The sequence below is a fragment of the Siphateles boraxobius genome, unplaced genomic scaffold, assembly GCF_051911475.1.
Source record: "Siphateles boraxobius isolate OS27281-9 unplaced genomic scaffold, OSU_SipBor_1 2, whole genome shotgun sequence".
In the NCBI taxonomy this organism is placed as follows: domain Eukaryota; kingdom Metazoa; phylum Chordata; class Actinopteri; order Cypriniformes; family Leuciscidae; genus Siphateles; species Siphateles boraxobius.
In genome coordinates this window covers 14882501-15170858 of record NW_027508810.1, presented here as the reverse complement: position 1 = coordinate 15170858, position 288358 = coordinate 14882501, and the positions used below count along the sequence as shown (strand labels likewise).

The 288358-nt window shown below is 38.9% G+C and overlaps 9 protein-coding genes across 18 annotated transcripts; 3 read left to right on the top strand and 6 right to left on the bottom strand.

The window, feature by feature from the left end:
- Positions 1-148437: 148437 nt before the first annotated feature.
- insb (preproinsulin b) lies at positions 148438-149591 on the top strand. The gene is given in 3 exon segments (XM_077235600.1): positions 148438-148575; positions 148577-148638; positions 149458-149591. Coding segments are annotated over 3 exon segments (309 nt in total). The 5' UTR covers positions 148438-148462.
- Positions 149592-149884: 293 nt separating this feature from the next.
- hmmr (hyaluronan-mediated motility receptor (RHAMM)) lies at positions 149885-168424 on the bottom strand. Of its 4 annotated transcripts, none has more exons than XM_077236031.1 (20): positions 168242-168424; positions 167660-167758; positions 166811-166887; positions 166514-166591; positions 166208-166396; positions 166014-166100; positions 165822-165933; positions 164742-164807; positions 164573-164646; positions 164368-164438; positions 163914-164281; positions 163665-163813; positions 162035-162249; positions 161839-161955; positions 161168-161326; positions 159537-159914; positions 159352-159424; positions 156185-156361; positions 155951-156101; positions 149885-150501 (listed from the first exon to the last, which is right to left on the bottom strand). In XM_077236031.1, exons 1-20 carry the CDS (start codon positions 168285-168287, stop codon positions 150482-150484), a joined length of 2706 nt encoding a protein of 901 aa, XP_077092146.1. In that variant the 5' UTR covers positions 168288-168424; the 3' UTR covers positions 149885-150481. The 4 variants fall into 4 exon arrangements, with proteins under 4 accessions (XP_077092146.1, XP_077092147.1, XP_077092148.1 ...); XM_077236032.1 differs by having other exon boundaries at positions 166811-166884; XM_077236033.1 differs by lacking the exons at positions 167660-167758; positions 168242-168424 and adding an exon at positions 167002-167044.
- A 724-nt stretch (positions 168425-169148) lies between these two features.
- On the bottom strand, positions 169149-207868 carry stag2b (STAG2 cohesin complex component b). 3 transcript variants are annotated; one of them, XM_077236030.1, is made up of 34 exons: positions 207701-207868; positions 192868-193000; positions 192684-192762; positions 191500-191643; positions 191211-191307; positions 189908-189984; positions 189615-189819; positions 189373-189524; positions 184783-184856; positions 184532-184655; positions 184285-184383; positions 184016-184095; positions 183352-183459; positions 183033-183144; positions 182599-182716; positions 182416-182519; positions 182217-182309; positions 182035-182124; positions 181723-181926; positions 180769-180839; positions 180430-180517; positions 179537-179617; positions 179355-179447; positions 179103-179277; positions 178568-178707; positions 178374-178475; positions 178142-178290; positions 177928-178056; positions 177614-177819; positions 176740-176974; positions 176487-176600; positions 176276-176402; positions 171425-171502; positions 169149-171148 (listed from the first exon to the last, which is right to left on the bottom strand). In XM_077236030.1, the coding sequence occupies exons 2-34, from the start codon at positions 192909-192911 to the stop codon at positions 171125-171127; spliced, it is 3816 nt and encodes a 1271-aa protein (XP_077092145.1). In that variant the 5' UTR covers positions 192912-193000; positions 207701-207868; the 3' UTR covers positions 169149-171124. The 3 variants fall into 3 exon arrangements, with proteins under 3 accessions (XP_077092145.1, XP_077092143.1, XP_077092144.1); XM_077236028.1 differs by lacking the exon at positions 169149-171148 and having other exon boundaries at positions 171236-171502; positions 207701-207850; XM_077236029.1 differs by lacking the exons at positions 169149-171148; positions 207701-207868 and adding an exon at positions 205267-205285 and having other exon boundaries at positions 171236-171502.
- A 933-nt stretch (positions 207869-208801) lies between these two features.
- Positions 208802-216109, bottom strand: xiap (X-linked inhibitor of apoptosis). 3 transcript variants are annotated; one of them, XM_077236027.1, is made up of 7 exons: positions 215800-216109; positions 212875-213667; positions 212046-212145; positions 211162-211240; positions 210251-210287; positions 209946-210128; positions 208802-209620 (listed from the first exon to the last, which is right to left on the bottom strand). In XM_077236027.1, exons 2-7 carry the CDS (start codon positions 213644-213646, stop codon positions 209430-209432), a joined length of 1362 nt encoding a protein of 453 aa, XP_077092142.1. In that variant the 5' UTR covers positions 213647-213667; positions 215800-216109; the 3' UTR covers positions 208802-209429. The 3 variants fall into 3 exon arrangements, with proteins under 3 accessions (XP_077092142.1, XP_077092140.1, XP_077092141.1); XM_077236025.1 differs by having other exon boundaries at positions 209946-210131; positions 215800-215978; XM_077236026.1 differs by lacking the exon at positions 215800-216109 and having other exon boundaries at positions 209946-210131; positions 212875-213682.
- An 11253-nt stretch (positions 216110-227362) lies between these two features.
- psmd10 (proteasome 26S subunit, non-ATPase 10) lies at positions 227363-245231 on the bottom strand. 2 transcript variants are annotated; one of them, XR_013205849.1, is made up of 6 exons: positions 245060-245231; positions 244848-244946; positions 244484-244630; positions 238664-238830; positions 238106-238555; positions 227363-227538 (listed from the first exon to the last, which is right to left on the bottom strand). XR_013205849.1 is itself a non-coding variant. In XM_077236024.1 (5 exons), exons 1-5 carry the CDS (start codon positions 245171-245173, stop codon positions 238402-238404), a joined length of 681 nt encoding a protein of 226 aa, XP_077092139.1. In that variant the 5' UTR covers positions 245174-245231; the 3' UTR covers positions 237764-238401. The 2 variants fall into 2 exon arrangements, 1 of the variants encoding a protein (XP_077092139.1); XM_077236024.1 differs by lacking the exon at positions 227363-227538 and having other exon boundaries at positions 237764-238555.
- Positions 245232-245857: 626 nt separating this feature from the next.
- Positions 245858-247722, top strand: nxt2 (nuclear transport factor 2-like export factor 2). The gene is made up of 4 exons (XM_077236048.1): positions 245858-246239; positions 246613-246699; positions 246796-246940; positions 247070-247722. Exons 1-4 carry the CDS (start codon positions 246219-246221, stop codon positions 247252-247254), a joined length of 438 nt encoding a protein of 145 aa, XP_077092163.1. The 5' UTR covers positions 245858-246218; the 3' UTR covers positions 247255-247722.
- Positions 247375-263583, bottom strand: acsl4a (acyl-CoA synthetase long chain family member 4a). Its single transcript, XM_077236047.1, has 15 exons — positions 263468-263583; positions 257177-257671; positions 255879-256056; positions 255629-255738; positions 254772-254910; positions 254437-254587; positions 253710-253833; positions 253517-253588; positions 253292-253431; positions 253032-253201; positions 252112-252186; positions 250550-250741; positions 250343-250457; positions 250063-250220; positions 247375-249079 (listed from the first exon to the last, which is right to left on the bottom strand). The coding sequence occupies exons 2-15, from the start codon at positions 257513-257515 to the stop codon at positions 248922-248924; spliced, it is 2121 nt and encodes a 706-aa protein (XP_077092162.1). The 5' UTR covers positions 257516-257671; positions 263468-263583; the 3' UTR covers positions 247375-248921.
- Positions 263584-264200: 617 nt separating this feature from the next.
- pin4 (protein (peptidylprolyl cis/trans isomerase) NIMA-interacting, 4 (parvulin)) lies at positions 264201-268465 on the bottom strand. The gene is made up of 4 exons (XM_077236023.1): positions 267968-268465; positions 267511-267581; positions 264937-265056; positions 264201-264509 (listed from the first exon to the last, which is right to left on the bottom strand). The coding sequence occupies exons 1-4, from the start codon at positions 268002-268004 to the stop codon at positions 264351-264353; spliced, it is 387 nt and encodes a 128-aa protein (XP_077092138.1). The 5' UTR covers positions 268005-268465; the 3' UTR covers positions 264201-264350.
- A 294-nt stretch (positions 268466-268759) lies between these two features.
- nek12 (NIMA-related kinase 12) lies at positions 268760-273582 on the top strand. 2 transcript variants are annotated; one of them, XM_077236022.1, is made up of 4 exons: positions 268760-268901; positions 269273-270494; positions 270693-270857; positions 271834-272423. In XM_077236022.1, the coding sequence occupies exons 2-4, from the start codon at positions 269378-269380 to the stop codon at positions 271989-271991; spliced, it is 1440 nt and encodes a 479-aa protein (XP_077092137.1). In that variant the 5' UTR covers positions 268760-268901; positions 269273-269377; the 3' UTR covers positions 271992-272423. The 2 variants fall into 2 exon arrangements, with proteins under 2 accessions (XP_077092137.1, XP_077092136.1); XM_077236021.1 differs by having other exon boundaries at positions 268761-268901; positions 270651-270857; positions 271834-273582.
- Positions 273583-288358: the final 14776 nt, after the last annotated feature.

The window sequence follows — 288358 nt, the reverse complement described above, 5'->3', positions numbered from 1 at the left end:
TAGAGTAGAGGAAGTTAACCCAGGAGAAAAACAATCCTTCAACTTCATCTTCCTTGTCATTGAGCAGACAGCTGACCCTCAAACCCCGGAATAAGGCTACAACTCATTGCCTGTTTGCCTGAACTGCTAAAACATCTGGTGGTCTCCTTCCTGGCATCAACCCATATGCCAGATATCACCTTCAGAATCACTTCAGCGGGGACAGAAGAAGGGACAGTGAAAATTTATAGATGTTGCAATAAAAAGATGAAAGATGCTCTTTTGATGTGGCTTACAAAGTTTAGTGCGTCTTACGTTTACTTACGTTTTATAAGACATGGCAATTAGCTTGGCATGCGGCTTGAAGCATTGTTTTCCCTCTGCGTCAGCATCTTATGTGTTTGCCAATATAAACTATTATCAATGATAGATTGCGGTGAATCTACAGGTCACGGGCATAAACAGTGTGTAACTGTTGTCTACAATCAGAGAGTGCAAATCCGTGTTGTTCTTGTCACCGTTTAACCTTTCAGTGCAACTCAATATCGAAATGTCTCATTTTAACTGCATTCACATTTTTACCGCACATCTTTATCACTAAAAACAGACTGTAGACAGAGGTTCAGTTACATTCTATGCAGGATGCAGCTTTCAGTGGTGCATAAAAGTAACAAGATATTCCTCTTCTTTGTGTCATACGCAGCAGCAAGTAATGCATGATATTTGCCATTTACCTATCCCACAACGGACAAACAAAAGCTGAAGGGGTGGAAAGTAAACAAAATGTATGATGTAAAACAATTGTGTAGAACGGATACTATGATGGAACGACGTGTACTAACATTCACTCCCCTCTGTGGCCTGTGTTATTCCTATCTGGCATTATTAGTAGTCTTATCTGCTCTTAGGACACAACCAGAAGCAGAAAGACGCGGACCATCTGCGCAGAGCAGATAAAATAAACATCACACGGGGCTCTAGTGATCGTTTATTCCCCTTCTGATCTGGGGATCACAACATTCTTCCACATGCTTTTTTTAATCTTGACAGCTGCATAATAATACAATAATGAATTAGTCACTCTAGCCTTTGCCCGAGCTACCTAGGTCACAGGTGAATACCAAAGGCAACGGCAAAAGACCAGATTTGAATCATCAATCAGCCTGGCTGTCACTTTGAGACAGAAAATGCTATCCAATGTAACCCAGCAGTTGTTCACATAGATCATTCTGACACAGAATACATTCTCCCATAAAATAAACTAAATAAATTAGAAAATTAAATAAATATAAACTAAAATGAAAAATGAAAGAAATGTATTTTCTACCTTATATATTGTATTTTTTGTATTGTTTGTGTGTGTGTGTGTGTGTGTGTGTGTGTGTGTGTGTGTGTGTGTGTGTGTGTGTGTGTGTGTGTGTGTGTGTGTGTGTGTGTGTGTGTGTGTGTGTGTGTGTGTGTATGCGTGTGTGTGTGTGTAGATTTATAATGTCCTCATATTCAAGTAACTCCCAGCTATTTTCTTCGAAATTAAATATACAAAACAGGTGTTTGGGAAGTGGTAGCTATGATGGTAATTTCATTTATTTTCTCTTTAGATTAATGGGACATGCCTAAAAGGGGTGGGGTCTGCTTTCCATGTATTATAAACAAGCCCTCCAAATATGAATCATTACAATGCAACTAAATCAAGTGAGTGCTGGAGACGGGGTTTTAAAACTGTCTGAAGAGCCAGACTCTGGGGAAGGAAGATGGAGAGGCCTTTGAAGGTGGCTAAAATTACAGGTTGAAAGATACCTTCTAAAATTATACTGCTCTTTCATTTCATACTCATGTTTAATTCTAGTGTTCTAGATAACAAATGTCTTTTCTTCCAGTCACACATAAAGATAAATGGAGGCTTTACAAGATGGTCCACAGATTTTCATAACGTTGGGCTACTCTTTTTCCAACACCTATTTCTGCCGGTCCCTACCTGCTTTCATGTTTGTGACTTTGATATTCAACAAAACTTATGTGGCACTACACATCTGAACAAACAATAGAGCTTGGAAGTGGTGAATAGTGTATGGCAAAAGCAATTTGTTATAATCCGCTGGATGGAATTTTGCTTTTATTTCTACTCTAAATGTTGAAAATTCACAGCCTAATGGAGGCCCTCAGGCCATACCCTTACTGTCAGTTACATAAGAAATGTGTTTTTATGAAGAAAGTTTGGATTTTACACCTTGATTGGGACGTGCTATTCACATAATTCTAAAATCTGGCTGAATCACACTGTGTTGTATTGTATAAAAGGAGAAGGAGGCAGCCCAGACCGGACCGCTTTGCCACAAATGGACACATCAATCCTCATTTTACAAGTCACTTCACCTCTCAAAGATTATGGAAATCTTAGGCAATTTCACACAAAGAAAAACACCTTGCTCGGCAGCACTCAGTGTGGGACACGATAATACCCTCTGTGTCCTTGTAGCCTTCATTAAATGAGCGCAAATGCGAAACATATGAAAAACGGAATGTCACCTGAAAGTGGAGCTTTACACTTATTTTTCTTAAAAGTCCAGTCAGAAAACTGAATCGAGGTAATTAAAAGTTTGATTAAAAAAAGCAACTCATGCTTGAGAAACATTTAGAATACTCAAAATTCAAAGCTCACAATATAAAAGTGTTTAAAAAGGAAATTAATAGGCTATTTATTTATACATGCAGTAACAAAAAAAAAACTATATTACTTGTCTAAAAAAATAAGCCTACATTAAGAGAAATAAGCCCTTCTAGTGTAAATAAAGGTCCATGTTTAATAAAAATGTTAATAAAATTAAATGTATTGTTTCATTAAATTAGAAAATATTTAGGTGATTGTTGTTAAATTTAGTTTTACATTCTATATTTTGTTCTATTGTCACAAGTGCAAACTTTGTGCTGGTAGGAAGTGCATCTTTGGAAACAGAGTCGCAAAGTAAAAAAAAAATGGTGTGCACACCATCACGAGAAATGTTGCTTCTAAAAACTGATAAATGCTGCCTACGGAGGATGCATTCCAAGGTTGTGAGGCATCAAGGCATGTCCGAATGCAATGTTAGTTTCACTTCCTGTCTCCTGAGATAACTTCATCTGATCATTTTTTTAAGGCATCATAGATGTATCCTTCGCTGTCTTTGATATCCCACAATCCTGTGACATTTGAGCTAGAAAAATAAATAATACATCTGGCTGGTCTTCAGTTTGTGGGTAAATGTACATTTTTGAACAACGTTTTCCATTTACGATGTAATTTCTTGCAAGAAATTACTATTTTAGTCATTAAATATTCCCCAAAGCTCGCTCTATTTTGCTGTAGATCATTAAACCATTACGCTGCCTCAGAAGTCTGTCCGAAATCAGTTTCATGAGGTGCCTTTCTTGCACAAACCCTGCCTGCAATGTCATTGCCTGATAGGGCAGTGAGGCAACAAGACAGCTGCCTCAAAAGTGGGTGTTTCTAAATTTGTGGGAGTTTTCAAACTGGTGGGTGTTTATAAATCATGCAATGAAAATGATGCCTTTCACCTGACCCCACCCCTAAACCTACCCTCACTGTGACATGGGCAAATCAGGTAACGCGGTTGAAAACGCCCCTCTGTCGCCCACTCATCTGGTAACTCCTATTACTGTCCTGCAGAGACCTATATTTGGGCCGGGGTCTCGCGCACTCAACACAAACGAACGCACACACCGCAATGACGTCATTTTTGCCGTGTACACCTTTGTACTTGTGCCGACGCCGCAAGCATAAACCAGGCTTAACACTCTCATTCAATCCCAAGCTTCGTCGTTTCTCAAAGCCTTTCTGACTCCCTTTTACAAGAAGCTGTATTAGGTCTATATACCCTTTTTGTGAAGAGTTTTGCTTGAAATGTGTGTTTGGGCATTATTTAAAATGTAATTTTAGGTAAATATTTCGTTATATTGTATATAAAAAAAGTGTCCAAATACTTTCTGGGGCCATTAAAGGTAAAACAAGGTGATAAAGGAACCAAATCATACATCCGTGCCAAGCATCCCAACACACCATGTTAGAGGCAGTGTTAGGCTAATTTCGTTAATGAAAACTATGACGAAAAATGTTCGTTGACGACTTTTTTCCCCTAAGACAAGACGATGAGGGACGACACACACGTCATTAAACGATAACTGTGACTACACAGTTAGACTATCAACACGTACAATATTGTTGACGAAAAAAGACGACCTCTTTCATACTTTGTTTTTGTCAAATAAAGGAGACGACAACACATTGACTATTTTTACGAGCGTTCATGCTTACGGTTGCCAGATTTCAATAATTTAAACCCCCAGTCAGAGTTTCTGGTAAAAGAACATGTTTTTTACCCGGCCTTTTCAATAGTTTCTGGCAATCATGCACTCGTGCTCTCTCTCTACACTGCTGAAGAAGCGCGGATGATCTGAAAACACAGCCAAGTAAACTGGAGTTCAGCGATCTTCATGAGAATCTCTAAAGCTACTGCTAAAGAGTGCAATGTCAATACAGCCTGTTACCTTGATTTAAATTTCTCATAAGCTTAATTGAATTGGCTTAGAGGGAAAATTATAATGACATTTTTTGTCAAAAGACTAGCCTACATGTAAATAGCTACCAAAATTAATGTCGGTAACTGCAGTTTGACTAAAAGTAATGACAAAAAATTCAATGACTTTTCGTCAACTAAAACTGAAAGAAAAAATGACTAAAATTTGACTAAGACCAATAAGCATTTGTCTGAAGATGAAGACTAAGACTAAATCAAAAATGGCTGTGAAAATTAACACTGTTTAGAGGCTACAGTGGAAAAAAAGAGGCCCAATGACTGAACAAACCTGCATTGGGGAGCATTTCAGTGATGCATGACTGCATCCCGCACTTAGTAGACACTTTAAGACCCCCTCCAGAGCCCCAGCAGCCACAACACTTTAGCTAATAGACAAAAGAGGCATGGTCAGCGTTATCCAGGGCCATAATAGCACAGCTATGGCAATGATAAATGTGAGGTCACTGCACAAAACAGCAAAAGCCTTCTCACTTGAGCATCTGACACACTTAGTGAGATCATATTTCAGTGCTATGAGGTAGCCTACAGCTTGTGCTCCAGGAGTGATGGAGAAAGTCACTGCCGTGTTTCTCTTTATGGGACATGACAGACAGCTAGTGCACACAGGTCGAGCCATTTGGGACCAAATTCAAAACAACAGAAGGATTATCGGCTATTAATTGCAATTAGGGGTAGTCGTTAAATAAATCTTTTTTCCTTACTGTTTGGCAGAGCACAATAAGACATTGTGGCATTATTATTGCTCAAATTATTAATCTGATAATTAAAAACAGTGTATAAAGGTCTAGGAGTTAGACAATTACCAATAATAACTTTGTGAAGACATTATTGTAGGATCAATAATGGAAGAAACTAAAGTTGTTCAGTTTCTTCTTCTTTATATTTGTCTAATAATAATAAGAATAATAATTATTATTATTATTATTTAATAATAATTGAATTCATATTATTATTACTATCATTTAAAAAAAAACTTTAGCTGTGACTTTCTCAGGTTTTTTTTTTGCACAAATGTGTGCACATGCTCAGTTTGTGAATGAAATCGTCTCGGTTACGTATGTAACCCTCGTTCCCTGAGTAGGGAACGGAGACGTTACGTCGGATGACGACGAATGGGGTTTCGCTCAGAAAGCCTATCAACTTCGAGTATTACAAAACGAGCCAATGGCAAAGAAATGCCATGGGTCTGCGGAATTTGCATAGCGTATCTCCGCCCTACCTCGTGGGTATAAAAGGAGGACGCCGGCAAAATGCAGATATGTTTCTTCGCTGAGGAGCCAAGACTGAGCTTCAGGCGATCCCCGCGGTACAGCGGAAAGTGGCAGGAAGACGTAACGTCTCCGTTCCCTACTCAGGGAACGAGGGTTACATACGTAACCGAGACTTTCCCTTTCGTTGTTACTCCGAGTTACGTCGGATGACGACGAATGGGGTTACCAGTCTATTCATGCCACCTTCTCAGCTGCTTCCAGTGCACTGCGTAAATCTGAGATCCCTGTCGTGAGACTGGCACGGACGAAGGACTGCTATTTAACACAGGAATACCAAGGTACACTGGGGGGCATATCCCAGGTTTAGGGAAAATGCAATTATTGCCAGCCCAGAGGGGGGGGCTTAGAGAATACACATATGACCCGAAGGATGCATATGGAGAACACTGGGGTTCCTGCCGCAGGTGGAATATTTCAACCCCAGGGGGCAAGGTGGCTTGCTAAGGGAAATACACATGCTCAGAGAGGGTTACAGTGGAAATACACATGTGGGGGTCGCTCAGGGGAGGGACCATGCACACTGGAGGCACCTAGCCGACGCGCAGGCAATAGACACTGGCGCCGATGTCAGGAGTGCTGGAGGAACTCAGGGCTTTCGGTGAAGCTCACCTGAGGAGAATATCGCACGTATCCAGTCCGTGGAGTGGAATGGCGAGCAAGCGAAGACACCTGAGCGGGTCCAGTACTAGCTGGTTGAAGCGAGTACATGAGAGGACACAGGCTCCACTCAAAGATTGTAGAATCTGGCGAATGTGTTCGGTGTCGCCCAGCCTGCAGCTCTGCAGATGTCTGTCAGCGAGGCGCCATGCGCTAGAGTGCAAGAGGACGCCACACTCTGGGTGGAGTGGGCAGTCACACCAAGGGGGCACGGTCGACCTTGCTGCTGGTAAGCCAAAGCAATGGCGTTCACTATCCAGTGAGACAACCTCTGCTTTGAGAGAGCCTTTCCCTTCAGCTTCCCACCATAACAGACAAAGAGCTGGTCTGAGGTCCTGAAACAATGCGTTCTGTCACATAGGCGCGGAGAGTGCGTACTGGACAGAGCAGTGCCAAGGCTGGGTCTGCCTCCTCCGGGGGCAGCGCTTGCAGGTTCACCACCTGGTCCCAGAAGGGAGTGGTGGGAACCTTGTGGACATATCCAGGCCGGGGTCTCAGGATCACGTGAGAGCAGGCCGGCCCGAATTCCAGGCACGCTTCGTTAACGGAGAATCCGTGCAGGTCCCCTACCCTCTTGATGGAGGCCAGAGCAACCAGGAGCACTGTCTTCATTGACAGGAACTTAAGCTCCACTGATTGCAGAGGCTCAAATGGAGCACTCTGCAGGGCAGTTATCTCTGAGAGGTCCCAAGAGGGAACGAGAGGAGGGCGAGGAGGATTCAGTCTCCTTGCCCCTCTCAGGAACCTGACGATCAGGTCGTGCGTTCCCAAAGACTCACCTTCAACAAAGTCATGCTGTGCGGCAATGGCGGCGACATAGAATTTTAGGGTGGAGGGAGACAGCGTTCGCTCCAACCCATCTTGTAGGAAGGAAAGCACAACGCTGATCGAACATCTCCGGGGGTCTTCTTGGTGAGAAGAGCACCAGTTGACGAAGAGGTTCCACTTCAACGCATAGAGATGTCTCGTGGACGAGGCTCTAGCGGAAGTGATGGTAGCCACCACCGCTGGTGGTAGGGTACTCAAACCTGCCTCGTCCCATCCAGGAACCACACGTGGAGGATCCAAAGATCGGAACGAGGGTGCCATAGGGTGCCCCGTCTCTGAGAAAGGAGGTCCTTCCTCAGAGGGATCGGCCAGGGAGGTGCTGTCGCGAGGAGTACTAGTTCGGAGAACCAGGTTCGGTTGGGCCAGTAAGGCGCAACCAGAATGACCTGCTCCCCGTCCTCCTTGACTCTGCGGAAGGTCTGCGCAAGAAGGCCCACTGGGGGAAACGCATACTTGTGACCCTGCGGCCAGCTGTGTGCCAGAGCATCCGTGCCGAGCGTGCCCTCGGTCAGGCAATAAAACTGGGCACAATGGGTCGAGTCATGAGAGGCAAACAGATCTATCTGTTCGTCCCCGAACTGGTCCCAAATCAGCTGAACCGACCGGGGATGGAGCCGCCATTCTCCCGGGAGGAGCTGAAACCGTGAGAGATCGTCGGCTACACACTTCAGAGCTCCGGGGACATAAATGACTCCATAAGAGGAGGTGGCGGGCGAGTTGCGACATACGGCGGGAGCACAGACCACCTTGGCTGTTGATGTACGCTACAGTCGCGGTATTGTCTGATCGGACTAGTACGTGTTGGCCCTTGAGCACGGCCCGGAAGCAGCGCAGAGCAAAACGTACAGACAGCAACTCGAGGCAATTGATGTGCCATAGGCGCTGGGGTCCAATCCAGGAGCCCGCGGCAGCACGTCCATTGCACATGGCGCCCTAGCCCGTGGAGGAGGCATCTGTCGTTACAACAACATGCCGCGAAGCTCGTTCCAGAGGCACTCCGGCCCGTAGAAAAGGTTCGACCACGGGGTGAAGGTCTGACGGCAGGTCTGAGTAACTGGTAATCGGAAGGTGCCGTGTTGCCATGCCCACCTCGGGACTCGGTCGCGAAGCCAAAGCTGAAGTGGTCTCATCTGAAGCAATCTGAGCGGCGTTGCCGCGGCTGCAGATGCCATATGCCCCAGGAGCCTCTGAAAAAGTTTCAGTGGAACCGCACTCTTGCCCTCGAACTGTCTCAGGCAAGTCGGCAGTGACTGCGCGCGCTCGCTCGTAAGCTGCGCGGACATGGCGACCGAGTCGATTTCCATACCGAGAAAAGAGATCCTCTGCACGGGGCAGAGTTTGCTCTTCTCCCAGTTGACCCGAAGGCCCAGACGGGCTAAGTGCCGGAGCACTAGATCCCTGTGTTAGCAAACCTGATCTCGAGAGTGAGCTAGGATCAGCCAGTCGTCGAAATAGTTCAGGATGCGAACCCCGTGTTCCCAGAGGGGAACAAGGGCTGCCTCGACGACCTTCGTGAAAACGCGAGGAGACAGGGCTAGCCCGAACGGGAGAACCGCGAACTGATATGCCTGCCCCTCGAAAGCAAACCAAAGGAACAGTCTGTGACAAGGGAGAATGGAGACATGAAAGTAGGCGTCCGTAAGGTCGATCGCTGCAAACCAATCCTGGGGCCGTACACATTCGAAAATGCGCTTGGCAGTGAGCATCTTGAACGGCAGCCTGTGAAGGGAGCGGTTCAGCACGCGCAGGTCCAGGATTGGCCTTAACCCACCAGAGGAGACCAGGGAAGGACGAATATTCCACGGGGGTCTGCTCTGCCAGGGGGCTGGCGACAGAGGGGGATGAGAGCTGCACGGTCCGGAGACGGCGCGTGCTGTCATCCGGCTCTGGGACAGAGGGGGACGAGGGGTGCACGGCTCGGAGGCGGTGCACCGTGTCGTCCGAGAACTCTTGTGTGCTCAGGAATGAACATGTCACTTCTTCTTTAACCACATTAGGGTGCTGCCCACCCGGGGGTGAGCAGCAGGAAGTGGAAAACAAAGGATTCTCCCCCGGCCCTCCACCGGGGGAAGGAGTGGTCCTGCTACCATCTCCTGAGAAGTGACCATCATTCCTGAGCAGCCCGTCTCAGGAGCGCCGCTTGGCCCGGCGTTTAGCGGGGGGACGGGGCAGGAGAGGGCTGTGGCGTCCCCCTGCGGCCTCCAGAGCCAGCCCGTCTAGGTGAACGGACAGGGTGGGAGCCGCGGGGGGGCGCCTCTTCCCACCGCCGAAGGGCCAACCTGGGATATGAGGGTGTCGAGCAGACGGGTCCGCCGAACATCCTGCACGTCGGACAGGTTAAGCCAGAGGCTTGAATGGTGGACATCACCTTACCCAGGGAGCGTGCGGCCACTTTCGTCGCTCGGTGAGCAAGGTCAGTGGCGGCGCGCAGCTCAATGAAGAGCCCCGGGTCAGTCCTACCCTCCTGCATGTCCATGAGCACCTGGGCCAGGTAGAACAGCAGAATGGCGATGACATGCAGTGAGGCGGCTGCATGTCCTGGGCGCTATAGGATTTCGCCACAAGTGTAGACGAAAAACTACAGGCTTCGGACGGGTGCTTAGGATTGCGCCGAGAAGAAGCACTCTGAGGGCACAGTTATTTTAGTATCACAACAGAGCGTTCAACCAGGGGACCCCAGTGTACCCATGGGCAGCGGCCCCGTGGAGGGGAGGAAGGGCGGAGAAGATCAACGAGGGATCGCTGGAAGACAGGGTCTTTGAGGATTTCGAGATCTCCTGATGCACATCCGGGAAGAAAGGTATTGGACAGGGTCGGCGGCCACACCCAAAAACCAATCGTGCAGCAGCGAGCGCACAGGACAGGGTGGAAGGTTCAACTCTAGTCTGACGCTCGCGGCGGCCCGGGAAAGCATGGCCGTCATCTCAGGATATGACTCGACAAATGCCATATGCACACCCGAAAGTGGCAGCACTGTCAAATCTTCACTTCCTGAAGATTCTAACCCGCCCTGTGATGCTGCGATGGACATCAGATCCGATTCTGGAACGTCAAAGGAAACCCGCGTGGGGTCCGAAGACGGGCCCACGGGCGTCCCGTGATCGTTCACGGGTTGCGTCAATGAAGAGGGGGGCGTGGGGCACGGACGGATAGTCGGCGCCTTTGTTCCACACCAACACCCTCAGGTCACCCTGGCCACCAGCCGAAGTAGCACCTCACGTGGAGAGTGTTAGATCGGGGTGTGGATGAGGGGACTCTCTCTCTCACGAGATCACTGAGTCTCGACCGTAATGACGCGATGGTCACGTTCCCGCGGGGAGAACGTGAGTCATCCACAAACGCTGCTCTAGCGTGATCAAGCCCAAGCACGCAGAGCAGAGAATGTGCCCATCAAAATCGGAAATGAGTTAACCGCAACCAGAAATGCACGGGCAAGCCGTCTTTAAAAAGACGTGCCGCGTGCTAGCTCTTTTATGAGTTTTTTATGAGTAATTTCATATGTACAAGTAAGGTTCAGTCCCACATTAATTCATTCCTCTGTGGAGAGGGAAAGATGAAGGCATTCTGGGAGATCCATACATGGAAAATGAACAGGAAAATTTATCAAAGAGCAGAGGGTTACTTGAAGAATCCTCAGAGAACATTTAATTGTGGTAAAGCTTCAAATGCATTTTCACATATTAATTCATCATTTCACAAGGTCTGAAAAAATGAAATGGATTTTTGCAATATTAAACAATAAATGTGTGTTAGTGAAAGAAGTGTAGAGATTCGTATTACATCTATTCTGCATAAAAAGCAATGTTAATAGTGCTTGCTAATTTGAAAAATACAACTATAATCAAATACATTAATTAAAAATGCTGCAATACAGATAAGAGAAATATTTTTTCAGAAGGTTAAATTAGACTAGATGGTAATTTGTTTTAAGACATGAGTGATTGATTTGTTACCTCAAACAGGAGGTTGTGCATTAATTTTACTCTTTCAATAAATATGGCAATATCTCTGAATAAATAAATAAGCAAGAACATCTATTCATTTCGAGTAGGCAGACCGGGTGGTCATGAATGGCTGAGCTGTTGGGCTACGTTTATCACGCCGGGACAGATTTGATGGGATGACAGGTCACTCCCTAGCTGTGACAGACACAGGTCTGCAGGGAGATCGGCATTACCCGCTCCGCTTGGACGGCCTCACATTAGCTCTGACACCACTAAGCATCTCACTGACAGCCCAGACGACGGCCAGCACCAAGCCCCCAAATCAGACACTCTGAGCAAATCACCTTACAACCAGTTAACCACCATTACCCACAAACCCTTTAGACAAAGCTGCCAATTCGGCTACTCCTGAGCCCCTCGCTGCTCAAATTGCAACCTGATTACTCTCCATCTACCCTCAGCGACAAAACAACCATTCCGTTAGTCGGAAAAGCACAGGAAATGAAATGAATGCAGAGACAAAACAATAGTAATCGCTTTGAATGAAGACTTTGCTTCAGACTATTTGTTCTGACACTTCCATTGGTGCGTCTCAGGTCCTTATGTCCAAATTGAGAAAATTTTGTGGAGTAACTCAGATAGAGAGAGAGAGAGAGAGAGAGAGAGAGAGAGAGAGAGAGAGAGAGAGAGAGAGAGAGAGAGAGAGAGAGAGATGCTGAAGGTGACCTAGGATGGAATGTGTTATTAGTGCCACATATCAGGCAGAGAAGAGGATGTCACTGAACAGACAGACAGGGAACATCTGTCACATGAAAAAAACATTTCAATCAATCACAAAACCTCTTAAACTCCTTTTAAACAATCTTTCCTTAATGCCCCAAAGGGTTCAAGGTCATCCGTTCACAACTCCTGACCCTCTAGTCTCAGTCTTAAGGGGCATCCTGCACTGAAAACTAGTGTTGTGTTGAAAAGCGATTGATATAAAAAGTTACTTTGAATATGAACTAAATCAAAACAGGTTAAACAGGTTAGTACCTTTAAATTAAAGACATTCACTTGTTTACTAACTCTGTTCAAAATTGTTAAATGGAATATAATACACACACACACACACACACACACACACACACACACACATATATATATATATATATATAGAGAGAGAGAGAGAGAGAGAGAGAGAGAGAGAGAGAGAGAGAGAGAGAGAGAGAGAGAGAGAGAGAGAGAGAGAGAGAGACATCAATAGCAGTATTGGTATCGGTGATGCCTTCTTCCATAAAAAGATGCCATTAAACAAATATTTAAAATACAGGTTACTGTCTTTATGTTGTTTCTACATTTCATTTGGAGATTAAATGTGAAATTATTATAATATAATAATATATTCAAAACTTTGAATTTAGGTGTGATTAAATACAGAAAAAATATGTGATTAATAGTTATTACATATAATAACAGAAATATTATATATAATATACAGTTGTAATAAAAATGATGTGTCACACGTCACAGCCTCAATCATCACTCAATCACCAGGAACCGCCCACTCGTTCACAATCACCAGAGTACTGTCTCGCTGCACCTGCACTCCCTCATCAACACACCCTTTATATGCCCCGTTTACCTTTCACTCCTTGTCTGGTCTCGTTGCAGTATACACTGCTTTATGTCAGACTCCTTAACCAATCTACTCACCTGAGATCGTCTCGTCCTGTATCCAGTCTCCTGTGTTCACTCGTCAGCTGCACAGAGAATCCACAGTCATCGCCAGCTAAGTCACCTTCATCATTCTACAAGTCACCATCCTCTCACCATCATCTCGTTCCTGTTATTCCACCACCATTCTGCTTTTAATAAACACTGTGCACCTAAACCTGTCTGTATCCTCCTGTGTTTGTGACTCATTGCAAATGAGGTTTATTGGCAAAGTTTACAGACTTTCAGCTGTTTGCATCAAACAAAATTAAGTGAAATAGCTCAACACAGTAAATGTTTCAAGTGGTTTCCCCAAACTCAACTGAAAATGCAACTTTTAATGACTTATGCAGTTTCAATTATTCAACCCCTTCATGGGAAGCATCTTAAGCAAAACAACTGAATGTCTGTAAATGTTGCTAAACCTGATTTGCAATGGGTGTTGAATAATTTTGATTACAAATGTTGCATTGGCAATTAACTGAAACAATTTGAGTTGAAATAATACAATTACTAAAAATGAATTAAAATAATTGAATAAAGTGACAAAAGCACAAACTATTCATAATTGTATATAAATAACACTGGGGTAGAGTTGTAGATTTGGTTTGAGGAGTTATACTTTAAAAAAAGTCTAAAATTAATACTTTTAGATGATGAGTCGATAGACCTTTTCAGCTACCTTTGCAGTGTTTTCAGTGTTGATCACCACACAAGGATTTAAGTCAAATAAAATGTTGCATTAAAGGTCTACAAGCATGAGACTAGAAAGAACCAGACTGAACCTTCAAAGCTCTGTTGGTTCTTATGCATGAAGAGACAAGTTACAACAAAGTGAACTACACTCCGCACCGAACCACAAACTGACTGATATGAAAAAGTATCTTTCATCTGAAGGGATAACAAAGAATAATTGATGGGCCTGTCTTTGATAAAATTCAATCTCATATGGTTGAGATAAAAAAGAGAAACGCTGCTTGAAACGATAACTCTCGAGATGTAACATCAGCATGTGTGCAAACAGCAAAAGCAGCCTACACTTAAAGGCACAACACTTCGTAATTGAAAGTCATGGTGGATGAAGACAGGGACATGAGTGCATTAGAGTTAGCGATTTACTGTCTGTCATCTCACCAACAAACTTTCCACTGGCTAAACTAGTCATTTACTCTGCTTGCTATGCAAAAATAATTGCACTCAAACATGGCAGTTATGCAAATGACTACAAATAGAAACAGCCCTCCTTACATTGGACAGACATGACTGAATTATGCAAACAAGACTTTTGAAAACAATTGCAGAATTGTGTACAATGGGGTAAATGATGGCTTGCAACTTTTCCTATTAGAATGGTCATTATCTAATTCTCAGAAATGAATAGCAATAATAATGTACAAATTAGATGCAGAGCAATTTTTCACATTCTTAAAAATATATTTTTATGAGAGATAAAAATGTTGTACACTCGCATATGATAAAGACTTCAGCCATCAATGTCCTAAAATACACATTTTTCTTCTATGGAGTAATGGATCAAGTCGCTGGCATTAGCTTTTGGATCTAGGAGTTTTTCCGAGGATATGTCATCAACCATTAAAGTATTATGAAAATGAATGGCAGGTAATTTCCAGTGTTGTGTGTTTTGAAACCAGTGAAAATTGCAGGCTACTATTAAGGAAAAACATATTTTTTTAATTCTTATTAAACACCATGTTGTCAAAGTAATTATTGTGGCACTTGCATGTGTCATTATATTATTAACATTTTCCAAAAATCAAGCTCAACTGGAGTTTTTCACCAGCGAATGTCAGAGATTAGTTTTTAGTCATTAATGGCTGCACTAGTTTGCATTACAAAGTTGATTGTATCCATCTAGGCATTTCCTGTCATTTAACCTGTTAGCCAGCAACCCCACTTTTGAAAAATCCCCAGAAATGGCATACCCAAACTAAAATAGATACAGTTAATGAACCCTTTACACTAAAACCACAAGTATGGTCTCATTTGAAAGCTGACACGTGGCAGTTTATTGTAAATTTAGAATGAAATTATTGTCATAATGAAAAAAATGTTTATAAATAGCTTCAAAGTTTTGTAAAGTTATTAGAAATTTATTTTTTATGAAATATCTTCATAAAAATAATATTGAAGTAGGCATTGTATCAATCTAGAAATACACTGCTGCTAAAGCCACATGTCTGACCATGTTACATTTAAAATCTGAAGATGATAAGTCTAAAACTGAATTTAATTAAATGTTTTCAAAAATCATGTAAAATGACTTTATTTTGACTCTAAAATACAAACTTTATCGTCATGTTCTAAGGACCCATTCAGTGTATTGTCTCTATTGTTTAGTGGTGCAAACGAGCCCCATTCAGTCTCAGTCTCCCCTGCACACATTCACACCTCTCCGGCCTGGTTATGGCTCTAAATATGTTTTTCTTTTGTCTTCATTATAATTACTAACGACTGGCTATTCACGCTGTTTCGATCCCTAATTTATTTTTTCAAAGTTCTCACTTCACATTTTAACTGTATCAAAGGCCCTTCTTGAACATTTCATTAATTATAATAATAATAATAATAAAAGGACATTCAAAATATTTTTTTTGACAGATAACCATTACATGACCTTTACCAGGCATTCAGCTATATGTTATAAGGACCCAAACATGTGCTTATGTTTCAAGCAGATATAATAACTTATTTCAGTTGTGCTTAATAGCATCCATTTTCCAAGGAGCCATTATAATCGGCATAGTCCCTGAAGACATTATCCTCTAGGCACATCCTTCTCCCTGATGAACCACAGAATCTCTGGAGAGAAACTAACAGATGGGAAGTGTTTGTTCCCTCTTAAGCAAATTAAACACTTTAATTTTCTTAATCATGGATTAAGCGTCTGAAAGCCTCTGTGCGATATCTTTATTATAAAATTTTAGTTTATTTTTTTTTTAATTAGAGAATGCACTGAAGTGTTGAATTGTGGTAAATTGGGGTCTGGTAAATCGCAGTCTCCCTTTTGAGATCCTCTGTCTCCCTGATTATCTCTCCTCTTTTAGTGCTTGGAGTCTTTAGTGCTTACTAGCACACTGTACTGTAGTGTCCCTCCTTCCTCATGTTTGCAGTCAATCCCTCATGTTGTGCAGACATCTCTACTATCTGCCTTCTCATGGGGACTCTTGACCCTGCTTTTGTGCTGGCTCCAGAGCTTTTAATTACAGCAAAATCTATAGTTACTGAACTTACACAGATCAATTGTTCATCCCAGAGTGTAGTGACCATAGCACAGATTCTTGAAAATGTGCTGAATGCAGCAGATAGGAAAGAGTACCAAACTTGATCATCTTGACTACTTAAGTGTAGGCACCTTGACTGCGCAACCTTTCCACTTGTAAATCCATATATTTAATGTCTTCCATTATGTTGCGACAAGTTACCGTAGGAGACCTGAAATGCACTTGAATCCTATCCATCTTCTGACTTTATTTCAGGCCATTTGAATGCATTTTGCATCAAGGCTGTCACAATTTTCAGCTAATTTCTAAACTTCTCATGCATGAGAAGTCTCATTGCTTCGGCCCAACCACGATCATCTGGCATATGCTGGCAGCTCTTTACAAGGTATCTGGTCTCACCTCTAGTATACTGTTCCAGAAAGTACAACTTGTCAGCACTACTGTCAGCTCTGGAGTCAACAGCATATTCAAATGCTTTCATAAAAGCCCTGAACTGATCTCCATGAAACAAAGGAACATCACATTGAGAAAGGCAAAAAATACATTGGTTCTTCATGAGCATTGCTATGATATATGTCTGACATTGCATCACTCTTTGAAGTTCTGATGTATCAGTTTTACGGAAAGATGTTTCATTGACTGACCATTCCTTTGCAGTGTTTGTTTTCTTACGTCTGACACTTACAGGTATATTTGAATGCGCAGCTTCAGTATGCGATGACATTTTGCCATGCTTTAATGATACATTGAACTCATCATATTCATAATGATCCTGTTTTGGAATGTCTACAACAGCTGCTTGAATAGTCACATTTTGACCGGGCTTTGATTGTGTGTGTGTGTGTGTGTGTGTGTGTGTGTGTGTGTGTGTGTGTGTGTGTGTGTGTGTGTGTGTGTGTGTGTGTGTGTGTGTGTGTGTGTGTGTGTGTGTGCCACATTGAGATTGTTTACCATGTATGTATGATCTGCATTGTTTTTGACCTATTGATTTTTATTAAACCAACACAGTCTCATCCCAAGGCGTCATCTAACTGACGCTTTTGACCATGCGTCAACATGCCGACACACATGGCACCCTTTAAATGTCAATATGAGACGCTCATCCTCGGGCGTCATCTAACTGACGCTTTTGACCATGCGTCTAAAACCGACGCACATGGCATCCTTTAGCGTCAGTTAGATGACGCTTACGTTATGGGTAGGTTTAGGTCTGGGGCAGGGTTAGGGTTAGACCACTAGGAGGCGCGTCTCATATTGACGCTTAAAGGGTGCCATATGTGTCGTCATGTTGACGCATGGTCAAACATGGTCAAAAGCGTCAGTTAGATGACGCCTTGGGATGAGACTGGGCTGATTAAACAAATTAAAAACAAAATGCTCTGAATTATGGTTTTTCCCATTCATTCCATCGGGCGCCCATTTTTGTCCACGAAGGTGAAATTTTTATTTTATTTTGATATTGTAGAATTGAGTCAAAAAAAAATGTGTGTTCAGGTGGCAAAATTAGGAAAAATATCCAAGTCTTGTACCGCTCAGATTAAGCAAAGTATTTTCTTTTTTTTAATGATTTTGCCCACATTTTGTCCTGAACACGACTATAATGCACTTCTTAGTGTCCTCAATCCACAATTCCACTTTGTCCATGATTTTTTGCAGCACGTTAATTAAGGCTGAAACCAGAAGTCCTGATCAGCATTTTCCATTAACGTACTTACAATCGCTCTTCTTATATTAAACAACGGAGAAAGCTTTTGACTCACATTTACCGAACATGTGATTGTCTTTTAGTTATTCCAGACGTGTTCAAGTGCATCTTCTTATCTAGTTCACGACTAGCAGTCCATAGTTTCCCTTGTCAGGATTTATTTTCCAAAAATAAATGTTCCCTGTAAAATTCACTAAATGTATTCATTATTAAGATTAGTTTATTGATTAATCTTATTCAGCCTAGAGATTCAGAAACAAATCTATTTGATCAAGAAACATGAGTTTTGAACTTCCTCGTTTAATCCTAAATTAGAAGCTTTAATCTGTTGTTGGGTATTTCTAAGCAGCAGGCAGCTGCATCTGCTATCTCCAGCTCACTTTTTGCAACTTCAACAAAAACAAACACGTTCAAATAAACAGATCCTAAAGAAAGAAAGATAGAGAAAAAAAGTTCTTTCAAAGTCTGCCCCAGACTCCCGAGAGATTGGTTGAGAGAACATGCCCGTACGCCTCTCAACATCTGCAGTGTAATTAAAACAGTACTGTCTGGCCATCTTAAATATGAAATGAAACTACTAATCAAGCTTTGCAGGGTCCTGAATAAGCCAGCTGCTTAATAAGAATTTCATTATGAAAGATAAAACAGAAAGTGCCCCACAGTGTTCAGACTGTTTTTCTCCCATTTGAATAAGAGATGTCCTGAGTCAACCTCTTACCAAACAGTTACGTTGCCATCGTCTGTTGAGCGAGAGGCTAAATCCTCCGTAATCACAGCTGCAATATCAGCAATATACTGTAATCTCATTACACCGCAAAGTTATCACTGACCTTCTCACACTCTAATCAAGAGATATACAGTCATTATACTAATTAAAACTCTAGCTGAGACTTCTTTGCGCAATTAGCAAAACTTTCACCTGAGAGAACTGGTTTCAGATGCTCGAAAAGCACTTATTTGTATTAAAAGTCAAAAACTGTGAGGCAGTTCATCTCAAGTCAAAGGTCCAAAGTTGCACTCCTCTAATAGGACTGACAAATTAATTGTCAGAAAAAAAATGCTGTCTTGGTTCTTTTCCAGCATGTTTGGGGGTAGGTTGAAAATAAATAAATAAACAAATAAACCATACATTTTGCATATCGGATACCTGTCATGGACCAATACCAACTCATTTCCCGAACCTCTGATGGAAAGGCACTTTTCCTGAGCGATCTCACATGGATCATGCACAGTCAAGCATATTGGCACTTGTCATTTATTGAAACTACGATTATGTCAGGCCTAAGGGGATATATCAAGGGCAAGGGCAAGCATGAAGCATTATGGAGTCTCTGCATTAATGGCCAGCTACTCTTTAATGTGCTCACAGACATCATTGAGCTTCTTAATATGAAAAAGAACCACCTCAAAATGACTTAATACTGTAAAGTGATGGGCTAAAAGCAGAGGTGTAACGTCCAGGTTCAGAATGTAAAAGTCCTCCTCAGTGTTTTGTTCCAGTCACCTGGATTTGTTAATTAACACAGTTTTTCAGCTTGGAGATAGAACTAATTAGTGAAATAAGCTGGCAGAGTTTATGGGTGGAATAAACATATGGCAGGACTTTTACTCTCTGACCACCTCTGGCTAAAAGTGACCATATACAAGTTGAGATCTTGCATTTGCTCACTGCTACACTCACTGGGCAAAAGAGGCAATGCAATGCACCAAATGTTCTAAACAGCAATTTGTGGGAGGTTGATATTCTAATCACAAGGATAAGAGTCTCCTTACCTTACTTATATAACAATTCCTCCACTATTCAACCAGCAATCCATCTAATTTGTGAACTTTTTTTATTTTCCTATTAGAGTTCACAGGGAGATCTTACCTTTAAGCCTGGCAATAGCATGTTTCTTATCCTGATAATATCTGGATATTCTTTTTGTATTGCATATAAAGATTTGATTGCACTTACTCACACAAAACGAAAACAGCACTAACATATTACTTTAAAGATTTAATACAATTTTCCATTTACAGAAATATAAAAACATTGATGGATAATTCAAAATGCTTTCCATCATTTTGACAGATTAAAAATGGGTCTTGGCAAATAAGTTCTTATAGCTTAGATATAAAAGGCACATTTAAAAAAAGAGTTATATTATTATTTTAGTTATAGGATTTTATTAAAAGAGCATAGGCAGGGCTGGACTGGGACTAAAAATCGGCCCGGAAATTTAGGCCCAGACTGGCCCACTACATATAATCATAAACACAACCGATCTTTTCACGCCCCTGAATATGTATACTAACTCCTATTAAAACCACTAATGCCATGTAGCCTAATGAGTGAGTAGGAATGAGTAAGAGTTAATAGATGAAATAACTACTAATTGTAAAATACAATCGAACTACTCCACAATGATGAATCCTAAAACAAGCTATAAGATGCATTGGCATAGCATTACCAGTGTTTGACACAGGATTTTTGGTAAATCTGTGGTGGATGGACCTCTGTCCCTTTAGGGGGGCTCGGGGGCCATTAATTCCATGACAGTAATAGCCATATATTGTAAAACAAATGCACTGAAAAATAAAAGCAACTTACATAATTAGTTTTGTACTAATTTCTATGCTTGAAAGAGATAAACACGTGATCTTTTATTTTGGCAGAAAACATGGTTTACAAACGCGTCTCATTACAATTCTAGTAAAATGCATAATCGTCAACTATGCCGATGTGTAAATAATGCGTAACTGGGTAATGGGTTCCTACACTCATCGCCTCGTAGCCGAGTTCTGCTACCACAGTTCTCTACACTCACTTATTCTCTCCTGATCCTCCTCAATATCCTCATCAGACACTTGAAGGGCCCGTTTAATTTTTTCACGCTATTTCTCTGCACATTCCTACGTTCATTTCTTCTCCATCTCTGATTATTTTGACAGATACACACTGACACTGCACGCTTAATCAGAGCCCAAAAGGGGAGGAGTTTAAAGATGTGATTGGACCAGCCCAGTGCCAATCAAGAAAAGAACGAATGGGCCGCCGATGTACGAGTGTTATGGGCCGATTAGACAAAAAAAATAATTTATATATTTTTTAAATAATTATCTGTATCGGCCCAAAAAGCATGTCGGCCCACCGGGCAAATGCCCGGTATGCCCAATGGCCAGTCCAGCCCGGAGCATAGGGCAACAATGATTTAAACATGAAATGGTTAATGTTGTAACGGTGGCTGTTTCATAGGAACGAGAGTAGGATCCACCACATGCAGCAAACATTTATTCAAACAAACATAATAAAAATAAATCTAGGCAAAACTGATAAATCCAGACACAGACAAGGACGACAAACAAAACTGATAACAAGCACACACGTAACATCCATGGAAGGACGACCCCAGACAAGGAACATGACAACACTGGGGTATATACTGTGTTCACAGGGGCAAACAAGATACACCTAATCAAAGACCAATCAAAGAACTATCAAAGAACTAATCAACAGGAAAAACTACAAAGGACTACAAAACATGGCTAAAAACAGGAAATAACATAAAAGTCCACACAAGACAAGGAACACAAGACAGGAATCATGATGTTCACAACCATTTACAATTTGTTGTTTTAAAGGAAAATATGTTATTCAGTAAGGATGTATTAAATTGATCTAAAGTGTCAGTAATGGCATTGCTACAAAACATTTACCATTTATAATAAGATATTATACCACTGAAGACGAGTATGGCTGCTGAAAATTCAGCTTTGTCATTAAGGAGCAAAAGTTACAATATATTACAATAAAAACAGTTTAAATAGTAATGAGATTTCATAATATAATGGTTTTTACTATATTTAAGATAAAAGCACTGGTGAGCATAAGAGACTTCCTTCAAAAATATTACAAACAAATGTTTTAAAAATGTCTTTGACACCAAACTTTTGAATCTCAATATATTTTTGTTATCAGATCACAATGCGTCACCAAGGCATTTACACCTGCCTTGTAATGTGGTCAAGTAAGATCCATTTGTAATCCAGTCACAGAAAATGGAAATGGTAATGGTGGTTTTAGAGCTTGAATAGAGTCATCTCAAAAGTCAAATCCATTCAACTTAGACTGTCAGAATTTTGCCATATGAAGAGCCATACTTCATAAACAATTAGAGAGTCATTCTAACACCTATGGTGTGTAAAAACATACTAATATGACTTACAAAGCAGCCTTTTAGCTGCGAGACCACACGCATTGAATAAAAGAAGCAAACATCACAGCTGACCAGACTAAGTTCCCTAAATGCACCTTTTAACATGCAAAAATCGTTTCAAGAGCTGCTAAAAAGGCCGGCCCGCAGAGCAAGGCGTTGTTTCTCGTTAGGCTTGCGAGTCATTGCGGCAACCAAACCCGACACGCATCACATCCAATCACTTTACTGGCCCATGACAGACAGAATAATGAATGAAAAGACATTCCACGGTCTGACCCAGATGAATGTGTTTTCCTTACCCAAAAAAAGGCTTAACGAGACTAGAAGCGGGTTAGCGCAATAGCCAATTTAATAGGTAAAACGCAATCAACACACATGCCAAAAACAGAAAGGAATCGAAATGACTTGTAAACCATGAGGAATGACATTACCATGAGGTGGAATGATTTCTATTTTGCAAAAGCATTTGTAAGGCTATGATGAATTAGTAATCAGCAGTGTACGTAGGGCGCCTGAGACGTCACATGCAGTCACCACCCGGTAATAACAGTCTAATGATGCATTTTTGCAATCTGATGCCCACTCAGGTTAGTAAACATTACTCACAGTGCAAAGGCTCATCACACACAAATGCAAGCACACAGATGGAGTTGGCCACAACAATGCGCAGAGGACTGTGATTTGCCTCTCATAAATGCAGGTTCATATACAAAAACAGATTTAAAGGACACAGTGGAGACAAACACACAAGCGTATGCACACGAGCACCTGAAGAGCGATCAAGACCCAGGTATATCTCAGGTTGATGTAGTGTGACAAGAGAATTGGTTGTGCTGTGAACGGGGCTAAGGTTAACATTCCTTCTCTGCATTTAAAGAGCCGGAGTAAAACGCAACTAAAATGGAGGCCGTGGACATACGAGGTGAGCATTCATCATGGCATACAGCCACAGTCACCGATCCGCGCATACACGCACTCGAACGTACCTTTCCCTCGCTCGCGTTCCAATTCATTCTGCCAGGCCAATACATCATTGCACTCCCAAACCAAATGAGGCAATTGCTCAAAATTATTTGCATATAAACTAATGAAACATTGCAAAGTTAAACTCTCTTGAATGTTAATTACAAACGTAATGCACAATTTGCTGATTAATGTTTCATTGCATCTTGTAGGGAGGGACGGTGGGACTTGGGGAACAGCACCTCAGCTGTACGCTAAACAGAGGAAGGTGCTCACGCTCCAGCACAACATGTACTGCTTACATGTGGAAAGAAATCGTTCTTTTTTTCTTTTTGTGTGTGTGCAGGAAGAATTAAGTGTGATGATGACCTCTGACATCTAAGATTGTCATTATTATTCCTGATAACTATAGGTAAAATGATAATTCTCACATGTATAAACTTTTCTATTACGTTTATGCAGAATGCCAATGAAAACGTTTTCTTAAACATTTCTGGGCATGAACAAAGAGCTCATTGGCTGTTGGCACAGAATGAGAATTTACATAAGGAGGAAGAGGATCATCTGGCACTGCTGCATGTAGAGCAGAAAGAGGTATAGACATCAATAATGCATGATCAATCTATTCATCGTTATTAATTATTCATGCTCTCAAAACTAGACAGGAAGGCAAGGTGTGAAATGTATAAATATATGTCATGTCATGTTTTTTTTGTTTTTTTTTTGGGCCGACTGACACTATTTTGATTCTATTTCAATACTCGACCCAGGATTCTGAAGCCTGTCGTAATCATTTTAGCTGGCGACTGGAATATCCAACGTAGTAACATGATTCTCTATGACCTTTTTTTTCTTGGTCTGATAGAATTTGCATAGATAGGTGTCTTAAGGCTTGTACAACTTAGTACAAATGAAATTACGATTTGTTGTATTAGAGATTTTGGTTAGTCAATGTTCTGATGATAACATTTCTAAAATACAATCATCACTGAACATCTGGTGTGTACACAAAATTACGCTCAATAACCAGTAGACTATATTACGTATAATTAATTTGGTCTGTACCAGTGTCAACAGATGTAGAGCACCGGAATAATTAAATAAGTTCAGAAGACATGCTGCTGAATAGGGATGGGAACCAAAACCTGGTATAAAATCAGCCCCGGGATAAATTATGAAAGACAGCAGTATCGATAAGCTCTGACCTATATCGGTTCTGCTGTCGATACTGAAAAAGTTAAGAAAATCCACTTACTATTAGTGTTGTCAAATAGTACCGACTTTGGTAACAAGTCGGAACTGAAATTTAAAAAATGTGACGCTTTGAGCGCCATTGAGCAGAATCGCAAACACCTCTGATTGGCCATTGTGCTCATTGTGTCTGTGATTGGCTATAATGAACAGCGCTTCAAAAACATGTTGTAAATATACATCAATGACGCTCTTCACCGAGCACTTACACAGATACACACGGGAGCATTTGAAAGCGGACGTCTATCAACGGACAGTTCTGCTGATAGACGCCTGCTTGTGCTTTCAAACAAAACACTCTCAAAACAATTTCAAACACTTCCGTGTGCTCTCAAACGCTCCCGTGCGCTGATCGTTGTAGCCAATCACAGACATATCCGATGAGCGCGTGAACACAATGGCCAATCAGAGGTGTTAACGATTCCGCTCAACCATGCTCAAAGCGCTTAAAATTTCAGTACCGACTTTTGACAACACTACTTACTATTTATTATTGCTATTGTCACAGTCCCCCTCAGCACTACACTTCCCATCATCCTCTCTGGCTCACACCTGATCACACTCCCCTATCACCTGCACGCCATCGCCCTCGTTATCACACCCTATATCTTCAGTCACTTTCCTCCCCATTGTTGTCTAGTCTTGTTGTTTACTTACCTTTTCAGCCATCCTGCTCTACTTACATGAGATTGGTTGGTTGACTGGTTGGTTGGTTGACTGGTTGGTTGACTGGTTAGTTGACTGGTTGGTTGGTTGGTTGGTTGGTTTTCGTTCGCTCGTTCGTTCGTTCGTTCGTTCGTTCGATCGATCGTTCGTTCGTTCGTCCGTCCGTCCGTCCGTCCGTCCATCCATCCATCCATCCATCCATCCATCTTCTGCTGATTCACATGGTTCAGCAACATAGAGAACTCAACATCCAGCTAAATCTTTTACAAACCCTATGACTGCTGATATACTCACCATGTCCTCCAGAACCTGCCAATAAAGAACTGTGTTTTGCTACTCACCTTGTTCATTCTCTTCGGTTACGTGACAACTATTGGCTATAGACGTTATCTTGCAAATTCTATCGCGCCAGCCATTTCTTTCTTGTTCTTATGTGATAATATTAAGACATTTGTCTATGATGCATTTTTTGAAAATCCCAATCCAGATCTCTCTTGCGGAGCTACAGAGCGTACAAACACAAAAGCCCCTGCTTAATGAGTGACGATAAAGGAGAGAACTAAACATATATGGTCTGGTTCCCACTTAAGGTCTGTGCGATCAATGTAATTTTATATATTTTTTAGATTTTGGCTTGATGATGAAAATATATCTGAGGTAAAACTATTTAACAACATTCCATAGCGCACATTCCTTTCATTTCCTTCACAGCAGTTTGCATTGATTCCTATGGAAGCTTCTTTCCACCACAGAATAAAACATTTTAAAAGATAATTGCAACTTTCTTCTCGCAATTGCGAGTTTATATCTCGCAATTCTGACTTTATAACATGCAATTGCGACATCTTTTCTCAGAATTGTGAGATATAAACTCACAATTGTTAGTTATAAAGTCAAATTCTAAGAAGAAGAAAAAAAGACTTGACTTTTTTCCAGTTGAATGCATTACACACACCTAAAGTACACAAACATTTTCTTATTTAAAAAAATATAATAAAAGTAACTTTTTAATAATTTGACTTTTTACCTCACAATTCTGACTTTTTTCTTAAAATTGCAAGTTTACATATCACAATTCTGACATTATATTATCCAATTCTTTGATAAAAAGTCGCAATTGCTAGTTATAAACTGGAAATTGTGTGATATAAAGTCCCCATTGTGTTATAAAGTCAGAACTGTGGATTATAAAGTCTCAATTGTGTGTTATAAAGTCAAAATTTTGAGATAAAAAGTATATATATATATATATATATATATATATATATATATATATTTTTTTTTTTTTTATAATAATGGGCCATGTCCTATTCGGTGGGCTAGAGGTGTGTGTAATGCATTCATGTGTTCCTCTGCTTGACTGACTAACTGACTGATGGATTGATTGGCAGTGGCAGGCCTGACTTATTCATGTGGGGCTAGAGGCAGGTTGTCAGGCTGGTTCATTGGGGTTCTGGGAGTGTGCCGATCCTACATCTGGCCCTGGAGAGAAAGGGGCTGCGTGAGCCATGGTCTGGCCCAGTCAGGCATAGCCGAGCAGTGGGAGACTGCAGCTGTTCTCCCTTGGTGTTGACCACTTTTTATCCCACTGCCTGCTCTGGACCCTGACAGACCAGACACAGTCGGCTACGCCTGGTTGCATGAAACCCTTTCTGAGCACAATACAAAACTGCTCACACAAACACACATTATCACACACATGCAAAGCCATAGAAGGATAAAGTATTTCTGAATGGTGTACTGTATGTGAGGTTTGAACCAGAGTTCCTGTTCTCATCATACTCCTTTAGTTGTCTTTTCATATTGTAGCATTTGTTTTCAAACCACACAACAGGCGTGAAAACTACGGCAGCTGATTACCATTGTAACAAAGTAAAGAGAAGCACTGTTTAATTCTTGATTTTGTCACTCTACTGCAAAATCATTATCATCTTAATATGCAAAGAGAGATGAAGAATGAGAGCTGCTTCTGTGGAGATAAATAGAAGCAAAATTACCTATATTATTGTCATGATTCTGTCAGTCTGTTTATTCTTGGTTTGGTGACAGAGCTCTGACACTCCTTTTGTGTTGTCTTGTCGTGGTGAGCGTGTAGTTCTGAGTTCGCTCCGGCCGTACGCTCTTCTGTCCACGTGAGTTTTTTTGTGCGCGAAGCATGGTGTTTTGGATCCCGGCATTTCAGTCTAGTTTGGTTTCTGCTCTGCGTCGGGATTAGGACGCTCCGTGTCCATTATCATGCTCCGTGTGTTTGTCTTCTAATGTGAGCGCACAGGATGAGTCTTGTTGTGTGAGCATGCAGTTTTCAGTTCACCCGGGCCGTACGCTCTTATGTCCGTGTGTAATGTTGTGTTCTGTGTAGCACGTGTCTCGTGTTCACCTCAACCTCATGTTTTCATTGGCTGCGTGTTTTCTTGTCTTGTGTGAACACTTGGCTTATGAGTGTTCTCATGAGCTGCGTGTTCGTTTCTTGCTTTGTTTGAGCACATGGCTTGTGATAGTTTTCGCTGGCCATATGCTTGTGTTTTTGTTTTGTTTAGTGAGCACATGGCTTGTCATGTTTGTTTCTTTGAATGAATTCCCACGACTCGCCAGTAGCTGAATCATCCATCCATTTTCCAAACCGCTGGTCCAATGTGGGTACAGCGTAATATCATAAAAGTATAAATTCCTTTTTAATTGATTATGGCTTTGTTTAATTAAGGGTTGTACATAGTTTCCATGAATGTTTTCATTACTACTGGAGCTGCCAGTTTGCTATTTTCAAATGATTATTAAATAGCAAGCACGCACTCTGCAAACGCAGCAGCCCTTCCGGCGCATTCAGTGTCCGAATTCGTTCACACGTTTTTATTCACTCCTTCAAGTGGACTATATTAGTGGAATAATGTTGGGAATAGTGAATGAGGTTGTAGGAGGCGATTTCAAACACAACTTAGATCTTCATGACCACTTAAAACACATTCAGGTGGTATGAAGAAAGTAGGAAGTAAACTTTGCAGGAAAGTGGGTCTCTAAAAGCTGGGTTTAAGAACTGTGGTTCTTCAATTAGGCAGTATGTTTAATTTAAGTTCAGTTAATATTTGGATAAATTTGGTTTAAACAGCCATTTAATGTAGCAAGAACCTACTAAGAAACTAATAATGATCACCAATATTACTGCTGTATTTCACAAATGAGTGCAAGTATTAATATTACATACTTTGTCTTAAAGAAAATTAATATTTGACAGTAAAGCAGTAAAGCAAAGTTTGAGTTGGGATGCAGATGTAAATATACTTATATTAACAGCAAGTGTAAAAACCAAATTATTTATAGGGAAATTTACTGGAGAGAGGCCATCTTGCAGATGTCTAGAAAGCTTTGTTCCCGTCGAGAACACCATTCCAGAACCTTGTTCCGTCCTGGCCACCCAAACTGCAGGTTCCGCCCTAGCCACCCGAACTGCAGTCTACCCCCTGGCCACCCTAACTGCAGTCTCCACCCTGGCTGCCCGAACTGCAGTCTCCGCCCTGGCCACCCGAACTGCAGTCTCCCCCCTGGCCGCCCAAACTGCAGTCTCCGCCCTGGCTGCCCGAACTGCAGTCTCCGCCCTGGCCACCCGAACTGCAGTCTCCGCCCTGGCCGCCCAAACTGCAGTCTCCGCCCTGGCCACCCGAACTGCAGTCTCCGCCCTGGCCACCCGAACTGCAGTCTTCGCCCTCGCCGCCCGAACTGCAGGCTATGCCCTGCCACCCGAACTGCAGTCTCCGCCCCTGCCACCCGAACTGCAGTCTCTGCCAAGGCCGCCTGCACAGCCTGATCTCCTATCAGGAGAGGGGGGGGGGGGGGGGGGGGGTACTGTCACGGTCACCATCTAGTCACCAACTCCTCATAAGATTTCACATCATCCTCCCTGGTCCTCTCCTGCATGCACTTCCCAATCACAGAGATCGCTGTCACCTGTCACCTATCTTCACTAATCATCATCCAGCAGTATTAGTTCAATATTGTCTGGTCTCGTTGTTCCCTCAAAGAACACTTACCTGACTCCTTACCTGCACTATACCTACCAGTTTGATTTGACTTCAGTCATCTGCTTCCTTCATCCATCTTCAGTCATCTGGCTCAATCTCCATTTCAGAACCTGCAACAGATAAAACCATTACTCATCCAGATATCTATCCTGAACACTATATTCATTAGTTCACAGTCATCCGCCAGGGCGGAGACTGCAGTTTGGGCGGCCAGGGCAGAGACTGCAGTTCGGGTGGCCAGGGCGGAGACTGCAGTTCGGGCAGCCAGGGCGGAGACTGCAGTTTGGGCGGCCAGGGCGGAGACTGCAGTTTGGGCGGCCAGGGCGGAGACTGCAGTTCGGGTGGCCAGGGTGGAGACTGCAGTTAGGGTGGCCAGGGGGTAGACTGCAGTTCGGGTGGCTAGGGCGGAACCTGCAGTTTGGGTGGCCAGGACGGAACAAGGTTCTGGAATGGTGTTCTCGACGGGAACAAAGCTCTCTAGACATCTGCAAGATGGCCTCTCTCCAGTAAATTTCCCTATAAATAATTTGTTTTTTACACTTGCTGTTAATATAAGTATATTTACATCTGCATCCCAACTCAAACTTTGCTTTACTGCCAAATATTAATTTCCTTAAGACATAGTATGTAATATTAATACTTGCACTCATTTGTGAAATACAGCAGTAATATTGGTGATCATTATTAGTTTCTTAGTAGGTTCTTGCTACATTAAATGGCTGTTTAAACCAAATTTATCCAAATATTAACTGAACTTAAATTAAACATACTGCCTAATTACTCACCTAATTACTCACCTGATTCCATCGTTGCGATCGCATACTTATGCAAATAAACCTGTTGATTACTTTACCTGTGTGAATCCTTCTGTTTCATGACACATACTATGCAAGACAAAAAAAGAATAAAGCACATGACAGAACTCGGTGAAGAAAAACGCCTTAATGGCACAGGATGAAAGTTGGGGATGGGAAAGTACTGTCATCACAGAGACAAACTGAGATGTAATTAATAAAATACTGTTAGTGCCACCCTCCATTTCCCCTTGCATGGCAGCAACAAGAGAGAGCAACACTTAGCTCCAAACTGCTGCCTTCATAATCTATTCCGTCTGATTGTCCCTGATTCCCTCTCTCTTTCCTCTGCGACGGTCGGCACGCCATAACTAACAAGCTCAACCAGCCACCAATACATCAACTGCTTCTCCTTGTCAGGCTGGCCACTTGGCCACATCACACGCAATTACGCCACTTTGCATAAAAGAAATACATCATGAGCTGTGCTCCTCACAATCCTTGATTCTCTTTGAGAAATATGAGCCGAGATCTGATGCAGCGAGCTTTGGTCAAAAGGGCATAGAGGTATCTCTTTTGTATGATCGCATATTTTTGATGCGTGTGAATTTCCATTTGTTTGGTACGCGTTTAAGTTTGTGTTCAAAGACAAAGGTGAAGAATGTGTCTGAGATAACAAGCATGAGGAAAAAACAGAGCATGTTGCTTATGCATACACTGCGAATATCCGATGGTAGCAAGGCATCGCATTTCCGTCTGCTTTTCAAAGGATGTAATGAATATTTAAATATGCATAGAACTGACAGGCTAACTTATAAAGAATCTGAATGAATAAGAGCCGACTCCTTTGTTGCAAACTTTTCTCGATGCTGCCATGCAACTCTGAAGAAATAAGGGGAAGGAAGAGAGGAATGTGAAGAAATGGAGCAGGAAGCAGATGATTTGGAATTAAAGAATTAGCCAGACAAAGGAACTGACAGGAAATCGAATTCACGGGCTAAAAGAAAAGATGGGACACAGTGGCAGAGAAACTTTCTGAAGCATGATTTCAAGCGGATCCAACATGCCTCGGTCCACTTCATTTAACCGCTGAGATGCTGAATGGGCTACAACAGTCCATGGGTTTGTTTGCTACTTGTTTTTCCGCTGAATGGTCTTTTTGAAGTGTGCAGCTCCAAGATGAAGCAACACAGCTTATATTCATTTATTTTCGAATGGCAAATATTTACCGCAGTGATTTAAGGCCTGTTAGTAGACCATTTATTTGTGGAATTTGTGTTTAGATGGATACCATAGGCCATGAATTGCCACATTCAGGGTTACGCCTTTCTCTATGGGACTTGTTTTTGTTTTGTTTTTGCAACAATAGGAGATGTAGTCTCTACTGAATGTGATTAGACAATAAGACAGTGTACTAAAAAAAATTATAGCAAACATAAGTAGATATAACAGATTAAGTAGTTTCAAAAAATAAAATAAATGTAATAATAATAATAATAATAAATATCGAATAATTTATTACAAATAAATTCAAATAAAATAAAAAATAAAATAAATTAAATTATTAAAAAAATACAAATATAATGCACAAAACAATTGGAAATTGTCAAAGGGACCATTATTTTTTTATTAGTAGTCACTTCTACTGTACGGAACCTGTGACTCTTGTACTTGGGCTTGATGCTAACATTTTTCCCAAGAAGCATGTGCTCCAAGGTTGAAAAATTTAGGAACATATTTAAACAAAAAATATAATTTTGTGTCTTTCTTTTCGGAGACATTTACAAGCAAATTATTATTTATTTTTTTTATAATGCAAAAAGTACACTAGGGTTTTAAATATTTTTGTTTCAAACTCTATTGAATAATGTAATGTATTTGATAACCAGGGGGGAAAATATGCATAATGTGGGACATTTAATTATAAACATTTCAAACTCCCATTTATTTTGGGCTTGTATATTGCCAGCTACTTTTTTTTAAATGAGGTAGATAAAATATGCTTTCTTACAATCATTATGGCATGAATGCAATAATGATTGTCTGATTGTGAACTACTCTGAAGATCCAGAATACGTAGGAATATTCAATATCTCAAAGCACAAGAATGGTTAATAATCACTTAAAGGGTAAGTTCGGCGTTTTACAAGTAAAGCCCTGTTTTAATATCGTTTCTGATTAAATCAACGGTCAAGATTAAAATTTGGACACATGCTGCTGTCCCGAGAATTTTAGGTTTTTGTGTTAGCACCCCCCACCTATACAATGGTTTCATAGGGGCACTGGAACAATCATTCATATAAACGCATTAAACTTTAGTTTACAAAGACGTGAAACTCACCGAGTGGTCTGGGGTGTTCACTGATATGCTCACGCAAAAATCGCTGCAAAAGATGCTTTCCAACAGGTGTTTTACCACTCTTTGTAAAACTGTGGACCTATTTTTCCAACGCCTCACAACCGGACATTCTTCCAAAAACTTACGATAAAACCATGTCTTTGTAAACTAAAGTTTAATGCGTTTATATGAATGATTGTTCCAGTGCCCAAATGAAACCATTGTATAGGTGGGGGGGGGTGCTAAAACAAAAACCTAAAATTCTCGGGACAGCAGCATGTGTCCAAATTTTAATCTTAACCATTCGATTTAATCAGAAACGATCTTAAAACGGGGCTTTACTTGTAAAACGCTGAACTTACCCTTTAACTTTGATCAACGCAGCTAAAAGTCAAAAAACAATGTCACAAAAACATAAATGCATACATTCTGGCAAATAGGATGCAATTGTTTCTTTCAGGAATGTATGGGATCACCTTAAAGCTCTGCGAGCCAGAGGGTCTGCTGGATCCGGAAAAGAACAGAGTTCACCAAACCTCACTGTGACTAATGACCCAAGCAAGCCCATTCAATTCAATTCAAATTTATTTGTATAGCGCTTTTCACAATACACATTGTCTCAAAGCAGCTTTACAGAAATTGCATTTCGGAAATGTACATAGAAAAATACAGTTAGTTAATCAAGTATTAATTTATGGCATAACATATCGCCGGCTTTGAGTCGTCTCTTCACAGGCGTCGAGTCGTCTCTTCACAGGCGTTGGGGCATCTGAAGTCTCCGTGAGAGGCTGGATACAAACTGGAGCTGACGAACGCTATTTACCTCGGGACTAGCGTCCCGAGATAACAGCAGAAAGGCAGATGGGAAATAATTAGCATAGCTGATGTTCATAATGTTAATGCATTCGAACCGATTCAGCAGTATCAAAGGTTAAGCATTAAGTGAATGCTTGGTTAAAGAGATGCGTCTTTAATCTAGTTTTAAACTGGGACAGCGAGTCTGAGGCTCGTACAATATCAGGAAGGCTATTCCAGAGTTTAGGAGCTAAATGCGAGAACGCCCTCCCTCCTTTAGTGGACTTAGATATCCTAGGAATGACCAGAAGCCTCGAATTTAGTGATCTTAAAGAGCGCGATGGATTGTATGGCGATAGAAGGTCTGTTAAATACACAGGAGCTAAACCATTTAGGGCTTTATAGGTCAGTAGGAATACTTTGTAATTGATACGTAACTTAATAGGTAACCAGTGTAGAGATGATAAAATAGGTGTTATATGATCATATTTTCTTGATCTAGTAAGAACTCTAGCAGCTGCATTTTGCACTAACTGTAGCTTGTTAATTGAGGATGTAGGACAGCCAGCTAATAAAGCATTACAGTAATCTAGTCTCGAGGTCATGAAAGCATGAACTAACTTTTCTGCATCAGAAACAGATAGCATGTTGCGTAGCTTAGCAATGTTTCTAAGGTGGAAAAAGGCTGTTCTTGTAATATATGAAATATGATTTTCGAAAGTCAAGTTGCGGTCTAGTATAACACCCAGGTCTTTTACTGTAGTGGATAAAGTAACAGGACATCCTTCTAAATTAAAGTTGTATTGTAAGGGATTTTGTGGGTAGTTTTTTGGACCAATAAGTAGTACCTCCGTTTTATCTGAATTTAATAGCAGGAAATTACACGTCATCCAGCATTTTATATCATTTAGACACTCTGTCAATTTAGATAAGTTAGTGTTTTCATCTGGTCGTGATGAGATATATAATTGAGTGTCATCAGCATAACAGTGGAAATTAATTCCATGTTTTCTTATAATATTACCAAGTGGCAGCATATATATTGAGAATAGCAGAGGGCCTAACACCGATCCTTGCGGCACTCCATAGTCTACTGACGTTATCTTTGATTTTTCCCCATTTAGACAGACAAAATGGTAACGGTCTGATAAGTAAGATCTAAACCAGCTTAATGCCTGTCCCTGAACACCAGTGTAGTTTTGTAGTCGATCCAGGAGTATTTTATGATCGATAGTGTCGAACGCAGCGCTTAGATCGAGTAGAACTAGTATTGAGATACAGCCTTGGTCAGAAGCTAAAAGTAAATCATTTGTAATTTTAACTAGCGCAGTTTCTGTGCTATGATGCGGTCTGAATCCTGACTGGAATTTTTCATAGATATCATTTTCTTGTAAGAAAGAGCACAATTGAGCGGACACAATTTTTTCTAGTATTTTAGACATAAATGGAAGATTTGAGATGGGTCTGTAATTTGCTAAGTTATTTGGGTCTAATTGCGGTTTCTTAATGAGAGGTTTTATTACTGCCAGCTTGAATATTTTTGGAACATGACCTAAAAATAAAGACGAGTTAATAATATTAAGAAGAGGCTCTTCGACTACAGGTAACACTTCTTTCAGTAGTTTAGTGGGTATTGGATCTAATAAACATGTTGTTGGTTTCGATGCAATGATAAGTTTATTTAGCTCTTCCTGTCCTATAGTTGTAAATCGGTGTAGTTGTTCTAGAGGGGCCATAATTGAGGCTGAATCATAAGACATCATAGAGGATTGTATATTTACAATTGTGTTTCGGATGCTTTCTATTTTCTCATTGAAGTAATTCATAAAATCATTACTACTATATTGTAATGGAATATTTTGCTCTGGTGATGTTTGTTTATTTGTTAGTCTAGCCACGGTGTTGAATAAAAACCTTGGATTATTTTGGTTATTTTCTATTAGTTTGCGGAGATGCTCAGCCCTTGCTGCTTTTAGAGCCTTTTTATAACGTGACATACTGTCTTTCCACGCGATTCTAAAGACCTCTAAATTAGTTTGTTTCCATTTACGCTCTAAGTTACGAGTTTCTCTCTTGATTGCATGCGTAGCACTGTTGTACCATGGTGCTTTAGTTTTCTCTCTTACCTTTTTTAATCTAATTGGTGCAACAATATCTAGTGTACTAGAGAACATGGTGCTCAAACTGCTAGTCATTTCCTCTAGTTCATCTGTTTGTTTGGGTGCACTGCGCAGCTGAGATAGATCAGGTAAGCTATTTGAGAATCTATCTATAGTGGTTGGAAGGATTGTTCTGCCTGGTCGATAACGTTGCGCAACGTGACAAATTTCAGCAGTACGTATTATACAAGTTACCATGTAATGATCAGTGAGATCATCACTTTGCGGTATAATATTTATATCAGTTGGATTGGTTCCATATGATATAATTAAATCTAGTGTATGATTTAGACGATGAGTGGGACCGCTGACGTTTTGCGTGACCCCAAAGGAGTTTAATAAATCTGTAAACGCAGTCCCTAACGCATCATTTGTATTATCTACGTGTATGTTAAAGTCTCCAACAATTATTGCTTTATCGACATTGACCAATAGATCTGAGAGAAAGTATGCAAACTCTTTTAGGAAATCAGCATAGGGCCCTGGAGGTCTATATAGGGTAGCCAAGGCTAGAGATAATATGGATTTGTTTCTTGCATCTAAGAGCGTAACATTTAGCACAAGTACTTCAAACGAATTAAACCTGTGACCTGTTTTCTGAGTAACATTAAGAATATCTCTATAGATTGTTGCAACCCCGCCGCCACGACCGATCAGACGGGGCTCATGCTTATAACAGTATCCTGGTGGAGTGGACTCATTTAGACCGAAATAATCATTTGGTTTAAGCCAGGTTTCAGTAAGGCAAAGTACATCGAAACTATTATCTGTGACCATTTCATTTACAATAACCGCCTTAGGTGTGAGCGATCTAATGTTTAGAAGACCTAGCTTTAGAAATTGTTTTTGTTCACTGATATTTAGATTTTCTGGTTTAATTACAATAAGATTTTTGCTAGATCCTACACTAGATTTATTGTTTGGCCTCACTAAGCGAGGAATAGACACAGTTTCTATATAATGTTCTACACTACTTATATCAATTAAGTTGGGACAGCAAAGACTGTGATTTGGACTTTGACTTACTAGTCATATGGTGTGTAACGTCTTGGAGATGTTGTCGGACAGAACAGCCGCTCCGATTCTGCTGGGGTGCAGGCCATCAGCACGGTAGAGCCTAGGTCGCTCCCAGAACAGATTCCAATTATTTACAAAGAGCAGTTTCTGTTCATTACACCATGACATTAACCATTCATTTAGAGCAAATAATCTACTGAACCTTTCTTGTCCTAGTCGGTACGTGGGAAGCGGTCCAGACACGATGATAGTTGCTTCAGGCGATGTGCTGCGAACCGTCTCGATCAGGCTTCTGTAGTCCTTCTTCAGAACCTCCGTCTGCCGCAGCCTGATGTCGTTCGTCCCGGCGTGTAGGACCACAGCTCCGACGCGCTCGTCACCGTTCAGGATCTCGGGAATCTGTGCGGCGACATCAAGAACACGAGCACCAGGAAAACAGTGAGTGCGCACCTTACGCTTACCTGAGGTAGCACGGACATGACGGACCATGGAAGTGCCGATGATCACGGCGGCGTCACGTTCCGGCTCGCGAAGAGGGGAGAAGCGGTTCCGGGTGGAGATCTCGAAGACCGGGAGGGGGGGGGAAGTCCTTGGTCTGGTCCTGGCTCGTGTCTTCCGCTGTGGGATCACCCAGGGTCCGTGGTGTTGCCTCGGTGCCGGAGTGAATGAAGGCAGAGATGATCGCGTCCTCCTGGGCAGAGAAACGCACGGAGTAGACGAAGTCGGAGTCAAAAAGTTACTAACCACTGACTTGTGAGCATCGGCGCGTGATGTTTCGAGCGTTGATCGCCGATCTCGCAGCTCGGCTTGCTTCACCAGCAGAACGCGGATCTGTTTCTCCACCGACTCCAGCTCCAATCGTACCGAAACCAGCTCGAATGTGTCCTCACCTGCACTCAGAGGTAACGTTAGACACACATCCGAATCCGATATGTTCGCCATTATAACAGATGAACAGTAAATTAGTAGTGATACTACCAATATCACTACTAATTTAGGACTGAAATGATGGATATAACACGTATCCTTTCAGTCAAACGGGTGTAAAATGAGAGGGTCGATAGGCGCGAGGCCACGCGTGAAATGCTAGCGGGCTAAAGGCTAGTAGCCGAGATTCGGAAAGTTGGATCTAAGTAGCGATATCAAAGCAATCCGATTGTTTTTTATAAGGAATAGTGTCGAGGATAAGTTCACATGATATAAAAATAGAAAGTGCTTGTTTATAAATGAGTGGTAAAGAAGAAAATCAGCGATTAATGAATCAATTCGACGGAGCTCCAAACACAAACACAGATCGCACGCCCATCTCCTCCTCCCGGCCCTCATATCAGCTCCTATGACATTTAAAGCAGTAAATGCCAGTGGCTGTTGGTGAGGAGGGAAGAATATTTAATGGAAGGCAAAGAGACAGCGCAGCTGATTCAATAATAACGGGTAATAAAGCCCCTCATCATGTGCTTCTAACATCATAGGCTCTCAATCCATGCCAAATGAGACCCGGAGTGATCACAATAACAAACATACGCAGAGAGCTGATCTTGGATCAGCTAGTCAGCATGTTAGTACAGTCCAATGAATCTGCACCAGGCCAAGCTAAGATAGTGGTCCAGAGTCACACAAACAAGCCCATTGCTTTCCAAAAACTCCAAATTTGGAAGCTCAGATAGGGCTTCTCCATCTTGGAAACAGCTTGCCCTCCCATTTCTCCTCCCATGTTCCATGTCGCTCTACCTCCCAGCCTACTGATGGAATAAATCATGGCGGCACGATAGTTTTAATGGCTTTTTAATGAGTCTAATGTTTTCTGTTTTAATGAACTTCTTACATCGGCTTTAATCATTTTGAAGGAATGAGAAATTATTGAGAAATGGCCTACATTAATTTAATTTACTGTTCAATCTGCCCAGCAGACTCCTCCAACCAGAAACAAGAGTAAGGGAGGAGGGGGACAACAAAGGAACTTGTCTAGTCTGATCTGCAGAGGCAAACAAGTGTAATTTACGATGCAACATTAAATGCTTGTTGTTTCTTCCTTATCACCAATTAAATAGCTTTGTCGTGACCCATTGATTTGGGTTAAAATCCCACAAAATAAAGTGTGGCTTAGAGCATCAACACGTTAATCAATCTAGACAACTGCTTGTTCCTTTGGTATATGAGCATGTCAATCACATTGAAAAACACTGGGAAATGAGCTGACGGGGATGGAGGAGCCTGGATATAAATGGACAAGACGCTGTCAACTAGAATGCTGGGAAAAATTGAGATTGATTTAGATTCAGCATTAATCAGATTTCAGATTTTCAGATTTATTTCGAACAAAACAATGAAAAATAAAATAAAATATAAAAATACAATTAGCGTGTTGCAACGTACCGAAGGAAGAAACAATATCTATAAAGTGTTATAACCAATAATTGCAATATGTCCAAAAAAAGAGTGGGATGAAGCAGAAGCTTATTTCTCCCACCTCTTATACAACTCTGAGTAGTTACAGGATATATATATATATATATATATATACACATATATATATATATATATATATATATGTATATATATATATATATACATATATATATATATATATATATATATATATATATATATAGCAAGATAAAAATTATTAAGTAATTTTAAACACTGCCCATTTTTTTTTAGATTTTGCACCAAACCCATCACCCATCCCACATCCCAATGCAATCAAACAACAAACAACATCCTCATATCCTTTTAATAAAAGTGTTTTTATAAAACTTTTTTAATTGTTTAATGTTTGTACAATGTTTTAACACCTGCTCCAAACCGTTCCACAACCTCACACCCCACAAATAGTAATGCACATACTTTTTAGAGTTGTTCTTATTTTGAGCTTTTTAAAGTTTAATTCTCCTCTCAAGTTATACCCAACCTGCCTGTCCTTACTCAAATATGATAGTAGGAGTGTGTTATACAGAATAAACATTGATTTACTGTCCAGAATATGACTTGATTTATTCAATATTGCTATGGTCTATGCCAGTTTTGCTTTAATGTGTTGTATGTGCGATTTTGTGGTCTAAAATCACACCAAGAAGTGTATTTTCATATACTCTTTCTATACTTATGTTGGTTATTTTCTACTTGAGGGTTTGTTTTATGTTTTCCACATAACATGATGCTTGTTTAATGACAAATTGTTTACATCAAACCACAGTTTTAATTTATTGTTTATTGTTTGTTTTATTTATTTATTTGTTGTGATCACACCTACAAAAGTTGCTGCAAATTATCCACGGAAAAGAAAATATTTGTGTCATCAGCAAATAAAATAAATTTTAGTATGTTTGATACTCTGCAAATGTCATTGATGTAGATTATGAAAAGTTGAGGACCTAAGACTGATCCCTGCGGTACACAACAAGGTATGTTCATGTAGATTTATGTTCACCAATGTCAACTAATTATTTTTAATCCTTTAGCCAACAAACACCTGCCTCTTTACTATCTATTTCATTAAGTGGAGGCAAAACTAATAAACGCCTGAATCTATGTTATCAATAGTATAACCCAATTTACATTATTTTTGTACATATAGAAGCCTTTTAGCTGTAAGCTGTAAGATCTGAGCCGCTGATCAGTTTATTACATTCTAGGAACTTCAAATATGTGGGACGGTGATGTGCTTTACCATCATTATGACCCCAAGCAAAATTAAAGGTGCTCAAGAGCAAATGAGTCACTTTGGATCTTTCTTTTCATGTACACTGATCCGGGCACATTCTCTGCTCTTCTCATTCACTGTCTGTCCATTAATGACTAACACCTCATTCTGAATTGAGCATCACCTGAATGCCATAAACACAACGCAAAGGTTATAAAAAAGGAAAAATCCTTTTCTCAATCTTCAGTAAGCTTGTTTATTTCCATAGTGAGGGACTTTGATTTGATTACTTGATCAGCCTGTAGCTGTTTTAATAGGGCAGCAAACTTCAAAGCTATCCTCATTAGACTCCAACACTTCTCATCACAGTACTGTTGAATATTTAAGACATAACATCAATGATTACTTTTCTCACTTACATGATGCACATGTTACAATTAGCCTTTTCCTCACAGCCAGTGCCAACAAGAATGGTTTTAATTTAAACTTTTAAGATCTCCCTCTTTACATTCAAATTTGGTACTTAAATCTGCTCGAAATGATTATGAAAAGAGCCCTTAAACACCATTATGTTTGAAAGTGTAAAAAAACTAATTATATATATACACATATATATATATATATATATATATATATATATATATAGTGATCCACAAAGAGTTTGCCATTTAGTCACCAAACAGGAAAGTGCATTATCTCTACACACAGGATGTATTAAATACCAGAACATTATTAGGGTTCAATAATGAATTAACATGGCTCACTCATCTTTTTTCATCTTTAAAAAAAAAAAGTTATTTTGTTTTGTTTATCATGTATATATATATATATATATATATATATATATATATATATATATATATGCAAGCATACATATCAGTGCATTCAAGCATTGGGGCATTGTGGTAATCAAGCTTTTCCCAGTTGTTGTGTGAAATAATGGTTGCAATTGTTGATTTTGGTGGTAAATTATATCTGTTGGTCAAACAAAGCATTTTTAGGGAGGGTCCACCTGAATTCATCCCATTTCCATCTTTATCCATCATTATAACTTTGCTGAAGGCCAAACCAAGGACAACACAGCAATCGGGCACAAGTGCAAATCCCAATTTCAGCTGGAGGTTTTTATAGGGCTGTTCTCATCCCCTGTGGATGGAATTGCTTTGTGTTACTTTTAATGTTTGTCCTTTATGGATGTGGCAGCAAGGTTCAGCTCTACTGGCCATATAAAAAATCACTGCACTCCTTATAGGAAAAGCTGAGGGATGTTTAATGACCCAGTGCTGTATCTCTCAGTAGTTACTGACCAGATGAAGGTGCTTAACACTGACATGCATTCACAAATACACAGTAAAATACACAAACATTTAGTGCCACAAGCACAACTGTTTTCGAGCATGTGTAAGCATGAGCTGTATTTCACTTTTACCCAATATGATTACAGTGTGTGCAGGTCAGTGCTCCCACTCAGAGCACACAATTTACATTTACATTTGTTTTCCCAGAACTACAGCCCAGAGTCAGGGACGAGGCCTCTAATAAGAAGCTCAGAGTTCGATTGCCATGCTGCATAAACATTGCACTAACTTTAAGCACTGAATGAAAAATAAATGAAAAACAAAATCAAGGTAAGAAGTTGTTTCAGCTGAGCTGCAGTGTGACAGTCGTGTGGTGCATTATCAGGTTTTTCTTGCACTAATAGAACCACACAATTTCCATCTCTCAGCACTGATGGAACTATAACATGTAAAATGTATGTATTTTGGTTCACCGAGTCCAGTAATCAATATACCAGAACTACATTCTCAATAAAAAAAAAAACAAAACAAAAAAAAAAGCCAGATTTGTTTTGAGTTGTGAGTCCAGGTGATCAAACAGCTTTACCTCCGCAACTTCTTCTGACATTTGTCACAGGCTCTGATGTCTCTGTGGAGGTTAAACGTTAGATAATTCATTTTGGGTATTTCTAACGGGCAATCTTTGGTCTCATGAATATGTTATTTGTATTCGGGCAAATTGTTTTTACTGAGGACAAAGTTAAGATTCAAAATCTGATTAACTATCAACTGCAGATTTAAGTCCGTGGCGGAAGAAAGTAATTCCACACACAAAAGGGATTTTAAGACACTCTGTGGTTGTTTCTTTTTTAATTGATATTAGATGTCTTAAAAAGGCGGTTGACATCATTGCACTAACACGAGTATTTTAATGCTGTTACTTTTTCCAAATGATCAAATTTATTGCTGGACATCATAATTCCCTTTAATTTAGATAGAAAAAGGAACCAGAGCTCTACCTAAGAACTAGATTACAGAGAGAAGAAAAAACAACAACCTAGCAGCCATGTCACAATGTTGTAGCAAGTGTAGTATGACAGTATGAGATGGTTGGTTTGAGTGTGTGTGTGTGTGTGTGTGTGTGTGTGTGTGTGTGTGTGTGTGTGTGTGTGTGTGTGTGTGTGTGTGTGTGTGTGTGTGTGTGTGTGCGTGCGTGCGTGCGTGCGTGCGTGCGTGCGTGCGTGCGTGCGTGCGTGCGTGTGTGTGGAGGAATAAGTGAAGGAGAGCAATTGTTACTGTAAATCCTGACTGGTGGGTATTGGAGGTCTGATTGGAGAGATGGGACTGCGGAGGATTAGAGTGCTTCCAAAGCCTGTCACTCTTCATCGTTGTTCAATTACACTCCTCATCCACAGCACCCACTGAAACAGCTCATCTTTTTAAAGCATGAATGTCACCGAAATGCAATTTTACTTTGACTACAAGCCACTCCACCTGTTCTTATGCTGAAAGTAGTCGCTTTGTTGAGCAGAAGTGATTTTAAGAGAGAGAAAGAAAGAAATGAGAATACATTCTCTACAGTCCAATTCAATCTCAACAATAGACTCACTTCTGACTGTGCATGAGCGATCAGATGTATACAGAAAATACAATGTTTTAGAAAGAGAAAACTAAGAATGAAAACCCTAACAACTAGCTCACCCTAATAAAATATCTTGAACACATGGAAACAAGAAAAGCACATACAGAACACTAAAGCTAAAAATACTAAAATATATTTTTTATACTGCTGAAAAACACTGATCCATATAACTAATTAATAATAGGGATAGTTACTATACATGTCATTATTTTGAAAAAAATGGAAAATGCTGTGCAGGGACTTTTGGGAACAACAGTGAACCTTTTTTTGGGGGAATAGGTTCGCTGAAGCAGCCCATATAAATTAAACGAACCACTAAAATGAATTGCAACTCTACCCAGCAGAGATGAGGGTGTAAAAAGATACTTGGAGAATGTAGAGGACAGGATGTCAACAGCTTATAGACCTAATCAGAGAGGAGATGGAACCGTCCAGACTGCCACAAAGACAGATTAGTGATTGTAAGGTGACCTGAAGGCAGTGACATCTCTTGCTCACTCCCCCGACCGGTTAACATCTGGGCCAGCTGCTGCTGTGAGCCTCGTACCAGAGGCCAGAGACATCTGTCAGCCCTGACAGGACCCACATCGATGGATGCTGAGACAAGCATGTCATATATTACTGCTGTGTGACATTAAAGGCAATGAGGCAGACAACCGGTCAGCTAAGTTAAAGGGTATGTCCGTGACTTGCCCTTCAACCGTGAAAACAAATGTGTAAAAAAAAACCTCCATCACTAAGATATTTTGAAAAATGCTTTAATTGCTTTGTCCATACAATGAAAGTCATTGGGGTCCAAAACAACAGTGGACCCCATTGACTGAGTGTACAGCAAATACAAAAAAATATTTTGTGTTCCACAGAAGAAAGTCAGTCATACAGGTTTGGAACGACATAAGGCCTACCAAATAACAGAATTTTCATTTTTATGTGAACACACAGCAAAGACCATTTGTTATCAGCTCTGCTAAAGTTTAGGAATGAAAATTTAGGAAACAAATTCCAATGACAATCCATTGATATGTTTTGCGACATTTATTGATTTGGCAGGTGCTTATGGACTCAAAAAATTGCCAATACCTCTACGAGAACAGACAAAATCAGTCAAGCAGAGAATAAAATCCGCCTTTCTCCATCTCACTCTTACTCCGCTTCCCTCCATCGTACTCGCACAAACACTTATTTGCAGTGCCAAATTTGGCAAAGGGGTAGAAGGGTTACCATCTGTTACAAAGAGCCGTACAATGCGAGATTTAGTTTTTAATAGCTGACTAAAGAGGAGAGACGGGCCCCTTCACACCAGTTGGCAACATCTGATGAGAAGAAGAGGGAGGAAAAAACAAGAATGTTAGGCAATCAGCCATCTGGAATACTCTGCCGAATATTCGAACAATTTTCAGACAAAGAAGAGAATTGGCAGACTGCTTCCAAAAGGGCTCAATTTAGTTTGAAAAATGGTGCTCATATATATAATGGGGGATGCAGCCAGGGGGAGGGAGAGGCCGTTCCGTCCAATCAGGGCACTTGGCATACAGTCATTTCCATCTGAACAGTCGCAATGAGATAAAATATAAAAAGACAGTTGTTCTAATTGAGAACAGGTCTTTTTGTTCTGCTTTTCTGCATCCCAATCAAAGCGGAAGTGATCTTTTTTTCAAGATTAAGACACCAACTGCTCTAATTCATTAGGAGAGAAAAGAGAAGAAAAACAGGCTTTACACATCACATCTGTTCCCCCCAATGACTGACTAATAGACGGCAGAGTACGTCTCCCCACAGTGCTTTTGGAGATGGGGAACGGAGGAACCAGATGAATATATTGTGGGAGAGTAGTGGTGATTCATCTTGGTGGAGCTGACAACCTACCGACCCCCCCCCCCCCCCCCCCCCCTCATGCCTCCCCCCTCCCAAGCACACACGCAGGCGCACAAGCCCAGGAGACGGATGAAGCCAGCAGTCAGCTTCACGCCATTTACCTCCTCAAGGCTGCTGATGCAGGGCGGAGAGTGTGTGTGCTGGAAAAGGGGGTTATATATGAACTGGAGAGCGAACGAGAAGGGGAAACGAAAGACAGGGTAGACAGTAAATGAAGGACAATCTGCTGGTCGCGCATGACTGGTTACATCGGAGATGCTACCTTGAGACTTTCTGCCGGGAGTCTCTGGAGTTCTCTGTAATGGTGACTGAATACGGCATTCTTCGCCGGTACAAGCACGGCCCATCTCTGCTTACCTCTGCTCGTCCTTGTGAGACCAACGCCAGCTTACTGTCGAACAATATGCTTCTGCTCTGAATGACCATAACACAACATCAGAATTAGACACTGTGCTACATTTTCCTGCGGTCATAATCTATGCATTAAGGTATGACACATTTACAGTGACTGCATGATGTTCTTAATGCAAGATTCAGGAGGAACTTGATTATCTAATACCTATAAATTACACAAGAACGTTTAGTTTACCTCTCTCCTGGTGCTCATGGCTATAAACGTCCCTCCACTGTCCATCTTTCTGTAATCTACTAGTAAATAATCAAAGTAAAAAAATGAAGACCTCATTGCATAGCAAGCTACATTGTACTTTGACCTTCAACCTGATAACTGATCTTCATCACCTTCAGACAATGAGATCAAATGCTTACTTCATAGACTCTATTAAAACATTGGACTTTTATAAACTTTACACTTAAGACATTTAAGATTAATGTATGTATGAAAATCTCCCATTGGGTTAAGATGGAAGCAAAGTGCAATTATGTCTGTCCTTTATGATTGGTGCTTGTCAGATTGTATGATATGTCCCCGGTGAAAGGCAGACTTTGGCATATAATGTTGGGTGAATTAGCAAAACCATGAATGGAATCTGTAATTGGTAATCGGATTAGATAATCATATCAATTTTCATGTTACACATTCAATAGAATCTACTTTATAAGCAACAAATAACACAAAAAAAATTGCTTCTGCTTGCATAGATCACTGATGCACTACCAGCAGAAAATCTGATATTTCAGGTTCTTCCCCTAACAGCAGATGTCTACTTTCATCGACTTTCATCTACTTTCAAAATGAGGTGCTACACATCTCAAAAGAGCATAACTTTCCCTATTCAAAATCTAACAGACCGTGGCTGGCCTTTTCTTTCTTGTATCCATAAACCACCTATGGGCATCTTTACACTACAGTGTTAAAATGCTCACCAAGGCTGCATCTATTTGATGAAATTAAAGTAAAGACAGTCAATTGTTTGAAAAATATTTAAAATTCTAAATGTCTTTGTAAGGGTGGATTTCCTGCAGGGGTTCAGTCTGCAAGACTGCCGAATGACTAAAGAAACGTTGTCAGCAAAATGGTAGAAAACTGTATATTTCTTGTCTATTACCACCCACTGCCACTTATACCAATGATGGAAATAAGTGCAGTTACAATAGCTTAATATGTGGGAGAGCGTTGCTATAGAGAGAGACAATATTGTATTGCAATAGGTAACACTTCAAAGTCAATACCAAATAATTGAAAAGGTTTGATGACAAAATATGGTTATGGTTACACTTAAAATAGTTACAAAATAGATGTATGAGATGATAATACTTATAATAATTGTACCCAGCATATATGTAAAAGGTTACCTGAGAGATAGATAAGAGAGAGAGAGAGAGAGAGAGAGAGAGAGAGAGAGAGAGAGAGAGAGAGAGAGAGAGAGAGAGAGAGAGAGAGAGAGAGAGAGAGAGAGAGCAGAGCAACAGTAACAATCTTCTTTTATCCTTTCCCCGACCATGTGACTAAAACCCAAATGTGAGACATTCAAACTTACCAATCAGATAATTAAAACTTCACCCATTGCACTAAAGGTGTGACAGTGCATAGAACCCCGCAGTGCACACATCTTGGCCTACAGGCCTTGATCACTATCAGCCCCTCTAAGCCTTTGGGAGAAAGAGGGGGTGGAAAACAGTAAAACAAATGTCTTTCAAAGCAAATGTTCATTTCAAATTTCTTGGATTATTTTCAATCCTACATCTTCACTGTCAGTTTTGATCAATTTAATGTGCAATGTGCTCATGCAGAATAAAAGCAGTATTTTTATAATAAAAAAAATAACAATAAAAAAATAAAAAAGATATATATATATATATATATATATATATACAGTCACACACACACACACACACACACACACACACACACACACACACACACACACACACACAAGCGTTATATATATATATATATATATATATATATATTTGGTCATAAAATCGCCCACAGACACATGCCACTTCTCCTGTGAGCTCAAAAAGGTGATGAAAGTGTATGATAATGACCACAGATAATGACCACAGCTCTTTTCTGACTTGTCAAACTGACAGTGTAACATCTGACCCCGTGTTACAACACTTCCCGGTCTCCCCCTATTACCGTTCAAAAGTTTTAGAACGGTAAGACTTTTTAAATCTTTTTAAAAGAAGTCTCTTCTACTCACCAAGGCTGCATTTATTTGATCCAAAATATCGTAAAAACAATAATATTGTAATGACATTCCAGGGACCAGATTATTGCAGGGCCCCTCTCTAACTGCCAGTGTGAAAGAAGATGTGCCACACTGTGATTGCGAGTTTGTTCAAGGGAACGCAAAGTTTCTCGGGGGAACTCAAACATTTTCCGAGAGAACACAAAAGCATTGACTATATTATTTTTTTCTCCCATCTCATTTTTATACTTCACCACCAAATAATTTCCCCTCAGGGGCTCCATAGCTTCATATTATGTTAAGTGGATTGCAAAATTTTATGTACAGCTGTGCTATTGCTCTGCTAATTCAACATTCACACTGTGCTCTTACTGCTGGAAAGTAAAATCAGAGAAGATTGGCCACCAGGCCGCCCATATATGGGCTTGAAACCTTCAAGTGTGTGTGTGTGTGTGTGTGTGTGTGTGTGTGTGTGTGTGTGTGTGTGTGTGTATTGGGGGGGGGGGGGGGGACTATCACAACTTCCGTTTCATTCCAATATTGTAACCAAAATATCTAAAACGTTAACAACTCTTTTGCTGCCAAGCAAGCACTGCTATTTCCTTTAGGAAGCGCAAATGTAGTTGTTCTCTAAAAAACATAAATAGTGCATAAAAATCTAAGGCCCATTATTTGTTGTGTGTGCTGATAATGCATTTCACTTGGTTATCGCTAGAGGTGACAACTGTGTGTATGAGTCATGTGTTATTTAGCAACTAGGACAGGGATGTGTGCGAGATTGTGTTTTTGAAAAGGGTTATGGCATGTACCTCCCAATGAATGTCCTTCTCTGGACACATTTCACATACACTCACACACACTTTCACATACACTCATTTACCCAACAAGAATCCAATTACTTAACGCTGCTTCAGGTTCTATTGCTTCTTGGCTTCACCACCTTGCCAATCCCCCGGTAATCTCCTCTAACAGTCTGCACCCCCTCGGCTCCAACACACATAGGGGCTCCTGACCCCCCTATAAGAACCTGATTAAATGAAAACCGTGATGCCCATCTTGCATTCCCTGGGCCAATGAATACCAATGAGAGACATGTTTTACCGACATTTTTCTGTGCAGCCTTATTTCTCTATTGTAACTGCCCTTGTGAAAGTGAGAAAAGAGTAAACAGGTGGGCGCAATCTGGGGTATGTGTCACTTTTTGGTGGCTTTTTTCCCCTCTGAAACCTGGTTAATTTATGATCTTGGTATGTGGTAATGTTGGTATATAGCTCTCATATCCGCTGTCATTTTCTTCAAAAGTGTGTTGGACTGCAGGATCACTTATTAAACTCAATAATGAAGAGGTCATGCATAATTTCATTTGCTGTAGGAGGACCTGGGGACATTTTCTTTTTTCAATAAAATACTTGATATTTTCATTTGAAAGGCCATAATTCTACTGCTGTGACAGATATTGGGGTCACTAATGGTAAATGGGCGATTTATGGATTCAGCACGGCTGGAGAATTTGCTGTTGGGTCCTCGCCAGTTCCTCCGGAGCAAACCGATTCAACGTCCTTTAATAATCCCCACCAATGAGATAGCAGCAGAATCACTCCTGAATCGTCCATGAATCATGTGGATCACCTCGACACTAAAACCTTCCCTCACCTTCCAGTATGCTTTAAATGTCGTCCTTATACCAAACACAGACCTTATCAGTTATTTCACAGCCTAAGTTCAGTCTCTTGACTTTAAATGTTTTAAGTAGTTTCAATTTATATTTTCTCTTTCTGTGCATTTATATACTGTAGGTCTGTAAACCACTGGTGCAATTCTGGGGATATTAAAACTGGATGCAATAAAAAAAATCATACATAAAATATGAATGACCTTGAAGGCACTTTAGGCCTGACAAGTACACGCCTAAAGTGTGGCATCATGTGAAACAGCATTGAAAATAAAGTAGCTGTACTGCGAGTAAATGTATGCATATCTGAAGTCCCTAGGCTCCCCAATGCTGTTTTACTGGGAAGAAATTACAATAGGATCCTGTCCAATCCCATCAGCCCATGGGATTGCAAGCAGATGCAATTATTTAGAAAAACAGCATTTAGCCAAATACAATATTCTAATCAGAGTGCATGGCATGTAAGGAAATATTTTGCTCCGTTCCATTATGGAAAGTGAGAATGCGGTAGTTCCAACTGTAAATTAAATGAATTGAAAACATTTGGGACTCTTGGCGGGATATCATATTATGTGAGTATTGGTAAAATATTTATGAAAATATCTATTTACAATGCAAGTTAATCTCTATTAACAGCCTCTGTGACTCATCAATTACCAAAGGAATAGTTTTAACATCCCCAAGTTTGCAAAAACAAACATTCAGTTGAGTTTACATTAAGACACTGCACTGCACCAGGATAAATGCCATGATACACATTGCTCCAGAAGTAAAGTTTTAAACATTGTGTTAGCAAGAAAGTGTGACAGAAAAGCACTGACTTCGTCCATGCAAAACTAAAGACAACTACAGCTCTAACACACATTTTTGTGGAAAAGAAACGAAGGGTAAACACTGCACATTTCAGATAAAAAAAAAACTCTCTAGAATGCACCTCATTGACATGAATTGCAAGTGCATTATTGTAAACATACTTTTGTTTTCCCTAACGTTCAGAGAGATGGGTTTGAAATCATGAATGTTAATCGACTGCAATCTAGACTAGAGTTGAAAACTATGGGTTCTGTATTATAATTATTTTTTACTTTTATTGTTTTTAATGTTTTTGTATGGCCATGCATGCATTATTATTTTTATTTTTTGTAGGGTCATGTAGGGAAAAAAAAAACATTGCAAAATATTAGATTAAAATACTTTTATACGACATCATATGTCTTGGTTCCAACAGTATAGTCTTGACCTTTGCCTGTAGAGTACCATCAGCTGGCTTGGTCCCATGGGAGCCATATTGAGAAGAACATGCTGGTCTAAATGACTTTCCATCAAATGTATCCATCTTTATTCTGTTTCTTCCTCCTCCTGTATCACCAGGGCAGTTAAAATTCTTGCTGAAAGAGTTGGCCGAAGAGGATGACGATATGATAAAGCTGTCGTTAGAGACACTATAACAGCGAGTAGAATTTTTACTGTTCTTCTTGTCGTTCAAAAACTTCTCTGAAAGTTGGGTGTAAAAATAGTCACAAATTAAAGACTCACCTGAATATAAAGGTTCTAGTTAGGTGAGATGCCCAGTGAATGACACTGTAATTTCCGAAAAAGCAGGCGAGAATAGTCTCTTACATACTGCTGATAATTAACATGAGTAAGTAACACTCCCAACCGCAAGAGTCACCTGTGGCCTTCCTTACTGGCGAGACTTGAGTTGATTCACCAGTTAGTGCCAATTATATCATCACAGTGAACCTTCAAAAAGGACTTCTCCTAGGTGACCCAAAAATGATTTTTAACAAGTTCCTCTATTTTTGTAAGGCAAGGTTTTCTTAGTATTGCAAGACGTCCAATTACTATTGATATCAGAGGAAGTCTGTAAAGCTGTACTTTTATGGTTTTATTTAGGTATATTTAGACTCTGCTTTCTAAAAACCAACATTAATAAACCAAACAGCAGCCAAAACATCCCCAAAAATCTACTCAGACAGGTGTTCTTAACCCCATAAACTCAATAATAAACATAACATCCATAAACTTGAGATTTCTCAGCCAATTAATGGACCAGCTGTTCCCAAAAAACAAGGGGTCCGTGGGGAAACACTGACTGGTCACCTATGTGCCCTCATTCTCAAAGAGCAGCCGGGGGAAGAGCTCCGTTAATGAGTTTGTTTACCTGTTAGTTCCACCTTGCACCCCATATTTAGCATTTTTAGCACTCAACAGTGAGCCATCAACTGAAGACAGATATTATTTCCATCTTATGGCTAATAACCGATAAATGGCTCATATTAAAATTCTATACTATTGTCTGAATTAAATAAAAATAAAACACTAAACTAAAAATCAACAGCTTTAATTGCTACTGTAAGTGAATTTAGGCATCACTAATGTACAGTAGGAAAAATGGGTCTTAACACATGTAATGTATGAAACACTATTCTTTTTTTAACTCTACATCTGTGCAGTAAAATTGACTTAAAATAACATCTACATTTATCATTTATCATATCATTATCGCCATGCTTTAGTGAAGGATTTCTGTCACCTGGTGGAAAACGTCTCGGGTTATGACTATAACCCTTGTTCCCTGAGAAGGGAACGAGACACTGCGTCGAGAATCGACACTTTGGGGACGCTCCCTTAGCGTGCGCCTCTGAAGTAAGAATGAAACTAATCCAATCCTGATTGGTGTTGCGTCGTGATGTAACATGTGACGGCATAACCGGATGCATAAAAGTGACGCTGACACACACACACATCAGCTCCGCGATGAAGCAAGACGCTCTAAGGCCTCGAGGGGCGTGGCAGGACGACGCAGTGTCTCGTTCCCTTCTCAGGGAACAAGGGTTATAGTCATAACCCCAAGACGTTCCCTTTCGAGGGAACTCAAGACTGCGTCGAGAATCGACACTTTGGGGAACGAATGCCCACTAAGCCACGCACCGAAAACAGGCCTGCCCCGGAGTGAAACTGATTCAGGCACTCAGCTAGGACGAGAGCACGTGTGCGCCAAGCGTACTAGGGAGGTGCAGACTATAGAACCTAACAAAAGTGTGTGGGGTAGCCCAACCGGCTGCCTCACAGATCTCCTTGATGGGAACTCCTGAAAGGAGGGCCCTAGAGGACGCCATGCCTCTAGTAGAATGAGCCCTAACGGCCAAAGGTGAAGGGAAATTCCGCACCTTGTAGGCCTACTTATGGTTTGTATAGCCGGGAGCCCCTAATAGGTGATCCAAAACACACTACAGTAGGTCCGACCTCCTCCAAGAAGAGGACCTCTCAAGGTAATACTCGGAACTCTGACTGGCAGAGCAAGGAACCTCTCCTTTTCTGCCGACACATGAGGTGGAGGATGAAATACTTGCAGGACCATGGACCTAGCCATGATAAATTGCACTTAAGGCACATAGCTGGGTCTCGGATGCAGGATGGCCTTAACTCCGCCGGGGGCACACCCCAAGCAAACTGGCGATAATGCCAGGGCTTGGAGATCTCCCAGTCTCTTTAAAGAAATAGCTAAGAGAAAGGCTATCTTGAACGTGAGGTCCTAGGCGAAGCCGACTGGAGGTATTCGAAGGGAGCCAGGGATAGCCCTTCGAGAACCACCGCCAGGTCCCAGGAAGGAACCCTGGACCTGACTGTCGGTCTCATCCTCCAATACCATGGAGAAATAGTATGAACAGTTGGTGCCTCCCTAAAGGCCCAACATTTAGTGGTGCATGGAACGCCGCAATGGCAGCCACATACACCCTACGTGTGGAAGGGGAGAGATTCGCAGAGAAACAATCTTGAAGAAACTCCAGAACTGAAGCCATTGGGCAGTAAACTGGGTCTAACTCAAGTTCTCTACACCAAGTAGAAAAATATTTCACTTGAGGCCATATAATCTCCTAGTAGATGGAGCCCTAGAGATAAGTATGGTTTCGACCACCCCAGATGATAGACCAGCATCTAGGTACTGAGCCCCCTCAGAGGCCAGACCCACAATTTCCACAGCTCTGGATAAGGATGGAATATAGTGCCCTCCGCCTGAGACAACAGACCCCTCCTCAGAGGAATCTGCCATGGCGGAGCTATCAGGGGTGAAATTAAGTCTAAAAACCATACTCGGGCTGGCCAAAACAGGGCTATCAGAAGAAGACTGATGCCCTCCTGACGGACCCTCTCCAGGACCCCCGGGAGCAGAGCGATCGGGGGGAAAAGCGTACAGGCGAAGCCTCGGCCAGGCCTGTACCATGGCATCCAACCCCAGCGGGGCTGGATGAGTGAGGGAGAACCAAAGTGGACAGTGGGATGGACGTCCCTCGAGACGCAAACAGATCCACTTCCACTGGTCCAAACCTCTGCCATATGAACTCCACCACCTCTGGATGGAGTCTCCATTCCCCGGGCCTCAGCCCCTGCCTCGACAGGATGTCCGCTCCCTGATTCAGATCCCCCGGGACATATATTGCTCTTATAGATAATATTTTCCCTTGGGGCCATAAAATGATCTGATGCGCCAATCTGGATAGAGGGCGCGATCTGAGTGTCCTTTGTCGGTTTAGATAAGCTACCACTGAGACGTGGTAACCTTTGATGTCTGTGAGGAAGCTCCTCAGAGCCCTGAACACAGCCAAAATCTCTAGGCAATTTATATGCCAAGAATGATGATGGTCCTGCCACAGACCCCTGGCAAAGCGGCCGTCCGAGACCGCGCCCCAGCCAGCGAGGGAAGCGTCTGTCGAAACAGTTTCCCGGCGACATGACGCCCCTACCACTAGCCCTTGGGACAAGAACCAAGGTTTCTTCCATATTAATAGGGAACGAAGGCATCTGCGCGTAACCTTTATTATATGGAACGGATTCCCCTTGGGGAAAAAACCCTTGGCTTTGAGCCACCACTGAAGGGGCCTCATGTGAAACAGGCCCAAAGGAATTATGTTGGATGCCGCTGTTATGAGGCCCAGTAGTCTTTGAAATTGCTTTACAGTGATGGCCTGGCCTAGCTTTATCCCGGACACCATGGCCAGGATGGATTCGATACGAGCGGGAGACATACGTGCCCGCATCGTAACCGAATTCTATACCACGCCCAGAAGAGTAGTCTTCTGAGCTGGATCCAACACATTTTTCTTAGTGTTGAGCCTCAACCCCCGGTTCTGAATGTGGCCAAGGACGACATCTCGATGCCGAACTGCCATTTCTCGAGACTGAGCCAATATGAGCAAGTCGCCGATGTAATTCAGTATACGGATGCCCTGAAGCCTCAGTGGAGCCAGAGCCGCATCCATACACTTTGTGAACGTGCGGGGAGAGAGTTCTAGGCCGAACGGAAGAACCCGATATTGGTATGCTTCGCCCCCGAAAGCAACCTCAGGAACCTCCTGTGACATGGAAGGATGGAGACATGAAATAAGAGTCTTTTAGATCCATCGTGACAAACCAGTCCTCGGATCTGATATGGCTCACGATAATGGGAATAGTAAGCATTTTGAACCTGAATCTCCTCAAAGAACGATTCAAAAGCCCTAGATCTAAAATTGGCCTCAGTCCGCCATCCTTCTTTGGAACTATAAAGTACCAGCTGTAAAACCCGGACTCCCTGTCTGGTAGGGGAACACATTCTATGGCCCCTTAATTCCAGTAGAGTCTGTACCTCTTGTTCCATAACCCGAGCCTGTTCTGGAATCACTGCAGTCGGTACCACCCCAGCAAACTAGGGAGGTCGGGCACCGAACTGCAATCTGTACCCATAGAGATATATTCGGAAGGCGTTGCCATTCTTCTACAAAATCTACTAAGGGAACCAGCCCCTCGAGACTGGCCTCGGGTGTTTTCCGAGCACTATTCTCGACTTCCTGAAGCGGAGGACCGGCAGGATAAAAGTCGATACAGATTTTGTGACTATAGTCGGTGCTCTGTTGCAAGCTTTTGGGGCGAACGCCACGGAGTGCGTTCGCTGGAAATCGATATGGCCTGAAGCGTCAAAGACGGCGTGACAACATCTTCTACCCTGAGGGCACCTGCTGCTAGAACAACCTCGATTGTTCCACAGCTGGGGGTTGGGGGGGTTAGCCCTCAGAGGTCCTACAATTAGGACCTCTTCGCCTGAAGGACGGCCCTCAGGTCACCCTTCTGGCTGGAGGACTTCGGTTGAGAGTGCTTCCTCTGTTTGCCAAACTCCCGCAGGAGGGCCTCTAGAGGCAACGCTCTCTTTTTTTTTTTTTTTTTTTTGCTTCCTGAAACCTGTCAACGACTGTAGTGACAGCGTTGGAAAACAGGCCAGAAGGAGATAGCGGAGCGGCCAACAGGAAATATTTGCCTCACTTAGATCTTTAAGAAGATCGGCCTGGTATGCCTGCAAAATCGTCCTAGAGTGCAGGCACGCACCAGCCTGACCTTTTCTTTTCTAAATATTTTACCAAAGGAACCAGGCTCTCGAGCCTGGCTTCGGGTATTAATCGGGATTCGTTCTCGACCCCCTGAAGCGGGTTTCCGGAAGGGCTGGACCGAAAAAGATTCTCGATTGGCGAACGCGAATGCTGCCTGGCCGCAAAAATGTGGGGCGGACAGTGCAGCCTGCGTTCGCTGGAAACCGATGTGTCCCGAAACGTTTTTAACAGCGGAAGAGCAACATCGATTTCCTGCACCATATAAGCCCAGCCAACCAGTGCAGAGGTGTCCCTGCACGGTTTGTTGGGCAGCGCCGGGGCTTAAAGTGAAGATGCCGGATCAGGAGAAAGATAGCACGCTAAAGCTTCCTCCATCTGCGGCAACTTGCCATAACCCGACTCTCTCGCACCCACCACATTCGAATAAACATATAATGAATGTGGTGAGATACCTAAAGAATGGGTTTTTTCCCAGGATCTACACATATATATTTATATTTTTATAAAGATCTGGGAAAAACAGTAAGCCCCGGCTCTGAGGTTGTGAACGGTGCTGCAGGAATCTCTCGTCTAGTTCATTTTGACGGGGGTCATCCTGCTTATTTTGTGGCCAGCTCATATATTTTATATATATAAATATATTTATTTATATATTTATTTAGTCTGCCCACCGCACGCATCACAACCTCCACGAGCTCTACATAAGCAGAAACATAAGCCGGCGAGTGTGACTCATGTTGCTCGTTCCCGATGCTGAGCACATCTACTTCCTTATAAACAGATAGCTCGAGCACTGGGCACTCGTCACGGGCAGAAGAAGCCGCATCGCGGGCTTCTGCGTCGTGAACGAGTGTCATAGAATCTGCGGATGATGAGAGAAAAGGTGCCTCAGCAGTCTCGTTCTCATCCGCGAGATCCTTCTGCGATCTCCACGATCTAAGCCGTCGCGCCGCCTCAATGGACGTGGGACCCGAACCGCGGGGATCGTGAGCCTGGCCATCATCAGAAATAATATAGCCAAGTGGGAGCGCAGCACTCTAATAGGAAGTGCTTCACAGTGTGCACAGGCAGCCCTCTCGAGAGCTGACAGTGCGTGCTGCGCCCCTAAACAATACACACACACACAGCTGATGCGTGTCCCCACCCGTGGCATATATATTATCTTTGGCAGGGGTGCACACACTTAGTGTATTGTTCACTCGCCATAATACAGAGCTTTGCACAGACAAACAACACCAAATAAGACAGACAGTTTCACAGAGAGCGCTTGCTGAAGAGCTAAAGCTGATGTGTGTGTGTGTCAGCGTCACTTTTATGCATCCGGTATGCCGTCACATGTTACATCACGACGCAACACCAATCAGGATTGGATTAGTTTCATTCTTACTTCAGAGGCGCACGCTAAGGGAGCGTCCCCAAAGTGTCGATTCTCGACGCAGTGTTGAGTTCCCTCGAAAGGGAACAAACACACTTTTAACATGAAAAGGAAATTACCAGTAGATGAACCACTTATTAGCTCAGATTTGCCATTTCCACTCCCTTTTATAGTGCTTTTCGTGTGTTTTGCTTTTTGGATTTATTATAATATGAACATTATAAAAAGAAAATTAGCAAATTAATTGAACTGAAGTATAACAAGAGTAAGAAAAGTCAAAAAGTCCCACGCCATTTAGATAAAAGGAATTTCAGTAAATTATAATTTTATAATATAGAATCATCATTTTATGTAAACTGCATTTATAGCAAAGTACTACACAAATGACAATATCATAATCTATCAATAAAGCCCTCATTATCCTTTGCTTTTGACACTGGCGCTGCTGCGAACTGAAGAACACGCTGAAGCTCTCCTAAAATGAGCCTAGTGACGCCCCTGCCAGGAACTACAGATTCATCAGTTTAACATAAACCTAATACATTTAAAAGTTAAAAAATGTAAGTTAAAATGTTTGATTGCTGCAGGTGTGTGTCGGCTCCTCAGAGCCTGTGGGAGCTGCTGTTCTCCTGTCTGGGTCAGTGCTGTTGAATGAGAGGTGAGGCTGCTCCTGTCGCACCGGGCCCTAAGGCACCTCACCCAATCCAGCTAACAGGCTCACTGTGGATATTGCTTACACTCATTTCCCAAAACCGATTTATTTTCCTCCACTCAACCTGAGCGGCTCTGAAGATGTAATACCATAAAAGCATGAAATCAATAGCCCCGAAAAGCTACTCTCATTTATTATTTTGATGGAGAAAAACCCAAATAACCAAAGTATCCTGGGTAAGTGTGAAGACTGGGGAACTCAACGACATACGACTACAAAGGAGGACACATTCTAATGCACTTTTAAAGCTAGAGCTCCTCTCTCTCTCTCTCTCTCTCTCTCTCTCTCTCTCACACACACACATACACACACACACACTTAGATTAACAAAATGCACCTTATAGTGAGCGCAGAAATCACAACCCCTGCACCGCACTCCTTCAGCTCTCAAGCCTCACTGTGCAGGGCTGTCCAGCAGATGGCAATGTTTGGGAGATATTTCTAAATCAAAATCTGCTCATTAAATCTCAAATCTTAAAAAATATATATATTCTATTAAAATAATACTGTAAATTCACAAACCTGCATATAGGGGAATGGAAAAAAACTTTAATAAAATAAGCAACTTATAATAAGAAGAGAATCAATAGGGGGGAAATGCAAAAAGTAAGGAGAGAATAGCAAACAAATCTACAACCAAATCTAATATTAAAGGGACAGTCCACCCATAAATGAAAATTCTGTCTTCATTTACTCACCCTCAAGTTCCAAAACCTGTATGAATTTATTTCTTCTGCTGAACACAAAAAATATATATATATTTTGAGTTCAGCAGAAGAGAAATTCATACAAGTTTGGAACCCATTGAGGGCGAGTAAATTACAGAATTTTTATTTTTGGGTGTAGGCTACTATCCCTTTAAGAATCTAAAAGGCTAAATATGAAGCAAAATGAAAATCTATAATGTAAAATCTAAAGTATATGACTCACTATATACACGTACATCTGCATTCAGAACTCTTTCAATGTTTTTGAAAGACTTGGGCAGTATAGCAGCATTTAAGTATAAAGTTCATCACATTCTGATATCAAGAAGTTTAAACAATTTTACAGTTGTATCCATCTGGAGAAATCACTTTTGAAAGGCAACACTCAGAACATGTCCATATCTCCTCCTTTCGTCGTATACTCTCTAATTCTCACCTCTTCTGTTCCTTTTCATTTTCTTTCTCTAAACTAAAACCCCTGTCTCTAATATGTGATTGAATAAATTAGATATATTGCCTCTCTCCAGCTCAGCAGTGATAATAGCTTTACTGTAAATGAGCACTGCAACCCGGCTCCTAACACATGTGGAAGGAAATCAATGAGATGTGCTAAAATTCCCAGGTGCCATATTTCATCTCCCATTGGAGAAGAATTTGGAATTAGGAGACTTGTGGGGGGTGGAGGGGTGCTCAAACCCATTAGAGGATGTAAAGGTGGTGTGATAACACCTATGTGTAACATTTAGCAACTGTAAAAAGAGGCTTCATCACAGATATTTTCACGGAAGAAACTGGTAACACCGAAAGTGTAGAGATGTGTTAGAAACAGCATGAATTAGATATTCAGTCTGAGCTGAATTGTTGGAAGCATCTAGGCTATTAGAAAAAATAATAATTTAAAAGCAGGGAATTACTTATATAGTAAAATAGGATTTTTTTATAAATATTCTCAAAGAAAACGGCGGTGGGGGTGGAGATTTCATCTTTGTTTTTCTGAACCAACAGCATTCAGAAACCTGCAATCATGTCGCCACAGGTACAATATGCTTTTTAACCCATAAAGAAGTAATTTCAGGTAGCCCAGCAACAAATCAAAAAGGCTATATGGAATAACCAATCTTTGAGGGTGAAAAGGACAGTTATAATCCGGTTTTATTTGTGTCAGTGAATAAGCACAAATGGTTTCATTCTTCTGATTTGAAGTTGCTGATCACAGTTGCTATAGGGCCCAAATCACAGGCCTTTCTATTTTGCTGATCATACAGTAGTAATGCATTGCAGTTTTTTTTTCATTTTCTGATTATTTGGCAAATCATACATTAAAATTATGCACACACGCAAACACACACTCACATGCTGTAAATGGTAAAACAGTAGGTGCATTTTTTATCACTCGCTTTTTGTGTTTCGCTCCCTCCCCTATCTTACGCTAGCGAGACAAGCGTGCATGCGAACCGTCACTAGGCTATAACGGAAATAATCAGAAATATGCTATTACCTCATCGATGCAGAATCGTCCACATCCGCATCGCGATGCATCGTAAAAACAATTAATTTCAACACCCCTACCTACAAATCATCTTCCAACGTTTCATTGTACAAAAAATTTACACTAGAAAGTTTTGATCAACCCATTAGAATGAAGTACTCCAGAGAAACATAAGAATTAGACTAAATGTTACTATAAATAGTGTCAATTTTGCTATATAATGTAGTACAGGTGAGCAATATGACAAATCTTATTTTGCAATAAGTACGTTTATTTCACAATAGCGATTTTTACTGCAAATAATATTGTTACGATGCCAACATTCTACAAGACATTACAATTTCAGAATTCCTGATTATTTCAATACCACAGCATAGACTAATACCTTGACTATACCAGATGCGAACGACGCGACATAACACGACAAAAGCAAATAGAACCCTTTATAATCAGTAATGCTGTCTACACTGGATGTGGCCCAAAATGACAAATTCCCTATGGTAAATTGATTCTGATGGTAAAACTTTTCTATTTCCATTGCTCGCGCTACTTCTAATACGAAGGACAAATGCATTGGCAACAGTCACTTTGTCATTATGATTTAGGCTGCATCCGAAATCGGTACTCTGTTACTAACGTAACCTCGGTTCTCTCTAGAGAGGTTCTCTCGTATTGCGTAAGTTTAGCTTACGCTACGGGAAAGATTCATCTTCTCGAGATATTGAAGCCAAAATATTATCCTTAATTTTGTATTCATTGTCAACGCAGTGCAGCAGCTAGCAGACCTAGAGCAGGCCATCTCGCGTGCTCATTGGCTGCCCTGCGGGCAACTGCTGCAGCCTCCCAGTGAGCCCGGCGTGACGTCACGCCCAATGAAGGGCGCCCGCGCCTTCATAGCGTCACAGCCCGCCGGAATGGGCGTGGCTTAGCGTATAAAAGTAGGGGCTGTAGGCTGACTTCTCTGGTTTTTCGTCGACTGAAGTGGCGCGAGCACGGCCGGTTACGCAATACTCGTTCCATCTCTAGAGAGAAACGAGGTTACGTTAGTAACCAAGTATCATTCTCTTATGAAAGGTTCTCTCGTATTGCGTAAGTTTAGCTTACGCTACGGAAACACTTTGTCAACGCCGTGCGCGCCAAGCTTCCACCATGAGACCCAAAACTTTCAGGGGAACCCCATAAGTGGAAAAAATAAGGTGGCCAGCCACGCGGGCCATTACTTGTACATAAGCACACATAGGGAATACAGAGCAGCGCGCTGGTCTATATAGGCACATGGCACACACCCTACTAGTGCAGCTCATCCAGGAGAGCTGAGTCACGTGAGAGTGATCTGAGCAGGAAGATCTGGGCCGAATACACCTCTCCTTCAAACTGACATAAGTTTAGCCTGCAAGGCAGGAACTTCTAGGTTATAAAACCTGACAAAGGTAGACGGAGAGCTCCAGCCCGCCGCTACACATATGTCATAGATAGAAATCCCACTGGACCACCCCCACGACGAGGCCACGCCTCTTGTGGAATGAGCCCTGATGCCCAGAGGGCATTGCAGACCTTTTGACTCGTAAGCAGCTGCTATAGCGTCCACTATCCATCTGGACAGGCTCTGTTTCGAGGAGGCGAGACCCTTGGTGCGCCCACCAAACTAAACAAAAAGCTGTTCTGAACGCCTGAAGGAGTTGGAGCGCATAATGTAAAATCTCAACGCCCTGACAGGGCAGAGGAGATTCACTTCACCTTCGCTGTCAGATGCTGGCAGAGCTGACAGCAAAATAACTTGTGCTCTGAATGGAGTGCCCATCACTTTAGGAACATAGCCATGTCTAGGTCTGAGAATGACTTTAGAGTCATTCGGCCCGAACTCAAAACACGACGCGCTGACAGACAGCGCATGCAGGTCCCCCACACGTTTTACGGACGACAGTGCAGTCAGAAAGATGGTTTTCAGTGATAGATATTTCAACCCCACGGAGTCTAGTGGTTCAAATGGAAAGGATTTCAGGGCCTCGAGGACCAATGAAAGATCCCACATAGGAACCGACGGGGGGCGCGGCGGGTTCATCCTTCTAGCTCCTCTAAGGAAGCAGATGACCAACTCATGTCTTCCCAGTGCCTGGCCGTGCGTCGATTCTGCGAACGCTGCCACGGCCGCCACGTATACTTTGAGCATGGATGGGGACCTCCCCTTATCCAACAGCTCTTGTAGGAAGGTGAGCAGATGCGCCACCCCGCATGTCCGTGGGTCCAGACCTCTCCCGGTGCACCATCCGGAGAACACCCACCATTTAGACACGTAGAGCCTTCTCGAGGAAGGAGCTCTAGACTGTGTGATCGTGTTCATCACTCCTTCTGGCAGGGCAACGAGTACCCGTTGATCAACCATGCGTGCAGAGATCAGCGCTCTGGATGGGGATGCCAGATCGCGCCGCAAGCCTGAGAGAGGAGATCTGCCCTCACCGGAATAGGCCACGGAGCTGTAAGTGACAGCCGTGCTAGTCCCGGGAACCAAATCTGATTCTCCCAACGCGGGGCTATGAGGAGCACCGAGTGGCGCGATTCCCTGATTCTCTTGATCACCTGTGGTAACAGAGAGACCAGTGGGAAAGCATATAGCGGGAGGCTGGGCCAAAACTGGGCCAGCGCGTCCTCGTCCTTCGAAAAGAACGTCGGGCATTGAGCGTTGTCTTTTGACGCAAATAGGTCGACTTCCGCTCTGCCGAATAAGCGCCACAGCTTCTGGACCGTTTGGGGGTGCAGGGACCATTCCCCTGGGGGAACATTGTCCCTGGACAGTTTGTCTGGGCCGTCGTTCAAATGGCCAGGCACATGCGCCGCCCTCAGCGAACGCAGGTGCATCTGAGACCAAACAAGGAGGCGTTCCGTCAGATTGCAGAGATTTCTGGATCTGACACCGCCCTGACGGTTAACATAGGATACCACAGACATGTTGTCTGAGCGGACAAGAACATGTTGGTCCTGTATGACCGGGAGGAAGCGCTTCAGCGCGTTCTCGACCGCTATCATTTCCAGACAGTTTATGTGAAAACACTTCTCTTGGTCTGACCACTGGCCGAAGACCGGTCTGCCCTCGAACAGCGCGCCCCAACCCGAGTTGGACGCGTCTGTCGAAATTACTTTCCGATAAGAGATGGTTCCCATCATCACTCCCTGCTGGTACCAGTCAGCTACTAACCAGGGCTGCAGAGCCGCTATGCAGGTCTGAGTCACTCTGATTTTCTGGCCGCCAGAAACCCAGGCTCGGCGGGACGCACAAACATTCAATCAGCGTTGGAGCGGGCGCATGCGCAGTAGGCCCAGCTGAAGCACCGCTGCAGCTGATGCCATACAGCCCAACATCCTTTGAAATGTTTTCAAAGGGAGAAAGCTGCCCTTCTGGAAAGATGTGGCTAGGTGGCGAACACGGCGCGCACGCTGTGTCGATAAACGAGCCATCATGGCCACCGAGTCCAGTTCTATTCCTAAAAAGGAAATTGACTGGCTGGGCAGTAATGAGCTCTTGGTCCAGTTGACCGTGAGATCCAAGCTTTCCAGGTGACTGAGAAGCACTGTTCTGTAAGATAGCAGTTCTGTCTCTGACTGTGCCAATATCAGCCAATTGTCCAGATATTTCATTATTCGCAGCCCCTGACTTCTAATGGGGGGCGAGCGCCGCGTCCATGCATTTCTTAAATGTACGGGTAGCTAGGGACAGGCCGAACGGCAGGACGGTGTATTGATATACCTGACCGTCGAAGGCGAATCTCAAAAATTGCCGGACGCGAGGGCGAGCTCTGCATGTTCCAGGCCCAGGCAGAGAGCGCAGATCAAGTGGCAGTCTCCGGCGCTGAGCAGGGCTCTACACGAGCCGCAGGAAGCGCGAGGCATCTTTAAAAAGACACTCACTGCTCTTTTAGAATATAGCAAGGTAAAGGATACGTCACCGGATAGCGTAGCTCGCACCGATGGCTGAAGGTGGCGAAGACGGCCGGCTTCCTGTCCTAAGCTGGCTGTTCGCTGTTCGACGGCGGCGGTGGATTCTCTCAGATCCAGCGATGCGAAGAGCTCGCTGAAGAGACGAAAAATCAGAGAAGTCATCCTACAGCTCCTACTTTTATACGCTAAGCCACGCCCATTCCGGCGGGCTGTGACGCTATGAGGCGCGGGCGCCCTTCATTGGTCGTGACGTCACGCCGGGCTCACTGGTAGGCTGCAGCCAATGAGCACGCGAGATGGCCTGCTCTGGGTCTGCTAGCTGCTGCACTGCGTTGACAATGAATACAAAATTAAGGATAATTTTTTGGCTTCAAAATCTCGAGAAAATTAATCTTTCCCGTAGCGTATGCCAAACTTACGCAATACGAGAGAACCTCTCGTAAGAGAACGCATACTTTCCTACTACTTAGTAGGCAAAAAAAAGTATTTGACAAAAGTAGCATGTCCGAATTCACAGTACTCATAAAAGAGTATACCTGTATGACCTACTTCTTCTGGTGAGATTCTGAAGTGTGCATACGATGGACACTTTACTATCCCATGAGGCCACGGGAGAGGATTTATGAATGGCATTGAAGTGACGTTGTGTCACGACGCTGGTATGTCACATGATAATGACAACATGGTGAATGTAGTACATCCAAATTACATTCATACAACACACTCATACTATATAGAACATACTTTTTAGTGGTCATGAGGTAATTACTTTTTTTTTAAAGTACCTACTCAAGATAGTATGCGATTTCGGGATGTAGCCCCTGTTAAATACAAGTGCATGTAAGTACGTACTAGGGCTTGCATAGACTAGTTGAGTAGTCAGTGTCATCAGGTAGTCGACTTCTTGAACCTGGAGCTGTCGGAACCCAGAGTACTCGAGCACACAATAATTATACAACGCACTGGTTTACAACCAGCAAGCCCTGACCATGACCAAAGAGAGTATCTGGCAAGAGGACGATGACATCGACTAGACAACATATATTTTGTCTTATTCTGTTAGAAACAATTTTGAGTGAAGATCTAAATGATCTAAAAGATCTAAAAGAACAGATCTCTTATTGTTTTTACTGTTGAAGACGTGAAGTGTTATATGAGGCGGCTAATGTTGTATAATACCCCCAAGCTGTTTAAATTCATTTTATTAATATATGGTTAAGTTTATAAATGATGTATGTCAATTTATGTATTATTTTGACTGTTAAAAACAAAATCATTTTTTTGTTTTGTTTTTACAATACAAGTTAGAGACATAAGTGTTGCAAATATTGGACTGTCAATTAATAAACACTTGACAAAAAAACTATTATTTTTTGTCTTTTTTTAAGACTCAAGTACTGAGTTGAGTACTGAGTACTCAAGTAACTTATTGGTATTGTTTTGACAAATAATCGCCTAAATCAGTAGACGTGCAAGTACCCAGAATGTACGACTATGGTTTCTGGCTTTCCTTAATCCTCAGTCTTGACAGTCTTGTATGCTAAATACAACTGAACGGCCATCCTTTCAGACTTCCCCAGCTTAATCAGTTGTTTGAAAAGGGTTTTTAATTACACAAACCACATCAGCAGTCCAACACAAGCCTCTCCACTGAGTCACTGACCACATTCACATGCACACCGATCGATACACCCATCATACTCCAACATGAGGTTTAGAGAGTGAGTTAAACGCAGCAGACTTCACATTAGAGGGTGAATTGACGGCCACAACTGCATCCCACCATTCCGAGGCTGATAGGAAGTCAACAAAGACCTGTTTTGCCCCTCACAGGGGGCATTGCTTAAAGCAGCATCCCCTCAAGTGCCATCACTGTAAATATGAAGAGGTGCGGATAACAGCACTAGAGAGTAGACACATGTGGACGAGAGATGTGATCCATCATCCCATGACAGCGCTGAGAGCAGATGTCAGATCCCACAGCACTCCTGGCCTATCCTGCCTCTGTTTTTCACTCAATGTAACTCCCATGTTTTCCTCCACGGACGTCCTTTCTTTTTTACAATATTATTGCTATCACTATCTGACATGCAGCCGGCTACTGAGAGAAGCTGATAAGGAGGAGCACAGACAGCGTCTGAAATTGAATTCTGCCCAAATGTGGCATTGATGAAGTGGTTTTCATACCTCGTGCAATTGTCTCTATCGCACGTCCTGTCCAGGCTTATTAAAGATGCCCTGTTTATGACGCCAAAGACCAGTCATCTCACATTTAAATAACACAATTGGAAAAGCAAATTCTCTATTGGGGCTCTTTATCTCAGTGATGAGGGAGGCACTGAAGCCTGTCATAATGAGACTATGTCTCTTTGCTTAATGCCTTTTAAAGAGCATCTACCCCTCCTTCTCATTTACTCTCTCTCTCTCATTCTCTTTCTTTCAGTCTCTCACCCTTAGGCCAGCTTTAATAATAGGATAAAGTTCAGCAAATTGATCCAGTCTTACTGGCTTTGGAGATGAGTCAATAACACAAGTGTCCCGCTCAACAGAGAGAGAGAGAGAGAGAGAGAGAGAGAGAGAGAGAGAGAGAGAGAGAGAGAGAGAGAGAGAGAGAGAGAGAGAGAGAGAGAGAGAGGCCGGTGGTTGATACAGGAAAGAAAGACCAGGTGTTGAACCCCTCGAGGATGAGTTTGTCAGAAAGAAAGAAGGATAGATGAGGGGGAATCAATTGTGTGTCACACTCTCTCACTTGAAGATGTTAAACATTTCTCAGTCTAAAAGTGAAGCTCTCTTAAGGTGTATTTGATAAGGAGGATCCAATCTCAGGGTTGTTATAGTTTGGAAAATTTCACTAGTTTTTATTTTGTTTTGTATTTTTGTTTTCCATATCAGTATAATAATAATAAATCACTGTTTCATTTATTTTTCATAATAAAAATAATAAATTAGTACCATTATTATCCTAACTAGTTATAAAACAGATGAGGAAATAACAAATAAAATAAAAAAGCATCCTGCTACTCAAGGTTTGCTTTACAAATCAAAATAGGGTATACAAAAAAATAAGGGTCAGACAACAACACGAGTACAATGAACAAAATAAAAGTTTTATTGGTGTTTTAACAGCTATTTTTGTTTCATTATAGTTTTAGTTTATTTTGCCAAATTCATAATACAACTGCAGTGCTTGCTAACAATGGCTAAGATTGCATGTACTCATAATGAAATTAAGGCAGTACTATGATAAGTCAGAATCAACTAAGATCCCGTGTCAGATGGCTCACCCCACAGAACAGTCAACCAAAGACTCTAATTCATTGACCTTTCCTTCAATAACATTTCAGATAGCTTCACTATTATTTGCTGTAACCACAGCTAGACGATCTCGCATTTGATTAAAATGTGAACTTAATATCTAAGGTATAGTTTACACATATATGTAAATATTTTGAACAATTTTGTGGTTCAAACAATATTATAACCCAATGACTCATTGTATGGAAAACAAAAGACATGGGTTTGAGCAAAGTTTTAATTATTGTGTGCATTATACCTCATCGAAAAAATTTTAATTTTGTGAAAGATTTTTCTAGGATAAACTACTTTTGAGTATTACAGGGATAGTTCACCAAAAAATGTGATCCAGCTCTCAGATTTCATCAAAAATATCTTAATTCGTGTTCCGAAGATGAACGAAGGTCTTACGGGGTTGGAACAACATGAGGGTGAGTAAATGCTGACAGAATTTTCATTTTTGGGTGAACTATCCCTTTAAGGTAACAAACACACACAATGCCTATGATATAGAACATCAGTTCGATAAAGATAAAACACCGCTTTGAAGATTTCATCAGAAGAGACCGACCTATTGGCTGCACTGTGTACAGAAATGTCAGAAGACTCAAGAGGCCACCTCAGGAAAAACAGAAAACGTCTCTTCTTTTGTGCCATTTTCACCTCAGCCTCTTCTGTTTTTGTTTTTCTCTTAAGCTTTCTTGTTCTCTCAGTCTCCCTTTCAGTATGCAGGTGAGGTTGAAACCCAGTTGGACCCTGTGTCTAGCTTCGGTCAAATATAACTGCCTCCTCTGTGAGGCTTGAAGGTGTTTAACAGAAACAATGTCCAAATATATCCATATATCCCCAAGCCTCTGCCTTTCTGTGCCAGTCACGCTCCCATGAAAGGTTTTTTGTTTGTTTTTGCTCTCTCTACACTTTTAAAAGAGATGAGGAACTAACACTTTACAACTTTGGTGGGATCAGATAAAATGACTGCCTTTATACTTGACTGTGAATCTCCTATCTGTGAGACACACTCTTACTCATGTGCAGCGAAAGCTCCTACATACAACGCTTGAACGGACAAAAAACACCAAAATTATGCCAAAATGCTCGTTTAAAATAGATTACACCAAAATGCTCGAGTTAAATGAAGTCTTAAAGGTGCAGTGTGTGCTTTTTAGCGGCATCTAGTTGTGAGGTTACAAATTGCAACCATCAAAAGTTACGGTGGGCGACATGTAGCTTTAATAAGGATTAATCCATAATTAATATCTAATTTATGCCGTGAAGACTGTAAAGTGTTTTATAACTTTATTTAACTTCTGTATATCCAACCAAACTTACCTGAAAACCTTAAAGCACTGTTTACAAGATTACATGGGTCAAGAACAATGAAAACGACAGGGCAAGTAAAAATATGAACTGGTCTGACTGGGCCAATGAAAAAAAAAAATGAGCCCTGATATATTGAAGGGCACAGGTAAATTTGAAATTTATTTATGTGAAGATTGTTTAAGTTTACTTAAATTAAAAGTTGTTATATATTTCAAAGCCTAACACATGTTAAAATGTATAGCTCTCAATGCTGTAATACTGAATGGCTATAATGTCTAAAATTGAGAAAAAAAAACAATTTCATAGACACACCACTGGCAGTATTGGTAATGGTGATACTGGCCTTCTTTCAGAATAAGATGCCATTAAACAAATATTTAAAAAAATATAGGCTACTGTCTTTGTGTTTTTTTCTACATTCATTTGGAGATTAAATGTGAAATTATTACAATACAAAAATATATTAAAATCTTTCATGTTAGGTGCGATTATTCACAATTAATTACAGAACATTTTGAGTGATTAATTAGCTACTTTTTTATCGATTGACAGAACCAATTTTGCATAAAATATCAGAAGGGTTTGAAATAACATGAGGGTAAATTAATAATTTTAATTTCTTTTCTGTGAACCATCACTATCCAGGTACCAGTATCAAATCTCTCATGACTCATTAGAAGAATGCACATGAAGATATGGGAGAACATTGCTTGAATGAACCAAGAAAACTTCAAGAGTTACTAGAAGGTTACATTATATGAATTAAAGAGGTTACACTTGAATGTAATCTATCATGTTAAAACAGGGGTCTGGCCTCTAAACACTTATATACACCTCTACTACCACTTCACAGTCATTTGACCCAGTATTTGGGCTGTTCTTCTTTGCTTATTTTCAAACACAAGTGCTTTATACCCCAACAAATAATGGAAGACGAAAGCAAATGCAGAGCACTTTAGCTAAACAACAGGCTGATGGATAAACTTGTTTCCCCGTTTCATTAGCATTTTCTTTTTACTTTTTGTAACACTTTGAACACTTATGTTTGGCACTCAGCTGGCTAAATCTGAGAAACCATTTGACTTCCAGACAATTACTACATTGAACTGTGCTTCAACAATGGGTTGACTCTGAAGAAAAAGTGCACTTGTTAAATGAAGCCTGAGAATTTTAATAAAATCATACACGGAAATATGTGGGGGGTAAAGCTTTTAAAAGAAAAAAAAGGTTGACTGTCCTTACAGGCTTTATTCACTTTATAATCCATATATGTACAATTTTGATAAGACTATTAAAATGTATATCCCTTAACTGGATTTTAAGCTCTACACACTAACATAAAATGCACTATTTAACAACATGGAAAAATAAGGCTTCTATGATAATAAACTCTGTTAGGATATGTGTTCCTTTCATAAAGCTATCTTACAGCTTCCGAAGACATATCTAATATAGCGCAGAAGTAGTATGGGCGGCTTTTAAGGCATTTTAGTCCTGTCTGACAGATGCATTAATTGTATGGAAAACAGCAATTTCTTACTAACTCCCCCATACAAAGCTTTTCGATATTTTTTTCCCTAGATAAATGAACAAGTATTGAACTTTGTATCACAGTCCAAAAAAAGCAAACTGTCATGCAAAGCAAATAAACAAGCAGAAAATTGGAAAATTAAATGTTCCACTATCCTTTTTTCTTTCTTTATCACATTGTGCACATTGACCCAGCAGACGTAGTCAACATTGTTTACTTTCATTGAAAGGAAGCTGCTGTCAGAGCACCAGAAACTTATTGAGGTGGCAAAACAGCGAGAAAAACATCAGAGAGCATCTTAATATAACTCATCCCTCTGTTTGAGAACACTGGAGCACACAGCTGTATATAAGTGTCAGTTTTGAAGCAGTATTTTATGTGCAGTTATCAACTACTGGAGAATCTTAGATCCACATCATAACTGGAACACTACAAAATACTTAATCTTGGATTTTAAAATTAAATGCAGGTTTCACTGATTTTGTTGACTCCATTTCACCACAGTATAACAGTATTTTTAAAATAAATAAAAAGATATAATGTATTTAAAACATGTGGAAAGCATCCTCTTACTCTTGTCTTTAAATATATTATTTCTACTTCTGTTTGTATGAGACATGATTATTCTTCATACAAAATTACACTTTATCTATATTCACAGGACTGACTGGCCAGGTATGACTTAAGATCGTTTTTATTATTATAATTATTTAAAGCCAGAAGTCAACCTTCTTTTGTTTGGCCTTGCTGATTGCTGAAGAACAGATGTCGTTTTTGGATTGTGACAGTCAACAGAACGATTTATTTACGTGAGGAGGACTAGGAAAGGCAGTTTGACATTGGTCCGCATGGCCCAAGCTTCCACGACCCGAGATATCCAGAGGAGTGGATTGCCAGTAAGAGGTTTTTAATGATGAATATGAGAAAGACTGGACTCCTAAGAGATTTCCCCTGCACCTATTTGAAGTTAATCATTGGGTTGAGAGCTTGCCTGATCATCAACAACCAGTTTGATATCGCCCTGAACAAAGCCAAAGAGAAGTTTGCATTCCAGTTCACATGTGTCAGCTTCTATGAATATCAGTATCCTGTGATTGCTCCTAAATATAAGCAATCCCTGGCACAGAAGAAACGCCAACAAAGAGGAGGTAGAGGAAGTCCCAACAATGACTCTGAGCAGATCCATTATTGCCAATACTGCTCATTATTAAATTAAAAGCATACATATGGTATTGTGTATTGTATGTTATATGCAATCTCATCACTCATGACCATCAGTGGAGCCAAAATGAAGTTCTGGGGGTGAGGCACAAGAGGATTTTCATTAGAAATGCACCGATGAATAGGCCAATAATCAGTATTTGAAGCTTTTATTGAAGCTATGAAGCCATCGGCCAATTGTTTAAAAACAGCCAATGATTGACATTTTGCCGCTCTTAAATGTGACTTGACAGATGGCTCTAGCACCTCAGTCCAAACGACAGCACAAAGCGAGAGTCTTTTCTTTCACCTTAATACAACATCTCGAAAAACATGCATGCATATCAGAAGGTATGTTGAAAGATACAGTACAACTTACAGAAGTCCGTATCATGTCTGATGTAATCACTCAATCTGTTTCAACCGCGGCAAGATTTCAATAAAACAGCTTGTGAACAAATGTAATTATACACTGTACATCAGTGTAGGTAAATTCACAGTTTGTTAGTTAGCTAATAAAAAAAACAGAGAGGAGCTTATTTACTGGTAATTACATATGTTTGAATAAATTAGCCAAGAAGAAAAGTGCTTATGAAAACTACCTTATGTGCAAACTGAGTTGTATACAAACAGTCTTTATTTGTGTGATTATTCTGTCTGAAAATAATTAGCAGTTAAATATAATGCCTCTGTTGTTAATTGTAACCACTAACATTATAGTGTAGAGGGAGAGAGTTCCCTGTAAAGGTTTTTTATTTTATTTTATTTTTTTAAGAAAAATCAAACGGTCGGTATCGGAAGATATCATTTTGAATAATTAGCTATCAGTATAAGTGGAGAAATTTGGTATCTCTAACTTTCATCCATCCACCTATCATTATATCGGTCTATAAAATTTAGATCTACTGCAGCCATCTATCCAACAGCCCATTCAAAATAGCACGGGAAATCAATCCTTCCATCAAAAACAATCATGTGAACAAAAATGCATGTGAAAACTATCCTTCCATCAAAAATATCTCTATACACATATCAATCTACAAATCCATCCATCCATCCATCCATCAACTGTAATCCCATCCATCCACTCATCCTTCCATCTATTCATTCATCTAACTGTCAAGCCACCCATCCATCTAATGATCTGCACACCTCTGCTTACTCATCTATTCACCCACCTATGTCCAACAATCTATCTACCCATCTACCTACCTTTCTACTAATCCATCCATCCAACCATGTCTACCCATCTATCTTTCCAGTCATCTACCCATAAATATCGTCCATCCATAAATACACTTTATACATCAATTTATCTATACACACACATCCACTCATCCATCAAAAACATTTGAGAAAATATCAATTCAACCAGAAAATGAATAACTGCTGGTGCTTAGAACAACTTAATACAACTGAGCAACAACTGGAGTGAATTGTCTTTGAACAGGTTACATAAAGCTGTTGTCACTCTAACTGACCTACTACTGTGTTCAAAATATTTTGACAAACTTGTCAAATTTCCATCATCGTAACAAGAGGCACTTAGGGAAGCCTTTTCCAAGCTAAAACAAAACTTCTGTCTGATTCTGTCAGTGCACTGAGCCCAACAATCTCTGAAAACCCATGGAGCGGTCAGTTCTGGAGAGATGAAGCAAATTTGACCTTTATGGTGCACTAACTACCTGAAGCCCAGCCAGCAAGCGGTCAGATTCGATACATTTCAGCACCCTGCACCCACATCCTGTTGCCATGAGTGACCTTTTTAAACCAGCGCTGTCACCACGCGACAGATTAATCTGAGTAAAAGCCAGCGGCTCAGGCATCCTCCACCCTGCATGACACAACGCATGCTGACCTTTTCTCTAGGCCTCTCTCTCCGATCACTCTTCTCCCCTCACAGTTCCTTATCTCACTCGCCTCCATTTCTGTAACTCAGCCTCTTTTTGCCTTGTGTTTGTTTACTATGACAGAGAGACACATAGAGAGTGTTACTGTGACTCACTCTTTTGACATCTTGGGTACAGAATTGAGGCAGATAACAGCGATGAGCACAGTGTTGTTTTACTTTCTGATCAAATGTCAGTGGTTACTCCTTTTATCAAATATAACTGCCCAATCAATGAGTTTTTTTTCAGCTAACACAAATCTAGATTTAATTTATAGAGAAGAGAAGAGAAGAGAAGAGAAGAGAAGAGAAGAGAAGAGAAGAGAACGCTGAAAAACTGTACATCTGTGCAGTATGCTCATGTCAAACGATCAAATCCGATATGAAGCTTGTGCCAAATGCACACATAAACCAAATATTTTATTTATCGTTCATTGACCCAAATAATCAGTTTGTAATCAGACTATTTACACAGATGGAATAAAAAGCCACACATACAGTAACCACGTCAATCAAAAGGAATTGGCCAAATCCAATTGAAATTCATATGGATTGTAAGGGGTGGTTTAAACCTTTTCTGATCCATTCAATAGGACATGTAAACACATCAAATTGAAAACCAAAACTGGAAAGTTCTGCTTAGAAATGACAATGTATGATGAACAGAACGAGCAGTAGTTGTTGAAAATAGTGCAAACGGGTGTTCACGCCATGTTGTAATTGTCATAAGAGATTCTAACTTGTAAAAAGACTTGTATAATTTACTCATAGTAATTTCAATTTGCAAACTGTGAATTTTCTAAGAGGTCCAACTTATATTACGTGATTATATTTGCCGATCCATTTAGAAGTTGATAATGTTGCCAAAGAAACACAAAATTCCATGTCTGAGGATGTGAACAAATTAATGTGTAATTCTAAAATTGTCATTCCACTTATCGTCTGTGAAGTGCTGCAGGACTATGTCAACCCAGCAGTAGTTCTTCAGACTCTCATCCACAGACACCTTTATTGGAGCATGGGAAGGAGTGCATTTACTGCTTGATAAATCAACTCAGCAAAAAAAGAAACGTCCCTTTTTCTGTATACTGTATTTTACATAATACATACTCAGGTGATCCAAAAGCTAATGCCAGCAACTTACCTATAATGGCTTGACTTGCTGAGCGCGGGCATTTCACTCACGTTGGATGAGTTAGCGTCACATTTGCATAGGCTGTACTATTTGAATTCATTATTGGTTGAATGGCCAATTAAAATATTAATCAGAACGACAACATAACGTAATGGTAATTTTAAATAAGCGTGTCTGTTCAGAAAGATTAAACTTGATTTCGTTTTTTTGTTCCTGCTCCTGTCAAAACTTCAGTCGTTCCTTGAGCCCTGGTTGAAAGTGAGAGGACGTTTCTTTATTTGCTGAGTATATAAGCAGCACGACACAAAGCTTCATGTGCTCGCCGTCTCCTAATCAGGACCAAAAATAGATAAATATGTGTTGTGTTTTGAATTTGTAATATTTATTTGTCTGTTTTTAAAAACAAAGAAAAGAAGCAATGGCAGTTTCATAGACAGTAGTGGGAAACCGTACACCTGTGCAGTATGCGCATGCCAAACGATCATATCCGATTTGAAGGTTGTGACAAATGCACACATTAACCAAATATTTTATTTATCGTTTATGTAAACACTATGTCTGGATTCATTGAATCAGAATGATTTAATTCAGACTGAAAGAAAGTGTCAATGTAAACGTAGCTACTGTGAACGTCCTAAGGAGCTATGTTTTTTAAATATGTCCTGCATGAATTGCCAAGCTTGTTACTGCTGGTCAAGCTAGTGGACTAGCATATCCATGCATGCTAGTCAACAGGAATGGTGTTTCTAAAAAGGCTGGTTGACAAAGGGAGGCTCGCTGGTTAAGGAAACACGTTTTTTGTTTTAAATGTCTGCAACTATATAGTCTGAAATGTTTTTTTTTTTTTTTTTTTTTTGGTTTAAATTGATTTTAATTAATTTCACCCTATCCCATACCTTGGTCATCTATTTTCTAAATGCATGTTCAAAATCTTACTGTGAACAATTCATGTACTTTTTCCCCCCACTTTTTTGACCTCATACTGATAAAATCAAAATCTTTATCTTCAAATGAAAACGCCAGTCTCTCTGGTGATGTATGCCTGATGTCTCTAATCATTTAGTTCCCTTTCAGTTGACTGATTGGGATCACGCCAGGGAGCCAGTACCATTGAAACGAGCCAATGGAATTGGTGTGCGTGATTTTCATCACACACTCCGCCTCCGCTGCGCGGGTATAAATATGGAAGTGGATGCACGCACTAGTTGCCTTTCGCTTCGGAGCCGATCGTTTGATGTCTCTGAAGAGTGCTGTTGTTTACAACGAGCGAGTGTGTCGTAGTTCTTCTGGAAGACTCTCCCAGTGCCGGTGGTTTCTACAGTGCGAGTGCAGAGGTGATCGCGAGCTTTGAGCTCTCAACTGCTGTTTTAACAGCAACAAATTTCTAAATGTATGTGTTTGTTGACGGGTGGTTATAGGGCGGAAAAGTGAGTCAGTTCACTGTTAATTGTTGCCGCAGTCATTCCCCTGTGTGCTCCAGCACTGGTGATGTTGCACAGGTGGTCCTATTTACTGAAAGAGCAACACAGGTGCATTTGCGTCTTTTTCAAGATGTCATTTCACTCGTGCGTTTCTGGATGCGGTCGTTCCCTGTTCCTCTCTGACGGTCACAATTGTTGCCAAGCGTGTTTGGCTTACATCACGCTGAAGCAGCTTTTGTGGACGGTTCATGTTCCCATTGCGGGAATATGACTGTCGCAGTGTTGAGATCAAGACTTGCCTTCGTCCGCGAAGCCGGAGTCCCCATTACCATGCCCCACCCCCGGGTGATGTGTGAGATGGCTGATCGGAGGATAGTGGTGGATGTCTCGCCCGTTAACCATTCCCTGTGGGCTCCTCACTCCTCCATCACACCGCAGCTGATGGAATTCCTGTTGAACGTGCTGGCCCCTTTGTAATGGACTGATCAGCCGTTTCAATTGGGGTTCCCCCAGAGGATAGGATGTCAATAGCAGCATTGGAGGGTGAGCTGGCCTCTGGATATGACGACTCGGCTGCGTTATCTCTCTCTGGGAGAGTAACGTTGCCCGAGCCGGATCCAGAATTGTCAGCTATGCTGAAACGGACTGCCGATGTCCCGTTCCGTCTCGGTTGGAGGATTGTTATCTCGGGGCGGGCCGCGCTGGTACTCAGCTCGCCGCCCCAGTGCCTTTCTTTCCCGAAGTGCATGGAGAGCTTACCAGGTTGTGGACGGCACCTTTCTCTGCCAGAAACTGCCTGAATAGCTTTTCCCCCTCACTATCCTTGACGGAGGAGCGGTGAAGTATTGTAAGGCTATCCCTCCAGTGGAGCGGTCTGTCGCGACACAGGTGCGTGCACCTGTGTCCGGCGGCCGCAGCCTTTTGGATGGGGATCCTTATCTCCCCCTAATGCCTGTGAGGTGAGTTCTCGTCCATTCCGACGGACAAAGCTTACAAAGCCTGTGGGCAAGCCGCCTCCTCTTCTTGTGCCATGGCGCTGCTACAGGTCTATCAGGCCAGGGCACTCATGAACATGCACGAGGGTAGCCTTGACCTTGCACTCATAGGTGAGCACCGCACTGCATCCGACCTCGCCCTCCGGGGCACGAGTGTCTGGGCGTGTGCAATCGGTCTGGTGATTAGTGGTCGAACGATATATCGCCAGGCATTTTTAAAATATCAGCATCGGCCGATAAGTTTTACTGATTGGCCGATGTGTTGGAAGCGGGACTTTTATTTTGACGGGCAGTGCTGAGAACACCAGCGCCTGAGAAGAGAACGGCAGCGCCTGATCACAGAGTGCTCACTCACATTCTCGATCACTTTACGATCTCTGTCAGTCATTTCTACTACTTTGTTAGTCAGAACTGGTAAACAAAGATAGTAAATGGTCTGCACAAAAGTAAAGCGTTTGCTTTTATATTATTTGTAACAGAACAGGCAAACAATCAGACACTTGCAAATGAGACACTTCATACCCCGCCCCCTCTCCAGGTTGCAGATGTGACACTCGTTTCAACTCCACCCCGTTCAGCCATTTTTGTAGTTTTATAGCAGAGATACGATTATCTAGCAGCACAGAAACTTTTTATTCACACGTTATTAACAAAATGAAGAGGAACCTCACTTTGAAGAGGTTCTGATGCTAGGAGACGGTGTAATGAAGCGTGTTGGTTACTACATCCAACAACCGAGCATTTTGACTTACCCTCTCGTAACTTCTGCATCCTTAAGCTTGGACTACAAAATCGCAGCGAGAAATAAAAATGGTGGATTGCTCGAAGTGTTGGGCCGGGAGTCGATGTCCTTATTTGGTAGTTCCGTTGCAAATACTGTGACGTAATTGTTAAAAAAAAACGTCATAGAGAATAGAAAACTCGGAACAGGTTGCAAAATATGACCAAAACAGAATAGGAAGATATCAACGAAGCACCTGAAGAGACTAATTTCAACTTTTCTGTACTTATAAAACCTCCAAATATACAACAAAATGCATTTACGGGCTAAAAAAGTGGATTTAGCATGATATGTCCCCTTTAATGTAAACATTCAGCAAATGCGCATCTACATCATTTAAACAAATCTCTGAATATCTAATAAACATTTAATTTCACAAACCTTGCAGATTTAATCAAATCCAGCTGTGATATCTTGTGAAGTGTGCATTTGTAGCCTGCATAAACGTGGTACTGTGAGTGACGGTCGGTCCGTGCAAAGTGAGTGAATGCGAACAGAAGATCACGAGATCTCGTTCATACGAGACGCGATCAAAAAACTTAAAATATTACATTATGCTGTGTGATATCCAGTTGCCCACTGTCATATTCATATAGTTTTCACTGTGTGCTGTATGTAAAATTAGCGTTACCTTATCAAAAAAAAATTTATATGAAAAAATATGATTACCAGTGTGCATGAAATTACCAGATTACTGAGTTCCCTGTTACAGTGTTTACTTCCTTTTTATTCACATATTCAATCACATATTCATTTTTAAACAATTACTTTATTTGTGAAAAATACTGTCATAGAGTTGCAGATTCAAGAAGTTGCCATGTAAAGTATAAGCATGTTTATTTTAAAGATTTTTTTCTAATTTATTTCTAATTTATTAAATATTGATTAAAATAAATATAAAGCATATATATATAGGCCTATACAAATATTGTCTTTATATCGGCCATCGGCCACCCTGCTCTCTAAGATATCGGCATCGGCCATCAAAAAAACAATATCACTCAACCACTACTGGCGAGTGAGTTAAGAATCCTGTTTTTAGAGAAACAGTTCTCCTGCTTACTTGGTCTCTATCTGGAGGGTAGGGACTTGCACGCATTTTCGGTCAACGAATCGTGCCTGTCTCAGGCCAGCTAACTCTAATGATATCTGAGACATCGGCCTGGATATGTGCCCAAGGTTCCTACCTCTCCTACGGGACTAGGTGGTGAGCCTGCCAGGGCTGCCCCGGAGGAGGCAGACCCAGCCCTGGCTTTTCTCTGTCTGTCCGCTTCATTGCGGTTATTCGTGCTCAGAATGCAAAACCTGGACCTCAGACCAGCTCTTGTCTGTTACGGAGACCAGCAGAAGGGAAGGCTGTTTACATTCAGTGGTTGGCCCACTACATGAGGCTGCCTTCATCTTGGTGAGAAAGTTTTCCCAAGATCCACGTGCCCACCTGGGCGGTGAGCTCCTCCTAAATGAGAGTATTGCTCCCTAGGCATTGACACAGAGTGCCTTGCTGAAGAGATGTTAAATAGAGTTGGGGGCTGGGCAATGTGTCAAACCGTGGGCTTCCTTCACATGAAGCCAATTTCACTGTAAGCCCGGTTCGAAGTGTCGGCTTGCTTAGCCATTCCCCTCCTATGGACTGGATATGTGTGCAATTCTTGCTCCAGTAGAGTTCCCCTTATTAGCAGAACCCTGTCGAGTTCCTCCATTCCCTTCGGTAATGGACGTGGCGGAACGTCCGAAGCCAGGCCTATCACTCATATGCACTGGCGGAACCTGAGTTAAGTTGGGCCCATATTTTGTGATCCCTACGGCGATCCCATATGTGTATTCTTCCACAGAACGGCTCCCTACGGCGAGCCCGTGTCTTCCCTCACTGTCCGGTTGAGTCTCTCCGTCTTAGGCTCGAGCCACCCCAGTGACATTCCATATGTTGTACTGCCCGGTAATCCACCCAGCCCATATGTGTATCCTCCACATGTTATCTCCCTACGGGCAGGATGTGGCTTTCGCAGGGTATTCCTTTCCAATGAAAGAGAACACTCTCCCAGTGGTCTTGTAGAACTGCAGTGACTTCCCTGGCCTAAGCCCTGTCCCATCTCCACCTCAAATAATGCGGGGGGGAATCAGAAGGCTTTTTGTCTAAGCACTGGAAGGTGGCAGCACTAGTGGCGTTTTAATTGGGATCCCAATCAGTCGACACGTCGACTACGTCGAACGTGACCAACTGAAAGTGAACGTCTTGGTTATGTATGTAACCCTCGTTCCCTGAAGGAGGGAACGGAGACGTAGTCCCGTCGCAACTATTGTGACTGATTGTGAAAATGACTCCGAGTTGCGCTCGGCTCCTCAGCGAAAAAGCAACTAGTGCGTGCATCCACTTTCGTATTTATACCCGTGCAGCGGGGGCGGAGTGTGTGATGAAAATCACGCACGCTAATTCCAATGGCTCGTTTCAATAGTACTCAAAGATGACTGGCTCCCTGGCGTGATCCCAATTAGTCGACACGTCGACTACGTCTCCGTTCCCTCCTTCAGGGAACGAGGGTTACATACGTAACCGAGACGTTCTCTTAAGCCCCTCCCCTTCACAATCAACTGCAAGCTTGCATTAGTTAGCACAGCACTAACATCTCAAAATCAAAACCACCACCAATCAAGTCAATCCCCAACTTTTATTTTTATTTTATTTTTTATTTATTATAGTCCGTTACACTCAATATTGAAGAAAAGGTGTGTCTATACCTCCATTTTATTGTGACTTTTTAAAACAATGTCACAAAGGAACTAAATGCTGAAATCATTATCAGAGGGTAAAACTGATGTCATTTATATAAAAAGAAGAAAATGTTGAAAGCAATTGGTGGGCAGAGATAGCCTCTTCCTTCAGGGCTTGAATGCTCAAAGCATCCACAAATAAATAAATCCTGATGCGTCATCAGGTAACTTAGGCAGTAAACTATTTTTGAAGATCTGACACCATCTTCTGATATCTTGAAAGTTAATAAAGAGAATCGAAAGCAAGTTCACCTCTCTGGCCGCTGAATATGAAGAAAGCAGTGGTCTAGCCAGCAAAGGAAAAGAGATAGAAAAACTCCACCCTGTAACGCAATGCTTGTAAGAATCAATGGTCTTTGAAGAGGGGGAGGTTGGCTCCCAAAAGAGGAGAGGGAGATGAGTTTGTGAAAACAGAAGTTGGTTTGAAAGTTTCAAAGCACTAAAAGAGCAGCCTGCACTCTTTCTCTGCTGCCCTTACAGCATCCCAGAATTCACAACCAGAACCAAAAAAAACAAATCATCCATTCCACAATACCACAGTCTACATAAATCCATAGCTGGAGCCTGGAGCACTGGCACCACTGAAGAATGCCACAGCCAACATTATAAAATCACTCTTTGGCTTTGAAAGTCCCAACACTCTTTGTTTAATTTCTCATTCAATAAATCAATAAATAAATAAATGGCACCTGCACTCAAACACAGTTAAACCTGATGACAGTATGGAAATAGGATACAAAAATCCAAGAATGTAATTTCACTGAAAGCATAGGCCTCAGGGGTGAAGTTAATTTGATTGAAGGCTCCTCTGTGCTTGACCCACAGGTTAAACACCAATCAAGCAGAGATGGCAGTAATCAGACATACAGCACCTGTCAGTGCCTACTGCACTCATCAGAACCACAGGGCAGCAAATGCACACATCCTGCTAACAAAACCCCAAAATATAAAAGCTGTTTCCCATGATATCAGTTTCTAAAGTATGGCTTCTTTCATATATCTTTGCTGCTACTAAATAATATATAAAAATAATAAAAAATAAAAAAAATTTTATAAACAATGATGAGTCAAAACAGTATGACCACCTATCTAATAGTAATAGTGCTGACAAAACCGAGCAGACATGCACAGACGGGGGCTTTCAACTCGGGTGCGCACCCGCAAACCGTACTCGGGTCCGCTTAAAAAGGTGGTCTGGGGTACGGTTCATGTGAACTCCAGTACGGTTCACTGCTGATATGAACGCAATCGAACCAAACCGCGGAAGTAAACCGCTATTGATGACGTATAATGTGGTCGTCAGTCACACAAGCGTCACTTTCAAAATACGTGACTCCCTCAGAAAGACTGGAAGCTCAACGGAAGAGAAGGAGAAGTTTCCGTGGTTGATGCGATTGACAACATTATTGGTTCTAGGCCCACAAGTGACCCTCAAAACATAATCGAATCACATCCACCTACACTATCCTTCCATGCAACCCACGACGACCAGCACGAAGATTTGTCAGTTTCAGAACCATCACCCGAAACTACAAATGAGCTAACGAGCAGTGAGTAACGTTATATTGCTTTAACCTATGGCTTATGTTATTGCTAATATTATTAGCAAAATATACAATTGAAAAAATTAATTAAAAAAAATTAATCATGAATGCATAATCCTATTCTTAATTTTGTTAGTAGCTGAAAGCAGCTTATTGGGTTTCTTTTTTTAGAACGGTAATTATTTTTTCATCTGAATATGAGTAGCAGACACGTTTTGGATAATGTATCAATATCATCAATATTTCTGGATAATGTATTGAACGCAACAGGGAAATTATTTGTTGATTCAGTTAATGGACATCATTTCTTTGTCTTGTTAACTGTTAAATCACTGGTGCATTTAGTTCTGCATAAAAAAGTACAGTTTATTATTGTCTGATTATATGAGCCATGAGCCATTGTATGAGGCATGCATAATTTTAGAATAATTAGCTAAATGCTGTTAGCAAAAGTTTGACTTGTTCTTTGGTGTCAGATGTTCTTTCATGTAATGAAATATGGCATCACACTGTTTTCCTTCAAACATGCACAATTCACTTAAGTTAGGCTATGTTGTTAATCCTACATGTCTACTGATCAACCTTTCAGGTGAATCTGAGCCAACCTCCTCTACCCAAGCAGAGACAATCCGGCCCAGAACAGTCAGCAGGAAGAGAAAGGCCAAGGTTGACCTAACAAGCATGTTGGAATCATATGTAGAACTACAGAACAAGCAATATGATGACTTCATGCAGGCTGAGCAAGTTCGACAGCAACAGGAGAAGGAATCATTGGACAATTGGATGAAAGTGCAAATGGATATGGAGGAGCGCCGCTACCAAGCACAAAGAGAGGAACGTCAGGAAAATAATAGGATGTTCATGACAGTGCTTAACGGAGTGTTTGACACTTTTGCACCTTCATCACACCAGCAGGCACCCCCACAGTTTCAACCAAATTCTTTACATCATGTTTACTCAGCTCGTGACAACATAACATACACAAACCTGCATCGTCATACTCAACAGCACATTCACTCTCGTTCAGAAGTGCCCTACTACACTGACACAAGAGACAGCACATCTCCATCCTATCAGGAGTTATAGGTTTCAGAATAGGTTAGAAAGCAGTTTAATTAAGGTTTTCAAAAGAGAATACTTTTGTTTGATGTTGTCAGTTGAAGGTGATTTCACATAAGCAGAGCAGAACAATATGTAGTCTATGCTTTGTTCTATAATTGTTTAATGGTGTTCATGTTTTTTCATCAAAAGTTAGGAGAATCTGGAGCACTTTTTGTTGCCCTGACATTTTTGATAAAATATTACTATAACTTATTTACACTTTTACTTTTCATATGGAACAGTGATTTTATCAGAACGCCTAGAAATGTTTTGATAATTGGTTCACCTACTGTGCCATTATTCTGAGTTCAAATTTATTCTTGAACTGCTTATTGCACTTTCAATAAAAGTTCTTGACATGTTTCTTGTCTCCCTTCTTTTTTATTGACAGATTAACTTATAATGTGAACAAGTTGTTGTCATACAAAACAGCAACATGAGTTGTCAAATATAGAAACACTCACATTGATATGTTAAAGCAATAGTACATCCCTCTAGTGTAGCTCACAGTATCCAGTAGTGATTTTACAGATCTTCCAGGTCTTTTTTAAACATATTTCATACAATAACCTTAATTAAATCAATGGAATATACAATTAAATTAATCGAATGAATGACATAGAAATTAATAGAAAATGAAATGCAGCCCAGCAATTTTTAAATTATGACAGTTAAAGTTCATGTTTAATTAGCTAAATCATGTTTTCTGTTGTAATCATTTTTTAATTGTTTCTTGTTTCAGTATTCAGTTATCTTAACAAAGAATGGAAACCACAGTTAAACACTTGAAAAATAAGAACATAGGGCATCTCTGATTGAGTTGGCAGTGTTGTTTGATTGGTCATTCGATTAATTCGACTCATTTACTCCATCATTGTCTTCATCATAGTCCTCATTGTGAATTTCACAGAAATTGTGAAGCACACAACACGCAGTGATGGTAGTGTTGATATTTTTTATGTCACAGTCGTACCTTTTCATCAAGCACCGCCATCTCCCCTTGAGGCGGCCAAAAGCTCTCTCGATGGTCATCCGTGCCTTGCTTAGGCTGTGGTTGAAGACAGCCTGTGCCGGTGTTATTACTCTGTTTTCTGCATATGGTTTCATTAACCATTCGAGAAGTGGATACGCTGCATCCCCTAATAACACTATAGGCACATCAACATCATTAAATCTTTCTGTGCGGTTAGGGAACAGTGTACCATTGTGGCCCCTCTGGTGAAGCGATGAATTTCCAAACACCCTGGCATCGTGAACTTTGCCTGGCCAGCCTACGTTAATGTCCCAGAACCTCATTCGATGGTCTACCACACCTTGTAGAATGACTGAATAAAAGCCTTTACGGTTATAATAGTCTGCAGGGCTGTCGGGTGGACATAAAATACCAATGTGGGTTCCATCAATAGCCCCACCGCATTGTGGGAAATCACACTGATCACGAAAACCTTGAATGATTACCATGAATTCATCTTCAGAAGCTGTTTTGATGTACACTTGGAGCAATTTCTCTACAATGACTGATGTTACATTTTTTGTTATCATACAAGCAGTGGATAATCCAATCCCAAATAAATGTGAAAGTGACCTGAATTCCAGGTTTGTGGCCAGCCTCCAGATACATATTGCAACTTGCTGTTCCACAGTCAATGCTCTTCTAAATCTGATGATATGTCTTTCAAGATGTGGCCTGAGGATATCACATAGCTGCATGAATGTGGTCCTCTTCATCCTAAAATCATTGCGCCATTCATAGTCTGTCCAGCTGGTTAGGACATGCTCCCACCACACACCAGATCGATGACGGATCCAAATTCGCCTATGACATTAACGAAAATAAAACATTACATGATCTATTCTATAAACAAGAATGTAGAATCATATGTAAGCTAATTTATTAAATTATGTATTATAATATCAGTACATATTTTACATTTCATCAAAGTGAAAACTAAACACAAGTAAACATCAAAACAGTTCCTAAAAAAGTTCCTATCCTAACACTTAACTCTACAAAATATTTGATAAATGTTAGCTCTTTCGTGCGTGCGTGCGTGTGTGCGTGTGTGTGTGTATACACTTACCTTGACGGAAAGCGGGATTGACGCACACGCACACGCACACGCACTGCAAGCAGATAGATGATTTCTGCTTGCCTTCGCAAAAAATTGTTTTCGGCGGACAGCCCGCTGTCTTTTGAACGATTTCAGTATTTTTGCGGCAGACAGACGCAAGTGTGTTTCTGTATCTTGATGTTGAAAAGAAAACCAAAGGTTCAAAAAAAGAAGAACAAATGTTAACCGAGCAAGTCTATTCATTTTGACGCATTTTCATTTCGCGGTTACCAAGCAACACGATTACGCACCAGCTGCAGCTTGATGACGCAAGCGTACCGTGGTTCGGATACAAATATATAATGTGAACACAGTCCATCGGGGTAGGGGGAGGGGGAGGGGGGAGCAATCGAACTCGGGTTCGGAACAGGCAATCGAACCAAGTGTGAAAGCGCCCTAAAAGACCCCTGAAGGTGTCCTGTGGTATCAGGCATCAAGATATTAGCAGCAGATCCTTCAAGTTGCGAGGTCGAGCCGCCTTGGATCAAACTTGTTGATGCTCTGTTGAACTGAGATCTTCATAATTGGGAATTTGAAGCCAGGGCAACACCTTGAACTCTTTATCATCTTCCACAAACCATTCCTGAACAAAGTGTGTAGTGTGTCAATGTGCATTACCCTGCTGAAAGAGGCCACTTCCACCAGGTTACACCATTGTCATGAAGGGGTGTACCTAGTCTGCAACAATGTTTAGGGAGGTGGCATGTGTCAAATTTACAAATTCCACATAAATGGCCAGGCTCAAGATTTTCCAACAGAACATTGTCCAGAGCATCACATTCCCTTTAGAGGCTTGTCCAAAGGCCAATCCATATTGCATCCTGGTAGCATCACTTCCCCAGGTAAACGGTTCACATGTACACAGCTGTCCATGTGATATAAAAGAAAATGGGACTCATCGGTAGGGCTGGACGATATGGCCAAATTTTATATCACGATATATTTCTTAATTTCGGTCGAAACAATATAATTTCGACATCGACATGAACAATATAAAAGCCTCAGAAAAACTGCCAAGAACGCCCACAACAGATGTCTGTACCTACAATCTTTTGAAAAATGAATTGGCCAAGTCTATGAAACCTGCTGGAGTCTTTTGGTACTGCACCATAACAAACTACACGAACCAATGAAATAACCCATAATAATATTTTCTTCTCAATACCTACTACAAGACTATGAAAGCATTTAGGTAGCAATATTCAATTTGAAATGTAATATGCAAAATGACAATGCAATATGTAAAATGGCAATGCATTTCTGTTTTTAAATTTACATTTGCCATTACATTTGTGCAACGTTTGGTGCAAAATTAAAATTCAATAATCTAATTTACATTTGCCATTTCATACACTAGTTTTAATATGTAAATTTTAAACATGTTTTAACGCTTTATAAGTTGCACAATTAAAATGTATTACAGATATGATTAGATATGTTTAACATTTTCAAGCAAAAACTATAGCAAAATAATCATTTAAATTTTATTTTTCTTAATTGCATTTACACTCACAGTTAGACACTTGCGATTGCATTTTCATTAAATGTCCCGTAAGGAATGTAGCAAAATTCAATGTGCAAATTGAAACTCCCGCCCTGTCAATCACTGCGTGAAGTTTCGGTTTCTTAGATATTAAAATCATATGTATTGGTCATTCTGAGGTCACTCAGCATCCCCACATGCTCCAAATTAACTCAAAAAAAGTCTCATTTGTTGTTGCCGGTTAAATGTTGTTTGTGCTGCTTCTATCGGGTGGAACAGATTTGATGTGTTCCCGCTGCTAGTCGGCACCACTCTGCGCGCTGCAACCTTAAGTTTTGAGATCTCAGCCGAAACACCACTGAATTTATACCACTGAATTAGTCTTTCCTCTCTTATCAACTATTTCATCTGCTTTCTCCTCACTTGTGGAAGCTCGTTAAGTCACATATGTATTGCGGTCAGGGGCTCATTCTGTAGGTAAAACTTGCCGCGTTGGAGATCGGCCTACTAGTGCTGAGCACTGGCTGCGTCCGCGTGTCTGTGGTGAACGTCATCACGAAAGTAGCCAATTGTGTTCTGCTCTTTCTGACGGCTGCGCGCCTAACATCAGTCAGTGACAAATGCTGTATATCGAAATATCGAAAATGTTTTTAAAATCATATCACCGTTATCGAAAAAAAATATTGCGATATATATTGATATATATTGATATTGAATTATTGTCCAGCTCATCGGACAAGGTGACTTTCTTCCACTGCTCAAAGGTCTGGTTCTGATGCTCATGCCCATTGTAGGTGCTTTCGATGGTGGACAGGGGTCATCATATACAACCTCTGTCTCTGTCTCTGTCTCTGTCTCTCTCTCTCTCTCTCTCTCTCTGTGTCATCATCATGTTAGTGCAAGCTAGGGCTTATCACAGCTCACGTCAGAGAAAAGTCAAAAAAATGATTGCTATTTAAGGCTCAGTGGTATTTTCCTGTGGGTAATCTCTGGCACTCTACAGCAGTTGATTTTGATGAATTGGCTGCTGCGGTCCAGACAGGAGACAGTAGCTGGAATGCAGACAGAGGAGCGTTTAGGAGAATATGACAGTAGGTATGGAATGAACAATATCTAGAATTAATGTTCAGCTATTAGTGCTGCTCAGTTTGTGAATGAATAGGACACAGAACTATTACTATTAAAAATGAATCCATCACAATGGTCATCTTGGTCAGTGAGCTCATTTCAGATATTAATATTTACAAATGAGCTCATGTAAGACCCATTTATAGACCTGTACGGAGTCTTTAATGCAGCTTCAATGCAGCGTAATTTTGCTGTTAGTACAAAAGTAGGATCTAAATGTAGGTATGTGTAAAATGTTGTACACATCTGTCAATGAAATTTTGACTTGATGCCACTTATCAAGTGCTACTTATTTTCCAGAGAATACATTACATTCCAGAAAACAATTTTAACAAATAATAAATTAATAAAAAAGAATTATTCATTAATTTATTAATATCTTTTTAAAAAAAAGTGATATCCAAAATTAATAAGAACATTTTTTTAAGGTCACTAATCACACAATGTATTATCAATTATTACTGAGCAGGAAAGGAAGGCCTGGAAACAAAACATAACTTAAAGGCCTTTTATGTAGCCTTCATAATGAAATACAGCTGCACTACTACTAATATTAAACAAAATTAAAAAAATAAAGATTCAATTTATTCATTAAATTATTGTAACCTAGAGTTGGGTAACAGTTGAATTTTATTGATTCCGATTCTTATCGATTCCAATATAGTAAAAAAAAAAAACTTCGATATCATTCACATTCATCATTCGTTTTTCTTGGTCTTATTGTCAGGGTTCTGCCCTGACAGTCTTGTCTCTGTTCACATGTGTGTTGGCCATTTGCTCCTCTTGTCCCACCTCCTCATTTCCAGTTAACACGCCCCCTTGTTTAGTCCACATCTAGTCCTCTTTTCACTAATTGTGCTGACCAGATCCTCGCGTGTTCTGGTCTCTTTATATTGTGCCTAATTCCATCATGTCTTTGCTGGTTCGTTTTGTGTCCTATGGTGTGTTCCTGTTCGCTTGTCTATGTCTACAGTTTATCTCTGCTCTTGTTCCAGGAAAGTGTTTGATTAGTTATTTTTGCTATTTTGTTTTGTTTTTATCTTTTGATTTTGATTTCATTTTTACTTAAGACTTTCTTCTCCAGTACCTAGTTGCCTGCAAGTTTGTTATTTTGTTTAATTTTATTTGTAAGTTCCAGTTGTTTCTAGTTTTCTTTTTTTTATGTATCTAGCCATAGTTTTTACTTCAGGTTTTAGTTTTCCTCTTGTTTAATCTATTGTCTTGCTCTGTTATCTTGTTGTCTTGTTCATTGTGAGTCTTGTGTTGTCCCTGCCCTGCATCCTGAGATTTCCTGACCACTGACATTCTCTGCCTGGCAGCTAGACTGGTGCTACAGCTAAGAGATCATCAAGGCTCTGGTTCCTTGTGTTCCTGCCTGGTCTTTGTTAATAAAACTGGTCTTTGGTCTTTTTCAATTAAACAAATACAACAGAACAATGATACGGTTAAAATGAACGTCTCGGGTTAACCCTAACTCTAACCCTGTTTCCTGAAAAAACAGGAATGAGATGCTGTGCTATGGGAAAACATATTTGTTTGACCGGTTGTGAAGTATGTGTAGCAAACACACCAAGAAACTTGTCTTTAAATAACCTCTGATTATGACATCATTGGAATGTACGCTCATGAGGTTATAAATAGATGTGAAAAAGGTGCGCCTTTAAGCTATCACTTTGTCTGAAGAGACGTCTGGACACGCCCCATGAGTTCCTCATGCCTCTTCGCCTCCCAGAACCTGCTGACAACTTATATTAACTAAGTCGCCAAAAAGCCTGGAAGGTGAGAGGGAGGCATCAAGCAGAAACACTCTGTCTTTGATGCCCGCGAGCATTGCAGGTCCATCTCTGTGGTGACCATAGCACCCATGGAACGGCTGATTCTTAGAAGAGAATCATAAAGAGACAGATCTGTGGCCCGATGAATTTCAATGAAAGCTTCTTCATCGATTGTCCTGTACGCACTCAAGTTTTTAACAGGTCAACCTGGTACGCCTGTAACACCGCCATGGTGTGCAGCGCAGCACTAGACTGGCCAGCCTCTTTCTTAAGTTTCTTAGGAGCGTAGGTTTTTTAAAGACGATGCGTTCCCAGAAGAGAGAGCACGCGAGAGTCTCTTCAACCTGAGGTAACACCACATAACCGCATGCCTTCGCACCCACAATAGTCAAATATGTCAACGTCGAAGGCAAAAAGACATGCCATGTCTAATGGTTTTCCCCATGATCTAATTAATTCGTCATGGGGGTCTTCAAAAAAGGGGATAGACAATCGCTCAGGTCCCTCCTCCTAACCATCCGACAGAGATGGGCGTTTGGGGGTCTCTTGTTCCTGTGGCCAGTCCAGGTGTAACCTGGCCACAGCACAAGTCACCACCTTAAGTAGTTCCTCTTGCGCTTCATCATGGCGGGAGGAACGCTTGGAGGCGGCACACTAAAAATACATATATACACTAACAAGAGATGCAGTGTCCTCTGCCCGAGCCAAAGAAGCGTGCAGAGGACACGCCCTAACAAAGTGGACAAAGTGAACAGTGAACACACACAATGCGGTTTCTGAAGACGCACCAGTTGCAAACAAAAGATGTTTTCCCACAGCGTTTAGAGAGTAGCCTTTGAAAGGTAACATTTTTAGGTATTTGGGTACGAAAACCATAATCAGATCTAAAAATACTGCACCTTATAAAAAATTATGCATTACAGATATAGTTGTAAAATTTATTCAGTCAAAAACAAAATTTTCTGAATTTTGTCTTTTGTTGATTAACGTTATTAGAGACGGCAGCAAGAAAAATTAGGTAGCTGTTGCTTTAAGAAATGCACGGATCCAATATGTTTTCTTTGTCAACTGTTTACATTCACTTAAGGCGAGACACGGCAGGCAAAAACATCGTTTTTTTTTCACTGGTCAATTTTGAAATTTTGGGCTATTTGTCTTTAATAACATGTCTTCTTTCAGACTTGTGCTGAAAAAAAGTCCAAAATACACATTTAGGCCTTTATTTTACTACACTTTGTCTGTTTGCGTGTGTAGATTTCGCATAAATTCAACAAAAGTTGGCGTTCTAAATCATCCTGCTGCTCCGCGATCGCTGTCTGCACCCTGTCATCACACACACCGTTAGAAAGCTCTCTCTCTCCTTTGCAACGCTATCGGATCCAAATATGGTCATTTCCTGTTTATCAGCAACCAATCGTGAAAGTAAAACGGGTGATTTAACTTGAAATGCGCATCTCATTGACTGATGCCAATTTCTGACAACGTGATTTGTTCAGAATCGTCACGTGACGCGCTCTGACATTATATACATGCATCACATATATACAATACTTTACACACTATTTATACAAAACAATTATATTACACAACACATTTCAGTTTTTCTATAATATAATTACTATATAATACTAAACAAATCTGTAATTGTGGGATCCTAAAGTGGTTGTAAGTCCCTCAGGCAGATTCATATTCACCTGTGTGATGGACTGTTGATGTGTGGTTTTGATGTTTTAAGTGTTGTTTTGGATGTTATGATCAGTGAAGGATGAAGCAATGATGAGTTTTGGATGTTAAATTTGGATGTTAAGTTTTCTCAAAATGAGTTTTTTCCTACACTCCTAGTGACGATTTTCCACTTCTGTAGCACATACACCAAACTTTACAGTCCTATTCCTAACTATATTGTGAAGGTTTGTTCAGAGGGTTTTGTTGATATGTCATTCTTGGCCTGATTTATATGACATTTTATGCCTAAACATAGGGCGGAAATCATTTTTTTAAGGCTATTGGCAGTATTTTCTGATTTACAGGATAACAAAAGGAGATATTCATAATCCCTTCTGTAAATGATATCTGTACGTTAAATTTTTTACCCTATTCACCTGTAGTGTCTCGCCTTAAGACATAACAGACAGTGTTTATTTGGAAATTATGAAATTTTTGTGTGTATTTGTCCTTCAAGTGCAAAAAGACGCGGAAGAGACAGTGTTGTGAACTTTACAGCAAGAGAGACGGCTTTCTGTCTGCACGCTTTGGATGTGTGCACAGCACAGAAAATAGCGTGTAGTCTTCTTGCGCTTGAATGGTTTAAATTCATATTAATATGCAAACAAGGGATTCCATAAGAGGAATGGAAACTTTAATTTTATATCAAGTATCCAATTCCAGAACTGGAATCGATTTTTAAATCCCAACCCTATTCTATCCATTCAGCTGGTATACTCTGTGAGCCTCTACCTCCCTGAGGACTTAAATACAAAATGGCAGACATCAGACTTCTATTGCACAGTGGGCTTCCAAAAGAACAGCTGAATATACTAAACCTCTGGAGAACATACGGGCAAACAAAATGATTTGATTGAGGTTAGCTAATAAATGAGCACCAGACAGCCTATTGTTCATTGGTAATGTCTAAAATGTGCACCATCTGTTTTCCACACACAGTCCAAAAGAACTTAATTAAATGACACTTGACTGACACTTCTTAAGAACGTCTCCTGACATGTCTTCAAACTAATTTTAACATCGCTCACACAAGTTATTTGAAATGAGGAGATGTCTCTTACTTTTATGTGTCTATCACATGTCCATCATATTGTGCTCTTGTCCTTGGAGTAATGGGATCTCAAAATATTATCTGGTTGATGTATTTGGAGGAGGTATGAATGTATGCATGCACAACAATGTTTCTTGTAACCAGGAATCATACTTCCAAGTTATGAATATGATATTTTGCCTAATGAACAAATTTGGCCATTAACAAAAGTACGCTCATAATCGGTCCATAGCCAATGTTTATACAGTAATTACAATAATATATCACCCAATATAATGGCTAATTCAAAATCTCTGGCCATTTCTCCATTGGGTTGTTTAAAATATCACAATGAAGTTTTTTGCAATGAGTCCAAAACTTAAGACACGATGGGAATGGAAGCATTAATGAGTCTGCCCTACTCCCTCACACACACACACAATTTTGCAATTATAAGTGAAATATTACTCAATACATCAGATGTTATTTCTTGATTATTACCCATTATCCCCCTCCCAAAGAGTGAAACTCTAAATGGCAATTTGCACTAATGTTTCATCCAACAATTCTTGCTTTCTCTGTTGGTTGCATCAATGGACATTGTAATTCGCATTTTACTCATAGCTGATTGATTAGAACATAAAGTAACAAGAAAGGAACAATTATGTCAAGGAGACAGATGAGCGTGCTCGATAAGCCAAGTCGGATTCTGCTGATTTCTGGGAATCGATCCCGCCCTCTTCCCTCGCCGGGTGACAGTTTTGCCTATAACTCACTTCCAGCCTCATAGGTTCCTTCAAATACGCCAGCATGGTGATGTGTGCGTGCCTGGGTTTTAGGTGGGCCATGACTCCGGTGTATGATGATGACTGGTGTGCTGTATGTGATTGTAGGGTTAATGGTGTGGCCACAAAGCTGCCCAATGTGCTGAATGATCTCTATTTGTTAGAATCCCTGCAGTAAAAAAGAGATTTACTATTCATGCTCTGTGCAATATAAGCTAGAGCTAGAGAGAAACTGATCATGGGGGAAATAGTGAGCATTCACCATTCCAAATGCCATACAATTCTTGTTAATCTTGTTTTACAGAAAACCGGATATTGAGACACTGCTGCATACTGTGCATGTATGATTAGGCTGCAACAAATCTAATAATCAAAACTAGATTTTTACATTTTCTAGGAAGAAAAAGACAACTAAGGTGTTGCTGTATAGTTACTAGAGTGACATTAAACATTTAAATCAAATGTTCTTGTCACTACACCTAAAGTGAGTGAGTGAGTGAGTGAGTGAGTGAGTGAGTGAGGGAGTGAGGGAGTGAGTGAGGGAGTGAGGGAGTGAGTGAGTGAGTTTTTTTGTTTTTGTTTTTGTTGCTGTATCAGTATTTATTGCTTGCTATCAATTTTGTATACACTTTCTGAATGTTATTTGTATATAAAACTACATGATTTCATGATTAAGTATTGAATTTCATTTAAAACATTTTTACCATAAGTTAGATGAGGTAAAATAAATTAAAATTAAAGTTAACAGGAAAAACAAATTCAACAACTTCTACTCACAAATTTGGAGGATGCTATTGGATCACTGAAGGTAAATGCCATATTATGTGACTACGAATTATTTAAAGTTAGGTTACGGCCTCCTAGCAATGTTCTGCCTCAACCCTGGCGATGGCAATCACATTTTAATGTCTGGGGGACCCTAACCAGGCAAACATCATGAGTATACACCCTTAATGAACACAGCACAAGAGCTAAGAACACAGAGTGCAGCCAAATTAAGTATAGATTTAGTTACTATATTTTAGGTTTAATATTTAAGATTAAAGGTACAATATGTTGTTTTTCGCCACTAGAGTTCGCCTATTTAAAATAAAGGCGTAGCCTGATGATGCAGAGATTGAGCGCGGAATCATGGGAGTTGTTTTCACCTCACAGCCGGTGGAAAAGAATCTGACGGGATTCGGCAGAAATAATATTCATGGATGAGATTATCAACGTTACTGTAGTATGAAGTAGAGCAGGGCCGAGTGACGTGGGAGCGGAACGAGGCAGCTGGAGCAACTGCTTATGAGAGACGAGCACGAGACACGGCTCGAGAGCTGCAGAACTTTTATTATGGAGCAGACGCCGCTTCAGCTTCTTCCGGTCAAGCGTATGTGGGGTAACGCAGCGCTGTTTCATCATTTACATTTGTCTGTTGAAAATGATGTTATAATGTTACTGTATATAATGTTATAATGTTATAATGTGCGTTCGCTCTGGGGCTGCTATGAGACACTTGTTGCACACTGCAGTAACTTAGAACGATATTAGAATATCATATTAATAAATGCTGCATGGCTTGTGTTGCTAAATGGCACGCAATTAATTTTAAAACATTGTATGACGGAGGAAATGTTACTGTTACTGAAAATAAAGCTGCATCTGATTATGTTATGTTAGCCACTTGACAAAATAATGTTTTTCTCTAAGGCATTGTAAAATCATGGTACTCGCGGAAAATCATAAAAACAAGCGATTCAAACAAAAAGAGTGTTGAACTATATATAGTTTTCTGTCTATAAATGTATCCAAACAGTTGTTCCCTTGTCTAATAAAACACATAATATATTAAAGCTTCTTTGGTGTTTCCATGGTTTCTGCAAAATAAAAACAGAAATCGAGGGTAACGCATGGTGCACTGATAGGCGACGCAATGACACGGTCCGTGTCCTGGTTAAAATGTCTTATTTCTCTGGATTTAAACGTCTTTAGAAACATCTGGGATAATGTAAGAACACAAGTCAACAAAATATATAACACTATTTAGTGTTTTTTGGATATTTGAATCCAAAAATATGACATACTGTATTGTGCCTTTAAGAAATTAAACACTGCTGACAAAAGAAAGGGAGAAATAGTCATGCTTGCCTTGGTATTAATCATTATTGCTTAAATCAATGCCGAAACAAACAGTACTGTGTTTTATGTGTCAAAAACAACACAGAGGAAAAAAAAATCTTCAAAGAGACTGCACAATTTTTCATATTAAATTGAAGAGGCTTTCAACTAAGGAGCAGCAGGTTGGATCAAACAAATGTCATTTCCAGTTGTTTTTAAAAATAAGTAGGGCAATAATTTCTGCTCCTCCCTTGTGCCTTGATCTAAAGGCTACCATAAAGCAAACCTGTTCAGCAGTTCACCAATCAAATATATTTGATTAGGAGACGCTTTGGGCCAAGCTTAAGTTAAAAGTAATGGAAAATAAAGTCAATATCATTGGGGTGCAGAAAAAAAAACAGACTTCAGGACCAAAGTCCTCGCCGTAGGATGGAAACATGAGAGGGTTGCCATTAATGACAGAGTCAATAGAGCAATAATACCCGTAACAAGGTCAGAGCCACACTAGAGTGCACAATGCTGGCAAGTGTCCGTGCCGCCCCACAGACACTGATGAGTAAACACTGGCCTGGTCTGGTTTCTCATGTTGTGCCTGCCCGTCAATAAGGGTGTGATGGATTCTGTGTGGCTCTGAACATGGGTCGGGGGTGAGGTAATAAATAGGTGGCGCGTCAAAATGAAAGCTCTGGACGCTGATGCAATTACAGAGCAATGTCCAGTTAAACCTCGAGCAATTAACAAGCCACCAGAGCGCATGATGCAGGGTTTGTCCACCGGTCTATATAATACACGTCTGTCGATGCAAACTCAATAGGCTTAATTAAACAGCTCAAAAACGTTGTCAGCACAGGAGGAGAGAGCGGTGGGGCTACGTCTAATGTCCATCCAGCAATTGAGTTTGAAAATAAGTACAGCACAGCTCCCTTTTCTAATTAACTCCTAGCAAATCTAATCAAAACATTCTGTGTGTGTGTAATTTCTTTTCTTTTTTTTGTATCCTTTCAGCACAGTTAAGTTGTTAATGGGAAACACACCCTGAAACAGAACAGCTACGTGAAGATGCAGCGAAGCGTCATGTTACAGCATTACCCAGTTCTGTGGGTTGTAGGCCAGTGATGTCTCAGTGTTAAATTAAATGGAAATATGATAAACAATATATTGACTTGTATAATAGACTTACATCACTGTTCTAAAGATTGAGGTAAGAACGATTTCTGAAAGTCCCTTACGCTCATCAAGGCTGTATTTATTTGAAAAATACAGCAAAACCATACTATTGTACAACATTATTTTAATTTAAAATAGAGGTTTTCTTTTTAAATATATTTTAAAAATGTAATTTTTTCCCGTGATGGCAAAACTGAATCTTCAGTGTCACATGACCCTTCAGAGATCACTCTAATATACTGACATATATTAGGTGCTCAAGAAACATTTCTAATCAAGGTTGAAAACAGTTTTGCTGCTTAAAATTTTTGTAGAAACTAATTTTTGTCAGGATTCTTTGAACTGAGGATGGACAAATGGAAAATATTTATTTGTAATAGAAATATTTTGTTACAAACACACTAACTTATTTATTTAATGCGAACTTGCTGAATAAAAGTATTAATTTCTGTAAAGTCCCCCAGTAGTCCCTTAAGACTCTTTGATCACCAAAATTATATATTTAATCATTATTTTTTCCTGTGAAAAAATGTATCCATGCCTTAAAATAGCTTGAATGTAACCCTACTCCCTTGCTTCATTTAGTATACGTGGATCCATGAATATGCAAATGAACTCTGCCTCCACTCACTCATACAGGGTCGTCTACTACAAGACGATAGTCTATACCTTGAACAACTTAAAACATCAGTGGAGAAATGTATATAGTTCATCATAATATCATAATATACATATACAAAATTAACCAGCTATATTGCTAAATGTACCTGATTTTTCATCAACAGAACAATTTACTGGTATAACCTGGCTTCTCGACTCCCCTGCTTCACGGCAGTTAATGATATGCTAAAGCACGCCCGCATATTGATGTGATTGGTTCCAAGGTAGTTTGTGATGCAAGAAACGCAGACGATTTCAAACTACTTTTTTGAGCCTGTCTTTTTTTCACTGCAGTTTTAAGAAGAAAATACTCAGCAATGAGGTTGACTTATGAATTTGCACATGGTTTGTCTTGAGCATATTAAAAACACCACATAGACATATAAACAACATAAAAATTGTATTTTCACTACAGTGGGCATTTAAAACGAATTATTGACCCCACATTTTTGTAATGTGCTGTATGTTGACATTTATTATTGTCTATTTAATGATTTACTTAAACAACATATTTTTCAGCAAATACTGTGATTAATCGGAAACAAATAAATCAGTGTATCACAAAATTAATTTTATATTTTTTATTTGTTTCATCTTAATTTTAGAAAAAAAATATATCTTTTTAAACAACCTTGCATTAATGTTTAGAGGTGCACTGAAGCTCTGATGTGAGTCATGTGAAAGGGCTCTTGAGTATCTTCTAAAAAAAAAAGTTAGTTTCAGCTATCAAGTATCCAGATTTAAATACCTGGTTAACTACAGTCAATAAAATTCCTAAAAGCAGACAGAGAAAGAGAAAAGAATTATAAGAAATAATGCTTCTGTTCCTGGCATTGATAGGGAAACCACAAAAATCTAACATATGGATGTCTATTCGGTCTATGAACACAGTTCACAAAACTTTTATGAATGTAACCTCTGAAGGCAACAGTACACCAGGTCTATGACATACGGCAAATAAGTTATAAAAACTGCAAACACTGCAGCAGGGTAAATCAAAATTCATGAGAATTCCTATTTATAATATGATGTGAAAGCAAAATTAAGTTATTTTTTAGAAACGCTTATAAAAACTTAACCATCACTGTAAACTCAGCAGCTGTTTTACTGAGAAATAATAAATCAGAAAAGTACACAATAAAACACAGGCTGTATATACTGTATTTATTATTCTGCCGTGCTGCGGTTTTTATTGACATTACTTTAATGGACTCGTGCAGTTAGTTTTCATCAGAGATGGAAACAGGTGTTTGGATTTGCAAAGATATAGTTCCTCTTTAGGATGCTACAGTTAAACAGCTCTGATCTACAATTTGCACACAATCTGATCAACATCAATCATTCAGTTTATCTCTTCTCCATAACTGCTACATTGTATACTTCAACTAACAGCCATTTCTCTTTTAGATTCAAATCAGTGTTTGGTTCAGGAGTATGAATTGAAGGAACCTTGCGCATTCAATTCAGCTCATCTTTCATGACTTTGTCCTTTACAAAGTCAAAAGCTCTGTAACTCTCTTGTGAGATGAGAGAGCACAATAGGGTTTGTGCTTTCATGATTACTGAGAATGAAAGAGTAAAATAACATAAAAATGTGCCTACGGCAGAAAAGACCTTCATTCATGAGAGACTTCTACACCATACAGCATTAAAACCCCTACGTATTAGAGGTTTAAGGCAGTATGACCAAGACATTACCTGATGTTTTATATCCCAGAAGTGGTAAATATTACACTTTTTTGTGTCATGTTTTTGTTGCAAATTAAAGGAAAAAATATTTTATATATATATTAATATTTAAGCCTATATTTGGAGGAAAATCAAAAGACGGCAGAAGATAAAGAACTTTTGAACATCCCCACACAGATCATCCCCACTCAATATCCGAAATCCTTTGTTCTTGTTGGGACATTTTTTTGTCCTCATGAGGCAAACAACTTATGAATCATACTAATTGATGTTTTTAGAAAATGTAAAATTGCAGAAAGTTTTCTGTGATGTTTGGGGTTAGGGGATAGAAACTACAGTTTGTACAGAATAAAAATCATCACAGGGTGTGTGTTTGCGGTCTGTACAAATAAAACAGCAATACAGAACAGTACAACTGCATATTGTAGAGTAGACATTGATTTGTCAAAAAAGAAAATTTTGTCATCACAGGCCAATACAAGTCAATTATTACTTACTCTGCATCAATTTCAGAATGCACAGTAATTGTTTCACATAAGACATACATTTAAAATCAAAGCAATGCACAAAAAAGAGTGATCACACAAAATCAAGTGTGATCAATGCACACTTGCATTATCAATTTGCATTGATTTTGTGCAAATCAATGCACAATAAATCAAGTTGAAGCCAAAAATGGCTTTCATTAAGAAATGGTTTTAATTCAAAATTACTCACACTCAGTTAAAACACTAAACACATCCAGCCATCTTTGTACATAAAAAGATGTTTGATAGTTCTGACATGTTTGGCCAACTTATGTTTTTCAATGCACAGTGCCCAACACAACTGATCTTAAATCATAAAACACAAGGTGTCTTAAAAGGTACTATCCGAAAAAGCAAAATTGGGGTACTAATGTATTGCGCAATATAGTGATTTGTAAATGTAAAAGGTCTGCAAAGTTTCAAAAAACAAAGTGCAAAATGGAGTTATTGTCTCTCAAAAGAATAACTGTATCTGAACTGCCGGAAAGGAGTAGCCAGTAATTCCACTTACAATATACACTCACCTAAAGGATTATTAGGAACACCTGTTCAATTTCTTATTAATGCAAATATCTAATCAACCAATCACATGGCAATTGCTTCAATGCATTTAGGGGTGTGGTCCTGGTCAAGACAATCTCCTGAACTCCAAACTGAATGTCAGAATGGGAAAGAAAGGTGATTTAAGCGATTTTGAGCGTGGCATTGTTGTTGGTGCCAGACGGACCGGTCTGAGTATTTCACAATCTGCTCAGTTACTGGGATTTCCACGCACAACCATTTCTAGGGTTTACAAAAAATTGTGTGAAAAGGGAAAAACATCCAATATGCAGCAGTCCTGTGGGCGAAAATGCCTTGTTGATGCTAGAGTTTAGAGGAGAATGGGCCGACTGATGCAAGCTGATAGAAGAGCAACTTTGACTGAAATAACCACTTGTTACAACCGAGGTATGCAGCAAAGCATTTGTGAAGCCACAAGATGCACAACCTTGAGGCGGATGGGCTACAACAGCAGAAGACCCCACCGGGTACAACTCATCTCCACTACAAATAGGAAAAAGAGGCTACAATTTGCAAGAGCTCAACAAAATTGGACAGTTGAAGACTGGAAAAATGTTGCCTGGTCTGATGGGTCACGATTTCTGTTGAGACATTCAGATGGTAGAGTCAGAATTTGGCGTAAACAGAATGAGAACATGGATCCATCATGCCTTGTTACCACTGTGCAGGCTGGTGGTGGTGGTGTAATGGTGTGGGGGATGTTTTCTTGGCACACTTTAGGCCCCTTAGTGCCAATTGGGCATCGTTTAAATGCCACGGCCTACCTTAGCATTGTTTCTGACCATGTCCATCCCTTTATGGACACCATGTACCCATCCTCTGATGGCTACTTCCAGCAGGATAATGCACCATGCCACAAAGCTCGAATCATTTCAAATTGGTTTCTTGAACATGACAATGAGTTCACTGTACTAAAATGGCCCCCACAGTCACCAGATCTCAACCCAATAGAGCATCTTTGGGATGTGGTGGAACGGGAGCTTCGTGCCCTGGATGTGCATCCCACAAATCTCCATCAACTGCAAGATGCTATCCTATCAATATGGGCCAACATTTATAAAGAATGCTTTCAGGACCTTGTTGAATCAATGCCACGTAGAATTAAGGCAGTTCTGAAGGCGAAAGGGGGTCAAACACAGTATTAGTATGGTGTTCCTAATAATCCCTTAGGTGAGTGTATATATTCCTGTCATCTTTTCTCATGCATCTTATTGGATTCCTCCGTCATCCAAGGGATTAAATGTTTATATTAAGCAATTTTTCAATATTTTATAAGGAATGAAAGCCATGATGATTCAATCTACAAAACCTGGAAAACTAATTTGATCTGATTTAAGGTGCAAGGCAGCCCAAGATGCCTACGTGGACTCTGACCACCTTTACCCTAGATGAATTCTAACCACCATGGCGTCGGATCCAAAAAGACACCATCACTGCTTTACCAGATTCGTTGCTTCCTCTTCTTAATTGCACAGAATCAAGGCATCACTCCCAAGAGAGATATTTTGTCTCTTAATTGATGTCACACACAGATATAGTTCCTGCAGTCTACTGGTCTGCAGTTTAAGAGAGAAATTTAGGGTAACACTTTATTTTGATGGTACCAGTCGAACATTCTGTTGACTATAGTAACTTTGCAACTACATGTCAACTAACTATGTAGACTGTTTACTTAATATCTGCTAACTCTTTATTGTGATGCTCCCCAACAGACACTCTACTGACTGTGTCAACTTATTCTAACCCTAACTCTTCCAGTCCAGTATTTCTTCACTGACACTCTAATGAGAGTTAGTAGACATGTACGAGCAACGCTACTTATAGTCAGCGGAATGTGTTAAAGGGGCCATCAAAATAAAGTGAAATCACATTTAATGCGTTCCTGTGTCTCCATGAGCTAAAACAATAATAGGAATTTAATTGCTCCATATCCCTACCTGCATATAAAAATGTATTTACAAGTAAAATGTTTGTGGAGAACAAGAAAAATAACTAATAATCCACGATTTGTCATTTCATCTAAACTTTAAATTCAAGGTAAGTTCAGATATGTAAACCTAAAATTGGTTTCCTGTCAACACAGCAGGTGTGGGAATGAGAAAATTACATCTCCTCAAAGGAGGTGCGGATTAGTAGACCAGATAAATATTTGAATATAACAAAGAATGTAAATATTGAGAAAAAACAAGTTTGGGATGACAATACATGATAATACCCAACACAGCAACATGCACTGAATGAATAAACAAAAGCTAAAGATCTATCCAAGATCTCTTATTACCTAGAATTCTGCCAATGGCTGACTGAAACAAATGGGCGGTACTAACTCTGAGAAGTAAAGAAGTGCCAACCGCAGCAGCACCAACTCCCCCTTTAACAATTCTGCCAAATAGTTTCAATAAAACTGCAAACACATTCTGCCCACCCAAAAGTTCATTTAACATGATCTAAACACTTATTTCCACATTTCGAGTGAAAACAAACACCTCTTTTTCCTTTCATAACACATATGCCTATATGCAGCTATGCAGTCCAAGAAACTCACAAACAGCACAAGACGCTAGCCGAGGATGGGATGTATTTTTGAGCGATTAGTATCTCGCCACAGGGGGACGCAAGTTCAAACAGAAATCTGTCACAGAGCAAATGAAAGAGAATTATGGATCCACAGGCGGTGGCCGTGGACTCCCGACTGAGTGATATACGAGTGCAGCCAAAGGCGACACATCACGGTCTACCAGAGACGTCCATCACATTTATCACACTTACATCTCATTACACTCCTGTGTTAAGACGGAAAGACAAATAACCTAAAGCCAAATGATAATAGACACCCACTCAGAGATGCAACAACAGCAAACAAACTTAAAGCAGAAGTTGCAAAGCATCACATGAGCCTGCACAGAGTGTGTGTAATGCTTGCTCTCAGTGCTCACAAATGCACACTAGTGGTACGACTCAGGAATTGCAAACTCTTAACATCCTACCGGTTCAGAAGTAGTCTCTGCTTAAGTGCAGTCAGCTCAGGGACATTCGGCGGAGTGAAACGTGGCTCGTCTGTTCTGTGTCTCTCTCAGTCTTGAGTGTGGCGTACCAGGCATTCAAGCCCAGAGCAAGAGGCTTCAGGTCTGTTCAGTTCAGTGTGGGACAGCTTGGCTAAAAACAGTAGGGGAGTCCGACCACTGATTCCAGAACAGAGCCGCCCACACTTTACAATCACCAATACTGTAGTCAGTTTCACCTTTCCTCACTGTTTTGCTTCCACAGTCAGTCAGTTTTGTCAATATAGTGTTTATGTGGCATGGGTTTCTTTCTGTGTTCACCCAAAAATGAAAATTATCATCCTTTTCTCACCCTCATGTTTCAAAACCTTTTCAATGGAACAAAAAAGGAGATGTTTTGAAGAATGTTTATGCTGCTCTCTTTTATACAGTTGGGGGATGACTGTCCATAAAAGAGACATACAACTGATTTGTGCACTAAACTACAGTAGTAACCAATAGAATTTGGGATCATTGAAATTAGGGACACACAAATATAACAATTATGCTTAAGTCAATAATTATTTTCATGTTAGGACTGATAAGACAAATTGCTGATATTCAAATTCTATATTATTTTGTCTAAATTAAAACTATTATATTATATTATATACTAATTATATTGTGATGCCTGTATAATCTGTAGCATTTTAAAAAAAAAAAAAACAATAGAGCATAATGGAACTGTTAGTGTTAATTAGTAGTGATTTTAAAGATTACCTTTGTCATCATTTAATGCTCCTTTTAAATTTGATCTAAATATAAAAATTGTAAAACAAGCATGAGCATGCTAAACTAAATACTATTACAGATCATTTAAAGAATTTGTAATAGTGTCTAATAACCGATATGGTACTACTACTATATTGAACCTATTATTGACAATATACCTGACAGACGAATTAGAGGTCTGCACGGGCTTTAAACTGAAGCCCGAAGCCGGCCCGTACCCGCGATCATTTAACCCGACCCGACCCGACAATTACATTTACATATTAAGCCTGAACCTGAAGTCCATTCTGTTTCTCACAGCAAATACCATTTTTGCAATATGCAAGGTTTCAGCGCCGTCCTCCTCTGATGGAAAGTTAGTCCAGCTGCACTGAATTTCCTCTCGCTGCTGCTGCTACTTGCAGGGATGCTGAGGATACTGCGGGCCAGTTTTGACAGTAAGGGGAAAACACCGCTGTTGTTTTTCCACAAACCCAAGAGATCCCGCTCTTCTTCCATGTCGTGGTTGCGGCTGGAGTATTGCGTAACTTCATCTGCGATTTCACCGAGGGGCACGTTCACCCACTCCTCAAACTCTGCCACTATCTATATATGTATCATTATCATTATCATTATATTTGAGAGAGAGAGCCTGTGTGTCTGACTGTGCGTATGCACATATTGCACATCTGCGCACGTATGTAGCTACTTTCTCTCTCTCGCGTGCCGGTCACCACAACACAGCAAGTAGGCAAAGCACACGACACGCAAACTATATATAGCCTATTTAGTTTTTCTTAGTTAAACCCGAACCCAACCCGAACCCGAGGCTGTTCATTAAACATTAACCCGAACCCCGCACATTTTTCGGGACCCGTCGGGCTCGGGTCGGGTAGCAGACCTCTAAGACGAATATCAAGCTTTATTTGAATACACTACCTTGATAAGATTTTTTTTAAATGTTTTTAAAGAAGTTTCGTATGCTCACCTAGGCCGATTTGTTGGATTAAAAATAGATAAATTATATTGTAAAGTATTATAATTTAAAAGTATATATATTTTCTATTTCCATATTTTAAAATGTGTGCCAAAAGAGAATTTTCAGGCATCATTACTCCTGTCTTCAGTGTCACATGATACATCAGAAATCATTCTATTATGTTGTTTTTCTCATAAAGCATGTCTTATCAATGTTGAAAACTGGTGTTTTTTTCCAGGATTCTTTGAAGTGTAGACAGTTCACAACAACAGCATTTGTCCGAAATAAAAAAAAATATTTTGTTACAGCGTAAATTGCTTTACAGATAGTATTAATTTAATGTGTCCTTGCTAAATAAAGGTATTAATCTTTAAAAAAAAAAAAAAACTAAATATTTTACTTACCCCAACCTTTTGAACAATAGTGTACATGAACGTGAATGAGTAACATGACTTGAATTTTAAGTTCAACTTGTTTCTCAAATAAATAAGCAGCTTTAGAAGACCTGATACATACAGCACAAGATGCATGGACAGTGTTAATTTGCATTCACTTTTATTGTATGGACAGATTGCTAAAGGTCATGCATGTAAGAAAGGATATGTGCCTGTTTTAAAGCAATATTATTTGCTTGCATTTAAGGAAAATTCATGTAAAGAAATTATATTTACCTGCTTTAAACTATTAAGGAAATGCCACATATGGGCATACTATAGACACTGCCATATAAAAGGTGCTTCATTTTGGTTTGGAAAGAATCGGAGGCAATACTTAATGATCTTGATGTACAATATAACAAAATTTAAAAAATCCTTTACAATGCAGAATATGGTAAAATGACCAAAAGGTGTGGGAAAAAAGAAAACAATGTTTACTAATGAACCTATACAGGCAACCTTCTACAAAGGTTATGGCAGGGCAGACAAAAGGTGAAAAGGTGATAAGATAAGACTACAGTGATAAAGGGAAGAGTGTGTGAAGACGACAAAAGCGAAAGGTGACAGCAGAAGGACATCCGGCATATCAGAAATAAGTTAGACACTAAAATTCTTACAATATTAAGACCACCTTACAGGGCATAGGGAATTTCCAATTATGTCCATCAAATAAGACAAGAATAAAAGGCCTGAGGGTTGAATGCAGACCGCATTAAGAATCAAGGAGTCCGAATAGCTTATTGAGCAACGCGTAACAGTAGTCAGTAGCAGTTACAGAACAGAGACTCAATACAATGGATACGAGTGAGAAACAGGTTTATTGAAACAAGCAGTGGTGAGTACCAGTGGCTGACGATAATGGTGATTGTCTTTGAATAATGATGGATGGAGATACTGACAGTTCTTTCTGTTGTAGATGATTGAGGAGATCGCAGATGACAAGGAGGTAGATGGCAGAGGCACACACCGATGTTGGAAGAGAGGTGAGTAGTAGATGGACGAGGAAACAGACGAAGAAAACCAGGAAGACGATGGAGACTTGTAGTAACAGGATGGGGAAACGAACAGACACTTCGTAAGCGGTAAGTGAGTCCTTACTCATGAACGAGACCAGACAGAGTGTAAGGTGAGTGCTTTTATGCTGACTGTGCTGATGATCGGATGACGTGCAGGTGATAGCGATCTCTGTGATTGGGAAGTGCATGCAGGTGAGGGCCAGGGAGGATGATGTAGTGAGGAGGTGGTGACTTAGCTGGTGACCGTGACAAGTAGCTTATTTAGCTATTGGATTAGCTGATTTTAATATTATTTTTACATGAACTGCTTTGTATTGTAACCAATAAAATACGCATTTGTATTTTTACAACTGCCTCCTGTGAGAATTTACTTTGTAACTACAAACCAAGCCTTAAGAACAACCACAAGGGAGTCTTCTACGACTATACGACATTCCTGAAGAACTTCAACCTGCGGGTATGCGAGTACTAGACACCACATAATCATAGCAAGGGTGAGTAAATTAGTAAATTTTCATTTTGGGTTAATGCTTTTCACACAAGCAGCATCTGCTTTTGGAGATGAGTGAAACGAGACAAAATTGGAAGAGTAGAACTCACTAGTTAAGACACAGACGAGTGAGAAAGAGAGATCTCCCCCACTGAGACTCATTGGCAGCCACATCCTGTCTCTCCTCCCAGCCTCTCTCGATCCCTTTCTCTCCTCATTCCCTGTAATTCTATCACTCTGTCTTCCTCTCCCGAGGAGGGAAAGTGCTTCAGATTAAGTTCCTCTCATCCTCACGAGCAGAGCCCTCTATCCCATCACATCTTCACTTAAATATGTACACCTACTGTGAGAACGGCCTTCCATTACCCCTCCATCTCATCTCTGAGGAATCTCAGATGTACCCAGGTGTTACTGTTCGTGCAGGTATGCTAATGTGCAGAAATTTTACTCCATTTCATTGTATTCCCTATTACTCCAGAGACTTCAACGGCAATAAGAGGACTCTTTTCTTAAAGCAAAAAAAAAACCAAAACAGAAAAACAGCCATTTGCTGAATAGACATCTTTCACATAGAGTCAGCCCTTAAAAAGAGAGTGGAAGAAAGCAAGAGACACAGAGGTTTCCTGTCAAGAGACAAAGACTCGAGACCTTAAAATCTTCTCATAACAGATGATGTCCCTTATATCGAATTCCCTTATATTGAAATGCGCCGACATGTTTCTACAGTAGCCCTAAACGGACAAACGCGTTTCGAAATATCAAACTGAATTCTTGTTTTTGGGGTTTTTTTGGAAAAAAAAATCTACTTTCAATATTAAATCAAAAAACGACTGAACAAATGATACACGGATTATCTTTCCTCATTCAACTGGTGTTTGGATTTCATGTGATTTCTCATGGTGGTGATATTATGATAACTCAGATACATTCATTAATTTGATCAAAAGTAGCCTAATTCCATTTTGTAAGATCATTTAGTAAGTACGATTATTTTCATCCGAGTAGCCTAATTCCAAACTTCGCGAGGCAGACGACGACATTATGTGATCAAATACAACTTGGTAGACACGCTCCTCAGTACCACCTAGTCCATTTAATTATAACTGTTAGTTAGTGCTTGGGATTTATCATGGATTCACTGCATTTACAGCCAGCAAAGCAACGTAGTAAAATCCAAATAGTAGGCTATTTTATTTTTCGAATAATAATTACAGATCGAAAATTCTAATATTCGCGCACACCCCAAAAACATACAAAAAAAAATTTAAACAGTTTTACAAAAATTACATGTACAAAGTTACGTATAATACATAAAATAAAGGAATGGATATGTATTTTTAATGAAATAATTAAATTAAAATAATTTCAAGTAATAATGTCAAATTTATCTATTTCACAGCATCTGTGAAAAAAGTATTAAGATTCCAGCAAGTCTGGAAGTTGTTGGCAGCATGTAGGTCCAGCATAATACAATATGTGACCCTGTACCACAAAACCAGTCTTATGGGTCATTTTCTTTAAATTGAGATTTATACATCACATGAAAGCTGAATAAATAAGCTTTCCATTGATCTATGGTTTGTTAGGATATGACAATATTTGGCCGAGATACAACCATTTGAAAATCTGGAATATGATGGAGCAAAAAATCTAAATATTGAGAAAATCGCCTTTAAAGTTCTCCAAATGAAGTCCTTAGCAACACATTACTAATGAAAGGAAATAAATGAAATTTACACCATTATGAGTTCCCCACCACTAAATGCAAGTTGGTTAGTGTGTGTGTGTGTGTGTGTGTGTGTGTGTGTGTGTGTGTGTGTGTGTGTGTGTGTGTGTGTGTGTGTGTGTGTGTGTGTGTGTGTGTGTGTGTGTGTGTGTGTGTGTGTGTGTGTGTGTGTGTGTGTGTGTGTGTGTGTGTGTGTGTGTGTGTGTGTGTGTGTGTGTGTGTGTGTGTGTGTGTGTGTGTGGTTACAAAACTGTTCCACACATTGATCGAATTCGTCGTCTTTCAGGTCATCCTCCTTTGCCAAGCCAGTCTCTGGACATTCTCCATCATCTTCCCAATCATTTGCGGAAAAATCATTTACTATGTTTGTTAAATTATTGCTGTCATTAAAGTTGAAATTGAGCAAACGCGCTATCTTAGAATCCATGGCCTGCACCGTAACCATTGCGGATTGTGTACACTGTGCACGCGAAGAAGTCACAGTTTTGTTTACACGAGAAGGGTTTGTTTTTAACGCTCTCTATTGGCTGACTGCTCTAATGACGTTGTGGAGAGTTATGCACCCGAAAGGGGGAAATCTAAGCTTGACATAGATACCAAACTTGAGTGGGTAATTCCCAAAGAGCGGACAGCAGCGAGTGAAGTTTGTAGGCGTGTTTTCTGAGGTTTTTTTTGCGCGATTTTGCTGCATCCATTCACAAAAATATATTTTATATATATTTACGGTAGGAAATTTACTAAATATCTTCATGGAACATGATCTTTACTGAATATACTAATGATTTTGGCATAAAAGAAAAATCGATAATTTTGACCCATACAATGTATTGTTGGCTATTGCTAAAAATATACCCGTGCGACTTACGACTGGTTTTGTGGTCCAGGGTCACATATAGAGTGTAAGAGTAATGGCTCCTGTGGAAGATACACATGCACACATGAGAACAATGGCCAGTGTGCGAAGTCAAAGTCAATCTGTCAGGCTGCGACCCTTGTACCTCAAGCTACAGGAAGTGCCTCTCTCAGCAGAAAACCTGTGTTATCGCCACCGCAGTCCGCAGAGTCTGCACAACTTTTAGATGGACTCCATTTTAAAGGCATTAAATCAGCCCACCAGCTGGATTGTAATTCTCCTCACAGCCTTGTCCCATCTCTATTTGCCGCAATATAACACAGCTCCCATGGCACAAACCCACTTTTCTTATGCCAATGTAAATATGTAAATAATGTAAAGTCACCCTGCACTTTTAAGTGTGCCCGGTAGAGCTGAACTACTCTGCTATGCAACTCTGATATGCTGCATTGCTTTTACAAGTTAAATTTTACCTAGCAATGGACTCAGGGCATATATACTCACATTAATTGAAATGTACCGAGTTGCACAGAATATGCCAAGCTAGCAACTGTTTCTCACCTCAATTAAAGTCTTGAAGTATCCCAGTGGATTATGGGAATGGATAGGTAATTTAAGTCTACCTCAAGAGGAGTATTATCTGCCGTTATAACATCTTTCAAAATGAAGAGGACAAAAGGGCTGACATTCATACCCCGAGATCTCATTCAAAGTTCCATGAATATGTTGTGAGGTTTCTTTAAAAGTCATGTGGGATTGTTGAGTACCAAAATTAACTTTGGTTTATTTGGCCTGTTTGCCATCTAAAAGTTCTCAGCCTAATAATTCTGAATACATTTCTCTGAAGGCCTATTTTCACAGAAATAACCATCCAGAACCACATGCTGGAGACCAAGAGACCACTTTTGTTTACTTGAACGTATGTCACAATATCACAAAGTAGAAAATGTAAAATCGTACACTGAACCTGCTCATTAAATCCATACAAGCAGGTATGCAGTAAAACCAGCGTTGTGGAGTGCAAATAGTTTAGGCATAATAATAGTTTACAACAGACACGAGTCTCTTACCGAGTCCCTGGTTTGAGGAACAGGACATGCTAAGTGTGCAGATTTGTACTCCTGAGTGCATTTCAGCTAGTTGTGATATATTTGCGAGAAGGTCACTATTATATTCTTAAGCAAATGCAAATGCAGGCTGAGAGACAGGATGTACAAATTAAAGGACCTGTGGTAAATGAGAATACGAGATCTATTGGGACTAAAGGGAATTCATTTCTTTTTAATATCTTTGAATAGCTCAGGTCAGGCCCTTGAACATTTTAAAATGGAAATTGAGCCCCTCTTCTAGTTAACACTGCCTCTTGACAAGATTCAATCATAAAACCATATATTTGAATGATAGTTTCCAGTGGCAAGGGACTCTATTTATGAGTAAAGCAATTAGAGCAATTATGGCTTGGAGATCATTAGCACTGCGCTGGCAAATGTCCATTCATTCATTACAGCAAACAGTATAACAAAAGATATAAAAGAAAAATTAATCTGAGCACAAGTCTCGCCAGTGCAAAGGAGGACATTTTCAGACTGCTACACCATTAATCGTTTTAGCATTGATATCACGATGTACACATCCGCGATAGTCACATCAGAGGATGTGCGATGTCATGTCTAGCGATCGTAGTTTAACTGTGATCTGTACAGACCACGCACAATGGTTTTAAATTAGGGCTGGGCAAGTTAACGCGTTATTATCGCGTTAACGCATTTATTAATTAATCCCGACAATTTTTTTTATCGTTATGACTTTACATGACGTAGAATTGACGTTACATTTTTGGAGAGGTGCACGTCAGGGTACGCCGAAGTGTACGCGCGCTACACAGCTACGGCGTGAGTATGAAGTATAAATTGTTTTTTTACTCTGTTTAATGTAATCTTACGTGGGAAACCATGGCATGACCAAACCTTAGCTACTATAAGTAACGTTGGTCGACTTATATCTGTAGTAGTGATCATGACCTCTGACTAGGCCTACTACATAGACTGTTTCTGCTGCTCCCTGATAAAAGATACCTGTTAATACCTGTTCAGAAAAACAAACAAGAAAACTGGACTCGTTTTAACAAACTAGATAAAAGGTAATGCCCTGGCAATGGCAAATAGCTTTGTTTAAATATTTGATTTGATTACATTAATGTTTGAGATTTGAGATTACTGTGTAAAGGGAATACTGCTGGTATAAAAGCACCTTATTTGTTTAAAGTTATTGCACTTTTGTGTATATAGTAGTACATTTAAATCAAAAGTGCGCAATACACTACTTTAGAAGTCATTATTCAATTTTGCGCATAACAATGCGATTAATCGCGATTAGTCGCAAGAAAATCATGCGATTAATCGCGATTAAAAAATTTAATTGTTGCCCAGCACTATTTTAAATGCACGTGATTCTCGGATTAAATTCAAGGTTTAACCATCATAGAGTGAAAGTTTCTCAGTTGCATATGTTTTAACTCATGTTAGACCTACCTGAAAACAAAGAACAGTTTATTTAATTGGTATTTTTGTTCTCTAATGCTTGTAATTGGGGGTGAGCAATATGATCAAATTCTTATTTCACGATATATAATTGTTTTATATAATATAATTATGGTGTTATTTAATCTCATTTCTGTTATTGAAATGAAGAAAAAAGAAACAAATTGCAAACAATAGGATAAATACAATATAACAAAAATATGAATTAAATTATGTTGTTCAGGTAAAATAGGTTTATTTAACACGTAGTGAGAATTAGTACAGACATGTAAAATAAATAAATATTATATAAATAAATACAGTCTCCACTGTATGAATTAAATATTTAAATATATTCGGTAACACTTCATAATAACTGCACGCTATTAATCATTAGTAAGCATTAGTAAACAGTTAATTCATAATTTATAAAGCATTAATAGACATTAATAAGCAGTTTATAAATACAGATATAAATGCTTTATTCTTGATTTAAAAGCATATCTATAATGTGTTAAATAATTGTATTTTCATTCTTTATTAATAATCAATTTATCCTTTCTAAATGAAGTATTGCATTATTTATAAACCAATAATTTAAGAGTTGTCAGTGGTTCACATGACTACTTAGAAAATGTAAGTAAATGATTAATAAACTATTTAAATGTACATCCATACATCTTATTATTCAGACATATAGCAATAGTTACTTAATATGTTAATAAATGCTTTAATAACATGTATTTATACTGTAAATCATGGTTAATTCGGGTAGTTATATAGCAGTTAGTAGTGGTCAGTTAACTATTTTTGTGAGCTCATCTAAAGTGAGGACTAGTTATGCCTTGTGAAGCATTTATAAAAGAGAATTAAAGGCTGTTAAATATTTCTATGTTCTGTATCACTGTCCAGTGTTTGTTTCATTTTTCTGTTTAGAAGATAACTGAGTCTTTAAATCTCCTTTATAAATGCTTTACAATGCATTCACTTTAGATGAGCTCAAAAAAATAGTTAACTGACCACTACTAAATGCTTTATAAATACCTGAATTTACTCAATTTACTTCCACTTTCTAAGTGATCTTATGAACCATGACAACTCTTAAATAACTGGTTTGTAAATAATGCTATACTTCATTTAGAAATGATTAATTAATCATTAACAAAGTATGAAAATACAATTATTAAACACATTATAGATATGCTTATGAATCAAGAAAAAGGCATTTATAGCTGCATTTATAAACTGCTTATTAATGTTTATTAATGCTTTATAAATGATGAATCAACTGTTTACTTATGCTTAACTAATGGTTAATAGCGTGCTGTTATTATAAAGTGTTACCATGTATTCTTATTAAAGCTAAAATAAAGTTATCCAGTCAAGAGAAGCAAGTAATTTTCTCCTTTGTTTGATTCACATTAATGACACAGAGCAGCAGGTAGGTTAGGCTGCTGTCACTTTAAGACCAAAAGCACAGATCCATCATACTGATACACACCCGGTTTACACACAACTGTTTACTTTCACTTGAGACATAACCGACTGTGTTTATATGAATACTCCACACGATGGACATCAAGCGCAATAAGATGTGAAAGAACCATATCGCCCAGCCCTGCTTGTAATTTGTTTATTTTTTTCATGCAGATTCCCTCCCCAACAAAATCACCTCAGTCATTCTACAATGATTAATTCTTTCCAAATAGAGCTATTCAAGTAATCTGGTGAAACAGTCTTCATATTACAATATTGCAGAAAAACTAAATATTGCAAGGTCGATTTTTTGCAATACCGTGCAGCCCTAGACTGCCATTAATCAAAGATATCAGCTGTAGTAATTATTATTTTATTATAGTGTTTAATTTCTGCCCCCCAAAATATTTAGGGGCATTTTTCCTCCATGGTAATGTGTGACTAATCGCAGAAAGATAAGACCGCTTTACGCATGAGCCCGCCTGCCCTTGTTTATGGTGAAAAGGATGACATCATTAGCTTTATTTAGATCAATTTCACACCATCCATCTGATTAATAGCTATGCAATTAAACCCAGCACAGCTCTAAATCCAACAATAAATTACCAAAGGATATGTGGGGGGTAGGGTTTCATATCATACTTTTTTTTTTCTTTGGTGACCATAGTTGCTTAAGTCCACAGGCGCCGAAAGATTAAAGTGATGAAGATTACAATTAAAGCACAACATTTTTATAGGAACATCTTTCAATGCTCTTATTTTCCTTGAACATCTGGGGAGACGGAGAACAATTAAACACACTAAATTACTCCAATCACAAATAAGCCAGAGTAATAAAACTTACTCGGCACATGTTCAATAAAGTTCTCTCTAGCCTACCCCTTTCACTTTGCAAGTGATTTTCAAACCAAAAGGTCTTTTGGTTTAAAATTTTTACAGATGCCCAATATTTTTTCTCTGCCTGCTAAAAATTACTGATCATTGAATTCAAATGATATCTTTTATAGCAGGGACTTAACAGGACAATGTAAAAGGGTGTCAATATATTTATTTTCTAAGTTATTATATTTATTGTATTAGTTAAATCAGTTTCAGATAATCATCACTACTTTTGCTTTAACTTGGTATGAACATTATTTAGCTACACTTATATAGCAACAGCTAAACTAATCAGTAAAAAATGAAATTTGAATTATTTGATTATTGTCTTTTCATAATGGTACATATAATAATATACACAGTACATTTATACCAAAAGATGGCACGTAGAGTAGTCTGTGAATTAAAGAAAAAGTAAAAATATACAATGGATAGGATGTGCATTAAATGTGTTCCTCTTAAAATGTAATTTTCGTAATCTACCGTCTAATTCCAAAATATTACACATTTTAGCAATGCAAGTCACAGTGTTGTGACAACATCATTTAAATGGAATTACAACCCCATTTGCATCAAACCTCATAATAAACCATTCTTATGTTCCTTTATTTTAACTGTCTAGATAATTACATGACAATGGCTGCCAAGTGAATAATGCATTAGAAATTATATTACTCTCTAAAAAGCCAATTTAGCAGAGTTGAAACTACAAACTTTGACTCAGAATAAGGATTAATTTAGCAGCTTAACGCACACAAAACCACCAAGAACACTGATAGATGCAGCATAAACGTTTAATTCACCCAGAGTTCTGTCTTTTCTTTAACCAAGTGTCTTTATAAAAATTGTGAACACAAAAAATGCAATATAATGTACACAGACAGTATCTGTGCATGGCTTAGATGCATTATATGCAGTTACAATGCAGAAGCTTTCAATTCTTATATAATTAATTCGGATATGCCAGTTATATTGTATATGAAAAAAGCAGGTGATAACATTTCAAGTCCAGAAAATGGTTGACAATTTGTATATGTAGACTGTGAGAGTATTACAGAAATTTGTATTCAGGGATTGTCAAAAAAGTTAGCTGTTGACACTGAAAGTCGTATTTCAATACTGATAGTCTTACAATTTATAATACTTTTTAAAACCATATGGCTCCGTTTAATTTCGCTGTAGCAGACATATGTCAGGGGACTTAATAGGGGGTTTAAGAAACACAAAAATACCACAGATAGACACACCAATCACTGCATCCATTCCCTTTTAACCACGGTCTTAGGAGAGAGTTTTATCTGTACACGAGTCCCTCTGTTCTGTTATACAATCACATATCAAAGACAGCATTTGTTCCACTCAGGTATCCAGTAATCTCTTCATTCTTCCTGCATATTGCCGCATTTGATCAGCTCCTCATGGAGTGCTTTACCTCACAAATTACCTCTGCCATGCTGCCAAAGTCGTCTCCCCTAAAAATGACCTACATCTACCCATCCTTCCACAAATCACACCCCATGCACTAGTTTCTCGTTGTTGTTGTTGTTGTTGTTTTTTTGGGGGGTTTTTTGACAACCCTTAATTTCTGTGCACATTTGGCAATTTTCTTCGCTAAATTGGCAGGTCTGAATGGCTCAAGGAGCAGCGTGAGGTGGACAGGTCTACAGGAGGGGGTCGTCTTCCACACAAACATTATTGTCATCATTTTCATTTTTCTTTGAGCACACCATTGTCAGACAGCAAAATAGATATCTTTCTTCACCCACCTCCTGAAGTGTAACCGTAGAAATAAAGCAAGAAACAATGAATTGACAGGCATGTGAGGACCTAATCTTAACGTATGGCATTGTTTCTCGTTTCTTTGAGTCATATAACTCCCGGCCCACCTGCTCCATGCGTTCGGACCACCTCTGTTGCTCATGGCAGTGAACGCTGACTGACAAAGCATGTTGTCAGAAGATAACTACATTACCCAAACTTTCATTTCCCTCACGCCAGGAGTTCCATCATACACAGATGTCTTTCCACCTTACACACTGCGCAGTGGTCATTTGGTATTCCATATCCATCCCACCTCCGACACTGCCAACCGATAAATAAGCAAAAGAAACAACAACAACAAAACCTGACATCTTTAGCAGGGAATCTAGATTGCAACCCTCTGAAGATCTCATTCACCTAGCGTAGCTCGCAGGAGGTAACTTTTGTCCACATGAGGCCATCTGTTCTCAATTATGGGCATATTTTTATACCGGACATAAACTTCCAGCATCAATGGGTCAATGCGAGATGAGACTGTCACCCTGTCACAACATAAAAGCAATTCAAAAGCGTCTGAAACAACAGGAGTCGTATCCTTGTGGCAAGTTTAAATAAGCCTATCGATTGTAAATTGAACAACAGCTCGAGAATGGTGCTTAATTCCATGCGTTTTCCTCAGTTGCGGCAATTATAAAGAAAGCGATCCAATTTGGTTTCGTGGTGGCAATAAATAGATCGTAAAGAACGTGATTTAGGCTGACTGGGTGCTGCGGTGTGGTTTAATGGCTTCAATAGCCGGGTCGCTTCTAGATTTAATACAGGAGCTGACACAGAGAATCTCCTTCATTCTCCTTCTCTTTTGGCCTGACATGAATACATCCACTATATAATAGGGTCACAATGCCTGAAGCTTCATGTTGATGACCTGTCAGAACCAGTAAGAATGCATCATCTAGAGGGACATGCCAAGTTGTTCAGCTGAACAATTAGAGAGTCATTAAATTTACAGGAATACAGCACCTTTGATGAAACTCTACAAGGACTGAGAGAAAAATAATGTTCGCTTTCAATAATGTCGAGGATGTGTGATTGAAATCAGATTGAACCTTTATGCTCATCTTTTCATTAAATAAATCTGTACAGCGAAGCTGAATAGAGAGCGAGAGGCACGTCATAATAAATCTCTGCTGTGGAACGTCAACTCTTATGTGCCTTTCTTTCGGATCCGTCTGCGTTCTGCGAATGAGGAGCCTAAAGGATCATTCAGTCTGAGGCTGTGTCATATTACAGGCCTCTTTCATGGACTGTTGCCATTCTGATATAATCTAGGCACTGGCCCAGTGAATTCAGGCCAGCTTGTGGGAAAATAAAGCCTAGTGCACCAATGGAGTGTAGCTCCAGAGCCCCCATTTAACCAGGGCTCTGTTGGACGAGTGAATAGGTAATTTCCAATTTGCCCGATATGAGAGCTGCTGACGAGCCGTTCTGAAGGGCCCATCTGTTCTGTACATGTTCAGCCACCATGAGCCCAAATGAGCTGGGTGACAATTAATATCAAGGAGGTGAAAGCGTGTGTGAAGTATCCAATCAGACTTTGTATTTGATGATGGCACTGAGGAATCATTGGAAGTTTAGCAGGAAGTTCTAAAATGGGGTGAAGACACTCTCTACCATCCCATTAATAGCTCAAATCTAGAGTGGTTTAACGGCCCTAAAAATATAGCACAGTCTGGTTTTAAACCAGAAATCCCAAAATAATTGACCATTTTTGTAAAGAGGCTAAACAGACACCATTTTATATTCTTAAAGGTTCTTAAAAGGTAGATCTAATCCAGCTGGAACAAATGATGTGCCTGTGCGCAGCAAATGCACTTCAGATAGATCATTCCGATTCCCGGCACCATGTTCAAAGGAGCCCCACTTATCTGTTAGATGACCCATTCTCTTGATATGACAGCGTGTGTCCCCGCAAGGCAGACACATACGCACTTGCAAATGGACATGAACACGCCATGCACACACCCATCCGGAAATCATCTCTCAACCGCATGTTACGTCAGAACTAACCCTGCTCATTACTTCAGAACAAGCGTCATTAACGAATGCGCGTGCACGCATTAATCAGAGAGCCTCACCTCAGCTTGTTAAGCATATTAAATGTCCAGCAGCAAGGGCTCAATTAGTCCTCTCTTGGGTACAGCGGCAATCAGACAGATTCCTCCTTAAACCCGCGCACAGATCTATGGTCCCTTTAACCAGGACGGGCGCAGGCTGGCTGAAAGCGATGGATTGCGGAGGTCACTGACGGGAAGTTCTCTGCACTGTGCTCCTTCATGTTGATGAGCTGCCCTGCAGAAAGCACATCTGTCTCTCCAGCAATAGTGCACTGACTCTGGGCTAAAGAGGAAAGCGACATCATCCTTCTGTCCAGCCAAGGAGCTCATTTGCCATGGCCTTTCTAATACATGCTCACACTGTCTGCTTAGAGTTTAGAGTAAGAGTGGGCAATGAGGCTATAATGTATCACACATTTTCAGGCAGGATCACCATCTTATCATGATTCTTTCATGTTGGTTTTTAGCAAGGCTGCACGATATTAAACTGACATTGTGATATTTTGTTTGATATTTTGTCCGATATAGATTGCGACAATAACATTTCAACAAAAGTGACAAATAGCTCTATTTGGAAGGAATTAATCATTCTAGAATGATTGTGGTGATATTTTCGGGGAATGCATCTGCATAGAATATAAATGTAAAATAAAACAGTCTTAACTGTAAAAATGTAATATAATTAATCTTTGTTAAAGCTACAAATGTGATTTTCTCTTTGTAATTTAATTAATATTAATGACAGATGGCAGCAGGTATGTTAGTCCCTTTTCACTAAGACCTAATGCACAGATCTAATATAGTGATATGCATCAATTTCCTTTCTCAGTTGTTTACACTTACTGTTTTAGAGGATACTCTCCAAGACAGCATTTGGCACTCTGTGCGCACAGAAAATTAATCCAAGTTCTCTTTCGCGTCTTCTTGGTCTTGAATGCTTTAAACTCGCATAAATGTTTAAACTGACAGGACTTAAACACGTGCAAATTATAAACTTTTACTCTATAATGGTTAAACTTTGCAATTAATTTGTGAATCGCATGCGTTCTGAACCCTACTTGATATTGCACATCCTGCAACTGTCGTGGATAAATACGTCGCAATGTCAATGCTGAAACGATATTTCGTGCAGCACCAGTCAATCAAATGCAAAAATTAAATAGATCTTCCTGTATAAACTGTGTAAAAAGTTGTTGACAAAATGCAAACAACTAAAAAAAGTTTTTAAAGTTTAAAAACTCTAAAGGTAAAGAAAAAAAATTGGGGGTTCATTTATCTTCACTTGTTTCTGCAGATCCACTAGTGCCCCCTTGGCAGCCATCCACAATACAACATCTATGTCAATTATATTTTAGGGTTAAGATTATATGGTTAGGGTAAGCGTTAGGGTTATGCAAGTTTTACATAAGTGGGCAAAAACATGCACTGCAAGATGCTTTTGATAAAACTGCCTGGCAAATGTGGAAAAGTTGGGTTAGGAAAACAAGTTAGTTTGACAGGAAAGTTGTTCTAGGATTAAACAAAACAGACACCCAGTTTGAAAATCAACAGAACACAAGCAACACGGCTCAGTATTTCTAGCTGAAAATGCAAAGACAGCAAGGAACCTTAAAATGCAACTATAGCAGCTAGTTGAGACTTGCTGTAAACATTTAGATGTTTAATTAAAACAAAGCACAGGCAAGAAACAAGTCCATCCCTGATTCATCAAACAGGACCCACCAATGGAGGTGGAAGGTTAATTCAATACAATTTTCTTATCCTGTGTTTTTCCAGAGCTTGCTTGGAGCCTGAGGTGTAACGGTGGCCTTGCCAAGCATATGCTGGCTGGAGGGAAGAGTCTGGGCTGAAATAAACTTGCGACAGAGCGATGGACATCAGCAGTGCTGCTGATTACTGAGTATGGAATTCTGGCAAAGGTAAACACACCCCAGGCGCAGTTTGATATAAATCCAAGCACTTGAACCCACAATCCAATTATTTAAGTGACAGTTCTGTCAAGGATGAATAATTCTGTAATATTTTTCTGTTTGTTTGTTGTTGTGGTTTTTTTTTATTTTTTTTTGGGGGGGGGGGGGGGGTCTGCAAAACATTCATAGGCTTAGCAAGACAACATTTTTTTAAAGATCATAAAAACAACATAAGCATTTATCTACACCAGCAAGGTTATTCAAATTAGAACCTTAATAGTCTTCACGGGACTCTCTATCCCACTTTTGTCAGTGATGTGTGATGAACTAATTTAAGAGCAGCATGGGCTCTGTGACAGTACATACTGCAAATGAAAGCTAATCAGATCAATGTTTAAACACAAATCCGCATAGAACTTAAGCAGAAATCCTGTGAAAAGATCAGAGGATTCATATAAGCAAATATAGCCATTGCACAGCAAGAATCTTCTTATATATTCTGGGCAACAGTCAGCTCAAATACCAAGTCACCAAGGTAGAGGCAATCCAGCCTACCACTAAGAAGGAGGTGAGATCATTCTTAAGGCTGATCTGCAGGTATCGGAGGTTGACTAAGGTGAAGGCCTGACTAATTACCATGGATGGAGAAATGTGAAGCAGTCTTACAAAACCACAACAACCAACTGTGTTTACGCTTCATCCTGCAGAATCCGTATTTCTCCCAGCAATACTTGGTTTAGGTAGATGCTTCAGTTGCGTCAACAACCATGAAGGACAACAATCCAAGGTACCTGTCCCTACAACCATTCTAATTCCAAGTGCGGCACATCCCTGGGAAGAGAAATGTTTGGCAGACTACAAGTCTCGTGCAACAGACAGTAGACCGCTAGGAGGAGGAGGTGTTGAAGTGGAGAAGGAGATCTAACCCTAGCTGAATGGCACTGGTTCACACATACATATGACGGTCTTTTATGTTAAAAGCTGAGTTCTTCTGGTCTTGCGAGTCACCCAGAAGGTGCAATACAGTTTGTCTCTCAGTAGGCTGGACAAGTAAGCAAGTCAATGTTTGAAACCTCATGATCTGTTGTTTATGCTGCTATTTGCTGATGTAAAACTAAACCCCTGGTCTCTCAGAGCAGCTCTGGATATGATCATGTGTTCACATCCTCATATTGTAAGACAGCAAACACTGAAAACACTATGAGCATTCGGTATACTCAAGTATGTAGTAGATGAATTAATGAAGCAGCTCATTAACACAGTGATACGCTGAACAAGCAGATTATATACTTATATAGCAGTCTTACTATATGCATATGTTTATATAAGTCTCTACTTATATGCATCACGTAAATCATACAGCCTTAAGTTATAAAACGGCATACAGACCTACCTATATCTGCACGGAGTGATTTTTTAGAAAATTGGATATGTAACCTCAAGGACAATCACGCGTTAAATTTTTCAATATCCAAAGTAGGGGTGCACGATTAATTGCAATTTACATGAAATCGCACAGGCTGCGATTATTTTTTATGCGCAGCTTGTCACTGATGTACGGCTCTGTAAACGATGCTCCTCACTTATCACTCATAACGTGCATTTGAAAAAGCAACACGCGTCAAACATCTTTCCAAACATGAGTAACATTTATGAACCTTTTGTCCAACAAAAGACAACATTAAATAACATGCTTTTACTCCAAACTCACTTCATAACGACAGTTGAGCATCCTTCTGTGAGATGATGTAGCTTCTTACACAGAATAAGCAGTCGTGTGTTTATTAGTCATGTTTAATCAATCAAAGTGTTTCAATCTTCTGTTTATTCAGCTAGAGGGATAGTATGATGCCCGATATGGTTTTCCTGGAATGATGTGCGTTATCGTACTTCTGCGGTCGGGCATATTCAGTGTTGCCAGATTGGAAATGTCTAATTATCATACCAGAAGTTCAAAATTATTGTATTTGGAAGAAAATTATCGTACATGACATAAACATGCAGAATACAGCTATTTATCCCAACATGTAGGATAGATTGTTTGGTTTTGTTGAGGGGGGTGGTGGATGTAGTGTAGTGTAGTGTTGACGTCCGGGCCGGGCGACTGTGTGCCTGTGTGTGTCTGTGTGTGTGTGTGTTTGTGTATACGTGCTTGCGTGCAGGCAGGTGAGCCTGCAAAATGATTCTGGGTCAGAGAGAGAAGCGGTAGGATGTGTGTTTGGACGAATGACTGAAAACTCTGAAATTATCGTACATTATGGGATTTTTTTCATTGTTGATCGTACATCGTATAGAGGTCAAAATTATCATACAAATACAATAATTATCGTACATCTGGCAACACTGGGCATATTTTGCATATCTGCGTGAGAGCGCCCTCTGGCGTTCAGATGGAGCAGTGTGTACACGTGTGTGTGGAGAAAGTTGAGTCTCTAAGGAGTCAAGTGGAAAGAAGTTTCTTCTGCACAGATGAGATTCACCGTCTGTTTTTATTTTCTAATGCCGTAGATAAGCAAATGTCCTCAAATGTGCTACAACCCTCTACCCAAGAATCGATCTTTGTCGAACTATGTAGCGTGCCTCCCATCAAATAAATCTCAATAAGGTTTGTGCTTTGTTACTTTTGATATTAAACAGTCTCATATTTCAAATTCTGTACATTTTATTATGAAATTAAAACAAATACCGTCTTGGTGCTCTTTAATGTGGCATGACAGATCCCTGTTGCCTCCTCAGATAAAGTGAACCAGCAGAGCGAATCGCATGTGAACTGAATGATGAACTTCATTTTACCAAGTACAACATGTTCCTGGATCAACATATTTGTTGATGCTGGAACAACCTTCCAATTAACCAATCAGCTCGTTTGAGGGAAAGTTTTAGAGTTTAAGTTTAAGCTTACAACCAGAGGAAGGTTCTTCTACATCAGTGTGATTCACCCATCATTTCCCTCTGATTTTATGCAGTTATGGGTAGGGTTAGGTTTAAAGGTAAAATTAAAGGTAAAATTAAAGGACTCAATTTTCAGACAGGAATGATGTTTGAGGATAAGCAAAATGTGTTGATCCAGGAACGTCTTACTTGGCAAAAGTCATGGTGACCTGAATGGATCAACTCTTCTGCTTTACTATAGTTATAGCACAAAATAAATATGAATGAACATCAAAAGGTATGTTAAAAGATTCAGTAAAACTTATCAAAAATACATATCATGTCTCGTTGAAACACTCTGTTTCAACCACGGAAAGGCGTAAATAAAACAGCTTGTAAACAATGTCATGTAATGTAACATTTACCTCCAAAAAGCCATTCAATGCACAAACTCATTAGTCAGCTAGTAAAATTAACTCTAGAGAGGAGCATTATGCTAAATATATGAACTGTATTACATATTCATATTTTGTGTTTACTGTTCTTCAATATTTAATGTATGTTTGAATACATTGATATTTCAAAGCTTGTGAAAGGAAATTTAATCGAATTATGTCATTTCTGTTTTCATTACAGTTTACAGTAAAACCAGTTTATTTATCAGGACAATATTGTACTTGTGTTAAATGATAAAATACAGTAAAATGGATTTTAAAAAATATGAATATGTAAAAAGGGGTATTCCCATATGACCGATCACATTTGTTAGCATGTCATGCATGTCAACGTAACCGTTATATCATTTAATGATTTATCCAGATAAAATTGTCACAAATGGGAAAAAAGTGGCCTGATTCAACACCAACAATCCCAAAACAACCTATTTGAAACGGCTATGCACCATCTCAATCAAGATTGGCCCAAGGCATGTTGAGGTCATAGGGCAATTTGTGTGTATCAATATCTGTAAACAATGGGCCAACAGTGGCCCTCCACTTCAACTGTAATTGTGTTGAATGCCCTGCATAGTTTCATCATTACCTAACAGACGACTTATAATTTTCAGCCCATTTAGTTTTGCGCTACTCGCCATTGTGTTTGCCGCAGAGAGAGAACAGCTCTATGTTCGGACAAGGATGCTGACGCTTCAAGGTAGAAAAAGGCACAGTTTACAGATGTCATTAACACAAATAACCCTGCATGGTGCGAATGCCTGATTAGGCAGTCTGTATACACATTAAACAAGACATGACAGTTCAGAACGCCGGCCGAAGCCCTTTTTGTTGTCAGTGGTTCTGCTCTAGATCAATAACACATATTTACTCATCAATATCAGTGCAAAGGCCTTGTTTGAGTCAGTGCAGACGGCAAGTGGGGATTTGGGAGAGTTTGTGAAATGATCACAAGGTCAAATGTTACTTTTTATTGAAGAGGCATCGAGAGAACTGAATCAGAGTAGATGCAGTATTTCAATATTCATATGTGAGTGCAAACAGCTTTCATATACAGAAAAAGACACACAGACCCACTGAATGTTTTTTCCTTTTATACAGACCAAATAGGGCTGAAAAATATTATATAATAAAACTTGTGCAGTTTCATTCAAGAACAAATGATTCATTTCAGCTGGTCCTTTTAATGAATAATTCCAAAAGAATTACAAACTCGAGAGTTAATATTTGATGGATCCTTTCATGATTGAAGATGGTTACTGAATCAACATCAAGTTTTTATTAGTTTCAGTGATGGATTTAATAAATTACAATATTTTAATAAACTAACTTGACAGTGTTGGCTGAGATTCAATTTCATATGTAAGAAAAATTGACAAGTGAAAAAGGACCAAATGAATCTAAATGAAGGCTTGTAAATAGGATTCACTAGCGAAAGCTAGTGATTTTAGAAATCTGTATCAATCCTCAGCCCTTCTATACATGGATTTTGCTAATTTCAGTACCTGACAGGGCTGCTATGCATCTGATTTTCATCTGAAATTACACATTTTTTATTAGGTTTACATAAGCAAAATGAGAAAGTTATATCAGTGTGCAGATCCGAATATTTTTAGGGGCTTTTTATTTGTATCCCAGACATACCGAAAACAAAATTTTGATTTCAAACCAACCCATCAGAGAGTAATTTTAAGGAATCGAAAACATTTGCTGGGACTCAATCATCATCATCCCAGACTTGCTCATTTGCCTCATCTTGGGGAAGTTATTGCAAAACAAATCCTTTGTAATGGTGGGAGTTTGTTCAATAAAGCTGATTTACGCCTGGCCTGTTAATTTATCTCCTCTCATTAACCCAGGCCCGCTCCTGGCTGCACTTCCTGCACTAATCAGCAGCAACTCCCACAGGCGGTTTCCACACAATCCCCAACATCCAGCTCTACAGAGCCCAGCTCAGATGTGCCCTTACAATGCACCATCCACAGACTGCTTGTGTTCCTCACATTCCAATTAACCAGATGAAATATTCCACAATTACAGCTGCACAGCTAACAAAACAATGAAGATTATATCACAAAACCTCAGTAAATTGTTCCATTGTTCTATTACAGAGAAGCAGAAGTCTATATTTTTCTGTGCAGGTACAATTCAACACATTGGCCAATATAAATTTAACTATGAACATAAGCAGATAAGCGTGTGTGTGTGTGTGTGTGTGTGTGTGTGTGTGTGTGTGTGTGTGTGTGTGTGTGTGTGTGTGTGTGTGTGTGTGTGTGTGTGTGTGTGTGTGTGTGTGTGTGTGTGTGTGTGTGTCGGTGTGAAGGTCAGCATGCCCCACTCTGTTCTCTCGTCTTGTAGATTATGAGGGTAATTAGGCAGGTAATGTGCTTGATTACAGGTCTGTTTCATCGTGACCCCTCTCACATGACCCCTCCATTTTATCCAAACAGATTAATACCTTCAGCTATATTAGTCTCACATAGCCAAGGTCCACATTTTAGCTCATGAACTTCCCATTTAAACAGCTACCAAGTACCAATCAAAGAGTAGTTGTATGTGTTAAGGGCAGGTTCATCAAAAAGTTTATGAGAATAGACCAGAAAAGGGGAAAAGTTGAATTTTCTGCAAAACAGTTATTTTCTGCAATCAATGGACATTGGTGGGAAAAAAATCATTTGTCATTTGATCAATTTCAGGATCAAATATATATTTAATTAAAAAAATTATACATATATTATAAATAAATGAATGAATGAATGAATGAATGAACGAATGAATGAAGTTCCGCTCAGTAACTTGCTACTAAGTTCCCATAAACAGAACTGAATTTCTCTCATATATTTGAGAAAACTAACCTTTAAAACGTGAAGACATCCATTGATCTGTTCATTCTCAAAAGCATTGGTGCCTTGTAAACACATGAAACAATACAAATCTGCTTTTACTCCAAAAGTTGTGTAAAGTCAGACAAACTGATTAGTTTGCCAGCTTGAGAAAGCATTTGCCAGCATTAAAAAATGAATCATGTGTCAGATGGTCAATGAACAGAGAGTGGGATTTGAGATGAGATTTTAACGTAAAACTATAGTCACATGAGATCAAATGTAGCAGCTGTGTATAAAAGATCATCTGAGAAAGTGTGTGAGGAACAAAAGTAGTAAAGAATGAAAGAAAGAGTTGTGAAGAGGAAAGTCATGTCTCGATTGAGCTCAAAGTAAGGGCAAGTCCCTGATGCCACAGTGCCAGGCCATGAAGGATTACTTCTGCTGGCGGGGCATAGAAATTGAGTCTTTTGATCCTATGTTTTAAATTAAAATTCTAATTTGGACAATAAAAATTTAATCACCATTTTGAGACTCTCAAAGTGAATAGCAATAAGCATTTCCATGGAGGAAGCGCATTAATGTTAAGCGGATATAGCTGGTCTTCCATGACACCCTTTTTCCTGCTGCTTGAGTGAGTGGCTGTCGTTGATTCAGCTCTGACCTTCTCCTCAAAGTCAAATTCTTTTGTGCCACATGCACAAAGTGTCTCCATTCCCTATGTGAATCAGCAAACAAGCTCTGTTTTAACGACGACTCTGAGGACGTAACATTTACTGCTCCAAAATAATGATACAAGAAAACAACTCACATAGTCCTGTTACAAATTTAGCATTGGCATGTTATAAAAGGGTTGACATTTCGTAAAGATCTACGAGAAACTTTAGTAACACTTGACTTTAAACGATAACTTTAACACAGATTCGAGCTGCACGATTAATCGTTAAAATATTGTGATCTCGATACAAACACCTTTGACTAAAATCACATCTGAACATTCAAATCTGCGTTTGCATTGCCACTGAGCCTGAGAGAGCAGTTACTATTTAGGTATAGTTATGAAACAGCTTCACAAGCAGTCTTTACAACCACACAGTATCGTTACAAATATTAAAATGATCACAGAAGTACTAGGAAAAAAGTTTATAGATAGAATATAAACACTGTTCACCGTAACGATCAAAGTAGAGCAAATCACCTTTTGAAATTAACTTGGCGCATCCATTGCCACCATAAGTGGCGACAAGTGACTTAAATTTATTTGTCATTGAATCATAAATTCAAGGGATTCGTTCAAAAATGCTGATGAAACAAGTGAAGTATTTAAGAGCGAGTCATTGAATCATATATTCAAACCATTTTGTTTTAAAATAATTATTTCAGATTATTCATTTTAAATAGATTGCAGCAATTCACATTTTGTCAGAACATCTAGTAAATTACTTTATTGTGTTTAGTTTTCTGTTCAGAATCGTGGGAGAATCATGATCTCCATTTGTAACAACAAATCGTGATTCTCAGTTTATCCAGAATTATGCAGCTCTAGTACATATCATTAAAGTTGACATGAAATAACATTCGCAGCCCATGTAATATTTGACAAGAAATTGAGGGGGACGGGGGGATGTAAGGCTAAATTTAATTTTATGCATTTTATGAATTGGGAAGAGGGCATTTAATATCTGAATTAGGGATGTGGCGGTGAGGAAATTTTCCCATCGGTTAATCTGGTTTCGCGGTGTCCAAGTGATGATAGCGGTCTTGCGGCTGAACACTGGAAACACAGTCAACGCCGACTACCGCAGCAAGCCTAATCTGAATGCAAGTTTTGCATTAACAAATAGCCTATCCCCTCTTTGTCTTATGGAAAAGTTTCAGAGAACAGGAGGTTATAGCACAAAGCACAGTACATTTGACTTCCTCAGAGACCTTCAGGATTGGATGAGAGCTGCCTAATGATTTGGAATGATTTGGAATGACAACCAGAGTGTAAACAGCTGGCAGGGGTCCTGGGGTGATGACATCGAGAAACTGAGTGCCCTTGGACACCAGGAACAGCTGTAAGACAGTACGAGCCCGATCTCATGAAAGTGCGTATCAATACCACGAATGTTAATTCTCGCACCATTTATACGCCAAAATCAGTTTTTGCGTGTATATGATACGCAGTTTTCGCTTGCATATGATACGCACTTTATGGCGTGTAATACGCACGCACCCCCATCCCCCCCTCCCCCTAATCCTACCCAAGGGGTTTTCAGTGCGTAGCATATGCACGCAAAAACCATTTTTGGCGTATAAATGCCACGAGAAATAACATTCGTGGTATTGATACGCACTTTCATGAGACTGCGTTGGACAGTACACACCCTCCACACAAAATTATACCATAGAGCCCCCCCCCCCCCCCCCCCCCCCTCTCTCTCTCTCTCCCCATTGCACCTAAAATGAATGTTGAGAGAGGAAGAGACTACCGGTACTTACAATAGCTGACAAAAGTCTACCATGCAACCATTCAAATCATAGCAGCTGACAAACTTTTACTACAGCGTTTTGCATCCAAATCCTCTACAGCTGACATCTGATGGATAGTTCACCCAAAAATGAAAATTCTGTCAATAATTACTCACCCTCATGTCGTTCCAAACCCGTAAGAATTTCATTAATCTTCGGAACACAAATTAAGATATTTTTTCCCTCCCTCCATTGACAGCTACGCAACTACCACTTTGACGCTTCAAAAAGTTCATAAAGAGATCGTTAAACTAATACATTTGAATTGTGCGGTTTAAGGCCAATATCAAGTTAATGACCAGCAGTCATCAACTCACATCAGTTATGACAAAAATGAACCAATGAGGTTCATTGTCGTGTGTTACGCAGCATGTTTGAGCTTCAGCAAGAACCAATGTTGTTTGTTCTCACACGTCAAGCAGGTTCGGTTGAGCTTCTGTTTATGTTCACTGATCAATGTTTATATGTGAATAAAAGCCTATTGGTTCATCTCTTCGGAATTTGAAGAATTTTGAAGCGTCAAAGTGGTAGTTGCGTACCTGTCAATGGAGAGTACAGAACTGGCTCAGGTTTTATTCAAAATATCTTCATTTGTGTTCCGAAAATAAACAAAAACAAAAGGATTTAAAACAACGCATGACAGAATTTTCATTTTTGACAGAACTAACCTTTAATGAACTGCCCCAGACACATGCGGACATGTTCATGAGGACAGCTACTGAGGACGAGACTGCTCCCCTCTTCATTCTGGAACTAAGTCTGTCCTCTTCTCTCCGTAATGAGTTTGGTCCAGTTCCAGGGCCCAGCACGAGCTTTACTGTATAATGTGTCTTCAATGGTCCGCTGGTGACAAGCTCACTAATTCACTCCACATGATTGCAGAACTATTCCCATTAAATGCTCAGGAAGAACTGCTGATGAGACAGTTGGATGGAATGGCAGATGAAAAACAGAGAAGAATCCCCCAATGTCTGCATAGCTCAGCATGCCTTTTCACTTCTTTGTTCACTTCTCTCTTTTGTCATGAGTGCAATAAAACTTGGTTATCCACAGTCATTGTTTCTGGGAACTTCATAAAGCATCTTTTGATGTCTTCATGTTGTTTGTCTGGATTTTTCATGAGAAATTCATAGTCTTTCAGTGTCAGATAATCACATTTTATATGACTTTTGTAACATGGTTTTGACACATTATCTTTGATTGTGTATTCAATCGTGCGGTGTAAAAAACAATCACACAAGCCCATGTAATTCACAGAGTACTGTAATATAAGAATACTGTATAAAAATATTTATGTATGTGTATATATATATATATATATATACACACACATATACATATATAAATACACTGCTGTGTTTAAAAGTTAGGGGTCAGCACGAATTATTTTTTTCAAAGAAATTTAAATTCTGTTTTTACCGACGCTTTAATTGATTTAAAAAAAAAACATTTAAAATGTTACAAAGATTTCTATTTCAAATAAATGCTGTTCTTTTGAACTTTGTTCATCAAATAATCCTTTAATTAGCTACCCCAAACATTTGATACCACAACAACCATCTTACTCAAACCCATAATAAAATCCTCTACTTCTATGATGGGCTTAAAAGTCACAAAGGTAACACTAATGTAAGTTCTAATGATCTGAGGATGCTCAATGAAGGAGGTAGACCGCTTCACTGATTCATTCAGGGCTGTCAGACATCAAACAACTTTCCTTAACTCAACTTTGACACTTATAAGTTATAACAGCTAATTCAAATTTAGCCAATTAACTTCACAACGCCTGAATGATGCAGTTTTCCTTAGAAAATCTGCTAAAATGACCATTTAAACAACTTGTCTCCTCCCGACTAGGCCGCTTAATATTTCTGACAGTTGCAATATCCAATATTTAGGAGAATAATTAATTTCTTTTCTCCAACACAATTGGTTCATTAAAATGGGACATTGCCTCTTATCTTTTCCCCGAAGGTGTTCAATAATTTCCTATTCTACTGCTGGCCTATAAACAAGGTCCTTTTAAAAGAGACAATCAAGAGCTATTCAATTATCAAACTGGACTAGCTCCCTAATGCTGAGAGTTCACTAACCTTACGCCATTTAATTGAGTGAAGAATCATTTCTCTTTCAAAAACTAATCTATTTAACAGCCTACAATAATTATAGCTGGCTTCAGTGGTTGAAAAAGGCTGAGAATGCCAAGAGATTCGCAACATTTGAAAGTTCTGTCTATCCATCTGTTTGTTTATCCATCTAATCTAAAGGCCCGTTCACACTAAGGAGATAACTATAAAGATACGGATAAATGTATAGTTCTAAAAAAAACTTCTCAATGTTCACGAATAGCAGAGTTCACACCACAGCTATTACGATACCAGCATTGAGAAATTATATCGTTGGAATCACTTTCAGACCATTTTATCCAGCTGATGAACAGTAAAAACATTGACAGCCAATCAGAATCCATCCTGCAGTAACAAGCTCAAGCAATTAAAGCAATAGTTAAGCCCGCGCTTAGCATAAACGGAACGATATCGTCCACTGCTGTGGACACTAATATAGTTATCATTCTTGGTGTGAATGGCCCTGCCCTTAATTCAGCAGTCATATCATCATAGCATCACCACAAAATGTAATCAGCCAGTTGGTACGGTCCTCAAAAAAGATAGCACTGTCTGAGATGGCTCTCTAAAGCCATCCTATGGGCGCCGCACCGCAGATTGTAAGAGAAACCCCAATCTCAATACAGAAACCAATGCAGCAGTATAAATATTGATCTTCTAGCTATATCTCATTGGAGTAGTCATCGCAGGTCCATATATCCATTTGTGTGGGACTGTTTGCCAGGCTGGGCAGACTGCAGTCAATACACTAAAGTCCATTTAACATATACAAATACATCAGGGTACCGTTTAAGCAAGACAAGTGGGCACCGAGTGCTGCTGCGGTGTCATACTGCCACCTACTGCTGAAAACTATGCATCATTACCACTCAAGATCAAAGCTTAGTTGCTTTGCCTCCCAAGTGATGATAGTGTTTAGATATTAAATGAAAAGGAGGATGTGCCAATGAGGTCAAACTATTCAATTGGATATAATTGTTTAAGGATTCTTTGGGGTGATCATCGTTCGGCTTCATTCAACAGGCTTTTTAAAAGATCATTATGGATATTCTCATGTTTATTTCTTTATCACATATAAACAGTTTATATAATATGTGCTTATTGACATCTTAAGGGATAATAAAGCTAATCTTAACATATTTAAGATTTTAAACTGCTCACAAGGTACAACACCAGGCCCTTAAGTAATGAGAATCCTGAAAAATAGAACCATTATCCACCGTGATACAATTACTGATATATGCCATTTCATCATGCACTCTTGGTGATATTCTGGTCATATTCATTCATATTTTTTACTTTAACACTTACAGGGAATAGGAAGAAGGTGGACTATTACTGTGTGCAAGTGGTGATTGGGCCTTTTCCCGGCGGGTCAGGTGGAAGCAGTGTTTTAGAGCGGAGATTGACTCTGGGAGCAGTGAGACGGTCGGTCCTGCTCTTTTCTCAGAGATAATGAATCAGACAGTGGGCACCTAGGCTGTGTTTATGGTCGTTCGGAGGCGCAAAGCAGGATGTGGGGAATTCATATTCACATAACAGTCTGTGACACACAGAAATGCCAGGGAGCAGCCTGAAAGCAGTGCGTCTGGTGACTCGCACCTAAACTCGGGGGTAGAGGAGGATCAGGGATAGCAAATCGATTCAGCGCTCGCCATCCCCTGACCACCAAAGTCATTTTAGCTGCAGTAAAGGGAAATTCTATTACCAGTGACAAGTTTGTTTCATTTGCTCTATTGCTTTCATAGCCCAGACATTGACAATGTTGATGGTTTTTCAAATAAAATCATTTTATGTCAAGGCCATGGTGCTATATTATCTCCAGACCTGTCTAAATTGCTGTCTTCTTCTTATAGAGGTTTTGACACTAAAAATGCCACGGTCTGATTGATATCTCAGGATCTCTCCCCGTGGAGTTATAACCTCCAGACTAATAAATATCTGACCCCACGTGACCAGAAGCAGAGAACAGGCTAGAAGTCGATGTACACTTGCAGCCAAAAATTTGGACATAACCACTCATTCGTCGTTACATCTCTGAATGATACTAAAATATTACATTACTTCAAATTTTAATAGGAACCTCTAGTATAATAATAATTTCAGCCAAGCATGTCCAAACTTTTAACTGAGAAATGGGAGCAGTCATACAATTCAACCCATAAGTATATTAAAAATAAGGTTTCAAAATGTAAACATATAATCTTGTTTTAAGAGTTAAGGGTTTGAAGCCAAATGGAAAGTGCAATTCACTTTTCATTGCATTTAGGGCTTTGTTAAAACATATCCGTCCTGCAATATTTAATGTTTTTTATGACAGACACCGTTTAAATGCTTATATTTAAAAAAATAAAATAATTATATAATTATATATATATATATATATATATATAATTATCATTAAAAATGTATTATAACGTAACTATTATAAACAGCTTCCTTGTGTAAATGTAAGAAGCCTAGAAATCATTTGTAATTTTAATGTTAATTTTTTAACATTAATATAAATGAACAACATCACTATAAATTTTATTATTATTGTGATGTACAAACTGGTTCCTTGTATAGTTTACAGCATTATTATAATATTTGTATATATGGAGTAATATAGAGTAAATTTGCCATGGACTGTACCTATTAAGCTGCAATTAAATCGATACTGAACTGAATTGAAATCGAATCAAAATACAAGCTTGTGAATTGAAATCGAATAGTGAAAATTGTCTCAATGCCCAGCCCTACATTGTCTCTTTGGCTCCAAACCCCTAGAAATAACACTCATTGTGAAGACCAAGATGCCTTCTGTATACTATGTAAAACGTATTTGTCTGCTGTTAAAGCCAATCTAGCACTTAGAGAAGCACACACAAAGAGAGGACAAAGACAAAATAAGCCTGTGCAAACAGACATCCAGAACTGAGAGTGCTGGGTACAGAGGCATGATCCCGGCTCCGATCCATCACCTCAGACTGACATGATCCCCAGTGATCACAAATCACTCATTGAGGGGCTGCAGCTTTCACACACCTACACGTCTTTAAACGAAACCATGTTTCAGCACCCAAAGCTGCATAGACAAATAAACACTGCGTGGCAGTCAACCTTACAGGAGCACACCGACATCTCTTGAATGTGCAACACAGCATAAAACAGCCACGCGAGAGATGTAGGAGAAAATTGCTACAGATCTTTATGTCTGATGTTTAGTGTTTTTATATTGAAGTTATAATGCATAATTGAAGCCGTATTTTAAAACTAAGTGTGGGACTATCCACAGATCTAGTGAATAAACATTATATATAGGAAGGTCATTTTAATGGTGTGCATGGACCAGGCATTATCATTAAAAGAAATGCAATTTTAACAGGTCGGGTAGCTTTTGAAAATAAGACTTTTCAACACATCTCACTCTTTAGCAGTGTGTACTTTAGACAATCTCATAAAAAGGGTGTATTTTGTCTCAGGAGACAATTTTCACAAAGAGACACATCTACAAAAAAAAGTTTTTGCATGATATTTACGCTTTGTGGTAAAAAGCAAATTCCCGGGACAATTTGGTGAGACATTTTAATTGCACCAATGACTATCAGGCAAGATCTACTCCTGCTTCATATTTATAGTTGTGTCCACTTTTCATTATGGTGTTCATTACTGGGTATAAATAATGTGCATAAATGTGCCTGCACCCTTCGACACACTCCATAATATTGCCAAGCGATATCCATCTTGTCTGTGGTTAACAGACATTACCTTACTGAATTATGTCTATTAGTTGCTTCCCAGCTTGCTTTGCCATAAGCCTCTTTCTGCAGCCATGACAGCATTAACTTTTAGCTTTATTGCATCTTCTTTACCCAACATACAGCATTAATCTGCTAAATGACTACCATGACCCCTTTCATCCAATTTCATAAAATAAAACATTAATAAAAATGCATTAAAGCTCCTATTGTACAGGATCTTCTAATAAATCAAAGAGCACTTTTCAAGGAAATGGCTGCACATAACTGGGTGGCCACTGGTTGCCTTATTTATTTAACGTTAAGAGGGTTTTGTGCGTTTGCACACAAAGATTAAATTAGAGGAGATTGGATGTTTTTAAAAATGAAAGGAATTGCTACAAAGATTGACAGAAGCCTTCTTACTTTTGACTGAAAAATACCCCCCCAAAAAAGTATTTTGTAAATGCTGTCGTGTTTTGTCAGGACAAACAAGTCTTGTTGGAGACATTCACATTTGCTACCAGTCAGAAGTTTGAAGACACAAATTGTGCAGTGGCTGCAGCCCTACAAGCAAGTAAAACCAGGTGTTCGATTTGCCCCACTATTTTGTGCTTATATGTTAATATGTCTAATAATTAGTATTATTATTATCATTGCTATATAACAAAATATTAAACAAAATAAGAAATATTACTATTGTAAAAACACTTTCATAAATAAAAAACCTTAGATGTTGTCTTGTTGGACAACAGGTTTATGAACGCTTTGCATTGCAAGTTTAGGTTGATTTTTGACGCATGCAGATTTTTCAAATATACGTTATAAGTGACTGGCAGGTATGGAGAAGCATTTACTACTAATCATATACTTATTGAACTTAAAAATAATAATCGCAGCCTTTGCGATTTCACAATCGCATTACTAAGCCAAATCGTGATTTCGGTTTACTTTCGATTAATCGTGCAACCCTAGAATGAACAAGGGATGGGCATTTTTCAAATTTATTGTATTCAAATATTTGGGGTTATAAAAAGGTTTCACTTTATTTTAATGATCCCTTTAACGCATTCTGTTGACAAGAAGTAATGTTGCACCTACATGTCCACTAAGAGTGTTAGTAGACTTTTTGTGTTAGGGTTAGAATAAGTTGACATGTAGTTGCAAAGTTACGAATAGTCTGTTGGGGGAGCATCACAATAAAGAGTTAGCAGATATTAAGCAGACAGTGTACTAATACTCTAATGAGAGTAAGTTAGATTTAGTAGCAAAGTTACTTATAGTCAACACAATGTTCAAAATAGACCATCAAAATAAAGTGTTACCAAAAACACTATTTGTGTATTGTGTAACACTAGTAATTGTTTATTTAAATGACGTTTAATGAGAAAGAACGTTTTTTTTTATTCATCAAGTTGTCACTATTCTGAACAAGCTTGCGATTAGGCAATATACACAAGCTTATGTTTTATCGTAATGTTTTCTTTTAGTTGAAAACATTAATAAAATGTGTAAAAAAAATCTAAAGAACAAAAGCATTTAAGCTCAAGCAGCATCAACGAAAAAAAAAAAAAGCTAATAAAGCAGACTGAGCCAATTATCAAACAGAATGTACACATGTGGTTATCGTGTATTATGTCACGTTCATGTTGAGAAAACCCGCTCCGCTGACAGACGTTGCAGTGACACAAAGATAACGGTGTGCTAAGCGAAGTTTCTAACAGCACTTTGTGTTTTCTGTTCTTAAACCTGTCTCCAGGCATATGTCTCGAGATCATATTGCTCCCAGATAAGTTATCTTCTCGGCTCACTCAGGTACAGCTGAGCTTACCTGCAGTCCTGAATACAGGGATGGACAGCGATCTTTCCTCATTCGACTGGTGTTTGGATTTCATGCAATCTCATTGTGATGGTGATATTATGATAACTCAGATTTATTTGATTCATTTGATCAAAATGAATTCCATTTTGGAAGATCATATTCATCTAAGTAAAACCATCGTGTAACATGATCAACCTAACCTGGTGAATTACATTGTTGTATCTTGAAGTCTCCATTCCAGTAACCGTAGTTCCTTGTGGCCTTGCTGCGTGCATAATAATGTGATCCGATTAATAAGAACACGAGAGAACTGAAACCTTACATATGCATGCTTTGAAATACACTTTATGATCAATCAAACCTGACAAGTGCTGTGGTCAGGAGTTATGGTGTCTGCTGCCCTGGGTCTAAGGCCTTTGAAATCAGCGGCTGACTGGAAAGACTAATCTCTTTGATCAGGGCCTGTCTAAAAACATTGTCATAATTTGTCCAAAGGTCCAAAGCACTGGGCAAAGACAAAAATCCAACGAATATCTCACCATGCATTCATAAAGCTGACGTTTTCTATGACAGTGCAGCAATTGGTTTTTAAGACAAAACCTAAGTATTAACAAAATATTTAACCATGCACCCACACTTATTTAATCAGTGAAATACTCTTCAGATTTAAATAGAGCTTGAGAGAAAAAACAAAACAACTATCCAACAGATCGAAGCAGGGGCAAGGTGAAGGAATTTTAACAGGGGTCAGGACTAAGGATGCCCGGATATAGGATTGGAGCAATACAGTGTCAGCAAATTTGTGCAGTGCAGTCAAAAACACTGCAGACAATTTCACTAGAAAACCTCCCCCAAAAATGCCTGTATTCACTTGAAAACCCTCCCAAAATAATACATACTTAACTGCTTTTCTATTCCATACACACCGCAAAAAGCATATTCACTCATTCGAGATAAGCAAAATTCTACCCAAGTACACCCCATAAATGTGAACCGGCCTCTCATAAATTAAACAGACATAAGTTACAGCAATCAATTACAATATCATGCATATTCAAACTGTACACCCACTCTAATATCTAGATTCAAAGAGGACCGAGTACTTTTTAAAACGTCACAGTGATCAGAGGAATTAAATCGCTATGCATTGCATCCAGTTCCAGGCACATTAGCAGGTGTTGATTTTAATATCAAAGCCTCTTCGCCATCAAGAGCAGTGGTTCAGATCTCATTACCCGGCCATAATAGACCACCCACCTGCTAACAGAACCCTCTGGGACAGTGGATCAGAGCGGAGATTCTCAACCGGGGGCTTGTCCTGTTCTAAAACGCTTATAGCATTTTATTTATTTTTTTGTATTTTGCAGCAGGTACTTAATCGTGCATAGTTAAAATGAAGGACTTTCTACATATCGATTGACCTGAATGTCAAAGACTGAGCATCCAATTAAAATCTACTATAATATTTTAGCACAAATTTAGGAAACACTTTTTAACGTAGTTGCTAATGAGTGCATCATTCTAATGAAACAACTGCAAGTGCTGAATTACTACTCATACAGGTCACTTTATTATTAGACTAATTAAAACTGTTGGGTAATGCAGCAATTTATTACTTGGTGAAAACAATCATACTAAAAATACATTTGAGTGTGTTGAAAGTCATGTTAACGTTACTGTGCGTTAGCTCTGTGGCTAATATGAGACAATTGTTGCACATTGCATTAAGCTAGATCGATATTACAATATCATATTAATAAAAGCTGGATGACGTGTGTTGCTAAAAGCCATGCAATTAATTTGAAAACATTGTATGGTGGATAAAATGCTGTTTTATTTGTACTGTTACTACAAATAAAGCTCTTTCTTGTTGAGCTATATAACAATGATTAGTTTTCTGCCAATAAAGGTATCCAAACAGTTGCTCACCTGTCTAACACATAGCCCAATATATTAAAGCGTCTTTGGTGTTTCCATGGTTTCTACGGATGTAAAACTGGAAATTAAGGGAACGTCAATATGACATTATTGAAAGGTGACGGAATGGCACGGGACGTTACACTGGGTAAAATCGAGTTATCCAAAGAAAGAAGTGGAGTTATCCAAAGAAAAGACATCCTGACTTTGATCATATAGGTCAGGATAAACACTCAACTTAATGAGTGCAACTGTTCTTTTGATGTTACATATACGATTAACAGCAGGGGCTCATTTTTGTAATGTGTCACAATTTTCCATGGACTAGTAATGTTTTTGAGGCCTGTGGCCACTGCTGATGAGAGGGAGACAGATTAAGCCTGTTAAAATAATTAACATAAAAAAAAGCAAATGACATTAAAAGTGAAAGACATTCCGGCCCTCCTTTACCCTTGACATTCACTCAGTCGGGAGCAAGATGAGTTGCAAAAGGATTTAATTTGAGAAATTACATAACAGCAGGACTCAGGAGCCCCATAGGTATCGCAGACTGAATCTCTCCCTTGCAAATTTAAAACATAGAAGACGTTAGACAAAGAGGGCGTGAGGCTTGGAGGGATAATTCAGTCTTGCACTACGCCTACAATGGGATTTGGTTCACAGATCTATTTGGCCTCCTGCAGAGGGGTTTCGAATGGAGAGACACCGCGATGTGCCTTTGCAAAAAAACGGAGTCTTATTTCACACAAGGATCGGCCCTCATCACCACATCAAAGACTCCTTAATGCATTAGCATTCGACTGAAGTGAGCTCGAGCTTCTGCTACACGGCCACAAATGATTGCCAGTTAATGGCCCCAGTAGACATCCAAACACATGAAACCGTGCCGAAAAGCCTCAAGCCAATAGTTCATAAAACTCTGGATGTTCTGATATAAATCTGGCAATTAGGCACAATCTCAGACCTTATTGACGATGATCCAAAGGAACCACTTTAGTCCATACAGCCTCAAAGAATAATCTTTCCATCATGTATTGGTGGCTGACATTACATTTAAAAGTAATTCAAGAGGAAGTGTATTATTTGCTAGAGATGCACCAGTCAACCAGCCAATCAATCGACTGGTTTTTGCTTCAAACGCATGATTGGCAACAGGCCGCTTTTATGTTGGCAGATCTCTGATCCGGACCTACACACTAACTGCATTGCAATCATTTCTCAAAATGATGTTTGTGTGGAAATATCACAAAGTCTGTAAACAAGATGTTAACGCAGGCCAGAGACGGGACACGCTGAAGAAGCAAGCTCGCTGTTCGCGATGCTCGAAATATTGGAAGAAAAATATAAATAATCAACTGGGGATGGCAGTTTATAGGACTGTCTCTCTGAAGGAAACTGACTGTCTTCAGAAAAGTTTCAATGGCATTTACTTTTCCTCTTAACTCCGTATAATGGCTAAAACTCAAAGTATACTTATATGCGAGAGTCCGCTTACAGTGCACGAGATTTCATCACTAGAATGCCACACGCCCCGCCCAATTTTTGTAACCATGCGTAGCCTACTTTTGTACGCTCAGGTCACGCATGCTCATTGAATTTGTTTTGCACTAATCAGTTGCTCCACAAGGTGGCAACATTGGCCTGTGCTGTTGTTTCACACTAAAAAACTAAACTAAAGAGACAGAACAACAACCATAAAATAGAGTGCCGAAGTTATGACGTCACTTTGTAGCACAACTCGGAAGTTAGCGGCGCATGGGTTCCCTCGGTCAAAAAGCTATGCATTTTTCCCATAGACTTTTGGAAAATTGCACAAAAAAAAAGATCTGTGTTCAACAAAGAGTTGTGACCCTTACACGTTTTGTCTATCAAGATAATCTTTACAAGTTAATCCAAAATGTATACATTTTGAAGCCTATATAAAAAGTTTAAAAAACCTACAAGTAGACACAATAAAGTTTAAAAAACCACAAGCAGGTTATAACTGGTGTGTTTTATGTCATCAAAACGTGAAAATATTTAGAGGTTTTGTTAACCACAGACCTTATTTCAGGCGATTTAGCAAAAACCCATTCAAAAAAACCATAGACTTGAGGGCGAGGGAACGGGAGGGAACTCACGCCCACGTTTTGGCCTAGAAAGTGACATCATAACTTCGGCACTCTATACTGGAGACTGCAACAACAGACGCCCGAAATTACAAACGCTTGTGTTAGGGGGTTATAAGATAGCAGCAACTTTATTTTAATAGAATACAAAGACTTTGTTGGTCATACCTTCTGGAGAAAAATAGCAGATAATAGACAAAGATTAAACTTTCTAGATGCATGTGTCAACTCCTGCATTTGCGCACACTATTATATGGCGTACTTTGAAAGGCTACTCAGAATCAGAAAGAGCTTTATTGCCAAGAGTGCTTGCGCACACACAAGGATTTAACCTTTGTATTGAAGCTTCCAGTCCACACATATAAATATGACAAGACACAATAACATTTTGGAATAACAAAACATAAAAAAAGTAAAGGCACAGATAGGTTTAGACAGAAACATTTACAGCAATGTGAATAATAATATGAATAAATAGGACTAAATTAATTTACAAAGAAAGATATTGCACTAAACAGTAGGGTATTATACTTGGAAGGCATAAGTTTATAAGCGTAGCGTAGCACTGCTTTGTGTACAGCGGTAACCAAGCAAACGTTATATCGCTGTTGTTCTGTTCCATAAGCGTCACCTACTGTCAGAGAGTGAATTTGCATTTTCATTTGGTCCGTCTGCTGTTTTTGTCTTTGTGCAGGTATTATCACACTGTGGTTTCCTCAGGAACAGACTGAAGATTCCAATAATACATACAAACTTTAATAATAGTAATCTGGAACAAGCTGACAGGCATGATAAACACAGCGGAGATCGGACAATGACTGCTAGAAAGGGTGCATCTTAAATAGCAAACAGAAACGAGATAATTAATCAAACACAGCTGGGACAAATGCACTTAATGATAGTAACCAGAAACGAAGGAGGGGCGGGAAAAGAACAAAGGAAAACAGGAACTGAATCAAAACACAAACTGAAAGTCCAAACATGCACTGACACGTGACGGGTATAGTATAAAAAAAAGTGTCAAGAAGTCAGACCATTCAGTTTTCACTTTAAATCTTAAAATGAATTAATAAAAATCTAATATAAAAAAGTACTTTGTTTGGATCGGGATTAAAATGCTGTGGTTGCCTCTAATTTCAAATGGTTGCAGATATTTTTTTAAGGCCAGTTTGGCCCGTAATGGAGCAAATAAATTTGCTTATTCAAAGAAAAAAAATTGGCAATATAAATCTGGCATAAAAAAATTTCTGATACAGCGATCAGGATTTTACACACTCCTATCTCAGTTAAATGTAGAGAGAAAACTGTAAGTAAGCCATCCTTGCTTAAAAAACCTATTTAGAAAAAAAATATATTTTGATTATTGCCAATTCATTTGGTGCTGAAAATGACACAGAAATGACATATCCCCTATGAGGAAAAAACTAAATACCTGTTAGGAAATATAAAATAAGGGACACTCTCTTGACAACCTGAACATTGCATTTTTTAGGTTTAAACTAATTGTAATCACATATTTGTAGAATAAACACTCAAACGGTCACAGTGAGAAAATTTACACATAGTGACATCAAATATGTATTTTTTTTCTTTTGTATTTGCTACACAAGCAGTGTCATCTTTTTATCTATAAAATTTAAATTGTGTTGAAATGTACAAAAGTTGAATGAAATCCAGCGACAGGAAGCAAACGACAGTTCGCAGGATATCAGTACCCCTGTCATAGAGGAGATGAGGGTTTGCACAGTTAGTGATGAACACATTGATACTTGTGAACCCGGTCAGACTAACCAGCATAAGAGAGAAAAGAACCTCAACGGGCATAGGCCTGGAGTTAGATGGCCAAGAGCTTGTGAGAAAACTGCATGGGACACGGTAAACACAGATCTATGCTTTGCATTGGAAAGATTAACTGGTACAGTTGAAAAGAAGCTGGATAAATGTGGGGACATCATTTACGCATATGGAAGTGAGAGGTTTGGTGTGGGAAAAAGGAAGGAAAAAGTACAAACTACTCCTGCTGTATCTAGACGGCAGCCGAAAATTGAAGGGTTAGTTAGAGAAAGGAGACAGCAGAGGAAGCAATGGAAAAAAGCAGAACAAAGTCAGAAGGAGGGACTCAATCTCTTACAAAGGGCCATAAAAGATAAGCTTGCAACATTACGCAGAGCTGAGCGCCTACGGAAACGCTACAAAAAGAAGGAGCATGCGAGGGCTAATTTCTATAAAGACCCATTCAAATTCGTAAAGAAGTTATTCGCCAGTGAGAAGAATGGCACTTTAAAAGCATCTAGGGTTGAGCTAGAGAGATATTTGGAGGAAACGCATACAGATGCAAAAAGGCATGAGCCTATGCCAATTCCATCAGATATCCCACCTATCAATCCACCAGAATACCAAATGGAGGTCTGTACACCTAAGTGGACAGAGATAGAGCAGGTTGTGAGAAAGGCAAGGGCTTCATCATCTCCAGGGCCTAATGGACTTCCGTACAGAGTGTACAAGAGTGCTTCAGGAGTTCTAAGAATTCTGTGGAAATTGATAAAAGTGGCATGGGAAAAGCAGGTTGTACCTAGAGCATGGCGCCGAGCAGGTGGAGTCTGTATACCTAAAGAAAAAGATGCTACAAGCATGGCTTTTACCATGGCAATGGAAGTAATCATTGGGGCATCAAGATGGGTAGTAGGAGGAGAGCGCTTGGCTTCTGGGATGTGACTACCACCATTCAGAGCATACATGGATGACATGACAACCATGACTACAACAGTAGCCTGCACTAATCGGGTATTGGGGAAGTTAACAGATAATATCGAATGGGCACGAATGCAATTTAAGCCCTCTAAATCAAGGAGCATCTCAATAGTTAAAGGAAAGGTAGTAGATAAAACATTCTTCATTAATGGTGAGGCAATACCAACAGTTTCTGAGAAGCCAGTGAAGAGTCTTGGGAGATGGTACGATGGGGATCTAAAGGACACAGTTCGAGTGGGAGAAGTTAGACGACAAGCAGTGGAAGGGTTGAAGAGCATAAACAGCTGTGCTCTACCAGGCAAACTAAAACTCTGGTGCTTTCAGTTTGGTCTACTGCCAAGGTTGCTGTGGCCACTGACTGTGTAATAGGTTTCTTTGACAACAGTGGATAAGCTGGAAGCGTTAATAAGTTCATACATCAGGAAATGGTTGGGACTTTATAGTAAAGGAGTATTGCAGCTGCCAGTCTCTGCTTTAACCGAGGAGTTTAAGTGTGCCAAGGTCAGACTGGAAATGACTTTAGCAGAGTCACGCGACAAATGTGAAAGGGAGGCAGCCCCTGTGGTAAAAACTGGTAGAAAGTGGTCAGCAAAGAAATCTGTAGTGAGGCAAAGGCTGACCTTCAAATTGGGGATATCGTGGGACAGGTACAGCATGGAAGAGGGGGTTTTGGGCTCAGTTTAGCTCCTCCTAAATGGCACAAGGCAGGCCCAGCTCAAAGGAGGAAGCTGGTAGTCAACGAGGTGCGAAAGCAGGAGGAGAGGATGAGATGTATAAAGGCCATTTCCCAGGCCAAGCAGGGAGAGTGGATGAGATGGGAGAGTGTGGAACAACGCAAAATGGGCTGGCGAGACCTTTGGTCAATGGAAGAGAGTAGGATCAGTTTCCTTATTAGGTCAACATATGATGTTCTCCCATCACCGCAGAACCTAAACCTCTGGGTAGGAGGGATCCCTCTTGTCCTTTGTGTTCATCACCTGCCGCATTAAGGCACATTTTGACAGGATGTAAGGTGGCTCTTAGCCAAGGTCGGTTTACTTGGCGCCATGACCAAATATTGCAATGTTTGGCTTGAGCATTGGAAGGCAAGCGTAGTATGACCAATAAGTTGCCGCCTTTTCTAGCAAAACATTACATGCAGAAGACAATATTCCTCCGCCCAGGCGAGCAACCACCAAGAAAAGGTGCTAACACAAATTCTCGCCCAGGACAGCTGGAAGCTGCTAGGGACTGGAAGATGCTGGCTGATCTTGATCAACGGCTTATTTTTCCACCTGAGATTGCCACCACTAACCTACGACCAGATATTGTTTTGTGGTCTGGATCAGCACGCATTGTTCAACTGATAGAGTTAACAGTGCCATGGGAGGATGTGGTAGATGAGGCATATGAGAGGAAGAAACTGCGGTATGCTCATCTGGCCACTGAAGCAGAACAGCGAGGATGGAGAGTCCAGGTTTATCCAGTGGAAGTGGGTTGTCGAGGTTTTGTGGCACACTCTACAACCCGGTGGTTCAAAGACGTTGGATTCAGTGGCCAAGAGTTGCGTCGCACAGTAAAGAACTTATCTGAAGCAGCAGAAAGGAGCAGCAACTGGCTGTGGTTGAAACGGAAAGATTTCTAGATGGCTGTGTACAGGCCGCCATGCTACGGTTTCCTAGAATTCTTGAAAACTTGAAGAGTCTGTTGGTTTATTTGTATAGGTTGTAAAGTATTTACAGTCATTATGTTCCTGTGTATATTGCGTGAATGACGGGTGGTTGGGCAGATATTGTGTTTTGCGGTAGGTGGTACCGTTGCCACTGAAACTGCATATTAACGCACCAGTGGGGCTCGACAGCCTTAGTCAAACGGGTTGGCGCGTATGGTTGGGTTGCGGAGAGATTGTGAGATTGTGGTTAGGTCTCAGCAGCAAGAGGGATGTAGAGGTCAGTAAGCTGGGCTGGGCTGGGTTGAGTGGGGGACGGAGGGGGGTGACTCTGGGACGCCAGAGTCACTGTCGAGCCCTCTTGAGGTGTCGTGGGCTAGTCGACGAAACACTGAGGACGGAAGGTGCCCACTTGAAGACCCTAGAGATGTCCCCTACTCAGCTCAATCCAGACAGTTGTCATGGGGGGACCGCACTGTGGTTGCAGCCGTTGTGTGTGCTGACGCGTGTTAACACTAGACAGAAGGAGATTTACATCACCATATGGAAAGAAGCGTAAATTGATGGAGAAGAATAGGTTACTGTAAAGCTATGTCTTAGTTGGTGCTTATCTTGGCGAAAGCCGAGTACAAATCAGCATGAAGTTTTAACATCTACTCTCGTGTAGTGGAAATCTTAGGATTTTGCGATCAAGACGTCCCTTTAAAATGGCAGAGTGTCCTGACTACTGAAATTGGGAGCTGACTGCGACGCACCCTTGGTCTCGAGGGCCAGAGTTGCCCGTCCTTATACATTAGTTCCTCTACACTAGTGTGAATCAAGCTGTGACAGCAAGATTTCTTCTTGTCTAGTGTTCAATTCTGATCATTCAAATCAATTCAATCTGCATGTAGGAAAAATAATCAGCCTGTCTTCTGCCTAAATTAATCACTGATTACAATAAAAACTATTTTATTAGTATTTAATATCCTGCGAAGCATGTTCAATTTTAATAATAATAATAAACAAATTAATTTTTATACATTTTGATAATTCAAATGAAGTCAAACTGCATGTTGGAAAAAAGTCAGGTTTCTGCCAAAATAATGATGAATCACTAACTAAAATAAAATGTATATATATATTTTTTAGTCCAAGTCAACAAGTCAAAGTTTTGATTTTTATTGTCATATGTACTGGGTACAGTGTAAATTACAATCAAATTCTTACTTGGGAAATATAGATAAAGACAACATGCAATGTGCAAAAATGAACACGTAGTGCAAAGATAATATTGTAATAGACTTACAAAACCACAAAAAGGCTGAATGCAACATGTATAAAGTTTAGGCTATTACGTTCACTGTGAAGAGATGGCACTAACTCCTTCGAGGACTAAAATGACACAAACTCTGAATCAACAAGCACCAATGCTACAATTTTCTATATGTGATAATCATTTGTTAAACACCACTGTTTAAATGAATACATCCTTTAGCTAACTGTGTGATGTACATTTCTGAAATACATAACTGAGACCGTTACACAGATCACTCTAATTGTAATGTGGACTCATGCCATTGCTTTGAAACGACGTGTATTGTAAAAAAGCGCTATACAAACAAATTTGAATTTAATTGAATGTCAATAAATAAATGTTATGTAATTTAGTTCTTGACAGCCCAATGTACACTGTTTTTAGCATGCGTTTATGGCCTGTTAAACTGTTAATATACCGTTCTGAGCTGGATTAATCTCTGTGAGCACGAGTACCGTACGGCAGATCCCCGGAGGCCGACCCAAGCGTATCGATTAACCCGTGTGGTGGATGCAGAGGAGACGATTAACCTCTGCTGTCATTTTACAGTCTGCCTCCCTCCATTGCCAAACGCAACACCCCCCCTCCCCCCTCTCCCCTCTCGTTCTACTCTCCATTTGCACTGCGATAATACCAAAATCATGCTGTCTGTCCCACGCCTCAACGCTGAGCCCAGAAAATTACCTCATCTTTCCAGCACAGGTTGATCGAATATCTCACCGTGCAGACTCCAGCACATCTTCATTCGGCAGAGGCCTGACAAAACTTTTCAATTCTGTCCCGCACTGCAAAACGCATCTCCTGGTAAGGGTTCATAGAGGGCCGGTGGTGAAAAGACTGCAAATAGGTTATCATGCTCAGGATAAAGCTCACTGCTGGGTATGTTTGGCAGAGAATGCTCCTGAAAGTATTCCTTAATGGCAGAAAAGAATCATAGTTGAATAGTTTATAGGAGGAATGTTGAAAGCAATCTCCAGGGAGAAAATATGCCCACTAACACCGGCATCGATCACATTGAAGATGACACAGCAGTAAGAAAATGAGACAAAACTCAATTCCAACAGTTCATATTCCATTTTTCTCCCTTGCAGCTGAGGACTAAAAGGGCAATTACCTAGCACTTCAGAAATGCCTCTTTCTTTACAAAGAGATAAAGAGAGACGTACCCCGGGCTTGTTGTTTTATTCTTTGGGGATTTGTCATATCTGAGACATTAAGCCATTTTCTCAACTGTCAACTCATCTTCTCACTCAGCTCCATCATTCTGTGGCAACATTCATCATCTCCCGATATCAGCAGGGCAGTATGTGTGTGCGGCCTGAAAGAAAGAAAGAAAAAAAACACTCAATTTGATGGGCTATTTTGGTGCTGATTTCAGCTTCACAGTAGATCTCTCACCTCCTTGAATTTAGTATTCCACCGTAAATCTGCAAAAAAAGACAGTGAAAGTGCAAATGCCAGTCTGGCATGTTTTCGAGTGGGAGTGGAATGGCAGGGCGAGGGGTAGGTCACGGCAGAGGTTAGTGCTGAATTACGGACTGTCACTGATTGGACAGGGAGTGCAGACGTCAGGGGAGCCTGTCATTGCTTCAGGCTGACAGACTCAGTGTCCCGACCAAGAACACGCTGCAGGCAGAGTGGACGGCCAAGCGTTCTTTCTATAAAACAGAATCGGACTTTGGCTTTCCTCTTGTCAGTGCGTAAGACACGAGACAGCTTTAAATAAAATGCACTTGTTATGGTTTAGTGAGAGCATATTTAGACTACTTCCTCCTCCTCTGTTGGACAGGGACAGGATTCAGGCCATCATGTCAGTGCTGTTTGTTTCTACCAATGTGAACACCATGTATGCTTTCTATGCTAAGTTTGAATTGATTTATTAAAATGGTCTGATGAGGCTTGTTTAATGTAAAAAGAAAAACACATATATAGTTATCAGTAATAACATAAACATGATTAGATTTTAATAATATTATGAAATATGAATAATAATATATAATACATAAATATTTGGAACAGTCTGTAACTTTCATTTGCAGCATCATATGCAGTATATTGGCCATTACATAAATTATTTATTATTATTTTATTTATATATTACTATACATTATATGAATTTACATATTATATCTATATCTATATATTATATGATATTATTGTACTATTTTAGAACATTATTATTTGATAATAAATTATTAGACAGCCTTTGTCTTTCAATTTACTTTGAACAGTCATTCTCTTTTATTTGCAGCATATATTTTATAATATTGGACATAACAAAATATTATATCTAAAATAATAATAATATTTGCATTAGTTAATATTATACTTATTTATATATTATAAAATGTTATTAATTTTATAATTATCTTTATTAAATATTACATTTCTTGATGATAATAATAATAACAATGTTTATTTAGAACAGTAGGTTTAATTTGGGGTTTTAGAATATTTATTTTGTATTATTCACCATAGTATAAAAATAATAATATAATAAGAACAATTGACATTCATGTGCAGAAATACAAAGTGATTTCTAAAATATTCCTTTTCAAGGTGACCTGCTTTCCTGCTGTTAATATGGTAATTCATTAAAAGTCTGATTAAAGCTCTATTCACTGCCCCATGATAATGGCCTCATAACACAGCTGAAGGGAGAAGTGAAAGACGAATTACCTCAGGGGGTCCCATTAGACCGTCATCTGTGGGTTCCTTGGTGTTAACATGGAAGAAACTTAAAAGGTGAAGATGCTGATGCTCTTCAATGCCAGCGTCACACTTTTTTTTTTTCAGTGGGCCTTTTGCCGCTTCAGACACCTCTGGAATCCGACTCCACATGCTTTTAAAATTCCCACTTTTATCACAACACTTCTGAGAACTATTTTTTGCTCTCATTTGTCCACAAGGACCTGCATCCAGTTGGATTGTTTAGTTAGGGCCTAAACAATTCAGCAAGAGAAACTAAGAAAAGAGAGTATACCTAACTGAAACACACTCCTCTCCTGACCTGTACATACACTCCATACCTGTACATTTTAATCTGCTCGTAATAAAGCCCATTACAGTTATCTGATGTGTAATACTTCTTAGCAAGATGGCATGCATAAGTCGTGTCATTATATGTGAACATTTGTTTTTCCGCTGATGCCATCAAGAGCGAGGGCCTGGCAATGGGAAGCTATTTAAGCAGCACATTTCCATCCACTCTTGACTGACGGTGCTCACTCAGGAAAGGTAAGTGGGAAACCAAACGTATTTTGAAGTCTTTAGGCATTAACTATTTAAATAAAAATAGAACACAGGCTTTCTTTTTTCTTTTAAGTGCCCTTCATTCATATTATAGACATTCATTCCAGGCAGTACATGTCCACAGCTTCTGCCCATCATGCTGTTGCTACAGGCCGCAACAATAATCCTGCTGATGGCCTCCCTGCCTGGATCACTCTCTACTCCATCGCAACATCTGTGTGGCTCCAGCCTGGTGGATGCGCTGTACCTTGTGTGGACCCAAAGGATTCTTTTACTCTAACAGAGGCAGGAGAGACCTGGAAAACTTGCTGGGTGAGGACTCTCTGTAACGCACATAATAGACTAGAGTATGAAACTAGTTTTAAAGAGAACCAATTATATATTTGTTTTTGACCAATTATGATTGTTTTCGGGGTCTAATAGATTTTTTTACATACTAACGCTCTGTTTAGTTCCGGTCACTATAAAGACATTAGAATAACACAAGACGCGTTACTCCTATTGTTTTAAATGGGAAAGTCGTCGCGTCACAGGGCGGTCGCGCGCGTTGGGTGCGCAAGCCCCCATTTCGCTTGGCGGAGGTGTGCATGGCATTGGCATTTGAAGCTCCGGGAGTCAGTCAGACGCGCGCTTCCATTGCGCATGCGCTTTAGCTTGATCCAGCCTGAAAAAAATTCGTTTTCTGTCATGATTCCACCGTTAAGAAACAAAATGTATGTTACAGTTGTCAGATTTCATTGGTGATTTCAAATATGAGTTTTAATCGTAGCTTGGCGCACAGTTTTGGGAAAAGTTTGTTTCCCCGTTCAAAAAGATAGGAGCATCACTTCCATGCCCGAGAATCGTTTCAAATATGGCCCCCTTACCATAATCTCGAGTTTCTACACTCTCGCCCTTTTTTGCCCATTCAATTAATTATTTAAATTATGAACATTGTTACGTGTACGTTCCCGTAATTAAACTCAAAGACTACAATCAAGGGAGTTCAGAAACAGTACTGATAGAGAGAATGTTATGCTTTGTAGAGTTTCAGACCTTTTTCCTGCTCAAACTGCAACACATTAAAATAAAACCTATTATGCTTTTGTGTAAAAATTTAGTTGAATTAATAGAATCCACTTTTTCTCCCAGTCTTGCTCTCAAATTTGGCAGATTATCAGGTCGCTCCATTAAATGAGAAGGTGATGAAGAGGAAGAGAGGAATTGTGGAACGGTGCTGCCACAGGCCCTGCACCATCTACCACCTCGAAGACTACTGCAGCTGAACAAGCATAAATGCTATGTCAAGGTTGAAGATGTTAATAAATTATCATTATTTGCAAGAACAACATGCTTGATTGCTTGTCATTTTAAAATGGAAGCTTGTAGAAAAAATGACTAAGGTTCTTCCAAAAGCAGCATTAAATGACAGAAACGTGTTCTGGTTTGCCTTGTGTTCTAGCGCCCTCTGCTGGGACATCCATGATTTTAAGCTCTCAAACTGATGAGAAATGCATGATATTGTAAAACAATGTCGTTCTAGTGTTAAAAGGAAGGCAAACATATCAATGACAGAGCAAAGGGAGAGAAAAAAGTATTTTATTAAGTATAAAAGTTTTCACTGACATAGCTCTTTTAAAATATTAAAATTGAAAGACGTCTATAGTTTTAACATTATGCGTAGTGGCAGAAAATAAAACTAATTATTAAAATTATAAAATAATATTTTAAGAACAAAAATTTACTTAAAAAAAATGAACAAATCAACTGAACATGACTCGTTGGACACTTAAACAAAGAGTGGGCAAACATTGAACTTTTTACAGATAACACACCCGGTGATGAACAAAATCAGATAACAGAAAATCCTAAGTGAGTAAGTCCACATAAACATTTTCACCATTGTAGTCAAATTAGTCTAGAGCGACATCTAAAAAAGGTGGTTGTCAATTATATATAGATATTGAGTGACAGTAACAATGTTAATGCCACTGTATTAAATTCACACAAACAAAAATAAAATCGATAAAAACGAATACATAAATAAGATCTACAATTTCAGACTCCGAAGAGGCAGTCAGGATGTTTGGGTGCTGAACTATCCTCGTTCACAGTGTTCATGTTGAGCAGTCATCCATAGGCCAGGGATATTCCACAAAAGTCCATTAGTGACAGTTTAACGAATTTTGTTGTTGCCTGGAAAGAGCAGAATTTGATTTTAAATGTGTACTAAAAAGAACATACAAGTTAGTCTATTGTCAAGATATTCATATTTCCAGTCTTTCTGATATCAGAATCAGTGGTTCAGCTCTTTCCTGGTTTATTTCTTATCTCACTGATAGAAAGTACTATATCACCATGCAGAGTAGAAGTCCAGCACAATTCCACTGACACAGGGTGTCCCACAGGGCTCAGTACTTGGTCCATTACTTTTTATCATCTACATGCAGCCACTTGGTGATCCGCAAGTATGAACTTCATTTTCATTGATATGCTGATGGCATCCACATCTATCTTACCACCTCCTCTGATATTTCATCTCTGCCTGACTCACTGCATGTATAAGCGAAATCAAACACTGGATGTCCCTAAATTTTCTTAAGCAAAAATGAAATAATGCTGATCAGCTCCACTGTACCTGTACATAGAATGAACCTCTCTTTTGACATAAATGGGTTTTTTGTTAAACCCTCCTCCCCTATACATGATCTTGAGGTTTTATTTGATTCCTCTCTTTCCTTTGTTTCTCATATTGCTTCAGTTGTTAAAAACTCTTATCACCTGCGTCTCCACAATCTGGCTGATGCAGAAACCCTAATTTATGTACTACTAACTTCTCGTTTGGACTACTACAATGCCTTGTAATGTGTGTGGCTTTTTTAGTTTGTTTGTTTTTTGTAAGCCAATTAACAAGGCTATAGTATGTAAAATACAGCTACGAGAGTGCTTACATGGGCTACGCTTCCCAAAAGCATCGTAACCCTAAGTCGATCGTAGGAACCATTGGTGGCAATTGTTTTACGATCAACTTAGGCTTACGATGCTTTTCGGAAAACGCAGCCCTAGAGTGCTCACGACTCCCCTTCTCCGTGATCTTTCCTGGTTACATCACATATTAATTTTAAAGTAGTCCTGCTAACCATCAGGGCTTGTTCTTGCACCTCTATCTATCAGACCTACTCCACCCATACACGCCCACCCGGTCCATCTGAACTTGGCCCATTGTCAAATCCTAGATTCCAAATGGTGCAACTGAATTTGTTTGAGTTTTTGTCTTTCTTTTAATTTGTATAGAAAAATTGTATACAACAGGTGTTGCCCAAAGTGATTCGCAATCACAAGATCAAAGACTTAGACCAGGGGTTCTTAACCTTTTTGATGTCGGGGCCCAAATTTTACAGTACAAAGTGGCCCAGGGCCCATTCAAATATTAGCACTGTATTGGTTTATTGATCTCACCATTGGTTTGATTTGTATTCAATAACTAAATGAAATCCACTTGCAGTTTAACAGGTTATGTATGTAAACCTGCACATTAGTGTTGTCACGATACTAGAATTTCTAACTTCGATACGATACCTTGAAAAATATCGATATTCGATACCATTTTCGATACCACAGAGAAAAAAACTGCCACAATATTAAGGGGGTCTTTTTTTTATTTAAAGCTAAATATTACAAGTCTAGAACATGACAATGAGGTATATTTTACATGAACAAAAATGTCCTGAGTTCTATCTATTAATATTTTTTCATTGGACCAGAGCTAACATGATCCGTTGTGTTTTTATTACCTACTGTTATCAAAGATTAAAATATACTGTAACAAATGCATTGGTCATCGGTCATAAATGCTGGTTAATACATTAACTTAATTTGATGAACAGATTTAAACGCAAACGTGTGTGCATCACACGCGGAAACAATGCTCACTGGATCAGCATCTAGTCAAGTTACCTTTATTTATATATTGCTTTTAATAATACAGATTGTGTCGAAGCACTTAACAGTATCAAATTGGAGGATAGAGTGTCAGTAATGTATAATAATAAGGTTAAACATTCAATTTTCAGTTAAAGCCATTTCATTATTGAATTCAGAGATGCCATTGTCTAGCTCAGTTTAGTTTAATTAGTATATGTGTAATCAAATTGATGATAATCGCTAATGAAGGCAAATTGCAGAATTAAATAATAATTTTTGAATAAAGTTAAACAGACACAAGTTAATTTACATCGGACCACAGTTACAATATTTACTTGTCTACGATTCCTCAGTCAGATTATGTTAACTTTAAGAATTACAGTGAAAAAACGAAACACAGACTCATATCAACAACAATACTAGGCCATCTTGGTTAATGTTTCAGAAAAGTTAAAATGAGAAGAGTTACAGTGTTTTAGGATGTTTTTAGCAGTGGTGCAGGTCTGTCTAAAAAACAAACACCCCTGATGCTGAGCATATGCTTGCTAAATGGTACCCCTGGAGCCAATTCCTTAAATGTTTTCATCTATAAAATAATTTTACAAAATGAGTGATGAGAGGGATATTGATAGTCAAACAATCTTTTGGGTGCCCGCAGCCCGCTCGCAGTGTGAAGAGCGTGTCCGCGCTATTCTCCGACATGCCCGCTCGCGGTGTGTAGCGCGTGTCCTGTCCACACTATTCTCCGACTCCGACATGCCCGCTCGCGGTGTTCTTTATCAATCAACCAAAGCCGGTCGCGGGGACGCCGCACTCGCCATCTTTCCATTCACTTTTGCTATTTAACCAGAGCGAATGAGACGAGTGCGTCACGTGTGGTGTTTGTCAACGCGCCTTTGGAGAGAAGTGAAAGTGACTGCTCGGCTAGTATTGGTGTATCGATACTTCGGGAAATTAGTATTGGTACCGTTCAGATATTTCAGTATCGATATTTATCGAAATATCGATATTTTTGACAACACTACTGCACATAGGCTACAACAAGATGCAAAACACACAACAATTCATGGAACAAATCAATCTGCATCAAAAACAAATTTAAAGGCTCAAGTCAGGCATATTAGCCTAACTAGTGCTGCACGATTAATCGTATCGCAATCGCGATGTCAAGCCAATGCGATTAAATGACGCAAAATGCTGCAATTTTATATGAAATAAACAAATAGGGCTATTAACGCAATTAACTTTGGCTATTGTTACATGATCCCGCTCTTATTCGTGCGAATGCTTTTGAACCATTCATGCGCGACAAGACAAAAGAGAATTTGCTGAATCACTTGAATCACTGCCTGTGAATGTCACTGCCTGTGAAAATGTATATAAATAAAAATAAAAACAATAAAATGTGTTGCTAAAATAAATAAATTCATAATAATATTTTTCAAAATAAATAAGGTGTAAATTAAAATTTAAATAAAGTGCAAATGAAAAAATATAGCTTTATAATCTGCAAAATAATTTGATAATTGTTTCAGCAGTCTACATTTTTGCATGGTAGAACCTGAAGTTGCTCTTCATATCTGTTATAAATGAACAATAACAATCACAACAGTCCAATTTGAACAAGCTACAACTCCCTATTTAGGTTCCCCTCTTAATGAGACACTTGGGCCTGCTTCACAGATATTATCAGATCCAGCCTGGGTGGAATGGGGGAAAGGCTCACTCTCAGAGTAGCCTCCAGTGTTGGCATTATTGCCACTAGTGGTGGGATGGTGCATTGTAACGGCTGTTTCACACCACAAGCGTGAGCGGCGCTTGAGCATTGCGTCAGCGTAACTACATCGTCACTGCAGCTGCAGACACGCGAGAGTATTCACACTGGAAGCGTTTGTACAGTGTCACAGTAGCAGCTCCAAAGCTACATATAAGCGAACAATTATTTACAAAGACAACTATACATTTGATTTTAGAAGTTGGTAAACCATATAAATGTCAGTAAACAACAAAACAACCAAGAAAACAGCTCCAATCTTGTCGTTTCAGTCATAGCATATTTTCAATAGGTTTACAAGAATGCAAACTCCGCAGATAAAGCACACACACACACACACACAAAACCGCACACTCGGGTTTGATTTGGGTTGTGCTAGCTAGCCTATGTAGCTGTCTGTGTATTTCATAAACTAAAAGAAAGTTTTTATATAATATTTTCTGGCTATGTTACTTTAGTTTTTTATAATACACCATACTTTCACCCAAACTGAATTTGCCTATATTCCTTGCCTTTTTTGCCTACTCTAGTTCTTGTTAAAACTCACTAGACATGCTTATTCTGTGCATTTTGGGCACTTTTTGTGTGAAATCAAATTTATTTTGTCCATCAAAAGTGTGCTTTCACTTTAATGGAGCGTGAGCAGCGCAGCAAAAATAGACTCGGCGCCGAATCCCCCGCTTCACTGCTGCTCACGCGACGCTCCTGCTTGACGCTCACGCGCTGCTCCTGCTCGCAGTGTGAATGCACTCATTGATTAACATGCAAGCCGGAAAAAATATGCGTTGCTCACGTGCCGCTGACGCTTGCGGTGTGAAGCGGGCGTAACTGTCTCATGGATAACAGTGGTCATTCTGGTGTCTTCAATTGATAACTAGTTTGGTCCCGCGGCCCTCGCGGCCCACAGGTGAAAAACGTAAAGTTTTTTGCGGCCCTCCAGGTGGCGCTCGCGGCCCAAGTGTGGGCCGCGGCCCTATGGTTAAGAATAGGTGACTTAGACAACATGCTAAAATATATACTTTTTTTTGTTTTTTTTTTAACAAAATAAAAGGAAACTAACATAGTAACAGTCCACTACAGCATAAAAATACCATAATATGTTTGTAGATATTTAGGAAACATGCTAAGTTCACATTCCAGTTTTTCTAAAAAAAATATTCTACAGCCAGTTATTCTACTTTAAAATGTGCGTTCCGTGTCGGAATGTCTGTTTTTTTATGGTCTGTGCGATACTACACACTGCCAGTTCACACAATAGTATTTCACCAACACAGGTTGCCAGTTGGCGGAAAACAGTATATTTTAGTAATGGAAGCCAGCAAACAAACTGGACAAGAGATCGCAGAATCTACCCAAACTACAGTAGTCAACATTTGAAGTGGATCAAAAAAGTTCAAAGTTGTCATAAGACAAGAACGGGTATTGTTCAAACTTCATGTATAACTTTGATAAAAGAATTTGATCCACTTCAAATGTTGACTTCTGTGAAAAGATTGGCAACCATCAACAAATCTCTATGAACAAGAGCCTATTAAAATGCGAATAAATCAACTCATGAAAACTTGTGTAAGTCTCCTCGGCTTTCATTGTCAGTTACACTCGCTCCTGTTGAGTGTCCTCAAGCTGGCAACCTGCACCAGAATCGAGTCTGAAGAGGAGGGGGAAACAACGGTCTCCAATATATTTAAAATTTGGACTGCATTACCCATTTCGACCACTAGCTGTAAATCTTACATACTGCACCTTTCAGAGATTCGTTTTTTAACATAGCTTTAAACTTACTCAATGAATTGACTGTTCTAACAGAGAGGCATATCGTTCCAGAGTTTAGGGCCAAGTTTATTAAAAAAAAAAAAAAAAAAAACTACTGTGGACTTCATGTTCCAATTTAAGTAAGAAAATACGAATAACTGGTCTAACCCCATCCAGGTCTTTTTCATAATTCACCTTGTGAAAGAGCGGAGCTGGGCTGCTGGTTTTCTTTGAGCTCATGTTTGAAAGCCTTGCTGGGGTCGAACCTCTGTGGCACTTGGCTGGACTTGAGTCGATCCAGCTCTTGCTTCTGTTTCCCCACTTGTGCCCTTAACTTGGACACTTCCTACAGAACACATGGACACGGTCAGCTACGCACCAAAACCTTAAAATCAAACAATGACAACTGCCTTATGAATAATGCCTTACTTGTTTGAGCTCGAAGTTCTCCTCTTTGAGTTTGACCATGTGTTTAATCTTCTGTCGCTGGTTTTGATGGCCCATCAGATTAGCATAGGCATCGGCTAACTTGTTCAACTCCGCCTGCGTGGATCCTTTCTCATTCAACAAAGCGTTCCTCTCCGCTGCAAAGCGGTCCAACTGTTCCTGATGACCAGAATAAGAGTACAAATGAGGGAACTCATCTAGCAAATATTAAACCTAAGAGTTGTCTCTACTCTTTTGGCACTAAAAAAAGAAAAAGAACTCTGCACATCCTTCATAATGTCTGGAAAAAGTAAGTGAAATTTATATTTACCAATGACACTAATCGTTTAAGTGACCTTAACAGCACATTTGTGAATATTGCAAAGTGCTGTTACCCATTTCCCATGTGAAGCTCGTTCACAAAGGCATCTTAGAAGGCACAGCAGCCAAAGAATGTCCTGTTACTTGAAATAAAAACTAAGGCAACACTTCATTTTAAGGTGACAGTTACAACAGTTATAACAGAAAATTATGCATAATTACAAGTAACTAACCATAAACCAAACACTAACTCTATAGTAAGTAAATGTAGTCAATTAATACTACTCGGTACTTATTTGGGTAAGTACAATGAATCATCACCTTAAAATAAAGAGTAACCAAAACTAATATTACAAAATATATAAATAAATATGTATGTATGCATGTATGCATGTATGTTTGTATGCATGCATGTATGTATAACAAAAGGGAATACACCACTCACATTTCAGCAAACATTTTAGTATATCTTCTCAAGGGACAATACTATAGAATTTAAACTTGGATAGATTTTAGAGTAGTCAATGCTGCTTGTATAGCAGTATACATTTACTGTCCTCTGAAAATAACCAAAAATTCAGCCATTATTGTCAAAATAGCTGGCAACAAAAGTGAGTACACCCTAAGTGAACATGTCAAAACTGTGTCCAATGTGTCAATATTTTGTGTGAGCACCATTGTTATCCAGCACTGCCTTAATCCTCCTAGGCATGGGATTCACCAGTGCTGCACAGGTTGTTGTTGGGACCCTCTTCCACTCCTCCATAATGACATCACGGAGCTGCAGGCTGTTAGACACATGGCGCTTCTCCACCTCCCACTTGAGGACGCCCCACAGGTGCTCAACAGCGTTCAGGTCTGGAGACATACTTGGCCACTCAATCACCTTCATCTTCACCTTCAGCTTCCTCAGCAAGGCAGTTGTCATCTTGGCGTTGTGTTTGGGGTCGTTATGCCGTTCGGACCAGTTTCTGAAGGGAGGGCTTCATGTTCTGCTTCAGAATGTCACAGTACATATTGGAATCCATGTTTCCCTCAATGAAGCGCAGCTCCCCACAGGGTTCCCACACCTTGGTTAACCTCAAATTCAAGGACCTTTCAAGGACTTTCCAGGTCCAATACACTCAAATTCAAGGACTTAAGCCCAATTTATACTTCTGCGTCAGACTCACGTCGTAGCTACTGTACGTCGTAGGCTGTGTGTAGCACACGTACCCTTCGGCGTACCCTGACGTGCACCTCTCCAAAAATGTAACAACGCGTCAATTCTACGCGGGCCGCAAGCGCTGTAATTGGTCTGCTTAAACCTGTCCCTCGGGTTTCACATACTCCCTCTCCATGTGTAAATGAGCGTCAATGCAGACAACGACGCATAAGTATAAATGAAAACCAACGGCTGCGGCGTAGGTCTGAAGCAGAAGTATAAATCAGCCTTTAATGTGGGGACACATTTCAAGTGAGAGCAAGGTTACATCGTGTTACCTTGTAAGATACATTGTTACAGTTTTGCGTGCGTGAACGTCATGGCAACGTACAACACAAAGTACCTCATGCGAGAAACACTTAACGTAATGCGTAAATGCGTGTAACTAACGTAAATCAAGCCAGCTACTATGCATAGGCCACAAAGTGTTGACGAAATAACACATTAGCGGACCGGAAGGAATAATATGGATGGTTTGCACAAAATAAATTCAAGCACTTTCAAGGACCTGTATCTATGTATGTTTATTTTTAAAAACTTTCCAGGGCCTTGAAATCTTTTTTTCATATTCACAAACTTTCAAGGACCCGTGGGAACCCTGTCCCCAGTACCAGCAGCACTCATGCAGCCCCAGACCATGATGCTCCCACCACCATGCTCGACTGTAGGCAAGACACAATGATCTTGGTACTCCTCACCAGGTTATCGCCACACATTCTGGACACCATCTGAGCCAAACAAGTTTATCTTAGTCTCATCAGACCACAGGACATGGTTCCAGTAATTCATGCTCTTGGATAGGTTGTCTTCAGTAAACTGTTTGCGGGCTTTCTTATGAGCCAATTTCAGAAGAGACTTCCTTCTGGGACGACGGCCATGCAAACCGACTTGTTGCAGTGTATGGTCTGAGCACTAACAAGCTGACCTTCCACTTCTGCAACCTCTAAAGCAATGCTGGCAGCACTCATGCGTCTGTTTTTAGAAGCTAGCTACTGCACCTGACGCACAGCACGAGGAGCTTCAACTTATTTGATTGACCCTCGCGAGGCCTGTTACAAGTGGAACCCGGCTTGGAAAACCTCTGTATGAGCCTGTACTGTAACTCAGTTTCAGGGTGTTACCAATCTTCTTATAGCCTAGGCCATCTTTATGGAGAGTGACAATACTAATTCTCAAATCCTTAGAGAGTTCTTTGCCATGAGGTGCATGTTGAACATACCGTGGTCAGTATGAGAGAATTGTACTCAAAGCACCAATTTTAACTGCTCTAAACAAGATACAACAATTTGTATGATCCTGTAAAGCAGACAAAAACATGAACATGATGAATAGGACATGTGGCTTTGCATGTTTAAACGACGTACAGCTATTATCAATTAAGGAGGTGTACTCACTTTTGTTGCCAGCTATTTTGACAATAATGGCTGAATTTTGAGTTATTTTCAGAGGACAGTAAATATATACTGCTATACAAGCAGCATTGACTACTCTAAAATATATCCAAGTTTCATTTCTATAGTATTGTCCCCTGAGAAGATACTAAAATGTGTGGTGAAATGAGTCTATTATGTGTGTGTGTGTGTATATATATATTATATATAGACGAATAAAAGAGAAAAATAAATCTTGCAATTTCTTTGCTTACCTGAAAGGGTTTAACTTTAGCATAGAGCTCTTCATACAAGTTCCTCCAGTGTTGTGTCTCAGAATCACACGTGCTGAGGTGAACAAATGACAATACGGGGATTTAACAACAAAAACAATCCAATACACAGAGACTGACTACATGAGGACACTATGATGGACTTGAGTGCATCCTAACTTTCTCACCTCTGCAGCTGAGCCTCTGCGAGTTGTTTGTGAAAGTCTTGTCTTTCCTCCTCCATCTGTCTGCATAGCTGTCGTCTCTCCTGCTGCCACTCCACAGCATGACGTTGAGAAGAGTCTTTTTCCTCCTGCACCTGCCCGTGCAGCTCAGAAACCTGGTTTTCCAGCTCATCCACGAGGCCCCGCAGCCTGCTGGCTTCCGCAGATCGGCCCTCCACTGACTGCCTCCTCTTCTGTTCTCTCTCCAGCTGAGTCTGAGCCCGCTCTCTCTCCTGCTCCACTTCCACCTGCAAGCGTCTCAGCTCCTCACTCTGAGTCTCTGCAGCTCGCTTCAACTCTTTCTCTCTCTGAGCCAGCTTTGTCTGAACTTCCAAAAGCATCCTGTAACACCGTAGTCTACATTTACTTTTCAATTCAAAACAGTGTGTATTTTGAAGTATGACAGCTAAAGTATGATATTTACAGACCTCTGATGGTGTGAGAACAGTGTTTACAGCCTAAACTTGGTGCCATTATTAGTGATGGGAAAAATAACGTGTTAGGTTATAGATTAATATTTGCTGTTTAACCTGTTATTAAGGCTGGGACGGTATGGATTATTTTTTACCGCGGTTGAAAAGCAAGAAATTCCCGGGGGATAGTAAACCGCATTTTTTGTTTAACTCTTTCACACGTAATATTAAGATATTCTAGCAGCTGACGCCCAGCGCAACATGCTTTTCACGAGACACCACAGCCACAATAGTGCTGTATGACAGATGTATCGCTTTTATTTCGTTTCTTAACTATGTGAATGTGTTTTGTCGTTTAAAAACCTTAATAATGATCATGATAGTTGATCAATAATGCGTGGCGTTGTGGACTGTTACACGTGGCTCGCACCGCAATTCAGAGAATCCGATCTGTCAGATTTACAACACGTAAATATACCCACTTCTCCCCAAATATATAAAAGTAAGTGGCAGGATGAAATGTGCGAAGAATAGAGTATACTTCATAGAAATCTATACAGGATCGTTATTGCCGCTTCCATATACATCAGAGTGCATTTTACAAACTATAAATGTGTTGTTTTGCAAGTACTTGTGTATTTAAATGTCTGAAACCTAAAGTAAACATTATGTGGTTAAAAACACTGAATAGTTGTAATGTATGACAGCACTGAGCTTGTCCGTCTCTGGCTCGATGATCACGCTCTAATCACACCGGTGTGATTGTACGCATAAAGCAGTACATTAAAGCAGCATTAGCAGTTGATCACGTAATGCACTGTACACCAGTGTGACCTTACGTGTCAAAGGGTTAAATAAATCAATTATATTAAATAGTGTTGTTATTATTAGTTGCATTGTTTTATTTAGTATTTAAATTAATTTGAAAAAATAATAATGAAATATCGATTTGTAAATTAGCCATTTATTACTAATGACTGACATGATCACAAAATGTCCCCTTCAGAATCACATTCAGGATGATATAAGACATCTGTTTTGTGTTGGGGTCCTGATCAGCCTGTTCCTTTATTTAGTGATAATGACGTTATTTCTTGGACCACATTATCAATTATGTGTAGCTTTACATATATGGGAAGTGTAGCCGATAATTACTGCAGATCTGTGAGGTGGGAAACTGACCTAGCATACTCCTCTCGCTCTTTACCCAGTGTTTCCTGGTAGCTTATGAGTTTCTGCTGGTCCTGCTGCAACTGTTGTTTCAGTTGGTTCATCTCTTCCTGCAGCTGATGGGTTTGAGCCTCTGCCTTGGCCTTCTGCTCACCCAGAGACCGTCTTGTGCTAATGGAATTAAACACACACACACACACACAAAAAAAAATTTTGATTAAGACACTTGATGATGGTTGAACGGACAATGGCAATTAATAATTTCTGGGTCATTATAAACTTCCATAGATAGCACTTCATGGTTATATTTAAAGTTGGCATGAAACAGAAGTTGTGATAGTTCTTCTCTATTGCATTGCGATAGTGAAACGATAGTGAAACGACTTCTCACAAAAGAAAAAAAGTAGAGCGGGACTTGATTTTGTCTTTGGGAATTGATTAGATGATTACAATACGTTGTCCTGCCCCTTACACCAGTAAACACCAGAGAAAAGAATAGATGTTGTTGCAAGAGAGAACAAAATAAGTTATTTAGATTAAGGATTACCAGTGCACATTAATAATAATAATAAAAAGGCTATGATGGGAATAAATAAATAATAAGCAATGTTAAATAAAATAACAATAGTTCATTTTGATTTCATGGTGACTTCAAATAAATGAAAAGGTATTTAAAGTAATACCTCTCAAAGTCAGTAGTAACTTCTCCCAGCTTGGCAAGACAGGTGTTGTGATCCTCTTCTAGTTTTTTGATTGCAGTCACATGACCCTCTTCTAAAGCCTGCATCTCAGCATACTTCCTGCCAAGGGAGACAACAACACTGGTCAGTTTTTACCAAAGATGCGATTCATCTCAACTCCATTAGAAGTTGTTCTCACTTTTCTAACTCAGCACAATTGTTCTTCAGCTCCTGCTCCAGCGTCTGGTTCTTATGTGTGAGGTGCTGGATGGTCTCCTCACTGCATTGCTCCTGCTTCTCCAGCTCTGACAGTTCCTCGAGCGCGTCCTCCAACTCCTCGCCAAGCTGTCTCCTCTCTGCCTCAGTCTCATCTCTCAGGTGCTCAAGCATGCTAGCCAGGGAGCCACTGCGACTCTGCAGCAACACACATTAGAGGAGCTTTAGAGACATTAGCCTAATCCACAAAGACGATCAAGGAGACTTTGACTTCCTGATTGAGAGACGACAGTACAACCTAGTTAAGTCTATTAAGTTTGCACTCTTCACTTAATTGTCCCACTTATGCTGGTATAAATCACATCACACTTTTATTCACGATTGATTTTTCCTCTCAAAGTACCACAATAAATCACAAAATGGCATGTTAGTAAACTGTTTTCCTATTCATGGCCCAAGACACATATACTCAAGCTAATGAAATGAATAGGATAAAACAAGTGGGGGGGGGGATAAGAAATCCCACAGTCTCCATAAGACTTATTTTAATTAGTGTTCTTGCATGCATTAAGTGAAAGCTTTCAAAAGAATGGGGTTGAATTCCATAAAGTGATCCTTGTTAAATTGATAAAAGAAATTCGTGACTGCCTGGAATACTTTAGTACTGTGTGTTTTCAACTGTGTGACAACATCAGTTGTCATGACATTAAAAAGGATAGTTCATCCCCCAAAAAATAATCCTCCAAAAATAGAAGACTACTGTTCATTCTGAACATAAATTTTGATATTCTCCTATAATTTTTGTCCATTGAAAGTCCATGCAACAAAAACCCACAAGTACAAAGTAATCTCAAAAGTAATCCATATGAATCAAGTGGTTTTATGAAACTATTCTGAAAAAAAAAAAAAAAAAAAAAACAACCATCATTTATGATGAACAGATTTAATTTGAACTTTTGTTTACTTATAAACAATGATCAGTAGACATACACAAAGTAGGGCTGCACAATGTATGTATCGTTTTAGCATTGTAGCCTATAGGGATCACCCATGATCCGTACGGGCCAGCTATATATATATATATATATATATATATATATATATATATACACACATACATACACACACACACACACACATACATATCAAACTATTAAATATACAAACAAAATATTGCAATGTCTCTTTTTTCCAATATCGTGCAGACCTAACAAAAAGCTCATCAAAAGTGGCAAACAGAAGCTCAACTGTACCTAAGAATGATGTGTGAGAATGAACCTCATTGGTTCTCACACTACGTTTACCATATTTGATAAAGGCTTAATGCATGTGCATGGATCAAAGTCTTATGGGTTTGACCAACTTGAGGATGAGTAAATGACAATTTTCAGTTTTAGAAGCTTTCATTTTTAGAATGATTAGTCACATGACATTTAAAGCCCAAAAATGGGAATTGACTCATAAACAACAGAGTCCAGAACTAAGTACCCATGAGCAAAGATTTTAAATCACGCACTTCCTTTGCTAATCGAGCAACTGCCATTGAAATGAATGTTACCCAAAACGAAAGCTTATACCCGTGTAAGCCACCTACACATTCTCTTAATAATTACCTTCTCCTCCTCCAGTTGTTTGATAAGTGCAGAGTGCTCCTCCTTCAGCTTTTCACATGCCTCTGTCTCAGTCTGCCTGCTCTCCTCCAATGCATTGATCTCTGCCTTGAGCTCTTGAACCCGTCGCAGACCCTCCTCCTGTGTCCTGGCTGCACACAATCACAAAAATTCATCAAATTCATCCCACAATGTGCTTATTGATAATGTGCATTTCATAAATACTCAAACTTAGTTTTAAAGATCATTCACCTCTTTCATCCTCCAGCACCAAGCATCTCTCGCCCATGAGCGCCACACGCTGATCCAGCTCTTCCTCTGTCCTCCTCAAGACCTCCTTCACTCGGGCCAGTTCCTGCTCCTGCTGGCGAATCACGCTTCGGGACTCCTCAAGATCCTGAACTCCTCGCTGCATCTGCTCCTCCAGCTCTTTCAGCGAGGTCTGTGAGGCCTGTAGATCCTGCAAGTGCCGCACCAGCTCACTTTCCTTCTCTTCTAGGGCGTTCTGGGAGTCCTGCAGCTCCTGCTGAGAAATCCGCAGCTCCTCTTCCTTAACTTTCAGCACCGCCTGACAGTCCTGCAGCTCACCGGTACATTTCTCCAGCTTCTGTTCCACTTCACTGCACAGGCCGCATAGAGACGAATGAAGAAGTGAACACTGATACCATAACAACAGCAACAATATGAAAATACACAGAGTTCTAACCTGAGGTTGTCTTGAGCATCAGAGACACGGCGCTCTATGGTGGATTTGTCCTGGAGCTTAATCCGCAAATCCTTTGACATTGGAGAGTGAGACAGACAGCTTATCTCAAACCAAGCAGCACTTCAAAGACTGATGATTCAACCTAAGCGGTGAGTAAATGTCACCTGGCTTAAGAGAGTCAAATTCTGTTGACCAAAACCAATACCTGAATCTCTTCATTTGCTGAGTCCAAGTAACTCTGCAGGGCTTTTATCTCCTCCCTCAGCTCCTGGATTATGTCTTCATTTGAAGAAGATAGAAAAAAAGTCAGATGTAGCCAACCCAAATGACATCATAAAACAATCTGTTTGTTATTAGCATGCAAACTAACTTACTGTGCAATTTATCCATTTCATTCTCAATCTGCTCATTCTGGGCTCTTGTCTCCTGATAAAGATCCTCTAAAACACAATGTTTAGTAAAAAGCAAAAATGTTAGCTTGTAGTCACTTATGATATCTGATTTGCAAATAAACTTTAATGAGTCATTTGAACCAATAAATAGTTTCTAAACCACTTTACTGGTTTACAAGTCAGTCAGAAGCTTCTTAAATACCACTTTATTGTTCCAACATGCCTGCACCATTTTACTTTAAACAAAATAATAACACAAATGTTAAAAAGTTTGGGTCCAGTAAAATGACAGGCTGGCGCCCAGCAACCCAAATATGCGACCTGGAAGGTCACGACGTGCCTAACTTCAGGGTCCGAGTGTCAGCTGCATAATCCATGGAGATATGCTTCAGTCTATCAGTCCATGTGGAAATTTACTATGTTTATCTATTTCTTAGCCAATCAGAATAATTCAAGCTGAAACAAGGACGTAGCTTAGACCTTGGTGAAGGGTATAATTGCTTTGATCTTTGTAACTGTAAGCGAGGTGGCCAACAAACTCCTTTCGAGTCTTGAAGCTGACTTCTGCCTGACAAAACTGCAAACTATCTTCAGTAAAAAGTGTCTTCAATTGACTGCACTTCTTACTCCGGTTCTTAATCATATCTGGTCCCTGGGTCAATAACTGTAAATTCCCTTACACTTCCATCTGCAGTGTGATTGATGAAAAGTAAATAATATTTACCATCTTTAACTCTTTAATGTTGACATTTTTACATGGAATTACCAGTAGTTATTTTGCATGATTTTAATTTTAAGATGATAACTAAATACCACTCGCTAATTTAAAAAAAGCAATGTGATGAGGTCATATGCTGAATACTGTTGGGAATGGGAACACTGTGAAATAATATTGTTTCACTTTATTTGAATAGTAGATGCTGTAAATAGTAGATATGTTAGATTCTGTTTTGAACATGGTTTGACTTCTGCTTAAAAGCACTGAACATCCGTCAGATAGATTCGATAATACGGGACTGATCTAAAAATATACATTATTAAATATACATTATTAATCCTCACCAAGATCCTGGTTCCTTTCCTGAAGAACTCTAAAAGTTGTTCTGGCAGTTTCCAGATCCGTTTCCAAGACCTTTACTTTCCCCTCTGAGCTGATCTGTAGGAAGCTCAGCTCCTGTTCAAAAAGTACAAGCCCACAATTACACTGAGCAAGTTACACAAACTCCTCTCCATAAAATGACTGAGAATACTTACCTTGTCTTTGGCATCCAGATTATTTTTGGCCTCAATGAGCTCCATGGAAAGAGCATTGATCTTCTTCTTGGTGGTATCTGCAGACACCTGCGAAAATTAAAGTGCCAAGACATTCCTCAGTAAACTTGAAGCAGTCTACAAAACACTTAAGAAACGGAGATTGCAAAACACCCTGATACAAAAAAACGTATCACCTTGGTCTTCAGGAACTCATTAACTTTCTTTAACTCTGCAAGCTGCCTCTCGAGAGAAGCCACACTGGCAGCAAGGCCAGTCTTCTCTCTGACAGCCACGAGGAATTTAGACTCCAACTTCTTCAGCTCTTCCTCCAGGGTCAGCAGCCTGCGGTCCTGCTCTCCTCTCTGCTGCACCAAAGATCGGATCTATACTCCAGCATTAGAAGAGATAGTCAAGGTTAGGAGAAAAGGCCAAAGAAATTGATCAGGCCTCAAAGCAACAAATGGCCATCCAGGAAATGTTCAAAACATTTTGAAATCTACCTCTTTCTCCAGAAGTCTCTGATGTTTCATCTCAAGTGTAAAACAACTTTTATCTTTTTTGGAACTTAATGCATCAGCCTATATGAGGGAAAAAAGCAAATAGTAAAACAGCATAGGAAATACTATTGACTGACATACAGGTAGAGATATTCAATTTACTGACAAATTGTCTGTCATTGGACACTCTAAAAAGGGAACTGACCCTATTAGCTCAGCCAAATCAAAGGTTTACATTATTAAGATATTTAAAAAGTCTTCAAATAATGTGTAGCAAATAATTACAAATTCAGATCTTACCAAACCATCAACAGACATGGTCCTCCGAACTGGAGACATGGGTAATTCTTTTGAAGGGGATGGCAGGGGTGCCTCTGCTGATCAGAATAAAAAATAAAAATGTTTAAATATATTATTAATCAATGATTCTCATTCTTAAAGGGATAGTTCACCCAAAATTGAAAATTCTGTCATTAATTACTCAGACTCACCCTCACGTCATTCCAAACCCATGAGACTTTCGTTTATCTTTGGAACACAAATGAATAATCTTTCCATGATCAGTAATATCACGACATTCAATTCATTCACTTAGGGACTGTTCGTTTTTTATTGAAGGGACTACCGGAGGAGTTTTGAGATCTATAGTCAAAATAGACTTGAGCCTCCCTTCGCCAGCAATACATTTTTGACCCTGCAAAATGATTGTGAAAAAAGGCATGACCCTCCCCGATAATTTATTGATTACTTCTGTACTGGTTTGCGCTTGGCTACATGATAAATAGAAGTCTTCAAATAGACCCTGTAATCGGTATCGGGTGATACAGCTTCCACTAATCGGGGATCGGCCCGAAGATCCTGATCGGAGCACCCCTATTGTTGTTTCATTTTTCCCTTATCAATTTCTACCTAGCTGAAAATTATCACAAAAGAAAAACAATGAATAATCCTGTCTACAATTATAAAATTAAGGTTTCTGTTTGTGACCAGTTCAAGGTACATAGTGCAATATTCATGTTTTGAATCTGTTTGAAACGACATGAGGGTGAGTAAATGATGACAGAATTTTCCTTTTTGGGTGAACTATCCCTTTAAGGTTCAGATGGAAAATGTTATCATAAATGGTGGTTCAAGAAAATCTGCTCTCACTTTTGGAAGCTGTTCTGAAGCGCTCTGCTTTAAGAAATGAAACAGCTCCCTTCAGCTCACCAGACTTCACCTCATATGTACCAGGTGGAGGAGCACAACCTAAGGATACAAAATACCAAAGAAATACTAATGATCAATAATCAAAGACAATGAATATAAACTTCTCATAATCATTGAGGTAACGTTAACTGGCATGCAGCCTATTCCAAACAGCTGAACAAACATATTCAGCATTTATTTTCATATTAAGTCTTCATTTTGTTATGTCTTTTTTTTAGGTTAGAAATTACAATGCACGTCTTACAGTTATTGCCTCCTGACGTACTGTTGTGTATTTGATAAATAAAGTTTGTTTTGATAGTCTGGAAAAATAGATCGATCGCAGCTGCAAAAAACAGACACTTAAGACCGTGGTATTAAATTATAAAGTTGAGCATGAAAGTGAGAACAAACCAGGACCTTTCATTAAAATCACTTGAATAATATGCATTAATAATTAAACTGTTTAAAGCACATAACTGCATTCAACCTCATTCACGTCGCAGAATAACTTAATGGAACAGACGTAGTTATGAAACTCACCAACATTCTCGTTAAATCTCCTTAATGGAGCTCTTGAGAAAGACATGACCGATACGAGTGGTCAAAAGCCCAAATACTGTTGAAAAACGTACTTAAATTGAATAATTTTTTTAAACTTTAGCTATGAAACATCAATTTGATGGAGCGTCGGTCAACAACAACTCGCTTACACCCGCTGAAATTTTGAAATGGTAACCCCGCCCAAAAGATCCTGCCAAACGACATTAGCCAATGCAATTGAAGAACATCCGACGAACAGAAATGTAAACCAACCAGTAACGACATCGTGCTTTACGTCACATCTGGTAACGCAACCAACGTTCTCCCGAAATTCAAAGAGTGCATTTATTTTAAGTAATGCCTCTTTCTCTTTTCATTCTCTTGGTTTTAGTCACTGTCTAGTTGTTTTTGTTTTGAGCTATGTTGTTGATGAAGTGTTTTCTTTAACTATTCTTTATATTTCTGTAATTTTTAATACTTATGTTAAAATGTTATTGTTCTTCACTGTAAACAATGTTTTAAAAAAGCATTAAAAACTGCACGTTCATGCGGTTTAGAGTCAGATACATGAATACAGATAAATTATCTCTGACGTGTGACCTACACGTTTACTAGGCTCATATTTGTGTCTCCTCCTAATGGCTGTTTTTATTGGCTTAACAGCTGTAGTAAATGTGGTTATGTTATGCATAGATGCAATGATCAACTTTTAAGTAAAAGTGTCTAACAAAAGTAGTGAGTGCATGTGCTAAATATGTACTTTTATTGAAAAATACTTGAGAGAATGAATTTTAAAATATACTGTGGCAAACAGGATATTTGCGTGACTTTCCTCATTTGTAAGTGAGTGAGTAAAAGCATTGGGCAAAAAAAAAATGAACAATCTAAAATCACACAAATACACAAGAAAGATTTGTTTACTTTTATTCAAAAACTCACTGTCTCCAGACAGATACAAATCAGAAACATTACAGTGGATAACAGAGGACAGGGAAACGGTTATGTATGAGTTTATATCTCTGAACAGGGAAAAGTGATAATAATATGTTTAAAATGTTAACAGAAAAAAGCACTAGAAAATTAAGCTTTACGTTTAAATGCATGTATATTTACACAATCTATTCAGCAGTTCAATGAATGTAGTGGTGAGGAACAGAAGACAATTTAAGCCGAAGGGCATTTACTTTCATAAATTCAAAATCTGTCTGCACACCTTTTAAATAATTACACTCATGCCATTTCAGAAATGCACTGATCCTTTTCTGATACGAAAGGAATCCAATGTACCTCACATTAAAGTTTCAACATGGAAGATTTATGTTTAACAACCACCTTCTTTTCCTTTTTAAAACAAGGACATTTTAAGGCCAAGGCATGGAATGATTAAAAAGTATACCCCAGACAAAATGCACGTCTGTAATACAAGTTCATGTATTAATGTATTAGTTAAGCTGTGTAGAGCTGCCCAACGCAATGCTGTAACATTTAGGATCTCATAGGACGTTATTGTTACACTTTGAATATTTCATATGGGGAAAAACAAAATCATAGCTGAATAAAATAGTTCTGTCCATGAATTGCAAACTAATTCACAATTAGGAAAAGGTGAAACCTAAAAAAAACTCTTAAGACTTGAGAAAAAAAAAATTCAAAAACAACACACAAAAAGAAGGAAAAAATAAAATAAAATCTCAAAACTGTACTTGCTGCATGGCTACACACTTTCATGTTTAGACATGTCCTTATACATTTCAAAACCTTTTAACTCCAAGTTGGCGTAAAAAAAAAGAAAAAAAAAAGCACAATTATAAAATCAGCACCAATTTATATATTTATATATAACTTTATTTAAATGTAGATGTCTACATAGCTCTAATCAGGGAGAAGGATATCTCCACCAGACATACTACACTAAGTTCTGTTTTATTAGAGACAACACAATGGCACTACTGGAGAGATTTCCTCTTCTTTGCTTGATTTTCGAGGGACATGCGAGCAGATCTGATCTTTGGGTAAGCCTTGTGACTCTGCGGAGGAACTATAGTCCTTTCTGTGCATCTTCACAGACTGACTGTGATTCTAAGTGCCTGATTTACTAGAGCAGTTGGCACATAAAAACAGTTTTGTTGGAGCAAAGAGAGCAACAGGGCCACTGAATGGTTGAGGTATTTAACATACATACACCAATCACTGATCATGTCACTGAAATGCCCCAAACCTCACACATGCACCAAAGGCAGTAATAAATCAGCTCAGAGTGTTTTGATTTAGGGTTTGTGTTATGTCATGATTTTTGAAGGTGGAATAAAAGGAAACTAAATTCTAGATATAAAGACCTGGAGGTTTTTCCTCCATTTCACATATTAGATAAGAAGAATAAAATATATCAATACTCACTATGATGAGCAAAAACCTGCTTATAAATTACTACTTTACACCAGATTACTCACTATTACAAAAGGGCTATACATAACAAAGTTGTCTTTAAGTTAAAAAAGATGCATTCACCCCTGGCTTCAAGAAATACCACAACTCTAAGATATCTCACATATGTTTCTTTAAACATGATGACGTTCAACTGTGAAATATTTTCATATATATATTTATATATATTTATATCTCATATACTCATGTATGGCTAAGGACAGTCCGAGATTCCATGACTTTCAGTATCTACGGCCACGGTTTTGCACGATCAGGGAAAGCCCACACAATGATTACAAAGACTTTGAATTGCTCCTTTATCCTTTCTGTGTTTTAGTAAGTGTCAATGGTACAAGCTGATTTGGATGCCAATCACTCCATTGAATTTAATTCTCTTTAGAGAATCAATGTGAATTCACACAAAATGTCTCTTCTCTTCACACTCCTCCAATTATAATCTTAAAACATGGGCACTCCCAGGACCTACAAGAGAAAATGTTCAAATTCAGTTCAGTGTTTAGAGTTACCAAACAAACGTTTCATTCAATCACCAGTCCAGATGGGTCTGATTAGTATTTATAATAGCGAGATGCTCTCCCCCTCTCTGTCTTTTTGCGCAAGGGCAATTCAAACTATCTGAAATCACTCCTGCTAGTGCCATCTAGTGGTGATCTCTCTTTCACGTCCTTAGTGTCGGAGTGAACGAGTCCCCCATTACCGCTGAAAAGCATCATAACCCAGGAAATGAGTGCTTCTTACAGACTCATCCATGATGGAGGCGGGGTCGAAAAAGTCGGGCTTCAGTTCCGATCGCTCTCGTCGATTCTTCGATGGGGGCTGCAGGATACGAAAGAGCAGACAATAAGGATAAGATATTAAGAAAAAGAAGTGGCATTTATTTAGTTATTATATGTGACAAATTTAATGCACATTAAATAACTATTACTATCACATACTTTACACATAAACAAGTTCAAAAGTTTGGGCTCATAACAATTTTTTTCAGTTTCAGCCAAGTTGCATTAAATTGACCACAAGTGACATTAAAGACATTCACAATGTTACAAAAGATTTCTAGTTCAAATAAATTACCTTTTTTACGATCAAGTAAAGAAAATTTAAGGAATGAACTGAATGGAACACAATATGCCAATATGTCCAGGGCAATAGTCTAAAGATTCTTAAATCAAGATACATTTACTGGAGAAACAAAATTACATAAGATGTCTTGTTTTCAGAAAAAATATCAAAATAAACCGAATTTATGTTTATCTATGATTACAAAAATCTGTCAGTCGGCTTAGTTCAAAAATCGACTTAATTCAAAGGAAAAACTAGTTTTAATACCTCATTGACACATATTTGTTCTTGTTTTAAGCATACACTTGAGTCCATAAACAGGACTTCACATTTTTTAAACGTGTATGCAAGTGAATGTATTTTGATTTTAAGGATGTTCAGATAATTGTATGGGAAAACAAAACAAAAATACTGAGGAAGATATTCGTTATTATATTCTTATGCAGCACATGCAACATTTAATGTCACTATATGAATGTAAGACTTTCTGCTCTGATTTAAGACCCTTCTAAGGCCTTAATTTGCAGAGGGGTGAATTAAGACTTTTAAGAACACCTGAAACCCTGTGATTTCTGAAGGATCATGTGACACTGAAGAGTGGAGTAATGGCTGCTGAAAATTCAGCTTTGCCATCACAGGAATAAATTACACCATACAATATAAAACAGTTATTTTGAATACTAATACTATTTCACAATATTACTGCTGTGACTGGGCAAGATACGTCTTTCAGAAACCGTACAAATCTTTATCGAACCCCAAATCTCAATTACTATGTAATAATACATAGTAATTGAGAACCAGTGGTTCTCAATTGGTCCAGAACCAGTGGTTCTCAAAACTTTTTACACCAAGTACTACCTCAGAAAATATGTGGCTCTCCAAGTACAACCATAATAACCGATATGAAAATACAGTAGCTTAGTAGGCCTAACTATTCAGCTACAGTTGTGCACAGCTGAAAAATTAGGCAGTTTTATTTCTAATAAGAATATTTAAAGGGGAAATGAAGCAGTATGTCAAGTATACATGATTTACAAGATGGATTTCCACTATAATTAAAAATTATATAAGAATCATGACAAATGTTAACATATAAAAGAAAAAATAAACACTGTTATATCTTTCGCAGCAAAGGCGCCGCCATTGTGCAGTATTACAACCGGTGATGTCACGGGGTTGTTTGGCTTTAAAGGCTCTGTGCTGAGTTCAGTAAAATACAGTGAAAGATGCATGTAAGCTGGTCGAACCAGCGAACAACTAACGTTAGGTACAGTCATTGTTAGCTAACAGCTGTAAGCATGAACTAGCTAACGCTAACTTAGTGTTTAGCTACTGAACTTTATTAGTACCAGACAAAACGACGACGTCTAACGTTAAACTGCACATGGAAACATTGTTTGTGATGTCTGCCATCATATTCCTGTCTCTTGTCAACACCATGGTTGCAATACATGGTCAAGATCAGCGGCTTGACAGCAGATGGATTGTGCTATCGTGGTGTAATAATCTGTTTGGTTGTCAAATGTATTACCTGAATGAAATGAAATCGAATGTATCGTCCTGTGGAATCATTCATTCACAGACAGACAGCATACGAAGATGTTCAACTAATAAAGATCTGCATCGCTGGCAAACAATATGATAGATTTGCAGTTTCGCTTTCACTTGACTGTACTGTAGGTCCACGGCCACTTCATCCAACGCTCTTGATGTTCTTAAATCTTCCTGTTACGGCTCCGAGTCGAGTGTGAATTGAAAGCGCTTCAGCGATTCAGTGCGTGCAGGAAACTGAACAGATCATTCAAACTGATTCGCAAACCGATTTAGACAGATCTGCCAACTTGTTTGATGAAGTCTTTGAACAGAATCGACTAAAAAAAATTGTGATTCATTTGTAAATTGAGCAAAGCTCATCATGCCCATAAAACAAGATACAGCGCGCTTGGAATAAACTATGCATTTAACAACATGTTTGCATTAAAATAAAGTGCGCCGTTTGCATCCCTGCATATAACGAGATTTAGGCCATACAAATTACGGGAGTTTCACGGGAGAAATAACAAAACGGGAAGGGAGCAGAAGATGGATGTGAAATAAGGGAGACTCCCGGGGAAAAACGGGAGTGTTGATGAGCTACACCTGCCAGGAGTTCTACAGACACATAATGAACGAGAAGGCCCTACTCGAAGCTGCCCGATCAGACAAAAAATATAAATTCAAGATGCACTGAATCCGGCAAGAAATTAAATCCTCATTTAATCTTTCTAGTCTTTCCTAATGGAATTTATGTGCTTATTTGGAAATGTGCTTTTTAGTGATTGGATTATTATTTTCACTTAATTATTTAGATTGAATAGACCCATTCTGTTAAAATGAGGTTTATATTATTAGTGACGTACAGCGCCGGTCAGCGTCGTCATTAACATTTTTATAAAGCCATTAGCCATTTAAACCATGTTAACATCACTGCAAAAAGACATCTAATATAAAATCAATATGTATTCACCTAGTATAATAATAGTAATTTCTCTCCCTTGTGTCCCGCAAAATCAGGTCTGCTGACCTGCAACAGATCAATAGCCAGGTGGTCACCCTAGCTCGGTTCCAACGCCGTATCGGCTCAAATGCATAAGCAATGGGACACACGGGCTGAACAGGTCTTTCAAGTTCGTCTTCCTCCATTTCAAATCAAGTGCGTATTCAGTCCGGTCCAGAAATGCTTCACTCTCTTCACTCACCAACAGAACCAACCAACCCCGTTACGTAGGCTGTGACGTCACTCCAAAATGGCGACTCGCTAGATGGATAGCTAGCTAGAAATTACGAAAATAATTTTGTCATATCTGTGGTTTTAACAACTTTTTAAAATAAAATCTTAGGCAATGTGATTTTTCTATTATATGTAGCTACCACCAGTGCCAAAACATGGACGTTTCATTTCCCCTTTAAACAATGTAAAAACACAGTTTGTGCTGCTTACATACGGGTAAATAAAAAACTTAAATAATGATTAAATTAAAATGTATTGCACCTAAAAGTTGAATAAAAACTGTAGCCTAATTAAATATTATATTATGAAAATGTATTGTACTTAATATTTTAAGTACACAAGTTTTTAACTTTTAAGTTTAAAAAAAAGTACTGTAATAAATTTTTTGAACACGGGCTGTGTATTCATATTTAACCTTTTTATATTGTCTGCTATATTTATTTATTATTTATTAAATCCAGGCAATTGGTTGATGAAACATTGATTAATATTAAGATACAATTGATACAAAACAAAATTCACTTTTTAGAAAGGCTTTCTACAAAACAAAACTTAATGAAGTGGTCAAAATCATGTCTGACCCACGTCTCCCGATATATTGCGGCATCTTGCAACACATCCCGCCTTGCTAAAACACACATGTGGGAGATGCGGAATGGATAAAAATTAACTAAAAAAATAAAAGAGGACTTGAATAAGCCCCTTAATGGCATTTTTGAGTCATGCTCTTAATGAAATATGTTTTATTTCCTCTCTCCATATTGCGACTAATGAATGTGTATCATTTTAATTTGCTTGTTACACAATGGAGCCTAACTTATTGTAACAATTATTTGACGTAGCCTACTTTTAAATTTAGGATTATTCCTGGGCATCCTCACGTACTAAACTGCATTTTTAAAAATTGTTTGTATGCTGGAGGTACGCTATTACGTCATGTGCAGAGTGACGTTAACATTTAAGCTAGCTGGTGAGAGAAAATGGCATTATCAAAGAGTCTAAAGAGGAAAGTTGACAGCGAAAATAGCCATACAAAAAAGAATGAAAAGACAACTATGCGTTCATCCTACCTAGTTTTGTAAATCCAAAGCCGGTGTGTCTTATCTGCAACGAAGTTGTCATTTCATGACGGCTATTTTAGAGGTGTGTCTAGCGATCCACAGACTCTTTTGAATATCTTTCAGAAATTTTCAAATTAAAAGCTCTCAATTAATCTCAAAATAAAACATTGCTGCATAAACCTTCTCGTACTTTTATTTTGAAGTCAAAATCATTAAAGACGAAGTGAGTGTGAGGAAGTGTTGCTGTCATGACAGATCGGTTTCAGAACCAGCGGCTATCAAAATAATCTGTCTGCGGCGCGGGCCAGATATTATTGCTGGCGGGCCAGTTTTGGCTCGCGGGCCGCCTGTTGTCGACCCTTGGAATAGAATATATCACAGAATAGTGATATATGACAGCACTAAGCGCATCCATCTCTAGCTCAGCACCAGTTAACTGCAAAAGTACATTTGAATGATGTTGTGATCACGTGATGCCCTGACCGTTCTACTCACAACGGTGTGTTTGTACACTCAAGGGACCAGCCAAGACTGATCACACTGGTTTGAACATACGTGTGAAATTCAGTGATTCCTTTGTGTACCACTAGAGGGAGCCTGCGTATCACACTTTGAAAATCAGTGATTCAGACAAAAAAACCTAGTCCTATAGACCAAAATCATAAATACAATTGGAATTTAGCTTAAGCTTATTACCAGATCAATATCCATGGTGTCAAAGTCCATTCCTTCATTGAGATCCTCAATCCGGCCTTCTGATGACATCATCACATCTTCCACAATGGGTTCCTCATCATCCTCCATCAGGCCAGTTCCTCGACGACTGCAAGCATTTGCAAACCAATAACACAATGTTTTTGCGTGCATTTAAATGGCATTTGAACACTTTGAGAGTGATTTATCTTACATGGCGTGCTGAAGGTTGCTCCTTAATTTGGCGTAGTTCATAGCTCTCTCCTGCTGCTGTCTGGCCACCTCCTCTTGCTGCTGTCTCTGTGCTAGCATCCAGGTGACTTGTGTGCTGTAAAACAGTATCAGCACACCTCACTATATCCCTTCAATCCCAAACTAGACGCTAAGCAGCACACGTTTCATGACTGAAAATAGCTGTATTGAGAGGGTCATGACAGACACATGACGCCATGTCATGATGCTCTTACTTGTAGTCCATGGGCGATTGGTGGTGCTGTGGCTGAGGGGTCTGAGGGTGTGTGTGCTGCTGTTGCTGATCGGGGGTCATGGAGTACACCCCCATGTAGCTCTCCTCAGGACGCAGGCGTTTGGGTTCTCTCATGACGGTGGAGGTGAGGTGGGGTGACGGCATCATGACGGGTATCTGCATGCTCTGCTCACGGTTCATCCACACCTCACTGCTGCTGCTGCTGCTGCTCTCCTCTGTACACAGACAGCAATTCAATTCACAATTATTTGTATAGCGCTTTTCACAATACACATCGTTTCAAAGCAACTTTACAGAAAAAGCTTTACAGAGTCCACATTACAATCTAGAGTGATCTGTTATCAGAGGTAACTAAGTTATGCATTTCAGAAATGTGCATATACAAAAATCACAGCTAGCTAAAAATGTATTCTAAACAATGCAATAATTTAAGGCAGTAACAATGAGCTCATTGAGGTAATGAATACTTGTTTGTAAACAAATGATTGTGACATTTACATAAAATGTAGATGGCGGTGTACCTTCCCTTAATTAACTACATAAAATTGCACCACGTTTCTCACCAACACGCCCCCAAATCGTAAACATCGGGGCTCAAATAAAATCCCAACTTCCCACTCCTATTTACGACTTTGTGGTGGCGTTCATCTTTTCGACATGATTTAAACGCGCCATTATTTCCATTGATTCCATTGATTGGCTATTGAAATGGGCACTCAAAAATGGAGGCAGATGAACATGAGCTTGCAGCGGTGGGTTAAATTGGACCCAATGATTGGATAAGTCCTGCATACGTTTATTAAATCACATTAAATACATTATTTGTCTGATTTCTTGAATTCAAACTGTTTTACCTTCCGGTAATTTCCTTTTGCCGGTGGCAGGCTTAGCTTTTTTACTCCTGACGGAAGAGCCTCGGCTACTGATGCCACTGACCACAGACATAGTGTCATCATCACCTCCCGCCTGCAGTGAGTTTCTGTAAGAGATGAGGGGCAGCCAGCAGTCTTCTCTTTGCAGGGCCATCTGAAATGTCATGAAGCGCTCCAAATACATGTGCCTTTTGGGGAAAAGAGAGGGCCAACATTAACTCCAACAGCTAATGAATGCTCCACAAAGTCCAGTTATGCACCTATGCATATGCTGAGGTCAATAAATGCTTGCTTACACAGTCCGCTTGTCCTGACGCATGAGTTTGGATGAGAACTCGCTGAGAATGTCCAGAAAAGCCAGGTTGAGGGGAGGATGCCCCTCACCCTGGGGATTGGATTCTTTGAAGGCAAACTCAATACCGTCCCTTTAGACAGAGAGCAACATAAACATGAAATGCAACTCCACACAAAAAGTTTTTCTCACCCAAGAGGAACTGAATGGAATCTTACTTGTGTAACATGGCGATAGCCTCTCTAGTCTTGAGCTGATCTAGACCAAAAGTCAGAGAGAAGCGCCGAGCGAGTTCTTTAATGCCACAGAAAGATGAGGATGAACGGTCGAAGCTGGGTCCCAGATCTGACAGCATCTCATTGAAGAGCTGCACAAAGCAGAAGGAAAAAGACGTGAACAACCGGCAAACAAAACCCAGTTTGATGGAAGATCCAAAACATTCCCACTGACTTGCTGTAAGCTCAGAATGAGAGTCTTTGCACATTGGATTTTGTCAATCTGTCTCGTCTTGCTCATGGTTTCCTTGATGATGTCACCATAGTCATTGTAATACTGAACAGGAAACAGAAAAACATGTGTTTTAGTGAGCATTAAAAGGGAATTAATGAACTGAAAATGCATATTTAACAAACAAAAAGACTCACCCTCATGTATTGCTTAAAAATATCGGCACCAGTGTTTATCTCAACTACATTGTAGATAATGAGTTTGCAGTATGCGGCCAGCAGGTTCCGCCTCTTGTGCAAAGCTTCGATTTTTCCAGCTTCATCATCCTGCTGCCCATCTGATCAAAAATAAAGACAGACTTTCAAATAATGCTCATGAATGTGACAATGAGTAGCTTAAACTACAGGGAAAACCGCTGCCCTCTAGTGGTCACTTTAAAACCTGACCAACAAAAAAAAAGAATGCAAGCTGATTTGTCCAAACAACTCGAATTTTAAACTAGTCATTCTACTTCAGCTAAAGCTCAGTGCACAGAAGGATTAAGTGTTGCAAGAGTCTCTAATCTTTAAATCAATTAAACCAGTTTAAATTGGCTTTAATCTGATAAAGCCAATTTCATTTGTGTTGTCTTAGTGTTAAGCATTTAACATTAAACAGCCAGGGGTGCTAAATCCATTCAGCAAAGCCTGTTAGCTCTAACTGAAAGTCATTACGCTATTAGCAGTAATAGACCTGTGCTGTTGCTGTCTTCATCCTGGTCAATGAAGACATGGTCCAGGATGAAATTGAGGAGATCTGACTGCAGGGACATTTCAGACGTGTATACTAGGGGCTCGAGAGCTTCCCTCCCCCCAGAGATGATCTGATGGCTGAAGATCAGCAGCAGGTCACAGAGGATGGTGAAGGTCTGAGGAAGAACATACAGTCAGGTACAGCCTGGTTGTGGCATGATGGATAATGCTTCTTGTGACCTTTCATACAGACCTGCTCTTTGACGGCAGTGTTGACGCTGGTTAGGTAACGCTGGCACATTAGACAAAACGCCCTCATCTGCTTCCTCAGAGTCAGCATGTCCTCCTACAGAGACCAAATGCATTGTTGACTTTCAACAAACCACAGTACACAAGCGAGAAGGAATGCATACACATCATATGAATAGGAGCTACCTTTTTAGAAGAGCCCTCAGAGACCTTGGCTAAGCTCCAAAGAATGACGTAATGTGTGCACTGCAGTGCGTGAATGACAATCTGAGAAGTCCAGAGAGACATTAATGTTAACCGACAATAATGAGGCAAAAGCTAAGTTTCAACCGAATTCAAGGTGGTATTTCTATGGAAGCCCGTTTATTTAAAAATTTAAAAAATATAAACTGGTAACGGTGAGAAAAAGTTTAAAATAAGAAATAAAATCACACTGAGAGATTGCAGGTTGCAATTCTGAGAAACAAGTTTGAATTGTGAAAAGTCACAATTACATAAATTAGTAAATAAATAATACATTACATAAATAATATAAAATTGCAATTAAGAGAAAATGTTGCAATTGTGAGATATGAAGTCTCAATTGTAAGAGATTACAAATTACGAGGCACAATTAAAATAAAGTCACAATTCTACACTATAGATGCAATCACAACAACAACAACAAAAAGTTAAATGATAGTTTACCCAAAAATTGCATAATTTACTTAACCTTAAGTTGTTCCAAACCTCTATGAATTTCTTTCTTCTGTTGAACAAAAAAGATGATGATATTTTAAAGAATGTTGGTAACATTCAACAGACAGTTGATGGCACCCATTGACAGTTTTTTTTTTTTCCTACCATGGAAGTCAATGGCTACCGTCAACTGTCTGGTGAGTGGTTACCAAAATTCTTTAAAACATCTTATTTTGTGATCAACAGAAGAAAGAAACTAAAACAGGTTTGGAACAACCTGAAGGCGAGTAAATGATGACAGAAGTTTCATTTTTGGGGGAACTATCCCTTTAAGTCTAGCCCAGTCAGGCACTACTACAATAGTTCTTCATTCACCCTATATGCAGCCTTAAAATGAATACCTGCTCAGGCATGTCTCCATTTTCAATACCAGTGTTCAGTAACTTGTAGTTGCTGGTGAAGAGGTCCCATTTTGAGAGATCATGAGCACTATAACATACATAGAGATGAAAGGGGTTTAGAAAAGTAAATAAATGACAGCATTTGCCCATTAAGCAGGGGGTTTCAAACCTGTCCTGCAGCACCCCCAGCACTGCACATTTTGAATGTCTCCCTTATCTGACACTTCAGGTCTTGCTTATGAATTAGGTGGGGGTGCTCCAGGACAGGTTTGAAAATCCCTGCCATAAGTGATAATCTGATAAAGAGAAACACTATATGATGATACACGAAAGCCTTACTTATGGAAAGCTGTGATCCTCTTCAGTGTGGACAGAACTTGGTAAGCATCATCTTCATCTGGGTCTTCACCCTGTGAAGGAAACAAGATGCTCATGAGACGGACTGCAACTTTCTGAGCTTCTCCATTCAGAGGAAAATGGTTTGGACGGAGTACTAGCGATGTGTAAAATATACGTTTCTGTAGCTCTGTCTTAAGGAAGCCCTGAAGTCTATTTTATGTCACATGCACCAAACTCTAATCAGCTACATTTCTTAGGTCTGAGAGAGCGCCAAAAAAATCCACATTCCAGCTGGATGTGGATATTTTTATAAATTTAATTAGAAATATTTTAACACACACACACACACACACACACACACACACACACACACACACACACACACACACACACACACACACACACACACACACACACACACACACACACACACACACATATATATATACACAAACACACAGTATATATATATATATATATATATATATATATATATATATATATATATATATATATATATATATATATATATATATACACACACAGTATACACACACATACAACACACAGTTAAAATATATCTGTGCTAAAATTATTCTTAGCCCATAACTCAATCACTGGTGAGTAAAATCTAACAATTATATAGATTTTACTAACTATTACTCTGACATTTTGAGATGCAACAAAGACTACACCACTTTAGAGCATGACTGCTCAAAATATTAACAATAAGTGAAAAAATCTAAATAAATTAGTGCACCTCAATAATTAAATTGTCATGTTGGAAATGGAGGCCAGACCATCCCCAAAGAGACCTCCAGAAAAACAGGCAACACAGTGTTGCAGTAGAAGCAGAGCACAAACTCTGTACTCTTTCCAAACTTTTGTTCCTATGCAAACATAGAATATCAAAGTGCTCCTGAATCTCCACCCTGAACCGCCCGCTACCCTCACCTCCTGCAGGAAGTCCTCCAGAAGCTTGTTAAACTTGTCCACTTGCTCATCCAAGAGCTGGCTACGGGCGATATCCACCCGGTTAAAGATGGTGAACTCCTCGTTGCACAGGGAGTGGTATGTTTTGGAGCAAGCCTCAAGCACATCTGTGTCCGTGTGCTTCTCCACAATCTCTCTGATTTGTCTTAACAATGAATCCAGATGCTGCGAGAAAAAAAAAAAAAAAACAGCTTTCATTCACATTATACACAATCAGTCTATTGTCAACAATCAGTGTGCATTTATTCTGTTTAAACGACATGCGGTTCAGACCTTTTCCAAACGTCCTGTGGTGTAGATTTCCAGATCAAAAAACTGGGCCAGCTGCAGCAGATTTGTCACTTTCTCTGCATCTACGGAGTACTGTGAGAAAGAAAAAGAAAAATATATATATATATCAGTTGAGCGTCTTAAATACCATTTTGTGTTGCCGTTGACTTTTAATGGACTTTAACCTTTGCAAGTAAAGCTGGCAGTGCTATAGCGAAGAGCTCCGTCATTCTCGTCCGGTCATCAAGCTGAGTCTTCTTCTCCTTCGCTGTCAGAACCTGAAATCAGACCAAGTGAGAATTGAGAACAGCGTGTAACAGGTAACGCGTGAAAGCAGAGATCTGTCTTCAAGGGCTGGTCGATGCGTGTGACATCAGGTCTTACCCTCTTGCCCGTGCCTCTGCCCACAGGAGGATGGCACTCTGCAGCTTGACGGATGGTGCACAGCATGATCTCAATCAGAGCTGTCTCCTGTCTGTCCGACAGAGCTGGAAAACACACAAAGGCAATTAATCTCACTCTCTTTGGAGCAAGTAAAAGTTCTGCTGGTGTGTCACCAAGTCAGACCTTCCTCTCCAGGCAGTGGCTCATCCAGCAGCAAACTGATCATGCACTCCCAGTCCTTCAGGATCTCTGCTGCACAGTCCCACATACTGTCCACTAGGTAGGCTGCATGCTCGTGAAGCTAAGGATCAAAACATAACACGCCATAAAATCTCAGTTTATGTATGCAATAAGAATATAATTATATAGTGCTGCTATATTAGACTATCATGCTTCATTACTGAATTGTATTTCACTTAAACTGTCTAGAATAGAAGAAAACTGAAAAACTCTATAACAGGATGTAAAACTATAACATGATGTATAGAGAGAGCGTGTTTGAGAAACTTGTTTAAAAAGTCATCATACTGTTTGGGGACATTAGTCGCACAGAAATAGCACCCTTTAACAGAACTAATGTCACATCATTTACAATGATGTTGTTGATGTTACCGCACCTCACTCTCCAGGAAGAAAAAGACAGCGGTTTTGATGAGGTTGGCATTCATGCTCTGTCTGCCTCGTCTCTTGGGCATGCTGTCATCTTCAGGGTCTCGATGACTGAACAGTCTGCAAACAAAGATGAAAATGTTTACCTCAATCTAATATTGTCTAACCGTCACGTCCATCCGTCCGTCCGTCCTTCCATTCATTCATTGATTCATTCTCGTCTTTTCTCTAGATAATGGTTTTGTCGTATGACTTTCAGCACGTCAAAGACTAGCTTTACTGCATGTACAACTTCAAGAGATATGAAGAACCATGAACAAAACTTACTTTTTAAAGAGGAACTCTCCTGCTGCCACAGCGACGGGGCGGTGGGCTGAATACACAAGGTGGTACACACTCTCACAATCTTCTGCCGTCAGAACCTCATCACTGCTACTGCAATACCAAACAACAACAGCATATGAGCACAGCTAGTTTCAGGAAATCAGTCAAATGTTGGTTCAAATACCACTCAATTCAGTGAATAATTTGACTGAACAATTAATTAAAAGCACTAGGTCAAAAGAGTCATTTGTTTGTTAATTATACCACACTACTATTCACAGGTTTGGGGTTGTACTTCAAATTTTTTTTTTTTTTTTAAGAAGTCTCATATGCTCACCAATGATGCATTGATCAAAAACACAGTAAAAAGGTAATCAGTTATTCGCTTCCAGTAATTTTTAACTGTACAAAACAGCTTGTTATGCTGCTTGATATTGCAAACTGGTATTTCTTACCATATTATTTTAATGTAGTGTCTTAATTATAAACACGCTGTTTTGTAGCGCAAACAGTTTTACAGTTCACTACACTTGGATATATTCTTCTTGTTATTTACTTACAGCGACTGATACATCAGAAGTCTCGCACATTCACCAAAAAAACACCTTACTTCCGCATTGAAAAATAAGGTGGACAGTAGAAAGTGTATTCAGGGTTTTACACGTACTGTAACACCAGCGTGAGCAGTTTTATAGCTTGCACTGCAACATCATACTCCTTGTCCAGTGTCATAGATACGATGCGGTCCTGATGAAGACAAACAGATAACCAGGTCATACTGACTTCAAACACTCAACAGTGAAAAAGGACATCATTTTATTTTCAAAAATTGAAGATACATAAATATCATGTTTAAATTCTCAATTTCAGAGAGGAGAATTTTCCTTTCTGTGTTTGCTCTATTTTGGATGAAGCTTCCCCAGATGGTTGTCTCACCTTGAAGCGGCTGGTGAAGAGCTCCAGTTTGGCGTTGAGCTCGCGGTTATAGTACAGCCCCTGCAGAGCTGTGAGACACTTCAAACGCACCTCACCTTGCTGAGAGAGAGAGAGAGAGAGAGAGAGAGAGAGGGGGGAAGAGAGATACAATTTTGTTCCAACTCTAGGAATGTGTCGTGACTAACTCCATCTGACAATATATTTAGAGATTCAAAGAAAAGGGAGAGAAAAATGATTTAATTCCCACCTTGTCGTGCATGGTCCAGCCCACATACTTAAGATAGCTGTCGTTAAGAAATGCATCACTGTACATTTTCATCCAAACGCCGATCTCCTCGATGCAGATTGCCCGGATCTCTGCTATTGCATCACTGAGGAGGAACAACAGAAGCACTTAAGCCCACAAACACCCACACGAACATATCAGAGAATTACTGAGAGGTAATTGATGATGAGAGTTTGTGCTAGAAGAAAATCAACGCTTATGAGTGTGCATACCGATATCGGTGAACAAAGACTCCCTTGAAAATGGCATTCATCATGTTTTCAATTTCATCTTGATTTTCTTGTAACTGTAAAGAAAAAAAAAGTTCATTATTCAATCGTTGCTGCAGGCATTAACTTGCAATACTAGTCAAAGGTTTGTGTGTATGTGTGTGAAATAAATAGTATCTTATATTTGAGCTTCTTTAACAACACTGTCCGTTCTCTTGACTCCCTCTTGCATTTTTTTTTTATCACAGCCTCTGCAATTTGGAATAACACTGACATCTCGCTCTCTTTTCAGGGTTATGGGCTCCCCAATATGTGATTGTATTATATATGGCCATATGTGATTGTAATCTGATATCCATTTCTGATGTTCTTTTAAGAAACAGGCTGCTTCCTCCAACAGGGCCTCATGATGGAATTAAATTATTTACAAATAAGACAAAACACCTAAACATGAATTTCATATTTTAATTCACATTTTTAAGAACCCAAGGCCTAGGAAAACCTGGATATATGAGGTAGCCTCATTTAAAACAGCATGGGTATTTTTTTTTTTAAAGACATTATTGGGCAGAAAATGTTTTTTTTTTTTTTTAAAGAGGAGAAAAAAAGTTAACCCGTATCCAGTTATTGGTTAAAAAGAGTGGGATCCTAGAGGAAATAAATTCAGCTGTTAAAACTTCTGGAATTCTGAAACTTAATTATAATTAAAATTAAATTAATTAATTAACTAATAATATTTACATATTATTATATATAATAATACATATAATTATATTAGAGCCCGACCGATATGGATTTTTGGGGGCCGATGCCGATACCGATATTAGGGAGTAAAAAAAGCCCGATACCGATATATCGGCCGATATTATTTATGTGTATATTATAATACAGTAGCAATATTATTTATGTGTATTATAGTACAGTATACCAGTCAAAAGTTTGGACACTTTCCTATTGGTGTGTACAAACTTTTGATGGGTACTTTACACAGTAGCTATAAACAGAATAAATATATTTTATAAACACGTTTTGCAATGATCACTCAAATGTGGTAATCAAACACTTGTGTGACACAGATATGTAATGGAGGCAGGGGGAATGATAGAATGAGAATTATACAGCTGAGCTGTAACCAAACTAGTTTGCATTGCATGTTATATTATATTATATTATATTCTAAATACTGTTGAAAATCTTCACTAACGACGACTTTGTCTTTTAATTTAGTCATAACTTGTAATATAACAAATAATATATAAAAAGTGTCACTGACAAAACCTTATTATCTTCTATTTTTACTCTTAATTCCTCTAATCTCTACCAGTGGAGGAAGAACTCAGATCTTTTTACTAAAGTAAAATGAATAATATCATAATGAAAACGTTTTTAATTACATATGTACAGTACTTTTATACTATTTTAAATAATTAGTAAGCAAAATGTACTAAACGTGAAACTAGGCTACTCTTAATGCAAAATGGCCCTATATAAAGTGTTATAATTATATACATTTTTGGAATATTGCTTGATGTTGTAACGTAGCGTTATCAGGCAGAAAGAGCTTTAACACTGTGTCTACACCGGACGCGGCCGTTACTGCTCGCGTCGCAACAGCTGTTTACCCTAGACAAAGCAGAATCAGTTTACTGTCGGAGATCGCTCGCGCCACGCATTTTAATCAATGTTTCATCAACCAATTGCCTTAATAAATAAGAAGAAGGCCTAAATATAGCAAACAATATAATCAGGACTTCTCAGCTGCGCGCTTGCAATAGTCACAAGCTCACACAATACGTGACAGAGGCTTGTAGCAGAGAAATCAATTCTGTGAATTACACTGCGCAAATCACAAGTAGGCTACTACCCACCGGATGAAGAAGGGTTGGCTCTCAGTCTCCACAGGCTACATAAAATATTCACTTTATTTTATTTTATTTTATTTTTCGTGTTTGCATTTATGAGGAAAAAACAATGTTACAGACGCGACAGTTCAGCAATACGGACGTGAGCGCTCTGAAAGCGGCACTAATGCTTTGAAACTTTCACATAGACATCAAACAGAAAGCACAAAACCTTTCGTTTCAAAGTGAATTTCGTTTTGTATTAATTGTATCTTAATTTTAATCAATGTTTCATCAGCCATTTGCCTGGATTTAATTTATAAGAAGTAAATTTAGCAGACGATAGATAATCTCGACACGGAGGCGCCTGCGGGTGAACTGGAGCTCGTCTCATGAACCGAAACTCAGCGTATAGACCTGAGAATTGAAATATATCTATATTGAAATGTCTACTTTTAAACAGAACAATTCAAAACGAAAGACAGACAGACTCATGTAATCGTATGAAATGTGCATTTCTCTCTGGCGCGCGCTCACTGAAGATCGCGAGTCAGCATCGTCAACTTCATCTTTGGCTGACACTGACTGAAAACACTTGTTTATTAATAAACAATTAAAATGTCTCCTTGCTATATTTGTTGTATTCATAATCATTATTTTTGCCAGTTCTTGTGACAGCTTTTAGGTGCTTTATTGGCAGTGCCACCCTTACATGAATCACCGTACCCGCATTTTTTAAAATATTCATTTATCGGCCATTATAAATGCCGATACCGATAGTTAGGAAAATGCCTAAAATCGGCCGATAATATCGGCCCGCCGATATATCGGTCGGGCTCTAAATTATATGTATAGGGGGGGTGGAGACTAACATTACAGCTCAAGTACTAGAAGAAACCAACTAACTGTTAACTGCCATCTGTTACTACACAGATCAATTTTGATTCATATCTCAGTTTAATAAACAAACAACCTGCAACTACAATCTATGGGGTGATTGATGTATGGTTGCACTCCAATGACTTCGCCTGTAAGTGTTTTTCTGTACATACATCGAGAGTAGGGCTGGGTATTGACACAAATTTCACAATTCGATTCGATTTCGATTCACAAGCTTGCAATTCGATTCGATTTTGATTACGATTCGATTCAATTCAATATTGATTATTTTGGATATCAGGTACAATACATGGCCAATTTTCTCAAGGAAAACAAATCTCTTAACCAATGCTGTAAACTATGGGAGTCAGTTGTATCATTAAAATTGTTTCATTAGCCTACTATAGCCTAATATTAAAGGTAAAGATTTACTGATTTGTATACAAACAATTACACTTTTATTTATTTTTCTAATAATAAAGTTATATGAAATATAAATATTTAAATGGTGGCTGTCATAAAAAACTTGCCAGATTTATTCAAACATGCATTAAATATTGAAAAACATAAAATAATTATAAAATAACATAAAATGCATATGTAATATGGTGCATATATTTAGCAAAATGCTCCTCTCTAGAGTTAATTTTTCTAGCTGACTAACGAGTTCATGGTCACTGGATATGGTTTTTCTGAGGTAAATGTGATGTTACATGACATTGTTTACAAGCTGTTTCACTGATGTCTTTCCTCGGTTGAAACAATGATTGAGCGATTCCATGTGACAACAAGGATTTCGATAAGTTATACTCTACCTTTTAACACACTTTCAGATGCTCATTCATGTTTATTTCACGCTGTAACTGGTAATATTAAGGCGGAAGAGAAGATTATGTGTGCTCCGCGCTGCTGCTTCTCTTGAGCTGAGCCAGAGCTATCTCACGCCACAGCACCTAAACGGTATTTATGTTTTTTGAATTTCGTAAGAAAATGGACGTAATTTGAAATCTGAGACTTTGTTTCATATCAATAGTAACAAAGCACAAAGATTATTGCGTTTATTGGATGTGATGCGCGCTACAATGTTCCATTCACTCATCAACTGAAAACAGGATGACTAATGGATTCTTGGGATTTAAGAATCGATATCGGTTCGTAAAAATGAGAATCGATTAAAATCGAGAAATCGATATTTTTTACCCAGCCCTAATCGAGAGCATGCCACAGAGTTTAAACCAGTATATTGATCTAAACTAAAACTCATGTTTTGTGTGTCCAAGTGGTTTAACACAATACTATCAAGACATCAATAAAACCTCACACTCACAAACGCAGACGGCATAACAGCAGGGGCTGTTATTACATAACCCAGTTAATTTACAGCACCAGTTAAACGCCGCTTCAATACTCATGGCCATTCAGGAGAGTTCTAACCCCACGGGTGCTGACAGAGCTGCGGTTAACCTGACAGCCCACAATAACACAGAGTTCTCATTAGAATAGGATCCTTTTTTAATTACTTTATCCATGTTTACTCAGCTTTTAAGAAGAGGGAAAGAGTACGGATGAAATGTGCTGAGTGTTTGGTTGGTTGTGTGTTTTTGAGGCTGTTGGCCAACAGAGGCGTAGGTGTTGGGAAGGAAAGCAGCAAACACAGCAGTGACCTGGCAGCCTCACGCAAAGGGAAGTGAGTCTCCACAGGGAAGAGTGAAACAAATCTCCTGTTCTACTGTGCCTCAGAAGGCTTCATTTACTCACTCGGCTTTCCTTTCCTTTCACTTTCGGCTTTTATGGTCGCTCTAAGACAATGACAACATGCTGAATTTATTTAGATGCATGCAGCATCCCTGTCCCGGCTCCGGAGGACACTCACCTCCTTGCGTTTCTGAAGCAGAAGCTCTAGCCTGTCATTGGCCCTCTTGCCAATCATCTTGTTCCTCTCTGCTTCGTATTGCCGCTGAGTGTTGTCCATGTTGATGCTGAGGTTCAGTGCTACATTCACGAGGGCCGTCATCAGCTTCATAGCTATGAGGGAAAAAAAACATAGCATCTTGATACTAATTTCAACCAATCATAACAAAAGGTTCAGCTTTATAGAGTAGCAGAGATACTGACCTGCCAGTGTGCTGGTATGTCTGAAAGCGCGGACTTGAGAGTCTGAGAGGCCAGTGAGCAGCGAGATGACCGTGTCCATCATGTATTCGTCATAGATGATGCTGTACTGACACTGCCGCACCAACACGCCGATAAACTCGCAGAAACTAGACTTAAACTTCTTCCACTGCGGCCCGGCCATTGTGAGCGGGTAATCGCCGCTGTCCTGCAATAACATCAACTCTCACTGGTTAGTGTGGGCACAAAATAATTCAGAAAACACAGCATGTAGTGGGTGAGGAAATGAAGTTTACCTCATCGAACTCTTCTGTCATCTTCCTAATGATCTCAGAGTTTTGCATGTTGCGGAACATCTCACCAGTTACAACACCTGCAAAATGGTTTAGCATTTTTTGTAAAGGTAATAACATTATGAAACAATTTATATGAGCTTAGATGTATACTTGGCTCAGGTCGGGACTTATAGTTGTACTAAGTTTAATTTTATTTATTTTTTACGAGAGAGAAAAAAAAAGTACTGTTAAAAGAAAAGTTCACTATTCATTTCTTATATTTAGCAGAATGTCCAAGCTTGTTTTTTCCACATAATGAAACTGAAGGCTGTTCACACCAAAACCCGGTTTCACAGAAAAGGCTTAGATTAAACCAGGATTAGGCCTTAGTTCAATTAGCACATTTAAGTAGCTTTTATATATGTGTCTTAGAAAAAAATCATTACTACACACTGTTTATCTATGCTTTTTGTCACTGCCTACACTCTTATTTGTGTTTATAATCAATAATAAAAATTAAAAAAACTGGGGGAAAAATTAAAGAAAAAAAAATACTGATGTGCATCTTGAAAAAAACAATGGCACTGACATATTTTTCAATTTCTCTGTGCAAGTTGCTTTCAGTTAAAACAGCCCAAACATGCATTTTATTCTGGGACTAGCTTAAGTCTTGTCTGTGAAACCGGCAGCAAGACTATAAAAATAACTATAATGCTAACTAGATTCACATTCATTCCAAGCGAATGCTGCAGTTTTGTTGTCTGCTGCTTGAAATAATTCTGATAGGATGTCAATCTTTTTATTGTTCATTAAAAAATCGTTCTGATATCGTTTCTCTTTGTTATGCTTATAGATGTGGTGTGGACTTGCCTTTTTTCCTAGAATCAGAACAATTATTAAAACTTCATAGCTGTAGTTAATGTTACAGATATTGGCCTTTATATGAACTGCCCATAACTGTCAAACTAAATTTTCAAGTACATGTTTTTAATGACCAAGGATTCAATTTTGGTCTTTCCCTCATACAAGTCTTCATCATGCGGTTTAATACAGCTTGGAATATAATACTACTTTCAACTACTTGTATGATGGTTAATGTCCTTTTTGGAGCTTAATAGCCCCTGAGCCCATTCACTTTCATTACATGGAAGAGAACAGCGTGAACATTCTGTTCCCTGAAAAAAGTAATGCCGTTCAGAACAAAATGATGGTGAGTAAATTGTGACTGAATCTTCATTTCCCTTGAACTATCATGATTCTGCTGTCACACAACATTTACCATCTCCGAGCTCAAGCCAGATCACATGAGAAATGACATTCAAACCTTTGCAGCCAGAGCACTGGATGAAGAAATTGATCAAGTCTAGAAGTGCGACGTCTCTGTCATGTTTATAGGACTCAATCCAGTCGTCAACGACCGACTGCAAAACAGGAGAGCAAAAATCTCGCAAAGGTCAAAATCTGCTCGACTACACAGTGGTACATCTGTCTGCATATTCTCCTGCCAACACTCAAATCTCTCCAGAAGCTACAAACCCACATGAGGGAATTTAAGATGTGAATGCCAGAGCGTGACAGAGGGCAGTGTAAAATCCGGTAATATGCTCACTGACCTGCATGGCACTCTTCCCCAGCCTGACCACTTCAAAAAGCATGACATTTTCCATGCCGTTTTCCTGGTGGTGACCGTTCATGCGTCCAGCTCCTTTCCCCGCTCCTTTCCCCTTCTCTCCAGGGCCCTTCTTTCCTTTCTTCGCCTATAGCAGAGTGACATTACAGGTCAACAGTAAAGAACTGGGTCAAACTCTTCACAGCGGCTAGAGGACTGGATGACGTCCACACTAAATACAGTTCCTAAATTGCAAATATCTTGTGCAAATTGTTTGCAAAGAATTTTATACATTTAAATCATTTGACTGATGGATTACAAACAGCTGGTGCTTGTATAAAGATGCTTAATTCAATTATTAAGTTCAGTAAAAACAAAAAACAAAAAGGTCTGCATAAAGGCATTTGTTTAGGCACTATGAATTCCATTTTATTGTTTTTCCCAAAATCTGTTTTATTTTATTTATTTTATTTTTCTGGATTCAGTTTTTTTCCGTTTATTTTTTTGGCTCCATTCTAATGGTTAAATCATTTTTAGTGATAAAAAGCATTTAATCTAATTAATTAAAATCGTGAAAGGTATACAATTTAACTATAATTTCATGTTTTAGGACCCTACGAAATATGCTTTTTTTCTAACATTCCGTTATATTTTATTTGTTTACCAAATTCTGTGTTTCCGGGTTTTAAGTTTTCTGTATTCCATTTTAATGGTTTAATTAAATTGTAATAATCAAAAAGCATGTCTAATTGATTTAATTCATAAAAACATCAGTTTTACTAATAATATATACATAAATATATATATATATATATATATATATGACCCCCTTTTCGCGGTTAAATATTCACAGGCATAAGTCTATATCGCGATTTGATTTAAGTGTACTGACCTGCTTTTAATTTATTCATAAATTTTTTCCATGATCCATGAAATTCCACATTATACAGTAAATTCTGTTTTTATTGACTGGATCCCACAATTTCCTCCGCGTTTTCTGCATGGCGAAATTCATAGGGCACTGTTTGTTTACATTTGGGTCAGGATCTTAAGTTTGGTTTTAAATTACTAGCCAATTATTAGCTCCAGAACCATTTCAGTGTAAAAGGGGTAAAAGTCCATTAAAAGGAACCTTGTAAAATCTTGTAAAGATTCTTGATAATCAAAAATGTCAGCGTCCATATATACCTTGCCTTTCCCAATGATGACATTCCTCCCATCAGGATCATCGAAATCAGTGTCTGATGAGAATCGGGTGTCAGTGTCCCTGTTCACAAAAACAGATCAATATATCATAACATAGTGAGGGAGAATATGTCAGCGCATGCATACACATAATGTGTGTTCGTTACTCGTGTGTTTGTGTACTCACTGAGCGAAATGAAACTCTGTGTGTAATTCCGGTGCGGCTATCATTTCTTTAACATCTTCTGGTCCACTTCAACTTGTCAAGGGCTTTGTCTTTATACACACAGGGCAACAGTGGGTACTTTTGTCTCATAAACCTAAAACATAGACAAAATGGGAGAAAAGCATTAGTAGTAGTAATAATAATAATAATAATAATATGTTTTTAATGCCATGTCAACATCTGAGGCATTCTTCATGGCAAAAACAGAGTTACAAAAATACAAAGGATGCATAACTACCATACAAATACTGAAAAAAGGGATAAACAAAACACCAGGAAATATTATGCAAGGTTGTTTACATTACCTTATGATAAAAATGCTAAAATCTTTTCTTGTAAAATGTGAAAAAAATAAATAATAATTAGTAAGGTCTTGTGTTTAGACTAAACAAGCACATCTACATCTGCTATTAATCCTTGCTCAATATTATAAATCAACTCAGTTATTGAATTAATTTTTAATTGTTGGTTTATATTAATATATGTGTCAGTGGCAAATGCATCGCGTCTCAGTTTTTTCATGTTGTCAAGCCACAGGAGCTGTATTTAAATATGAACCGAATGTCATTGTGTACAGTGTTGACACAAACACCTGTCTGCAAGGTTTCATCAAAAAAGAAGTGGAAACCAATAACAAAATTAAACACCTTTGACACACTTGTGTATAGCTGTTACTGAACTGTGATTGGTCAAGCCGTGTAATTATTGGGCCTCATTCATGAAACTTTTGTAAATATACGAGTAAATTCTTAGTCATTTTAATTTGTGGAAAACAGACCTTCTCAAAAACCTTCACAAACCTTAGATTTGATAGTTAAAGGGTTAGTTCACCCAAAAATGAAAATTAAGTCATTAATTACTCACCCACATGCTGTACCAACCCCGTAAGACCTTCGTTCATCTTCGGAACACAAATGAAGATATTTTTGATTAAATCTGAGAGGTGGATCACTGCTACATAGGCTGCCAGAGGGAATGAAACTTGACGGCCCAGAAAGTCATTAAAGAACATGTTTAAATATTCCATGTGCCTACAGTGGCTCAACTATAAGTTTATCAAGCGACGAGACTACTTTTTTCCCGAAAAAAAAAACATAATAACGACTTTATTCGACTATTCCTTTTCATTCCTTGTGGGCCTGAGACGAGAGTTCAAGAGATTTCCACGACGCATGCGCGAGAACTGAACAAGAAGTATTAGAAGAAGAACGTCCTCTTCTCAGTTCTCGCGCATGCGTCGTGGAAATCTCTTGAACTCTCGTCTCAGGCCCACAAGGAAGAAAAGGAATAGTCGAATAAAGTCGTTATTATGTTTTTTTTTCGGGAAAAAAGTATTCGCGTCGCTTGATAAACTTATAGTTGAGCCACTGTAGGCACATGGAATATTTAAACATGTTCTTTAATGACTTTATGGGCCGTCAAGTTTCATTCCCTCTGGCAGCCTATGTAGCAGTGATCCACCTCTCAGATTTAATCAAAAATATCTTCATTTGTGTTCCGAAGATGAACGAAGGTCTTACGGGGTTGGTACAGCATGGGGGTGAGTAATTAATGACTTAATTTTCATTTTTGGGTGAACTAACCCTTTAAACATGCGTATGTTAATTAATTCCAATAATTTGTTAATTTATGCTCATTCACAATTAGCATAAACCATGAGTTACAACTACATAAATTAGGTGTCCAAGAACACTGCGACATTTTCTGGACTTCCTTCTCTGGTTTGGCTCCAGTATATTGCATAAACACAAAATATATTCGAATAATGTTTCCACCAAAGCGTTTTAGCCAGCTGAAATTACCAGGCGCTCTTCTGAAAACGCCCAGCTGGGGGCGCTTGAGCGCTTTGGAAACGCGTTTTTTTCCAGCTGAAATGCTTTGGTTGTTATGACATAGAATATCTCTTTCGCCAGTATCTGCTTTTGCAGATAGTTTGGTTTATCAGCAATTACTGAATATAAAAATGCAATTATACCAACGAGATTAACTTCTCCACAGTTGTTCAGTCGTTGTACCATTTGAAGGTGACGATTGGTTGGTTTGGTGTGGTGTTTGTCCCGCCCCTCCTCCACTGTGATTGGACGGCTGGGTAAAAAGTGAAGTATGGAGAGCTGCGTTTTACCCAAATTTGAAGATTTTTCAACTCTTCAGAGCTGGAGTTCAAAACACTTCCTCAAGCCCCTCCACTGCAGACAGCAAGCCACATATATTTAACCTCAATAGTAAAAGATTACCGATACGGGCAAACAAGTTTTGCCTAAAAGAACACAACAGGTTCAAATGTATTAAGCACCATTTAAACGTGGAAGGAAGCAGATGTAAATTGTTTTTCGTACCAACAAACAAATTATGTTCACATTCATGAATCTAACTATTTACATGAGTGACTTTACAAACGATTTACACAAAAATGAGTTCTGCTCTTGTTTCATGAAAAAGGCCCATGGTTTTTATGATCAGTGAGCGAATCCTTGCCGTCCCTTCATGATCATCCCTATTATCCAGAAACTATGTGACTATCATCATCACAAATGTTTCAGTGCAGGAGTATACGTGGACTACTAAAATTAAAAAGGCTACAAAAAAACTCATAACAATTACAGTTTGGTCATTTTACAATGTCTACATCTTCAGTCTGTCACTACAGCTAGGCAGAATAAATGCAGTTATATTGTAGCCACAAGGGGGCAATCCAGCACCATATGTGACTCCTGAGCTGAATTCTCAGACTCTCAGTCAGTGTGAAGAACCCGACTGAGTGAAAGCTGCAGGCAGGCCGCTGTGCGCCTCTTTAAAAACAAATATAACAGTAACAATAATTATAAAAATGCATAAAGCAGCATATTTTCCCCTTCATTCTTTTTTTCAACATCACGACTTCAGTTTAAAATCTTCATAACTTTTATAAGCTTGTAATTTTTAAAAGCACACTTTCACTAAAACAAAGCTACAGACAATATTTCCCACATAAAGGATTCAGAACAGCACATGACACAGAACACCTTTTCTGACAATGATGTTACGGTAAAAAATTTAAATTCTTCCATTTACTCTCCCTTATGTCCTTTCATCAAACCTGTATGGCTGACTTTATTCTGTGGAAAATAAAAAAGGATATTCCTCAAAATGTCAAGTGTTTTTTGTCCATTCAACTCAAACTGTTTGGTTACCGACATTCTTTATGTAGGGTTTATGTTACACAGAATAGAGTCACACTGTTTTGTAACGACATTGCTAAAACCAGTTAGTTAGTAATGAAATAAAATGACATGCCCTTAAACATCTACAGCAGAGGAGAGAGATATCAGAGCAATGTGACATTATCGGCCCATGAGGGCATCACAACTCTGTAGAGAAACATGCTTGTCAAAACCACCTCTTCTTGTACAGAACACACTGTAATAAGCCATAAGCAAGAACGACTACCATAATTATCCTTAAAAGACCTCATGAAATGGCCGTTTCCTACTGAAACAGGACGTTGGGCGAAGACATACTGAATGGCTCACTTGTAAATAGCCAACAGCCTTTGGTTTACATCACAGCCAAGAACAAGATTTGCTCTTCTAGTCAAAGGCAGAGGGTATCAGAGAAAGGGTCATGAGATAATTAAATTGAACAACAATCATTAAAATGAGAACGAGCTCACGTTTGCCATACACTTCTGTTCATCCGCCACAGCTCAAACAAACAAAGTCACACCCTAAAGTAAACTCACACCTTTGGTTGAGATGTTTCAAAGCCACTGTACTTTATTAACTTCCAGGGCAACTGAACCTACATACAGCTTAAATATATTTGCTTTTTAAGCTGGGATAGGAGACGTCCTACACATTCCAACTTCAAATTGAACCTTTAAGAAAGCATAAAAAGTCATTATCATTCATAGACCAATGATAAATCTCTTGAAGCACTGCTACCCTCTTAATCCATCATTCTGGTCATGTGATATATATATATATATATATATATATATATATATATATATATATATATATATATATATATATATATATATATATATATATATATATATATATTGAAATATCCAACTGCCTGCCCTTGACAGGAGCACATGAAAATGTTATTCATGCCAAAAAAAATAGTACAAATGATCTTACTAAAGAGAAGGCATAAATTATTAAATGAAGCATTTGCTTCGGGGTATGGTGCGTTAGGGTCAGCTTATAGGTACATTAATTTTTACCTCCAACTGAAGGAAATACTAATATGAATTCTATTAAATAGAGCACAACAGTTCCCACACAATTTTTCAGCAGCATTGATTCTGGAATAGGGATGTCAATTTACACAAACTCCAATATTGGATTGCCGTTTAAATTAACAATCAATTAATCGATTAGCCTAATCCTTAACCTCTTAAATCCAAAGTTTTAATGTTACTTGCTTAACTAACACAAAATAGGTTTCGTTTAAAGCTTAGAAGCTTGGCTTTACAGCGAGTATGATCACTTAATGCTTTTTAAATTGAGGAGCTCTAAAATAGATTTCCCTGCTCCCAGCGTCGCTACTTCATGGCTCCTCGAGTGGCGATTTATGGGGACAAACGTTGTAAATAGACAACTTTGACGCTTTTCACTGAGCGCTCACACGAATACACATGTGAGCGATTGAAAGCAGCTGTCTATCAGTGTATGTATTAGGGATCCGCTGATAGACTCGTGTGTTCCTGTGGAAGCGCTCGGTGAAACGGAAGCATTGATCATTGTAGCCAATCACAGACATGTTGAACGCGTGATCACAATGGCCAATCAGAGGTGTTTAAGAATCCGATCAACAGGGATAAAAATGCTAGGGGGAAATGGCGGCATCATCACATTTTTTACATTTTAAAATACCCTCGCACCTTTGACAACACTATTCTCAGGTTTATTTTAAGGAAGCTGGTAAACGCTTGAGATGTTCCCAGGTTTAAATAAAACAAGTTGATAAGCAGGTAAATGTTTCAGTTTACACACAAAGAAAAGTTTAAGCTTTTAAATTAAACATTTTATGCTTATATCATATAATTTAAATGTTACATTTAATTTACAGACGGAAAAAATGTGTGCTGTTTTCTAAGAGTTTGCACTTGAATAAAGAGAGAAAACCTGCACTCAACCTTTTCACAGGCATTTTCAGTTTTCAGTTAAGACAAGATATCGTTATGTGTAGGGTTGGGTATCGTTTGAATTTGACCGATTCCGATTTCGATTCCTTGTTTCGATTCCGGTTCCTAACGATTCTCGATTCCGATTCTACTAAGAGGCAGGGTTAAAAAAGTTTAGGATATTTTAAATGAGCCTAGCTAACCAACGATCTTTGTGAAGGAAATAGTCTAGCCTTCTCCATCAATTTTAATTCTATGAACTTTTTATGAATTTCTCACAGGGTTGTTTTCAACTACAATATAAATATCAAATCTATGAACTTGAATATAAATATTATAAATTATGAATATATTTTCACAGGGGTACACTTTTCTCAAGAGAGCTTTATTTTTGAAAACCTCATGAAAACACATTTACACATGAGTGTATGATGCTGCAGGTACTTAAACATGTTACCGTGCTCCCACTGATGGGCTAACCTAGTGCAGAATAGCAAATAAACAATAAGAAACAACTTGTAAAACCTTCGTCATCTGGCAAGGAGAGAGCAACCAGCGAAATAACCTGTGCTCCGAACGGCGTGAGAGCACTTTTGGAACATATCCATGCCTTGGTTTGATGCTGCGTTCACACCAGACGTGAATAGAGCCTCTGGCGCGAGTGATTTCAATGCAAAGATGCGTTACGCGCGTAAAAACTTCCTGCGGCGCGAATGGGGACAGGCCCGTGTTGTTCTATGTTTATATAGACGCGAATATTCCTTTTTCACGTGCGTCAATTTCGCTCTTGACGTGCAAATGGATTCAAAGTGTTCAAGCGTATAACTAGACGCGGTAGGCGCGAATTTGACGCGCTATTAGCAGCATTAGGACGACTCTCGAGTTGCTTCGCTCGGTTATGCCAACACTTCCAGTGGACGCTTCTTTGTTGGTGTTCAGGCAGCGGTTTCTTCTTCCGGTCGGCGGACTGTGAATCGAAACTAGGAATCGAAATTTAAACTTTTGAACGATACCGGGAAAATCGCAAAGCTAGTCCCGGTTCCAATCGATACTCGATATCCAAGCCTAGTTATGTATCATTATAGTATTGTCGGGCAATATTGATTATCGCAGAATTGCTGTATCGTGATATTTTCGGTGTTGTGAGCCATGTATCGTGTATTGTATTGTACCCTGTGATTCCCACCCCTAGTACATAACATAGACTTGTGTCATGTATTTTTGAAAGTTCTCAACTAGCAGAATACAAGCATATGTTTCAGTTAGAGACCAAACTAGCCTATACCAAGAATTTGTATGAAAAAGAACCACCGACGCACATGTACACCGTATACACACTAATTTGGTTTGTAACTTTACATAACATTAGTAAACCATAGCAGATAGTGATGCACCGATAGACCGGCCAAGGACCGGAATCAGCCGATTTTCCACATGCTTGCCCCGGTGTGTTTTGTTGCCAGCGGCACAGGCAAAATATGTCAGCAGCGTGTTCTCACTCTCTTCTCTCCGAACGGCGAAGTGACACACACCCGCCTCCTCTCACTCACTCGTCTCATTCGGCCGGTTCAATAGTGCTTGTATTGCGCGTAATTTTACTAATTCCCGCAGGTTTCACGCTCACAGCAAAAGCATGCACGACTGATCTATAGAAGTGGCGCACACATAAAGCCTCCTCTCAAACAGCTTTTGATTTGCAAATACCAAAATGAGTACACAATCATATACACACAAAATTAAGTCAAAATGCCCATCTTGGCGAGTATTAATTTAAACACAAGAATGCCAGGAGAGCTCTTGTTGGCGACCTATGCCCCAGGAGGGGTAGCAGGCATAAGTAAGTAAGTTATGGAAAGTAAATAGTTGAGAAAGATAACGCAAGTTGTGTAACAGTATATTGGATCCGTGCATAAACTCAAGAGTAGCAGCAGCCTAACATTCCTGCTGCGGTCTGTCATGTTAATAAAATAACAAAAGACAAAGAAAATCACTCTCTGCTCTTGACTGAATAACTTTTATTGTAAGCATTAATATGCAGGCTATTTTGCATTGCAGAAAAGCAGATTTTTGTTTGGGGTTATGGTTAGGTTCAAATCGGTATAATATAGAATATATATATATATATATATATACAGGTCCTTCTCAAAAAATTAGCATATTGTGATAAAGTTCATTATTTTCCATAATGTAATGATAAAAATTTAACTTTCATATATTTTAGATTCATTGCACACCAACTGAAATATTTCAGGTCTTTTATTGTTTTAATACTGATGATTTTGGCATACAGCTCATGAAAACCCAAAATTCCTGTCTCAAAAAATTTGCATATCATGAAAAGGGTCTCTAAACAAGCTATTAACCTAATCATCTGAATCAACTAATTAACTCTAAACACCTGCAAAAGATTCCTGAGGCTTTTAAAAACTCCCAGCCTGTTTCATTACTCAAAACCGCAATCGTGGGTAAGACTGCCGACCTGACTGCTGTCCAGAAGGCCATCATTGACACCCTCAAGCAAGAGGGTAAGACAAAGAAATTTCTGAACAAATAGGCTGTTCCCAGAGTGCTGTATCAAGGTACCTCAGTGGGAAGTCTGTGGGAAGGAAAAAGTGTGGCAAAAAAACGCTGCCCAACGAGAAGAGGTGACCGGACCCTGAGGAAGATTGTGGAGAAGGACCGATTCCAGACCTTGGGGGGCCTGCGGAAGCAGTGGACTGAGTCTGGAGTAGAAACATCCAGAGCCATTGTGCACAGGCGTGTGCAGGAAATGGGCTACAGGTGCCGCATTCCCCAGGTCAAGCCACTTTTGAACCAGAAACAGCGGCAGAAGCGCCTGACCTGGGCTACAGAGAAGCAGCACTGGACTGTTGCTCAGTTTTGCATGTCATTCGGAAATCAAGGTGCCAGAGTCTGGAGGAAGACTGGGGAGAAGGAAATGCCAAAATGCCTGAAGTCCAGTGTCAAGTACCCACAGTCAGTGATGGTCTGGGGTGCCATGTCAACTGCTGGTGTTGGTCCACTGTGTTTTATCAAGGGCAGGGTCAATGCAGCTAGCTATCAGGAGATTTTGGAGCACTTCATGCTTCCATCTGCTGAAAAGCTTTATGGAGATGAAGATTTCATTTTTCAGCACGACCTGGCACCTGCTCACAGTGCCAAAGCCACTGGTAAATGGTTTACTGACCATGGTATTACTGTGCTCAATTGGCCTGCCAACTCTCCTGACCTGAACCCCTTAGAGAATCTGTGGCATATTGTGAAGAGAAAGTTGAGAGACGCAAGACCCAACACTCTGGATGAGCTTAAGGCCGCTATCGAAGCATCCTGGGCCTCCATAACACCTCAGCAGTGCCACAGGCTGATTGCCTCCATGCCACGCCGCATTGAAGCAGTCATTTCTGAAAAAGGATTCCCGACCAAGTATTGACTATTGAGTGCATAACTGAACATAATTATTTGAAGGTTGACTTTTTTTTTTGTATTAAAAACACTTCTTTTATAGGTCGGATGAAATATGCTAATTTTTTGAGACAGGAATTTTGGGTTTTCATGAGCTGTATGCCAAAATCATCAGTATTAAAACAATAAAAGACCTGAAATATTTCAGTTAGTGTGCAATGAATCTAAAATATATGAAAGTTTAATTTTTATCATTACATTATGGAAAATAATGAACTTTATCACAATATGCTAATTTTTTTAGAAGGACCTGTATATATATAAAATCATATATAATAGCGCACACCTGAAACAGCGCTGGAAGATCATCACTCATCAACCAGGATCATATTGTTTAATCTATGTAGCCTACTGTTATTATGGTGTTTACACAAGTAAGTAGTTCTTATGTTCAGTAAAATCACTTCTTTGGAGGTTTTTTGGACACTTGGTTGATTGTGTTTCAAAATAAACAGCTAGCCTACCTAATCCATTGCATGGCTTGAAGACATGAATATTTTTTTTTAGTTTGTTTTAAATAGGATTAGCCTATGTCATTTGTGGTGCATCATGAGAGTGGGCCGCTCTAACTAGATCTTTTGGATCGTTTTGCTTGTTTTGATTCTCTGATCGGTGGAATTTTCAGTACATCATCATGGGTAATGTAGTTTTTCACCACAAATTCTGTCAGTATTTACTCACCCTCATGTTGTTCCAACCTCGTAAGACCTTCGTTCATCTTCGGAACACGAATTATGATATTTTTGATTAAATCTGATAGCTGGATCACTCCTCCATAGGCTTCTTAAGGGATTGAAGCTTGCCAGCCCCTAAAAGTTATTTAAACTATCGTTAAAATAGTCCAAGTGACTACAGTGGCTCAATCTTAATAAACTCTGTCGCTTGATAAATTTAATATTGAGCCACCGTAGTCACTTGGACTATTTTAACAATATCTTTAATAACTTTTCGGGGCTGGGAGGCAAGTTTCAATCCCTTAGAAGCCTATGGAGGAGTGATCCAGCTCTCAGATTTCATCAGAAAATATCTTAAAGGAACACTCCACCGTTTTTTGAAATTGGGCTTGTTCACCGTCTCCCCTACATTAAGATAGCTGGGCAAAAGCATTTTTGTCTCAGTGCATGCATTCTCTTAGTTTAGCAGTGCTGACGCTGAATTAGCTTAGCATAATGAATGGAATCCTATGTTGTCAGGTAGCATGTCGTGAGTAAAAGTGATATATATATTTTTTTAAAGATAAATACTTCTTGTGGCCTGCGTATTCACAACGAGTACAAATAGCAATTCAGATTAAGACTAGGCGATTTCCTAGGCAGATATTGACTTGGGACTATATTAGGGCGAAATCACAGGCGAGAAGCACTGCTAAGTTACTTGGGCGCAGAGATATCGCGCTGAATTCATACTGAAATCCCCTATGGAAATCCTCCAACTTTCGCCAACATACCGGCGTGAATAGTAGCTAGCTATTTTTCCTACCGTAGACATAGTGAATGGCGATGAACATGGCGGATTTTGCGAGAGATGAAAAGGGTGACTTCTCAGACAGTCAAGATACAGAACCATACCTCTACAAACCAGAGAATTTCAGAAGAGGAGCTGCGTGCTTTGGATATAGAACGACAGGAGGAGGTTGGGATCGCTCAACAGACAGAGGACGTGAGGATGAGAGCCAACATGACTTGGTGGTGTGAGTGTATGTCCTTTGCAGACATCCCAAGTCTTTTGTCTTTTGAGTCTCCCGCATATTGATAGCGGCTCCCTGATGCCCGACAATTAGTTCAAATCTCCCGGAATCTAGAGCTTGTGAGCTCCAAACCATGTAGCGTGCGCTCGGCAGAGAGGGTGAGAGCGAGAGACCTTGCGTGTGTGTGCAAATGTGCGTGTGTGCCTCATGAAGCGCATGTAACTCTCAATATGTCAATATCTGCCTAGGAAATCGCCTAGTCTTAATCTGCATTGCTAGTTCGTTGTACTCGTTGTGAATTCGCAGGACACAAGAAGCAATTTGCGCTTAAAAAAAAAAAAATTATCACTTTCACTCACGACACGCTACCTGACAACATAGGATTCCATTCATTATGCTAAGCTAGCGTCGGGGCTGCCAAACTAAGACAATGCATGCACTGAGACAAAAATGCTTTTGCCCACCTATCTTAATGTAGGGGAGACGGTAGGGCTGCAGAATTAATCGAATTTCTAATTGCGATTACGATTACGGATGCCACGATTACGTAATCGTTCAAAGCCGCGATTACAAAAGAAAGTCCACTCTGCGTGTGTGTGTTTAGAGCATAATTATGTTATGAGAGGCGAATCACGACTACTTCAGAAAACCCAGCACAATATGACATACCAGGCAGTGACATAAGTGTACGCTGAAATAAAAAGTCTTTCACCTCAGAAAAACGGACTTTACTGTCCTGTCAGCCGTTATACTGTGCTCGTAGCGCGCACTCTTCAATTGCACGCGCAAATGCGGCGGCGCGCGCTGTGTATTGCTTCACTGTATAAAGTGCAAAAGAAACTACGTGCATGCAACGTCGCTACAATGCAAATATTAAGTCACGAAATAGAAGTAAAATACCAATAAATCACGTGTTAGCTGAGAAGGATTTGCATGCAGGTATGATTTTCATTCTATTCACCAGGAGCTGTTTCATTAACAGTACTTGTTAGTATTGTGTATTTACCATGGTAACTGTCCTTTTAAAAATCCCACTTTATTTTCACTGTGTTATTTTTTATATTATTAAATGACTGTGGTGGCTCATATCAACATTGTATTAACAAAAACTAGTTTGGGACTGCTATTTAATTGCTTTAGCATAGTCCTAATGTTTTTCTTTACTATGAGTCATTCTTACAATTTATGTGTATGTTAAGTAAAGGGGAACAGTACTTGTGTGTGTTAACAATTTTTGTGTAAACATGTATTATAATATGCCTATATATAATCAATGTAAATTGTGATAATCGTAATTAATAATAGCAATTCCAATTTCAAGGGAATAATCGGCAATTATGATTTTTGTCATGATCGTGAATCTCTAGGAGACGGCGAATAAGCCCCATTTCAAAAAACGGTGGAGTGTTCCTTTAATTTGTGTTCCGAAGATGAACGAAGGTCTTACGAGGTTGGAACAACATGAGGGTGAGTAAATACTGACAGAATTTTCATTTCTGGGTGCACTATCCCTTTAAACATGATTATTTTAAAACTAAGTTGAAATGATGCAGTCTGACGCCTTCAACAGAAGTAAATACCTTCGATAAACAACCTCGTAGCTCACAGTTTTTTTGTCTTTAAAGATGTATTTTATCATTAAAAATTAATTTCACTATGGAATAACTGAATTGAGTTTTTACTTCCGGGAACCACGACTTGCACTCTATACTATTTTTTTATGCATCTAAATATTCTGGACACAAAAACCTTTCTTGGTTTTTTTAAGAAAACGTGAATAATAACGGTAGTCAACATTTTAAGTGGATCAAAAAAGTTCATCAAAGTTGTCTCAAGACAAGAATGGGTATAGTTCAAAATTCATCATATAACTTTGATGAAAGCTTTTGATCAACTTCAAATGTTGGCTACTGTATTTACGATGAAGTTGTCAAAAATGATTTTAATATCCGGTAGCAGATATCCTAAAATAGTTAGGAGTATAAGTTACACCTCTCATTTCTCCTTGCTCAGAGGACAAAAAGGAAAGAAAACCTGACAGCTTACACCGAACTAAATTTCATACCATAAATTAAGAAAAGTATTACGTTAGAGACATTACTGAGTACTTTACTGCACCTCTTGTGTGAAGAGCAGATGGCATCTGTATAGTCACAACAAAAGTATTTTCAAAAAAGATTCAGCAGGTTTGGCCTTAACTAGAGGCATTCAATTATTCAGACAACATTGTTGAAAAAAAGGAAAATACAAGAAGTACACCAAAACAATAGCAAAAGTGTCAAGAATTACAGTGCCATGAGAGTGACACAGCCTGTTCTGAGCTGAGCGCTGAAGATGTGCCCACGGTTCAGAATGAAAACAAGAGGGCGTGGCTCGCCGAGTCTGTCATATCGCGCTGCTTGCTGATTGGATATCCAGATTCCATCGTTTACAGGAAACATCTCCGAGAGCTTCATTCTTCCTCTGTACCCATATAAGGAAATAACACGTCCGCCCTCATTTTCACGGCATCCAATCAGAGGTCGACAGTAGCATTTGTGGAAGTAAACATGAACAGGGAGAGAAGGAACTCGGTCACCGCTGTAAAAATGACGCATTTTCCGACACTGCCCATTATTTCAAACGGATCATTTTATTTAATGTATGTTCAACTAATATTCTGAAAGTAGATACTATGATCATTACATGGCCGCAACACTTTGATTTCTGTCATATATGCGCATAATAAGCAGGGGTGACTTTTAGTACTCCAATGTGTGAGAATGAAATAAGCTTTAAATAGCACAATAACCGAGTACATTATCACAGAAAAGTGGCCAATAAGACATTCCTCTCTGTACCAAATACAGGGCAAAGCGTGTGCCGAGAACGTGAATTAACTTATGTAACACCCAGCATTAAGTAACAATAAGCAGCATATATGCGCGTACGGTCAAGCGACGAAATAAAGCTCCATATTCTTTACAGAATGATCGACGAGAAGGCGGGAATTCAAAACCGATATCATCATCATCATCATCGACAATGCGTTCGAAGGAAAAGTGGCGCCAAACGACGTTTCCATCCACAGCCATTGTGCTTATACACACACGGATGACAGTGACAGCTTAGCCCAAAACTAATACTGCACCATTATTTCATCCCACAACGAATACTGCACCATTATTTCATCCCATGCTTTCCGGTTCGATACCAATATGTGGACGAATCCGCTGTGTAAATATCTCAAATACATGACTGTAAAGTTGGGCTCAATGTAGTACAAAAATTGAGTCTAGATATGCCCCCGCCTTTCTTTTTAGCATATACCGAGCATATAGCTCATCTAAAACAACTGGTTTGCATACAGGACACCAAGCCAATTTAATACATCCTTAAAATCAAACATTGGAATGTAACTTATATAGCAAAAAACGCACAGATCCTGCACGCAAACAACAATGCATATGTTTTTGTCAGTTTTCCTATTCATCTTAACGCATGTTGCATATAGTGTATTAGTATTAGCCATTTTACCAAGTGACAGATGAATTTGCGCCAAAATACCGTAAAGTTTGATTGGACACACGGCATATGACGTCAACAACAAAATATATGGGAAGTGTCTTTCTCCTTTTTAAAAGTTGATCAGCAAATTTATTTTGCTGTCGTACATGGTGCTAGGTTATAAAATAAAATAAGCTAATAGCGCTTATTAAAACAGAAGAAAGACCAGTTTTGGGTCACGACCTACTGGTTTACAAAAGTGAGAAATAATGTAATTACTAATCTAGGGAGCTAGTATGTGAAGTTGAGTGCTGACTGCTGAGATCAGGCGGACGCTCGCAAACTCCTCCTCAACGTACTTCTTACCACGATATTACTTGATTACTCGCAGAGTTTTACGCACAACGCCACAATTTTCAACGTTAAATGACGAGCTTGTTAGCGCAAATGTAGACTACAGTCGCGAAATCGAACAATAATTTCACGGAACGACTAAAAACACGATCAGAAGGGGGGAAATCTCCATCTTGAAGTCGATCCAGCACAGCTGTTTTCGGGATTCTCCATTTTGGCTCCGCTCGTTTCCAGTCAATATGCACGCGCATCTACCACACGCGAACATAAAACGCGTAAAAATGGACAGCGAGTGTGTTTAATATTGACAACGTGATGAAATTAGCATAATAGCTGCGACATCAGCCTTTTTTCATCTCAGAAAGAGAGGGGAAAACATCGCGTCCTCGTCCTCCATCTTGCCTCTCAATTTGTGTTCCTGACTGTGCAGGGTAAGGTTAGCCCGCTAGCTAACTGTTTACCAATGAAAGGCCACACTATACGTAAAATATATTCAGTCGTGAAGTCAAGTACTCTTGTTTAAATACCCAAGGAGTCGTGCGAGATGGTTTTTATTAATTAAATACGGCGGCGGAAGCACGGCGGCTCGTTTCGGATCCTGTCCCTCGCTTATCAGGCTAGCGCGGCTAACACATCATCCAAATAACCCTAAAGCCACTAATTTCTATAAATCTCTCCGCCATTTTACCACTTACCCGATCCTCAGGGTCGATTCCGGGTTGTTTATAAGGACTTCTTGAAGAGCTAGATGGACTCCGGTGGCTTTAAAGTGCGCTTTCGCGGCTATTTCATGGATGTAGTTTGAAAGTGGCGGTCAGAGGCGGTTTTGGACACGCTCTTACCCCGCTTGCTCCGTTCGGTTTGTTGTTCCGATCACTCAGAGAGAAACTGCTGGTGTAGAGCTGCCACCTGGTGCTCAGTGGAGAGATTGCAGTGAGCTCGAGGCCCTTTAGTGGTCGAGGCCCTTAGGTGCAAACGCTCAGTACAGTAGACGCTAGACTAGTGTCAGAAATTAAAGGGATAGTTCATCCAAAAACGAAAATTATGTCATTTACTCACCCTCATGATATTATAAATGTCTGTATTCTGTTGAACACACACATATTTTAAAGAATGTTGGTAACCAGACAGTTGACGGCACCCATTGACCTCCATAGTATTTTGTTTCCTACCATGGAAGACCAACGTTCCTTAAAATATCTTATTTTGTGTTCAACAGAAGAAAGAAATTCATACAGTTTTGGAACCTTTACTTGAGCGCAAGTAATGACCATTTTCATTCTTAGGTGAACTACCCCTTTAACTTTTTTTATTGTTATGGAACAATATCTACCAACTGGAATTGATTTTCATAGGAATCAAAAAATGACACTATGTCCTATTCATATATATATATATATATATATATATGTGTGTGTGTGTGTGTGTATTTTTCAAAAACATAATTCTAAAAATAAAATTAACATCAATTTAAAAAGTATTATAATGCACATGCTGTCATATCACAAATACATTTACATTATTTTTTTAACCATTTAAAAAAACTTAATCTGACAACTTCAGACCACTACAGTTTGCAGAAGCACTTACTAAACATATATGATTTATAGCAATAATTCAATGTATAAAATTAATGATATTCATTGTCAAGGAGCAGGCTGTAAAGACGATTCCTATGGAAATTACATTTTGATATCTAATCAAGGAAATTGTGTTATACTGCTGTGAGCATAACCTCTTTTAGCCTCACATTTCCAGTTTATCAAAAGTGACAGATGAAACAGAAAAAAAAGTTATGTTGTGAATTTCACTTTATTATCATTGCCAAACATAATGAAATTATTATTTAGAATATTAATATAAAAGAATTATGATCACAGAAAGGTATCGGAAGAAAAACAAGTTTGGACTGGTAAAGTTTAATCAACCTTGAACATGATTAACATTCTTAAGCAATCATTATTTAATAATAACTAAGAGCAAAGATAAGGTATTTTGTTTCTTATTACATGATTATGCAAAATTAATAAACAGAATAAAAATGTTGATTAAAAATGAGTCTACATAAAGGCACTATGGCATTTAATATCAATCTAAGTTTGTGTATTTCGGGAAGCAGCTATATGGGGTTATGAAGAGATAAATAATAAAGATGTATTTTCCTACAATATATTACACGTTAAATTATGTAGTGTGTCCCTGCCTTGATCAAAGCAAACAAAATGTACAGCGTGTTCTTTTCAGGTCTTCATGAAAAAATAAAACAATATAATTTTATCAGAGTTTAGTACATCTACAGATATATACACACACACACAGCTTAAATCAAATTTAACACATCTATGTGCAATTTTAGGAATGATTATATTCTGCCACTTTAAACCCACATCCCAGTTTCAATTGGAGTGCTGGTTTCTTTGTCTTTTAGGCATTGTAGGTCTTTATCTTCTGCGTGATGGTGGCACAGCAGATGGGACACTTGTCCAGGGATTCTGAACATTTTTGACAAGTGACCAGGTGTCCACAGGGAATAAAGACTATGCTAATGTCACTGTCCATGCAGATTTTACAGAGTTTCTCCCTCTGGAGTTCCTCAAGTTTCATCATGGGGTCCTCTGCAGAAATTATGTAAGAAACAAACACAATGTTAAAACAACAGTAATAGAGTGGAGGAATAAAAAAATAATAATAACAACAACAATTAATGGTTCTCTGATTATTTTATGATTTTCAAAAGTTGTCAGTTTGGCATGCTATTTTTAAGACTGATTAATCAATTTTATGTTTCAACAGTAGCATCGTATTTGCAGGTTAAAGACTGTTATGCAAGAACCTGAAGCATATATATATATATATATATATATATATATATATATATATATATATATATATATATAGAAAGAGAGAGAGAGACCCTCTCATACAAAACAAAGCACTTGCCAACTTTCTTAGGCAAGTCACTGGCGCTCTCCTGTGCACGGATGTCTTGAATAAGAGCCTCCACTGAAGCATAGCCCTCATTGTTCTGACGTAACTTCTGGAGAATGGTGCTCTCCACTTTGATGGCGTCAAAACCCATATCTACAGCCTTTTGTGCAATCTCTGACTGCAGGACTCTCTGTGCTGCTGCAGACAAAGTGCAAACCAAATAAACATCTAGTTAAGACAGCATGTTCCCATGCAGTTATAAAAAACAGTGGTTATTCATTGGATTTGTACGTAAATTGAGCTTAAAAAACCCTTACCTTGCTCATGACTTGAAAAGCCATTCTGACTTGACCTCTGTAAGTCCAAATAATAAATACATGGTTAAACTTTATTTGGTAACACTTTATTTTACAGTGTTCTTGTAACATATTTACTATAGTAAGTACATGTAGTTAATTACCCAGTTCTTAAATGTATAATTATACTGTAACAATGACACCTTACAATAAAGTGTAACCGGTTGCACTTTATTTTAAGGTGTCATTGTTACAGTGTAATTAAATATTTAAGTACAGTGTAATATTAATTAACTACATGTACTTACTATAGGGTTAGGGTAGGATTAGGATTTGGTTGAGGGTTAATTGCATGTAATTAGGCAAAATTTACTGTTATTACTATGGTAATTACATGTAACATATGTAACAAGGACACTGTAAAATAAAGTGTTACCGTGTACTTACAGTGAGGTTACCCAAGGGAGCACTTATAATATTAGCTAACTACATGGGTTAAGGTTAGGTTTAAGGATAGATTCAGGGTTAGTACCTAGGTACCAGTACCAGTTTATTTTACAGTGTCCTTGTTACATATGTTACATGTACTTACCATAGTAATAACAGTAAATTGTGCATAATTACATGTAACTAACCCTCAACCAAATCCTAATCCTACCCTAACCCTATAGTAAGTACATGTAGTTGCTTAATATTACTCAGTACTTAAATATATAATTACACTGTAACAATGACACCTTAAAATAAAGTGTAACCATACATAGTTATAACCAAGTTATTGTAATTGATATAATGAGATCATAGTATACTACTATGTACATGTGGAGCAGAATCAAAGGGTTTATTTCAAAGAAAGTTCATTAGGAATTCTATCAATTCAACACATTCAACTGAAGTACAAGTGGTTGTGTAAAAGATATGAAATTACTCACTGAATGGACTCCATTCGGATATCTCAGTTGTATATTGCTGACATATTCTCCTCCTTTTTCTGCCAGAAGGAAACTGCAGCTGGGGGTCGATTATGATAATTGTACATTTAGAAAACACATTCTTCAATGTTTACCTCACAAGATCTTTATCTAAAATATGCAGATAAATATATTTTTTTTTTTCAAATGTGTTTTTAGATTTAAATATCAGAAAAGATGGTAACATTTACAACAAGGTCATATTAGTTAAAACATTAATACATTAACAAAGATCAATAAATAAATGTAACAAATGTATTGCTCATTAATGTTGGTCAAAAAAATACAACTGTTCATTGTTAGCTCATGGTAACCAATGTAGTTAACTAATGTAACCTAATTGTAAAACACAAACAATATTAGAGATTATAATTTAGCGGTTTTGCTTAATATTAAATACACTTATGCCTTAGCCATCATATAATGTACACTAAAAGAGCATTTAAACAATTTAATAACACTGTTAAAATTTAGTTTTTAGCTAATCTCAAAAATAATATCCATTTTCACACTGTACAAAAATAATGTTGTGACACCTAAATTCAAATTTAAATGATTAATTTCATATTGTAATGTTTTTCCAAAATTCAATTAAATATATTTACTTACCATAAAAAAAGTACAGAATTATTATATTACATTTATTCGGCCATAGGACAATTTTCAGCCAGAATTTTAATATAGGTGCATTCCTAATTTTCTAATTGCTCTTAGAGCTTGACAGAACCAGTTACTATCTACTTTAATTGTATGCAAAAGAGCAGCCTGGACATTAAGTTAAATACCTTTTTTTCTAATTTTTGTAAACGTACCTCAAAGTCTCAATATATTAAAAAGTAATTCACCCTGGATAGTGCTTGGCATGCTCCTCCCAAGGGTCTTCCTCAGGCATCCAGTCCTTCATTCCTCCTCCACACCGAAAGCAGAACACACGGTCCTGTTCTCCTACATGACAAAAGACCCGGAAGGTTTGTTCATTGTGTTCAAATAGAGTGCTGCAGGGATGACATATTTTTGTAGCCATTTTAGCAGTTCCATCGTCCCGAAGTAAATGGGTTAATTGAAAAGGTTTTTGGTTAAACACCTGAAATAAGGTCTGTAACGCAAGCTCAAGATATGTGCACATTTTATTGATTCTATGACGTACAGCACATCAGTAATACCCCCTTGTGATTTTTTTTTAAAACTTTTACTTATTAAACGTGTTTGCAAAATGTGACTACAGAGATTGTCAGGGACATTAAATGTCATCATGCTGAATATGACTCATTTAAAAAAAAATAAAGACAGAAAGAGCTGTTGGAAGCTTGATGTCATGCGACTGTGGTGTAAATTTGCTTTAACCTACGTTTAGATTTTAACTTTTGCTGATTGCATTTGTGGATATTATCATGACCATGGACAAAATGTGCAAACATCATAAAATGTTGTATGTCACAGAGATTATTTTCTACAATAATCCAAAAACCAATAGGAAAAACCTAAAGGGTTTTTGTCAAGGGAGCCAGGATGACGCTTTTGAGTTGGCCTACAAAAATACATCAATGCAACACTCTATTCTCCAAGTGTATCAAACAATGCTCACCCTCATTTTTCTAAAGACTATATAAGAGATTTAATTAATAAATGAACTGAATATTCATTTTTACACAGAGAAACATAACAGTAAGATACCTTTGCTGTAGAAACCAGCTCTGGCCAGCCTCTCAGGATCTATGGGGTGTTGTCTGTCTCTGAAGCTATCAAGACGCCCCTCAAAAGTCTCCACGGAGGCAATACGGCCATTCAGCCTGGGTCTAGGTGTTGTCAGCGGCACATTGCCCACATCATGGCCCAAGATGAAGAAGCAGTTTGGGAAGTGCTCTGCATGTTCATTCCAGGCATCGTCACCTTGCTCCCATCCTGCCAGAGTCCCACCACAACAGAAGCACTGCACATTGTCATTTGTCCCACAGTAATACATCCCTGCTCCCGCCAGGTCATCGGGCTGAACTGGAGCGTCTGCAGGCCAGTCACTGAAAGTATTCAGCCGAGCTTCCTCACTCTTCATGTGTGGCACGGTGGGATAAATGGTCTCATCCACCACACTTCCCGTGCGGAGGAGGAACTCTCTGGCTTCGGCCACTTCGTTGTAAGCAGGGCATTGGACGAGGTTGGAGGTTCTCAAGCCGTGAGCACAGCTAAGGAACTTGCAGCCGGGAGATGCTTGCTGATGTCTCTTCAATGGGGTGTCCCCTCTGTTCCAGTCCTCCACCGTCGCATGGCAGCTAAAACAGCGCACCTTGTCCGCCTCGCCTGTGAAATAAAAGCCTGCACGGGCCAGTCGCTCCGCTGAAATTTCTTCAGAACAAGGGAAGTGCTGGAAGGAATTCAGACGATCGCCAATGGAGGTCCATCCAACTTCACCGTCAGCTTCATAGTCGCCATCTTGACTTGAGTGTGCCATAGTAGCAGTAACAAAAGTTGTCTGTCAAAATAAAAAAAATAATATATACACTTAGCAGTCAACCGTTTGGAATAATAGAGTTGTTTAATGTTTTTGAAAGAAGTCTCTTATGCTCAGCAAGGCTGCATTTATTTGAGCAAAACAATTTGTAAAACCAGTAAAATTGTAAATGTTATATGAAGTTAAAATATTCTTTGATGAATAGAATGTTCAATTAACAGCATTTATTTGAATTTTTTTTTACATTATAATTGCTTCAATTAATCAATTGAATGTGTTTATGTTGAATACATGTTTTTTTGGCAACTTTTGAATTGTTGTGTAGCACGGTTCGCACAAAATATTAAGCAGCGCAACTGTTTTTCAACATTGAAAAAATACGTTTCTTTAGCAGCAAATCGTCACATTATAATGATTTCAGAAGGATCATGAGACTCTGAAGACTGGAGTAGCCTAATCATAATAAATAAATAATTCATTTTTACATATTTAATCAAATAATTGGAGCCTTGGTGAGACTTCATCCAAAAGCATAAAAAAAGTTTAATTATTCCAAACCGGTAATGTGTAAGTATATCATAAGCACAAGCAGCTACAGAAGAAAAAACAACAGTAAAGTATTAAACAATGCTAAACTATGCTAAATAAATACGTGTTTGCTCAGGTCAATAAGGCAAGTTTGACCAATAAGTGTTTCAGGAACACTTATCTATTGCCAAAGAGGTCATGCATCATATCCATGACAACTGTGCTATATAAAAATGAGTCACTGGGACAGTGAGAACATGATGGGCTAAGCAGAACATTCAATAGCTTTTATGAAACCGCATCTACCGGTACATTGTTGCATAGTTCACTGACAGATACTGAACGGATGTCTATAGCTGCAGCTGACCTATACGATTGGCGTACTAGGAATGCAAAAAGTAAGCTAAAGCTATTTTTTTTAAATAACTCGTCTCAAATATATAGCCTAACCACTGGGAGTTTTTCAGAGCTGCTGTCACTTTAAGAGACAGAGGCGTTGGCAGTCACATGTGCACCGCGCCTCTAGCATGTGTAGGGCTTCAAATATAACACTTCTCACTTCTTCCTCAAGCCACACTACACTAACTGACATGGACATAACGTGCTCATCATCGTTACATCATATAGTTGTACATTATGATTCAAACATCTTATGTAACTTTTTTTTAAAGAAGGGGAATGACTGTGCCATATCTAATCTCTTGGTATATGCATGACAATTAGCAACATTATCACACCTTTCTATGCATCATAACATACCACTCATAACCAGTCAAACGACGTCCTGCCCAAAGATTCCAAGAACCTTGCAGAAATTTACTAATGTCATTTTATAGCTGTGCTTTTGAAATGTAAGAAAATTACACTTAAAAAAGCATTGAAATAACATCTGTAATACAATGTAGTATAACAATATATTATAAATGCAAATGCACTCTCCATAATGTAATTATAGAGAAGAGTCTTCACACAAGTCAACATGTCCTGTTAATTTCACACAAAGACCACTTTTATAATTAGACATTTATAATTTATAACATAGCTCACACACACACAAACACACACACACACCTGTGGTTTTTAGAATGATATGAGTGACCATATATGTTATACATTATATATATATGTCTAATATGGTCACTCATATCATTCTAAAAACCACCTTGACCACCATTAACTGGTATGACCAGATGGTAACTGGTCCAGGATCGTCTACCAACTTCCACCAGCTAATGATTAGCTACAAACTGTTCCCAAAACACAACAGCCGTCTTAAACCTTAACGCAATCACCCTATAAAACGTGCCTCAAAAACATCACAGATATGCATGCGTTGCTACCTCATGGCACACCATGAAGCAGGTTTACACGGTTTCGGTTTGACAGTTCGTGAATCTCAGTAGCTTTTATCTTTAACGTTTCTCCTTTTGCGATCAACAGCAACAGCCCGATCAAGGCAGACAAAACATTCAAAAGAAGGGCGGATCAGAAATAGAGAGAGAGAAAAAGAGCACAGTGTGACTTTGACCTTAAAATGACAATCAGGCTGTTAAGATTAAGAACAACGTACTAGCGTTAGCATTAGCTAACATTCTGTTGTGCCATAAACCTTGACGTCTGCTTACCTTCGGACGGGAAACACGTTATTCAGGGGACATCAACTTCAGTACTTCAAAAACTGCAAGCTGCACTCTGTTCTGCTCTTGGACGAAGCAGTTAAATAAAATTTAGGATAAGTTACGCAGAGGGTGTAATTATATGACAATGGTGACGACACAGAGTCTAGGCTCATGAATATGAATTCAGTAATATGACGTTCGTATAGCTGATTGGCTGTAAAGGGTAGCTTGACGTCCATTGATCTCACGAACTAGACGTTATGTAAGTAGACAGCGGCAAAGGTCGGAAATTTGAGGTGATCTTTTTTTATTTCCCTCTCAGCACCAACTTTCAGGGACTTTTGTATCGTGTTACGAGAAAACCAACCACAAAGTTTTTCACTTTGCCCTTACACCTAAATATAGCCTATATATTTTTCCTAAATCCCTACAGGATTTTAAACGCCCTGCAGGACTGCTGTGCAGCACAAGTGAAAAACCCTGCAGGATTTTATAATTCTTCAGGATACCTGCAGAAAAAAATGAAAATCCTGCAGGGTTCCTGTAGGTTAATTTTGTAAGGCATATATACAGTGCGGCGGTATGGGGGGGCATTAGGGGGCAATGCCCCCCAAATTGAATTATGATATAATTTACAAAATAATATCAGTTTAATTTAATTCACATTTCAGTGAGAAATAATAAAAATATATGTCTACAAACTGCTCATTTAGCTGAAAATATAATAAAGCCAACATAAAACCACAGTGTGGAGCTGTGAGGAAACCCCCCTGCCGCCCCCCTCAATCACTTGCACGTTAATACATGAATGAAATGACTTTCAGTTGGCGCGATATTCCTGGCTGCATTCAAAACAAAGCAAACAGATGAAAACTGATAAACTGTTTTGATAAAGGTAACTACATGATGCTTTTTTAATAGTAGGCTACTGTAAACGCTTATGTTGCAAAGCAGAATAAAGATGTGTAGCTTTTTTTTCTCTCTTCCGCCAGTGAGATAGCAGTTAAACTACTATCCTGTCAGTGAGAGACTGTGTGCAAGTTCGTTAGCTTTGTTTATAATAAAGCTGTGGTCAGAGTCGGTCATGCAATTTTTTTATAGGCCTATTTAACCCTTATTTAATCAAATTTCTTAAGAGTTGCACGTCTTGCAACAATGTGTAATGGTTTATGTGTTTATTGTATGGGTTGCATCACTTCATGGTAATAGCTAACAGAAAAGGCAGTAGCAATAATAAATATAGGATATCTGATATCCGAAAAAAAGTCCCCATACCTAGTGCCCACCCATCGAATATAAATGCCCCCCTGCTGAGCGCAGTCTGAAGCCGGCTGCATATGGCAGATTGTTTGCGCACAGTAATAAAAACGAACTAGACGACCTTGGCAAAGGTCGGAAATTTGAAGTGATCTTTTTTTTATTTCGCTCTCTGCACCAACTTCCAGGGAATATATAGGCTATATAAATAATAATTACGACTTTTTATCTCACAATTCTGACTTTTTTTATCGTAATTGCGAGTTTATATCTATCTCGCAATTCAGAGTTGTCGAGAAATTGTTTTATTGTAAGGAAAATCTGAATTGTAAGATTAAAATTCCCAATTACTTTTTTTTCATTCCGTGGCGAAAACAATTAAGCTTCCATGTTTATTAGTAATTGAGCTGGTCGACAATGAGCGTGGTTTCGTAGCCTATATACTGACCGTACATAGGCTATGATGTCCTTTATGCATGGCACACGTATTAAAATCAGAAATGTACAATGTAGTTTGGCAGGCTATATGAGACCACATTTTTGTCTTTTAACATTTTAGTTTTGTGGAGTCCGTTCTGTTTCAGTTATGCAACTGGAAATTTGCACTCAGCAACCTATACATTTCCAAATTCAAAAACTTTGAAAAACTCTGACGAGTAGTTCAGAACTGACTGAACCAGTTATGAGTAGAAGCATTTGCATGGAAGAAATATGATTGAAACTGACATTCTTGAATTCCTTACTACCAGTGAAAATTGTTTATCAATGAAACTAGTGAGAGTCACATATGGGATATCAGTAAATAATTCAGATAGAATATAAAGATTGAACGGTTTGATTCTTAATCAGTTCTTGTATTTGTTGGTACGGGAGGATATGTTCCGGTCAGCTGTGGTTGCCAACACTTTCAGTAAAAAAAACCAGCAACATTTTAGGTTTTATGGGACTGACTTAAATTTACAGTACAAAATATATATATATATATATGTATATATTCAATTAAATTATATAATGTTAATATTCCATAAAGTAATAAAACCTATTTTGTACCTGTACTGATAACCATTATACAGGTGGTAAAAGAGACACACGATGAATTAGAGTTCATCACAAGTAGCTTTTTCACAAGCTGGTGTAAATTAATATAGGTGGCCAGACTCAAATAATACATCACCATGACACTGAAATAATGATTTCAGACAACTAAGTTAAGTTTTCTAAACTACATCCAATAAGTTCAGCCAACTAAGTAAAGTTTTCTAAACTACATCCAGTAAGTTCAGACAACTAAGTTAAGTTTTCTAAACTACATCCAATAAGTTCAGCCAACTAAAGTGGTGTTTTGAAACGTTAAAACCTGCAGCAGTACCAAATAATTAATTACTACTAGAACATTAATTTGTAAAATACATTTGATTTTTATTTGAACATACAATATAGAAACATCTTGTTCACAACATTCCTTTCAAACATTTTATAAAACGTTTTATGAAACAAATTTATAGGTCTTTCAATGTGCTAATCTAAACTAATCTGTGATGCTTTAACAAATTCATCAATTAAATTGCAACCTTTTCCTCTATTTTTATTTTTTTTTAAATTTGATGTGATGTTCAGTTGCATGCACTTCACCGGATTAGTTAGCTTTTCAGTCCATTAACTTTTGCGGAGCAGCTTTCCCCATCAATCTTAATGAAGATCCGCTGGATCACCTCAAAAGTGTATCGCAGCTCTTTGGGATAGTTGATATTTAAAACATAAAGCAGTCCAAACAATGTGACAAAGGTATTCGGAATGTCTTGGAGATCCACAATGACAATCTCCCCCTCCAGTATCACAGCCATATTCACGACGTTGTCTGGGAAGGCACAATCTTGTCTGGTGTCCTCGCTCACTGTCAAGATGCCCACCTTAACACTCTGAACAACATCGATCTCATTGTCAGTCGGCTGGAAAAAAAAGAAAGAGAGATTAAAGATTCAGCGGTGGACTAGAACTTTCATTATCACATTAAACATTGTAAGGTTGTTCAATGTTCCCCAACTCTGAAGACAGCCAGGTCAATCAAGGTGTGGATGGAGGACCACCAGATCAAGACCCTGTCCTGGCTAGCCCAATCTCCAGACCTAAAACCCATTGAAAACCTATGGAATGTGATCAAGAGGAAGACGGATGGTCACAAGCCATCATACAAAGCTGAGCTGCTTGAATTTTTGCACCAGGAGTGGCATAAAGTCACCCAACATCAAGGTGAAAGACTGGTGGAGAGCATGCCAAGATGTTATTCCACCAAATATAGATTTCTGAACTCCTCCTAAGAGTTGATGATTTACAATTGTTGCGTTTTTAATATAGGGAAATTAGTTTAGCTGTACTGATCAGTCACAAAAAAAAAATGAAAATAACTAATAATAAAATATTTATATATATATATATATATATATATATATATATATATATATATATATATATATATATATTAGTGCTGTCAAACGATTAAAATATTTAATCGCGATTAATCGCATTAATGCCATAGTTAACTCGCGATTAATCGCACATTTTTATCTATTCTAAATGTCCCTTGATTTCTATTTGTCTCATTATTTTTTCTAATTTTAATGCTCTTATCAACATGGAAAAGTGGATCAGCAGTAAGTTTGTTCTTAGCTGTGGTATCCATGTGCTTCTGTCTGAAGTCATCCATTGTAGAGCTTAGATCGGGCCCAAAAAATCAAGCCCGACCCGAGCCCGTGCGCATTGTGTCCGAGCCCGGCCCGGCCGACACATAAACTGTAATTATGAGCCCGAGCCCGATTTAAACCCGTCCATTTTTTTAATACGTGGGTCGTTATAACTGACGTTCTCAACTACTTTCTATGTTACTTTCTCCCGCCCGCAACATTTTGTCCCGCTCCCGCCCGCAAATACACTCTTTTTTTTGTAGGCTACCTCCAAATACTTTCGCCTACGTGTCGCCACCATACACATCAGCATAAATGCTCCTGATAAATTATTTGTTATTAAAGCATTAACACACAAACCACTGTTATAACATAAAAGCAAGCAGGCTACTGAGTGCATGGTTTGGCATGACTGAATGCGCGCAAAGTGCGCTCCCTTAATAATTCCTAAAAAGCTGACATCAGTTCATCGCAATCTCACACATCTGTTATTATCAATGAAGCTGACTGCACAATGCATCTTTCATAATATATACACTTTGTTTGTTATAATTTGAGGATTTGCCAGCATACAGTATTCAGCACTGAACAAAAAGTCTGTTTTGAGCGGTGAGGGGAGTCTATCTTAAATGCTTCTGATTGGTCATTGCGTTCAAGAAATCAACACATATGTCTGTGATTGGCTAAATCGCTCAACGCTGCAAACATGTTATAAAAAGAAACTCTGGCCTGTAAATCGTTTCTATTTTGTTTTAGTTGTTCTTGTTGCTTTTCTGCAACATATGAATAAAAATGTATTAGTTTTTATGTTTTATTCATATATATTTCTAGTTTGCGGGAGTCCCGCGAATCGTTTTATTCTCCCGTATCCGCACACACAGAGTGAGTGCATTACCGCTCGAGCCCGCCCTCGCACTCGGGCATCAAATCTAGTCCCGCGCCGCACTCTATTGCGTTGAGAGTGCACGTCTCTAGATCGGCGTCTCGCGCTCGCGCCATCCACTCAAAACGTAACGTTAGCCTACTACTCTTTGGCCGGCGCGCAAGCCCAAACAAGTACGTGCGGCGTGCCTGTTGTTTTCTTTCCGGTCTAGCTATCCGGTGTGATGTTGTAGTTTTTCTAACGTTACTAGTTGTTGCAACAGCATGTGAAAAAAATACAAAGTTTGCTAGGCCAAAAAGAGCGTTAATCTCGCGATAAAAAAATTGACGCCGTTAAAATGTGTTTGCGTTAACGCCGTTAATAACGCGTTTAACGCACGGCACTAATATATATATATATATATATATATATATATATACACATATATATATGTAGCCTAGTATGTAAGGCCCAAAATAACTGCTCCCCTCTTCTTCTGGTTAGAACTGATAGATGTGTTCACTTGACAGAAGTGTTTTGTTTGTATACATTTACATAAAGGCTGCACACTGGTGCATTCACAAATAGATGTTTTATATTTGGTTGTTTTGTTCAAACATTGCGGTTTGTTTTCCTTTATCAACTATTCATTTTACATAACAGAATATAAATCAATGCAAGTATCAATGCTTGGTACCGCCGATGAACGTAATCGTCGTCGCACCAATAACCTCTGCATGTACTCCGGAGCTTCGGGACATTTCCGAATGGAATGTCCCATCCCTCCCGGCCGTACTACGGTGAGTTCTGTTGACCTTCCATTTCCAGTTACCAATCTGAAACAAACTCCAGTACTAATCACCTATTTGAATCACTCCATGCCAGCGAAAGCTCTGATTGGTCAGCATCTGAGTATTCACTCCATCCTTGGGAAACCTCTCAGCAGAAGAAGCATTCATTACTGCAGTCCAGAACTCCAACTTTCCATCGGCTTTCTTCATCAGGAGAAATGTTCGCTACTGGTACTGGAGGGCTCCACTGCAGACATCGTCTTGGGACGCCCGTGGCTCAATCAACACTCGCATGACATCTGCTGGACTAATGGGGAAGTACGTCACTGGAGTGATTACTGCAAGGAACATTGTCTTCGCCCTGTCAAGAAGGGTCTTTCAGGGCCTTCCAAGCCTGCTGTTCCTGTTATCCTGGGTTCAACTTCAGTAGAAAGTCCAGCCACCGGAATATCGGGCGTTCCAAGACGTATTTAGCAAACATCTCGCCACCACTCTTCCACCTCATCGGCCATGGGACTGTGCAATTGTCCTGCTGCCTGGGGCCAATCTACCACATGCAAAGATATATCCTTTGTCCATCCCGGAGCAGAAGGCCATGGAGGAGTACGTGGAGGAGGCTTTACGTCAAGGATACAGTCAGCCATCTACGTCCCCTGCCGCCTCAAGCTTTTTCTTCGTTGGGAAAAAGGATGGAGGACTCCGTCCATGCATAGATTATCGCATTCTGAATACCTATACCGTTAAGTACAGATATCCACTGCCTCTGGTACCCTCAGCCCTGGAACAGTTGCGTTCAGCTTGCATCTTCACCAAGCTCGACCTGAGAAGTCCTTATAATCTGGTTTGTATCCGTGAAGGAGATGATTGGAAGACTGCCTTTATTACCCCTGCTGGACACTACGAATATCAGGTCATGCCTTTCGGCCTTTCAAACAGTCCAGCTGTCTTCCAAGGCTTCATGAATGAGATATTCCGAGATGTGCTCCACAAGTTTGTCATCATCTACATCGATGATATCCTGATCTTCTCTACCAATCTCGAAGAATATGTCCAGCAGGTAAAGAAGGTCTTGAAACGTCTCTGTGAGTACAAACTGTACTTGAAGTTAGAGAAATGTGAATTCCACCAGAAGACCATGCACTTCCTGGGGTACGTGATTTGTCCAGACGGCATCTCAATGGATCAAAACAAAGTGGAAGCTGTACTCAACTGGTCCAAGCCTCAAACCCTGAAAGAGCTGCAACGCTTCCTGGGCTTTGCCAACTTTTCATCACCGTTTCATCCGCGACTACAGTAAGATCTGTGCTCCATTCAATTCTATGGTGAAAAACGGTACCAAGCAGTTAACATGGTCTGAAGAAGCCTCCAAAGCTTTTGAGTGTTTAAAGAAAGCCTTCTGTTCGGCCCCTATGCTAAAACATCCTGATCCTAATCTGCCCTTCATTGTGGAAGCGGACGCATCCACCAACGTAGTAGGAGCTGTTCTTTCCCAGCGGCAGGGGACCCCCTCACGAGTCCATCCATGTGCCTTTTCTCGTAAGATGTCCCCGGCGGAGCAGAATTATGATAATGGTAATCGAGAACTTCTGGCCATCAAACTAGCTCTGGAGGAGTGGAGACACTGGTTGGAGGGAGCCAATCATTCTTTCCAGGTGATTACTGTCCATCGCAATCTTGAGTATCTCCGGGAAGCCAAAAGACTCCATCCTCGCCAGGCTCGTTGGGCACTCTTCTTCACACGCTTTCACTTCAGTCACCTATCGACCTGGTTCAAAGACTCTCAAAGCTGATGCTCTGTCTCTCTTTCACCAGATTGAAACCTCTGTTGAGAATCCAGAGACCATACTCCCTCCAACCATGATTGTCAGCCCCATCCAGTGGAACATCGATGAACTCATAGCCGACGCCACTTTGAACGAACCTGCTCCGCCGGGAGGTCCAGAGGGAAAATTATTTGTACCATCTACTCTCCGCCTTTCCCTCTTGGATTCAGTACACACCTCTCCGGGCTCGGGACACCCAGGCAGCCAACAAACCCTCTTACTTCTCCAACAGCGCTATTGGTGGCCTGGGATAGCTCAAGATACCTTCCAGTTCGTAGGATGCGCAGTCTGCGCCATGGCCAAAGTACCCCGACGTTTACCTGAAGGTAAACTCATGCCACTACCCATTCCGAACAGACCATGGTCTCACATTGCTGTGGACTTTGTGACCGATCTACCATCCTCTGATTCCAAGACCTGCATCCTGGTCGTAGTCGATAGATTTTCCAAGTCCTGTAAACTAATCTCTCTCTCTGGGCTTCCCACAGCCTTCAAGACCGCTGCAATGCTGTTTACTGAGATTTTTCGCCATTTCGTATCGGATCATATCGGATCGAGGACAACAGTTCATATCGAGAGTCTGGAGATCATTCTTCAAGCTACAGGGAGTCTTGGTGAGCCTGATGTTGGGGTACCATCCGCAATCCAACGGCCAGGCAGAGAGGAAGATCCACGAGATCGGGAGGTATCTGATAACCTACTGTCATGACGCTCAGGACCGCTGGAACCAATACATTCTATGGGCAGAGTATGCCCAGAACTCTCTCTGACAAACTTCTACTGGTCTAACTCCCTTCCAGTGCGTTCTGGGATATCAACCCCCTCTGTTTCCATGGTCTGGAGAGCCATCTGATGTTCCAGTGGTCCAGCACTGGTTCTCAGAGTGAGAGGGTCTGGGACTCGGCAAATTTCCACCTGCAGGGGGCAGTCCAGAGGCACCAGCAGCAAGTGGACGCACGAAGACGACCGATGCCACACTACGCTCCGGGCCAGCAGGTGTGGCTGTCCACCAGAGACGTCCGCCTCCGGCTGTCCTCCCGCAAGCTGAGTCCCAGATACATAGGTCCTTTCGCGGTACTGAGGCAGGTCAACGAGGTCACTTATCGTCTTGCACTTCCTCGGCACTACCGGATTGCACCTACTTTTCATGCATCTCTGATAAAGCCATACACTGCTCCTCTCTCCTGTTCCCACAGACACAGATGCTGGCGAGGTGCCCCCTACTCCTCCTGTGGATCCTGCTGAGGACACCGTGTACCAGGTCCACGCCATCCTGGACTCCTGTCTACGAGGGGGTCAGCTACAATACCTCGTGGACTGGGTGGGGTTTGGACCGGAGGAACGCAGCTGGGTCCACCGGGATGATATCTTAGTCCTCCAGGACTTCCATCGTGACCATCCAGATCGTTCTGCTCCTCGTCCACGGGGTCGCCCTTGTCGTCGGGGTCTACAGCCCCCAGGAGTTGGCCGTGGAGGGGGGGGAGGTTTACTGCCACGGATACACCTAGCGACACACCCCAACCAGCATCAACTCAGCACACCTGGTCACGCTCATCATCCCCTGAATACTGATTACTCACCACCTGCACTGCATCACGAACTTACTACGCTGCACACAGGATTTAAGCTTCAGTCTCTCCATTGTTCTCTGTCCTGTCTCGTCTAGCTACGCATGTGACTCACCCGGTTCCTCATGCTTCTCTGGTTCCAGGATTCTCTTGTGCTCACAGCAAGTATACTCAAGTTTGTCACTAACACTCTTCGGTGTGTATTTCCAAGCAGCCATTGTGTGCGGCGGTGCTTCAGGATTCTCCAGTCTGATTTTCCGAGTTCTTCTGTGCATCTATGGACCTCGTATCTCTTCTCTGCATTCAAGGTAGAAGTTTATTCAAGTCCGCTCTCTGGTGTGTGTCTTCGGATCGGTAGTTCCATTCAAGTATCTACGTATCTGCATTCAAGTTCTAAGTACTTTCGTGTCTGCCTTCAAGCCCTGATTTATCACCAAGTCTACTTCTGAGTTCAAAGTATTCAAGAGACTATTTCTGTTCCAGTTATTCCCTGTTTCCTGTTTTCTATTTTGTGTGGATCTCGAAGCCTTCTATGAGATCGGATATTGCAACAGGTGTATAAATAAAGTCTGTTAACCGTATTCCTTGTGTCCTCATCCTTCTAGTTGTGTGACAGATATATTGCAATGGGGAATTATGCCAAACAGAAGGTTCGTTTCTGTAGAAGTTATCTTTACCACTACCCTAAATTTAGCCAGTTAAGCTTCCGCTGACAAGTTGGTGGTTAGAACTAGTAGCACTGCACGACATACATTTATAAATATTCATGAGTAGTCAGCAGTTCCTTTTAGTAACCTATAGTGTTTAACAGCATGCTGACGTAAGACTGAGGAAGTATGTCTGAATACATATCTGTAACACTATATTGAAGTCCAATCAAGATGAAAATGAAAAGTGTATTTGCTATTTAACATAGGAGCCTGGAACATAGAAATGAGCCCATAATAATGTATATAATACAAATGGCCATCCCCTAAAATGTAAGAAGAGCAGTGGATTGATAGAGTTCTTTTAATAATGATATATTGCAATGGGGAATTATGCCAAACAGAAGGTTCGTTTCTGGGGAAGTTATCTTTACCACTACCTAAATTTAGCCAGTTAAGCTTCCGCTGACAAGTTGGTGGTTAGAACTAGTAGCACTGCACGACATACATTCATAAATATTCATGAGTAGTCAGCAGTTCCTTTTAGTAACCTATAGTGTTTAACAGCATGCTGACGTAAGACTGAGGAAGTATGTCTGAATACATATCTGTAACACTATATTGAAGTCCAATGAAGATGAAAACGAAAAGTGAATATTTATTAAATAAAACAAGCACTTGATTAACGGGCAAACAGCATGAAACAGTGTGCTAGGCACAAACAATGCCAGACACTGAACTGAATGACTAATACACTTGGTGAATGAACTCAATGACAAACAGGTGACAACCAATTAACCAATAACCATGGTAACATGATGAGTGGAAAAATTAAACTGAACTGAAGAGAAAAAAGAGCATTATACAGTTATGGAGTATATGTAGGCTACTACAATATTACACGTTTAATTTAATCAAGGGTGTATGCATTTTAACGCATTTGTATGGAAGAAATGTGATTGAAACTTACATTCTTGAATTCCTTACTACTAGAGAAAACGACTGAGAGTCACATAAAGTAATACAACTTATATTAACAAACTAACAATCAATGAACCGCTGGATTTTTATTTAGCTATAGCATTAACAAAGATTAATAAATACTGTCACAAAATTTAGGCTATTGCTCATTGTTAGTTCATGTTAGTTAATACATTAACAAATGTTAACAAATGAGACCTTATGGTAAAGTGTTACCGCTTTATCCCCGTTATTTTGAACGTTCAGTATAGCCCTAGCGTTAGTGTAATTTTTCACAATTTCTACCAGCTGTAACAGAATGTTTATGGGAGCGGACGGTAATAGTCAGAAATTCAGCGGTGGAATGACCTCAACCCGAGCTGTTGAGTCTTTAGCCATTTTCAAGAAACTCCTGAAGACACATCTTTTTCATCAACACGTGACCCGTTAATAATGACACATAGGATACTATTTAAAAAAGAAAAGTGTATAGGCTACTCATTTATGCCGAGTACAGTAAATGGCACTATTTGCATTCTGTAGAATCAGAAATGAAGACATAGGTGGGTAACATGAGACCACATTTTTGTCATGCCATTCATCCACATTTAAGTTTTATGCGTTTCAGTTATGTGACCAGAAATCTCAGCAACCCACACACTTTCACATTCAGTAAGATTTTGAAATGTTTTTAAAAGTTACTTATGCTGAACCAAGGCTGCATTTATTTGATCAAAAATACAGTGAAAATGGTAATATTGTGAAAATCGATTACAATTTAAAATGTTTTCTATGAAATAAGTAAGACATTTATAACATTAAAAAATATTTCTGTTACTTTTGATTAATTTAACTTATCCTTGCTGAATAAAAGTATTATTTTCTTTAAAAAAAAAAACATCTTACTGACCACAAACTTTTGAACGGTATTGTACAAGTCAAGATGAACATATGTAATCATGTGTGTGCCCTTTTAATACAACACTCAGATATGACTGCACCAATCACCTGTATTCAATTACAATTTATTTCCCATTAAAAAAAAAAAAAAAAAAGCATAAAAATGGAAGAATACACTACTATGGTCTCGTGACGTTCGCATACGGACACAAAACTAGAAATTACATTTTAAGTGACCAATCAATGACAAAATCAGCTTTAGGTTTAACAGAAATAAAGCATTCATGGCTGAACTAAATAAATAATAATGACAAACTCAAAACAGGTGACAACTAATTAATCAATAACCATGGTAACAAATGATGAGTGGGAAAATGGAACTGAACTTAAGAGAAACAAACTAAAAGTGCATGAAAATCAAGCTTAAGGTAAAGATCCATCAGTGGACAAGTACAGGTCCTTCTAAAAAAAATGGCATATTGTGATAAAGTTCATTATTTTCCATAATGTAATCATAAAAATTAAACTTTCATATATTTTAGATTCATTGCACACCAACTGAAATATTTCAGGTCTTTTATTGTTTTAATACTGATGATTTTGGCATACAGCTCATGAAAACCCAAAATTCCTATCTCAAAAAATTAGCATATCATGAAAAGGGTCTCTAAACAAGCTATTAACCTAATCATCTGAATCAACTAATTAACTCTAAACACCTGCAAACGATTCCTGAGGCTTTTAAAAACTCCCAGCCTGTTTCATTACTCAAAACCGCAATCATGGGTAAGACTCCCGACCTGACTGCTGTCCAGAAGGCCATCATTGACACCCTCAAGCAAGAGGGTAAGACACAGAAAGAAATTTCAGAACAAATAGACTGTTCCCAGAGTGCTGTATCAAGGCACCTCAGTGGGAAGTCTGTGGGAAGGAAAAAGTGTGGCAAAAAACACTGCACAACGAGAAGAGGTGACCGGACCCTGAGGAAGATTGTGGAGAAGGACCGATTCCAGACCTTGGGGGACCTGCGGAAGCAGTGGACTGAGTCTGGAGTAGAAACATCCAGAGCCACCGTGCACAGGCGTGTGCAGGAAATGGGCTACAGGTGCCGCATTCCCCAGGTCAAGCCACTTTTGAACCAGAAACAGCGGCAGAAGCGCCTGACCTGGGCTACAGAGAAACAGCACTGGACTTCAGGCATTTTGGCATTTCCTTCTCCCCAGTCTTCCTCCAGACTCTGGCACCTTGATTTCCGAATGACATGCAAAATTTGCTTTCATCCGAAAAAAGTACTTTGGACCACTGAGCAACAGTCCAGTGCTGCTTCTCTGTAGCCCAGGTCAGGCGCTTCTGCCGCGGTTTCTGGTTCAAAAGTGGCTTGACCTGGGGAATGCGGCACCTGTAGCCCATTTCCTGCACACGCCTGTGCACGGTGGCTCTGGATGTTTCTACTCCAGACTCAGTCGACTGCTTCCGAATTTTCCACTGAATTTTGGGTTTTCATGAGCTGTATTCCAAAATCATCAGTATTAAAACAATAAAAGACCTGAAATATTTCAGTTGGTGTGCAATGAATCTAAAATATATGAAAGTTGAATTTTTATCATTACATTATGGAAAATAATGCACTTTATCACAATATGCTAATTTTTTGAGAAGGACCTTCCACCCGACCTTAACACTATTGGGCACCTGTGGGGGATTTTGTAGAGACAACACTCCCCATTAAACAGGGAACTCAAGGATGTCATTTTTCAGGAGTTAACTGAATAAGAATTTGTCATGAACTTGTACACTCAATGTCAAGAAGGGTCAGGAGTACATATTTAAAATACACGTTTCATTTAATCAAGGGTGTACGCATTTTAACGAAGAAGTATGGAAGAAATGTGATAGAAACTGACATTCTTGAAATCCTACTACCAGAGAAAACTAGTGAGAGTCACATATGGGACATTCTGTAAATAATTCAGATGGAATGTAAAGATTGAATGCCTGGATTCTTAATCAGTTTTTGTTCGTAGGAGGATATGTTCCCACGGTCAGCTGCATTTTACAAACAGCAACATTTTAGATTTTATGGGAATGAACTTAAATTTACAAGACAAAATTATATATTCTGTTAATATTAATAATGTTAATATTCCATAAAATAATAAAACCTATTCTGAACTAACATCAATGAACCGCTGGATTTTTATTTACTAGCATTAACAAAGATTAATAAATACGGTAACAAATTTAGGCAATTGCTCATTGTTAGTTCATGTTAGTTAATACCATTAACAAATGAGAGCTTATGGTAGAGTGTTACCGCTTTATCCCAGTTATTTTGAACGTACAGCATAGCCCTAACGTTAGTGTAATTTTTTACAATTCCTACAAGCTGTAACAGAATGTTTGTGGGAACGGGCGGTAATGGTCAGAAATTCAGCGGGAGCAGGATTACAGAAACAGTTCCCATGCAGGACTCAGGACAGCCAAGAACCTGGAAGTTAGGATTGATGATCAGTTAAACTTCACAGAGCACATTGCTAGAACTGCCTGATCCTGTAAGTCTGCCTTACACAACATTATAGGAAGATCAAGCCATTACTAGCATGCTACACAAACCCTTGTTCTATCCAGCCAAGACTGTAATGCTCTCTTGTCAGGCCTTCCATCATGTAACTGTCAAAGCTGGATTTTCAGTTTCCGGTTGTCTGAGTGAACGCTGGCGTGACTGTCGCCACTACTCACCGGTAGAAATTTGGCATACATTTTGACAATACCAGCGAATTTTCAGACAGATAGTGCTTCAATCTGATCAAATTGAATCATTATATCGCCTGTCCAACATTGGTTGCTGCTTATGACCAGTAACTGTTGGATTAACGCTCTTCTGTGATCTCCGGCCCCACGGCCTCTCTCTCTCTCTCCTGTGCAGGATGGCGTGGATCCACCGGTCGGGCTTTCTCGTTCGTGCTTGGCTGGCTTCTGGTGTCTCTTGTCCACCTGCAGGTCGACGCTCTGTTCCTGTACTCTTTTACTGAGCTTTTGAAGCTCCGACGCCATGTGGATGTCCTCCAGCCCCCATCTGGTTGCTCCATTCCGTCGGACATCTTTTTCCAGCCGAACCGGATATATATCCACCGTGGACCACGCGGTAAGCGCTTTTATAAGAACTCTTTATTCTTCCATACTGTTGAGATTTATAAATATTGTGCCCTCATTTATATTTGATTTGTTTTTTTTCTTTGAACCAGGCAATCATATTGCAGAGTGTATGTCATGTGACCTAATCAGTGACTGAATGAATGCACATGTGTTTGTTTACATAAAGTGCGCCAGTCAGAAAGAGACTGGTTGATGCCTAAGTTACTCTGCTAACAGGTTATGGGCCCAGAATACAGGTGTTAAGTCGCTGGGTAAAAGTCGCAACGAAAACGCGTGTACCCGAGTTTAAGTTTGTGAGAGAAGAAGCTGGTCAAGGCTTGTCTTTGACGGAGATGAGAAGAATTATGAGCTATGGGAGACAAAATTTTTGGTTCACCTTTGTTTGCAAGGACTAAAAGAGACTATTTTAAATGAACCTTCTGTCGAAGATGAGGAAGACGAGACGAAAAACGCCAAAGCCTATGCTGATACAGTTCCTGGATGACAAAAGCCTGTCACTGGTCATGAGAGAAGCAGCAGATGACGGACGTGCGGCGCTGGAGATTTTACGTGGATATTATGCTGGCAAAGGAAAGCCCCGGGTGATAAGCTTGTATACAGAGCTAACTTCACTGCAAAAATTGCCAGAGAGAGTGTATCGGAATATGTCATCAGAGCTGAGACTACAATCACTGCTTTGAGAAATGCAGATGAGAATCTGAGTGACGAACTCTTGACAGCAATGGTTTTGAAAGGACTTACAGAGACATTTAAACCATTTACTATCCATGTTACTCAGAGTGATGTTAAAATGACTTTTGCCGAATTTAAAACAAGACTTCGAAGTTATGAGGATATCGAAAATATGCAGACAACTGCTTCAGGGGACAACGTAATGAAAGCAAGAGCACAGCTTGGAACGAAAGTCACTTTTGGTGACTGTGTGGCTGCAAGTGCTGACATTATCTGTTACCGGTGTGGCACAAAAGGCCATAAAGCGAACACATGCCGGCGTAAACAGTGGTGCAGTCAATTACCGGTGAGTGGTAAAAATACCACTCACCGCGATGCAACCTGCAGATGGAGGAAACCGCGGGATAACGCAAGAAAAATGTCAGAGGAGCCGGGTGACAAGGAATATGTTTTTCGGGCAAGCGGCGCTGAGATGTGGAGGCATGAGGATGAGAGAAGAGGCCTAATGGTGGATGCAGGTGCAACTTCACACATCATCACAGACATCGCAAAGTTCCGGTGGTTTGACAGCAGTTTCCAAGCTGACACGCACTGTGTGGAGTTGGCTGACGGCACGAGGTGCAACGGAGTCGCTAAGAGCAGAGGAGACGCAGCAGTATGTTTAGTGGACAGCACTGGACGATGTTTCAAAACAACGCTAAGGAACGCGCTGTACATCCCAAAATATCCACAGGACATCTTCTCTGTGAAGGCAGCAACCTCGAACGGAGCAACCGTGATCTCCAGAGAAGGGAAAAACGCTCTGCAGCATAAAGACGGTACTGAATTCCCCATACACGTGCACAATAAACTGTATTATATGCACACAATAGATAACGAGTGTAATGACCAATGTAGAAAATGTTATGACTTGCAGACATGGCATGAGATATTAGGTCATTGCAACTATGGGGATGTAATTAAGCTCGAGAATGTTGTGGATGGTATGCAAATTGAGAATAGAGCAGACAAACTTACCCCACTGTGTGAGATTTGCATACAAGGCAAGTTTATTGAGACTAGAAATCGAGAGCCTGATGCGAGAGCCAAAGCAGCTCTAGAAATGGTACACACTGATCTAGCAGGACCTATAGACCCAATGTCCAAAGACATAAATATGCATTATCTTTCACAGATGATTATTCTAGTGCCATTTTTGTATACTTTTTGAGAAACAAGAGTGACACAACAACCGCTACAGAGAAATTCCTTGCTGACATGGCTCCATATGGGAGAGTTAAATGCATCAGGTCTGATAATGGGACAGAGTTCACAGGAAAGGAGTACCAGGCATTATTGAGTAGAAATGGTATTAGACATGAGACCTCTGCACCATACTCTCAACACCAAAATGGCACTGCGGAACGAAACTGGAGAACCTTATTTGACATGGCTAGGTGCATGTTAATAGAAAGTGGGTTACCAAAAACATTGTGGACCTATGCAGTCCAGACTGCTGCTGTAGTGAGAAACAGATGTTTTAATAACCGAACTAAAAAGACAGCTGACTTCATGTTAACAAGCAGGCAACCGAACATTTCTAGAATGCAGAAGTTTGGTATTTCGTGTTACGCTTATCAACATGAGAAAAGTAAGCTGAACTCGAGATGTGAGAAGGGCATTTTTGTGGGATATGACAAGAATAGTCCAGCATACATGATCTACTATCCTGATAGGGGGAAAATACAGAAGCGCAGACTAGTTGAGTTTTTACCCAGAATGAGTGTTGAGGCGGACGAGATACCGATTGATGATGATTTTGACGATTTTAGGGTTAGGAATAATCTTAAAGAATCGAAAAGAGAAGGTCCTGAAATTAATCAGCAGAATTCTCAGGAACCGGTCAAAGTAAAAGAGCCAGAAATGTGCGAAAAACAAACACAAATAGATCATAAACCTGGAAAAGGGAGAAATCCTGCCAGAGAGAGGAAAAGGCCAGGTTATTTAAGTGATTATGTTTGTGGTTTTGATGGTGACGAAGCTGACACTGATTATTGTTACAGACTTGTATGTAATGTACCCCAGACAGACAAAGAAGCAGTAACATCAGTGAATGCAGATGAATGGGTTAAGGCTATGAGTGAAGAGATGAAGTCATTAAAGGAAAGTGTAACTTTTACCCTGACCAGTCTACCTGAAGGTAAAGCATTAGTGGGGGGTAAATGGGTCTACGCTATTAAGAAAAATAGTGATGGAACAGACAAATACAAAGCACGATATGTTGCTAAAGGTTAAGGTCAAGAGAGAGGTGTGAACTATGATGAGACTTTTTCTCCAACTGCCAAGTTTTTATAATCATTTGGGTTGATGACTTGATTATTGCAGCCAACAATGTGTATGTGCTTAATCATGTAAAAGAGGCACTCAATGCAAAATTTAAAATAAAGGACTTGGTAAAATTAACACATTTCCTTGGTATTGATTATGAGCAAGATTTTGGTTGTGTTAAAATGTCACGACATAAGTATATTAAGAAAATACTTATGAGATTTGACATGCAAAATGGTAAGTCCAGGGTAACTCCATGTGAACAAAAACTAAACTACACTGATGATGCTGAGGAAATGAGTGATGTTAGAAAATACAGGGAGGTAGTAGGTAGCTTAATCTACCTGGCAACATGCACAAGACCAGACCTAAGTTTTGTAGTGAGCAAACTGTCACAGTATTTTACTAGACCAACCACAGAACAGTGGAACACTGTCAAGCATGTTTTAAGATATTTAAAAGGGACACAAGACAAAGAACTGTGTTACAAGTGAAAATGATAACTTGATTCATGCATACAGTGAATTGGGCAGCTGATGTAACTGATAGACGGAGTACTACAGGTTACTGTGTTAGCCTAAACAAAAATGGTCCACTGGTCTCATGGAAGACCAAAAGACAGCCTACTGTTGCACTGTCAACTTGTGAAGCAGAATATATGGCTTTAGCTGCGACTGTACAGGAGTGTTTATTTCTACAGCAATTGTTAGAAAACATTGATGGTCAGAAATATGAATCGAGAGTGTATAAGGACAATCAGGGTGCCATTGCTTTAGCAAAGAATCCTGTGTATAGACAGAGGTGTAAACATGTAGACATTAAATTTCATTTTGTTAGATCAGTGATAAAAGAGGGCAGAATTAATCTGGAATACTGTCCAACTGATGATATGGTTGCGGATGTGCTAACAAAACCAGCAACAAAACTCAAGTTAATGAAATTTAACTCATTAATGTTTGGTGTATGAATTTTGTACTTGTATTGAAGTGATGAACTGGAAATGATGAAATAGAAATGTGAGAGCAAGTGGGGGTGTTGAGATTTATAAATATTGTGCTCTCATTTATATATATATTTTTTTTCTTTGAACCAGGCAATCATATTGCAGAGTGTATGTCATGTGACCTAATCAGTGACTGAATGAATGCACATGTGTTTGTTTAAATAAAGTGCGCCAGTCAGAAAGAGACTGGTTGATGTGAAACAGTATTCCCTGTTGTCTGCCTAAGTTACTCTGCTAACACATACCAACTTGGTTTACCACCCGCCGACGCTAAAGTGGCTAGCTCTTCCTGTAAAAGTAGCTCTGCCACCATCAACTTTGGTCTCCTGAACATTCACTCTCTCAACAACAAGGGTCTACTAAGCAGGGATGTCATAATGGACTATAATCTTGACTTTTTATGTTTGACTGAGACCTGGCAGCTGACTAATGATTTTATTCCCCTTAACGCGTCTGCCCTGCCGGGGTTTGTTTACAATTGCCAGCCCCGCACTTCTGGATGTGGCGGAGGTCTCGCATTGTTTCATCGCGAGACCTGGAAAGTTTTGCCGATTCCTGTTTCTCCTCTATTTTCATCGTTTGAGTACTCTGACTCACTGTTGCCCGGACCCTCGCCCACAGTCGTGGTTACTTTTAACATCACCCTCTCGCTATCTAAACTGACCCTCGCTCGTACCATTTCCTTCAGGAATATCAAGGACATTAACACTGTTACCTTTGCATCTGATATCAATAATTTTCCAAAGTGTACCTGCTTGTTGTTCACCTGATGAATTAGTTTCTTACTATAACAAAAATTTTCACACCCTCTTGGACACCCATGCTCCTATGAGATTCAGATCAGTCTCCATCACCCGCTCAGCACCCTGGTTCACTCCCGCCCTACGCCTTCTGAAATCTCAGGGCCGTCAGCTGGAGCGTCTTGCTAACAGAACTGGACTCACCATTCATAAAAATATGTACGTGGAACATGTCAATTTGTATAAGGATTCCCTCTCTTCAGCTAAATCTGCATATTGCTCTCACTTAATCCACTCTAATCATCATAATTCTAAAACCCTGTTCTCCCTCCTCACCTCCATTACCTCCTGATTCTCTTACCTACCATATGCAATCCCAAGACTTTTGCAATAAACTTATGTTCTTGTTTGTTACCAAAATACAAAGACATCCATAAACACCTGACCCCCTCTGGAGCTGCAGCTTCTGGAGGCAACTATAACACCCCTTATCCATCCCCAATTACTACTTTTCCAAGTTTCGACCTTCCGTTCAAGCAATTTCGGACATTATTCATAAATCTAAACCCTGCACATGTCAGCTCGATCCACTTCCATCCACCCTGGTTAAATCCTGCTGCTCTTCACTTGCCCCTTTCATCACTGAGATTATCCACTCCTCTCTAAATTCCGGTTCAGTCCCCCCTTCACTCAAAATTGCCTCGGTCACACCCATTCTGAAAAAACCTGGTCTGGACCCCACTAATTTTAGCAATCTTTGTCCCATATCTAACTTACCCTTCATATCCAAAATTCTGGAAAAAACAGTCGCTTCTCAACTTCATAACTACCTCATGTCGAATAGCATCTACGAGCAGTTTCAATCTGGCTTTCGTCCGCTTCATAGCACTGAAACCGCACTCATTAAAATTTCAGATGACCTTCTCATGGCTTCTGATTCTTGGTTACTTTCAATTCTCATTCTTCTGGACCTCACAGCAGCTTTTGACACCATTTCTCATCCCACCCTACTCAGTCGATTATCATCTATTGGTATCACCCACACTCCCATAGCCTGGTTTACTTCATACATTTCTGATCGCACACAGTTCATACAACTAAAAACCCAGAAATCCATTACCTTCCCCGTTTCCACTGGAGTGCCCCAAGGCTCTGTATTGGGGCCTCTCCTTTTTATTATATACATCCTCCCTCTTGGTCACATCCTCCGTAAACATAACATTAAATTTCATTGCTACGCGGACGACACCCAGCTCTACCTCTCTACTAAACCATCTTCTCTAGTTTCCACCAACCTCTCTTACCCTCTATCTCCAAGAAATTCATTCTTGGTTTTCATCCAACTTTCTCAAACTGAACAATTCAAAAACTGAAGTCCTTTTGGTGGGCACACCTCACACCCTCTCCAAAGCTAATAAGTTTCCATTACCATTGATGACTCAACTGTCCTTCCCTCCCCTCAGGTTAAGAGTCTGGGTGTCGTCCTTGACAGCACATTATCTTTTCACTCACACATTAATAGCATCACCCGGTCAGTCTATTTCCACCTGCGTAACATTTCCCACCTCCGTCCCTCTCTTACTCCCAAAACGACCGCCATCCTGGTTCACAGCCTCATCACATCTCGGTTAGATTACTGCAACTCACTCCTGTTTGGCCTACCTAATAAGCCGCTCCAGAAGTTGCAGCTCCTACAGAACTCTGCTGCACGCCTGATTACTCAGACCCCCATTTTTCATCCTATCACTCCCATCTTCCAACAACTTCACTGGCTTCCTGTCAAACAGAGGATCATCTTTAAAATACTTCTCATTACCTTCAAAGCAGTTCATAACATGGCTCCTCCAGATATCTCAGATCTTTTCCATTTAAACATACCTACTCGTTCACTCCGATCCTCTCACACCTGCCAGCTTTCTATTCCCCCTGCTCATCTTGTCACAATGGGGAGCAGGGCGTTTAGTCGCTCTGCACCACATCTTTGGAATTCTCTCCCTCCAGATCTTCGTACCATGGACTCATTTAATCTTTTCAAATCCAAACTCAAAACTCTGTTGTTTAGACAATCATATTCCATCTGACCCATATCACTTTAATGTTGTCTTGCCAATTTTATTGATTACTGTTTTAATGTTTTTTAATCTGCTTTGTACAGTGTCCTTGGGTGTCCTGATAAGGCGCTTTAAATAAAATGTATTATTATTATTATTAAACCTGTGCAACTGATCCTCAACGCAGCAGCGAGTGCTCTTGAAGGAGCTGTAGAGGGAATTATCCCACATAAACTTGCACTGGTTGCCACTCGCATCAAATACAAACCACTGATGTTTGCCTACAGAACAACTATTAAAGTAATATTTAAAAAAGAAAAGTTTATACTCATTTTATGCCGAGCGCAGTACATGGCACTATTTGCATTCAGTAAAATCAGAAATGAAGACATGTAGGTGGGTAACATGAGACCACATTTTTGTCATGCCATTCATCCACATTTCAGTTTTATGTATAAGTTGTTTCAGTTATGCGACCAGAAATCTCAGCAACCCACACACATCACACTTCCACATTCAGTAAGATTTTTTTTTTTTTAAAGTAGTCACTTATGCTGAACCAAGACTGCATTTATTTGATCAAAAATACAGTAAAAATGGTAATATTGTGAAAATTGATTTCAATTTAAAATGTTTTCTATGAAATAGAAATAACTTTTGAACGGTAGTGTACAAGTCAAGATGAACATGTCTATGTAATCATGTTTGTGTCCTTTTAATACAACACTCAGATATGACTGCACCAATCACCTGTATTCAATTACAATTTATTTCCCATGTAAAAAAATAAGCATTAAGGTGGAAGAATACACTACTATGGTCTTGTGACGTTCGCACACGGACACAAAAAACTAGAAATGACATTTTAAGTGACTAATCAATGACAAAATCAGCTTTAGGTTTAACAGAAATAAAGCATTCATGGCTGTACTAGATAAATTATAATCAGAATGTTATGTGTAAGCCTGAAACTCATGTACCCGATAAAAAGCATGAAAATAGACTGACATATCAAATCATGAAATTTTTAACTACCATAAAGAGAATGCTGACCATAATGTAGTTCAGCAGACATCTTTAAACATTTTTTTTACTGTATTTCTTTTAAATACCCTTACAAACAAGTATTCATCATACTCGGACAGCAGTTTAATTAAAAGCTGCGTTGCTCCGTTTCCACTCAGGATCCTTCAGCCCTCTACTACCCGTTTCAACATAGATCCCAAGCCACCTTTAGCCACTTGTAGAGGCGTCATCTTTTCCTTGTTCTCAATGTAGATGCTGGCACCATGTTCCACAAGGAGCTTTGCAGCCTCTGCTCGACCCTCATCACATGCAAGATGACTGGCAAAAACAATAAAAATAGTTGATGCAGAACAGGTCTGAGAAGGTATCTATACATAATCATAAGCAATAGAGGAAAAATAACACTAGTGGTTCTGCACTACTTACAGTGGCGTGTTTCCTTCTGAGTCTTGAATGTTGGTAGAAGCGCTCTCTTTCAAAAGAAGCTGAATGAGTCGGTAGTTGCCCTTAGCAGATGCTCTGTGCAGAGGTGTGGATTGCAGTTTATCTGTTGCATTAGGATCTGCACCGTTTTCCAGCAGAATCTGGGCTATCTGTTGAAAAGTACAAGATAATATTATTATTAATCTAAAAGGTTTCACAATCTTCAGAAAGATTTTATAAAATAATCTAATGTAACTTTGATAAAAAAAGAGTTGGCAATATTTTAATATGAAACTAATATAATATTAATATAAAAGAAAATCACAAATTTCAAAAAAAAATTGGAGCTTCATAAATGCTGTTAATTGATTCGAGTAAATTTTTTGACTTTTTTTTGGGTTTAAAGTGTTTTAATTCTACAATACGGTCCTTCTCAAAAAATTAGCATATTGTGATAAAGTTAATTATTTTCCAGAATGTAATGATAAAAATTAAACTTTCATATATTTTAGATTCATTGCACACCAACTGAAATATTTCAGGTCTTTTATTGTTTTAATACTGATGATTTTGGCATACAGCTCATGAAAACCCAAAATTCCTATCTCAAAAAATTAGCATATCATGAAAAGGGTCTCTAAACGAGCTATTAACCTAATCATCTGAATCAACTAATTAACTCTAAACACCTGCAAAAGATTCCTGAGGCTTTTAAAAACTCCCAGCCTGTTTCATTACTCAAAACCGCAATCATGGGTAAGACTGCCGACCTGACTGCTGTCCAGAAGGCCATCATTGACACCCTCAAGCAAGAGGGTAAGACACAGAAAGAAATTTCTGAACAAATAGGCTGTTCCCAGAGTGCTGTATCAAGGCACCTCAGTGGGAAGTCTGTGGGAAGGAAAAAGTGTGGCAAAAAACACTGCACAACGAGAAGAGGTGACCGGACCCTGAGGAAGATTGTGGAGCAGGACCGATTCCAGACCTTGGGGGACCTGCGGAAGCAGTGGACTGAGTCTGGAGTAGAAACATCCAGAGCCACCGTGCACAGGCGTGTGCAGGAAATGGGCTACAGGTGCCGCATTCCCCAGGTCAAGCCACTTTTGAACCAGAAACAGCGGCAGAAGCGCCTGACCTGGGCTACAGAGAAGCAGCACTGGAGTACCCACAGTCAGTGATGGTCTGGGGTGCCATGTCAGCTGCTGGTGTTGGTCCACTGTGTTTTATCAAGGGCAGGGTCAATGCAGCTAGCTATCAGGAGATTTTGGAGCACTTCATGCTTCCATCTGCTGAAAAGCTTTATGGAGATGAAGATTTCATTTTTCAGCACGACCTGGCACCTGCTCACAGTGCCAAAACCACTGGTAAATAGTTTACTGACCATGGTATTTCTGTGCTCAATTGGCCTGCCAACTCTCCTGACCTGAACCCCATAGAGAATCTGTGGGATATTGTGAAGAGAAAGTTGAGAGACGCAAGACCCAACTCTCTGGATGAGCTTAAGGCCGCTATTGAAGCATCCCAGGCCTCCATAACACCTCAGCAGTGCCACAGGCTGATTGCCTCCATGCCACGCCGCAATTTCTTTCTGTGTCTTACCATCTTGCTTGAGGGTGTCAATGATGGCCTTCTGGACAGCAGTCAGGTCGGCAGTCTAACCCATGATTGCGGTTTTGAGTAATGAAACAGGCTGGGAGTTTTTAAAAGCCTCAGGAATCTTTTGCAGGTGTTTAGAGTGAATTAGTTGGTTCAGATGATTAGGTTAATAGCTCGTTTAGAGAACCTTTTCATGATATGCTAATTTTTTGAGATAGGAATTTTGGGTTTTCATGAGCTGTATGCCAAAATCATCAGTATTAAAACAATAAAAGTCCTGAAATATTTTAGTTGGTGTGCAATGAATCTAAAATATATGAAAGTTTATTTTTTATCATTACATTATCGAAAATAATGAACTTTATCACAATATGGTAATTTTTTGAGAACGACCTGTATATGGTGTAAAAATATGGGGTGAGAATTGTTCCTTTATTCCAAATAAATAGATTATGATCCACAAATAAATGTAAAGAGATTCACAAAAATATATCAAATTTACAAGTAAATAGATTAAGATCTACAAATAAATGTAAAGTGTTTCACAAAAAAATTATAAAACTCAAATAAATAAAATGAGATTTGTAAATAAAAAAATCTATTTATAAATTTGTTTTATGCCACAAACACAACTCTGCCTGGCATTTATTTGTGAACCGCTTTCTGTACATTTGTAAATCCCCTCACACATTTGTGAATCAGTTCCTGTGCATTTGTAAATCCCCTCACCGCATTTGTGAATCAGTTTCTGTGCATTTGTAAATCCCCTCACCGCATTTGTGAATCAGTTTCTGTGCATTTGTAAATCCCCTCACGCATTTGTGAATCCGTTCCTGTGCATTTGTAAATCCCCTCACGCATTTGTGGATTTTAAAAAACTTCCATCGTCGACAGGCAGACAAATCCACAAATAAGTGGATTCCACCCACTGTTTACTCAAGCCAATCAGATAATGGCAACATTGAGCTGACCAATCATAGCACGTTCTCGCTACAACCAATCACGTTAGGCTTTACAATCGGAGTGTAAGGCTAAGACCCATAATATTGCTTCAGTAAAATATGTTTAAAATGTGGATTTCGTTAGAGTTAGACCATTAGACTGTGTATCAAGCAAAGACAAATTTTTATGAGCCTTTGAAAATGCCAGAGAAACAGCGCTTACGTTATGGGAACAACGCGTTATGGAAGCGCCATGTTATTCATGATAAAACAGAAAAGCATCAATACGTTATATATGAATAACTGGATTCAACCTCGTGATAAATACGCGAGTTTGTGTAATATTGGGGAAATTACTGTCACAACAGCTTTTCCCACTTCTTCAGTCTTAGATAGCAGGTCCGTGGATCATGATTAAATATATATATCATGCATTTAAAAGTGAAATGCCCAGCAGACAAGTGATTTGAATTTATCCGTTAAACACTTGATCACACAAATAATATTTCATATGAATCAGACTTAATAATATTGTATTGTAAAAGTTACAGCATCCAAAATAAATGCAAATATATTTTTTTCAGCATTGCAGAATCCACTCAAAACCCCTTAGCCTACACGCTGTTACATCTTCAATGATGGTCATTTGGGCTCATATTTTGTATTCTACATAATATTTATGTCCTATTGCTAGCTTTTTGTCACAATGATTGAACATTTGACAAAGCAAATGTGCAAATACTGTGTCCTCCGTTTGCGTGTAGTAGCCGCTAGCCTACTTCAGAAGAAGAACGGGCATCGGTTTACTATCAATGAATCATCGTGTCGCACTGCACTGCGTCCAGTGCAACGTTAGACACTATCACGAATTATGTATTTTCATGTAGCCAGCATAGTCAATAAAGAAGATTATACGTCATATATCTTCATGTAAGAAAACAGACGTCATGGGCAAAATGTGTTAACATTGCAAAAATGTTAATTTTACAAGATTTGAAACTGTACGGCAGCAGGGAAGATAATCGGCTATTTGCTTTTGACGCGCCGCTTGAGTCCGGTGTTGAGAGAGGGTGTTATATGCTCGATCTGTGATGATCATAATTTGTGTGTAATCCTGAGTTAACAATCTTTTGGAAACGGGGTGTTTTAACCACACAAACAGCTAATTTGAATGAAGCTCCAATTACAGTTGCTTTCAGGGGTGCAACTATCTGCAAAATTAATCCGATCCAGTTCTCCCCCCGAGTTTAAAGCCTAACGTGATTGGTTGTAGCGAGAACGTACTACAATTGGTCAGCTCAATGTGGTCGTTATCTGATTGGCTTGAGTAAACGGTGGGTGGAGGTACTTATTTGTGGATTTGTCTGCACGTCGACGCTAGAAGTTTTTCAAAATCCACAAATGTGTGAGGGGATTTACAAATGCACAGGAACCGATTCACAAATGCGTGAGAGGATTAACAAATGTACAGAAAGCGGTTCACAAATAAATGCCAGGCAGAGTTGTGTTTGTGGCATAAAACACATTTATAAATATATTTTTTTATATGAGAAAATCTCATTTTAATTATTTTTTGAGTTTTATATTTTTTTGTGAAACTCTTTACATTTATTTGTGGATCTTAATCTATTTATTTGTGAATTTGATTTATTTTTGTGAATCTCTTTACATTTATTTGTGGATCATAATCTATTTATTTGGAATAAAGGAACAATTCTCACCCCATATAAAAACGTCTGAGTGCTGCCCTCTTCAGGTTGAAGGGTGGCTACTGCACTTGAATTTTCCTATTGGAAGTTGTGGTCCCCTCTGACATCGGAGGGTACCAGTTAACCACGCCCTTGACTACAGAGAGATGTCTCTTTTCCAGCATTTTTCAAATATTGCCAGTGGGTGGAGTCAGGCTCTGACCAGGGGTTTAGTTATCCTTTAATAGAAAATGTTTAAATATGTATGTAATAATTATATAAATAGTATAACTTTGTTAAAGAGTTGGAAATAAATTAACGAATACAAGATAATATTAATACAAAACATTTAACAAGTTTCAGAAAGATTATGTAATAATTTAATATAACTTTGATTAAAAAGAGCTGGCAAAATATTAATATAAAATGAATACAAGATAATATTAAATGTAAAAAGTTTAACTAATTCCAGAAAAGTTTAATGTAATAATTTAAAATAACTTTCATTAAAAAAAAATCGATGTGGCAATATATGAATATAAAATGAATATCAGATAATATTAATATAAAACATTTAACAATTTTCAGAAAAAAAATGTATGCAATAATTTAATATAACTTTGATTAAAAACAAGAGTTGCCAGTATATTAATATAAGATTATAATATAAAATGTTTTACCATAAAGAGAACAATTAAAAATAATTTTCAAATAACAATATAAAACAATTTTCAGAAAAATTATATGTAATGAATTGATATAACTTTGATAAAAAAAGAGCTGGCAATATATGAATATAAAACGAAAATATAAGATAATGCAATTTAAATATTTTTAAAATTTTCAGAAAAAACAAATGTAATAATTTAATATAACTGATAAAAATGACCAGGCGATATTAATATAAAACATGAGTAAGATCAAAATTAATTTAATTTTTTTAAAGAAAAAGTAATAATTTAATACAATTTAATTTAATATACTGCATGTGGATGCATCTACTGGTATGCATATATGTATGATACCAGTGCCAAAGACAAAATTCTGCTCTGTGACGAAGTTGAACTAAAGCTAAAGCTTAAACTAAACTCTCTGATAAAAAATTCTGGCAATATATTAATATAAATATATTAAATAAATATGAGATAAAATTAAAGGTGCTCTAAGCGATGTCGGGTGACGTCAGTTCTTGTTGACAAAGTATTGTCTAACAAAAGGGAGGCTAGCTAGACCCTCCCTCCTCATCATCCGCGCACTAACCCCCCAAACCCCACCCCCAAATCCTTCTTGTCGGTTATTGGCTGGAACAGTTTGTTATGTTATGTTTCGTGGTGCGGTTAGCCCAGTTTGTTTTTGTTGCCATTTGTGGAGCCTGGGGTGTTTACAGAGACCGCATTTTTTTTACAGTGTGTACAGGGGACAGGGAGCTAGCAGATAGTGAGATGTTTGCTTTATGTGACAAAAACATTTTGCCCTGAAAAATGCATGACATCGCTTAAAGCACCTTTAATAATATAAAAGTTTTAAAATTTTAATAAAGATCTTATGTAATAATTGAACCCTGATGAAGATAAAGAGCTGACAAACAAAAAATCTACCTCATATCGATCTTTAGATGCAGCGTAGTGTAGTGGCGTACAACCATTCTGGTTCACAGAGTTCAACTGAGCTCCTTTGGATATTAAGGATCTGACTATTTCTTCTCTCCCAGCAGATGCTGCAATATGAAGAGGAGTCCAACATGCCTAGAATTATATAACATGGTAAAGAACTCCACCAAGAGGATATGCAGTGAATGACAAAGTATCTACTATCAACACATTTAACTAAATAATATAGATGTCAAGCATTAACTGCACATTGGAGAGAAGTACTAATAAGGTGCGGGGGGTTTAAAAGCAATAACATTCACTGACGCTGTATAAGGCTTCTGGAATGTCCCATGAAACAATGCTGACTCACATCATCTTCGATATTCACTTCAACTCCAAGATCCAACAGGAACTGCACGATATCCAGATGTCCAGCAGAACAAGCCCAGTGCAGAGCAGTCCTGCTGTCCTGTATGGAGCAGCAACGTAGCATATCACTTAAATATCTTAGACGCAATGGAAAAACTTCAATATAGCATCATGCTAACTACTGTGCAACAGCACCAACACTTTCTGACATACCTGGTCTGTTTTCGTCGCTAGTGAGCTGTTAGAGAAGACACAGCTTTTAAGTTCTTCAAACTTTCCAGTGTACGCTAAATTACAGATTTCTACATTTGATACACTTCCCTCCATCTTTCAGACTTTGGGGAGCACCAGTGTGACAATTCAACTTACTGGCCCCGCCCAAAAAATGCAAGCTGCAATGTCATTGGATAAACCAACCTACTTAGGTGCCGCAGAATGGTGCCTGATTTAAAACAAATATACAATATCTAATAAACATTTCCTAAAATGAAATAAATCCAAGTTAATCAGTTAGTAGTCTGTAGGTTACATAATAGCTGTATTATTTTCTTTAGCCAATCTAGCCACATTCTTTATATTTAGGGACTTTGCAGAATTGCAGTTTACTTTTTTTAAGGATATATGTTGTTGATTATCCTGAAACTACTGTACATTTGTTTAGGCTTTGTGTTTTGCATTTTGGTGTAAAATGCAGAGATTGACTGTGAGAAATCTATTAAATCCGCCAGGCTTACTGTTGTGGGAAAATGTACTATTTATGCATATCTTAATAAATATGTATTTTTTTTTAATAAACCGACTTATAATTTACTCATTTACATATGCATACATATAAATGTACTAATAGAGTCCAGCCCAATTTGCCATGCTGAGGAAAACGATAGTAGTGAAATGAATAATAAAAAAAGAAACATATTCTACCTTTATGTATTTTCATCCTTTATGTATAAATATTTTATATGTTCACCCTTTTGTCGCCTGGTGTATTTTTTATTCCCCGTAGAGTTTTCTATTGATTGGAACTATGGTGGAACTTATAATGACGGCGTGGTTTTCCAGCGGAACAATAATCGTGAACACAGACACATTTGAGCACATTTTTTCTCCGATGTTGGGTTTGTTTTTCGAAAAAAGTAAGGTAACATAATTCTGATAGTTTGCACGCAATATACCTTTCGACTTAGTCATAAACTACGATTTCACTTTACTTTCATAGATACCGTAATTTTACAGTGTTGCTTTGTTTTCATTTGCTCGTACATGCATTTTAAATTGCATTAAGTTAGCCATTTTATGTTTTATCAGTAGTTGGATTTAAAACACTTAAGACGACTGAACATCGCAAAGATCGGTGGGGTGCACGTTTAGTACCATGGCTGCTGCGGCAACGGTGGTAAGTTAAGTGATATACAAAATTAAAATTCTGTCATCATTTACTCACCATCAAGTTGTTCCAAACATGTATGAATTTCTTTCTTCTGCTGAACATAAAAAAATATATTTTGAAGAATGTTGTGGGGCCCAATTGACTTCCATAGTATGGGAATAAAATACTATGTAAGTCAATGGCCACGGTCAACTGTTTGGTTACAAACATTCTTCAAAATATATTATTTTATGTTCCACACAACACAGAAATTAATACAGGTGTGTAACAACTTGAGGGTGAGTAAATTACGTTTTATGAACCATCCCTTCATTCAAACATCTTAAGTAGCAATACGTTCATAACTGTATACTCATCAATTCTGTTCGATATTGATCAGGATTTCAGGGCTCAAGTTGATCAGTCATGCAGATACTCGGAGGAATTCGTCAATATCTATTACGACTGTATGGATAAGAAAAGAAGGGTATGCTCAAGTTTAACTTCACTTCATGTATGCTGATTTATTATGTTAATTAGCTGTGCATTTGAAGCCTTCATCTTAATGAATGATTGCTTTCAGACTCTGACAAGGCTGTATCTGGACAAGGCAACGCTGGTGTGGAATGGCAATGCCGTCACTGGACAAGATGCTCTCGGCGAGTTCTTCGAGTCTCTTCCCTCCAGCGAGTTTACAGTGCACACTCTCGACTGCCAGCCTGTGCATGGTATGCAAACTAAGACTACATTTGTTATGCTTTTCATTACTATGCAATTACATTTTGTATTTAGAAAATATACCAATGTGAATTAAATGTTTATAATTCAATCGAATACTATTTTTTTTTTTATAACAGAACAAGCAACGCAGGGCCAAACTACTTTGTTGGTGGTTACAGCTGGTTCAGTGAAGTTTGAAGGAAACAAACAGAGATACTTCAACCAGAATTTCTTATTAACTGCCCAAGCTTCTCCAAACAGTGACCAGCCAGTATGGAAGATTGCAAGCGATTGTTTTCGCTTTCAGGACTGGGCAAACTGAATTTTTTTTTTTTCGTATAGCTTTTGTTTTCTTTCTTTTTTTTGTAAATTCGTTGCAATTGAAGTATGTACTGTAAATAAAAAGACAGTTGAAGTGTTTTAAAAATGGAGTACCACACAGTGAGTAGAAAACGATTTTACTTGTCCCCAGCGTATATTACATACAGTGACTCACACAAAAAAAATATAAATAAGCATCATAGAACATTCTACAAGCAAGTTTACAATTTCTCAATGCAAACACTTGACTGGTGTATAGTTTTGCTTAGGGTAGTGATAGGAACCCTGAGGGCCGTGGAGGAAAGATCCTTCCAGAAGGGTAGAAGGAACTGCTGAACTTCTTGGATTAATGGCTATTAATTTAAAAATCCCTGACAAAAAGAATAGTGCAAATGACAAAATTATTATAAATAAAATACACTTCCTAGAATAAAACAAGCCAAGATTTGACAGATTACAATACCTGTACAGATCATACTTTCTCAAAATAAAACAAAAATAAATTAACAAGGGTAAAAATGAAATCTATAGTTTTAACTGAATAAATTAAAATACAGAATAAAAATATTAATGGTTAGATTCATATTCTGGGGCTTAATTTACAAACAGATTTTTTTAAACTTTATGCATTAAGTATTGAGAATGTGTTTAATAATATATTACCAAATATATTAAAAGCCTGTAGAAGTGGAACTTGAAAGAGACAAGAGTTTGTGGCAATCAGACACTGATAGCATAACAATTTGTGGTTTAAAAAAAGATGACAGAAGTAATACAAACTTGACCGCTGTGGCATAAGAGGGGAATATTATTCCTAAAAAAAAAATCCCTTTATTTAAATTCAGTTTAACAACACAAATAAGCAACAAACCACTTGCCGGTCATGTCAACCTGCCCTGAGTCATTCCATAAGCAAATATTTACTAGCAAATGTGTGAATCATAACAGCAGCAACGACAAAAAGTCTCTTTAGTAAATAACAAAGAAAGTGGTTTGTAACCATTATAAAGACACCAATGCCTAATGCATTGCATGGATGAAGCACACAAAATCGAATTAAAATTTACAGCCAATTAAAGAGTAAACGTTTAAAATCGTGACCAATCAGAAGGCACAAAAAACATCACTATATATTACTTGCCTCTAAAAGGAGGCCGAATTCTGCTGTGAAATGACTTCACCTCAGCTAGCGGTTTCAGTTTTCAAACTATAAAACCAAGCAAATTAACATTATATTTTTTAACAAAGAAACTGAAATGTCACATGTTGAAAAAAAAAGCACGAGGTGATGGCAGTATATCGCTGTTTTATGGTTGAAATCCTCTTTGCAAGAGACTCCTTTTGTATACTAAAAGGAGAAATTAGTGGATACGATGAATATCGTTCCTTGTCCAACAGTTCTCAAGCTACTCAACTACAACTCTAATTGTAAACTATTTCACAGCAGAGAGACAACAGAACTCTGAACGAAAAGCCCACAAAGCTCAGGAATAAAAATACAGACCAACGCCTTATCAACATTGTTCATCTTCGAAAATTTGTGCGCATCACTAAACAATGGGCAGTGGTGAAAGTTGTGGCAAATTGTGTTTTTTTAACATTTATTGATATACAGCAATGTTGCACGGTGAGGAACTGATGGAAATGTCTTTGGCTGTGATAAAGGTCCTACTTGTGGCCATACATTCTTTCGATATCATTTAGATAGTGGTTCTTCAGTTCCATCCTCTTCAGTTTGAATGCGTCCGTCACCAGGCCCGTTTCAGGGGTCCAAGGCTCTGGACTCAGATGGACCATGACTGGTATCTCAAAGCGCTGGAGTTTAACTAGAATTATGGAAAGATTATTAGAAGACAAGCTCTGAGATGAAAACATTTCGTACAATTCCATTTTATGTACATTAACGTACATAAGTTTGAGGTCTGTAAGAATTTTTTAATGTTTTTGTCTTTTACAGTCTTATGCTCACCAAAGCTGCAAGGCTTTTATATTGTGAAATACAATTTAAAATAACTGTTTTAGATTTTTTTTTTTTAAATGTAATTCATTCCTGTGATGGCAGAGCTGAATTTTCAGCATCATTGCTCCAGTCTTCAGTGTCACAAGACCCATCAGAAATCATTCTTATGTACTGATTTACTGCTCAAGAAACATTTCTTATTATTACCAATGTTGAAAACAGTTGTGCTTCTTAATATTTTTTGGGAAACTGATACATTTTTCTCAGGACTCTTTGATGAGCAAAGTTTTCTAGAACATTTATTTGTTCTAAAAATAGCATTTATTTGAAATATAAACATTTGGTAAAATTATAAATGTCTGTTACTTTTGATCAATTTAATGCATCCTTGCTGAATTTAAGCATTCATTTCCTTTTAAAAATGTTACTGAACCAAAACGTTTGTACGGTAGCGTATTTTAAGTACAGTCAAGTTAAGGTCAAGTGTGCACAAAGTCTGATAAACTAAACAACCATATAAATGACATACAAAACAAAACAAAAAACACACTTGTGAGCTATTTTTTGGTACCAAAATGTATTTATGTACATATTAACATATGTAATGCTGAATTTTGTCATCCTCTGAATGGTCTATTAGGTTTTTTTTTAATTATTTTTTTTAAATAAAATATTACAATAAAATACCAAAAAAAAAAAAAACCTGTGCTAAAAATTCAGACTGGGTGTTTGACAGGCCTTCAGGGGACTCATTTTAATAAGTTTTAGTAAATGCCTTGATACAGTGACCCCATTTTGAACTTTGACACCATGTACCTTGTTGCAACAACACCTGGAAGTAACACTCACTTGAAGTTGCGACTTCTTTAATTTCTCTCAGAACTTCCCTTTCCATAACTGGGTGGTTGCAAATCTCTTCCCATGTGCCTTCAATGCCCTTCTGATTGGCAAAAGCTGTCAGCTTCTTCTGATTAGGAACAATGAAGCTGATAACGTAGTTCTGGTCACTGGTGGGAAGAGAGAGAGAAAAAAAAGGTCTGTATACAGTACGTCTCCTGTTCTAAAGAGAGGACCTTTTGTTAGGGCCAGTGACATCCCATATGCGTCAGACAAAGCCGACTGTACAAACCTGTTTGCATAAGCGCAGATGTTGTCGATGAGAGAGCAGTTCTTCAGAGCTGACTCAACTTTGCCTAAAGAGACGTACTCCCCAGCTTGAAGTTTCACAAGGTCCTTCTTGCGATCTAGGCGTTACAAAGTAATACAATAGATAAAATGAATGTTTCCTGGTTGAGTCAAAATCACACAAGACTTGTGTTGCTGAATCTAGACATACCAACAATCTGAAGACAGCCGTCAGGGTGCATCTCTCCTACATCACCAGTGCAGAACCACCGCTGTCCGTTCTGATCCACATAGAAGTCGTCATTATTACAGCTCTCACTCTTGTAGTAGCCCATGGTTACATTAGGACCTCCGATGAGGATCTCACCACGTGGATGAGGCTTGTCATGCTTTGTATAGCCACCTGAAAGAAAGGATATGATGAGAATTACGACCGCTGAAACAAGAACTAAAAGATAAAGGAACAGTTAACCTGAAAAAGACAACTCATACCCTCGTGTCATTTCAAATCTGTATGCCGTTATTTAGTTTCTTCCATAGAACAGCTCATCACGCAACACTTCATAGAGAAACGGATTGTAATTCAAGCCATTATTCACGGATACACTTGCCAGCAGTGTTATTTTAGCAGTATTTATATACTACTATAGTATTGATCAATACTTTTAATCATCTTTTATGTTTATATTTTCAGTTTTCATTTTAATATCAGTCATTTTGTTATTTGCTTTTGCCTTTTATATACAGTATTTCTATTTAATTTATTTTTTATTAGTTTTAGTAATTCTATTTCTTCTACTTAAACATTTTAGTCCAAGTTATCCATGTAAATTGTATATTTTGTTTTATTTCATTTCAGTTTTACTTCAATGAACTAAAACAATTTGTAATAGTTTTTATTTTTGTTAACAATAACAACTCAGCTTAGCTGAAGCTCACACGACACCAAAAACAATACCTTTGGCATTTTTTAGTCTAGATGCCATCAGATTACTTATTAGAAGATGCACGATATATCGGCCACCATATCGGTATTGGCCGATATATGTCCATTTTTAATGTTATCGTTATCGGCCCGATAAAAAAATATGTCCGACACATTAAAGCCGATTAATAATGGATTATTTCCTTGAGACACTTCAGATGTGCACTGTTCACTATGATGGTTTTGAAGAGCTTGAAATGTGATTGAAATACAGTTCAGTGCAACGTGCAGCGCAAGTTTGTCAAATAGGCTACATAAAATTATAATAAGAACATCATTATAATTGTGTGCTTGGGACATGGCTTTTAATGGTGAGACTTTTGTTTTTGCCTTCAGGCTCTCAAAAAATATATGAAAACTTGAATTTATTTATCAGCCAACATATTGGTTATCGGTTATCAAATATAAATAATTATCTGTTATCGGTATTGGCCAAATATTTCATATTGGTGCATCCCAACTTATTATGCAATATTACATTTATGCATTTGATTAATGCTTTTATCCTAGTGACTTGCATTGCATTAGTGTATATACATTTTATCATTATCAGTTCATGCATTCCCAAGGAATTGAACCCATGACCTTGCGATTGTTTGAACCATGTTCTACTGTTTGAGCTACAGTAATGCTGAAATAGAAGTAGTTTTTTTGTTTAATTTGTACTCTGCAAAAACAGCATACAGGTTTGGAGCAACATTTTACATTTTAGGTGAGTATACATAATTGTTAGTGGACTATTGGATATTAGAACAAGTAGCTAAATGGAATAGGGTACATTGACCAACCTTCAGCCCAGTCTTTGAGTTTGAGCTCACAGCAGTTCAGAGGAGAACCTACTCGTCCTGTGCTATAGTCTGAAACTGCACAACAAAGAAAACAGATGTCATCATTACTTCCACGGTCACAGCTTGAAGCATTAGAACAAATATCTCTGAGGATATTCCAAAATCGGAGTGTCTATTTACACTAAGTGCAAATAGCCGTCTTGTTGGCAGAGACTATTGACATTAACTCCGCCCAATAATGTCTGGTTGGGCCAGACAAAATTACGGAAGAAGCCGGATTGTCAACAGTAGCAATAATGTAGGGGTAAGAAGCGTGGCAGGGAATTTTTATGCAAATCGACCCGAGTTCATATCCGCTTTTGCCGAACTTGCTCAACTCCCTTTTCCCATCTCATATCATTTATTTTCAATAAAAAAATGAAGAAAATATTAGAAAAGTGGAAATAACATGCATTTAATAATAGTGTTTATCGGTTAGGAGTAGAGAGGGCTTTATTGTACCAATAAGGCAGCATCCATTTAATAATTTTAATAAATATAATAATTTACATTCTGTGTTATTATTGTAGACGGTTTAATGTACAACAACACTGAGGAGCAAATAGTACCCTATCTGCCACTATTTATAACCATAAATAGCATCTATCTACTAACACTTTATTGCAAATACTGCTATTTTCACATAGTGTAAATATAATCTATCGCTATTTTCACTTGGTGTAAATAGCATATCGCTAAGAAAATGCTGCTACTTGAACTTAGTGTAAATAGAATCTATTGCTACTTGAACTTTGTTTAAATAGCAATACATTCTATTTACACTGTGTAAATAGCAGCTATCTAAATATGATTCTACAAATAATGATAAAATGAACAGGAACAGGTTGGAAAAGATGTTCAGATGCATCAGGACTACTTGCCTTCGGTTATAGTGCCTGCTCCACAGGTCTCAGTAAGACCGTATCCTTGACCAACAGGACAGCAGAAACATATGTTCATGAAGCGCTGAGTGGCGGTAGACAGAGGAGCTCCTCCGGACAGCATCATACGCACATTCCCACCCAGCAAAGATCTGACTTTCTTAAACAAACTGAACACATCGAGGAACAAAGACGATTAAAACTCCCGACTCATTAACAAGAGTGTGATTAATTGAAGGCCTATTTTAATCTCATCTTACATATTGCACAGGGGCGCATCGTAACCCTTCTTGATCTGCTCGAGCTTGTAGTCATAAGCCAGGTTGAACAGGGTTCTCTGAACGCAGCTCATCTCCTGCACCTTACTCATGACGTTCTTATTGATCCGGTCCATTATTTCCTGGCAGAAGAAGCGAAAGTGTCAGATTTTGAACATGATTTACGTGAACAAAGCAAGATGATCATTTTAGAAGAGGCCGACTTACAGGTACGGCTGCCATTAGAGTAGGTTTCAGCACACTGCAGTCACCTTTACTTCCCTTCTTAATTTTGGTTGACTACAAAGCAGAAACAAACAATTCAATCATCAGAGATTAACATATTTTGTAAAAACCTCACAAATCTGTGTAAATGTGTGACTATATTTATCTGATCCAGTAACAAATTGAAGTGCTGTACCTGATCAGACAGCGTTTGTGGTGTGGAATAGCCGATCCTGCAGCCGTATGTCACACATGAAATCTCAGCCGTCATTTCCAGGACATGAGCAAGAGGAAGATATGCAATATACGTATCCTTTGGTCTGTGGAAGCATACAGACATTTTAATGTCAGGCACTTTTGCATTGCACTGTTGCACTGCAACAGTTGTGTTCAGGAAGTAAAAAAATCCATTCATTTTCTCTATTGAGGAATTGATTTTTAACTATAAACTTACAAAGTGTTAAAGAGAAACCTACTGTAAGCTATGAGGTTGTTAATCGATGCTATTTTTGAAGTCATCAGCCTGTATTATTCCAATCGATTTTTTAAATAATTATGTTTAATAGCAGAATTATTGTTTAAAAACTACACTACCCACAAGTCTGCAAATAAATTTGGACACCTGAAACCAGCATATCAAGAAGACTTCAGCATCCCCCCACTACAGAGAAGCACTGGGAATGAAGAGCCATTACGTACACAATCTTGTACCCGATTTTCAAATACTTTGTTTGCTTCAGATAAATTCACCGCATAGCTGGTTTAATTGGTTCATGGCTTATAAGTCTATACCAATATATATATATATATATATATATATATTTTTTTTTTTTTTTAAATCCCTATGGGGAAAATAATTCCAGAACCAAAACCACTTAAATAGTAAGCGGCCACGGTTGCATTCTATTTATCATTATACACACCCCAATCCAGGTATCCTTTCACACTGGCCAGCCATTCCACCGATCAGGTTACTGTGGATGATCATCACCCCTTTAGGTCTCCCGGTGGAGCCGCTGGTGTACATAATAACAGCGAGGTCTGACGGGACGGGTTTCACTATTGGTCTGTTCACTGCAACACAAAGCACACATTATTTTCTTCTCTGGGGATTGACATCGCAAAACCAATCTGTCGATATTGTGTGGGTGAACGGAGGGTAAACTACAGGCAATCTGTGAAAAGGTTAATTAGCATATAAATAAAATGTCAACTGTAAAGTCGGTGCTATTTATAAGATGTATCAAAGCATTCTTACGGTTTTCTGGCTTGGCTCCCAGCTCTTGCACAGATTGCATGCTGTGGATCTTGATGCCCTGTGGAAATCCTGCTGTGCTGATGCCCTTCTGGTCCACATAGATGATGTGCTTCAGATTGGGAATTTGAGGAAGAACACTCTGTATGGGAATAAAAAGGTAAGGAAAACATATTGGTCATTAAATGTTTCCATAATTTAAACATTTCAAGTGGCAGGATGATTAAAGCCAGCTGGCACCGGATGTCAACTCCAACTTTGGACAGATGATGAATTTTGCTTACTTAATACCAACAAAATGAACTGTCGTCAGCGTAATGTCAAATTGTCCTGACATTGATATTTGGTTAAATATAGGTTTGGATATCAGGTGACCAAAATTCAATGTCTTATGATGTTGGTGGCCCGCTGGGAAATTTTAAACTACAATAGGGCCTGACAGGGCATTACTGTTAAACCCTCTGGTGTTTCTTACAGAACTTTTTTTATTGGGTCAAACATGAAGAGTTGAGATTCAGTCAGCGAGTCAGATCTGACAGATTCCGTGTGTTCATTCGGTAAAGATTTCATTGCAGATTCAAACTGACAACTAATGAGTTCACGAGTACATTTTTGCAACTGTTTATAAGCACAAGCTCACAAGAGTCACTTGTTTGATTGTAGTTTGACTACACTGGTTTTGAGTGGAGCTAGCAAAGACGATGCAATTGAAAACAAGCGTTGGCTGTGTTCAGGCATTGATTCATTGACTGCAAGTTCATAACTAATCTAATAATTATTCTTTTGCCTTGGATCTGTAATATAGTAAGTACACTGGATTGTTAGCAACATGTTTTTGGCCTTTGACTAAACCAGCTTACCTTCAGTTTGGTTTCCAGCAGTTCTACACTGGTGACCAGGTGTGTAACTCCACACTCATTCAATCCGAAAGTCACTGCCTCTTCTCCTAGAGTTGCATAGAAGGTGACCACTACAAAAAAACACACATGAAACACAAGTTAACAAAAGAAGATAAAGATTAAATAACACATTCATGATTCATCTCTGAGTCATCACAAGAAATTAAGGGATAAAACCTGACTCATATGAAATATTTATATTTTTCCTTACATGGGAAATTGCGTCTGAAGCAGGCCTGAGCTGTGATCATCCACTCTGCCCGTGTCTCACAGAAAATTGCGATGGTGCATTTTGGCTGTTGGCCTAGTGCTGCCAGTCCGCTCCCAAACTGACTGACCACAGTGTCCATCTCCTCATAGGACAGCCATTTATAATCACCCTGAATTAACTGCCAAGACAAAACCTTTAAACACCTTCATACTAACAAATATATTATTCAACATGGAGTTTCCTTTTCACCAAAAAATTATGATTTTTGCAATGTTCACATTGCATTTGAATGTGGACCAAATGTTTTTTTTTATTAGGATGACAGTGTGAACAGCAAAAAGCACACAAATACACAGACATTTTCTCTAAATATTTTCTACATGTTTAATTCACAATTATATGCATGGAAATAAACCAGATGTTTTTCCAATGTGAATTCACTGTGAACTCTCGGGTAGGAATTTATGTAATTTCTATGTCAGTTTAACCCAATTTCATTGTTGTGAAAAATAAATGTTGAAAAGTTGAAAATTTCACAATATCAAGTATTACACAGCAAGATGGAAAAAGTTATGACAGTGTACACCAGAAAATGCCAATACAAGCTGTTAAAATGTAAGAATGTTATTCTATTTTCATATAATAGTAAAATATGATTATTAATAAATTAACATCTATAAATGCATGCATATCCATAAATATAATATTAATATATAAGTTAATATTCAAAGGAATATATATATACACACTACCTCTTAATTTGAATTAATATAAAAAAAACATCCATTTCTACATTTTTACTTTCTATTCATCAAATAATCCTGAAAAAATTATTAGGGTTTCCACAATATAATTAAACAGCAGCAAATAAGCATATTAGATTGATTTCTGAAGGATCATGTGACACTGAAGACTGGAGTAATGATGCTGAAAATTCAGCTTCGCATTACATTACATTTTAAAATGTATTTTCCGTTAGAACAGATAAAGTCACACAATACTATTCCAAAGTGTTACGGTTTTGACTGTATATTTGATCAAATAAATGTAGCCTGGGTAGATACTAATCAAATAAGATTTGAAAAAAAAAAGCTTTTGAACGGTAATGTACAATTATAAATAATATGCATTTATGATGTTATGATCAACAAACGTTATGCAACAGGCCTGTTTAGGAGAGTCGCTTGTTTAGATCAGCGTCTGACATGAGCCAAATTGAAAAGGTCATGAGAAAATTTAGGTCAGCAAAAATATTTAAATAGGCACTTTGGCTTGCAGTGTGATCACAGAATATCTACCTTTTTGAAAACTTTCCCATTCGGTTGAGGCTCATTTTCTTCACTCAGAAGTTCTCGGGTTCCCAGGCAGTCCGCTTTACCGAAACGCTGCACCGCATAGTCAAACAACTTATCAAGAGTGTCTTTTCCAGGGAAGTCCACCGTGACCAGGGAGTCGAAGTGATCCACCGAACGATATGGTCCATCCGCCTGACCGGTGGTTGACTTGGATTTGATTCTCTTTGCCAGGACTTTCTTTTCCTGGGCTCCAGTCAGGAAGTACCATGGCAGAAAGCTTAAGAGGGAGTAGAGCCATACCACTGCGTGTACTGGGAACAAGAGAACGGTACTCAGGTCCATGCTGAGAAACTGAAGGGGTCTAAAAGATGAAGGGATCAGGCAAAGCCTGAGGTAGAGTCAGTTTGTTGTTCTTTGTCCAACTTAGGATTGGAGGATCGGGATCAAAGTTCAGAAAAACTGGTAAAGTGTCCAATATGTGGTTCCAAAATGTGCAACCTGGTGAGAATGACAGTCAGAAATAGAGGAAATTTATTATATTCAAGTGTAATCAACCGAAGCACAGTACCCAACTTTGGCTTGCTTAGTTTAGGTTTAAAAGATACTTAATATTCAGTAATATCAGAGAATGTCTAATAAGGGGAGAACTTTCACTCGCAGTAAACTTCCAGCTTCTGAACTGGTTGCAGTTCCACCCTGGTTCCATATGAGGACGCTCACAGGACGAGTGCAGAATGAATGGAGGTCTATACCCACAGATATCCATAATAAGGCTAGATGTCTTACGGCGGAGTCTCTATCGCCATTACCGTCGGCCATCTTGTCACAGGCAAGCTTTCTGAGGGGCTCTGTGGTACCTGATGTAAGATGAGTGATCAGCACGAACTCAAATACTTATCTCGTTGAAATCTTGACGGATTTACAAACGGTTTGGTTTCTTACAAACGTTATTAACGTGGCTATAATTCTGGATGATTATTTATTTTATACATTTATTATTCATAAGTATACAGTGTGATAACTACATCTCTGATGTTTATAACAAACCAAACCGTTTGAAAATCGGTATAAAATTTAGCAAGTTATGGTTATTTAAAAAGTGCATGCACCATTAAAACACAATGTTACGAGTGAGCGAGCTGCCTGTGACAAGATGGCCGCCAGATGTGGACGTCGACCTCCATTGGCCGGCATCGCGGACGAGACATCTAGCCTTTATTATGGATATCTATATCTATACCCCTCAAAATCCACTTTTCTCAGGATATAATTTTTTGTCCAGTAAATCCAATGTTGTATTTGAAATGAGATGCAAAGAAATTACTCATTGCTGGGTGTTAGATTTTTTTAGAGTCACTTATTTGCTTTAAAAAGTCTTTTAAAATGTCAATGACACCATACACATCGTACCAGTAGAAATACTGACACACGTGCTAGAAGAGTTTTTGTTTTGTTGTTTTAAAAGACCTCGCTGAAAATTTTAAGCAATTGTCATATATATATGACAATTATCACAGGAGCACATACGTTACCTTTTTTCATCCTTGGGAAATGAGAAATAGGACAAATGTTGTTGTTGTGTTTTAAGGTGGCAATACTATACCATACGTATCCTGTATTTCCTAAAACAAGAATACTCAAATTTAATTTATTTTTCCGTGTAAATTTTCTGGTACCGCTTCGGATGCCACGATGCCATCAAGCAGTATCTATGGTCGTAATCAGTCCTTCACTGACCAATCAGCGTTCATTAGCAAAATGCTAGTGTGTAAATGGGCAACAACTCAACCTGTAAGAAATCGAAAGGACATAAGTACTCGTTCATTCAACTTTCGTCCTATAACTCATGTTGAACTTGCATAACCTACAATCAAATCTGAGATTTCTCAAGGGCAATCGGGCGAAAGAGACAAATTTAGCCGTCTAGCCCCATAGACTCCCATTCATTTTGCACTCGGACGATCGCCCCCCCCCCCCAGTGGAACTCTGATGGAACTACAACCAAAATTCAGTACAATAGGCCTAGGGCTTAATAGGGAGTGAACAGGCTCTCCGTAGACGGCTCTGGTAATATAATCGAATTGACTGCACTGACACTATTGGATGAGAGCAAAACTTGAACTGAAGTGAGCTGAATGATGACACCACTGATACGATTTGGTTTCATAATTGATAGATTCTGAAACATCTACACTGTTTTTGAACCGAATCGACATTAAAGCTGAATAATGAAACTGTCGTCTTCTGTGGAGCTGCTCATTATGGAATCTTGTTTCCGCCACTGAATGAAAAAATAAAAAAGGCAACTGTGACTTTTCATCTAACAATTTTGAATCTTTTATCTCGCAACTGCAAGATTATCTCGCAAATTGGACTTCATAATTCGCAGTTGCAAGTTTATATCTCATAATTCTGAGAAAAAAGAATTTAGAAGTCAGAATTGCAAAACTTTTTTGCCTCGCAATTGCAAGTTCATATCCTGTAATTCTGACTTTATTTTTGTGCAATTTAATTCAAGTTTTTCTTTTTTCCCTCAGAATTGTGAGATTCAGAATTCTGAGGGGAAAAAAGTCAGAACTTGCAATTAAAATAGGTAACTGTAACTTTTTAATCACGCAATTCTGACCTTGTATCTCAGAATTCTGAAATGTAAACTCGCAATTGCGAATTATAAAGTCCGAATTGTGAGATTAAAAAGCTGTAATTTTGTAACTTTTTATTCTGTGGCGGAAACAAGCCTCCATAGCTTATAGACGAAATGGAAATCATTTCATAATTGATGAACATTACAGTTATTGAACTGAATCAACACTGAACTGAATAATGACAATCTTATCTTCTATGGAGATGCTTTACAGCAGAATGAATTTCTCGCATTTAATGAAGTTTAATGGTCATTACTTCCTGTTCATCACTTTGAAGCTGCTTTTAAACATTCTGTATTATATAAAGTGCTATATAAATTAAGGTGACGACATTTCTATGAGAAAGAGCAAGTTTGAGGCGTCAAGCGTAACAGTTTGCATTCATTCAGACACTTTAATGAGAAAAGTAAGGCTTATTAGAGGACAGTCACATGTGCTGTGGAAAAGACACATTCCAGGCCAGTGAACAGTGTCTCTCTGGTTCTCATTTAATTGCTCCATTATGAAGTCAGAAACACCCTGCGAGGCCCTTCTTCCCCTAAAGAAAGGGCGGACTCTAATGAACAAACAATAGTGTGATATTAAGGCACCCGTTTACCACACATTTAGCTTTTGGAGATTAATGGTTGTTAAAAACTTGATACACTCATATCTAGTGTTCCTGTTGCTGGTACAGTCATGGATTAGTCTAGATTTCAAAGAAACACCCAAAATGATCAAATTAAACCATAAACAAATTAATTTCCTTGAGTTATCTCCATCATTAGCCACGTAGGTGAACTCTGGCTTATGAATTCATCACAGGCAGATAAGGTCATCTCTTGATCAAATGACTGGTGTCAGATTAAGGAAGTAAAAATGAGTTACTCATAGACGGATACAAGAAACGACTTGAATCTAACAGTAAAGCTACAACCTGTACACAAAGACCTAAGTAAATTTGCATAGTTCTGTTGCTTTGCAAACTGTGCATTGTCTATGAAATTAGATCCTTCAAGTCCTTGCAGACAGTGAAGACAAGTGTGACCAGCTGCAGGGGCTGTTAAAAAGTATCAACCAATGGCACAAGGTTAATGTAGGACATAGTCCACTGACCAAAGCCCTCTTATTATGGTAGTTAGTAATCGCTCTCTGTTTGTTTGGGCTGACAACATTTTGGCGTACAGAAAACAAGTCTTGATCAATCCTGGTGAAACGGCACGTGACGTTGACACAACCCACAGCCTGATTTACAGTTTAGGGCTAGGATTTGACAAATTTCAGCTATTCCAATGCCAGAAAGACAACAAACTAGTGGTCAGATAGTGTTTTTTTAGTGGCTGATTTCTAGAGATTATTTATGTTAATTATTTTTATGTTACAACCTTAAACTGATAAATGGTCAATATTTAACTTTTTGGAATTTGTGTTAATAAAGTTCTACCAAAGTGAATTTAGACATCACAATGTAAGCACAATGTAAAATGGATATTCATTTGCTAAAGATTTACATTTAACAGTTATTTGTTTTAAAAGGTTAGTGAGTGTTCAATGACAGAAAAGGTCATCTAAATGTAAAATAGGAAAAATGAGCATCTACAATTAAATATACATTTTCAAAACGTTCACATAGCCTTAATTCACTCTAGGGCTGCACTATATATCGAAATATTGTTAATGTACATATCGCAATATGCATATCGCCAACGGCTTGAGATATCTGCATGATTTTAATAGGCTGTGGGCTACTTCAAAAAGTTAAGTTTTAGGTCGACGCATATAGCAGCAATTGACTGGTAACGTGACTGTTACTTGCGTGTGACTTGCTTGACGTTAAAAAGAGTTATAAGCGCAATAAGCTGCAGAAAACAGCTCATTGCAATACTCATTGCAATACTGTCAGGCACACACACACACAGACACACAAAGCGTGAACGCAGAAAGGTGCCCCTCAGACAGCGTGGGCTCCCAAATTCAGTTTTCTTTCACGGCTTATTGCACTCAAACGGTCAAATACACACACAGTTAGGCCTATGTCAAAATGCCTGTCATGTTGAGTATTCATGTAAACAGTCGGTTATGTCTTAACTTAAGTGAATGTCAATGTAAAAAATTAGAAATGAAATCGGATGCGTGTCAAAAGGATCCATAAAGTTGGTCTTAAAGTGACAGCAGCCTAATACAGTAAATCTGCTACTGTATGTCAAATAACAAAAGAAAAAGAGGAAATCATTTACCGCTCCTGACTGAATAACTTTTGTAGATTCATTATGGATCAATGCTTTTATATTGGTTATATAATTTTTAGTTTTTAAGAATATGTAAATATAATTTAACACTTCAACAGCAACATCGCATCACATAACGAATATCGCATTATTTAACAAGTTATCAAGTATCTAATTTTCCTTCAAAATCGTTCAGCTCTACTTCTTACCTGGGACATATTAATTACAGCTCTACCCTTGCTCATGCAAAGTTAATTGCATTAGCATTAACCAGTAACAAATTAACTTAAATAAACAAACATTGATGCTGATGCATTTTTTTTAATCTGCCCTGATGAGTTGAAACCCGTACAAAGGTTATACTCAATCTGAAGCCTTAAATCCTGGTGAGAGTGGTCAGTTAGCTGGACAGCCAATAATATGAATCCCTCCAGCTCACCCCACTCACGGACCAGATCTTCAGCAGGTGGACAGACACACAGCAGACGGGAATAGAATGATAGGATCCTGGATCTGATCCCATTATCTTTGTATCTTTTACAAACTGACCTCTGTTTACTAAAAGGACACCTTATGGCAAGTTGACCTGAATGCACACTTTCAAAGTTTACATCAATACTACAACAGACTGAGTGGTTGTGACTACGATTCCTTAACAAATATTAGCATAATCCCTTGATGAGGTTGTCATGTCATCAACACCTTTGAAAGTCCAACTTTCTGTTCACTTAACGAGTTGACGTGTACTTTTAAACGATTTAAAGGTCAGATAAAGTAAGAACTACCATAAACAATAGACTGATTTCGATAACAAAAGCTATATAAAACCTACCACCACTAATATATTTGCACTTTGCACCAATTTTGGGCGAGATCACATCATGCTCAAAATGCCTTCTCTAAGCACGACGCAGCTCTGTGATTTGAAACACACAACCACGTGTTCCGTCCGTCACCGTGGAAACGGCTCAGTTTAATAAATGAAACACGTTTAATTTCAACCAGATCGCTTAGAGTACCGGAATCCGCTTGGTCTGATCATTTGAATGTGATGACGATGATGGTGGCGCTCTTTGTCGGATGCGAATTGCGAACGTCAAATGCAGCATCATAATCATAATCATCATCATCATCATCATGAGAGGATGCCACGGCATGCTTTTCCATCACCTACCCTCATATCAATTCATTCAGTACTAAATGTCAATTTACACACTTTAATTGTCATTCAGACCGGGTAATGACGTATAACGTTACTATTCAGATTTGATGAAGCACCCTGATGTTCGCCAGCTAGCGCACCCTTTATCATTCATTCATCTATAAAGTCGCAGTAAACAAGAAAAACATGTAAAAACAATCCCCTCGTAAAGAAGCTCTGAAGTATTAAGATATAGTAGTGTAAGAGTAGCTGATTAGAAAATGATGCCCGTAAATCTTACCGGCGTTTAGTCTGTTCCCTCCAGAGCCGGATCGACTGCATGAGTTTCTGCTGAGACGCAATGACCGACAGTTACCTCCAGCGCGTGCTGTTACACCCGGAAAAATTACGTCATCTGACTCCATTTTATCAGCCAATAGTCGTCCAGATAATGAAGCAAACGCGCATTATTCACTTCCCGTTGCTGTTGGTGCACTTCAGGTCACGGCTACAATGGCTCTAGTGATAATATTAGTGATGATAAATAAAAATGTCAAGTTCTGTTTTTTTCATAAGTAATGTAGTCTATCTTTTGTCTGTGAAAATTTTTTAAAATCCATTTCATATTCTAGACAGTAAAGTAAGAGTTGGTGGTGTTTTGGGATAGTTTAACCCAGGAAGTAATATTAAAAAAACATTGATCTGCAGTAAAAAAAAAAAAACTGTAGCACTTTACAATAAGGTCTCATTCGTTAACATTAACTAACAATGAGCAATTCATTTGTTACAGTATTAATCTTTGTTAACGTTAGTTATAAATAGTTCTGTGTTTGTTCATGTTAGTTCCCAGTGAATACTGAATAAGAAGTATAGGTTATTCTTAGTTCATGTTAACTAATGAACCTATTGTAAAGTGTTAGCAAATAAACTATTGTAGTATATGGAAAGCATCAGAATTCTAAGCAACAGAAGGCTCTCTGGAAATTAGTTACAACAACATTTGTGGGGAAAAGAGACAAATGAACCAAAAACAGTTTGCTCATTAAGATGAGTTTTTTATTAGCTCCTATTTACGTGGTGATATAAAATAAATCCAAAGTTCCATGACTGCACAATGCACTGTTGGAAATGCAGTGTTGTAAATTGTACCACAACATCAAGTTGTTCAGTTCTTTTAAGAGGGATCACTTTTTGCCTTCAACCATGATGATGTGGTACCCAAACTTTGTTTTCACGGGAGGATCTGTGTATACGGGTTTGTCCATAGTGCTGACAGCTAGAGCAAACGCTGCATCCTGAAACGGTCCCACCATTGATCCTCTTGTCATCCAGCCGAGGTCACCCTGTCACATGCAAACCAAAACTTTAAGCTATACAAGCCGTCATTAAGACATTTAGGCTGTCTTGATAAAAAGTACATACAGATTATTAAGTACATACTTTGATCAAAACTGTAAAACAAAAGGCATATAAAGATCTGAAGATACTAGGCAACAGATTCTTCCAGGTATGTTGTTTTAGTTTTAGGAAAGGATGGACATAATAAGTAATATGAAATATCATGAGAAATACTATAGAATAATATGGGTTCAGTGTTCAATGCAAAATAGATTGAGGAATTTTCCTGCATGGATAGTGCATTGATTGACATCTTCTGATAAAACAAACAAACAGTACCCATAGGAACTACAGGAATTAATATTTCTCATAGCATACAACTGTCACATTACTTCTACTAATATGCGGTTATCTACATGAAAAATGTCTTACTCCTTGTCTGGCTTTGTCCTCACTGTATTGTGCTGCCACTTCACTGAAGCGCATACCAGATTTGAGTTTCTCCATTGCTTCCATACACTTGCCATGCTTTTCACACAGAATATGCCGAACCTAGCAGAAAATAGGGTGTCAATATGACAAACAAAAATGCCATTTATTTATATAGCAGTTCGACAGTGACAATGAGACTTCACATTATTGATACACCTTAGCAAATTTGCAAACAAGTTTGCATATTGCACCATATTAAAATAGCACAGCGGAATTTATTTTAACAATAGATAATGCAGATACAAACAGTTAAAATAATTCTAATTTCATATAATAATAAAATAAGAATATTAACATTTAATAAACAATTAACACGTAATGAACATTTATGAACCACATTTTATAAATGTTTTCATATCTATAATGTTTATATCATATAAATGTATATTCATAGGAACTTAGAATCAGTGTAATTTCTGTTATTCAAAAAACAACAACTTTAAATGCTAAGATTGGTGTTTGTAAAAACATCTAAAAAGGACCATATACCAATGTTTTGCAGGTTTTATGAAAAATATTTTTCAAGACCTTTTTTAGACCAAGTGAAGAAACTATAGGGAATTTACTGAAGGGAACACAAACTAAATGTCTTGGGAGAAACACAATGAGTTGTGTAGTGGCTTTCCTATAAGCCCAGGAAAGGTGGTAAGGTGTTCTTCACGCATAGTTAAAACAATGCACGCAGCGGTATCCGTTTGAACAATTTGTTGTCCATTTAATGAGATGTATGTTTACAGAGTTTACAATGCATTGGTTCTATGGTAAGAACCATATATTCCCGCCACCTGTCCCTTTCTGATTCAACCCAGTTTAGGAGTTTTGACCCCATGGGTGAACGTGATTTCACCAAGTACCACATGTTCCTGGATCAACATCTTTGTTGATCCTGGAACAACTTTCAGATCAACCAATCAGATCCGAGGGACAAGTTTACAGTTTATGTCAAATATAGGCTTAGAACCAGGGTAAGGTGCTTCAACATCAGAGTTATTCACCTATCATTTCCCTCTGATTTTAGGGAAAAGTTATGGGTAGGGATAGGGTAAGGACTAAATTTTGGGACAGGAATGTTATTCCAGGATCAACAAAATATGTTGATCAAGGAACATGTCTTACTACCATGTGATGGAACAGGTGTGGCTTTCACCTGTACCACTGATGCACACTGCCATCTAGTGGTGGAACAAATTACATTTAGCTCCTACAAGTTGTATTAGCAAAACACTTCCAACAGATCTCCCTTACTTTTTCATTTAATTGACAAAAAAGTAGCTTGAAAACCTCTGATCTCAACCACTAGAATATGGACATAACATTTACTTTTTCTTCTGATCACACAGCAAAAAAGTGATGATCTTCCTATTTTTTGTCTTGTTTTCCAGTGCAATAGTCTAAAGATTCTTAAATCAAGATGCATTTACTGGAGAAACAAAATGAAATAAAATATAAAGTCTTGTTATCAAAACAAAGTGTTTATGCTTAAAACAAGAAGAAATATCTGCCAACAGGCTCAGAAAAATCAGCTTCATTTTTGAGGATTTCATACCTCACTGACATACATTTGTTCTTGTTTTATCCCTAGACTTACTTCATTCTGTTCCAATTTTTTCAAGACTTTGTATTGGAACACAGGACAAAAATTCTGATGAAGATATCAATTTTATTGCAATAAATGCAACATTTAATGCCATAACTTTGATTTAAGACTATTTAAGTCCTTAATTTGTGTAAGAACGTATTAAAGGAATAATTCACTTAAAATTTTAAATTCTTTCATCGTTTAGCTACTCACCCTCAAGTTGTTTCCTGAAAAATGTTGGTAAAGAAACAGTTGATGGGCTCCATTGACTTCCATAGTATTTTTTTCCCCTACTATGGAAGTTAAAGTGGTCCATCAACTGTCTAGTTACAGACATTCTTCAAAATATCTTCCTTTGTGTTCAGCAGAAGAAATAAACTCATACAGGTTTGAAACTTGAGGGTGAGTAAATGATACCGAATTTTCATTATTAAGTTAACTATTCCTTTAAGATCTGCAGAAACCCTGATAATAGTTTTTATTAATATTTTTAAATCATTTTTAATCTTTATATTTTCTGCTTTCGTTTTAATTTTAGTTAAAGTTATTTCAGGTAGTTTTTGTGTTATCTAAACATGTCTATATCGTTTTTATTTGTATTTCAGCTTTATTTTTATTAGTATAAATAAATAAATATAAATATATATTTTATTTCAGTTTATATTTATTTTATTTCTAAGAGCACTGTAAAAAATATGTTCATGATTTATATTTTTTTTTTCTTTTGTTAAATCAGTGTGGCTCAGATGACGTACTATTTTGAGTTTCTGTTAATTAACCCATCGCCATTGTATTAATAACTAAAAAAAATTTTTCATTTTAATGATCTCAATAATTTAAGGCAACCAGGTTACTTACTTTTTAAAGTGAAACCAACAATAATGTTTACAGTGTGACGATTTTTGATGGTTTTAGTAGACATGATAGATGTTTACCTTCACTGCAGTACCTCCTTTCTGAGCCTTCTCCTTCTTCTCACTGTCTCCACTGCCTGAAGCAGCAGCCCCTGCACAGATACAACATCTATCTTAGCATCTGAAAAGTACAACAAAGCAATTTAAATACTACTTATCCATTTGTATGTACATTATTAATTTTTAAATTATTAAAATTATATATATATGTATATATATATATATATATATATATATATATATATATATATATATATATATATATATATATATATATATATATAAGTTAGTTGGTCTTGTATAAAACAAGACAACATCAGCTGAAATAGTTTAACAATATTTACAATATGTTAGCCGAAAACACTGAGCTAGCTAGCATGTTAGCAAATAGTGCAACACTCAAAATGTACTATAAAATTGGACATGGTGTTTGTTCAAGATTATTCGCTCAGCACAGCACCATACATTTGTTGTTTACCTTTAGCACCTTTGCCACCCTTTCCTTTTGGTGGCATTTTCTATCTCCTCGTGTCGGATGTATCCAGTCTATGGTTTCCACTGAACCCTTTGCTAGCACACAGGAGTTAGTAACTCACGGATCCCCACGCGGTTAACCTTAAAATTGCGCGGAAGCTTTTTTTCAGCGTACAGTTTTACAGTATACTTTATGTTAGTCTATATTGTGCAGTAAACTACGCCGCTTATTATAAGAAAGTGTAAATGCAAAACTTTGCGCACACATGAGAGATGATGGGCTTGAATACATTAGAGACCTTAACAGTTTTCTTTTTTCTCTTAAGCGATGATCGATATTTTTTTTTTTTTTGCATGGTGATTACCAGTAAATGAGTTAATGTGTTTTAATTGCAACTGTATTTTTGCATTTAATGTTTAAAACAGATTATAATCGTAAAGTTTAGAGTAGACAATCACATTGATGAGCAAATGTGTCCAAGCCATAGATATGTATACGTAGATGTCAAATTCGACGGTCAAAGCCTGTCTGCTCCAGACACGTCGGCGCGCCCGCCATCTTGGAACGGTCAGCGTGTTTTTTAAACATAAAATGCATTTTTGCATTTTATGTTTAAAACAGATTATAATCGTAAAGTTTAGAGTAGACAATCACATTGATGAGCAAATGTGTCCAAGCCATAGATATGTATACGTAGATGTCAAATTCGACGGTCAAAGCCTGTCTGCTCCAGACACATCGGTGCGCCCGCCATCTTGGAACGGTCAGCGTGTCGTCACCGGCTTTGACCGGTCCATTATGGCGGATGGCTGCCCATAGAAACGGCCACTAATGTGGTTCTATGTATATTTATTTCTAGTGTGCAGTCCAAGCGAACAACCGAACTCGACATAGCCTCATGGTGACGTCCTTACTCCTTATAATACATTTGTGACAGGTATGGATTATTACTGCAGAATAAAAAAATAAAAGTTCGATGTGATTAGTTTTGCGTAGTTATATTTTACATTACACCTCGTCATTCCCTTTTGTTGAGAAGGAGCTGTCATGGTAACATGAAGACAACACAGTCGACTTCTTCTCCTGACACGACGCAATAGCTAAAAAATAAATACATATAAGTTTTTATCAATAAGGCATGAGGACCCAAAGGTAATAAAGATTTTAAGGATTTTTGTTTTCGAAAACGTTTCACCTGTTACTTTGGCTAACTTAGTTGTCTGAACAAACCTGTTTATTAATTGGAGGATCAGGTAACTTTTAATGACGGTTTGCCAACCTATAACGTTATGGTGATTCATTTTCTAGTGTAAATAATCATATCCAGTTCTCAACGAGACAAAATAAATGTTTCTGCAACCAGTAAGGGCACAAAGAAGATGTTTGGTGAATGAATACCGTTAGGTTCAAGACATGGAGAAATATGATAATGTACTGAATCTTGGCAGAGGAGGAGCAGGCGTTGTAATGTTGATGAAACACGTTGATACAAAGAAATTATGTGCAGTCAAGAGAATTCATGTGGACAGTTCCCGAAAAACAAAGACCAAAGATGTTGTGTTGCAAGAGGCAGACATTCTCAGGAGCTTGAAGCATCCTCATATTATAACATGGATTGACACTTTTTTTGACACAACTAATGAGTATATTTACATTGTTATGGATTATTGTGACGGTGGAACGTTGGATGACCACATTAAAGAACAGAAGAGTGGGGAATACTTTGAAGAATGCAAAATTATGAACTGGTTTGTTCAAGTTGTCATGGCCGTCAGTTATATCCACCATGAAAAGGTCCTTCACAGAGATATCAAGCCGTCCAATGTGCTGTTAACCAAGAGAGGCGTGATTAAGCTTGGGGATTTTGGAATATCAAAGATCATGAACCACACGCTGGATATGGCCTCCACCTGTGTGGGAACCCCCAGTTATCTGAGTCCTGAACTCTGTCAGGATGTCCCATACAGCATCAAATCTGACATATGGGCTGTTGGCTGCCTACTATATGAGCTTTGTGGCCTCAGACCAGCTTTTGAAGCTAAAAATCTCCTAAGTCTGTTTTACAAGATCATAAAAGGGGAGTACATCAAGGTCCCCGAGAGGTATTCAGAGGACATCCATACATTAATCGGGAAAATGCTGTCCGTGGTTCCTGAAAACAGACCGAGTGCGAGCAGCATACTTAGTATGACCTACGTGCAGGAACATCTGGGAAACTTCATCGAGCACCAGGAGAAAGAAATTACAAAGGTGAATGCTGAATCCAGACCTCAAACAAAAGAAGCCTTGAACATAGAAAACGCATCTATGGAAAGCAGAACAGATAGTGCCTCAGCTGTCTCTGACAAGACACTGCAAATAGAGACGTCACTCAGTGCTGAGGACGAAGTGGCCCATGAGGGAACAGAGTCTGATTATTCAGAGGACTTTGATGAACATGATAGCTATGTGTCCTCCGAGGATGTTTCGAGGGAAGATGTCTCCTCCAGCCTTGCCAATGTGGTTGAAGAGGCATTTGAGGAATCTAACGGTAAGGGTGTAATGTAATCATATTCATAATGTTTTCCATTGTTTTATTATTATTATGAGGCAACATCCAAGGCAACAGGCGTAGGCGATGGTGATCTAAGAATTTTTGCTGGCTTTCCTAACACAGAGCATCCTCTGCATGTATCATTTATGACAGTTGTGCTTGTGCCCGATGATGAGGACATCTCGGACTATCCAGATGACTTTGAAGAAGCTGAGGATGATGACCTGGTTGAGGTAGTCAGCTACGCCAGAGATGCCCTGAACTGTGTTCCAGAGAATGATGCGTTTGATGTGGAACTGGAGCTCAAAGATGCAGGCGGTTTCGCTGTCACAATGAAATTGTTAAAAGAGAAATACATGGGTAATCATGCACATATCAAATTGGCAGCACTTTATTTTGATGGTCCGCTTTTGTCATTCTACTAACTATAAGTAACTTTACAACTACATGTCAGCTAACTCTCATTAGAGTATTAATAGACTATCTGCTTAATATCTGCTAACACTTTATTTTGATGCTTCCCAACAGACATTCAACTGACTATAAGTCCATTTTTTCTGTATATAAAGTCTTTGCTATAAGTAACTTTGCAACTGCATGTCAACTTATTATTTTAACCATAACCTAACAGTCTACTAATAGTCTATGAGAGTTAGCTGACATGTAGTTGCAAAGTTACTTTTAGTTAGTAGAATGTCTAAATCAAAATAAAGTGTAGCCATGATATTTATTACAAGTTGGTTTTTTTTTAATTATTCTCTTGGTTTTTCTTGTTTTTCCCCCCGTTTTATATTTTACTTCAGTGGTTAATTTAACAACCTGCTTAACATTTCGTTTAAACAGTTAAAAGAATAGTTCTCCTCAAAAATATTTTTTTTGTCATCATTTAATCACCCTTAAGTTGTTCCAACCCTGTATGAGTTTCTTTCTTCTGTTGAACACAAAATAACATATTTTGAAGAATGTTGGACTCCAGACAATTGACGGTAGCCATTGACTTCCATGGGTGCCATCAACTGTCTGGAGACCAACATTCTTCAAAATATCTTTTTGTGTTCAACAGAAGCAAGAATACAGGCTTAGAACAACATGAGGGTGAGTACATGATGACAAAAATATTTTTGGGGTGAAATATCCCTGCTATTATTGTTTCAGAGCATTTGAATATATATATATATATATATATATATATATATATATATATATATATATATATATATATATATATATATATATATGTATCAGTATAGTTCTGAATACTGTTTGCCATCAAATCTGGTTCTCAGAGTGTCTCTGCATAAGCAAGTAAATGCTGTTCTGCTTTCTGGCGTTATAGAGGATGTTGGAGCCTCAGTCTATGAGGAAATCAGTGAGCACTTTCTGAATGGCCTCACGCCAGGAGACCTGCAGCCACAGTTCCAGCACACGATCGGGACAGACCATCTGGAGACCTGCTACCTCATTTTCAACCTTGACCAAGAAACAACATGCTGAATCATGCCTGTCCTATTTAGAGAAATTATTTTCCCTTGTTTTAACAGTCAGTGCTGACATAATAATGAACTTTAGCAAATGCTGGGATTGTATGAAAAATTCAGAGTATATTAAATAGAGAATTGTGTAATATATGTAATGAATTATATCTAATATTATAAAATAGTGTGATTTTATGGATATTTGTCATCTATATATATATACATATATATATATATTTACCAAGCATTCAGTGCCTCTTTAAAAGTGTTACCTAGTATAACCAGCAGGTGGCACTCTATAGTAAGAAAATGTGTGGTGTTACATACCAATCCAGAAAATGAACGCATCATAGTTTCTCATCTTGGCATTATCAGTCACTTCACAGGACTGAAGTATAAAACGGCTGCCTTTTACATACCCTGTATAGTGGATAGAGAAATTCATTATATCAATGGGTATAATAAAGATTTAACTCATTTCATACATTCTAATTTACAAAAATGATCTCTCAACATGTCCATTAAACAATGCTTGTAAATGTGAAAGCAGTGGAGACTATCTTGTGAACATTTCCTCCTGTTCTTTCACTCCACTATTGGAGAGATTCTGATTCTGTAAATTTATGGCTAACAGCTGCAGTTGTTTTCCATTTAAGGCGTTTGCCCTTAAACTTGTCCAGATTCTTCCAGCAGGGAATTAGTCAGTGCGATAGAAAACTGTCATGTGTAACTGTATAAATGGCCCTGTGTTATATTTTATTTAAGAATGTTCACAATCTGCCCCCACAGGAAAGTGTGTTATCAATATGGAGATAGGTCTCCTCACAAAATGTTTATTTTTCATTTTGTCTCTTTTAATATCTTTAAACATGTAAGAAGAAGAAACATGATTTTACTCAAAATAGTATCAGTCCCAGCCAGGAAGGGGTGTTTTTTGTGTGTGTAGGCTATCATGAGACATAAGAATCCTCATTCTTCAAAAAACAAGGTCATGTTGATGTTAAAGCTGGTGTGCACTTTTATAGATGGAGTGGAGAAAACAGAACACCTCTAGCCACAAATGAAGTCTTTGACTTAAGTTATCCACTGTAAAGAAAACAACTCTGAACATTAAACATGTAAAGTCATTCCCACAAAATACATTAATTTTTTATAATGCAATGTTCTGAAAGAAGTAAAACATGGACTGAGGAGTCATTCAGGAGCTTGCCTCATTAAGGAAAATGTTCCATAAGCCTGATGGATTGTCTAGCATGTTTCTTTATTTATCTACCTATGCATTTAGAAGAGTGGATGAGAGACCAGAATAGATGGAAACAGGTCAAGACCACTTTAGCGAGCAATCACCTCTTTGCATGTCACTTTAAAACCTGTCAATATTTCATCCATAGTAAAAAGCGTGTCACTTGTCTTTAGGGCTTTGTACAAAGTTTGATGCATTATTGATTGATTTCTGTACGAGTGCTCTGCCCTTTAGCTCAACTTGATTTTTTTGTTTGCATATTTTTTTTCAAAAATGAGACTATAGGATCCTAATTAAGTGTATTTGTTTGTTTATGTGTCCGAGTTTTGACTTGCATTTCTAAATGTTTCTTAAATTATAATTCGATTTTTCCTTTATTCTCTCGTGTTGTTTGCCTTGGTGTGTCCTAATTATATTATTCTTCATGAATTGGTGAATTGAACAACCTGCTTTCAATTATGACAACTTTTGGTGTAGTATTTGCATGTTATTGAATATGGGAATATTAATGTATTTGGTATTGGTGAACTAGATCTGTAGGCTGCTGCTGCTGTTGATTATTGCTGCAAGTATGGACTTGCTTCTGCTTAAACACAGACATGATGCTATGAGCAATGCAAGCTGCTGCTGCATTTATAGACATACATACATACTGTAGCAGATCTAGGCAGGTGGAACTGGGGGAGGTGGAGGGTTTCAGAGGAAGCAGACTATTTAAATAAAACAACAGAAGCAGAGAGTGCTACATGGGTGTCTTTACGTAGCCACTGGTGCTCGTTGGCTTTTTACTTCACCACATGAGTGCCTTGGAGTATTTCATCTTCAGACTATTTAAATGTTGAGCAAGCAATCTCATTGGCTGCAGGACCAGCAGAGGCCAATCAGCTTGTGCCATGCAATAATGTTGTGATTGCCGACAGATTGCATGTAAAGGACATATCAGTCTGCGCCCTCCAGTTTTAACATGCAAATTGATTAAAAAACATTTATTATATAGCAATGAGCTTTGTTTGATTATTATTGCAGTTCTTCAAAAAACTTTCTTATAGGCCTTTTTCTGGCGAACACCCTCATGCTTATTGGCTTGCCAGACTTGTTCAGGAAAGTCCTATTTAACAGTCATGATATTCAAGAGAAAAGAAGTGCTGCAGAGAGAATGGGAGGAAACTCTGGCAAACATGTTTCCCTTGACCTTTAATAGACAGCACATGTCTGGCCTACATTGGTGTGAGATTTCTCTGCTAGATAGCTTAGATTACCATACTGCTCCTCACACGTGTGTCCTATTGAAAGCTGCATTCTTAAATTCCTAGTTTGCTTATCAGAACATATTTTATGGAATATTCATTGGTTCCAGCAGTACTCTAAATCTCTAACCCACTTGGCTAGATTCGTTCAAGACCACAGGAAGGAAGTAAAGAAAAACATCAAAAACTATGCATGAGAGTCAAACTCACAGCCACAATTGTATCCCTCATCCAAGCAGAGGAATACTACAAATCTCCAGGCTGACTGTTGTATGTTACAGCTCTAAAATATTGATGTGCCATTGTTTCCGGTGAAACAGCCTCGCTGGAGACCAGTGAGTATTAGAGAAGTGAGGTGGAAGATGGTGACAGTAGCCTGCACTCTAACCTGCTCCGGTTGCGTCTCCAGAGACAGCACATATCACAAACCACATGGCCCTGTGAAAATCCACCCTATTCTAACCCAAGAACAGAGGGACTAAAAGCAGCACTGGAATTACATTTAACTCATCAGCTACGACTTTGTAGAAGGCAAATTGCTTTATCCAGTGGAAGAGTAAAAGCCCCATATAAAGGTTGATGGCACTTTACCTGATCTCACCATCTTGTGCTGACGCTATGTTAAAAATACCTACAACAACAGCTGTCTGAACGGCTTATATCAGGACTGTAACATGAATCTAACCATGAAACTGAACAGCACATATTTATACTACAGTTCAGCTGTTAGATATATTGGCTCATAGGTGTTAATACTTTCGAATAACCATTATGCTCCAATTTAATGTTACTTAGTCATTTAGAAAATATGAGCTGAATTCTATATGAAAGCCTGTTTACGCCTCATAGAACAAGAAATGAAAAAGTAATTTGCGATGATGTGACTTTATATCTCGCAATTGCCATATTGTTTCTCATTATTGTTTTATAACGTTCAATGTGATTTTGTTGAAATATGACCATTTTATTCTCCACAATGTGGCTTCAAAGCTTGCAAATGGGACTTTGTTTCACATAATTGATTTATAACTCACTATATGACTTTATATCTCTCAATATTGATTTTATCTCACAATGTGACTTTAAATCTTGCAGTTACAATGTTTTTTCCTCACAACTGCAATTTTATAACTTATTTTGTGATTTATAGGACTGTCTCACAATCACTTTATATCTTGCAATACAAGTTGTGATTTTATATCCTATACAATGACTTTATAAATTGCAGTGTTTCTCATAATTGCATATTTACTCACAGTATGACTTATGTATCTGCGATATGATTTAAAAATCTCACAATTGTGACAAATTGTTTCTCATAAACAGGCTTCACCACATAATGTGACTCTTTAAATAATGCTCCTGTTTCACATTAATGGCGAAAATGTGAAGTGGTAAGTATACTAAGTAGGCCTACTGTAAAGAGTGACTAGAGAACAGTTCACATTTCCCCTCACCATGCATGACACGTTAATCACAAATGATGAGAGCAGGTCAAAGCAATTACATGTTAGAAAGCGGTGTCATGGCACATAATTTCACTTTATTACCTGACATGAAGGAGACCTTGAGGTGTGAGTCACGGTTCAATCTCCGCCCAGTCTTCGGGGTTTGCAGTGTGGCAGTTTAATAAGAGCTATTGTAAATGTCCTTGTAAATTATCGGTGTCAACAGAGTGCACTTTGTGGAGTTTGTAGTGTACTCCTGAGAGGATTATCCTATGACGAGAGGTGAAAGAGTCTTAACTTCATAATTTTTATAATTGATTTCAGAGTGCAAAACTATGACACCCCAAATCGTGGATATTATCATTGAAATAGGTATTTTAAGTCATGTATGGACAGACTGTTCTCTGGTTCAATGTTAGTATTTTGTCCTTCAGTGACAGTTGTCTCATAGAGAAAGTGTTTAAAGACCCCCGATAGGTTAGATTAACAGGGAGCAAGATCGATTTTTCTCCTCAGATCGTTTAATCCCAGTTTATTGGAAGTCCAGTAACACTCAGCACAATATTGTGATATTAAAGGCTATTGGTCCCATTCTGCTATTGTGGTTGGTGCTCCATAATCTTCCTGTGAAGGTATCTCACAGGAGTTGGGTGGATCCATATTGCACAATAAATGGTGCAGGAGAATTTGGACCCCTCAAAAGTGGAGTGTTTGATGTATTGAAACAGTAATAAGCCTAAATCAGTTTTGCAATCCCTCAGGCATCTCTTCAGCATTAGGATTTCCTTGGTGTTTGTTTTTGATTCACTCATAATTCACAGTGAAGCTCACATTTGAAAGCCCACTGCAGATGGCAGTGTGTGAGGGATTAGACTTATCAATGACTGTGTAAAAAAAAAAAGTGTAACACCAATACAAGTTACTTCAAAGTTCAATGCATTGATTTGTTCAAAGATGCTGATTCCCTTCTATACAGCAGGCGAAAAGTATTATGTGGAATGCCTTCTGCCTTTTATACTTCTTCCTGATGAAAATGGCAGAAGAGAAGCGACCCAGCTGATGCTGGAGGTCACATGACAACATTTCGGATGTAGTACATCTGGATTTCATTCATAGGCCCTTCTGAAATCTAAAATGACAAATGGGACACCCTACAGTTTTGTGGACTTCACGATGCACAATGCACACGGCAGCCATTGTAACACAGATTATGTGTTGACTTTGGTTGTAACCTCACTGCCTTCACAATATATCCAATATGTCTAAAATATATGTTTTCAGCACTAACTTATTGTTTATTGATCTGTTTTATAAAAGCAACATCACGCATACAGGCGTAAACTGTTCCTAACTGGATTTAGATCCAGCATACAGGCCAGTAGAGCTTACAATGATAACAGTCACTATGAATCAATAAGATTAAAAGTTGTGAGAATACAAGAGCTTTGTTTCAACTGAAGCTTAAACAGAAGTGCTTTTTATATTTAATATTGGACAAAGACAAGTAGAAATGACCTCCGCAGTGAGCTTTCACCCTTAGTTATTCCTAAAGTCCTAAACCATATTTCTCAACAGACCACTTCACATGTAATTTTACAGCGGTATGAAAACCCATGTTTTTCTCAGTGGGTGGTAGCGGTTTTATAACGGCTTTGGAAGCGTTTTCACTGGGTGAATCCCATGTTGTGTGAAAAACGGCAGAGATTTTGAGGATAAGTCTTGTCTAAATGGAAGATCTGTAGAAGGAATTTGATGGAAAATGTGCTTTCCTTTCCAAGATTGTTATCTAAGAATGTGCTGTGCTTTCACCTACCACTGTAAGATGTGAGCAGAAACCATTACTACTTTTTGCATGTGTAAATCTTTGCATGAACGCCATTTCAGTACAGTTAAAAGCTAAATAAATGTCTAGAAGGCAATTGACCCTTCGCAGGGAGTTTTGATTGACAGGCAATTTGACCAATCATAATCCGCCATCCGGCATTTTTGTCCTACAAAGCAGCCAGAAGAGTAAGTAGAATACGTAATGTCGGTGGATTTGAACTTGAAAAACGGAGTGTACTGATGTATTTCCGCGGTTAAAACAACATTCCATGTTCTTTCATGTTTATTTGATGTTGCAAATTAGCTAGAAGGAATAGATGATTGGTTCACAAGCAGCTTTAAGAGTCTCTACAGAGACCTGTCACAACAAATTAAAGAGCCATAAAACTTTATTTATTATTTAAATTTTAAATTTCCAAATTTGAAAGTTGAGACTTTGTTTCATATCAAAAGTAACCTGGTCTGTCAGCACCTTGTCAGTGTCCTCTTTGCTCCGCGATGTATATTTCACTGTGTGAGAACACGGTGTGTGGCATGAGAGCGGCATGGCTTGTCAAACAAAGCAACAGTAACTAAAGTCTTTGCGAACGGTCAATAGCTGGGTTTCAGTCACGTGATTATGATGACGCGATTTTAGACAGAGGGCAGGAAGTAAACATGGAGTATACGTCTATTGAAGAAACCGTTGCAGAGAGTCTGTATTGTACAGATTTAGATCCAGTTTCAAGACATAGATACAAGGAGTTAATTAACAGATATGTTGAACGTGACCTGTACCTCATGAAGATGAGTGAGTTTTCGGTAGAACTTGATTTGCCGACAGTCGAGGCTGTTGACATTACCAACTATCTGGTCCTTCAGACATCGTACTACACCAGACAGCAAATGAAGGCCTATAAATGTCTGGAGGCATAAAACTTTGTTGTCAGCGTGTGGGTCCTCAACCTCGGTACCAAACGGCTCCACGGTGATCATCGTTTGGTCTTCGCCAGGGTGAGTATTCGTTCTTATATTGTTTTATGTGTTCAGATGCTACATTCCGACCATCTTTGTTGGTCTTCCTTGAGCTTCATCCTCTGCTCTCGTTGAAGAGATGCCTCTGATTTGGGCTTAGTTTTTTGGTAACCGAGGTTGACCGTCAGAGCCCAGTCTACCGACTGAACGTCACCCAAAGCGCTAGGGCAGCCGAAAAAGTCCCTATGAAGTCCGTATTAGACTACCGGTAACTTAATAATCATTACTAAGTAAACTGAGCATTTAATGACAACCTAAAGCTATAAAAACACAGCCACAAAAACCAAATTATCTAGTTAACATACCTCCGACGAAGTGGTCGCTGCAGACACGGGCATTATCAGACTCTGCTCCTCCCAACCCCAGACGTACGTTTAAAATCCACTTTTTACCGCGTTGTTCTGTGAGCTTTTTACATTTCTCACCTTTATGAACGATAATCTTTGGTACTCTCTAAAACCCCTTTTCCTTTTTTTCGGTTAGAACGATTGGAGCAGCCGTAAACTACACAAACCATGGGCATTTTTTCAGACGGCAGGTCCTCAGCTACTTCAATTCATGCCCGCCATCTGAATTTTGCGCTCTCGCAAAGCAGCACTGTGACGTCACGTGAAACCAACCAATTAGCCTCTTCCGCTCTACTTGCCCGTGGGCAGGGCATAGAACTACGTCATATTTACACAATCATTTTTAAGGTTTCTGGAGGTACTATCACCCCATATATCATTTGAAATCTTAAAATCTCATCTTTACACAGAATATAATGACATTTGTCTATATGGAACATAAAGTGGGCCTAGTAATATAAAGCTTAAATACACAATCGTAGAAAAAAGAGGAAAAAGCTGCTCCCCCTAGTAGCGATGAAGAATTTGTATTTTTTATACGTATTTCACAAAACAGTAAGGTCATCGGCTAAATCAGAAGAAAGCTCTCATTCTCGGGAATGTGACTGTGTAGTTTGTTTTATTGTTTTAATAATTGCGCAGTGAAATATGATTACTGTGAAAAAACAAAGACAGACGTCGCATTTCTACGATTACAGGTGCTCTAAGCTAAAATCAGCCACAAACTCTATATCATCTTTTACCTTAGTATGTTTTCTTTTGAATGGGCCTTTTTTTACTTTTCTGTGAGCTTGGTAAATAATCCACTGTTATGTCGCTGATGTCCAGAACAAAAAATGCGCTTGAACGATGCAGGACACGCGAACACGCAGAACACGTGATCTGAAAGACAGGATTCTGGGAAAATAAATAAAAAAGTCTTATTTTTTATGTTTAGCGTAATATTTGAAACACATACAATGCTATTTACGAAGTTTTGCAATCTGATTTTGTAAATTTGAAGGGTTTTCTGTACAATGAAACCAGTTTTTTAAATTCGCTACACTTTATGTGTGTAGGGTGAATATTTAAACTTGAGTGTGTTAAATTCAGGCAGAATTCCAAAAAATATGCCTTAGAGTGGAAGAGGATAAAGTTCATTACTTCAAATTTAATTTGCCATTATTGAAAAACAGAGGTAGATGATGGCAAGCATCTTCAAAGTGCCAGAGAGTGAATGCTCATAACCTTTTCAGACCTCTCTTGCATAATTATGATTAGAGGGGAAGGCAGACAGACACTTTTAACAAATAACCTTTTACACGGTCATCCAATCATTTTTATGCTTTTTAAAATCTGAACATCCCCCTTTAAAAGCCATTTCAGCTGACTTCATATACTCTCTCAGTATGGCTGTGGGGTTTACAGTGTGATGTGATCTGTGGTGCAAATGATCGAATTAGTCAAATATCTTGATTACTTAGATCCGAGGTGGAAGCTTGTCGATTAGAGAGTTGTTTGCTTTAGCTAATTGTAAATGTGTGAATAATTCTTGTCTTTTTAGGGAGTGCAGAGGCTGCTAACAGGAGGCTGGGATATAAACCGCCTTCATTTGGTAGAAAGAACAGGCCACCTCCTGGGCATGAGGTCAGGTCATCCTCTTTTCACCACTCTTTCTCCTTCAAACGCTCTTTTATCTTTCCATTGCCACAGGAAGGAGATGAATCACAATGGGTGAAGAGATTTCGAATGCCGGTTTCAGAATGCTGGTTTGATATAACCACCTGCCACTAATGGAGGTGCAATATACACTTTTTGTGTTTGAATATAAGGTAGTATGCTTTATGGAAACACTAATTGGGGTGATGAAGCATTTGTTCTGTAAACACATTTAGTGTGGTTCTTTTGAGGGTACAGGGGAAATGGATTAAACTGATACAATCAAATTGCAATGAGTCAGAGATTAGAGACTAAAGATTTAAGTGCTGATAATTTAACAAACTACTGATAATCCACAGTGAAAAAACAGGCAACTGAGACCAGAAACAAACAGCATGGTGTATCTGTAAGTGCTTTTCAAAGGAATATTGAGCATACAGTTATAGTTTTTAAATGAATAAAATACACAAATGCGTTTTATTAAATATTATTACTTTATATTTTATTGTATTTTAAATTGTAATTTATTCCTGTGCTGGTTTCAGCATCATAACTCATAACTCATCATAACAAAGTCTGCACTGTCACATGATCCTTCAGAAATCTGATTTGCTGCTCAAGAAACAATTCTGATTATTATCAATGTTGAAAACAGCTGTACCGCTTAATATTTTTGAGCAAACAGTATACCTTTTCATTCAGGGTTCTTTGAGGAATATAAAGTTCAAAAGAACAGAATTTATTTAAAACAGATGTAAAGTCTTTACTATCACTTTTGATCAATTTAATGCATCCATGCTGAATAAAAGTATTAATTTCTTTTAAAAAATAAAATAAAATCTTACTCGCCCCAAATTTGTGAACGTTAGTGTTCTACAATAAATAAATAAAACCATGTTTAATATACATAACATTTTCTAACCTCTGTTTGTAACATGAGGCTCATACGATGCATGAACCTAAGATGCATTGAGAAGAATAAAATCAGTTTAGACATGAGTAACAGTCAATGTATCATATGGATTATTCCCAGGTCACTAGGCATATCTAATCTTAGCCCCATTTCTTTTTATTTCATACAGACACAAATAACGGTACATTCAACATGGCACATTTCCTCAGGAGTAGTTGCAGGGAGCTAAAGAAAGACTTCATTGCCTCAAGAAAAAAACTTCCCTTTAGTCAGTGAAAAATAAAATGAATGGATGTAAATAGGTGAATAGTTTCAAGAGTAATTCAAGACTGGTATCCATGTCTCCAAGTTATCTCTGAGTCGTGATCTCCTTTACAAATAGTGGTATATCTTCACAACTCAAATTTGATACATTTCAGACCACAGTCTTGTGATGAAAGATCTGCTTGATTCAAAGACAAAGTACATCAGAGAGTTCTGAACCACGCAAAAGCCTAAACCAATTTATATCTTTGTTTCGGAATTTCTTTCTTTGTATGTGGTTGCCTACATTGTTCTCAGTATTTTTCCAAAATCGAATGCTCTGAAAATGAAGCAATACAACAGGAGGTCCATGGCTGTACTGCAGGGGGGCCTGGCAATTATTATTTATTCTCAATTTTTGTGAAAAACTTGAAAAGCTGTATTAAACAAAAACACAATATAAAGTAAACTTCAACTAAAGCTAAAGTTAAGAAGGTAAAATTGTGTCCCACATTAAAATACATCAGATAATATTAAAATGTTACAAGAATAAGTTCTGTAGGCTACATCAATAATCATTATTTCAACGGCTTTGCAATGCAATCATAGCATCATAAGAATCATAACAAGGTGTGTAAACATTAATATGGATGGAAAAAACCTAACACACACGCACACAAATATATTATAGAAGTCAATAAACTTTTTGTTTTTTATCTGTTTCATCCATCTCAGGAAAAATGGCCCATCACTCAATGTTAGGTGCCATTCTAAGAGCTGTCAGTCAGAAAACCTGCACAGAAATAAACCCAATGTAATACGTATCCACAGGGCAAGTGTTAGTTATGAAGGGTTGTTAGGTGCAAACTGTTAAGGCATTATTTGACACAATACACTTGCAATTCTAACTGTGTCGGAGGACGTTGTGATGCAAGTGTCAGATTACATGCAATAATGAATAGGAAAAAGGCATATTAAAGCCCTATTCGTGTAGACGGTGTAATGTTATTTTACCACAGGAGAGGATGTCTGTATTAATGGTCAATTCGAACAGGATAAGAGATCTTGGAAGGGGTAACTCGATTTACCCACCGCCGTCACCTCCCTGTCGTCATGTGCGTATTACATTGCTTCCTGATATCACGTGCGCAAACACATAAAATCTAAATAAAACAATTTATTAAATCAATTCAATTCTGATAGGGTTATGTTGGTAATAGGCACTTACCTAAAGCTAAAAGAAGTTTTTTGCTTCTAACAAGTGCTTTCAACCTTCTTTTTGTTTGATTGGTATGCAGAAAACCCTTGAGTTTTGCCAGTTGCCACAGATTTGACGTCCCATCACCTAAAACGCACCTCCTATTTGAAAAACTGCAAAAAAAAAAAACTTTTAAGCAGGAAATAACGGAATATTTACATATATATTTACAGCGGGTCTATTGCATGGGATTTGTATTACCTGAGGTAATTTTTCCAGACCATTTACAGAAGGTAAAAGTCGTGAAAGGTCATGCTCGATGTCACCGGCGCCGGCGGAAGTACCGGCCCACTGGAGGATAGGTACTTCCGTTGGCACCTGCGACATCGAGCGTGACCTTTCAACGTGATGACGTAGTTCCCAGCGCGTTGGAGATCAGCTCAATCCGAACAATTGTAGTTAAAAAGTATATATATATATATATATATATATATATATATATGTATATATATATATATTTTTTTAAATTACCTATTGTTTCGCTAGATAAGACCCTCCTCCTCAGCAGCGATACGCAAATTTATATACACTCAAAACCAGATGAGCGCTCCAACGTTAATTTTCTTTCTGGTTGTATTACTGAAATAAAAACCTGGATGAGTAATAATTTCCTGTGTTTGAACAGTGATAAAACTGAAGTTATGCTCATTGGTTCTCGTCATCAAACCTCCAAAGTTGGTTCTCTGTCTTTTAATCTTGATGGCTCTGTTTTGGGTATCCAGAGCAAAATGAGGAACCTTGGAGTTATTTTTGATGCTAATCTTTCATTTGATTCTTTCATTCAGAGTACTGTTAAAACATATTTTTTCCATCTTAGAAACATCGCTAGATTGCGGCCTATGTTAACTTTTCCTGTAGCTGAAAAGCTGATAAATTCCTTCGTCGTCTCTCGGATTGACTATTGTAACACTCTTTTAGCCGGAGTTTCTAAATCTACACTACACAAGCTTCAACGTGTACAAAATTCTGCTGCTAGGATCTTAACTGGGTCCAGAATATGCAACCATATCACTCCGGTTATGGAATCCTTGCATTGGCTCCCAGTTAGGTTCCGAGCCGATTTTAAGATTATGATGCTTACATATAAGTCCTTGCACGGCCTGGCTCCAAATTATCTATCTGAACTGTTGCTCCCCTACACTCCGAATCGCAGATTGCGCTCCTCACAATCGAGCATGCTGGTGGTTCCTAAAACTTGCTTAAAATCTATGGGTGACAGGGCTTTTTCCTTCTATGCACCTGTCCTTTGGAATTCTCTGCCTCTTGAACTTAGAGAAGCCCAGACTTATGCCACTTTTAAAGGTCAACTTAAGACATACTTTTTTAAACTTGCATTTACCTGTTGATGTGTTTTGCTTTTAACAATTTTTTATTGTGTGTACAGCGCTTTGAGAAGCTGCTTTTAAAGGCGCTTTATAAAATAAAGGATATTATTATTATTATTATTATTGTGCAAAGTCCGTTAAAGCACAACAAAGACCTTTGAAACTGCATTGATTTGGACTTCAAAATGTTGGTTGTCATTGAAGTCCATTATTCGAAGAAAAATCCAGAAATGTTTTCCTCAAAAAACTTAATTTCTCTTCCACTGATGAAAGAAAGACATGGATATCTTGGATGGCATTGGGGTGAGTAAATTATTAGGAAATTTTCATTTTGAGGTGAACTAATCCTTTAAAGGGTAACTAAACACTAAAAACAACTTTTTTAAGTTAATGATCTGTAAGAATGGAGCTTCATAAATGCTGTTAATTGATTCCAGTACATTTTTTGACATTTTGGTTTAAAGTGTTTTAATTCTACAATATATGGTGTAAAAACGTCTTAGTGCTGCCCTCTTCAGGTTGAACGGTGGCTATTGCAGTTGAATTTTCCTATTGGATGTTTGCGGTGGTTCGTGAGGCAGCGGTTGTTGGTGACGTAGGCAGGTTCCATACAAAGAGATGCATCTCAGGTGCACGCCCCCCTCCGCTGGGCTCTGCCCACTTTTCCAGCATTTTTCAAATATTGCCAGTAGGTGGAGTCAGGCTCTGACCAGGGGTTTAGTTACCCTTTAAAGGGCCTGCAATACTGAGTTTTGAATGATAACAAAATATCATAGTGTTCCTTTCCAATACCATCCCTATACCATAGTACTTCCACAATATGTTTCCAAATATGTCTATGCATCTATAATAAGCTACTTGTTCTGGTCAAAATTTGAATTATCTCCTCATAAAAGAGTTAAATACTTCTAGATGAATCCCACCGAGGTGTGGCATTTCATGTGCAGTAATCACTGAAGGGCATCAAAATACCACAAACGTTCCCCCTGTTGAATCTGTTGTAAACTCTTACCCAGAACGATGTGAAGCTCTCCTGAGACAATGGTCACTGTTGACTCCAGAGAGAACGGCAGACTGGTGCAGAGCCACTGAAGCCTGAGGTAGACAACAACATCCTTCTTATCTGTCCTCTGAGGAGAAGACACGTGCACTGGAGTCTCACAGGAAGGACAGCAGCAGCCTCCAGCTGTGTGCGGGCATTAGCACACCCACAAGTACCAACGCTTGATCAATGACTCAATGTTTTAACTCATATCTTCTATAGAACTCAGGGATAATGTGGCTAGACAAGCACAAAGGGTTGACATAGAGGACAAACACACCTGGCAGAACTCAACACTGCTGATTGCTACAGCAGTAAATTGTGTTTACAGAGCGCTTAGCAGGGGCAGATTTACACATTTAGTATAAGGCTGTCTACGTTTTTAGCACACAATCAATATTTTGTGCTCTTAATTAGCAAGCACTGCTAATTGGCTTGGAAATCGATTAGATCAGGAAATGTGGGCGTTACATAGCCCACCAGATGTTACACGTTATCAGTGTTCTTTGTCTGCTTTTTCACATGTATATATTTTTACATGCATTGATTGATTATTATGTGCAGCTGTGTCTTATGTCTTTGATTAGTTCACTGTGTATTTAAGCCCTGTTTGGTTCATTTCAGTTGTTCATTAATGTTGTTTTTAGGACTAAGTGGTGACATATCAAATACTTTTTTCCGGGTCCAAGCCTCTACTCTGTTTCAATTGAGATTGCTATCAAACCAGATCTACAATGTAAACACAATGTAAATGCAAATGTAAATGTTGTATTATGTAAATCGTACGAAAATGTAAAAAAACAGTAAGCATGACGAAGTATAACCATCACTGGGGCATTAGGAACGCATGAATGAGATCGTACAATTCATAAAATTCAAAGGCAGTTTATGAGCTCTATTCATATATGGCAAACATTTAAGCTAAGAAAAATAAGCTATTTTAACGATTCAGAAAAGATGAATCACTGTCTGGCCAACTAAGATTTTGCAATGGAGATAACGGTTATCATTATTTTAGTAATATGAATACACACTGTGAGTCTACAATATAATAGCACTGTTTTTATTTGCTTTTGGGATCTTGAAGATGCTTTGAATCTGGAAACAGTGAAGCGCGACATCAGACTTAAAGTCGGCATGAAAGATTGGTTGCGATAGTCTTTTCTTCCCTATTGTGTATGGCTTCTGGAATGAGAAAAATGTAGGGCGGGACTTCATTTCATCCTTCAGGAATTGATTGGTTTGTAGGAAGTTGGGCGTTACTAACTATATGGTTTCGAGGAGGAGGGGAGGTTAATGTTTTTGATTAAAGATTATGAGGCCATATGAATTAAAAAAAACATTATGATATGCAGAGATAAATCATTTATAATAAGCATGTTATAATAAATAAGAATTTTCAATTTTGATTTCATGGTGACTTTAACAACTAGATTAAACTTCAGCACATTAATGCAAAGTTTGTGCTAAGTAGGGACAGCGAATGGTCGAAAAATATGACACATTTCTTTTTATTTCTTCTAATAATCCAATTGCCACTGGCAACAGTTCGGGAAACTTTGTGAGTCCATGTGCAGTTTCATCAGATATCTTGTGCCGTGGCATTAATTAGCCTACATCTTTAGAGAGTACAGAAGTGTTTCTTGCACTCAACAATAAACTCGGTGTGCGCCTTGATGTTTTATTCACAAACACATAGCTTTTATGAACCAGTTTTTTTTTAGTGAGTCAACCATAAATATTCACAAACTGTTTGAATCGTTCAGAGGTTACTGAGTTGAGTTCCCAGTTGACTCCCTCACTAAACCTCAAATAATTTTTGGTTATGTCTGATTCAGAATGAACCGTTACTCTAATGTATACTTTCAGTAGCGACTACATCAGTTATTTTACAGATCAGTGGCTCAAATGATGCCCTGTAATTTAAGGTACATTACCCCCCAAAATTCTGTAACGAAAATCGCCTTTAAAATTGCATGACAATGACTTTTGCCTGGACAAGCAAACCAATAATATACATTTCATTGCCTTTTTCCTGCAGAAATCCATCATGTGTTGGGCACATTCAGGATTGTCGTACCTAACCAAAGCTCTTGAAACAGGCACTAATCAGAGACAACTGTAAACACTTATGTCTAAATGGCCTGGAAAATGGGGCATGGTGGTGATAAGCTTCAAGCCACTCTAGCTGCTTTTTCCAGAATCCTGTGACGGCTTTCGAAGCGGAAATCTAGAAGCATACAAGTCAAGGTTGTTCATCCAGTTTATTATGAGCGCCTGAACTAATTAGGCAAACACTATGCCTTGAATAAATCTGTAGTTAATCTTTCTTTATCCACATGAAAGACTGATTCGATTAAATATCAAAGGGTTAGACAAAACTTGCGAGGACACAGGAAAATCATTCCCAGAAGGACGAAGTGGTATATTTGGAGAGGTGTTTACGCAGAACATGCACTCCGAGATCAAAGAGCTCAGGTGCTGTATTTCATTCATTAATCGACTGACATTCAAATTAGCATCGCTCTTACCCAAGAGATCACGTCTCAAAGGCTTATGCTATCTGCATCCATCTCTACAACATGTATTTCCTCCCACCACTTTCAGGAGTTGTTTTTGGATAATTCAGTTAAACAGTACCGTCTACATTGACATTATAATCATAATAACTGATACTATTATAGAAGGATGCAGTAGCGCTCTGATGGTGAGTTTTAGTCATGGCAAAACTTCTTCAAGTCTTTTACAATTATTTTTTTGTCTGGCAAAACTATGTACAAATATGTAAACAATAAAAATAAATCAAGTTTTAGACTCTTTGGACCTATTGCACTATTTTCCGGT

Excerpts from the sequence above, each read along its gene's own strand:
- psmd10 (XM_077236024.1), bottom strand. The coding sequence starts at position 245,173 with ATGGAGGGAAGTGTATCAAATGTAGAAATCTGTAATTTAGCGTACACT. Across the intron at positions 244,947-245,059 it reads TAGCGACGAAAACAGACCAG|GACAGCAGGACTGCTCTGCA; the intron begins GTATGTCAGAAA and ends TGCTCCATACAG. Across the intron at positions 244,631-244,847 it reads AAGTGAATATCGAAGATGAT|GCATGTTGGACTCCTCTTCA; the intron begins GTGAGTCAGCAT and ends ATATAATTCTAG.
- stag2b (XM_077236028.1), bottom strand. The coding sequence starts at position 192,911 with ATGATAGCCGCACCGGAATTACACACAGAGTTTCATTTCGCTCA. Across the intron at positions 179,618-180,429 it reads ATGGAGACATGCCTGAGCAG|ATTGTCATTCACGCACTGCA; the intron begins GTATTCATTTTA and ends TGGACTTCTCAG. Across the intron at positions 179,448-179,536 it reads CTGAGGGCTCTTCTAAAAAG|GAGGACATGCTGACTCTGAG; the intron begins GTAGCTCCTATT and ends TGGTCTCTGTAG.
- acsl4a (XM_077236047.1), bottom strand. The coding sequence starts at position 257,515 with ATGGACCTGAGTACCGTTCTCTTGTTCCCAGTACACGCAGTGGTATGG. Across the intron at positions 253,834-254,436 it reads GAAAGGATACCTGGATTGGG|ACCAAAGGATACGTATATTG; the intron begins GTGTGTATAATG and ends ATGCTTCCACAG. Across the intron at positions 250,458-250,549 it reads CGGCTGTCTTCAGATTGTTG|ATCGCAAGAAGGACCTTGTG; the intron begins GTATGTCTAGAT and ends TGTAACGCCTAG.
- nxt2 (XM_077236048.1), top strand. The coding sequence starts at position 246,219 with ATGGCTGCTGCGGCAACGGTG. Across the intron at positions 246,700-246,795 it reads GTATGGATAAGAAAAGAAGG|ACTCTGACAAGGCTGTATCT; the intron begins GTATGCTCAAGT and ends GATTGCTTTCAG. Across the intron at positions 246,941-247,069 it reads CGACTGCCAGCCTGTGCATG|AACAAGCAACGCAGGGCCAA; the intron begins GTATGCAAACTA and ends TTTTTATAACAG.
- pin4 (XM_077236023.1), bottom strand. The coding sequence starts at position 268,004 with ATGCCACCAAAAGGAAAGGGTGGCAAAGGTGCTAAAG. Across the intron at positions 265,057-267,510 it reads AAGGAGGTACTGCAGTGAAG|GTTCGGCATATTCTGTGTGA; the intron begins GTAAACATCTAT and ends ATTTTCTGCTAG. Across the intron at positions 264,510-264,936 it reads AGGACAAAGCCAGACAAGGA|GGTGACCTCGGCTGGATGAC; the intron begins GTAAGACATTTT and ends TGCATGTGACAG.
- xiap (XM_077236025.1), bottom strand. The coding sequence starts at position 213,646 with ATGGCACACTCAAGTCAAGATGGCGACTATGAAGCTGACGGTGAAGTT. Across the intron at positions 210,288-211,161 it reads ATCCGAATGGAGTCCATTCA|AGGTCAAGTCAGAATGGCTT; the intron begins GTGAGTAATTTC and ends TTGGACTTACAG. Across the intron at positions 209,621-209,945 it reads TGACTTGCCTAAGAAAGTTG|AGGACCCCATGATGAAACTT; the intron begins GCAAGTGCTTTG and ends TAATTTCTGCAG.
- nek12 (XM_077236021.1), top strand. The coding sequence starts at position 269,378 with ATGGAGAAATATGATAATGTACTGAATCTTGGCAGAGGAGGAGCAGGC. Across the intron at positions 270,495-270,650 it reads GGCATTTGAGGAATCTAACG|TTGTGCTTGTGCCCGATGAT; the intron begins GTAAGGGTGTAA and ends CATTTATGACAG. Across the intron at positions 270,858-271,833 it reads GTTAAAAGAGAAATACATGG|AGGATGTTGGAGCCTCAGTC; the intron begins GTAATCATGCAC and ends CTGGCGTTATAG.
- hmmr (XM_077236031.1), bottom strand. The coding sequence starts at position 168,287 with ATGTCTTTCTCAAGAGCTCCATTAAGGAGATTTAACGAGAATGTTG. Across the intron at positions 166,888-167,659 it reads CTTCAGAACAGCTTCCAAAA|CAGAGGCACCCCTGCCATCC; the intron begins GTGAGAGCAGAT and ends TATTCTGATCAG. Across the intron at positions 164,282-164,367 it reads GATGCTCAAGACAACCTCAG|TGAAGTGGAACAGAAGCTGG; the intron begins GTTAGAACTCTG and ends CGGCCTGTGCAG.